The following is a 288,358-nucleotide window of genomic DNA, read 5'->3' on the forward strand; positions in this document are numbered from 1 at the left end:
ATGGATAGAAAGCTGGCTTTGAAGAAAAAATAATTTGGCTTCAAGTCATGTTTCTGACACAGAATGGTTGTGTGATCCAAGGTTAAGTCACTTAACCTGGTCACTTTCTAAGTTTTCTCATTAGAAATTCCCTATACCAATGCTATCACAAGTCTGACCAAACCAACAAACCAAAACCGTCCCAAGCCTAAAACGGCGCAATAACCTAAAAATTCTTAACATGGATCAAAAAAGAGAAGTTAGAAGAAAACAAAAAAAGCTCAAGCAGGCTTAAATACTAAAGTCAAAACAGAATTTAACATGTCTTCAGAAAAGTTTCAGACATTTAAAATAGTTTTATTTATTTTATTTGTATATGTCAAAATACATTTTTTTTCCAAAATAGTGGGTTTTGCAACTAGTTTCATGCAGAAACAAAGTCTGCGCAATACTACCAATAAAATCAATATAGCACAGTAGCTGTTCAGTTTTAGATACAAAGAATAAATAACCTAAATACAAAACACTAAAATATTAGAAACACGCATTTAATCATTCTTCACAGGCATCCAAATATCACAAAATATAATCCTTAGCATGCCTTAACTGTTGTGCAACACCGTAACAGGTTGCAGCCATTCAAACTGCATATTTTACCTTAGACCATGGAAAGTCTCTATATTCAGACCCACCTTTCATACAGTTCAATTATGACAAAAGAAAAATCCCAAAACTATCCTTGTACCTTTAAAAATCAAGAATCCTGAGGCTTGGTAGTAAGAGCATAACCTTGTATCTTCACAAAACCAATCAGCAAAAAACAATGTCTTGCTAACCAAAATACCTACCCTCCCACTCCCCAAATAATCTGAATTAGGCAGTTGAACACGATGACCTTTTTAAATGAAGGGGTACAAATTCACATTTAATATAGTATTCAATATCATCAATACAACAGCTACTTCAAGCTTTACAATGTACAATTTATTTTAATGGCTGAACTGTTCAGTGGTTTTAGGAAACAGATTATGTGCCAGTAAGATGTCAGATTTTCACATGGTTAAATGAAAATATAAAAGCTCTTTGTCTCTTAACAAAAGACATCTTTGCTTAAGTACTCTTTTTTTTTCCCATTTTTTTTTTTTTTTTTTTTGAAAAAAGGCCACTGAAATGTACAAAATGGTCTGACATGATGGTGGTGATATCAAATTAGATGCCCCTTCACATGGCAACAACAGTGCATATAAACATTTCTATGAGTAATGGATTAGGTTTGGAAATGATTTAATAACATTACTTTGGCTAGCACAACAGTTCTGGACAGCACTCAGATAAATACAAGAATGTGAAATGTAGTGAAGCAATTATATTTAAGCAACTTTAAGTATAGTGAACACTCAAATGAAAACTGAAAAAAAAAAATTACTTTACAGTAGAAACCTTTTGTAAAGATAGGACTCCATAAAATGCATAATATTTAAATTCTTGATACCACAAAGTTTGCAAATTTCAACACTATTCTGGAGTAGCCTACTTTGTATGAACAGACATTTGCAATAATGAAAAAAGTCAAGCATGCCATGTGGTGGTTTAAAAATCCAAACAGTACACTTATTGATATATACAGCATCACTCAGTACCTGCTAAAATAATCGTGAAGATTACAGTATCCAACATCTTACTCTACAATTAAAACAACAACAAAAAACACCCCAACCCCCCCTCCCCAAAACACATGACTAATGAAAGCAGAAAATAGGATTTGTGGAATTCTAATTTGAATTGACATTAAAGCATTTCATATATGAAATAAATGCATATTGCACAAACAGTGAAAGCAAATGTTCCACCTAGGATTTCTGTTCCAGGTGGTTAAACAACACAACACCATATCACTATACAAAGATGTAATTTAAACGTGTTCTTTGCAAACAATGAAGCTGTGAAAAACACTGTACAGGGGGTTGGGGGAAGTCTGGCACATGAATAGAAGAAAAAAAAGACAAATCCAAACTTAAGCTTTAAAACAACAACAAAAAGTGGAATATAAGAAAACTGGAAGCTGTGGCACAACATCAAAAAAAAAAAAATGTTTTGAGTAACTGTCTTCTGTGAGAGCTGAAAGCTTTTGTTGATGTAAAAGTGTTTCTGTACAACTAAGGCTTACTGGTTAAATATCTGAGGCGTATCTGGCCTTGAACACTTTCCTTATGTATGTTGTAGCTGTAAACAAGATTTCTCAGTCATTTTCATCTTCTCAGCAGCTGCATTAATATGAAACAATGGTCTTGGTGCAAAAATGAAGCAAAACCAAAAAACCAAAACCAAAAAACCCCATAAAATAACCCATAGGTAAGAGGGCATTTGGCAGGATATTTGAAAATGACAGTTCTGCAGGATTCTTTCCCCATGAATCCAGTGACTGCCACATATGGTCCACTGGGGTTACTAGTATGTGCAATATTGTTACTTGCTGCTTTTCTTTTATTTGGAAAGTTTGCTTATAACTCTGATCAAGGCCCCATTTTCATCTTTTAGCCTCTGGTTGTCTGCTTTAAGGTCTGGTAACATCTGAAAGTAAAAAAAGAAGTCATGGTTAACTATGGGAAAGTGAGAAATGAAACAGTGGGATAAGATCTTAATGTAACTGCCAATATTTCTTTCTAGGTATTTTAACAAATTGTTCTTTTGACAAATGTTATACTTTCACCACAAACAAAAAGCAAGTTGCGTCAGGTAAATATATTTTAGTGGCTAAATCAGATGGAATAGGAGGACAGCATGAAAAAGTTATCTTTGTGAAGAAATTTCTAGTTTGTTAAAAAAAAAATCAATCAGCTTCTCTAAGGGCAGGGAGTAAAATCTATGAGACTTTCTGGCATCAAGATTAAGATCTAGTGTATATTAGTATATTCTAGTATTATTAAAAGAAATCAACTGAGAAGCAGCTTTCTGGTTTTTAATGAAATCTCAAAATTTAAAAAAAAAAATTTCTTGTAAAGTATTAAAGCATTTTGCATTGTGTGTATATAGTATGCTCAGTTTACTACTACCTCTTTTGAGAAAACATTTAAACATAGTTCTCATTGGTTTCCGGTTTCCAAGGACAAATACTAGTCTCACTATTAAGAAATTATACTTTCCCAAGTTCTTATATGTTTATTATGTTTATTCTACTAGCTAACAGTAAAATACTGATGAAATGACCTATTAACTTGAAATGTAATAGCAGTATTCTGAACGTAATTTTCAAGCAAGCGTTGAGAGAAAAAAAGGTTTGATTATAAGGAACGACCTCTAATGTACTTCAACATAAAACAAATTAAATAAAATCAAGTTGTCATTAAGATGAAAACAAGCATAATACAATAGATGAATCAGAATGTCTCTGAATAAAAACTAATTTTGGAGGGACAAAGGAAGATTATAATAAAAGGGTTGGACTAGATGACCGCCAGAATTCCTCCTGTAACTTATGACATATCAATTTAAACTTATTACTATATTACAAAGGTGGATGTGTCTGATCAATTCAAAACCCACACTTGAGACTGTTTACAAAGACAAGATAACTGTGAAGTGAAAAAATTCAAACCCTCAAAGCTAACAATCTCAAAACACCTGTCGAGAGTAATTTTGAAGTACATATTTATACAACTGACAAAAATCTTTCATTCTATTCCCTGACTAATGTGACTGCATAAATGTGACTGTTTTAATGTGACTGCAGCTTATCAGTGGCCATGTATAATTAGTGAACACTCTCTAAAAACTCCAAGCAGCAGCATGCAGAATTAAAACAGTTACATGACAGTCTTTAGACACACAGGCATTAATTGTAAAAGCGGGCCCAGCACACTAACACTACAACATAAAACACCTGCCTGGCTCTATCAAGAAGTGTAGCAAATATAAATTACAACTTGACAGCCTGTGGTGGCCCACAGGACCCTGACCGCTTGGCTACCACTCTGGCCAAGGCCCTATTCTCAGTCACCAGTCGCTCATGTAATTGTCTCAGACTTTGAATCTGCTTTATTTGATGTAGGTTCTGCAGGAATCAGAACAATAGAGAAAAATGAATGAGAATGGAAAAGGAAGAAAAAGCCCAATAGGTACAAAGAAAGTACAGTGAATAATAAAAAAAATTAGTCTCAGAAGGAAGTCTCGCCAAGTTCTTTAGAAAGGGAATACCTTCTTAAAGTACACTTTAGAAAAGCAAATGATTAGTTATTACACAGACTAGATACTGTATTTGGAAGTTAAAATCAAAACTATAAAATGAAGTCTAAGTACAGCTTTCAAGTTTTCCCTACAGTAATTTAAACATTACTATACTAGTATTTTATGCCTAACTATTCCCACAAAAGATGGAGATCTTCATCCACCTTTCTGGTGCTCATCTTTTAAAAAGGTGGGCCACATACTTTCTTGTACTTCTACTAGATTTTCCCTCCCTCTTTACATACGATGTACATAAACTTAAAAAACAAAAACCAAACAAAACAATAAACAACAAGAAAAAAACTAGGTTATAGAAAAATGTATGAGAAATCCTTAGCTAGTGAAACATTTTAAGAACAATGAAGTCAATATTATAGTCAATCTTAGGAATATTTTCTATAGCTCAAAGTATGGAACAATTTCTGACTTAAAATTGGTAATGGAGGAACAAATTTATAGCTAACCCATGGAGAATTTCCAAATCTTATGTGACCATTATTTCCCATACCCATAGTTTACAAGTATTGTAAAACTATTATAATTAATGATTGAATTTTAATTTTTTGGTCAGCTTAACTCTGTAGTTAAAATTTATTTTAGTGGTCTGGGAACAAGCTAAAAAAAAGCAAAAAAGAGATGGCATGAGCAATCTGGAATCTGAACTATCAACTTAAATATTGTTACTGCATAAGGGAACTAAAACTTGAATTCATTTTAAGTAGCATAGCTAGCTTACTTTGAGTTCTTCTTCCATTTCAGATATTCTTCTTTCTAGAGCTCTTCGTTCCTAGGATCGAACAATGTGTTAGTATTAGTAATGACAAAATAATTACATTTTTAAAGCTTTTATATATATATACACTGTGAAATAGTGATACATAAATAAAAAAAAATAAAAAAAAAACAAATCAAGAGCAGTGTAGATAGAATGTGTAGATAGAAATGTGATGCAGGTGATGTGTAGAAAGCTTTCTAAACTTTGAAAAAACTAAAAATCAAGACCTGTTTTTAATATATTTCTATTAACAGATAATCTTTTCATTAAAGGATTGAAAAGCTGATACGCAAAATTGCTTCATACCATGTCTGTTTTAGCTGTTTACATAAACTACGTTAGGTAAAACTATAGAATAGATTATACCACTCCAAAGATGAATAAATTCATATGGAAGTTTAAGTAAACCAAACCCACATATGCACACACAAAAAGAAACCCCAAATAATTATGCTAAAGTGGTATAAGCAAAGAAGCAGACAAGCAAATGTGAATAAAATCTATACTAGGCTTAGACAATTTGAGAGCTCTACACTATTCATTTCTCCAGATCAATTATTTTTCCTTAATGATAATTTAAGCAAAAATTTGTAGAGGCTTACTTCTAAGTTGATTTCTTTGTGCAGCATTAAGGCAGTGAATCTAATTTAAAAGCAGTTGCATTATTTTGTTATCTTTTTTCAAAGAGTGATATGCAAAAGCAGCATACAGTATATTATGGCAGCCTAGGTTTGTTTTTTGAATTAGCATACTGAGGCATTATGCAAAATGCAAGCAACAGTAAACTGATGTGCTATAAAACTTTGGTTAGGTCATACCGCCCAGAAGATACTGACTCTTGCCGGTCACCTTTCAGATACAAACCATTTGAATTTAGTTTAATCATAACAAAGCTCTTTTTATGACAACTTTTTCCCAATTAGTAACTATTGTCAATCTTTAGTAAAAGCGTTTACTGCCATTGTTATTGTCTCATGATTTTATTTAACTGATTTTTAAAACCTACTCTAGCAAGTCTATACACATTCTTACAAGCAACTTACTATTTCAGTATTGGAATGCTAAAGAAACCTCACACACACAAAAAACTTTATAAATTACAAATTATATTAATAGCACTGGCTCCTGGTAAAGAAGACTATTAACTCTTTTCATTAACCTAGATATTTAAATGTTTTTCAAAGCATTTTTATAAATATCATTTCATATATTTTGAAAACCACTTTATAAGTTAGAAAAAACATGTTTTATTATTGTAACATGTCAATGTAACCATGTAACAAATTCAAATGGTGCTGTACTGACAAAAACATTAAATGGCCCTAGAGCTTCTGATCGGAAACTTTTTTTGTGTCATGGATGTCTGCCTTGAGAAGTCTGGTGAAACCTTATGGGCACCTCAGAGTAATGCTTTCCAAAACAAAGGAAACCAGTTATAGTGAATTACCAATCATAATGAGAATGGCCCTATCCTAGAGGGAGGTGTCTCTTATGTGAAATGTAGATCCTCTATGAAGGCCAAAGGGAAGAATCAAAAATGGTAAGTCATGATTAGGTTCTGACTTGCATCTGAAGAAACACTGACCACATCAAAGAATAATTGAAGTAACATGACAAATAATGAAAGGACAAAGTGAATCAAGGGACTTTTTAAGTGACTAGTCGAGCTTGGCAGGTACAGTAGAAAGGTTCCTGGTTAAATACTGGAAGTCCTGGCCTTCCTGGGTGGTAGCTCCCCTCTCCCCCCATTTAGACCTTGCTTTATCTTTATCTATGAACTTGGATGGATAAGATGCTCTTGAATACCTATGAGTAAACGACATTTTATTTAATAAAATACTATTTTTTAATTTCCTCTCTAATTACAAATAAAAACAATTAACATTCTCTTTTTTTAAAATTAAAAGTTTTGAGTCCCAAATTCTTTCTTTCCTTTCCCCTCTCCCTCCCTGAGAAAGTAAGTAATCTGATAGAGGTTACACATGAGCAACCATGTAAAAATATTTCCGTATTAGAACTCAATATTTTATAGATTATTTGTAGTAGGAGGTCAAGAAATTTAAGTTAGTGTCAGTGTGTGAGTTTGTGTCTGTGACTGCCATGAAAACACAGATTTAGTATTATTTGTAATTCTGAGGTATCTATATGTCTTTTTTTCTGATCTTGTTAAATACTGGCAAATATATAAATGATGACTATATTAGTTGTGTTTTAGAAATAAATAAAACTTAATATTAAACCATTGAAAGGATACAAAATGGCTATTAGGCATTAATAAGAAATTTATATTTTCTTAGAAATTTCTAATAACCAAACTATTAAAGTAATGCCTTTTTCATTAATAACCTGATTATACAATTGTGTCTCCAACCAATTCAAACAATTTTATTTATTAAAAGTTGAAAATTTAATACAGCTAATAATTTTGACATACAGGATACAATTTTGTATATAAAACACATGAAAATACTACATTTAAAGTTTATAACAACTTTAAAAAAACCTTTTCTGTTTTTATAATTCTGTTTCTACACTAGGGAGGAAAAAAATTCCTACTATTCATGGTTACTAAATCTATAAATCAAGAGAATATAGCTGCTACAGTTGGAAGAATAATTATATTTTTCAATTAAAAAAAATTCCATTTATCTTTATGAAAGTTTAACATAAGGTACTCATAATGGAAGATTTAAAGGTTGTTTCTTCTAAATCACACAGTTTAAGGGAACAGGCTTTGAGAGCAAAGAATGAGCTTTAATTTTGAAGACAGCGCGAATTACATCAAATTGGGTATTTCTTTAAGTATAGTACTCTAAATGGTATGAGATGATAGTATTTAAGAACAATCTTTAATTCACTAATTTCAGGATCAAGAAGAAAACACTTTTAGTATGTAGTATTTTAGGCTACAAATTATTACAGATTTTAAAGGGCTAATGAATTTATAGGTTTTACAAACTTCAGATTCAATTTCATTGGTAGCCAAGGGGAAAAATAATTCTCATTTCATCAAAATATTGGAAGCTTACCCTTTTTTCCATTTCCAGAAGTGACCTGTCAGCAAATCTTTCTTGTCTCTGTAATGTAAAGTTAATATATTAAAAAAGAGAGAGAGAGAGAAAGAGAGAGAGAGAAAGAAGAAATGGGACCAGCTGTGGGACAGCTAGGAAAACTCATCTTCCCAAGTTCAAATCCTAGGGGAAAAACAGCATAACATAATAACTATTAAAAGAAAGTGCGACTGCAATCCAAGCACATTATCTAAAAAAGCTTAAAGGAAGTAAAAAAAAATTTTAACTAAACATATTTACTGAACAACACAATTGTTTTTCTTTTTCTAGATAGGTGGTAGAAAGAAAGTGACTGAGAACATCTTTTTTGTCATAACTTCTATTGCTATTTCTTTTGTTTGCTTTTGGGTATAATAATAAGACTAGTAACACCTAACATTTATTTATATAGTGTTTGTTAGGAAGTGATTTACAATTATGTTCTTTCATCCTCCTAACAATCTTGTAAAGAGGAGGGTTTGAATAAAGAATTAGCCAAGAATAAAAAACAAAGTTAATAGGGAAATATCAAAAAGTACACTGAAATGAATAAGAAAAATGGTATCAAACTCTCACATTTTAATCTGGCTCTGCAGTTGATAACTTCAGGCCTAAGGATAAATATTAGGCCCCTGGAGGCTACTTAACTAATTCCTATGATTCTGTCCCCACCAACATTTTGAGCTTAAAGGAAAAAAAAATATTGTGAGAGGATAGGCTCACAATCTTATTGCAGCAAAAAAAAAATGTGGTACTTCCTTATTATCTCTGAATTATTTTCTAACTTTACCAAAAAAAGGAATCTATTGCATCAAGATCCCATAACTTTAGTCAGAACAATTGCTGGAGACAATCCCAATCCTATTTTTTAGAATGCCTGAATGAAAATATGATATTCACAGTCATTTAGAGATGAAAAAGAAGAAAGAACAAACCTGGGTGGCCTTTTCCAACTGCAGTTTAAGCTCTGTCAGTTCCATATTTGTATCATGTAGCTGTGTTTTCAGTTTTTCATTTTCAGCTAGAATTTGTTCATAAAGCTAGGACAAAAGATAGGGTAATTAGAGACTAATTATCTTTCTGATCTATTATTTCTGTCCAAGCATTAAGCATCTCATCCCCATAACTGCTCTGCTAATTAGAGAAAATAGAAGACATGTTTACTATAAAAGTTTAACTTAAAATTACTTTTGTTTGTACCCAGAGGTTGTAAATAATTCTCAGATCAAGTTATTCATATAAAAATTGTTATTTTTATGAACTGTAAGGGTCCTTTAAATGGGCGGACACAGCGCAACAGGAGATTGAGTGCCCCAGGAAGTAATCTCTGTGGAGATTACAGGGCAGTCCTGTGGGTGGGATCCTAGCCATATTGAGATAGCTTTGTAATGGGTGACAGCTCTCTCGCTGGTTGGCTGTGTATGTGACCTCACAGGCCCTTTATAAGCCCACTGCAGACAGCAGTCACTTTCTTTAACCTGGCTCCCTAGCCTGAGGTAGCTGAGCAAGCTGATGGATAGCCGAGAGAGGTAAGGAGTTTGGTAGTGAACACGTGGGTCATCAGACCAAATGTTCACTAGGGAGCTAACAAGTCAGGGTATTATGTGAGTATGTATAATAAAGGCTTTTAAGATTACACGTGGCTGTTCTTGAGCATGCTACCGGTTTTTAAACTACAGATTCAAGAAATTGTGGCCAGAGACCTTTGAAGACCTCAGAGGAGGCGAGCTGGGTAGAGTTGACACTGCAAAGGTCAGTGGTCAAAGGTACTCTGTTGGGCTTAGGACAGACTGGTAATAGTAACTACCAGGAAGACATGCTACAATGAACAGAAGAAAAACTTGTCTGTGGGAGCTGGTAAACATAGCATGTATAAAACGGGGACAGAAAAATATTAAATACTTTATAAGATTGTTGAAAGGGAAAATACTTTGTAAATTTTTGATATGGATGTCTGATTTCATTGACTCCTAGGTTGGCTGGTCATGTAAAGTACTAGAGAAATGTGAACTCTGTATTAGTAATATTGGATTTAGATAGAATTCTGTAGCTGTATGATGCATTTAATATTTTTTGCCTTATGTTATTTGCCACCTGAACAACTGCTCTTAGTAAGCTATGACCTCCTAGTTGTAAGAATCACATCTTTCAAAAAACACCTTACATGCCACCTTACACAAAATGGGCCTTTAGTAAATCTTTATTACATAGTTTGTTTAAACTTACTGATAATACAATATAACAAATACATTATTTGGTGAAACAGCTAGGAAGTTTAGTAAATAGTTCCAGGCTTGGAATCAGGAAAATTCATCTTTTCAAGTTCAAATCCAGCTTCAGACACTTACTAGCTGTGTGGCCCTGGCAAGTCACTTAACCCAATTTGCTTGTTTCCTAATCTGTAAAACAATACTGGAGAAGAAAATGGCAAACTGCTCTAGTATCTTTGCCAAGAAAACAAAACCCAAAAGGGGGTCATGAAGAGTTGGACACGACTGAAAAAAAAGTAACCATGGAATACCTAAGCCTTAACTAATTTTTGTACTGTATTTAAAATATACACAATTTGTAGTACTGCTAGAAAGGTGAGGGGAAATAACCATCAAAAGACTTGAGTTCTCCATTCCCTTATATTTGAAAAAGGTATAGATTATGACTCAGAATTATCTTTTTCTGTTGACCATCCTCAAATTTCTAATTCTGTTACTTCCTAATAGTTACTCATTAGGTAATTTGTACCATTCTTGTACCTAATTTCTCAGTTCTTAACATTCCTTGGGAAAAATTTATATACTATAACCCTTAATTTTCTTGTGCTGGCAAAGACTTATAGTCTACTTAATGGCCAGCACCACATAATCACGTCTATTTATCTTTGCCTTCTTATACCACCTACCTATTTCAGGTAGAATTAAGGTCATAGAGAGTAAGGGCCAAAAACAACCATGCTCCTGTCACTCCCCCTCCCCCACCAAAATGTCATGTATTCTCCTACATCCACTATAAAATGTTTATATTAGAAGGCAAGTATTATTCTCAATAGCAAAAGATGATTTGACTTTACCTATTAGAGATCAGATGGGCAAAATACCTTTTTAAAATCAGTCGAATCTTCTCTTTCTAGTCTACTAGAGTAAAGTTTTCTTTCTTCCAAGTAACTGTAAGACCCAGATCGACTCAGCAAGGAATCACAACGCTCGCTAGATGATGTTGAACTTGTGTCATGTCTTCAGAAGGAAATAAACTGATAAGTTAAAATTATGATGACAACTTCCAATGTTATTACATAAAGATGTATTTAATTCATATATATTCACAAAGAAGACCACGACTAAATGTAAACAAACTTGGCAAACCAATATAAAATGTCAAAATTAAATCTGTTGACTCTGAGCTTTTAAAGTCATGGTCTCAATACAGAAATTAGTGCTTTTGAAAATTATGCTTAAAGTAACCAATAAAACCAAATATCTTCCTTTTAAAAAATGTTTCAAAATACAAAAATCAAAAAGTAAAACATTCAACTATATATGCTGAGTATGTTTATCTTGAGAAAGAATCCAAAATAAAACATTTTTATCATTCTATTTGAATTCTGGTCATTTTTCAGAACAACTTTCTGGGCTAATGTAACAGTTAATAGCAGCAGGATCTGCTTATGAATTTGATCTTTGTCTTACAGACTTGTGGAAAGTGGTGAGATCTATTTAAGTAATTGTAATTAAGATGTGTGAATAGGAAGTTTATTTCTCTTGGAATGTAGTTTAGACTAGAGGTACGAGAGCTAAGCACTGTGATAAGTGTTCAAGAGATATAAAACTGTTCCTAGCCTCAAATTCAGTTTAATCAAAGAGACAACACGTATAAATGACGATGTAAATACAACACACAACACAACACACACACACACACACACACACACACACACACACACACACACACAATGGAAAGTAACTTCAAATAGGAAAGCACTAACATCTAGGGAATGTATGGACTTAACTTTTTTTGTCATAAACTCCTTGGGAAATCTGGTGAAGCTTATGAACTTTTCAAAATGTTTTTCAATATATAAAATAAAGCCTACACAATAACTAAGGAAAACATTTCTATTGTAAAACAATAATTTAAAAAAGAGGGACTGGAAAAGGCCTCCTGCAGAAGATGAAATGTGAGTTAAATATTAAAGGAAGCTGAAGTCGAAGTGAAGAGTAGGTAAAGGGGATAATTAGTAAAGAGGCACAATGCCAAGATACAGTGTCATGAGTATCAGTAATATGGCAGGCATTGCTGGACTATCAGTGATGGGGGTTGAGATCCCTTTAAGATTCCTCTCTGACTGCCCATGGCTGACCTTGATTCACAAATCATGGTCAAAAGCACCCTTCTGAATATCCAGGCCCAGCCCCACCATCAGCTCAGCTTCCCCAGCCCTCAACTGATCTGAGCTAACTGAAAAGCCCGCCAAGAACTTGGGGGTACCACCCATCATTTTCTAGGTATAAAAGAAACGAGCCAGAGCGCTCTCTTTGCAGAAGCCCTCCCTGCCAACACATGGCACCCTTCCAGCCATGTAAGGGTTCTTGCCTGCCCAGCAGCCACCTCTGGCCCTGGCGTCTTTCTAATTGAACTTTACTTCCAAATTCCTATCATAAACCTTTTATTTATCAATCTAGGTTTTGGGCCTGTAAATTCATTTATAGGGGACACTGCACATCATGGGATTATCTTACTATCTATGTGCCAAGAAACGGGGTTCCCCCTTTCCTTTCCCTCATTGTTTGGTGGCCCGCCAGGGACCCCGAAAATTGTTACCCCGAAAACTAACCTTAACCTTTTCAGGTCTCTCAGAACCAATCTTCGTCCTTAGCAGTTTGAGCACCTTCCAGGAAGAATATCTGTGTTCCTACCCTCGTCTCACTCTATCTCTAAAACATAGGGCACCCAGACCAGATTTGGGGTGCGAGCAAAAGTCTCCTGTGGAGACTACTTGCTTTTCAGGAAAAAAGTCCTCTTTTTGTCTCACTCTGTCTCTAGAGGCTGCTTCTAGAGCTAAGGCATTTCTAATCCCTTTATCTCACCAGAAAAGCCTGCCCTCAGGCCGCAACTGCAACAAAGGGGAAAGTGTCTCTTCTTCACCTCTCCCCCAACCACATGGCAATCCCTCCGGGGTCCCAGGCCAACAGTCTCCTTGATCTTTTCTGGGGGAAAAAAATCTGTGTTTGAGTCCCTCACACTCCACCGTAGTGGTAGCCATGAGGAGGAAAAGTTTGGATCGGGGTGAACCTGAACTTGGAGATGTGTCTCTACCCAACTGTGTGAGCCCCCATTCTCCTGAGCGTCACCATCTCCACCCTGGATGACGCTCCACTTTTAGTCTGTTTCCGAGACCTGTTTTCTCTAGGCTTCACACTTTGGATTCTCAGCTGGCCTTTCAGCCTGGAGAACACTGACTGGGGACAACTGACCAGAACACACCCTTGATGTCTTGCTGCCAACCCCCACACCTCACGCCTTACCATGAAACCCCAAATCTCTACTACCCTTGTCAGCTCGAAGCAGTTAAAGAGGAGACCGATGCCCCTTTTCCCAAATGCATCTGGAGGTGATGGTTCGAGGGGACCCCGCTACTCTGAAGATCTTTAGAGAAAATCTTCAACCTTGCTTTAAATGAAGGACACTGACCCAAATTTTCTTTTCTTCTTAAATGAATTTAAGTCTCAACTGTTTAAGGGGGGAAATGATGGGGGTTGAGGTCTCTTTAAGATTCCTCTGACTGCCCATGGCTGACCTTGATTCACAAATCATGGTCAAAAGCACCCTTTTGAATATCCGGGCCCAGCCCCACTATCAGCTTAGCTTCCCCTAGCCCTCACCTGAGCCAACTGAAACTTGGGGGTACCGCCCATCATTTTCTAGGTATGAAAGAAATGAGCCAGAGCGCTCTCTTTGCAGGAGCCCTCCTTGCCAACACATGGTATCCTTCCAGCCATGTAAGGGTTCCTGTCTGCCCAGTGGCCACCTCTGGCCCTGGCGTCTTTCTAACTGAACTTTACTTCCAAATTCCTACAATAAACCTTTTAGGTTTTCAGGACTGTAAATTCATTTACAGGGGACAGTGCACCTCATGGGATTATCTTACTATCTATGCACTGAGAAACAGGGTTCCCCCTTTCCTTTCCCTCATCATAAGTAAAGAGCATTAAAGTATAAAAAGATTAGAAAAACAGAACAGGGCAAGTTGAAAGGCTTTACAACATGCTAGAGAGGGGATTTTATATTTGACCCTAGAAGAAGTCATTGGTAGTGGTAGGAAGGAAAAACATGGTCAGGACTATGTTTTCGGAAATCACTTTAGGAAAAGAAGAGCCAAGAGGCAGGAAGACTAACTTAGAAGGCTAGGAGGGTAGCTGTTCGAGGGGAAAGAAGGAGACAAGATGGGGAAAATGTTGTGAAAATAGGAATGACAAGATATAATAATGGATTTTATATATCTGAAGCAAAATTTAATCAAGGAAATGAAAGGTTGTAAGCCTAAGTAACTGGAAGGATTGTGACACTGTTAATAGTAAAAAATAGATTGTAGGAGAATTGAAGGCTGGGATTGTTCACTATGAATATGATGAATTTTTTAGAAGACTAAGGACATTGATTTAAAGATGTCCAAAAAGTAGTTGGGCTCTGGAAATATACTAAAGCTGAATATAAAGACCTGGTAATCATTTGCATAAATATAATAAAAGCCATGGGAGTTGATGAGTTCATCATGTGAGACACTACATTATAAAAGCAACAAGATCTAGCATAGAACCCTGGGGGACATCACAAATGGGGACATAAAGACATACAATGAGCCTATAACAGTTGGAGGGCCTTATATAAAAGTCCAGCAAAGGAGATGGAGAAGGAACAATTAGGCAAAGGAGATGGAGAAGGAACAATTAGGTAGGTGGGAAGAGAACCAAAACAGATTATAAAGTAAGGGATTAAACAGAATAATCAACAGTGTCAGGAGTCACAGAGATGGGGACTAGGGATGATCAATAAAAATAAGTACTGAGAAAAAGCCATTGAGTTTGACAATCAAGAGATCATCCACAACTCTGAAGAGGACAGCTTCAGATGAAGAAGACAGAAGCCGGAAAACAGAGGCTTAAGAAAAGATGAGAGGAAAGGAAGTGGAGACATCTATTTGGTCTAGATGAATTTCTGAAATAGTTTAGCTGAGAAAGTGAAGAGAATGTTTTACAATACTATATGTGGATGATAGGATCAAGGAGGATTGTTGTTATTTTTTGAAAAAATGAAAGAACCTGATTAGCAGGAAAAGCCAGCAAACTGGGAGAAAGTAGAAAAGAAAGTTAGGATAAATGTGAGATTGATAGTAAAGGCAATCTACTGTAGAAGATAGATGGGAGTATGGAAGCATATAAGGCAGCTAGATGGCACATTGGACAGAGTCATCAGGCCTGGAGGCAAGAAAACCTGAGTTCAAATTTGACCTCAGAACTTAGTAGTTGTGTAACCCTGGGCAAAGCACTTAGCCCTGTTTGCTTTTGTTTCCTTATCTGTAAAGTGATCTTGAGAAGGAAATGGCAAATTATTCCAGTGTCTTTGCCAAGAAAACCCCAAATGGGGTTGCCTAACCTCAGAGATGGCTTAAATGAGTGATCAGGAACTGAGAAACTCTATAGAGAAATGAATATCTACATATAGCTCTTGCGTTACATAAATTCATCTCACATAAATTTGACTTGCAGTAATGATTCTGCAGCCATAGGCAAGGGGTACTCCCATCCAGGCACTGAAGTCAGCCTACAGAGCCCCAGAAGGTCCCAAGGAGTCTCAAAGAGTAGAGGGTGAGATCTGAGGAATGGCCCACCAATCCAAAGCAAGAACTGTTTTTTTTTTTCCCCCCCCTTCTGCTCACTTTGGTGGTTCATGAAGGATACAGATAGTAGGAGTAATCTATAGTTTATATAGTATATATAATATATATACTATAATAATATATATATAATATAGTATAATAATATAATATAATAATATTATATATTATTATATTATAATTATATATAATAATATAATAATATAGTATATATAATATATATACTAATAATCTATAGTATATATAGGTGAGATAAGCAAAAGGACAAGGCCCAAAACATTTCCTAACAGAGGACAGTACTGAAATAATTTAACAAAAATTAGGAAGAGGAAATGGAGGTTGTTAGTGCTAGTACAAGAACGATTACCTAAAGAAAATAAAGGATAGAGGAAACAGAGAATGAAAAGTATAGTTCACATCAAAATAGAGGGGAAAATGAACTAAAAACGATTATAATTATGTAAAGCAATTTACAAATACTAAAGTAGAACACTTGCAAGAGATGGTAAGATTAAGTCTTTCTGTATAGTAGAGGTAAGAAAAATAGGTTATAGGAATTGTGTAGTAAGGTTAAATAATTTCAAAGTGACTTCATTAATGTGTGTGTTTTTTTTTTTTTTTTTTTTGTTTTTGGTTTTGTTTTTGTTGTTGTTGTTATTTTTGCTTTTTGGTCTTATGACTCAAATTTAGATAGCATTTTAAAAGACAAAACCAGGTATCTCAAAATAATTAAGTCTTTTATGACTTTTGGCCAAAATGGTACTCTGGATAGAAATAGTCCAAGTCCTATATTTTACATACAATGACACAACCAAATTTTGTATCAGATCAAATATCAAGAAGTAACTATTTCCACTACCGAACCACATGCAGTCAGCCAAGAGAAAATTTAAGGTGGCTGCCAGGAAAACCAGCCCCAAAGCAGATATGAGGTTCAGAGAACATAGAAAGTAGAAGGAGAAGGTTCTTCCAGAAAGACACAGAAGTCAAAAAGGCCCACTAAGATGCAATGGGGCATACCCTGGAAGCCATATAGAGGGGCTAAAAAAAACCAGATGAAGCTCTAAAGATCTAGCACTCTGATTCTTAAACATCTAGGGATGCAATTAACTTTAGGAGGCAAAGCTCAGAGAGAAACCCAGTGGAATTAAGGTTGATACCAAACACCCCACCCAACAGTACAACAGGAATGGAACCTGGACTGGTTGAAGGACTAAATTCAGGAATGAAAAGCAGGGAGATAAATAAATTAAAGAAAATACAAATGAGTGCAAAATATTAAAAATCTAAGAATGCCCAAATTAAGTAAATAGTAAGTATTCTGTAACAAGTGCAGGCAGAGATCCAAAGGGAAGAACTTGCTTTTTCACAAGAACATAAATATACTGAAAAGAATAAGATTTTTAAAAAATGAAATAAAAGCTCTGGAGGAAAGAATGAAGAAAATAAGTAACTCTGAAGAGAAAGAGGGAAAACTTACCAAAGAAGATGACTTCCTGAAAACTAGGATAGACCGAACAGAAATTAATAACAAGAAACATTAGACAAAAATCAAAAGACCGAAGAAAGAAAACTAAGACATCTGATATAATTTAAAAGCAATGGATCCCTGAAAATCAAGATTTATTAGAACCACAAAGGAAAAACCTCACATATTTCATAGCCAAATTCAAGAGCTCCCACTAAAAAAATTTTTTTTTCTCTGTAAGAATCCAGAAAGGAATTCAAGTAATAAGGAATTATAATTATGGCAGGGGCAGCTAGATGATGAAATGAATAGCATGCCAGGTCTGGAGTCAGACTTCAAAAAAGAGTTCAAATCTGGCCTCAGACACTAGTTGAGTGACCCTAGTCAAGTCATTTAATCCTATTTGTCTGTTTTCATATTTATAAGTGAACTGGAGAAGAAATGGTAAATCACTCCAGCCTCTTTCCCAAGAAAACCCCAAATAAGGTCATGAAGAGTCATGAGGTCATTGAATTTGACTGAAAAATGACTAACGAACAATGATGAAAGACCTGGCAGCTTCTATGAATGAGAGAAGATTCTGGAATATAAGATTCCAAAAGGCAAAAAGAGAAAAGCCCACAATGGAAAAACAGCTTATCTTGTGTCCCAGAAATCTAAATATGATTTTAGGGGAGAAGACGACCTTTAATGGAAGAGAGGCTCTTCATTTCTATGGAATAGATCAGAGCCAAACAGGACTTTAAATGCAAACACAAAACTTAAGAGAAAACTAGAAGAAAAAATTTGAATAGAATTCAAAGAGTTATTGAGGAAGCTAAGAAAAACAAAGGGTATAAAGGAAGACTGGTTCTGTTCTAAAGATTTTAAGATGGAAAAATGAAGGGAAATTAAAAAAACAGGGTAAAAATGTAGAAGGTAGGGACATTAGGAAGTGAAATTGTTTGTTTCTTGTAATTAGTGTATACGTGACTAACACCATATATGCATGAAAGAAAAAGTTAGGAGAAGCTGGCCCTCAAGTTGAAACTCATTCTTTTGGTGCTAGACTGTATATGTGCAAATGTTCTTCTTTGTTAGCCATTATATTCAGAATGAAAAATGAAATTATCAAAAAAGGAGTGGCTTGCTTACTTTAGGTGGTGAAAACCTAAATAGATAGCAAATGTCATTGTCATTTTAAAGATGAAGAAATCAAAAGTTATTAAGTTCAAAGAGCTAGCAAATGGTCTTAGAGTAAGATCTTTTTGGTTTGGTGATTTAAAAAATTAGACATCATTATCTTCTATTTTTATAGAAAAACAAAATTAAAAAAAAATTTTTTTTAAACTCTAAAGGTTTAAAAATAGAGAACTGTTAGAGCAGGGGATAAATGCCAAAGGCTGCTATTTACCTTTAGGTTAAAAAATATATAATCCTATATCTGGCTTAAAACCCATCATAACCTGGTATTTTCCAACCTTTATAATGTTCTTTCACTTTCCTCCACTCATTTGGTTACACAGAGATGTGAGCCTTCTTGTCCTATTTTCCACACTTTCACTGTTTGCTTTTCAGGACTAGAATTCTCTCCTTCCTCCATTCTCTATTTTCCTGGCTTCCTTCAAGTACCAGCTAAAATCCCACCTTCTATAAAAAAGCCTTTCCTGATCCCATTTAATGCTAGTGTTTTTCCTCTTTCTGATTTGTAATTTAACCTGTATATATCATATTTGTACAGAATTGTTTGCTTATTTTGAAGACTGAAAACTATGGGAGAAGGGACTGTCTTTTTCTTTGCAACTTCAGTGACTAGCAGTGATTAGCACACACTAGGCATTTAACACATGCACATGCTTGTTAACTTGACTTGCATCCCCTTTGATAGCTGATAAAACTAATCAAATTTTAAAGAACTGAAGAAAATGTTAAATTTCATAGGTTATTGAAACTATTTTAGAGCCTCCTTCCCCACCAAATTCAGGTTCAGGGATCTAATGCATTACAGTAGGGGTAGGGAATCTTTTTTTCTGCCAAGGGCCATTTAGATATATAACATCATTTGTGGGACATACAAAACTATCAATTTAAAAATTCAAGCAGTGGGAGGTTATTGTGGGAGCTTTCTGCTCATCACTGCTTGCGGTTGCTTTAGTTAGGACCTGATGAAGTGATTTTGTGAGGTTTATATGGTTATTCAGTGGGATGTTCCCTATCACTGTACTAGAGTGATTTTAAAATCTGAAACATCTAGTAGGGCAGAAAAGGAGAAAACAGATTTTCCTTCTCTTTTTTGGATACAATAAAAATGATCTTTCCAGATATCTATTTCACTAGAAAGCAAAAAGTGCTCATCCTTATGTATTTGCTGACAAAGGCAAAATGAAATCTTAATGTTTCCTTACAGAAAAACCCTTTAAAACATATACAATATTTAAAAATATACAGATATGCATCAGACGGAAAATTCAGTTAAACAAAAAGACAAGGGCAGAATTTCCCTTGAATTGAGAAGAGGTAATTTTTTTTTTTTTGTAATATGAAAAATATACACATATACATTTATGCATGTGATCATGTCACAGTACATATTCAAATGCACTATTGTCAAGTTAACCTTAAATTAGCATAATATATCTTGTCTAACAAAATAGGCTTCAAATAGTTAACATTGGAAAAAAAGGAAGAGAGTTATGTTCTTCCCCCTTCCCAATTACATGTAAAAACCATTTTGACCATTAAAAAAAAAAGAGATAATTTCAAATTCCCTCATTCTTTCCTCTCTGCTTTCATTGAGAAGGCAAGGTTATATATGTGCAGTCATGCAGAACATATTTCAATATATCATGTGAAAGAAAATACAGAATATAGAGGGGGAAAAAAGTATGCATCAATTCATTCTCTAGAAATAGAGAGCATTTTAAAAATCATAGGTCCTTTCAGAATTGTCTTGGATTATTATATTGCTGGAAGTCATTCACAATTGATCATCATAGATATTGCTGTCACTGTGTACACTTTTCTCCTGGTTCTGAGCATCTGATCATTTTTTTATAGCACAACAGGACTGTGGGCTATGCTCTTGTGACAGAAGAATCACACAAATGCTGATGTACAAATGATGCTTTGAGAGAAAAGAATCACACTGTGTTCTGGAATTGGAATTCAATTTTCTGGAGTTGATATATTTTATGCATTTGGAGCTTTAGTTTTCTATTATTTAGTGAATCTTACTAGGAAGAATATATAGAAGTATATAAAATATTTTAAGTTTCAAACTTTTATGTAAATAATCTAGCATATATCTCACGGTCCCTTGTTTTTGTTTGGTTGTGTTTTTTTTTTTGTTGTTGAATATTATTTAACTAATTTGCCTGTATTCCATTCCCTCCTACATATTCTGGCAGTGTAGAATATTCTTTTATTATACAATTTCATTTCCTTTGAATTTGAAGATCTTTCTTCTGGTAACTAACAGAAATTGTTTCTAAAATAAATTGTTTTAAACTACTATGTGTTTTGGAGTTTGAGGCCCGGAAGAAATCTATAAATTCTTGCAATGCCATTTCATTTTCTAGATTCAGAAATTCTGCAAAGTTCTCCTGAATTTATGGCATTAAGGTTTTATTGTCCTGTCACGTCCTAATGTGAACTATGATTTTTTAACGCTATCATTGGAGATCAGTATGTTCTTACTTACACAGTGAGTTTATTTTCTTTTAAATTTTTGTTCGCCTCTTCTAGATTGTTTTTTTCATCTATGTATTTGCATTGTTGAAACTTGCCATTGCAGAATCTAGTTTTTCCCTTTGCTATTTCTGCTGTGCAGAGTATTTGTTTTTACAACTCTCATTTTTCTTTTAAAACATTGACACAGTATGTTGCAATTCTATGTTCTCCTCAAATTCCAAAAGGTTATCTGTCTCATCAAATTTGGATCATTTTTGTTTTGCAAATGTCTGAATTAATTTATAGATTTAGGACCATGTTTCTCTTCCCTGTTGATTTATCTATTTGTGTCTGAGGCCTGAGTTTTCTTTTTCCTGAGGACTCTAGTAATTTCAAACTTTCCCTCCTCTTATTTTCTCCTATTGCTCACTTTCCGACTTGCTGATCCTCTTCCTCAAATGGTAGTATCTTTGGGGGCTGAATCTCAAAACATCTCAGCCTCCTCTCACATCAGCTTAGGTCTCTATCTCAAATGAATATAGGGTAGATAGAACCGATCCCAGCTCTCCCCATCTGTCCATGTCCTACTCCCCTTATTCTTCCTTTCATTGACTGGGAAATGGCAATTCAATTAACTGCCATGTTGGTGCTAAGAGGTTAATTTTTGTTTGAATCTGAGGTTCTGAAAGAACAGGGGTGGGAGGCAGGATGTCTGCCTCTTTCACTCTGTTCCTGAAGCTCCTTAAGAAATTTTTTTATAACAAAGGATGTTGCCTGCTACATGGTCCCAATAAGCCTAGAGTACTACAGAAGTATGCTGGCTGCCTGTGCTGGTCTGAGGGGGCTTGAAAACTTGGAGCCAGGATCTCCAAGGTGCCAAAAAGAGAAGGAAAAGACAGGGTATAGGTTTGGGTTTTCTTTCAGGCATTCTGTGAGATGGCTAGTCCAGCCTTGCCACTGTAGTTTGAGAAATGGGGAGAATTGCTTAAGAAAGCTCTACATATTTATTTTTCCCCTTGAGCTTTCTTTTGAATCAAAAGAAGCATGGAGAAAAGGTTTGTTTTTTTCTTTGGTGCAAAATGTTTGTTTTGGAGAGGTCTGAAAAGTTAAGGGAATTGAGAGAATAGGCTTTATTTATCTTGTTTATCAAGTGACTCAGAAATATATTTATTTATCCTAATATTAATCCTAAATATTAACAACTCATTTGCTGTGATGTTAAAGACCATAATAAGATATCAAGGAAGTCAGTTCACTTCTCTGGGCCTCTGTTTCCTCATCTGTAAGATGGACTTGAACGATGAGCATGCCTCCAAACAGTCCTTCCAGATTTGGAGCTTCGATCTCCATTGTTTGAGTCAGTTAATATGTTACATATGGAAGAAAGCCTGTATTACTCCCTAACATTATTGTGGGGAAAGGACTCTAACCAATTTTAATACACCAGAGAAATGAGTTATTCTGTCAAGAAATCTTTCACATAAAAGTTCATGAATGCTATCATTCTATTCTTTTATAAGTAATGATCAAATAGGTTATTTTGGGGAATTTAACAATTGTATTTATTACAACAAATTACACATAATAGTGTCAATTATGTCTTACCAATTCTAGGATATACCGAAACTTCTTTTTTTAAAAGTACAGGGGAATGAGTTAATAGCATATATTTTTGACTGCTCTGAGATAACAGTAAAGGGAAAAATGATAGGTTGCTCTTACTTTAAAAAATATTTTTTAATGAGAGAAATATTATCAAACAGGGAAGTTTATCAAGAAAAAAGGTTCGAAGTTCAAACTTCCTTATAGTTTTTCAACCCAACCCATGAAAAGTTGAACACCTAAGAAGTTAAAAATAGTAAATGTTTTATTAATATTAATAGACATAGTGGGGTTTTTTGGGAGGGAAAACTTACAACATATAGTTTTTGTGCTGTCTGTACAGACTTTCAGGTCTCTTGGACCTTTTGACCAATCAACGTAAAGTTTTAAAAATGTCTATTTTACTGGTGCATAAAAGGGCATGAACTTAAAACATTGCAAATCCATGATATGACTTCTTCCCCCTCTTTCCCAAGGAAGCCTTGCAATTTCTGATCTCCACTGAGAAGTTACTTGTACCTGGCATGCAAGGCCTGAACATCTAGAGGCTTCCAACACCTGGTGTTACTCTAACCTGAGAATCAGCCTAGAGTAGGAAACAGTACACTTAACTTGGAGCCTCAAACATGAAGTTGTAAGTTACTACCTTAACCTGAATGTGACAGCAGAAAAGGTATCAACCTAAATTGGGATATAGTGTTTCCTCATGTGAATATCACACACTTAAGGCACAGTTCCTCCCTCCACATTATTAAAAGTTAAAGAACAATATGAATGATCTGGAATATTAAGCGATTTGTACTTTTTATATCTTTACTAGAGGAGCTCTCCTCGGGATGATCTTCAGGAGACTAAGGACAGAGTGAGAAAGCATGGATAAGCTGCAAATACCCACATTGATTGGATAAAAGATTCACTAACATACTGAATTGTATTGTTTAGTCTTGGTCTTTAGATGGTAAATAATGGGTTACAAGGATTATACAATTTCTAATTCTGTGTTCCTACAGGAAAAGTAGGTCTGTTTTACAATTATCCTTTTCATGATACTACTGAAGGAATGCACTATATCAACCACTGGGGATCTTTTCCATATGAAAATGTCTCTGGGTTCTGAATATCTTTTTTGCTCTAATCCTTCAGAGAAGACAGAGAATGATGCAGTGTTGAGTTCCAGCACAATCTGGGGCTGTAATCTCTTCCATGACTTTCCATATAACATATGTAGTTGGGGTAATCAGAGAAAAAGCAGAGGTTCTGATGCTTCTTTCTCCAAACATTTAACTAAATATAGTTTGATTTAGCATATATGTGAATGCCCCTTTATTATTACAAAATAAATTAAATATAGATATTACAGAATAAAATTAGTAATATTTGTATTTTTGTTTGAGGTATCAATTGCTAGAAATTCTCTTCAAATTGAGCATTCTTTTTAGTTGGCCCTCAATTTAACAGTTTCCTTTGCAGATATTAATTTGTAATGAAACAAAAAAGGAAGTCTTCAGGATTGACACTGGAAAAATCTATCTGGTCCCTTACACCTAGAATGCATACCATTCATTACCCTCATTAGAATTTTTTCACTTAAAAGTCTGGGGCTCAGACTTATAGCTGTGGGATTCTCTCAGCAGATAGGGCTTTTTCTCATGTCAAATTATCTTGTATTTTTGTTTTTTACATGCTATAATCTTCAAATAGAAGAAAAACTCTTTAAAGGAAAGGGCAGTTTATGTCTATCCTCTTTTCATCTAGCACTTTGTCTAAAATATATCACAAGATTAATAAATGTTTACAGAACTGAAATGAATAAGATGTAGGCACACAGAAGGCCAATTTAGGGTTATGCTCCAATATACTTCAGCTATATTAAATGACTTATTGCTGTGCCAAACCAACAAGAAAAAGAAAAATAGAAAGGAAAGAGGGAGGGCAAGAAAGGGAAAGAGATACCTAGAACTGCCAAATCTGCAAAGTGGTAGCAATCACCAAAACTATTTGATATTGGTTAGAAAATAGAAAATTAGCTCAGATGAGTCTAGGCTAGAAAAACATACAAAAGATATAATTCAAATATTTTATACACACAAGAACAAAAAGTTCTAGGGGAAGGGTATTTTATTTGACATGGACTACAGGAAACCTAGAAAGCAGTTTGGCATAAAACAAGAACAGCTCAGCATCTTATAGTATATATATCCCAATAAGTTCCGATTGGACTACTAAAAGCAATCTGATTGTAAATGGGCCTTTCATAAAAATAAATAAAAGTATAGGAGTGATTCGGATAACCGGGATCAGAAGGAAAAACAAGCAAACAAAAACAAAGGTGATTAAAAAAAAAAGAGAAAAAAATCTATATTGTATTTTAAAAATATTTACATGAACAAAATAATAAGGGCTGGGGAAAAGGAGACTTTTCACATCAAATGTTTCTGATAAAAGCTATATAAAGGAACTTACACAAATATAAGAGCTATTTCCCAATACCTCAAAGCAGACAATCAAAATAAGAAATATAAACAATCAATAATCATGCAAGAAAAACACAAATTAAAACAACCCTGAAGTTTAATCTGATATACTTCAAATTGTCATTAGTGAGGTCTTTTAAGGATATAATAGATATAGTGTATATTCTAAGAATTATTTGTATATAAAAAAAGTCAACAATAAATAAATAAATAAAATTCAATAAAGGTCATTAAACATTACAGTATAGTATATAGTGCCTGGTTTTAAAACTGTGGTTTGTGACCCCATATGGGGTCTTGTAATAACTGAATGAACGTGTTGTGAAATTGTGATGTATTATCAGTAAATGTTTGATTTGGATGCCTATATTATTTGTGTATCAATATACCCAGGGTTGTGCAATAAATTTTGGGATGAAAAGGGATTGCAAGTGGAAAAAGAAATGCATTATGACACTTCTCTTAAATAATTACTACATATTTTTTTAAAAGTTAGATTTTTATATCATGGAATTTTGCTTAAAGGAACATTTTTTTTTTAATTAAAAAATGTTCATGAAAATCATTAAAAATGAAAAAAAGGACAACTATATATACACAAAGATATGTCCTCTGCATACAAAATTCAGCCTATCGTGCTAGGTCTAAATACAGATTCCTAGTGAGAATACCATCAATATTTGATATGTACTATGTAATATTATAAAAATGTACTCTGTAGTATATACATATATGTGTACTCTGTAGTATATATATATATATTTTATGGTGACAACTTTCCATACGTAATAGATCTTAAAAAAGACTATTTTGGCAGGCAGGAAAGTCTTTGAATGATGTGTCATTTATAAAGACATTCCATATTATGCAAAATTTCTTAAAATTCATTCAGTCTAGTCAAAGATATTTCTATTATCTCTAAAGATGGGCTCTTTGAAACAGGTTTCAAGTGTTTATTCAAAATATCCAAACCATAACTATTAGAACTTCAATTGCATTAAGTTGTGTTGCTGTTTTATGATCCAATTGTATCAGGCACTGAGCTGGCATTGAGAATACAAAGATACAAGATAAAAAGTCCCTGCCTTCAAAGGAGTTTACATTTTGTCAGGAGCAAACAGCATGTTTTCCAATAAGTAAAATTAAAAAATGCAAACAAAATAATTTCCAAGTGGAAGAGCACAGATGTATATGAAGGCTAATTTGTCAATGGGGTTCCAAAAGGCAAAGTGCAAGGGAAACTGATAGTGGAAAAATAAGGCTAAGAGGGAAGTACAGTGGAAATGGAACACTAGTCCAGGAAGGGAGTTCTGGCCTAGGCAGTCTATTATTCACAACCACAAGAATTTCAGGTAGAATAAGAGGACAGTTTTAAATCACTATACCTTTTAGTTTAACAAAGATAGATTATGGAAGAATACAGCAGATCTCATCTATTGCGATTACACTGTAGAAGTTAAAAATGCAAAAGTAATTCTCTATTGTACAAAATATCAGTTCAAAATGTCTAGTTTTTTTTGAAACTCACATTTATGAATAGAATAATCAAATATTAAACTTTAAATATTTGAATATATGAGTCAAGTAGGGCTTATTTCTAAAAATGAAACACACACACACAAAACCCCAAACGTACCTTGAAAGGGAATCAGTCTAAAAAGAAGGGAAAAAAAGAAAAAGATTAATTTTTATGCTTTCACAGGAAAGTAAACTAGTTACAACTAACTGTAATATGGCAACAATCTAGCTAAAGCACACACGTACACACACAGGCAAATCACCTACTGGCAGTAGACTAATGAATCTGAACAACATGTGCACTTTCAACATTTGTTTTATGTAGTATAAATAAATAGCACGTATCAAAATATATTGCCACAAAAACAGTTCATAAAGGTAACTCTTTAGATGGTTTAAGAGTTAAGATTTTGAGTTCTTAGTAAATTTATATGTTTATATAGTTGAATATGCTGATGTTCACTATTGTAAAAACTATGTACAGTATGAGGTATCACTATTGCAAATTTTTAAGGGACATTTTTAACTTGCTTCAAATTTCTTCCTCTTAAAACAAATCAGAAGTTTAATGATTTAAGTGACTCAATGATTAGCTCATAAATTCATGAAAGATTAAAGCATTATGCCAGAATTATCATTAGAACAAAATATTTTGAGAGGGATTTTGGAAAAATGTCGACTATTTTCCATTTTTTTTGTTAAGACAGAAAGATAAGCAGCTGCTAGATGGCACAGAGGATAGAACACCGGCCCTTAAATTATGAGGACCTGAGTTCAAATTCAGCCTCAGATACTTAGTATTTCCTAGCTGTGTAACTCTGGGCAAGTCACTTAAGATGATTGGGGTTATTAAGTAAGGGGGGAAAAAAAAGCAGGAAGACAAATTCATGTGCAATCACAAAACATTTCATAAATACTTAAGAAGCAAAGAGATATTGACTGAAATTTATTTTTTGGAATTCAAAGTATCTTTTTTTTCCCTGAGTTAATTGGGGTTAAGTGACTTGCCCAAAATCACACAGCTAGGAAGCATTAAGTGTCTGAGGCAGAATTCGAACTCAGGTCCTCCTGACTTCAGGGCTACTGCTCTATCCACAGTGCCACCTAGTTGCCCCCAAACTAACATCTTGTAGTAAGGTATATTGCTAAATGGAAATGAGAACATGGGAAATCTGCAGTTGTAACTGCTCTCTTAAGGAAATTATATGTTATGCAAACAATTTATTAACAAATATTTATTGAGGGCCAATATTTATCAGGTACTACATATGGAAGTCAGAAGACCCAAGTTTAATTCAACTCAGATATCTGTGGTATCATGAACAAATTATTTTACTTTCTGTGAGATTATCTTACCTGTAAGGGATATAATATAGATCTCTCAAGTTCAAGTCTATAGAGACCTATGAAAAATTTTGTCTAGAGTACCTGTTATGTGTAGAATACTGTTCTATACAGCAATGTATCTAAATTGACTTATTTGTAACTTAATTTATAAAGTATATACAAAACCCTTTCCAGCTTTATTCCATTACTACTTTCCCCCATATAAATGTTTTAGCTAAAATGAAACTCCTTTGTCATTGCTTATTGTTATTCCTCTAAGACATCTTCTAAGATATCTCTATTCCTCTAAGACATCTTCTAAGATATCTCTATGACATCCAATTTAAGACAAGATTGCTCACCACAAAATGTCCCTCCCAAATTCTATTTAAATGCTCTTAATTTATCTTTTAATGGTCAGTTCAAATACCACTACTCTAATACAAATCCAAAACATTTACTAAGCAACCACTACATTTAAGATGTAGAAGTTCAAAAGATACAAAGACAAAAACGGAAAAAAAATTCCTGCCCACATGAAGCAACTATTTAAAGGATCATGGAAAACAAAGTAACAAAACATATATATTTTCTCTTTCCTTTATGTTATTCAATCAAGCCTTTTCATGACTATATCACTGGGAATTCTCACTCTTCTCTGGCCTGAAATGGCATTTATGCAAGTCATTATTTTAATTATAATTACTGGTATAAATATATCTTTGTATTAGATCATTAATTTCTTGAGGAAAGGGAACAGTTAAATAACGCTTTTATGTTCTAATAAAGATTGACATATGTTATGCTGACAGAAGTCCTTAAAATTCAAATTTAGTGGGAAGGATGGTAGTACCATTTACAAAAAAAAAAAAAAAAAAGAAAGAAAGAACATTTAGAGAACTAAAAACCATGGATCAAAGGTTTTAAATATGAGTTTAGTTGCCTCCAATTAACAAAGGCTTGGAAATGTAGAATTAAGAGTTTGAGAGACTTATCTATAGTCATTTGGACTACAGTAACAAATGAGATCCAGAGGAAGAATAAGGGGGAAAATCAGACAAAAATGTGGAAAAAATGTGAAAGTGAAAAATCTGAGCCAATGCAAGAGCCAGAGAAGGAAGAGTAAGAGTCATAGGAGGAGAAACATTTGATTAGTACAGAGAAGCAAAGGGAAGATATGAAGTGATAGGGAAGATTAAGTGTTAGAGAGGGTGAGAACGATAAAGACTCAGAAAAAATGACTGGAATTGGAATGAGGTTATTAACCACTGAGAGTTTTGGTGGAATAGTTGAAAAGGAGTTTGAGAAGCACAAGAATAATGGGTAGACTTCTCTTTAAAGGTGGCTAATGAAAATAAGTGTGACAAATTTTGTTCATTTAAAACCATTTACTGGGGGCAGCTAGGTGGCGCAGTGGATAGAGCACCAACCAGCCTTGAATTCAAGAGGACCCAAATTCAAATCTGGTCTCAAACACTTAATACTTCCTAGCTGTGTGACCCTGGGCAAGTCACTTAACCCCAGCCTCAGGAAAACAAAACAAAACAAAATATTTACTTAGGATTTTAACAAGGTTCTAAATTTAACTGTATTTTATTTTCCTTGATATCTACATTATCCATTGTTATGAATTTAAAATGTAAGTGTTTTGATATCTAAAAATTTCCCACCAGGATAATATATACAATTTACTATTTTTTTTTCACTATTAGAAAAATGTTAAGCTGTTTAATAGATCACTATTAAAAAGAAAAGTTAAGAGAGGAGGAAAAATAAGAAAAGGAGTCTAACAGGTGGCACAAAATACCATTTTACTGATTCTTATTTACAAATGAAGCTATATTACTAAATATAAGATTTCCAATTCCAAACTAACTTTTTGTTGGCTTTTGTGAGATTTTTAGTAAAAAAACAGTTTTTCTTAAGAATAAAAAGTTAATTATACTTATATCAACAGGAATTATATAATGTTGAGGCAGTTGGTGTCAGAGAATCTAAGTTTTCTTATCTCTAAAAAAAGAAGTGATAGGACTAGATCAGAAGTTAGAGTAAAATAAGAGTTCCCTGGGGAGGAAGGAGAATAGCATGCTGACTTAAAAAATACTAATCTTATCTTTCTTGTACTTTTAAAATTGGTTAAACATTTCCCAATAATACTATAATTTGATTTGAACTAGCCTTTGATACCTAGGAACTGGGTCCTTTCTCAAGCTTCAATTTTATGATAACAAATAAGAATAAACTGCTGGATTTCTTTAAATCTGTAATCTGATTAATCTTCTTGTTTCTAAGGGTCAGTAGTCTTATTATCTCATGCTGCCTTTTAATGGACAAACTATAAGGGTGAAAATTTCTGTGGGTTAACCCATAAGCCAAAAGCTTTATTGGAAAATAACAGGAAATACATTATACAATGCATATAGTTAACACAAATATCTGGAGTTCTCAAAACACAGTAGAATGCTCTAGGATTTAAAATATTTGACAAAGTGCCATTTTCTTTTGTCGTTAATTCAATTCAATAAACCATTTCTAAACAAAAAATTGTGCAAGATATTTAAGAAATTCAAAGATTAGTATGATGTCTGCCTAGAAAAAATTTTGTCTGGAGAATTCAGGCAATTGCAGAAATAACTAAACATTAGGGACAATAAGTGTGATAGAAGAAGCAATAAAATAATAAGATATATAGAAAAACATCCTATATAATAGATGATAAGAAGTGGGGAGAACCAACAAATCAGCAAATACTTATTAAACAGTAGCAGGCACTAGAGATACTACAAAGGCAAAAATGAAACAAACCTTAAACCCGACAGATTTAAGAGATAATATGTATATAAAGAGGTATATGTATTTATATGCCTGTGTACATAAAGAATACATACAAACATACATACCGTCATTTTGCCAGGGAGGGCATTAGAAATTGTGGGGGGAAGGGAGGAGGAGAGGATAGTTTGGGGAGGGGAATCAGCAAAGGCTTTTAAAGGTAGTGGTGATTGAAGGATCTTAAAAAAAAAAATTATGAATTTGTTAAATACCAACAAATCTCAAGAAGCCCACTAATAATAGGGGTGTTTCTACTTTCTTCCTTTTCTCACTGTCTTAACTGTTTTTGGTATGGCTTCCAATCTCATCACAGAATGGAAACTGCTTTCTCCAAAATTACCAAATATTTCTGAATTGCCAAATTTAACAGACAATTCTCAAATTTCAATGTTCTTGAAATGGTTCCAGTTTTGACACTGTTAATTACTCTCTTCTTGAACTCTTTTTTTTTTTTTTTTTAAAGACAATGTTCTCTCTCCTCTTACTTCTTTGACTCTTCCTTTTCTGTTTATTTTTCAGGATCTTCATCAAGTTCGTTATCTGATAACTAGATATCCCACAAGTCCATCTAAGGTGCTTTTTTCTTCTCCATTTTATTTTACTTGGTGATTTCATTAGCTCCCATGAATTCAATTATACTAGCCTTAACTTTTCCTAACATCTAACTATGCCAGTCCAAATTATATAGCATTATATAGCGCTTTATGAACCTTAAAAAGTGTTGCATAATTGTGGTTAAAATACAAATCTCATTGAGGACAGGATTGGATTTTTGATGAATCATATATCATCTACCTTCTCAGAAAGAAGATAGACTCAAAATACAGGAAGTGACATACTTTTTGGACATGGCCACTGTATGAAGCCATTTTGCCTGACTATGCTCATTTATTACAGAGCTAACAATTTTTTTCTTCTCACCACTGGCATTTTTTAAAAGGAAAAACTATAATGCAGTAGTTATCAAAACTGACACTTCTCAAAGGAAGACATCCAATCTATGGATATATATGATATCGATATAAAAAAAAAATATTCTAAATGAAAATTACAGCAACTCTGCTACTGGCTTAACCCTGATCAGACTGGTAAAGTTTAAAAAGGAAAATGTTGGAGAGATTATGAAAAAATAGGCATATTAACTCCTGGTGGTGTTGTGAATTGGTTCAGAAATAGCTACTTGAAACTATGTTTCCCAAATTAATAAGCTATAAGAATAGAAACCATACTCTCTGATTCAGGAAAAAAAAAAAAATCACTAAAGATCACAGGCTAAAGTTGGAGGAGGGGAAGGAGAAAAAGAAAGAGGAGGAGGAACAGCAACTCTTTCATGGACTCAAATTATCCAGAGCCAGAAAAGGCAGAATTTGAACCCATATCCTCTCGACATTGTGGTGAACTCAATGTTCTCAACTCTAAATGTCAACTAAAAATTGATTAACAATGTATTCTAAATAAAAGATAAAGCTTCATAAAACCAGTTCAGTAACAAAGTTGCATTATCCAAATCTAACTTCAGAATGTATTTTAGCATTCAAAATTTAAGGAGAAACAAGAAAGACACTACCAAAGTATCAATAATTGGTGAAACTTGAATTTTTTAAAAAAAAACATACTACCTCTTTTTAGAAACAAATTCTGCTGAGAATGAAAATACAAAGTCATTTATCAGGCAGAATTTAATGAATTCAGATAAGCATATCTAATTGCAATGAAAGCTATATTAGCATGCCATTTGTTCCCCTAAAAAATCTGAATAATGAAATTTACCTGAGTGTTTTTATTTGATCCTTCTTCTAAATCAGACTGTTGCTCCTGTTCATTTTCATCACTCTGAAATAGATTTTTAATTTTAGATAATCAAATTTAAAAATTAATAGCTGGGTTAAAGAATTTCATAAGTTGTTTTATTTAAAACCTCATCTGAGAAAACTCTAACACGAAGTAAACTATTTTAAAATAGGTGTTTTATTTTCTATTGTATAAAGTTGCTTTTTTTAAATTTTAAAGTTTTTAATATTGAATTATACGAGTTATACAGCAAAATAGCAGGAATAAATATCAACAATAGTTAAGAACAACAGCAGAGAGAAAGAAAGAATAAGCAAAGAAAGGAGAACAGATAAACATATCCTAATTTACATTAAATAATCCTATAATTCAGCAAACAAAATTTGGCTCTTCAGTGAGAAACTGAATGGCTTCTTGTAGAGTATTTATGTTTCAGAAAGAGGTTAGAGTAGGTAACTCTTTTTTTTTTTAAAATAAATATTTTAATAGTTTTTATTTATCAGATATATGCATGGGTAATTTTACATTGACAATTGCCAAATCTTTTGTCTAATTTTTTCCCCTCCTTCCCCCATCCCCCAAGATGGCAGGTTGACCAATATAGGTTAAATATGTTAAGAGTATAAATTGAAGGAAATCCAAAATGCAGGTGGACAAAATTAAGAGGGATTGGGAATTCTATGTTGTGGTTCATAATCATCTCTTAGAGTTGATTCAGTTCATTACTGTAGAGTAGGTAACTCTTAAAAATCCTATGGAATTCTATGAATTTCAGTGAGGAAGACTGGAAAGTTGATAAAATGAGTTTCATCTCCTCCTTTGCTCTGTGAAAAAGATGCAAGTGTTGGGAATCTCTCTGGGTAATGCACAATGAGTTGAATGGATTAAAGAAACCAGCAGAGGAAAACAACTGTTAGTATACAACTGTTTGCACTCTTTTTAGGAGTTTAGCTGCAAGGTTGAAGAAAGAAGTTGGTGCAAAAAGCAAAATATTTAATAAAAACAACAGATTTAGAATTGAAAAGAAGCTTACAGATTAGGTTTTAACTAGTCTATTAGCAGAAGGTATTATAAATTTTCAAACCTAATAAACTCATAGCTAAGAAAATGACTTCTGAAATTTGGGTTCTAGGCCCTGCACATTTATTTAAATTTATTAAATAAATATATGCATAATAGAAATTAATGCATTACAGAAAGGAAACAGCTGCCTTAATATTATTAATAAGTAAAATTAGTATTATTAATTAAGAAGAAATTGTGAGGCTCTGAAAATGCTAAAATACTTAAGGCCATCAAAGTTTGGACTTAGGAGTGCTTGCAGATGCTTTTCATCTTTTTATCAAATGTCAGAGACTATGTTTTTATTTAACATCCCAATCTTCTAGTTCTTATCTAGAGCAAAAAGAATATACCAAGTATATTGATAGTGATTAGAGAATGAATTATTTATATAGGATCAGTTTTTGCAGAGAATTTTTAATAAGACAAAAGAAAGCAACACTTTATGGAGTATATACTAGGATTCAAATGACTACTACAGAGATCTTTGTTAGTGGTTAGCCCATGAGATCTTTCTTTTAAGAATATCCAAAAATAAATGAGAGATACAAGAGACACAAATGAGTTGTTTTGGAGGCATTAATGTTTTAGTTTAAACCCTGACTTACCAGAGGATCAAGATGGATGGTAATTATTTTTGTTCAAAGAAGTGCTATTATTTGTTTAAAAAACAAACAAAACAAAACTATAAACTATAGAAATGGTTCAAATGTATATTCTGATAAATCCTTTTAAAGCTTCTTCAAGTGCAAAAAATATTAGTGAATACCTCTGCACACAGCACTGTTATATACTGATAGATGTGGTCTTAACATTTATAGAAATCTTGAAATCTAGCATTTTATTAGTCTACAAAATTATGAACATGTAAGGTTCTTGAAATGAGTCATTTCAGCAGGTTTCACTCACATCTTGCGTCCAAAATGAAACTCCAGTAGATCTTCGTTTTTCTCTTGGTCGTCGTCGTTCTCTTATTGATTTTGTTTGTGATTTATCTTCTTCTTTTTCTTCTTCTTTTTTTTCACCATCTGTTAAAGATAAGTGACTAGGATGTATTTTTTTCACTTTGTATCATGACAGTAATAAGCAGGATATGCTTAAGAGAGTGCAAGTAATCTCAGTTGTAGAAATATCTCCAGTTGGAGGCTAGAAGGAGCACCCTTGCTAAATATCACTTTTAAGTAAGTGTTTGTTCTCAAAATTATCTATATGTGCTTTCAGAGAGAGCGCTCATTTAAATTCCTAAAAACATTATTTAATAATTCTATTACCTGAGATTCTAGGAATAATTTTGTTTGCCTAGAAAATGATATACAATATTAAAAAATGTTAAACATTAAAAACAGTGGTATAGCCAGGATGGTGGAGTAAGGGTCAGAAGTGCAGCATATCAGCATAGTGCTCAGGGATGCAAAGGGAACTAAATACCTAGACTCCTACTGGAACAGGAATGAGTGCCATTTGGCAGCTCTGTTGCCCAATATTCAATTCTTGGTCACAGTCCCAGGATAGTGAGGAAGAGGAGGGCCCTACTTTTTTAATGACCAAGGAATATGTTCCAGAAACACAACTGGGTGGCTTTGAGGCCAAGAGCAGACAGAGGAATTAGTTATAACCTTTAGGCCTTCACATAAGCCAGGAATGGAATAAACCAGGACAGGAGACCAAAACCAAGGGAAAACAGCAGTACCATCACTTTGAACCAGCAGACTAATAGAGTCCTGCAGCAGTCTACAGAAACTCTCATAGGCTCAGAGATCAGAAGGGTAATGAACAAACTTCTTCCTACATCATAGGCACTCTGGAAGCAGAGAAAAATTATAGGTCCACAAAATGAGTTGTCAAAGCAGCAGAACATAAAAGACAAAAGCTTAGGATTATTATTCTCTTCCATCACCTCATAAAGCAAGCAAAGTTCAACAATAACAAAGTTAAGAAGTAGGCTAGAAAAATGAGAAAATAAAGAACCTGACCATAAAAGGCTACTATGATAACAAGGAAGCTTAAAACACAAACAGAAGAATACTAGACTTGAAAATGCATAAGCAAAACCTTAAAGAAAAGATAAATTTAGCCTGGACACAAGCCCAACAAAATTTCCTAGAAGAGCTAAAAAGAGATTTTAGAGAAAGGGGGAGAGGAGATTTTAAAAATCAAATAAGAACAGTAGAAAAATTAAGAAATAAGAATATAAGAAAATCATGAAAAGAAAACAGTTTGGTAAAAGAGGCACAAAAAATATTGAAGAAAATAGCTTCTTAAAAAACAGAATTGGTCAAATGTTAAAAGTATATAAAATTTTACTGAATAAAATAACATCTCAAAAATTAGAAATTACCAAGAGGAAGCTAATAACTACACAAAGCATCCAGAAACAATATCTCTCTCAGAAGAAAAAGAACTAATCTGGTAAAAATGATTGAGAAGAACTAGTTTAAAAATCATCAGTCTACTTGAAAATTATGAGAAAAAAAACCAAACAAACAAACCTAAAGATTTGAAGGAAAATACTCATATGCTACATAGAACCATAAGGCAAAATAGAATGTGAAAGATTCTAAAATCACTTGAAAGAAACACCCCCATCCCACTCTAACCCCACTCCAAATAATCTCCTCCAATTCCCAAGAATATCAGAGCCAAAATCTAGAACTCCAAGGTCAAGGAGACAATACTACAGCCAGGAAGAAAGAAAAGAAAGAAAGAAAGAATTCAAATACTGTAGAGCCACAGTCAGGCTCACACAAGACTTAGCAGCTACCACAATAAATAAAGGGTGTAGAATATGAGCTTTCAGAGGGCAAAAGAAAGATGAATAAGCTATCCAACAAAATTGAGCATAATACTCCTAAGGGAGGAGGAGGAGGGAAGAGGAGACAAGGGACAGACTATTTAAAGAAATAAAGTACTTTCAAGTATTTCTGACAAAAATACCAGAGCTAAATGAAAATATGATATTCAAATGATCATTTAAAAAATGCAAATATGAGGTAAGAAATCATAAGACAGTAAACAAAGTTAAACTGTCTAAATTTTTCCATGGAAAGATAATATATGTATGCATCATGATTGATCTGCCAGAATTTTGTCATCACTAGAGCTGTAAGATGGATAGATGGAAGGCATGAGTTTGAGTCTACTATGTATGTGTATGTCCACATATATGAGTCTGATCTCAAAAGAATAATGGGAAAGTAACAAAGAGGGATGTCCTGGGAGTGGGGGGAAAAGAGGGGAATAGGGAAAGTTATGTCAAATAAATGAGGCACCAAGAAAGAGTTTATACAATAGAGGGGAGAATAAGAGTGAGGGAGAATGGAAGAGAAGACACACTTAAATCTCACTCTTCTGAACAGGGTTCAAGGAAAGATATAGCTGGGTATAACAATTCATCTTAATCAAATGGGAAACAGGAGGGAAAAGGGTCAATCTAGTGTTTGATAAACCCAAAGATTCCAGCTATTGGGGGTAAAAAATATTTGATAAAAACTATTAGAAAACCTAGAAAATAGTCTGGCAGAAATTGGATACAAACCAATATTATATAACCAAAAAACAAACAAAAAAAGCGAGGTCAAAATGGGTTTGTGATTTAGACAAAGTATGATATAATAAAAATGGGGGAAAAAAAATCTATCAGATTTGGGGAAGGGTTTATAACCAAACAAAAGATAAATAGGTTTATTTTTTTTTTTTGATACATTCATAAAATAAAAATTTTGTATACGCAAACAAGACCAATACAACCAAAATTACAAGAAGAGCAGGAAATTTCAAAAGAATTTCTGTGCAGAAAGATCCTATGATCTCACTTGTTTAATATATAGGGAACTGAGTCAGTTTTATAAGAATTAAGAGATATTCCTCAATTGACAAATAATCTTGGGTAATTTTCAAAGAAAGAAAACAAAGCTATCACAACAGGGATATGAAAAATGCTCTAAATTACTAATAATTATAAAAATACAAATCAAAAAACTCCAAGGAACCACATCATACCCATCACATTGTTTAACATGACTGAAGGAGAAAATGACAAATGCTGGGAGAGATGTGGAAAAAAATATATGACCAGCTACAAGGTTCATACTTCAAAGAGATAAAAGGAAAAACAATTCACATAAAACAAAAAAAGCTTAGAGCAGATCTTATTTTCCCCTTAATAGTATTCTATTTTTCCAATTACATGTAGTTTTCCACATTGATTTTTGTAAGACTTAAACTCCAAAAGTTTTTTTCTCCCTTCTTCACCTTTTCCCTTCCCAATCAAGACAGCAAAAAATCTGATATAGTTTATAGGTATACAATCATTTTCAACATATTTACATGTCATATTGCTGTGAAAGAAAAAAACAAAACAACAAAAGGAAAAAAAGCCACAAGAAAAAGCAAGCAAACAAAAAAAAGGTGAAAATGGTATTATTTGTATTCAGTTCTCCATAGTTCTCTCTCTTTAGAAGCAGATGGCATTTTAAGTCATCATCACATAATTTTGCTGTACTGTGTATAATGTTCTCCTGGTTTTTCACTCAACATCAGTTTATGTAAGTCTATCCTAGGATTTTTTGAAATCAGCCTACTCGTTATTTCTTATAGAATAATATTCCATTACATTCACACACCATAATTTATTCAAACATTCCCTGATTGATGGGCATCCATTCAATTTTCAATTCCTTGCTACTACAAATAGTTGTTACAAACATTTTTTGGACATGAGGAGCCTTGTCCTTTTCCTCTCTTTATCTTGGGGATAGAGACCAAGTAGTGACACTGCTCAATCAAAGGAAATGTGCTGTTTTACAGCCCTTCGGGAATAGTTCCAAATTGAAGCAGGTCTTTTTGTGCTGGTAAAAAACTGGAAATTGAAGGTATGCCCATTGATTGAATGGTTGAACAAGTTATGGAATATGAATGTAACAGAATACTACTGTGCTATATAATAAATGATTTTTTAAAAATCTGGGAAGATTTATATGATCTGATACAAAGTGAAATGAGCAGAATCAAGAAATTAATGCATACAATAAGAGCAATATTAAATTATTCAACTGTGAAATATTTAATAACCTTGATTAATAAAATAACATATATATAATTCGAAAGAACTCATAATAAAAAATGTTATCCACCTCCAGAAAGAGAATGGATGAATGAGTATAAACTGAAGTATGATTTTTTCCCTCCATTGTTTTTCTTTCTTTCGTGTGATATGGCTAATATGGAAATATTTTGCATGACTTCACATGTATAACTGATATATTATTTGCTTTCTCAGTGAGTGGGGAGCAGCCAAAGAGAAGAGAATTTACAGCTCAAAATTTGAAAAGAACAACCAAAAACCCACATAAAAGCAGATCTTGGTATCAAATGCCTTTTTACCAGAAGGTTAAAAGCCAAGGCTTGGTGAATGAATACCCTTAAAAAGAATTTATAATTCAGATAAAAGTTAGAAAAGATGATCTTGTGGTCCCATCTAAGATTGTAAACAGTCAGTCCCTCTTCACATTCAAAGGTCTGTAAGAAAAGATGGTATTCTTTGACCAGATTGTACTACTTATTGAAAAAGATAAATTGAATCTACTTTATAATATTTTCCTAAAGAGTAATGAGCTACAGGAGGAAAAATAATCCTAATAAGGTAATGTGTTCTTACCTCTTTCATTATCTTTTGTTAAACCTCTGGAATAAGCAGATGTTATACCTATAAGACTATTTGGCCTGTTTAATTGACTTGGAGTATAGAGAGAACTGCTGATGGTGGAAAGTGAAGAGGATGATGAAGAAGTTGAGCTTGATGTTGACACTGGTCTATAACGCTGATAGGGCTATTGAATAGAAAATTAAAAAATAAGCAATTATTATATTTCACTTTAAAGAAAAGCTAATCATTGTTTTACAGTGATAGAAAAATGAAAACCTTTATTTCAGAGAGATTATTCATTACCTCATCATATGTCCTAGAGTATTTCTGTTTATATTCATCTTCTCTAGAAGTGTCTGACTCCTTTTTGTCTTCTTGCTTTTCTTTGTCTTGTTTTTCTTTTTCTTCTTTTTCTTTTTCTTCACTTTCTTGTTCTCTGGATCGTGTAGATCGACTTCTTACTATAGTTTTCTCAGCTTCTTGAAGATCAGTCAATGTCACTCCCTATGGGCAATAAAGGTAAATTAAGTTGTATTATATATAGTCCCTTCTACTGACACACACATTCAAACAAAGTGATCTTCAGAATAAAGTAACTGGTGAGACAGTGGTCTGAGTTAAAAAAAAAAAAAAAAAAAAAGTAAAGTCCATTTAAAACAGGTTTTGAAATTGAGAAAGTTTATATATTTCAGTCATGCCTTTCAATGAACTAACCAAATATTGGATTGAACACAACAGTGAACAAAGATCTGGCTAAGGTGCTAGATGTACAGAAAATACGTGGTTCTTTTTCTGAAAAAATATAAATTAATTAAGGAGAAGTGGCATAAATATCTCTACAAAACAAAACAAAAAAATTGAGACTTTCTCAATCATAGTTCATTTTTTGACTCATTTTTGGATATGGGTTAATCTTTCTAAGACTAAATATTTTTGAAGGGAAAATGGGCTCGTATTTATGTAGATAGGCATCCAAGGTAAGCTTATGCATTTGGCTGCAGCACAAGTTTTGTATGGGCCAAAAAAGAATGGCAGATTGAATAAGATTGATTAAAAAAAAATGAGGACTTCAGAGTTTAACATCAGGAAAGGAAAGAATGATCAATAGAAGATTATGACTGATATTGGCAAATTTATTTTAAAATGTTAACAACAACAAAAATAAAACCTTGGTTGTGACAGGGTAATAATGACACACAAATTCCTCCTTTCTTCTTTTCAGCCTAGCACTAAGATGTTCTCTACAAAGAAAAGGGCAATGAGGTCTTCTGAAAGAGAAGTATTTTCAAAGGGAATTATCTTTCAAATTAATGGTAATGAAAACAATCCCTTTGATTTTTCTTCTTTCACAATATCATATGGATAGCTCAACTCTATGAAAGTGGGTCATTGTTAGAAAAATTCTATTAATTCATTATTGATAGCTTTATTTGAAGTAGGCCTGGTGGTCTAGATGAAAGGCTTTTGTAAACTGTACCTTCTTCGATAAAAAAAGTATATATACCCTAAAAATTCTCTAGGTGGCAAAATTATACAAGGCCCTAAGTATGCCATAATTATTATTAATGGGGCAACTTTCAACTCAGTTAAATGCTCTTGAGTATCTTATGTCTACATAGCTTCCAAAATATAGGGGGTGGAGGCAAACCTCATAAAGTTGCATGCCAAGCTCCTGACCCTTTTTCTTTTTAGCATTCCAGGGAAATTGCTCACTGTCTGTCCACACCCCTGGGAACAAAAGGGTATCCCAGCAGGTGATGAGCACTGGCTTCCCAAAGTATCAGGAAGGGACCTGCAGAGGTAATGACCAACCAATATTTGTGAAGCACCTACATATCAGGTACTCTTCCCAAAGAACATAGTTCCTGCTCTTAAGGAGCTTGCATATGATACTTGCATCACATGTTCATGACACCTGATAAAGAAAACAAAGCTTGTCTCTTTATCACATGGGAAATAGTTTATGAATCATGATTTAATATCAATAATAGGAAAAATGTCTGAAAAAAATTTAGCATTTTAACAGGGCAATACCAACATTCTAATGCCAGCACATTTTAGCCCTTAACTTTTTTCATTGCTAACAATTTTTTATATGTAATACTTCTAAGGATAAATAAGAACTATGATGACAACTCAAAACTTAATACTGCCTTACTCCTCACTTGGCTGCTCTACTCTGGGTTATTTCCACCAAGCCTCATTTGAAGTATTTTATTTGCTTCTTCTCAATTCTCATATATAAAAAAGCAGGGGCTTTAAATGCTTCCTTCTGTATTGCCTTTTCCAATTGGATTGTGAGTTCCTCAAAGGCAGGGAATATCTTTTTCAATATCTGTATCCCCAGTACTTAGTATATAATACTTGACCTATAGCTGGCCAAGAAATGTTTAATGATACTTTATTATAGCTATTTTAGGTCTTTAAAGTTCCTTATGAATTTTTAAATTCATTTGAGCTTCACATTAACCCTGTTAAGTCAAAACTGTAGATGTGACCCAATAAATAAGCTAAAAAACTTAAAAAATAAAATAAAATTAAGTGATTTGACCATAGTTACCTATAGTAGGAATTAAACCCAGACTTTCATGATATGAGGTCGAGAAGTCTATTCATTGTGTTTATGTACATCAATAAAAGTCAGCAAAAGAGTTCAAAATAAAAATTACTGATCTTTTGCTTTATGCTTTTAAGTTCAATGGAAGAGGTACGATGGTATAGTGGAAAGAGTGAGGATGACTTGGAATGAGGTTCCCATGACCTGGCAAGTCACCAGGGAATTCAAATAGGCAGTGCTTCAATTACCAGACTTGTCTACTTCAATGAAATTATAGCTGCTCTGCCTATTTTGTGTATATACATGTGTCTCCTACCCCCTACCTGGGTAAAGGTCAATGTATTTGTTTATTTGGCATATTAAACACACCTGGGTTGATCTTCTAGACTGTCTTGCTTGTCTTGATCTTGCTTTTCTTTGGGACTCAGACTCTTCATCCCTAACTGGAGTGAGGTATGATCTACAGTGGAAAATAAAAACCATTAGTCAGATATATGACATGTTAAAAGAAAACAGGAAATATTATTGAGTGGGAATGAAAGATTTACTTTTTCATTAAAAAATATTGCTGAGCAGTGTCACTATTGGGTCTGTATCCCAAAGAGATTATAAAAAGAGGGAAAATGCTTGTAGCACTTCTTAGTGGATGCCTATCAATGGGGAATGACTGAATAAAAGTTATGCTATATGAATGAATGGAACATTATTGTTCTATAATAAATGATGAGTAGGCTAATTTCAGAAAAGCCTAGAAAGACTTACATGAACTGATGCTGAGTGAAGTGAGCAGAACCAGGAGAACATTATACACAGTAATAGCAACACTGTGTGATGATCAACGATGATAGACTTAGCTCTTCTCAGCAATACAATGAACTAAGACTATTCCAATAAACTTGGAATGGAAAATGCCATCCACATCCAGAGAAAACCATGAAGACTGAATGCAGATCAAAGCATATAATTTTCACCCTTTTTTTCATTTGTTTGCTTTTTCTTTCTTGTGTTTTTTTTCACAACATAGCAAATATGGAAATGTGTTTAAAATGATTATACATTTTAACCTATATGAAAAGGAGGGAAAAAATTTTGAACTCAAAATCTTACAAAAATGAATGTTGAAAATTATCTTTACAAGTTATTGAAAAAAAATGATGCTGAGAAAATTCTTTAGAAATCAGTTGTATGTATTCCGAAATTCCAAAATGTCTCTATAACAAGATTAATTTTTGAAATAAATTATTTTTAAATGTGAAAGCTAAAGTTTGTTACTTTTCCTGTTTCAAATATCATTCTGAACAATGGAGCTCATTTCCTCATTAGAACCAAATTTCTAATCAATTATAATCTCTTAGATGTTCTTTGCTTCCTCTTCCCTCAACTTCTGAGGAAGACTTTGGTTCTGGGGAAGAGAAATATATTCCATATATTAAAATCTTAACTTCAGTGAGAAATCTCAGGAAATGGAAAGCCACTTAATTCTATGGTTAGCTGAGAAAATGTCTTTCAATTTTGGTGCTGAGAATGCCTTTGCCATATGTAATCATAACAATGAAGTCCATGTGTTCACTGAATTCCAAACCATTTTCTTAATTCTATCTTTACTTTATTTATTTATTTACTTTATTTATTTATTTATTTACTTTATTCATTAAAGGGGTTAAGGGAGAGGGATGAATTTATAATGGGGAAAAAAAGCAATTGTTCTTCAATTATATACCACTTACTAAGATAATAGTTTTCTGCCACTGTAGTTGGAGAGCAAATCCACTTTCACTTAGTCACCATGATATATAGCAACTTTTGATTAAATAAGCACCAAACTACAAGTGTCAAACACACTATGTTTTAGTGCTGCTTAAACCAGATTAAAATGTAATTGAAAAATGCTTAATAAAAGAATTGCTTGCTGTGGATATTTCAAACTCCAGACTTTATAAAACTAAACATTAGATTAAATTTGTGCTTGCTATATTTAGGAGATGAAATTCTAAATGCATTCAAGAGCATATTATTTTCCTTAAAATTATATGCTATAGACTATTTCTCCAATAATTATGTCACTCATTTAGTAAGTCTATACTTTGACAAAAAAAATGGTTTAAATGAGTTTTATACTTAAAAAGTGGAGGAAATTCAAAGTTTTCATTATAAATGATCAGTGCTTTAGATTTTAAATATTTCCATGATGAAACCACCCAATTCTGAATATAATTTATGTCATACTTGTGTCATAGAAACTTTCCTCTTAATATAATTTCTAATAAATAAAAGTCATAAAATCTTATCTCCTTCAAAAATTGTGAATTGTCAGTCTAAATCCAAGAAAAAGAATTTATTTTTGTTTTATAAATATCTTGTCTTCTAGATATAATTTAAGTAACAAAAAAATAAATCTTAAGTTGAAGCATAATGTTAAATGAGAGAACACAAATGTACTGAGTTTCAATGAGTAGATCAATACTTCAAATTAGATATATTTATCAGAATTAAATCTGGTTCTTTTTGGACAAATAATGTAACTAGAAAAGCAAAGTGCTAAAGCAACAATAATTGAAAATTATATGACTTCCTAGTCTTACACAGTGCCTCCTTCCACCATTCTCAGGCTATTCTATTGGTTATTTTAAGATTGTACCTCAATTGCACAAGAGTCACTTGAATAGGAGACAACCTCTAAATTCTTGACCTAATCTGGCAAAACAGTTTCAAACTCTCAGAATAAAAATGATTCTCTTAGATGCTTCTTATCTGGCCCTAAATGAAGGCAAGAAGGATAAAAACATAACAAAACAAAACAAAAAACCTCACTATAAACATACTCAGGGACACTATAAATAATGAGAACGGGACTACACAGCTACTTCCATCACAATTTGGGTTCAACAAAAAGAACCAGGACAACTAACTACACTAGAAAATTATAGCCTTTTAGTAACCTATTATCACACTATTATTGGATTTTACTGAAAGACTGTAACAAAGAGAATGCAATTATGCAATTATACGTACAATTTCATGACTGTAATAATAAGATTTTTCTTTTTAAAGAACATTTTGGAATTAATTTCAAATTTTTCAACATCCAAATGCTTAATGTAAAAAAAATTGAATTTTCAATTTGAGGGGCAGCTAGGAGGTGCAGTGGACAGAGCACCCCAGCCCTGAATTCAGGAGGACCTGAGTTCAAATGTGGTCTCAGACACTTAACATTTCCTAGCTATGTGACGCTGTGCAAGTCATTTAACCCCAATTGCCTCAACCAAAAAACAAAAAACAAACAAAAAGAATCTACTGTCTTTGCTATCTATCTACTTCACTCTATTTCCATCATAAATCTTGAACTACTATGATATAAAGGAAAGGGAACTATGCCCAATGTAAGATTCTTAATCCCACACAAACCTAGTGATCTTAAACAACACATATGCAAAAGCTAATCATATCAAAGTGGCAGTAAGAAATCTTTCTTTCTTTCTTTGTTTCAACATTGTTAGATCCTTTAAAAAAAAATCTGTGTAAAAAAATCATTGTTCAATGAAAGTTTTTTTTTGAGAGGTTGGGGTGAGGCAGTGGGTGAATAATACTATAATTTAATTAAAAGACAAGCAAAAGATAACAAAACAATTATTAAAAATAGCAAACAATTATTTCACATAGAACAAAACGCAAAGCATTAAAATATGCAGACATATTTAAAACAAAGCCACAAAATTTCTATATTGAAAATGGAAAAATTCTTGACACTTTAAAATTTTGTTTTGTATTACTTGGTAATGCTTAAAAATTTGATGACATTAAAACAACTTAAGCAAATACCATTAAGGGAGACTTTCAAAAACAATTTTAACTGTTCCTGAGCAAAGAAAATCTGGATTTTAAAAGAAAAAAAGATTTTAAATTGTAGTATTTATGATTGATATCTTTAAAATTAGCCTTAGGGTTAAGACCCAGGATTTTGCAAGTCTAATTTCAAACAACAAAAACTCATTTTTAAAAACTTACATATGAACTAAACGTTTAGTCAAATTTCTTGGTGTGCGAATTTAAAAAGATAAATAGCAAATCACCTGCCTTTAATTTAAAAAACATACAAAAACAAATAGTAGAAAACAAAGTTTTGATTATATGTTTCCTAGAAATTGCTCCTTTAAAGAGCACAAAAGTAGGCAGCCAAGGTTTTCCATCCAGGCTCTAGTATTAATTAGCTCTGTGGGCTTGGACAAGTTACTTGACCTCCCTGAGTCTTAGTTTTCTCATGTCCTCATCCGTAAATTAAGCAATTACATGATTTCTAAAATCTGTTCCAGCTCTATAACTATATATCAAAATACATACATCAATATAGGAGACAGTGTTGCTTTCTTCAGGCTGAGAAGAATTCCTTTCACCAAAGCATATTCCATTCATGTTATAACTTTTTTTTTTTTTAAATAATGAAGTTTTTATTTATTGAAAAATTAAGAATATACTAAAGTTCACATGTAGTTCAAAAGCTGAGTAATATAAAAATTCATCTTGATGAATTCAAATCTTCCTCTCAGACACTTAACTAGCTATGTGACCTTGGGCAAGTCAATCCTGTTGCCTCATTTTCCTGATCGGTAAAATGAATGTTGGAGAAAGAAATCAGTCTATAACTTTTAAATGCTTGGGAGCTGCCTTGAGAGATACAGAGATTAACTGATATACTGACAAGGTAGTCAGATATCTAGTAGATGGCAAGGTTATGACTGGAACAGAGATCTTCCTTGGTTCCAACCAAGAAGAGAACCCTAAATTATGTTATACTATTGCAGTTTGATGGGAGTTGGTGAAAGAAGAGAGAGTAAGGCAAGGGAATGATGCTGTCAAATGCATTTAGTAATGAGAGGAATAGGAATAGTGTAATATGGACATATAAATGCAGGTATGTGTGTTCATATAAAATTAAATACTGGCATATACAGACATGGCTTTGTTTTATCCAAATTGATTTTAAAATGAAATTTTCTTACAAAAATCCTTTTTTCTTACTAACGGGGAAAATGAAGAATAATAAATAAGAAACTAACTTTTGGGACATTAGTATACACTCAAATGCTAAATACTTACTAATAGTCCTCCAGTTTTCTCAAATTCAGTACATTTGTTATAAAGGTAATCTTGCCTAAGTTCTTAAACACTATGCTGTGAGAGAATATGTGTGTGTGTGTGTGTGTGTGTGTGTGTGTGTGTGTGTGTGTGTGTGTGTGTGTGTGTGTGTGTGTGTATAAAGTTCTGAATACTGGCTATCATGAAATGAATTAATTTATGGTTACAGCAACACATGGAATTAAGTTAAGTTGTTATACTGCTTTGGTTTCTTTTTTAATTTCTATATATTGCTTAAATTTTGGAATTCAAAGAAAAAAAACTGATTTAAAGAATTATAGAGCTAAACTATATATAAAATTTTTTTTTGCTCACAAATAAAAACAGCTTGAAAACATCTAAGAGAAATAGTTGTTAAAAATAAGAGTAATAATGTTACCAGACTAAAATCGTTTTAGCTATATCAACTGCTGTTTACAGGTTAAATAAAGCAGAGTTAAGGCAGAAGGAATCTTAAGACTCAGAGAAGTTAAGTCAAAAAATGAACGAACCATAAAATCTCAGTGTAGGTTATCTTAGAGACATTAGTCTAGAATATCACACATACAGAGAGAGAGAGAGAGAGAGAGAGAGAGAGAGAGAGAGAGAAAGTAAGTTAGTTTATGTGTCTGACTTGTCTTATGGACCAGTTTTAAAGGACTAGAGCCAAAATGGGAATCTAGGTAGGACTTCTTTTTTCAGTTATTTTCCTAGTGAACACTGCTGTTTCTTTGCCTCCAAATTATAAGAGCCAATTAGACCTTAATGGGCTGATAGTTGTAACTATACAGTTTCTAAGGAAATAACTTGCATCACTTCATTTATCCTAAGAGAAAGATGGTCAACTAGACAAAATTTAAAAACAAAACAAAACAAAAAAACAAGCAACCTCACCCACCCTTGCCCCCAAAACCACCTATCCCTGGGTATGCTCTCCCAGCATCAGGTCCTTTTACACACCTGCGTCTCTCCCTGACCTCTGCTGTTGAGGACACAGTGCCAGCAGTAGTTGTAGTCAAGGCTGTGGTAGAAGTGGCAGCATTTACAACAGTTGGTGCAACAGGAATGGTCACTGCCGTGGGAACACTGTCCTTGTCTTTTTCAGCACTATCCTCAGCCCACAAACGATGTGAGGTACTATAACATTATAAGCAGCAACACAAAAAAGAGAAAAGGAAACAGCTAAACACCGAAAGCACTTGCTAAACAGCTGATAACATGAAACTCCAGGGATGGATTTTTTAAAAACACAAAGTGAGAAATCTCTCAGCTATGAACAATAAAGCTCACTAGGAGTAATCAAGATAAATTCACATTTAAGAATGTAATTAGTGAGTAGTTAATAATGGCTAAATTTAATGTTTTATTTTCCTTCACAGAGACATGCATAATTACTTTAAGGCTAATTTTTTGCACAATATTTTTTCTGTCTGTGAAGTAGCCAAATAAGTTTAACAGAGTAAATGAAAAAAATCCAGAATCCCAGTACCTACTAAACAAAAATGCATGCACATACAAAAGCACACAGTAGACCTGTACACAAAACACAAGCATGAACTGACCTGCTCTGTGTGCCTGCTGGAGAGGAGGTGGTCGCAACTTTTGTGGTAGTGCTTGCGCTCGAAAGCAGGCTTTTCTGGAGCCCAGTGGCAGAGGTAACTGTTGGTGTTGATGTGGTGCTTGGAACACTAGAATTAACCAAATCATCTTGTCTTCTACCAAAGGAACAACTGAAGGAGAGAGTCATATCTATATAGAATGTGTTTGAATATGGACACTAAAGTCACTATCTATATGTTAACCAAGTTGGTAAGACTTGGAATCATCAGAAACACTAAATACTCCACATACCACCAGAGTTGTACCCACTACTTGCTACCTTTCTAATTTGAGAATATAATCTTTTATGAATAAGCACCCTATTTAAAATAGTTTATTCATCTGGTATACTTTTTGAAATGTCCCAGAGATCTATACCTTAGTCCATGGTATCACTCTAGAATAGGCTAATACCAATCATATTAGTAATCATAATAGGTCACTGTTAAGATCTGAAGAAAACCATTTTGAAAACCCTAGACTGAATCTTAAACCCTTAATGGGACTTTCAAATAGATCTAGGATCCTTGTAATCAAGGGGACTTTTAAGAAGAATCAATGGACTTATTCTACTTCCCAAGTATAAATAGTTTAGCCCACAGTCCTGGCATGATCCTAAAAGCAGACCAATGAAATCTGAAGCTCAAAATTTCACTCATAAACTGATTATAAATCATTATAAATTGAGATAAAACTGAAACATTGTACAGTTTTGCTTTTTATTTAAATTAGGATCTGCATGAAAAAAAATAAAACCACAAATTAACTTTTGTAAATTTTTCTTGTCCCCTTTTGAAGGAGAAAGAAAGCAATAGTAAGAAATGAGAATGAAGCAATTCTGCTCTATGACTGTAAATAGGTAGAGAATTCATAGATTTCCCCAAATATTGCTTAATAATTTTTTTCTTAGGCCAGTATGTATACTATTAGAGCAGTCAACAATGATATTTTTAGCATTCTAACTGACTTCAAGTTAGCGGCAGAGGCTTGAGTTTTCATACTATGCATAATTTTGGACTACCTACCAGGGAATCAATTATCTAGTTATCATTCTCATTCAGCTCCAATTCTACCCATTTATAACTGAATAAATTTTTTATTGTATAGCAAATTAATGCAATGTAAATGAGGAAGCCATTGCTGTGGACAAATATTTATCAATAATAGCTTGAAGGTTAAAAATAGAAAAGCTAAGTTTGCCATAAACAATGAGAGAGATTCTTTTGAGAACTACTTAATTATAAAAACTCCAAATAAATGACTCTTGTTCAATAACATGTAAATTAATTCCCAAGACATCTAAATAGACACAATAAAGTTTTTAGTAATAATATTATTATTACCTTTTATGATAAGATGGGCCAAGTGATGATAATCCTTCATTAATTGAGCTATTCTTTTTGATATCGTCTTCCCATTTTCTTCTTGTATATGAACCACTCGTTCGTAAGCTTGAAGAATCTCTGTGGAAAAGATATTAGACCAAAAAAATGTCAAGAAACTGTATTACACAGCGTAAAAATCTATCATATGATTAATGAAAAATTTTTATATTTATTACTAAAAAAAAAATTCAAAGTAATAAAAACACATCAAAATTAAAACACGGATATAAAAATATTAATGAAAGAAAGCTGTTGAGAAGAAGTAAACAAGAAAGAAAAGGACCTCAGAGTCATACAGTGCATACTACATTCTGAGGTACTATAAATTCTGTTTTGGTAGACTATAAATGAAGCTTTATCATCCAACACACATACTGATTATGCAAAAGATATTTCAGATGCCATAGCTTCTCAATTTTTAATAATGAAGATTTCCATCAACATTTCACATTATAAAAATGTGAAGAATTCCAATTAATAGAAACTTCAGGTTGACAGTATACTGGTTAATATAGCTTTTTTATTAACTGAAAATTTTAATTTTTTCTGAATGTCAGACTTCTGAAAATGCAAAAGTAGAAACTATGCAACTGATGTGCACAATGTATAACTGTACTGATGTATGAGAGGGAATTAGGCAGAAGATAGAGGAACTTGTATTCTATGACAAGGTATTCTTGTTTAGGATACTGTACATATTCCATGGATCTGTCTATCCTTCATACATCTAGCATGTACTGAGGAACAGACACCACAGGCAAGATATGTTGCTCTTGGAAGATGACAGGAGGAAGACAGATAAAGGACATACAAAGAAGGTAAGATCATTAGCCTCAAGGGACTTGATTTTCATAAAAATACATTTAATATCCTACTCATGTTCTTAATGGAAGTATTCGCATATACGACTACATATAATTGCATTATATGATTAACATAATAAAATCGTTATTTTAGCTTTAGCTTTAGTTAATGCTAGAACTTCGTAACAACAAAAAAGGTATACATATTAAGAATTTAACTGTAGCACCTACAAATCAGTTAAGTAGTAATAATGCTGATGTTGATTTAGTGATGTTATCAAATCTCAAGATCTAATGTTAACAGAAAAAATCCTGAGATTATATGTAAACCATACAAATGTAGTTCTGGCATTTGGATTGTATGTTATATTATAACCTATGGCATGAACACATGTGAAGGACTGAATTATTCATAAGATAACAATGAAAAAAATCATCAGACTCTAACTGGAAAGCTCCAGAAATCTTTTCTAATATTCCATCATATAAATTCTGAACATATATAATGATGATATTAATAAGAAAACTAGAAGACAAAGCCCAGTAGTATCCTGGAGCTGGTTTATACTGCCTTACGAAGAACATTTGTTAATTTTCAGCATAGGTATTTAAATTTGGGAATTAACCAATGCTGCAAATCAGGTTTTGAGTTATGTTCACTGTCTAGACTTTAGAAAGTAACAGAAAAAAATGTGAATAATGCAAATTAAACTTAAAAGCATATTATGTATACATTAAAAAAAAAATTCCAGATAGCTAGCTATTAAATATTTGCCAACAGGGGCTAATGGACAGGTTTGCAGCCGCTATTCACACTACTAACCTGATTTGTAGACGCTTAGCTGTCACACATGACTTCTGATCATTATTTTACAGATAACTTAACAAATACTGCTTTTTCATTTTTTTAATACATTTTAGAAAGAAAAGAAAAAGGATTTGGCCATTTAAATAGAATTTTTAAATAAAATGGTACATTTACCTTAATTACAGAGATTTTTTTAAAAAAGCTTTTATTTTTATAAAATTAAAGCAAATTATTTAGATTTTTATGGAGAAGTCACCTGTTTTCTTTCTCTTCGATGTCAGATGTACTGGCTTGACGCCTAGGTATCGTAGGTGTAACATATGCAAGTCTAGTTCCTTTATTATCTTTCTCCTGCAAAATATGGAATATTTTGTAAAATACAATCAATATTTATTCAAAAAGGCAAAAGCACTCAGCTACTGGAATTTCTTCAGTGCTACTGGAATATTATTAGGAACCATGTGTTATAATCTTAGCTTTACCACTGGGTGATGTTGGGTAAATGATAATACTAGTCCCTCGATTTCCTCAAATGTAAAATGAGCAATCAGAACTAGGTAATTCCAAAGATTTCTTCCATCTTAAATGTCTATAATGCTATTATTCCTTATGGTTCAATTCTTTTCAAGTTTGGAAATGAGAAAATGAAAATTCCTTTATCATTCAGTGAAATTCCCTAAAACTGTTAAGTTACTCAAAGTAATGTAATTTTATAGTTGGAAGACGATATTTATTTAATTATTTATTATTAATTTTATAATTATACATTTTTTGACAATATATATGCATGAGTAATTTTTTTAAATAACATTATCCCTTGTATTCATTTTTTCAGATTTTCTCCTCCCTCGCTCTACTCCCTCCTCTAGATGAGGCAATCTCATACAATTTTACATGTGTTACAGTATAACCTAGATACAATATATGTGTGTAAATCCAATTTTCTTGTTGAACATTAAGTATTGGATTCTGAAGGTATAAGTAACCTGGGTAGATAGTGCTAATATTTTACATTCAATTCCCAGTGTTCCTTCTCTGGGTGTAGTTGTTTCTGTCCATCATTGATCAGCTGAAAGTGAGTTGGATCTTCTTTATGTTGAAGATATCCACTGGAAGATTATATTTATTAATTTCAAAGCTACTAATAGTTCAAAAATTCTTTTTCATCTGGTTCAACAAAGTTCACAATATTTAGGTTAACATAAGTTTATTCTGACTTTTTACTACTACTAAATCACTATATAACTGATTTAAAATTAGCTCAGGAAGCTATATTATTAAAATAATTAAATAGTGAGCCTTTCTTTAGTCTGTCTAAAGGGCAAACTGTTCTACAATGTAATCTTTATAGCTTTTGGTCAATATAGTGTTGTGATTTCTTTAAAAAACAAACTCAACAAATAAAACTAAATTGGCTTATAAGCTACAGTTGGAAGGGCAGCTACTGAATTATTGTCTCACACCCAGGTATCTTGGCCAGGCATCATATATAGGCTTGAACTACAGGAGGCAACTGAACTGGGCATACAACTCATTTAAAGATCCCAAGTGTCTCTGTGATATAAAAGTTTATCTTTTTCAAGACCACCAGTGCTCTTCTATGTGGCTGTAAATCACCGAACATCATAATTTCCAAAATATCAAAATTCAGAAGTGATTTAAAAAGAAAATGATGAATATACATATAAGGTATGTTACAGTCTCGCTCTGAAACCTTAGGATCTGAGCTCAAGTTACTTAACTTCCCTGGACGTCAATTTTCTTATCTGGGAAAATGAAGGGTCACCAGAGATTCTACTAAAAAACTATTAGAAATAATCTACAACTTTAGCGAAGTTGCAGGATACAAAATAATCCACATAAATCCTTAGCCTTTTTATACATCACTAACAAAGTCCAACAGCAGAAGACAGAAAGAGAAATTCCATTTAAAATAACTGTTGATACCCAAAATATTTGGGAATCTATCTGCCAAAGGAAAGTCAGGAACTATATGAGCAAAACTACAAAACACTTTCTACACAAATAAAGTAAGATCTAAACAACTGGAAAAATGTTAAGTGCCGTTGGATAGACCGAGCAAATATAATAAAGATGACAATACTACCGAAACTAATCTATTTATTTAGTGCTATATCAATCAGACTCCCAAGAAACTATTTTTTTTTTTGGGAGGCTGGGGGTAAGTGACTTGCCCAGGGTCACACAGCTAGGAAGTGTTAAGTGTCTGAGACCAAATTTGAACTCGGGTCCTCCTGAATTCAAGGCTGGTGCTCTATCCACTGTGCCACTTAGCTGCCCCTCAAGAAACTATTTTAATGACCTAGAAAAAAATAACAAAATTCATCTGGAAGAAAAAAAGGTCAAGAATTTCAAGGGAACTAATGGAAAAAAAAAAAAAAATCAAATGAAGGGGCTCTAGCTGTACCTGACCTAAAACTATAGTATAAAGCAGTGGTCACCAAAACCATTTGCTATTGGCTAAACAATAGACTAGTTGATCAGTAGAATAGGTTAGGTTTACAGGACAAAATAGTCAATAACTATAGCAATCTAGTGTTTGACAAACCCAAAGACCCCAACTGTTCGGATAAGAATTCACTGACAAAAACTGCTGGGAAAATTGGAAATTAGTAAGGCAGAAACTAGGCATTAACCCATACCTAATACCATACACTAAGATTAAATCAAAATGGGTTCATGATTTAGGCATAAAGAACAAGATCATAAATAAATTAGAGGAACATAGATGACCTCTCAGACTTGTAGAAGAAGAAGGAATTTGTGACCAAAGAAGAACTAGAGATTGATCACAAAATAGAAAATTTTGATTATATCAGGTTAAAAAGCTTTTGTACAAACAAAACTAATGCAGACAAGACTAGAAGGGAAGCAATAAACTGGGAAAACATTTTTATAGTTAAAGGTTCTGATAAAGACCTCATTTCGAAAATATATAGAGAATTGACTAAGTTATAAGAAATTTAATTTATAAGAAACCAAGCCATTCTCCAATTGATAAATGGTCAAAGGATATGAACAGATAATTTTCAGATGATGAAATTGAAACTATTTCTATTCATATAAAAAGGTGTTCCAAATCATTACTGATCTGAGAAATGCAAATTAAGACAACTTTTGAGATACCACTACATACCTATAAGATTGGCTAAGATGGCAGGAAAAGATAATGACGAATGTTGGAAGGGATGTGGGAAAACTGGGACACTGATGCATATTTGGTGGAGTTGTGAACGGATCCATAGTTGTGAATTATGCTCAAGTTATCAAACTGTGCATATCCTTTGATCCAGCAGTGTTACTACTGGTCTTATATCCCAAAGAGATACTAAAGAAGGGAAAGGGACCTGTATGTGCCAAAATGTTTGTGGCAGCCCTTTTCATAGTGGCTAGAAACTGGAAATTGAATGGATGCCTATCAATTGGAGATTGGCTAAGTAAATTATGGTATATGAATGTTATGGAATATTATTATTCTGTAAGAAATGACGAGCAGGATGAACAGAGAGCTTTGGAGAGACTTAAGTGAACTGAAGCTAAGTGAAATGAGCAGAATCAGGAGATCATTATTCAACAATAATACCACATGAGGATCAATTCTGATGGAAGTGGCTTTCTTCGGCAATGAGAGGAACCAATTCAGTTCCAATTGATCAGTGATGAACAGAACCAGCTACACCCAGAAAAAGAATACTGGGAAACAAGTGTGGACTGCATTTTTGTCCCCCCCCCCCCAGGTTATTTTTATCTTTCTAAATACACTTTTTCTTGTGCAACAAGAGAACTCTATAAATATGTACACATATATTGTATTTAACATATATTTTAACATATTTAACGTGTATGAACTACCTGCCATCTAGGGGAGGGGGTGGAGGGAAGAAGGGAAAAATTGTAACAGAAATATTTGCAAGGGTCAATGTTGAAAAATTACCCATGCATGTGTTGTGTCAATAAAAAGCTATTAAAAAAGAAAGAAAGAAAGAAAGAAAATGAAGGAGTTGGAAAAGGCAGCTTCTGAAACTCTTTCCAGCTCTAGGTCCATGATCCTATAAGAATTTTAGCCAATTATTAAGAGAGAATCAAATAAGATGATGCATATCAAGTGCTTTGTAACACTGAAGTACTAGAGGGATTGGGGTACAACTAATGATAATTAGGTACAGCATTATGGGGAAAACAATTAGGTACAAGTGTGAAAATTTACCTTTTCTTTATTATCCAATGAAGAAGAAAGCCTGGGGCTGGATGCTGAGCGCATAACTCCTGTTGTATCCTTCTCTTTCTGAGCTTCTTTAGAGGCTGTAATTTCAGCAAGGGCACCGTAGCTGCCTGTCTTCCTAAGACCAAGCCGCCAAGAAGCTGGGGATTCATCTTTCCTCTCTTCTTCTTTTGGAGAAACTTTTGTAGAAGTTGGAAACTGTTTTTGTATGTAAATGGGGGGGAGAGGAGAGAGAAGTATATCCATCATAATAGAATTAGATCAAAATAACATTTGTAAGCAAACAGGAATATGATCTTATATAAGAAAATGCTGTTTTCCTATGTTAATGACTTCATCAATAATGAGGACATCCATAGCTGGAAAAATGGAACAGAATTTTAGAAGTTAGGCTTACAAAAATGCACTCCACACATTTTAATCACACAGAGACATCAAGATGCAAATCTAGACAAAGCAGAAGTGACCACACAGTAAAAATTTAAAACCATGCAAATGTAGCCCTCGCATATGGATTAAGTTTGTTATATTATAACCTAAAACAAATTCTTGTACATACAAAATCCTCACCAGAAGTTTTTCACCCTTACTGGGCACAAGAACAATGCCAGTTTTGCGTAACCCCTGCCTCCATGATGCAGGATTTATTGATTCCGCCACAGGAATGATAGGAGGAATGAAATCATACTAAAGCCAATTAAAACATGACATGTAAAGAAATGAAGATCGAAAGAACACAAAAAAGTTAAGAAAGGACACAATATTCATTTGCTCATTTAAGATCGAAACTAGAAAAATTGACCTTAGTTCTTTAAAATAATTTAGAATAAGCTTTAATCTTAGTACAGAAGACAGCACAATGAAAGAAGCTGTTAGAGAAATAAGCTATATTCCCAAGACAGTTAAAAATAAACACTATTCATTAAAATAGAAAGCCAGAGTACCTAGTACATTAAGGTAGCCAATCTAAAAACATAAACTAAAAGAATACCAACCATTTTGAAGTCAACAAACAAAAAGGTGAAACCTGAATTTTGGTTTTTAGCAAATCATATAGCTTGCTTTAAACACATTTTGCTCTACAGATTTAAAAAATGGGGGGGGAGGGGGAAGAAATCTTCTGACCCAAATTGAATATAAATTAATTATATGAATCCTCAAGGTAACAGAAGTTAAGATTATTTTAAGAGATGATAAAGTTGTGTTGTTCTTCAGATTTAACATTTTTATTATCTTTTATTAATATTTAAAAAATAATTCACCTCAGGAATGATTTTTAATTTGTGATTACTATAAGAAATTTGAGCTTCATAATTAATTGAGAAAATCATTCAATTATATTTGACTATGAGCTCCAGAACAGGAAGCACGTCTTTTAACTTTGTATTTCCTTCTTACAACTCCTTATACAATATTTTGCACAAGTATTATGTTTACTAAAATTAGTTTGCAGGTGTTGGAAGATAATAATGTATCTTCAAATTAGGAATAGAGCATCAAATTAAAATGAATAGTTTGGTATTAATTTCCTGTGGAAAAAGAAAATTCAGACTGCCCAAGACTAACTGAATTGCTCACAGGAGTTGTTTTTCATGCTATTATATATGTATACTTTGCTATGCAATGATAGTATCCTGTCCAATATGATTCTCTCCAGTGGATTCAAATGGTTTTTGGCTGCATCTAATTTAAATTATTCTCTTCTCAATGAAGATTTACTCATTCAAAATAGTATTGCAGTTTTTGAAAGCAATTTTGAAAAAAAAAATTAACAGTGGTATTATTATAATACGTGTATACTCTCTTCCTAAGGTGACTAGCTCTTTGAATACATTGGTTTTGTTGAACTTGTTAAAAAGTGAGAATATAGTATTCTGCTGAAATTTGTACTGTGTTTTAAATTAAATACCTCTTGCTTGTTTTTAAATTACAAGCCAAGTAACCAAGAAAAACTAAATAAATAATTGCCGCAAGTGGACCACTTACAAGGCAAATAAGCTGACAAGCCTTATTTAATTTTGTATTTAATGATATCTGTACATACAATTAACCAGAATATAGTACTGGAGGATTCTAGTTAACTGAGGTTTTTCCTGAAGAACAGAAACTATGTTTTTAAATAAGACAATTAATTTTGTATGTGTGAGATATTAAACAAATGATCCATGCACAAAAATATTCTGTAGATATTAGAGGGCAATAAACAGTCTAGAAACAGAAATGGAAAGGGAAGAATAACTAGGTGGACACATATATTCTACATGGTGCTATGTATTAGTAAAGGAATTAAAATATAATAGAATGAAGATGGAAATATGATTTAGTAAATCTCCAGAGAGACAAATCAAGGAGGTGCCAGACATGATTTTAATACACATCAAAAACCAATCAGATATTACTCATCTTCCTACACTCAAAGTAGAAAAGACCAAAATATCAAACCATACACAGAAAGCCACTATGAAAATTGCAACTGATATGCCAATATAACAGAGGTTGAAGAATTTGATGTTAATACTCTTTAAATTAAATCAACATAGCCACTGATCCTTTGCTGGTTTCAATACGATGCAAAACAAAAGGAAGAATGGTAAACTTTCTAATGGGAGTACATGCAATAAAAGTTGGTGGAACAAATAAATGGAAAGTAAGATCAAATTACAGAAATACTAAATGTCACTCCTGAAGAAGGCATGGTTCTATAAGGTGACTCTGCATTGCTTTGATGCATTCTGGTCTTAGAATCATTGATTTTGGCAAATAAAGATTTAAAAAGCAAACAAACAATAACAACAGGAAACTTGAAGAAAATAATGAAGACCACTACTATGAATGTAGATCGAAAATTCAGTGATTGTTGAGAAAATTGTACAACGTTCTTCAAAGACTGGCTACGTTAGTATACTTGGATACTTTAAGAATATGATTGAAAAAAGGAATAATTGATTCAACTAAGGATGTAAGATCTGTTTTGTTGTATGCTACTGATGTGGCTCCTTTGTTTATTATAGCAGACATTACTGTCACCACAATTCTTAAAGAAATCTTTTAAGGAAGGAGGCATACGTGACTTGTTTTAATTTCCTAAGATCTTGCTGAAAGAACATGAACTGTGAAGTAAACAAGACTTAAGCCTGTGGTCCTTGCTAACTTCAGTAGTCAGGTAGAGACAGTAACTCAATTAAAATTTGATATTCAAGAAAATCATTAAAGATCAATTATTGGTTGCAACTGACAAATGTCTAATGGTTTGTTATTTCCATCACTAATGCCAAAAGATTATTTAGTTATTATTATACTAAATCAGAATTTTAATGTTTGCCATCATTACAAAGTTCCAAAGATTATATACAAAGTAGAAGACTATCCAATTATGAAACAATCTTTGTGCAATAAAATTGTTTGAAGTAACAAACAGAAAAATGAGGTGAAGGCAAAAATGGAAAATAGACATTATATATATATATACATACACACACACACATACATTTTCATACCTAAATTTAACTGATGTTATGCTGAAATGATTCAAGAACATAGGCTGCAAAACCTTTTAAAATTTATCTTTTTTTACCACCATATTTGGACTAAAAATAGTATGTTTGGCTTAAGAAAGTAGAATTTTGGAAAAAAAATCAAGCTAAAAAAATTAGCTGAACTGGAATAATGAAACATAAGATAGTCTGTGCTGGCAATTATAATATTGAGGATATATAAAGGAATCAATCCTCAGAAAGGAAAAGAAACCAAAGATGTGGACAATATTTTAAACTTAAAAAAGTAAAGGAAGAAACTAAATCACTCTGACCCAAATGACTACTTTACCACCTAAATAAAAATTTTAATAGAACTGATATTATTTCAACAATGTTATTGATGAGGAAAATAGAAAGTACTAAGCAAGAAGGCTTTCACAAGTGATATTCCATAGTGGATCATATTTTAACACTACACAATTTAACTAAGAAGTGGACAGAATTCAAAATACTTGTTTTTTGGTTAAAAAAGATTTTGATTTGATCACTGATATGAAATGAAATATAAAACAAAAACAACATATACTGAACAAAAGTTTTTGTCAGGATATAGTTCAAGTTGAAGATTGCCTATAATTGACGAAGTCCTTCTCCAGAATCTAGGTGATGTAATAAAGGCCAATCAACTCTAAGAACACTGTGGGGCCTCCTAAAATGAGACCCATAATCACTCATGTAGAAAGGTGAAGAAGGCCTATTATCCAAATACAATTCAGTGAAAAATTCTTAAAAAGCTTATACACATATCATACAGTACAACAGGATAAGGGGAGCAGAGAATGGAACATCTCACATGAAGACAGTGAGAGTAAAGGCCAGTGTTACTGGATTGTTGAGAGTTTGTAGCAGAGAAAGTTTTAAGAAGAAAAGAGACAATGTGTTTGACATTTGAACAATCTATAGGCAATTTAATATCTGATCTTGGAAGTAACTGGAAATCACTAGAATTCACTGCATGAGAGATTAACAGGGACATCTTTGTACTTTAGGAACATCAATTTGACAGCAAGTTGGGATATAGATTAGAAAGGGAAAAGATTTATGCCAGTGAGAACCATCCAGCTATTGTTCTATAATCAGGGTGATAAAGGCTACAGCAGGGAGTGTCAGTATCAAAGGAAAGTAGCACATATATAAGAGATGGTTATACATATAGAATGAACAGGTCTTGACAGCAAGTTGGACATAGGGCATGAGTGTGAGGAGTTGAGGATGAGCTTGAGCTTGATGACTAAGAAGAGAGTAGTAATCTTAGCAAGAGGATCAGAAAGAGGGGAAAATTATAAAGGAAAGACTCTATGACCATGAACAAGTTCTTTATGCTCAGCTTACTCATTTTTAGAGGGGTATAATGACAGCTATATAGTACTTATCTCACATGGTTAAGAGAAAGACACAAAATGGACTAAAGTAAATAAAAACATTTTATAAATACCAAAGTTTAGATGAATGTTAGCTATCATGCAAATATGGATAGGGTTAGTAAAGTTTCCAAATCATCTTAACATGTAAACTTAATCTCCATAATGTGATTTGTTTTATTACCAATATTAATTTTTCTTGGTCCTGTTACAAATAACTGAAATAATGAAAATGAAATTGCATGGCATCGTTTCCAAACCAAATATTTTATGAATAAAATATTCTTAACTTAAAATAAGCCGAAAATGATCAACGTGTAATTGTGAATAATCTATTTCGTTCCTCTGAGCAAAATGCAAGTTTCAATGAACTGATTTTCTTACTTACCTTTTTAATTGGTGATGTAGGTGTCACCTGGCCAGAAGACAAAGTAGGTGTTGTGACAGCTATAGGAGCTGCTGGTACATTGGAGGTATTGGTGTTAGCAACAGATGTTATAGGTTTTGTTTTATCTTAAAGACACAAAAGCAAAAATTTGGATTATTAAGAGACAAGACTAAAAATATTTCTGTTTCAATTTATAACAAGAAAGGTATGATTTTAAAGTCTTCTTTTGAAATTATTTTTCTAAAAACAAAAACACTAAAAATGATGGGGAACTTAAAAAACTTCAGTAGAATGAAATAAATCATGAGAATAAATTGGAAGGTTCAAGAAAAAAAATCTTTTATGAAAAAGAATATAGGTAGATTTTTCTCCATTTATAAGTAAAATTTGATAAAAACCTGATAAGTGTTCTGTAGAAAAAATAAATGTGAAGACCACACAGCTTTCACATTGACTTTCTATTTACAGCATAAAATTTTAAAAATCATTAAACCAAGCTTCAAGACTTTGTTGAACTAACAGGGCTCTATGAAATGAATCCATAAAAATGAATTATATTTCTCCCTGCTAATGATGAGGGAAAAAAACTCGATCAGACAATCTTTATTGGAACTGAAATCAAAATATGTAATGGGGGTCCAAAAAAAAAAAAAAAAAAGCCTGGCATGTCCAAGTGTACAAAGAAAAAAAGGCAGAATCCTTATTGATATGGGGAAAGAGTTGTATATTCCAGATAAACATGTGTTAGCATATCCTACTACTCTCAACTAATTTTCAAAGGAATCTTTTATTTTAGTGTTAATGTATGTTATGTTCAAAGAGCATAGCAATATGACAATGGTACTTTGTTTTTTGTATTCTTTCTGGTAATGGTAATAAATTTTTAATGATTCATTGCCTCTTTTACTAAGTTCCCATAGTAAGTAACAATAAATGTTTTGTAACATGGATAAGGTGGGGTTAAAAGGAGATGTGAAATAACTACCAAATTTGGAAATAAATTAAAATCTCATTAGCACCTACAATGAACTGCAATCTAATTCTTTCTCTCTTAAGAGTTTACATGACTAATTTAATATGGACTTTTAAGAATCTAGTTTATTAATATTGATTGCAAGAATCAAAGTGGGGCAAAAAAGGGACACAATTAGAATTTTTATTTATAAAGAAAATCTGCTTCCAATAAAAAATATGAATTCAGGATTAAAAAAAAAAAAGACTATCACAGATCACTTAGAAGAAAAGTTTTGTCTTGAGCTTTCTTTTTTGATTAATAACATTGTATTTTTTTTAAGCAGGTAAACTACTTAAGACAACAGTTAAAAAAAAACTCAGAACTACTATAAAATCTTAAAGACAAAAGTTTCATGCATTAAAGAGCCTTTACAAAAAAAAAAAAAAAGTCCAATTTTTAATCTTGCCAAGTGAAAAGATAAGTTAGATTAAAAAAAAAAAAGAAAAAAAATCACATGAATATTATTTCTTCTCAAGATATTTAATATATATTTAAAAAGAGCAATAAAATCATTACTATGATTCTATACTTAGAATCTGAGGAACTTCATGAAATAAATGACTAAATGGGAACATGCTTCAAATCACGGACTGTGTCTGGTGCAAATGGAAAGATTCCTTAATGCTGATGATGTTCTCCAAAGCTTCCCTTGTACGGCATTTTGTGGTCTAACAGGGTCTCTCCAAGTGAGATTCAAGTGTTAAAATGACTAAGGGATAAAATTTGCTCCAAAACTAAGACTAAGGCAAAAGCAAAGGCAAAGGCAAAGGGAAAGGGAAAAAAAAAAAAAAAAAAAAAAAAAAAGAGGAGGGAACCAAAATGTTCAAAATGTATACACAATGTTTAGGGAAAAAAAAAATAAGAAAAAAACAAGCAAGAGAATAAAGTCCTATACCACAGAAATGGTTATGTAGAGTACAACCAATATCTGCAAGAAAAGTAACATTGCTGGAACTGAAGATAGCCAAAAAATGAACCAATAATAAATGATTGAATAAAAAAAAATTTATTAAGCACTTAATATATAAAAAAAAATTGAGTTAAGTATGGGTTATGGATATGAACAGAAAAGTAAAATGTTACTTGCTATCAAGAATATCACACATTTTAGCTGCAAGGCAGATGGAAAAATGCCACATTCTTTAGGTCCATGCCAAAGCAGATGGCAATCCACTTTCTCTAATGTCATTTTCATTTATATAACTCTATCCATTTCCAGTATTGAAAAATTTGGCTACTGCCAAGAGCTTTGAAGGCAAATACTTTCTTTTGGGGATTCTTGAGTATCTAAAGTTGCTGAGAAAGAAAGCGTTTGCAGTAGCTACTAAGGAAGTGCCACATCATATGTCCACTTAGATTGCTTTCCAAACATTGGTCGCAGGACCAGGCTGGTCAAGAGTGAACCAAAACAATGATATAAAAGAGCAAAAGAAAAGTTATCAATACAACTGAGTTTGGATTCAGACTGGACATATGCATGGATTTGCAAATGAGGGTGGGGGAATGAGTGAGTGACATTTAGGGGGCAATAGATAAGAAATACCCATGACCATCTTATGGATGGGATAGAATCAGAATATGAGTTTATAAATATAATGATGTGTTTTCTGAGCTGTAAGGAATTTAAACTATATATGCAGAGCAAACTCACTCTTTGAGCTGAAGACACAAGGTCAATAAAGTAAAAGTTTGTTTCAAGATACTGTTAACCTAAATATGGGGTTCAAATACATTAAGTGATTTTAATACTTTGTCTCTTTCATACTATAAATGCTGTTTAACATGTAGAATGTTACAATTAACAAAACATCAGAAGAGCAGGTATGCTGAAGACAATGGCAGATTGAATGAATAAATAAATAAATGTCATTCCGAAGTGATAAATAGCTAAGAGATATAAACAGGCAATTTTAGAAAAAAAAAAAAATCAAAGTTTTTTTTAATAAGTCACATGAAAAATGCTCTAAATCATTTCTGAAGCACAATGACAAATGCTGGAAGTGATGGGGAAAAATAAGGACACTCATTGTGCTGATGGAGCTGTAAACTAATCCATCAATATTGGTTTGGAACTATGCTCAAAAGACTATCCATTTTGACCCAGCAATATCACTACTAAATTAGTATCCTTAAGAGATTAAAAAAAAAAAGAAAAAGAAAAAAAAAAAAAGACCCATATGCACAAATTTATAGTAATTATTTTACAAAAAAAAAAAAAAAAAAAAAAAAAAAAAAAGAGGAAATTGAAGGGGATACCCATCAATTGGGGAATGGCTAAATAAATTGTGGTACATGATAGAATACGAAAGAATACTGTTTTGCTTTAAGAATGATAAACTGGATAGTTTCAGAGAAACCAGACCTACATCATCTGAAGCAAAGTGAAGTAAGTAGAACCAGCAGTACAACGAATATATTAAAGTAATATTGTATATCAAGGTTCATCTGTGAAAGACTTAGCTGTTCTGATCAACACAATATTCCAAAACAATTCCAAAAGACTCATGATGAGAAATGCAATCCACCTCCAGAAAGAGAAATGAAAACCTCTGTGGTAAAAGCATATTTTTTTTTTTTTTTCACTTTCAATGTGTGATCCAAGTGGCCTAGTAATAATAGATGATTGGCCAGCCAGCCTGGATACTATACTGATGCTTAAATTGATGATCAAAGACCTGGATATTCTCCATGGAATATTTATGATAGAACATGGACAAGATAGTTGGCTGTTTGCTTTTGGGATAGAGAAAGCATCCACAATGAAGAGATCACAAATTCACTGAATTATGGCAGTAGGATTTCAGAACTATATATAATTTTAAAAACTTGGCAAGATAGTTTAGAACCTGACTGATTAAGACCTAAATGGGAAAGTTTAACAAAAAAGAAAATCTGACAAATTTCTAATGCTCTACTTTAAACTATAAAATGAAAACTATGCCACATGCTAATTTCTCTCCCCCCCAAAAAAACAAAAGCGGAAGCACCTAATTTAATTTATACCTCAATAATTTTAAGAAAATGTGTAGTGTACACATCTAAAATTTAGAACACTCTGTATATAATAAGTGTTCAAATAATTAAGCTTAGAAAATGAAAACCTATTTATTCAACTGCATAAAGCAATATTTTAAAAATTAGCTAATACTGGCGCATAATTAAGATTTGGTCAAAAAACATCAAACACCTATAAATAGTCCAATTTGGTACCTTATGAGTAAATGTATGAAAACAGGTTTTTTTTTTACTTTTTAAAAAAATTAGGTCCACAAATATTTATAACAATATTATTAGTAATTGCCAAGAACTAAAAACGATTCAAATGAGCAATAGCTGATAAATGACAGAACAAACCCTGCAATATGGGACATATCTCTTTGGGTTTATTGTCTTCATTTTTGCTAGAATTAGGGTCACCTTAAAGGTCCTATGAATATCAATGTAATGGAATATTAAAATGCAAATTAAAATAACATGAAGCTTATGAAAAAATAGGGACCTTTATGAAGCAATGCTAAGTCAAGAACACTGGACAAGAAAAACAATACACACACTGACTGCAGATATAAAAAAATAAAAACTCATATATACAGAGATAACCAGTAAACTGAAGGAAATAAAAGGAAAAGCTACTATTATGCTTGATAAGCACTTAAAATATATTTGAACTGGTTCAATGTTACTTTATATTGGACTGCTTTATGTGCCAATTATATATTGATTGTTCCAAGAGCTATAGTGCACATTTAAGTTTTTGTTGTGATATGGGAGCCACCTGCCAGTGGCTGCTGGAGGTCTAACTCTGACCTGTAGAATGGATCTCTTCACATGAGAAGATGATGATGACACAAGAAGACTGAGAGGCAGTTGCTGTTTAACCTCTCCACTGAGAGGCCTTTGCATTGTCTGACCTCTCTCCTCTTCCCTCTTCCCTCCAATTTATTTAATTCCCAATCCATAAGGAACATCTACATCAAAGGCTGCTTTGCAACTCCTTCAAGCATTATGATTCACAGCTATGGAGGCTCTCAGAGAATTGACCTGCTACTTAACAAGTTTTAGTAAGCTTACAACTGCACAAATTTAAAATTAGAGGGATGAAAATTCTTCAATAATGACTGTAATCAATGATATTTTTAATACAGCCACCCTCTTTTAAGATTATAAATGGGCTTTGTGAAAGGATGAAAATGTCACTGAAGGCAATTAGGAAAAATGTTAGGGAACATCAAAATCTGTTCTTTGGAATGGCACTACAATATAGTTTAGTTAAATTATATTAACAATATTGTCAATCATTGCTAATTAAGGGAATATTACACAGGCTTTGCAGTCAGAGTGTAACATACAACACTTTGTTCAGCAAATGACTGCTGAATTAAGACTAAGAACAACTGTTATTCTTTCTATACTAATAGGATCTCACTCTAGAATACATCAGAAGTCTACAAGTCTCCTGATTCAGAAAAAAATTTTTTTTTACCTGTTTCAGCTTCTGATTCTGAGTCATCTTCCTCATCTTCTTCACTAGAGCAACTAGATTCATCTTTCTTGCCTTCTTCTTCCTCATCTGCCTTTTCATGCTCAAGAGATTCAATACTGGTTGCATTTTTCTCTGGCTCAATAATTAATGTCTCTTTGCTGTAGATGAAAAACATATGCCTAATCACAAAATGCTCTAATTTTGCAAAGGCTACCTACATTCCTGAAAATCAAATGACTTTATACATCCTCTCCCCAACAATAATGAAACTCATTTAAATATTTTACTTACTTTTTAAATGATTTTTGTGATTGGTTGTTATCCATATTGGCTGTGGATTCAATTAATGGAGACTTCTTTTCTCGCTTTTCACTATGGAGCTTTCATAAAATCATTATTGGGAAAAAGTTATTAAAATAATATGAAGCAATAACATGTATAGTTGATTGTATTCTGTATATGACCTATCAATCTTAGTCATTTTCTTAAAAAGGATTTATTTTACCTTAAACATAAGTGCTAAGGGAAAGGGCATTAGTGACAACATAGACAGCTATCAAACTCATTTTCAAGGACACAGAGTTCGACTGAACTACCTAGTTATTCTGTACTTTTAATTTCATTTAAGCCCTGGTTCCCTTCTTAGATAAGCATGAAAAAGTTAGCAATGGGTATTCTGATCAAAGAGCAAAATAACACAGTATAAGCTTTTTTTAGTTCTTTTTTTAAAGAAGTCAGAGATTGTAAGAACATGCTTTTAACCATACTGACATATTAAGCAATAATCAAAACACTAAATTTGCCCAGGAAAAACAAAAATCCCTTGACAACCTTTTCCTGACAGGGGCACCAAAATTAATTTCACTAAAAGAGACACACAAAACACTAATGGAAAGAAAAACTGCTAACATTTAAAGTTAAAACCAAGCAATTATCTATGTGTTTTATATAACTGTTAAACATACCAGATTTTGTTTCTTTTGCAGTTCTTCTAAATATCCTAGAATGTCTTCATCTGCTACATCAAAGGCAGTCTGACCCTACATGAGGAAATTTTTTTTAAGTTTTTTTTTTTAAGTTAACATAGCATTTTATAACATTTTCTCTATTCTTATACCTCCTCCTTATTCCCACTCAACACCTGCTATGTCAGCAACTAGTTGGGTTTTTTTTTTTGTTGTTGTTTTGTTTTTTTGCTTCTTGTTTCTGCATTGGGTAAGGAGTGAGCATACTTATTTTAGAGCAAAGTGTCAAAGCCACAATAGATTTAAAAATGAAAATTCAAAAAAAATGCAATTTATAGCAGTTACAGGACAGTTAACAACAGGTCTGCCCTATTCTTCATTTTATAAATAAGCTCTAGCCGCAGGAACCATAAATCATCAACTTTTTGGTTTTTCAAAAAAAAAATATTCAGAAGGACATCTGTCACTTTATATTTGCTCACTGACCAAAACTTTGATTAAGTCTTAGAACTAATTCTTTTTCACATGGAAAATAATATATGAAAAAGCAGTTCAAACTTCAAATATATAAAAAAATGAAAACTAATCAGAACATGACTAAATAGTCTCAAAATTAATGTGAATTTGGAAATATATATATGTGTAAACAATAATTAATATTTTCAAAGAAAAAGCTCCTGGTCTTTAATTTTACCTAAAGAACAGGATACCTTCTAGAAGAAAGGTCATACATTTCCTATTGTGATCAAAATAAGAGTATGCATAAAAAACATCTCAACTTGTAAGTTAAATTTTCTGCTTATACTTCATAAAAGTAACATTCTATCTTTATACTCTAAAACATGCAAAATATCTATCTAAAAAAGATAGAAAAAATGAATTTTGGGTTAAAGGGAACTTACCTATACATAGTAAAAAAGCATCTTTTGCAAATTTCACCTATAAAAAATTGCTCTTGAATTTTGTTGTGCCAGATGAGCATACTGGTTTAACCAGCATTTCTCCTTCCTCTCTTGGCCCAGAGTAAGAAAAGTGTTGGCTGAAGTAAGGAATTTGTTTCTTTTTTCAGTTTCTAGTACTGAAAGTCAAAGGTAGTTCCCACATAAATGGAATATTCTTGAACAAACTGAAAATTTCAATTTGGGCCTATAGTTATTCTAGATAATCTAAATATGTTTTACTTTGACTTACAAGTTATTGTACATTCCCCCCACAGATCAGAGCTACAAAAGAATGCTTTTTAAAGCAGCTTTGTTTCAAAAATTCTATTCAGAGATAATGATTTTTCAAATTTGGCTTAGTAATGAACTTGGTAAAATAAAGGGATTATTTGTGCAAAATAGTTAGTAGAATTAGAATCAGAATATTCCATGGATTTAGAGATCACTTAATTTTCCAGAAGTGAAAATGAGGTCCAGAGACTTTTCAAGGTCAAATGTAACTGAACCTGAACTAGTTAGAATCCACAGTTCTTGATCTCCAGGATGCAATGGAATTTTTACATCACTAATAATAGTTTGAAGCATCTATCAATGCTTCTATTTAAAAATAAATTAAGCAAATCTCGATAATTTTAGCAGCAATTAAATAGAAAGCTGTTGTTTTATTTACTAGGGGTTTTCCTTTTTATGGATACAAAACGTGGTCACCTTACTAACCTTTCTTTTCACTTTCTCCCTCCACAAATGAGTCTACTTTGTAAACAGCAGCTGATAGAGAATAAAAACTAGAGTAAAATGTAGGCTGTGAACATGGAAAAATTAAACCTATCAATTTAACCTATTAACCCAGACATACACTATAAATAATTATTAGTAGTTACCAAATCACACACATCACATGACTCAATCACCTTTTAAGGCTACCCTACTCTATCAATTAAACACCATATTAAAGGAATCACATTATAGAATGATTCACTAATACTCAAGACTATGGGGAAGATAAATCAGGAGGATATATAATTAGCCTTGAGAGAGAAGATGAGAATTAATTACTATATAGAGATGCCATCTTAAAAGTGAGACTGCATAAAAGAAATTCTAATTACATAATATTATATGATAGGTGTTTAAAATCTACATAGTCTAATTGTATTTAATTCTTCTTAATAGCCTCACACTTATATATTGCCTTGCACCTTTTCAAAGTGTTTTCAAATACATGACAAAATTCATCTTGTCACAACTAAACTGAGCAAGACATGGTTTATATACTTCCAGCTCAGTCAAGGATTTGCTCAAGATTACAATACCAGAAGGCTAGTCAGATGTAGAATTCAGATGTCTAAATCTAATAGCTCTTAAGAAAAGAGGAATGATTTTCTTTTAATTTAAAAGAAATTAAGTTCCTCATTAATATTATTAAGAAAATAATGCTGCCAACTAATTTAAACTTTTGTAACATCATAAAAATGCTCATTCATTTTGGGTTTAAAAAACTTGTTGCTAATGGGACAGTAAACATTGTGGGTATATCATAGCAAAATAATTCTCCTATTTATTAAAATTTCAAAATTATCAACTGAGATGTCACAGCTTTAAATTTACATTAAAATCCATAATAGGCAAAAGTATATCCATTTACAAAAAGGAGTGATTTATAAATCTTATATTTGGTGTTTTTTAATAGTTTCTAAAAATCAAGTAATTGAAGTAACTTATTTCTGTTGTTGCAGAAAGATTTATATAAACTTTTCAGAGTTCATGTATTTTGAAAACAATTGTGGAAAAAATATGGATATAATTAAAAAATGTAGATTGCAAATTCATATGAAACATCCAAAAATGAACTTATCATGACACAACAACAACAACAAAAATTTGTTTTGATGATTACAGAGTATTATGGAAACAAGTCTTACTGTTATAATATGAAGTTTTCTTTAAAGACCACAAAAAAGCCCAATGAAATTTTAAAAACTGAAGTGATTAAAAAATAAATAAAAATAAAATTTGGGGAGTAAGTCATAATGATAATTTATAACAAAAATAATTTAAATAATATGAATTAATGTGAATGGTTCTAAACTTCTAAATGCCTCAGTTTTCTCATTTATAAAATCATTTATAAAATGGAGAAGATAATTAAGACCATCTACCTCAAATAGTTGTGAGGAACTCCTTTGTAAACCTTAAAACACAATATTAAAATGTGTTATTATTATTTCCAATTACACAAAATGACTGGTATTATGGGGGATGAGGGTGAAGTTAAGTATCATAAACTCCTTGAATGCAAGTGCTATGTGTTTCTAATCTCTCAATCCTTATTGCTAAGCATCAGGTTGTAGATATGATAAGTGCTTAATAAGCAGTTAAGAAAACTATCTTTATAGAATAGTATGATGTGCCTATGACTTTGTCTCTGACTTTTCTAAAAGACCCTGACAACTCCCTATAATTCTCCATGTCTTATATTACCCAAAGAATCCATGGGTGGATGAGCAGCTCTTGAAGTGGCACTGTCTGGGACAGGGAGAAACAAGAGGTAAGGCAAATCATTTCTGCTGAGTCACTCCTACTCTATCACTGCAGCAGAATAGGCAATTCCTATTTTGAGAGTTGGAGAATCAAAGATAGTTCAGGTCAATTCAGTAAAGAGTGAATGAATATTGGTGTTGCTGGTAATTGACAGTATAAAAAAGGGAGTTGGTAGAAAGATAGTTCAAATGCAATATTTTCTTCAGTAATGTGAGCACAAAGAAAGGAAGAGAAGACAACAAGAGTCTACAACCCAAGGAGTGAGCTAAATAAAGTGTGTGTGTGTGAGCGAGCAAATTAAAAATAAGTCACTGAAAAACAGTATTATTATTTGAGGGATATCAACTTATGAGACAAAATCTCAATACCAAGAGACAGACATTTACACATACATGTACACACGAAAGATCTCATTCATAGCAGTCAGAAGGCACAAGGAAAAGAAAGTTGTTCATTCTCCAACTACAGACCAATTTAACCACAAATGTGATTTAAGGTGGTATAAGGCAGACTATAATATAACAGCAATATTTATTATAATAATTCTATAGCACCTGCATATACATTTTTACATCTGAGCTTCAAAAACCATTGAAAATTAGACTCATATATTTGTTTTCTAAAATGTAGCAAATGATGCTTAGAAATGCTAAGTATTTGTGTAAGTTTTATAACTATTAAGTGGCTGCTAGTAGTAGAGTGGGACTATAATGGGTGTTTCTCTTAGGTGGGCTGTGATAGTATTTTATCTTACTACTTAGTAACTAGAAATTGTAATCCATCTTAAGCCAGGAACAATTTGGGAGTTAATGGTGATAGCAAGTGAAGAAGAATGAATCAATTACTAATTGATATATTCATAAAACATCTTTAAACCTCTCCCCTAACTTCATTTGTCATACATAACAATATTGTATTAATGAACATAACAGAAACTATCATGAATACTAATCTCAAAATAATTTTTCTTTTTTTTTCCAGAAAAAGATCATAAAAAGTACTTCAAATAAATACAAAATTAGGAAATGTACTTTCACTACCAAAAAAGGGCTGAATACCTATGATCGTTAATTCTAAAAATGAACTGAACTATCAATGTATTTCTGTGTATCATTTGAGAGGTTACAATTTCTTATACTAAAACATGTGCATATTTGAATAGCTTACCACTTTGTTGATCATATCCATATCACAAAGATTGTCCACTAAAATTCGACAGGCTTCTTCTTTACCCCAGTGAGCTGCGGCATGAAGAGGTGTCCAACCATCATAATCTTTAATATTTACATCATAGCCTGCTTGTAGTAAAAGCCTAAAGAGATTATATAACAAATTAGCTGGGCAGTAAGTTAACTTTGGGAATTTGTAAAACTTTTTATCAATTTAATTTCATGCATATTAAATAAAATTCGGGCAATAGGACGTGGTCAACTATTTTCTTTTTCATATTTCAACATTTTTTCCTGTGATGTCTAAACTGGGATAGGTAGAAATTAGTTAAAGCACAACCCTGGAAGAAGAGATTCTAAATTAACATGATGAAATATATTGTCCTGTGGTGGGTATAAATTCATTTTCATTGTCTCCTAGTTCTGTCATTTAATTTTGGTATGAAAAATTTTTATTACTCCTATGATTTTAATATGAGAATTTTCTTAGGATCAATCTAGTTTACCTAGCCTGAGCCAACCACTGAATCACTCTTATTTACTATAAGGCAAACTTTATGATTATTTATTATTGATTATACACAATTAAATACTGTTTTCTATACACTAAATAATTACTTATTATAGAGCAGCTAGATGGTACAATGGATGGAATGCTGGGTCTAGAGTCAGGAGTATGCATTGTCCCGAGTTCAAATCTTGTTTTCAGATACTTAGTAGCCAGATGACTCCAGACATGTCTTTAATCCTGTTTATCTCAGTTTCAGTTCTTGCCTAGTTTTCTTCATAAGAAGCCTCTTTTTTGCTCCTCTGGCTACTTCACTTAATGGTCTTCACCATGCCCTCCCCTAACTCTTATGATTTTCCTGCCTCAGTTTCTTGAAAAAGTCAAACTACTCCAATATCTTTGCCAAGTAAACTTCAAATGGAGTCACAGAGTCAGATATGACTGAAAAAAAAAAAAAGACAAATTTTATTTTACATGCTAAACACATATTGGATTATACTTTGGGGGAAAAAAAGGCTTGATATGGTCTTACAAGATAATAGAAAAGAGTTACATTATACTATATAGTTACTTTTACAATTATATCTTCTTTTACACAGGAAATTTTTAAGGGGAAAAACAATTTCTTCATTAAGTTTTTTAAAATGTGAAAGGATCTTGATTTTATTTTATAGAGTAGTAGTAGAAAGCAAGAGATTCTAACCAACAATACTTGAATATCAGTAATAATTTTAATAAAATGCAGAGTTGCAAAAATTGTTAGCATGCCCTTTTAATTGTACATAGGTATTACTCTTACCTTTACTTAGAATGTTAAGTCCCTAAAAGGCAGAGAACAGGCCTATAACTTGCAGGCACAGCGCAGCCCAACACACAAACACTAAATTTAATAAAAATGATAATAAAGAAAACTGATAAACCTTTACCTCACTTTCCATGCTGTGAGCTTGAGAAGTCCTTCTTTTTACCTACAGAAGGTGGCAGTGATATCTAATGTATAACCCTTCATTCACATTTCATAAACTTAAACTTATGGCAGAATAAAGCCTTTCAAATAGTATAGGCTTAACAAAAGACTATTGAATTACTGAATAACCCCTTCCTATCTTTTACTATATATAAACCAACAAATATCAAGTGATGAAAACAATCCCAGTAAATCACATTTCTTTGTTGGGAACTCTATAAGTGGAGAGAGAAATCACTTAAGAGGTAGAAGCATATATCAGAAGGAGGGTTAAAGTACAAAACCCCACTAAATATTAACTAAAACAAGATCATCCTCACCAGGAAACTTAAACTATGTGTCTAGGGGAAGGGCAGGACAAGAGTAGATGCAGGGTTGTATAGAGAAGAAAGGGCTTTGGAAGGAAGTACACAAAGAAGAGACTACTTCAATAGTCTAAAAAAAGAAATGAGGTAAAAAAAAAAAAAAGCCTTGGAATGAACTAAAACTAGAAAATATATAGACCAGAATCCTCTTTTTGGCAAGAGAAGATGGTAAAAGGACAAGAAGGGCAATGAAAATGTAAAGGGTTAAAATCTGAATTTGTACAGAAACATTTGGCAGAGGGAGCCATACCCAACTCTACCTTAAATTGGGCAGAGGCAAGGAGAATCTATGCTGAGTCCATTCTGTCATGCAACTATAGACAACTCTGCATTACATGATTTACCTCTATCTTAAGGATTTCTTAATCAAGAAACCAGTTTCCAGTAAGCTCTGCTAAAGGCTTTCTATAGGGATTTAAGTAAAAACTGAACTTCAAAAACACTGACTTCAAGTTTCTTATTTATAAAACAGAAAAAATACCTATTATGTCCATAGTACAATACTATAAAAGATCAACTGATAATTTCCTAAACATATTAAGCCCATAAGAAATGTCTTATATCTTTACATAAAAATTAACTCTTTGTCTGATAAGTCAAAAACAAGTTTAAGTGTTGGATCTGTGAAATTTATCAGTAGAAATTTCCTTTCATAATATATTTTTGTTCTCACTTTTAAGTGACTTTCACCTTAATTTTAAAAGGCCAAAAATATGCCAGAAAAATTTGCCTAAAAACTAAGAAATAATACCCATACACATATACACATGCATCTGAATATGTGTATGTGTGTGTGTAAATTTCAGAAAAAAGTCACATCAAAATAAATTTGTTCTCCAACTTGAGTTTCTTCAAAATGACACTCAGAGGAAAATACCTGGAAATCTCAAGATACAGTAATAAGATGATGAAAACATTATTAGCATATGGAAAAAGTGCTTCACTCTCAAGGAAACATTACTTACTTTAAAACTTCTGTATAGCCTTTAGCAGCTGCTACATGGAGTGCAGTTCCACCAGACTTTACATGTCTAACATCATTAATGTGGCCACTATTGAGCCACTGTCTTGCATCCCGAAGCATTATCCGTTCTTCTTCTTTACGAGCTGCCTCTATATCGACCCCTAAAGCATGAGGGAAGAGGGAAAGAATGATATAATTTTGTTTACATTAATCGTTTTCTTAAAATGCTGAAATAAACCCAACAAAAATGTTTCAAGATTTAAGAGACATCAACTTGGCTCTTATAGTGAGGAATTCAGAGACATTGCAAAATTACTTAAATGAAAATGAATCAGTATCCATTCCTTTCCACCTTTGGTTTTCTCTGACAAGAAACTACTTTTCCTCACAAGAAGCCTTTTATTGCTCCTCTGGCTATTTTCACTTGATGGTCTTCACCATCCCCTTCCCTAGTTCTTATGATTTTCCTATAAACACCTAACACTTTAAGCAGATCTAGCTCTTCTCAAAGTATACTTAATTCTACTATACCCCTTTTACAATGCTTAACGGTGCTCTGTTTTGTATTATAATTATGTGTAGATCTTATCTTCCAATCTTATACAATGTTTCTATGTAATTTCTCCTTTGATATCATACTTTTTCTCTCCCTATGTCAGATTGCTTGCTGTTTTGGGAAAGGAGGGAGAAAAATTTCGAACACAAGAGTCTTACAGAAATGAGTATTGACAACTGTCTTTACATGTATTTGGAAAAATAAAATACTATTGAGAAAAAAAAATCTCAGTTCTTTTTAAACTATGTGATAAATCAGTCTTTCTGCACCTCAAATCTTTAAATAGCAAATTGAAGGATTTGTAATGTATGATCTAAGTTCTCTTCCAACTCTTGAGTCTCTGATACTCAAGCAGAAGACATGAGAACAAAAAATTTAGATCTTATACACATTGTTCAAGATAATTTGAAGAAGACATGAAACCTGTTTCCCCCTAATACTTGTTCTGAAGCACAATGCTGCTTAGCAAAAGAACACAGACCTCTGCCTAGAGATTTTTTTAAAAAACCCAAAAAACAACAACAAAAATAAACTAGTTTTGGAGGGTAGGTGGAAGGCATGACAAAAAGATAGGGTGAATTAATCTTAAGAATTTTCAGTTACTAGATTAGGAATACAAATAACCAAAGGGAAGCTATAAACTGGGAAAACATAAAAATGTTTCCAAACATCCAAAGGATCTGATAAAGGCCTCATTTCTAAAATATATAGAGAATTGACTCAAATGTATACTAGTTCAAGCCATTCTCCGGTTGATAAATGGTTAAAGGATATGAACAATTTTCAGAAGAAGATGAAACAATTTGTAGCCACATGAAAAGGTGTTCCAAATCACTATTGATCAGAGAAATAGAAATTAAGACAACTCTGAGATACCATTACACACCTGTCAGATTGGCTAAGATGACAAGAAAAGATAATGACTAATGTTGGAAGGGATATGGGAAAACTGAGACACTAACTAATACATTGTTGGTGGAACTGTGAATGGACCCAACCATTCTGGAGAGCAGTTTGAAACTGTGCATACCCTTTGATCCAGCAATGTTTCTACTGGGATTATATCCCAAAGACATGTTTTAAAGAAGGAAAAGGGATCCACATGTGCAAAAATATTTGTGGCAGCCCTTTTTGTAGAGGCAAGAAACTGGAAACTGAGTGGATGCCCATCAATTAGAGAATGGCTAAATAAATTATGGTATATGAATATTATGGAATACTATTATTCTGTAAAAAATGACCAGCAGAATGATTTCGGAGAGACCTACACAAAGTGATGCTATGTGAAATGAACAGAACCAGGAGATCATTGTACACAGCAACAAGAAGACTACACAATGATCAATGCTGACGGACATGGCTCTCTTCAACAATGAAATGATTCAAACTTGTTCCACTTGTGCAGCGATGAAGAGAGCCATCTACACCCAGAGAGAGAACCATGGGAACAGTGTGGAACACTCTGTTGTTATTTGCTTGCATTTTGTTTTCTTTCTCAGTTTTTTTTTTCTTCCTTCTTGATTTGATTTTTCTTGTGTAACAAGACAACTGTATAAATACGTATACATATATTGGATCTAACATGTATTTCAGCAGCATTTAACATGTCTACCTTCCAGCTAGAGGAGGGGAAAATTTGGAACAAAAGACTATGCAATGTTGGAAAATTTACCCATATATACATATGCTTTGTAAATATAAAGCTTAAAAAAAAAAAAAAAAAAAAGGAATACAAATAACCTTTGTTACACTTTGCTTTAAAACTTTGGTAATAAATACTTTTTAAACATATTTCTGTATTTGTCATGTTATGCAAGAAAAATGAGACCTAAAGGTGGAAAAAAACACAACAAAGAAAAAAAAAAAACAAACAAAAAGGTGAAAAATAATATGCTTCAATTCACATTCAGATTCTAACAGTTCTTTCTCTGGTTATGCATAGCACTTCACAGCATGAGCTTTGGAATTTTCTTGAGATTATTGTATTGCAGAGAAGAGCTAAATCTTATCACTGTTGATCATCACATTATGTGTTCTGCTCACTTTGTTCAGCATCAGTTCATAAATATAAAACATTTTAAATGTTGCAAGGTTGCTTTGGTCATATGAACCAATGTTTTAGAAAAGTTGCAAATCTCAACAATTTTTCTTCTAACTCTTCAAAAATAACGCTTTACTAAAAAAAATTAATTCTAAATGTTTTGGTACACAGAAAGCTTTTGAAAGAAAAGATATATGTAAGTATATTTTCTGAGTAAAATTATGTTTTACTCCCAGATTTTTATTCAAGTATTCTCTTTAATAGAATTTTAAATCCCAATTTAAGAATCCATTAAAGGTTTGAAGAAATAGTCCCAACCCTCTAGGATGGAATTATAAGTTTCTTTGACTTAGAGGCCAGACATTTTTGTCACAACTACCCTTATTTAGAGCTAATTAAAAATCTTAGTGCAAGTAGTCTTTTCTTAGACTTACATTTATGTTACATCCAGCTCATTCTGGAAAGAAAAAGCACAAAGACACTAAATAATAAGATGGAGAATGTTATCTATGAAACCAAATACTTAATTAACACTTTGATAAGCCAAACTCAGTGGGGCTCAGGAGAGGCCCTGAAGGAGCAAACACCCTGTGGTTTTATAGCCAAGAATTCAAGATGTGCCCTAAGGCCCATATAACCTTCCTAAAATTCCCCTTTTCTCCCTTCTCTCCCATGCAGATACAGAAATGTCTCAAAAACTGTTCACTCTTCCTCATTCTTTTGAGAGAATTCAGATTAATTCCATTGTGACCTTGAGGTCCATTAATTACTTCCCAACTGTTTGAATTTAGTTACTTTCAGAACCACTTTTACTCCTTGGCCACCCTTCTCCATTCTCCACCCAAAGGCATCCAGATGTGCAAGTAAGTCTTCAGCTACAACCTTTCTGATAAAATGGGTAAGCAAAAATAACCTTACCATTTGCTCAGTCCACTAAGCCCTTTAACTCATAGAGCTTTGCTACCTGTTCTGCTGATACACTCTTCTGAACTCTAAGCACTGCCAAATGTCTTTAAGTTGTATTGTAAAGGCTACTTTGCTTTTTCAACTGGCCTTCCACTATGTCTTAAATAAGGATCACTGGATCTTTCCATTTGTTGTTAAACTGAATTTTACTTTAGGTATCCTATTCTTTTTCAGCTTCTTGTACATATATTTTCAGGGTAGTGCCAAGCACAGTGCTTGTACATAGCTTGTACATGTGTTAATTTTTGTATTATGAGGTTCCTTCCAGCTCTAAATAAAGAATCTTAAGACAGAATTTTCTAAGTATTTACTATGTGTCAAAGCATTGTGCTAAGTATTGAAGACTTAAATCCAAAAAGTGAAACTTTTATTCTCATGATCTTTCATTCTAACAGAAGAGGTAGTATGTACAGAATATCTATAGAATGAATATAAATAAAAAGTAGCTTTGGGATGGAAGGTATGAACATTTGTGGAATAATGAAAGCTGACCTTCATTTGTATTTATATTAATTCTATTACTGCAGATCAAGGACCTTAAGACTCCTTAACTCTTGAGTCTTGTTCATTTTTTTATTCAAACTCTTCATGGACAATATATTAGAATTACTGGAGTAGTTCTTCTGGTTCTTCAATACCTCTGACTATAATTGCTATAATTTTCCTGGAGAGGATCATTTAAGAATCATTGGACTATTGAAAAGTCATGCTAGAGGGTTGGATACATTAAGCGGATATAGGGATTAGATATCAGAAATCTCAAAAAAAAAATATCTAGATCTTTAAAAGCCAGAGGGCAAAATCAAATTAGAAACCACCTATAACATTCTGAGAGAAATTCCAAAATGAAAATTTTCAGGAAAATTATAGCAACAATCCAGAACTTCCAAGTTAAGTCACCAAAGAGAAAGAATTTTAAAACTAAGATGAAACAGAATTTAGCAGACGCTTCTAGAATACTTCTGGGGGATCAGGGTAGGAAGAGGAAGACCAAGGAAAATTGTTTCACAGAATTCAGAGTGCGCAAGTAGGTCAAACTGACATTCTATACTATGATACTATTGTTTTGTAAGAAATGACAGAGAAGCCTAGGAGATATCCTAATCATCAACTATCATTTGGTTCCAAGCCTCTGCCATCATTAAAAACCTTCATTAGATCCTATCATCCCTGCAAACTAGGATCCTTTGTTTCTACTCCCTTTCTTACAAACTCTTTTTTTTTTTTATTCATTTTTCCAAATTATCCCCTCCCTCCCTCCATTCCCCCCCCCCCCCAATGGCAGGTAATCCCATACATTTTACATGTGTTACAATATAACCTAGATACAATATATGTGTGTAAATACCATTTTCTTGTTGCACATTAATTATTAGCTTCCGAAGGTATAAGTAACCTGGGTAGATAGACAGTAGTGCTAACAATTTACATTCGCTTCCCAGTGTTCCTTCTCTGGGTATAGTTATTTCTGTCCATCATTGATCAACTGGTCTTACACAAACTCTTAAAATTTTTTGTCTAAACTCACTGTATTAATGTTCTCATTTCCTCAGCCCTTTGCAAATCTCACTTTGCCCAAAATAATCAATGATCTTTTAGTTGTTAAATTCAACTATCTTTTTCAGTCTTAATCTTGACCTATTTGCTTCAACAAATACTGGTGATGATCCTCTCCTCCTTAATACCCTATCCTCTCAGTTTTTGTAACAATTCACATGTTATAAGTCTGACTATTACCTGGTTTCCTCATCTGACTGATTATCTACATCATGGTATACAAATGTGGGAATTGTCCAAGGTTCTGTCATTGACTTTTTATACCCTTAACAATCACCACTATGCAGATGACTCTCAGATTTATATATCTATCCCTCAGTCTCTCTTCTAAGCTTTATTTAAAACCATCTATTGATTACTGGATATTTTTAACCTGATTTCTCAGAATTAACTAAATTTTAATATGTCTAAGACTGAATTTAGAATATTTTCTCTGTGTTCCAAATTTTTCTATTTCTGTCAAAGGCACCAGCACCTTGAATGTCTCAGGTTCATAATCTCAGTTCTAATCCGGACTCCTCACTCAACTGTATTAACCCTACCTTCCAGGCTAATATGTTTTCTCCTTATCTATCTCTCTTTCAGAGTCCCTCTTTTCCTTTAAGATAAAACAAAAGTAATATTTTTTTGCATGAAGTCTATATTCTGACCTGTTGTTAGAGCCTTACCTTTGAATCTATCTTATATAACTCTCTTATATACTGTTTGGTATACATAGGAGGCACTTTATGATAAATACTTGTTGATAGCTAAGAGAAATCACTGTACCTACATTTCTCTTACCACATTCATTATTTATTTTACTGAATAAATAGAAGTGAAATCACTTCTTTCTGTAGATGAATTCAAAACTTCAATCTTCTCATGTGGTATCTAAATCAATAAAAATCTTCCTAAAATATTTAAAATCACACAGTAAGATATACACTGTCACACACTTTAGTTCATAGTAACAATGAACAAAAGTTTCTAACCAACTAACCATTTAGTTTTGTTTTTAAAGGGTTCTTTTTACAGAAATAAAAAGCAAAGAGAAGAAAGAAAAGATAAGCAGATGATTGCTAGAAAAACTATTTGGGAATGGGAAAACAACAGAGAGCTACAGATTTTAAGTAGTAAAGGAAGTAGAAAGAATTGTATTTAGAAAAGAAACCTATTTATAGTTATATTAGTTTCCAAAGACTTATGTACCAAACCTGAGAGAAATATTGCAGAATGTAAGAGTCTGTACAGGTCTGTAATGCATTAGATAGATTTTTACAAAACCATAACCATGCTTTCCTTAAAATTATTTTATCTATCCTTCCTTTTATCTTTTGAAGGTCTTCAAATCTTTTTTCCATTCAATATTTTTCCCTACCCATTCCTATTATTAGCACAAAATATCATCAGAGCCATATAGGCAATAAAAAAAGGTAATGACAACAACCTTCTGAGCTTTACTCTGTAGCCCTATTAAAATTCAGGTCATTTCTAGAGAATAATTTTGGGCAATCAAACTGTATGTACTACTTGATCCAGCAATAACACTACTAAGGTCTGTATCCAAAGAGATCATTAAATAAGAGAAAAGAACCTACAAGTACAAAAATATTTATAACAACTCTTTTTATGGTAGCAAAGAATTAGAAATTGAGGGGATGCCCATCAATTGGGGATTGGCTGAATAAGTTGTGGTACCCAAATGCAATGGAATACTGCTGTGCTATAAGGAATGATGAGCAAGTGAATTTCAAAAAATCCTGGAAAGACTCATATGAACTGATGCTGAGTGAAATGAAATGAGGAAAACCAAGAGAACATTGTACACAACAAGTGGGGTGATCAACCATGACTGACTAGGTCTTAGCTCTTCTTAGCAATACAATGATCCAAAACAATTCTAAAAGACTCATGATGGAAACTGCTATCCATATGCAGAAAAATAAGCATATTATTTTGACTTTTTAAATGTTTTCATGTTTTTTCCCTTTTGTTCTGATTCTTCTTTCAAAAAATGATTAATGGGGAAATACATTTTTATGATTCCTTGCTGTATTGGGGAGAAGGAAAGAAAAGGGAGAGGGAGAAAAATTTGGAACTCAAACTTCACAAAAAAAATGTTTAAAAGTATTTTTACATTTAATTGATGGGAAGGCACTTAAGTGAGGTAAATTGTTTAACTGTACAGAAAATGTCATCATATGCCTTCTGAGGAACAGAAATCTAAGAATCAAATATTATATCTGAGATCACAATGACAGGATAAACTTATACTTATCACTTTTAATAGTACATAGTACTATTACTAATAGTAATAGTACAAACTGTAAATAATATGTAATGATTTTTGTTTTTCAAAAAATTATTTGGACTAATAAGAAAAAGACAAGATAGAGAGTGTGACAGGAAAAAGAAATAACGAGGAAGCTCAAAAAGATTACACATATACAAGAAAATGAAGTATTGCTAATCAAATTATAGTTACTGGTTGGATAATCTGACATAGTAACTACAGAAGAATTCTTTCCTTTGTTAATTCCCTGGCTATAAAATCATGGCTGATATACATGAGTTAGCAGAGACCAAAGGACTGACTATACTACCTCTCAGTTTGTCTTAAAAGAGTTATAGTATAGTCTATCTTAACAAACAGTTTTGAAAAAATTAGTTTAAGTGTTGTTTTAAATTACCTTGTCGATTAACTTCATTTTGAAGTAACTCTTCCATTGCCTCCTCTTCAGCAATATCTAAAGGTGTATCACCTTCACTATTGACAGCTCCTACATGTGCTCCTTGACCAATTAAAAACCTGCAACACAGATTGTCAGTTAAATAAGATAAAGATAAAATGAAAAACAGAATAACTAGAAAGAATTTTAACTGGTCAAAAAGGGAATAATATAAATATATATATAAAATATAGACTTATGTATATACATATGTATAGATATATGTCTTCATGCATGTATATATTCAGCTATACATACATTTTGTGCACATGAGTAAATACAAACACACATACATATAAACATATACATGAATGTGTATGTATGTAAAATGTCCCAGAATCTCAGCATAGCTTTAATTTTAATTATTCTTAAAGCTTAAAACTACTGGTGCAGTACCGTGTTTAGATTCAGGAAGACCCAAGTTCAAATCTGGCTTCAGATACTTCCTAGCTATGTTACCTTAGAGTAAATCACTTTATCCTGTTTGCCTTACTTCCTAATCTGTAGAATGAGCTGTAGAAGAAAATCCTAACTGGGGTCATGAAGAGTCAGACACAGATGCAAAACTACTGAACAAAAAAGTTTAAGGCTCTGCTAAGACTCATAGGATACTACTCTGTCTAGATGTAAAACCCCTTAAGACTCAAAAATTGTGTTACAATATTCTATCACTACCTTTGTCATATTGACCATAAGTCTTTCTAAACCTGTCTTTCTGGATTTTTATTAGCCTTTTCATATTCCTTTCTACTCAAAATGCCATACATGTAGATGAGATAGAACTACCATCTTCAAATAATTTAATCTTATCTTTGCAAGAAGGAATGAATCTAGTTTAAATTATTCTAGATGGCAGAACTTAGGACCTATGGGGAGGTTAATAGCAGACAATTGAAGTGCCACAAATGGAAAAAATATTTAACAAAAGTTGTTTAACTGACAATATATTTAACAGTAACTTATCATATCGGGGATACTGTTGACAGGATTTCTATATTGATTAGGAGATTGGCAGAAAGAGCCATTTAAAGTCTCTTGCAATAATAGTTACTTTGGCAAAGTACTCATTCCTTATTTCTGATTATTTCAGGTTAATCTTGACAAATTCAGTATGACTGAGCCATAATACCAACCTGCCATTTAATAATCAATACTACTTAACAGACACTATGCTAACCCTAGAGTTAAGCCTCTGCTCTAAAGGAGTTTCTAATATGGAGAAGGGAAGAAGGCTTTACTTAATTATATAGTTGTACTCAAGTTAAATATAAAATGTTGTACAATTCTAAAAGCCCAATTAACCTACTCTGAATTTCAAAAATTATTTTCTTTTATACTTTGGCACAAATTCCCTTTAAAGCACAGTCATGATTAATTCCATCCCTTTTAACTTCTTGCATGTACAAGATTCCCTTCTTCCTACTCTCCATTCCCTCATATCAATATTAGGCTTCTTAAGGTGTTACTAAATTGTGAGATTATTTAATTGTTAAGAAAAGGATAATTATAGTAATAACTCCTATTTTAAAGTGTTATCCTAAGGATCCAATGTATAAATATTTTCAAAGCTTAATGTCCTATTTAATTATTTTAATTGCAAAGTATATTTGGCTTTTTGGGAAGCAACTAGGATTAAGTGACTTGCTAAGGGCTATATTGCTAGTAAGTATAGGAGACAGGATTTGAACTCAGGTCCTCTTGGCTTCAAGGCAAGTGCTTTGCACAAAGTATAGTTTCAATAATTATTAAGGGAATTTTTTTTTTGTATATAATCAAAGGAAAATACACAAGTTAAAAAAGGAAGATAAATATTTTCTAATGGTTTCAATTAGCTTCTCAACTACCAAGAAGCAAAAAGGTAGATTTTTTTTTTTTTTTACCTATGGTAAAACACTGCTGCATAATGTCAGCATACAATGGACCTAAATTCTCTTGTCTTTTTTTTTTTTTTTTTGTATTCATTTTTCCAAATTATCCCCTCCCTCCCTCCACTCCCTCCCCCAATGGCAGGTAATCCCATACATTTTACATGTGTTACAATATAACCTAGATACAATATATGTGTGTAAATACCATTTTCTTGTTGCACATTAATTATTAGCTTCCGAAGGTATAAGTAACCTGGGTAGATAGACAGTAGTGCTAACAATTTACATTCGCTTCCCAGTGTTCCTTCTCTGGGTATAGTTATTTCTGTCCATCATTGATCAACTGGAAGTGAGTTGGATCTTCTTTATGTTGAAGATTTCTACTTCCATCAGAATACATCCTCATACAGTATTGTTGTTGAAGTGTATAGTGATCTTCTGGTTCTGCTCATTTCACTCAGCAACAGTTGATTTAAGTCTCTCCAAGCCTCTCTGCATTCCTCCTGCTGGTCATTTCTTACAGAGCAATAATATTCCATAACCTTCATATACCACAATTTACCCAACCATTCTCCAATTGATGGACATCCACTCAATTTCCAGTTTCTAGCCACCATGAAAAGAGCTGCCACAAACATTTTGGCACATACAGGTCCCTTTCCACTCTTTAGTATTTCTTTGGGATATAATCCCAATAACAGCAATGCTGGGTCAAAGGGTATGCACAGTTTGACAAATTTTTGGGCATAGTTCCAAATTGCTCTCCAGAATGGCTGGATTCTTTCACAACTCCACCAACAATGTATCAGTGTCCCAGTTTTCCCACATCCCCTCCAAAATTCATCATTAATTGTTCCTGTCATTTTAGCCAATCTGACAGGTGTGTAGTGGTATCTCAGAGTTGTCTTAATTTGCATTTCTCTGATCAGTAGTGATTTGGAACACTCTTTCATATGAGTGGAAATAGTTTCAATTTCATCATCTGAGAAGTGTCTGTTCATATCCCTTGACCATTTATCAATTGGAGAATGGTTTGGTTTCCTATAAATCAGGGTCAGTTCTCTATATATTTTGGAAATGAGACCTTTGTCAGAACCTTTACTTTTAAAAATATTTTCCCAATTTGTTACTTCCCTTCTAATCTTGTTTGCATTAGTATTGTTTGTATAGAAACTTTTTAGTTTGATGTAATCAAAATCTTCTATTTTGTGATCAATAATGATCTCTAATTCTCCTCTGGTCATAAATTCCTTCCTCCTCCACAGGTCTGAGAGGTAGACTATTCTCTGTTCCTCTAATCTATTTATGATCTCATTCTTTATGCCTAAATCATGGACCCATTTTGATCTTATCTTGGTATATGGTGTTAAGTGTGGGTCCATATCTAATTTCTGCCATACTAATTTCCAGTTTTCCCAACAGTTTCTTCCGAATAATGAATTTTTGTCCCTAATGTTGGTATCTTTGGGTTTGTCAAAGATTAGATTGCTATAGATGTACCTTTTTTGTCCTTTGTATCTAATCTAAATTCTCTTGTCTTAAAAAAAAATAAAAGCATTTCAAAAACTTGCCATAGTATCATGGGGAAAGGGGGAGTAGAGAGAAATGCAGTGTGCATGCAGGGAGAACCATGGATAAATAAATTTACTTACAACCAAAATACTAGGTATTCTAAGGCAAATATACAAAAAGATAATAAAAGTGCCTTCAAAAAGAAAATAATGATAATTGAGAAACCCCATGAGCTTTTTCCCATTGGGCACAGGATTACAATGAGGTCATCAAATTAAATGTTTCCTTGAAAAATAAATGTTAATTGATCCTGAGTAGATAAGATGCAAGACAAATATAGGTGGGAAAGAGAACAGATGGCAGATTAGTACAATAGTGAAGGGCAACATGAGAAAGGGTGGGTGGGTGTGGAGGGGTAATAGCAGTCTTAAGTTGTCCAAAGGTTTTTAAAAGTCCATTAAAGTACAAGTGGAATAACTGCTTTGACTCAAAGCTCCCACTAACATATTTTACCAGAGCTTCCTAGATGATCTGCTGACTCCTATTCTAGATTCAGATTTCTGAATTCATTTCCCTATCCCAGTAGGGCACTTCTACATATACTCAGCCCATTAATCCCTTGGTCCTTCCTTAACTGCTTCCTTTATCAGCAGAGTCAGCTAAACTTTTCCTACTTGAATGGTTTCTTCACAATCTATCCTATCTTCACAATCTATCCTATCTCACTACTATCCATTCTGAAAAGTGACAAAGTATAAGACTACTATAAACATAATTCTTTAGAAGGTATCCATTCAATTAACCAATAAGCACCTGTAACTAGCTACTATTTTCCAATCTGAAAACAAAATTGAGATACTTCCTAATCTCAAGAAAAAAGAATCCCTTAAATGAAACCACATGCTCAATGGGATTGTAGATCATATGGTTTCGCTTTAATCAATATGATAGAACATAAGTCAGTGCCTACTGAGTGAAAAAAGAAGTATAAAGCCAACAAAAAAAGAGAACCTCATATCTGTTGATCTTGAAAGAGCATCTAAAGATATAGGAATTCTTTTTATACGCAGAAAAGTCTATTTTAAAAAGCTAGGATACTTCCAAGATCTTTTTTTGGAAGTATCCTATTAAAAATGCATACTAGAGTGCCTCTAAAAAAAAGCTTATACTACAGAAGAAACTGGAATAGAGGGGAAAAAAATTAGATTTGGTTCTGTTGTTAAATGATGTGATACATTCTAGAATAGTTGGTATCTCTTTCAACTTTTGAAGCAGGTTAATTGAGGAATTGTAAGCCATGGTTTTTTCTTCAATATATAGCTGGAAGAAACTGCAGACATTCTATAAAACAGTCAGCTCTTTGTTTCTGTTAGCTAATATGCATCCTGAAACCAAGAAAGAATTTTTATTTTTGTGAATCTCTTTTGGACCCAGTGAAAAGTTTCTTTCCCAAATAAAACTTGGATGGGGGAAAAAAAAATTTGTATCTGTATCTGAGAAGAAAGCTCTAGGAATGCTTGGTGGTACATCTAATTTTGCTACTTTCATGAAAAAAGAAAGCTCATGCCTTCTTGAGAGATACACACTGGCAAGAGAGTCTTATTAAATAAATGACTATCTACAAATGTCTCCAACTTTATCAAAAGCAAATCTTTTAATCATCACATTTTAAAAAGATTTTGTCAAGAAATGGGAACAGAATGTCAATGCTTCCCCTAACATATAGGAACTTAAGAGAACAGTCTTAGAAGAAAAAGAAAATTTACCCTTGAACACTGAAAGAAATGGACTCTTGACTAACATGGTAGATTATTTTTAATCATAATTAATTTTAATCTTTGAAATTAAATGATATTTTTTAAAAATTGTAAGTTTTCTTGTCAAAGCTGACAATATAAAAGAGAATAGAGGTTATCCATTATAAGTGGATGCAAGCAGAGATACAAAATTCTTTTTCAATTTCTTTTAAAAAGATAAATCTGCAAACATTTGAATATCCTTCAGGACTCTTTCACAAGTTATTTCTATACTGATGGGATTAAAGTTGAAGCAAAAATTAGTTATTGTTTTCTTTCTGACAAACTGTATTTAAAAAAGTTTACCTAGACAGAAATGAACTCATTAATCTTAGGGGTAAAAAAATTTAAGACAATTAAAGTTTAACTCAAAGGAGAATTCTGTGTTCCTTGGGAAGTCCAGCTTTGCTTTGTAAAGGGAACTGTGAAAGCTTTAATTCCAGTTGCAGGCACACACCTTTCCAATTTCGGATTTTTAACACTTTTAATCATACAAATAATTAAAATAAATGGCAATCTCAGTTTAATGTTCTCATTCAAACTAATCAATCAAAATTTTCAGTAAAATATTTAACTTCAATAAATACACACATTACCATGTCACAATACTGTTTATGTGAATTTCAATATAACTTACTTTGTTATTTATATTATTTTATGCAATTAAAAGCATTTTTCAGAGAAGAGTCTAAAGGCTGATCATTAGAATGTCAAAGGAGTCCATGAAACAATAAAAGTTCAAGAATCTGATTGTAGAGGAAGAAACACTAGTATTTGGCAGCTTACTGAACATGAGGTAAATAAAAAGGAGCATTTAAAAATGACCACCATCATGAGACTAAGCAACAGAAAGTGTGATAGTCCCCACAATGGTAAAAGGAAATTTGGAAGTTTTTTTTTTTTTGGTTGTTTTTGTTTTTTAATAAAGATTCTGAGTACTGGGGAAACAGGAAAAATGTTGAGTTTTATTTTGGACATGTTAAATTTGAGATATTCACTAAGAAGATGAAAATATAGAGTGTGAGTTTGGGGGTTCACCAGGACTTTATTTATAAATAATGGAAGTCACCTGCATAAATATGATAATTAAACATATAAGTTTAACAGCCACCAGGTAACAAAGTAGAGACAAAAATAACATTACAAATCAATATTCAATTCAACATAAAATCTCTAGATCGATCCAATTTGTAAGATAGTCCCCTATATTGCTTGTCACCTTTTGCTACATGAATCACTGCTCTCTATGATAAATCATCTCCAACATATGCACACTCATAACTTGCCACATGACTGTGCTGAAACATTCTAGCACTCTGTACAGGCCAGAATATTAAATTAGGACTTTCATTTTCTAACCGATAGATATGCACAAAACAAGAGAGAATGTAGAATAGTAAATGAATCTTATGTCTTTGCCATCTTTCCTAGAATTTTATTACTTGCATGTCAATGTTCCAGTCTACATTAATATTGCCATCAGATTTTTGCTAAATAGTCTTTGAAATGATTATGGGTGAAGAAAGGAGGGGAGAAGAAATGGACTACTAATCAGGGGCAACAGGAGCAAAAAGGAATTTTTAAACACCAAGTCAGAAGATTGTGTAGAAAAAGGGCAACTCTTTTCTCCCTCCTTACCCCCCCCAGTTTCTGGGGTTATATTGATTTTCCCTCAAATACTCTAACCACTCAGTTCCTCAATTTACTCAATTCCCATGCCCTAATCCTTTCAGTTACATACAATGATGGCCATACTGTTCATCTTGCCATCACTCACAAATATACTCTTTTTTCCCAAGAAATCTGAAATATTCTTATATAAACATAATTGATTTGTTCCTCCCCCAACCTCCTGCCTTCCCTTAAAAAACAAACAAACAAAACCCTACTCTTTCTTGTCTATGTAATCTCCAATTCCTTTAGTCCCTCAATTCTCTACTAAGCCACCTGTGTTCCCATTCTCTTCTTTTTTTTTCCCATCTTGACTCCTTGGAGAACCAATTCAACTGTACGATGTCCTTCTCTTTAAATTTCTAGCTCCTTTATCATACTGTTGATTATGCCAAGACAAGCCTCAGCTTTGGATTTACTTCCAACTTTTACTTTTACAATTTGCTACTGAACAATGATGGAGAAAATCATAAAATCCTTCTGATTGGCTTCACTACAAATTTGTGCTATACTTCAATTGGGTCTTCCCTAAATATCAATTAAATAATTTCATCTTATTAGATTTTATTCACTGTTCTAGCCTGTCAAACTATTTCTGAATCTTGACAGTATTCCAGAGACCTCAACTTTGTGTCAAACGAAAAAGTGATAAACACACTATCTTTGCTTTTCTCCAAATTAGTGATAAAAATATTAAAGAACATAGGATTCAATCCAGGAGGTCACCCTCTCCCAACACCTATAGCTGAATCACAAATTCTTACTGAATTTTATCATTAAGTCACTTCGAAATCCATCTTACTTTATTATCATCTAGTTCATTATTTCATGTATTCCATAAAAACAATATACTTTGATCAAATGTTTTAGTAAAATTGTCAAATTATGATCAACAGCATCCCAATGGGGTATAAATATACTTATATGTATATATGATTGCATACACACATTCACTCAACCTCTTACCCGAGTATAATAATCCTGTCAAGATAACTTTTCCCCTTACTGATTACTACACCATTTGAAACACAAAATGAATCTTAGGACAAGTTAAGACATTATTAGCTGCTCTGCTTTTGGGGGAGAAGAAGAGAGGCAAAGACACAGAGACAGACACATTGAGTACGCAGACCTTCTGGATAAATGAAGTCTCCTCTCCCCTTTTATATGCTCTGTACTAGATGTGTGATGGTTTCCTAAATACTAATTTATTTCCACAAATAGAACCCACTCTCATAACAGTTGAGCAAAACAAACTGATGAGGCAATATTCATCTTAATCTCACATTTGCTATTAAGTTACCATATCCTTCCCTTCTCCTTTAAATCTAGAGAAAGGAAATAAATTAAGCTGTCATTTAGAGATATTTTCATTTGTATTATGCTGATGTTCCCTTGATTTGTCTTTTTTGGGGGAGATAGAGGTGGTGATGACAGCTCTGTATTCATTGGCACTGTTCATACTCTGCCTTTTCTTATAGGGTCCTGGTTATGTCACATTTTCTAATAGAAAAGTGCTACTTTATTTTCAAGGTTTTCCCTAAGACTTCCACAGCATATAAAGTAGACATTCTTAGGATATATGCCTTAATATATGATCAATGGGTCAAAGAATATGAATAGTTTAATCATTTTTTCCCTCACATTATACTCAACTGATTACTAGAATAGGTGAACCAATTCATGATTCAAAAAACAAAGCATTAGTGTTGCCCATCTTCCTAACCTCATCAATAATGGCTATTTCTTTTATATCTTTTAACATCTTTGCAAATCTACCAGATGCAAGGTAAAACCTCTAAAAATGTTGCCTATAAAGCCTCAGTTGTTCAAGATAAAATATTTCATCCTCAGTTTATTCTTTAAGGAACAGCACAATAATAAATAAGCAAAATGTTACAGAGTATTGCAATTATATTATTTTCTCAAAGGTTTCATTGCAGATATACAGTTACATTACATACTAAATAAGTGAATAAAATCAATTCTCTTTTATAATGCTATATCTAGAATAAAAACTGTTGCGTTTTCAGCTACTGAGTCATAAGTTAACCTTAAATAATACTACTAATTTCTCTACAAAGGTCAAATGCTGTTTACTAATTGCTTATGCCACCAGGTTTTTTTAAACTGCTAAATAGAAATAACGAGGACTTTATAAGTGTGTACTATATTCAGCTATTTTAATAAAATCTCAATAGTTTCTTTTTAGGCTTGCCTTCATTCTTCTTTATAGCCAGGGGAGCAGCATCATGAAATAAAAAGTCTGGTTCCTATCTCAATTAGCTCTGTTAGTTTTTCTTTGGATATTTTTGGAGAGGTTGGGAGGGTAGGGGGTAGTAGTGGTGGTTATAAATAAGCCAATTGCAAATAGGAATAATTTTTGTTTCCTTTCTGGCAAGATTTATAGTTTAATTCCATATAATAGCATTTTTTAAGAATTATGCCAAATGACACCTGAAGAGTGGAGTCTTTTTAAAAAATTTTTATTTTGAAATTGCCTTTATATATACCTATGCTACCCCCAGGTTTGTTTGTTTGTTTGTTGTTGTTTTTTAAGCAAAAGGTTTTGTCAAAGCAAAAAAGTTGACAACACCCCCCCCCCCAAAAAAAATGTTTTGGCAAAAATAAAAGATTGTGACAAAATCTTTTATCAAAAGTTTTAAATGACTGTTCTTCAATCATCATATGGCTTTGATTATTTTCATTTTTAGTATGATTTTGAGTATGTAGGAAGTAGAGATATAAAGGTAGTCTGATCCAAAGATTTCATTGGTATGTGGAACTCTGGGCTCAGAAATTACTTTTAATAAAAACTGACAAGTTATCAGTTTTGATTTGAAGCCTTAATTTGTCTAAGATCACATAACTACTTTGTTGTTGGAAGCTGAACTCGAATAGCAGGTCTTCTAAATTCAAGGGCAGCACTTTTCTAGGATCAAAAAGTATGAGTAACTCTTCCTGTGAACTAAGAATAGAGGAAAGCAAAGAGGCAAGGACACAAAACACCAAAACCAAAAAACAAGCTTAATGTGAGCAGCATTAAGAGCTTCTGCTGGTGTGAGTGAGCACATGAATCTAATTCTTAATTTTCCTCCCTTATACTGCAAAAGATGTTCCCATCCATTTTACTTTGTCAATCATTTTCTTTTCCATAACACCTCAAGAGTAGTGAAAAATGGAGGCTAAAGGAAAGGAATGATAGAATTTCAAACTACAACATTAATGTTTATCACTTTAATAACTTTTATAATGTGCATTTTCTATGTTATTTAAAATTTAAATTAAATTTAAAATTTAAAACAGATCAAAATTCTTTAAAGTTCTTTAAAAAGTTCTATACAGGATTATCAAACAATCCTGTAACTTCAAGGAGGATTGAACCCAGAGGCTATCTCATCAGATCCATACCCGACAATGTGTCTTCTCTTATGGACCATACTTCACAAGTGATCATCTAGACTTCATTTCAAGGTCTTAAAAAATAATGAATTTGAGTCCCTTGCTTGGGAGACTACAAAGTAGCTATAAGTATGTCAGTCAATCAAAAGATATTTATTTTGTGTTTATCAGACATGTACATATACAAATGCCCCCAAAAAAGAAAAGCAAAAAGCATGATTCCTGAGCTTTAAGGAGGTACATTCCAATTCAGTAGGGCAACAAAAATCTGGGCAAGTGAAAATATGCAGCATTTACAGTGTAAACAGAAGATAATCTCAGTAAGAAGGCAATGGCAGTATTGGAGTAGGGAAAACAAGGAAAAGAAGTATAGAAAGGTCTCCTATAGAAGTAAGTCTAAAATAATATATATTAGATCTAAGAATATTATTAAATAATTATCTACTCAAACATATTTTTAAATCTAAAATCCAAGATACGGTTGGGGAAAATCTATACATACACTATGAGGTCCACAATTGTAATCACTAAACAGAAACTGACCAACTAGGATTATAGCCCCTCTTTTACAAGTCCATGATGATTTAATACAAACTTCAGTCAATCAATAAACATTTATTAAATGCCTAATATATATCAGGTCAAAACACTGGGATATAAAGAAAAGCAAGAAAGTCCCAGTTCTCAAGGTGACCGGTGACCACAGTCTAATTAATGGTAGAGAAAACATGCAATTTTTTTGCAAACATGCAAAAAACAATTAAGTATATATATAGTACAAACTAGACATAACAATAAATAGGAAAGAATTAAAAGAGGGATGGCAGTGGAATTAAGAAAGCTTGGAAAAGTCTGTGAAAGGCAGGATTTTTAATTGATTTGTCTTCAAAAAGAATAACAAATCATAATTTTACTGATTATTAAATTATGGGTGATTTTTTAGTAAACAGGAGAAAAGAACAGTGCCTTAGAATTAAATACTGACAGTTAAAAAGAAATGAAAAAGGGGGCAGCTAGGTAGCGCAGTGGATAGAGCACCAGCCTTGAATTCAGGAGGATGCTAGTTCAAATCTGATCTCAGATACTTAACACTTCCTAGCTGTGTGACCCTGGGCAAGTCACTTAACTCCAGCCTCAGAAAAAGAAAAAAGGAAAAAAAAAAAAAAAAAGAAATGAAAAACAAGTGAAATAGCATGTTAAATGAAAATTTAAAAAGACATAAAAAAGAGAAAAGGCTGACTAAAAATGTTAAGTTTTTATACTCACAGTTAAATATTCTGAACCTAAATCACATCTAAAATAATTTGATTCAAGAATGGACTGATGAATAAACACAGAAGCATGACACAATAAATGTGTACCCAGTTTTACTAGAAATATAAGAGTATGAATAATAATTAAAATTCCTGCCAAGAATCTACTTAAATGGATGTCTTTTCTCATTGATGTGGATATTTCCATCAATAATGCAATTTGATAGTTGGACATCAAATGTGACTCTTCGAAGCTGTGTTTCCCCATAAGAATACCTTACAATAATTCACCATCAGTAGACATTTTTCTTGAATTCTTCTAAAAATATTTTCAATCTAAGATTTCTTTATGAGATTATTTACACTATGTCTTGTTTCTAATTTGATATAGGCCTCCTCCTGCCCACCAAATCTCCAATGCCCCTTGGATGATCCTCAACTTCAATTTTCCAGAAATGTAGGGTTCCATGACTTGCAATCACACAACACTGCTTAGAGAAAAGAGTATTTAAGGGAGAAACCTGGAGTCCACTAAAAGAACCTTTGCAGTTTACCAGTTTAATACATGCTTTAAAGCATGTTGAGTCCTGGATGATTTTTGTAATGTTTGTATTAGATATGTTTATGTGTAGATACATGTGGCTAAGCTCCATAGTTTAATCTATCTGCAGTACAATAAGTGAGGAGCATTCTTCAAACACTTGGTTTTGCTTGTACAGGTAAGTCATTTTAGATCTTATTTAGGATGTTTTTAGAAGAGAGGATCTAGGACTAGAGATGTGGAATAAAATGTGCATTCTCAAATAGACCAAGGTTTTCTTTAAACTTATACTTAATTTATCTAACTCCAGTTTCCATGAAGAGAGAAGCATTGGGCAGAAAGTGGCACCGATAATAAACAACAACAAAATACAACAAAACCCCTTAACAATTTTTTATTGAAGTTTTTTATTTTCAAAACATATGCAAGGATAATTTTTCAACATTAACCCTTGAAAGACTTCCAATTTTCCTCTCTTACCTTCCTCTCCCTTTCCTAGATGGCATGTAATCCAATATATAAAACCCCTTAAATTAAAATGGCATGGATTAATTTCCACAGTGAATGAAAAGAGAATATACTTTCACATTCCAATATCTTATGTTTAGAAATCTGAACTTTAAAAAAAGGATAAATCTCTACTACAAAGAACTAATTCAGGGGAAGATAAAAATTCCTAGTCAAGCATCTATATTATGTTTTTTAAGTGCTGCAAGAACTCTATTATCCCTCTAGTCACTTATGTTCCCAATTATGCTGCAAGATCATAACTTATTCTCTTTCTTCCCAAGGGAAGATAATTGCTTTGACTTAAAAGCTGAGGAAACCATATGTATGGAGGGCATCTCAAACTGTCTTTTGTGATTCCTGGTAGGCTTAGGGCATACTAGATAAGTGGTATGATATCAGAAAGTTAAAGGGAAATAGACTCAGGTATTATTATCCCATTGTTGAAAATGTAGTCATTAAAAGAATAACTAATGCATATAATTTATTCATTTATAATTTTAATGTGAATCAGAGTTCTTATTTTCTTTTCATTATTTCCAAAACCAAGAAGGGGTTTGCTGTTGCAATATAAAGCCACATTCCTTAACAGGAAGATGGGAACAAAACCAAACTACTTCAAATAAACCATGATTCAAATAGACCTCAAAATGTTACTACATAAATTAAAGGTAATTTGTGGGGAACTTGTGTATTACCTATGGTAATTTTGAAGGCCTGGCAAGTACACTAAAATGCTGTTAAACTGGGATTTAAATGATATTATTAGTTGAATTAAGCATCCAGTTCAATGGTGAGGAATTACTTCTATAAATCAAAGGCACAGGGTTGAATATGCTCAAAACATTTAAGATGATTAACTTGAAACGGATGATTGGAGAAGGCGAAATACAACATAATAAAAAAAAATACCATTACTCTGTCTGCTGGAAATGCTTGGTACGGATGGTGCTGACCACCAAACACGGCAAACTATTTATGCTTGAAATGAACTGGAAACATGAATGTATTATAAGTGTTATGTCAGAATAAAATTAGAAACAGCTCTACTTAGTTACAGGTAAAATTTTTATGATGTTTTTAGTTAATGATACCCTCAGCTCCTAGTCATACATATTGCTGACCAGTGCAAGATAATCCTAAAGAACAGTTTCATTCCTAAATCTAGATGTATATAAAATAAAAAATAAGGAGGTTAGTAAAATTTGAAAAGAAAAAATTTAAGGAACTTGAAATCACTCACAATTTTCACTTAACACAAATTGAGAAATTATATCTAATAGCAAAATGGATAAAATATGTCAATGAACCAATTGATTTGGAAAACAAGGAAAATATTGTTGTATACTCACTTTGAATATCCTTTTTTGAGTCTGATATGACAAATACAATTGAAAGAATAATTATACCAGAAAAAAGATTCAAAAAAGTTGATAGCTACCCTAACCATCATCAATCAACATATTCTCTTACAATATATCACTTAGCAGTCTATATAAATATATATACAATTAAAAGAAAACATTATATTGGCTATAGAGTAAAAATGGTGTGCTCCTTCCAAACCAGTTTAGTAATTGTATTCAAGAAATTCCTTTAAAAAATTGTCATAAGGCTTATACTGCCTTTATTAATGCAAAATTTTTGATTCTATGTAATCTTCAAAAGTCAGTCAGTGCAAAAATACAAAATATCTAACTCTTAGTGACCTCATTTGAAGTTTTCCTGGCAAAAATTTGTGCTTTCCTTCTCCAGCTCATTTTTGTAAATGAAGAAATGGAGGCAACTAGGGTCCAATATGAACTCAGGAAGGTGAACCTTTCTGAGTTCTCCAGGCCCAGCACTCTATCTACTGTACTACTTACCTGCTTCATATGGTTCTGCCTTGCCTTAATATATTACCAATATTAATATTGGTAATATATTAGGTGATTTAAAAATGGCTTTCAAATTAAAGAGGAATCAACTCAAATGATATTAAGAATTATTTGCTGTACATGAAATCAACAAGCTACAGTTAATGATGTTATTTTAATTTTGTTGAATCTCCAATATTAAAAATTCATCTCAATTTGACTAGAATTTGACTAGGAATTATAGATCCTGAAGACAAGCTACAGGAAGGTTTAAAACCCTTAAAAAAGAAAATTATAGCTAAATGTGCTCAAAGACTCAATTCTTCTAGTAAGTCAGACAAATATTTATTAAATGATTACTATTTGCAAACTAAATGCTGAGATGGAAAAGGCAAAAACATAGTCTCTCTATCTTCAAATTTGTATATTTTAATGGAGACAACATAGAAATAACTGTAACTAGGACTGTGTGTATGTGTGTGCAGTATAGATATGTTAAATCTATATTTGAGCTGAAATTCCCTCCAATATTATATAATTATTTTTTAATTTTATAAATTAAGAATCTGTTATATGAATGTAATGATATATTATTCTATAAGAAATGATAAGCAGGCCGACTTCAGAAAAACCTGAAGAGAGAGAGAGGGAGACGGAGAGGGAGACGGAGAGGGAGACGGAGACGGAGAGGGAGAGGGAGAGGGAGAGGGAGAGGGAGAGGGAGAGGGAGAGAGAGAGAGAGAGAGAGAGAGAGAGAGAGAGAGAGAGAGAGAGAGAGAGAGAGAGGAGAGAGAGAGAGAGAGAGAGAGAGAGAGAGAGAGAGAGAGAGAGAGAGGGAGAGAGAGAGGGGGAGGGAGAGGGAGAGGGAGAGGGAGAGGGAGCGGGAGAGGGAGAGGGAGAGGGAGCGGGAGAGGGAGAGGGAGCGGGAGAGGGAGAGGGAGAGGAAAAGGGAGAGGAAGAGAGAGAGACAGAGAGACAGAGACACTAAAAGCTGGTGGATTGAAAAAAGCCTCCTGCAGAAGGCTTGGAGATAAGGAAACTAAGAAGCAGAAGTAAGGATATATATATATAGCCCACCAGGCACTGGGATCAGCCAGTCCAAAGACAAAGAAATGGACATTTTTTTTTAAGCTCACTGTATTTTTTTTTTTTTCTTTTCTGAGAGGCAGTTGAGGTTAAGTGACTTGCCCAAGGGTCATACAAGCTAAGTAATATTAAAAAGTCTAAGATGGAATCTGTACTCAGGTTCTCCTCACTCTAGGGCCAGTGTTCTATCTATTGTGCCATCTAGCTGCCCCATACTTTTTGCAAAAGATTTGGCAAATAACAACTTAAATATTTCTAGAGTTATGTGTTGCAAATAATTAAGTACAAAATATGACAGCTCCTTCAATATGCTTAAGGACACTTATGTAATAGTGGAAAGAGGACTCAGCCTATAAAAACTGGAGAAAGAAAAATGGCAAACCACTATTAGCATTGCCAAGAAAATCTCAAATGGAATCATGAGTAAGGCAAAACTGAAAGGTCTTTGAAACAACTCAATCCACTTAAAAGGACATGCACTCTTTCAATCTGCATATAAGCGATTTTTCAGCTAATCCTGTAAATAAAAGGAAATCCTTTTAAAAAAGGATTAATTCTATCAATCTACAAAAAATTATAGTGATGAAAAGTTTAAAAAGGAAGATAAGGGAATTGTTTATATAAAGATACAGCTCCAGAGTCACTTTTCAAGTGATAAATGGCCAAAGAATAGACTACAAATAAGTAGTTTTCAGAAGAAATCAAAGCTATCAAAATCATATGAAGTTAAAAAAAACCCAACACCCTACTCCTATTCTAAATCACTAATTATTAGCAAAGTACAAATTAAAACAATTCTGAGATATGATCTTACATCCAGCAGACTGATTAACATAACGGAAAAAAGACAAATTTTGGAGAGGATATCAAAAAATACGCACATATGCTCTACTAGTGGAACTGAACTAATTCAATCATTCTTGAACTATGACCAAAGAGAATTATAAAATTGTGTATACCTTGTGACGCAGATATATCCCTACCAACAGAGATAGATCAAATTAAAGAAGAAAACGACTCGTATACAAAAATATGTATAGCTCTTTTTCAAGAGGCAAGGAAGGGGAAATTGAGGGTATGCTTTTGAAATGGGGAATAGCTGAACACTTTATAGTATGATTGTAATGGAATATTACAGTGAAAAGATTAAGGGCATGGCTTTAGAAAAACTTGGGAAGACTGATATAAAAAGAAGTAAGCAGAACCAGAAGAAAAATGTACACAGCAATAGCAATATCATAAAGATGATTAATTGTAAAAGACTTAGGAAAGCTGATCTATATAGTGATCCATGACAATTCCAAAGGCCTCTATGCACTTCTAGACAGAGAACTAGTATTAGTGGAGAGTGAAGTGTATTGTTTTCTCCTTCCACAAGTCAAAATATATGGCTTTTACATATACAATGAGCATCATAATTCATGCTTTCTGTATATAAAGGAAGTAATTTGAACTGAAATTAAAAATAAATCTTAAAAAAAGATGAGACACATAATAAGTGAAATATTTGATCATGTAAATACATTTTAATTCCTTTTCTTAAAAGGCAAGGCCACAGAAAGAATAACATTTAAAAGCATGGAGAATTTGGAAATAGACTACAGGAGTATCCTCAGATGATGAGCATGTTCAATGCTAAAAAGTAGGATAAGAACTTCAAGTTAGAAAGCGAAGCAAAATAAGGCAAAATGGGATAAGTTTAATCATATTATTCAATATGATTAAAGCAAATCTATGTATATGTTTATACCTAGTAAAATGTAAACTTCTTTACATCAAACTTTTTTCTTTGTATCCCCCAACACTTTTGTATTGCACAAAAATTATAACTGTAAACTGTGAAGTCCGGGCTAGCTCTCTCTGAAGGACTCAGAATCAGCCAGAATCAGGATAAGCAAAAGTCCTTGCCCTATGTTGGGTGCCAAATGTAATTTTCTGTTGTCTCTCAGTTATAATCCTTCTCTGGGAGGAGGTTTCTTTTCTGTATCATCTTTTCCTCTGTGAGCAGGTTTCTTGGGAGGCTTCTGGAACCTTCCCCTCCAAAAGTGTGGGATTGCTGGACTTGCGAATCCACAGGACATCTTTTCTTTGACTCAATCCAGACTCTCCTTCCAGACTGTCGTCCAAACTCAATCTCCCACTCTAGACTGCTCTTCAGACTCAATGTTGCCTTCTTTTATCCTCGCAGAGAATGGGCTTGTGAGAACTCCAGGGCACTTGTGGGAACTTCTACAGCCAATGAATTTGCTTCTTTAAAGGTGTAAACTCCTTTTCAGAAGTCTAAGGTGTAAACTCCCTTTAAATGTATAAAGTAAAGGTGTGAACCCTGAACTAGACAACCTAACAGTAAAAAGTTATAATTAGAGAATTTCAGATTATGCTATAAGTAAACTAATTTTTCTGAACTAAATTCATTTGTGTATCATTTAATAAGTAATTTTGAAAATGTTTTATGTAAATTATTTCATAATTCTCATTAATTTACTGGCGTGTTAGAGAGAAGGCAAAGCCTAGAATCAGGAAGACTTGAGTTCAAATAAATTTCAGACACTTAGAACAATAACAAAATAATTATATGTGTTAGAATATGATTTCGATAGAGGAAGGAGATCCATTTTATTTAAATGTTTAGTCCTCAATAATGTGGTATATAACATGAGAAACACTGGAATGGAGTTGAAGATCTGTTTTCTAGTAGCTCTGAAATGATATTTGCAAATCTCTAATCTCTGAATGATAGTTGCTGCACAGGCAGTAAGAAAACAGGCATATTATTGTGTTGTGGTAGAGCTGTGAAGTGCTAAAAAGCTTTCTGGGAAGTTAGGTTAGGAATACTGTTCCTTTTAGGGGTGAAAAGAAAATCCATTAAAATAAGAGCAATAACCAAAAAAGGAAGGCCAGAAGGACCACAAATAACTAAGATAACTCTAGGAGTCTATGTACTACCAGAATTTATTGGATACTTAAAAAAAAAAAAAAAAAAAAAAAAAAAAGCAAGCTCTATGTAATAAAGAATTGAATTTTTATGTACAATCTTCTGCTCTTCAATGTATATAAAAATGTTTTATTTTATTTGAGATTTGTTAATTCCAAATTTAAAAAAGAAAGAAAACAAAAGTAAAGAAATTGAAATCTTAAGGGCCATGTCCAAAGTCCCACAGGTAATAAGTAGCAGAAGAATTTCAGTCCATATCCTGAGACTCTAAATGCAGCCCAATTTCCACTACATTATGCTGATTGATTTTTTAAAATAAGAAATACTGTCGTTAGAAGAGAGATGGTTCGACATGATTTTTCTTAGCTATACATCATATTAAAACAATTTTCTTCTCGACAGCTAAATGACACTAGAGTGAATTTATTATTTCAATAATGATTCCAAAGAATATTCAATAACAGATCAGTGTTAATCCAAATTACATCACTAGTGTTTTTGTTTTGGCTTGGTTTTTAAGGCAAAATTTTAGATGGCATAAAGTTCGGAGCAATAAATAATAAAAGACATAGGAATGATATCAACAAATGTCAGACCATAACAAAGTAAAATTTATGTTAGTCTCTGTAACTGTAGACAAGTAAGTCCCTTAACCTCTCAATGTCCAAGCAACTCTCCAAGACTAAGCTGCAGAAGAGTTATTGATTTGTATGGCAAGAGAGTTTCACAACTGATAATTTCCTAAAACAATGGAGTCACCTGTTAATCCTTTAGGAAGTTGAGGCAGTTAGGTGGTGCAGTGGATAGAGCACCAGCCCTGAAGTCAAAAGGACCCAAGTTCAAATTTGATCTCAGAAACTTAACATTTCCTGGCTGTGTGACCTTGGGCAAGTCACTTAACCCCAAGTGACTCAGCTTTAAAAAAAAAAAAAAAAAAAAAAGGAAGTTGTATATTTAAGTTGTAAAAACCCATTCAGCTACAAAGACTGAAACATGCCTCCTATGCCCAGAATGCACTTTCCCTATTGCTTCCTGATGAGCTTTATATAGTTCAGGTCCTATATGAATGATATGAATGAATCCTTTCTTGATTTCCTTTTCCCATCTAAATTGTTGCCATTCTACACTCTCAAAATTACTTTGTATTTTTGAAGCCTTGAACAAGGAATATTTCCCAAACTGTATATAAGCTCTCTGAAAGAAGATCCTTGCCATTTTTTATTTGCAGGGACAGAGCACTGTACTGTGCCAGTGCTAGAAACTTATTTAAGTATTTATAACTTATTTAAGTATGTTATTGTTTACAAATGCTACCACATGGACCCTATGAATGTATTGTTATGTTTTTTTTTAAACAGAAGAAATTAAGTTACATGTTAAATAACTTATTCAAGATTAGAAATGAGGTTCAATCTCCTTTTAAAAGCATTCTCTTATTCCATCTTACATCAATCTCCTAGTTGTCTAAAATTTTACAAAACTTGTTTTTAACAAAAATTGTCAAAGCTCAACCAAATTTTCAAGCTAGATTCAAAGTGAGCTGTTAGGCTAATTGTACAACTATTTCAAAGTCCAATTATTATTTTTTTTTTTACAACAAAATAACTGGACACATATACATATATTGTATTTAATTTATACTTTAACATATGTAACATGTTTTGGTCAACCTGCTATCTGGGGTATGGGAGTGGGGGGAATGAGAAGAAAAATTGGAACAAAAGGTTTGGCAATTGTCAATGCTGTAAAATTACCCATGCATATATCTTGTAAATAAAAAGCTATTAAAAAAAAAAAGTCACCTGTTAAAGAGTCACACGACTACTAAAAAGAGAACTCGAATCTAAGTTTCCTGAATCTCATCATTCTAGGAGCACACTATCATTAAAAAAGAAAATTAACAATTCATCTATGCTACTTTTATAGTGCCAATTAGATGTGGTCTCCTTGAGAAACTTAAGACCACATTTTTATACTGTCTTTACTGAGCTCCATATCTATATCAAATCAAAAGGCAGGCAGAAATAACCATAAATTTGCAGAAAATTTCATAAGGATAACTCACATGAGAAGTGAGCAACTATTATTTGTTGATTTAAAATATATGACCATAATCTGGGGAAATGAAAATTTGGAGTTTTGCTTCTTGGGGGGGAAAAAGCATATTTCTTTCTTATACTAGGGTACGTTATTTTGTCTATGCAAAAGCTTTTCAGTTTCATGTGATCAGTTATATTTTATCTTTTACAATCTGACTTTATATAAGGAGGGCTAATTTTGTAGCTAAAATTTTTATGGCAGCACTTTTTGTGAAAGCAAAGAATTGGAAATAAAGTAAATGCCCAATAATAGAGGAATGGGTAAATTGTACAAGAATGTAATGGAATATTACTATGCTATGTAAATTATATAATGAATGCAGAGACGTATGGAAAAATCTACGTGAATTGATGCAGCGTAAAGGAAGCAGAGTCAAGAAAAAAATATACAAAATAACTCCAAAACTATAACTGGTAAGATATCAAAACACACACACTATAAAAGCAAATGTTACAAAATTATTATTGAGAGAACTTCTCTTCATGGAGGTGGGGAGGCACACATGTATTATATATTATATGTTTTGGGAGTTTTTCAATATATCAATCATTTTTAAATCTAGATCACCTTCTTCCCCCCAAAATAGCCTAGTTAAAAACTGATAAAGTTCCCCATTAATTCAGGGATTACAGATGGGCAAGTAAATCAAGAACTGAAAAGATAAAATAGGAATTATAGTTTTCAGAAATAATTTAAAAGGAAATACATAAAATAGTTAATATTAATATACTAAGTTATATGTAAAATACATTCCACTTTGTAAGAAAAAATGCTTCACAACATTTGAGAGATGCTGAAACTACAATATAAATCTGTTCATCTAAGAAAATTCTCAATTCAGGAGATCAAGTTAATACCAAAGAGTACAACCAACTACCTTATATGGATTCCTATGAAATCGCAGGTGGCCTTTAAAATACCAACAATGTATAAATCTCAAATTAACATAAAAAACACAGAACTAGCTTACTCTGCTATATCAAGATATCCACAGGAAGCAGCTGCATGTAGTGGTATCCAGCCCTCGTTATCAGGTTGATTAATATTTGCTCCATTTTCCACCAGAAATTTCACCATATCAACATTATCATCAATGCACGCCTGAAAATGAAACAGAAAGCATTATTAAAATTCTGTTTCAGATGTTAAAAAACAATGCTTCAGATGCTACACCCAATTCCAGAAATGACCTCCAATCACTTTTTAAAGTATTACCTCCCCTCACTCTAGCTTCACTTACCTCTATTTGTAGTCATTATTCTATGTTCAAATAATTAAGAGATATCATTTTTGAACCCTTCTTCCTACTAATATTGCACAATTCTTTAATCTTTAATCCTTTATAAAGTAATCATAATCATCTAATTTAATTGGTGTTATTCCTAACCTAAAATGGAGCTATGCCTGAATTAAGTAATGAAATCATGCTGGTTTGAATGAATAATTTTTAAAATTTTAGTTGAGTACTTATTAGGCAATTCTTTCCTCATTCTTCACATTAATTGTTCAAATGTTCTTCTCTATGTTCAGCTTCTTGAACACAATTCCCATCCCCTACAATGACAGCACTCTCTTACTTCACTGAGGATACCAGACCCATACAGTTAGAGATCCTTTAAATCCCTTTCTCAAAATGTCCAAACTTTCTTTTGCCCAAACTCAGAGGAGAAAACCCCATTCTCTGCTAAGGCTGTTTCCTGTTTTATTCCAAGATCATGCAATTTCCATCCACCTTATTACTGCCAAAATAATCTTCCTAATGTTCCAAGGGAATTTCCCTGATCAAAAACTTTCAGCTACATATGCTGAAACTTTTAAGTTCCTCAAATATGTTTCTGCTTTGTACACCCCTTTTATGTAGCTGCTATTGCAGGGCAATTGTTTTTCAGTTATATCTGACTCCATTTGGTGTTATCTTGGCAAATATACTAGAGTGGTTTTTCATTTCTTTCTCCAGTTCATTTTACTGAAGAAACTGAAGCAAATAGATTAAGTGACTTGTCCAAGGTCATACTGCTAGTAAGTTTCTAAGGCCACATTTGAACTCAGGAAGATGAAGTCTTCCTAACTCTAGGCCTGACACTTTTCCATAGTGCCACCTAGCTGCCCCTTCATATCATTAACATTTATTGAATTGAATTTCCTAATCAAACTTAATAATCTACTTTTATTAGCAAAGTGATTCCTTGGTGACAGAATGAGAAGGGGATTGGAGCTAAGGTGGCAAGCAGGAAGCCAAACTAATTAGGAGACTATGACAGTGGTTTTGGTCTTTTTTGATAGGTTTGCAATTTAATTTCTAAGATATGAGTGCAATATTTTAGATTTATCCCTGTTAAATTTGATCTCTTTCTAGATTATTTTGGTTTTGAGGTATTAGTTATTCCTCCTTAACCTTGTGTTATTTTTTAAAAACGATAACTGTTTTTGTGTCTTCATTTTAAATAGAACCCTAATAAATATTACTGGAGGCCTCCCAATTTTTTTTCTAATAATCACTCCTTTAGTCATAATGAGCCAATTGTTAATATTATCATGAGAACTGAATGAAGACACTGAAAAATGACATGCCCAGGATCACTTGCTTATTATACAATTCTGTATATTGACACAAAATCTGGCAGTAGCTCATGTTAAAAATTCCTGGGGCTTTCACTTAACCAAGTGAGTTGACGCAGCATGGTTGCTGAAAAGCTGCATCAGGCTGCATAAAGAAAAGCAGGATATTTCAATCATAGGAAAACAATTTTATTGTGTTTCATAATGTTCAAACCATTTTTAAAGGAAGAGTCTTGACAAACTAGAAGTGATCAGGATAAGGGATCTTAAAATGATCTTATAAAATCTTATAAGAAACACATGAAAGAATTTTAATTGGCTTGGAGAAGAGAAGAGAATTCCTCAGATATTTGAAGACCATTAATATGTTCTTTCTAGCACCTGGCTTGTAGAAGGTGGGACTGACTTAAGGAGACTGCCCTCTTTAATTTTGTCAATATTATCAAAGGGAATTTCCCCCTTCGATTTTTGTCAAAGCCATCTTGTCATCCATTTTTCCATTTTTTTCCCCTTTCATTGTCTCTGCTCATAAGTCCTAAGAAACCCTTGATGAAATATTTGTCTTTGGAAGAGTTGACCAAATGACCATTCTTTTAAACAACCTGCTGGCCTTCTTAATAAAACGACTCAATTGCCCTCTACCACCCCTCCATATAAAGGATGACATATTTCAGATCACAAGAAATGAAGAATTTCCCATATAATGAAAAACTTAAAAATGGTGACTGATGTCTAAGTAGTTAGCTAGTAAGTCAGCTAAAAAGTGCTCAAGATTAGATGACCAGATTGCAGATACTATTGAAGAGATTTCTTCAGTGTGTGGAACAGACCAAAAGACCTCCAAGATTCTTTGGGATTCTACAATTCTAGGTTTGGTCTTAGTTTTACATTAACTGGTTTGTCAAAACACACTACTTTCTTTTGTAAGAATTCTGCTGCTAAGGTCTGCTCCTGAGGCACTCTGAATATATTCTATCTACTATTCTATTTCTGTACTTTTTTTTAAAAAATACAGTATTTTGTTTTTTTCTCAGTCACATGTTAAAAAAAATTTTAAGCATTCATTTTTACAAAACGGAGTTTCAATTTTTCCTCCCTTCCTCTCTTTTGAAAGTGTAGGCAGTCTGATAATAGTATAATAGTTTATACATGTGCTATCAGGTAATATATTTTCCTATTAGTCCCAGTTGTGAAAGAAACAGGTCAAAAGAAAAAAAAAAAATCCTCTTTCAAAAATCTTAAGCCTTTATTGCTAAGATTATTTTGGGCCTAGTCATAGGATTTACAGTAATAATATTATTTCACATTATGTTACAATTTGCAAAGTATTTTCCTCATAACTCTATATACAAATATTCCCATTTTACATAAGAGGAAACTCAGACCTTACTAATAAAGCTGTATGCTAATTACAGTAATGTTTTTGTAAAAAGAAAAATGAGTATGGCATAGCCAAATTCTTCAAGATTTTAAATAAACCAAAATTACCATGATAAAATGTACAATTTCTTTGATAAATAATATCATGCTCTTTAAAAGACCAAAAATGTTACAATGTATAGACAGAAGATGGTGCTCTAAACAAATAAATAATAAATGAGACAACTCTCAAAGTTTCAGAGGAAATGTATTGATATTTGTATATAATACTCATAAAAAATTCTGAAGCCAGCTTAAGAAATAAAGCTCACTTTGATTTTCTAGTGCAGTATTGTCTATCTTTAATTTCCTTGTCATCCCTACATGTAATCCCAAAGTTGGTAGGAAAAAAAGGACTTCTGTGATTATGAAACCCTCATTATGTCAGGAATGGGTAAGTATATATACAAGGTACTACACACCCATCTCCCCCCCCACACCCAATACCCTTCTTACCAACACAGTGGGGCTATCATAGATTTGAATCCTAAGGCAATATCTGGGGGTCCAGAGCTAAGAGTCTTATGCTCTAAAGCATAAAGCTATGATGCATGAGAGATGGGGGAATAGCAGGGAGAGAAATCAAAGGAAGAGGAGAAACTCAAACAAACATGTCCTCTTCCCCATTTTGGTCAGTTTTCCACAGCTCAGTCTATGACATAAATAAAAACTTGCAGCACTAGTTGCTAGTCCTTAAATTCCAGAACTACACCAAAGGAACATGGTTAAGTTAGAAAACTGCATTTACCTAACAGATGAGGCTGAAAAGGTTGTTCTGTATTTTAAGTGAAGGTTAAAATTATAAGGATTTTTTGGAAAAGTTTCTATTAAGCAAGTTAGGTGTTAACTTCTTATATTGTTTTAGTTTCCTTCAATTTATAAAAATGTCCCCCACTAAGTATTCATTCACTATTCACTTTTATAAATCACATAAAATTCCATGAGTGAACACCCTAATGAAACATGCTATGTAGGCATAGAGTCTGAAAACAAGAACACAGACATTCCTAATCCTTAGAAATTGGCTGTCCAGTGAAACCACAATAGACATACAACTTTCTCTGCTTTAAGTGAAAGATATTTTTATGTTGGATGCAAAAATAAATGATAATTTGCATTGTAAGGATTCTTATAAGGTGCTAAGTCACTGGAATGGATAGACAATAATTATCTAATTTAGCAGGATTCAGTATGATTGATCTGATCCTATAAGGAAATGTTATGGGCCAGAACTTGAAACAAGGTACTGATTGGAATTGAGGAGACAATGGTTAAATCTAATTTAGCATTGATTTAATCCTACAACAAATAATGGTTTCCTAATGATGTAATGATTGGTGTGTGCTCAGTGTGCAGCATATAAGCAAGAAGCTCTCAGGCCAAATCTTCGGCAGATTCAGAGTCAGGATTCAGTCAAGGAGATTCATAAATCGGGCAGAATGAAGTAAGACAGAGAAGTGGTGGCAGGTTGTCCTGTGGAGAACACTGAAACCAAGATCCAGAAGGCCTCCAGAAAACTAGCAGAGCCCCAAGTGAAGGAGATAAGATTTGGAAAGAGCCAGTAAAGGATTTGGACTCCTGGCTGCATTTGGGCTTATTGAACTGAACTAAAACTAAGGCTGACTCCAGAAGCTCCCCAAGAAATCTGCTCCAAGAGAAGAATTATAATTTTAGAGAAGAGAACATTACATTGCATTAAGATTTGCAAAATACTTTTGTCATAATAATCCTGAGAATGTGACAATGCAAGTAATCTATGATTTCTAAGAAACTTAACAATACAGAGACATCATTGGTATACAAGAAAGATGTAATGTTCTCTATTTCAGTTTTTCTTGGGGTCTCTGGCAGCAGCCTTCGTTTCAGTTCAGTAATTACCACAAGTACAGCCAGGTGTTAAAAGTCCAAATCCATTTTTTTCTCATTCCAAGTCTTGTCTCCTTTCCTGGAGCCCGGTTAGCTTTTTAAGAGTCCAGATCCTTCATTATCTCCTGCCTGGGGCTGGGCAGCTTTCTGGAGAGCCTTTCTGTCTGACCTAGGCCTTAGTGGGGAAATGGGGAAGAATCCAGGCCAGCCACCAGGAAGATCAAAGATTAAATTGAACTTCTCCCCTTGGTTCTGAAACCTTAAGCTCCTGCCGCCAGTCCTTTGCCTTTTCTTTGAATGTCTCTGAATCTCCCTGGGCTGAGGCTTCTACTTATATGCTCCATACTGAGTACAAACCAATCATCATATCATTAGGAAACCATTATTTGTTAAAGGAATAAATCAATACTAAACTAGATTGTCTCTATCAATTCCACTGACTTAGTACCTTGTAAGAATCCTTTGTTTCAAGTTCAGAGGCCCATAACAGAAAGAGTATTAACTTTGAAATCAGAGGGATTGAATTCCAACCCTACCTCTAAAAACAATACCAATATAATTTTGGACAAATCATGTAGCCTGAGAATCAGTTTCCGTATTTGTAAAATGAGGGGGTTCAGTTAAATGGCCTTTAAGATCTGTTCCAGAGACTTGCACAGGATCACACAGACTGTGTACAGGAGCACACATTTAGGGTTATAGTCTTCCAACAGACTTAAGCAATAGGCAAGAAAGGGCCAGATTAGGAAAAGGAACTTTGGAAGAGTTAGTTTTATTGCTTCAACCCACAAATCTAGTGAGAATTCCAATGAAATTGTAAGTAAATGGGACCAGAGTGGGAAAAAACAAACAAACAAGTATAGCAGTTTGATTGCTTTTTCAATGCTGGAGGGAAGAGGGAGGAAAAAAAGAATATACATTTTAAAAGTGCCTTCACATGTTTCTTTTGCTAGGTATTCATAAAGAAATGAAAATCTAGGCCCTCAGGGAACTTAAAATTTAAGGGGTGGAAGTGAAAAGACAAAGAACATTCATACTTCAAAAATATAAAAAATTTGTCATTGCCTTCTTTATCAAGGCAGATATATAACCTCTCTTAACTTAGAAAGTAGTCTTTGAAAATCAAAGCATAACAAACAGAGCAGCTGACATAATGTGAATCTCCCCAACTTAGCTAGGCTGCTCATTAAATAGACATGCACATCACCAGATCCAGAAGATGGAAAAACTTTCCAATTTGATAATGATGTCAATAAGAATAACAGATTAATAAGAAAATTTAATAAAGTAATTCTCAAGTATTTTGGTTTTATAATATTATCACTGGACTCTTCCCTTCTCTACTTTTCAGAGCTCCATCTCATAAACTAAGTTGTTTTACAAAACAAATTCACCAAAAAAAAAAATAAAGTAAAATTCACCTACCATATCTGATAGCAAATACAACATTCCATAACCATTATGTAAAGTGACATGGAAAATATATCTCTTCAACTCTTTTATAGATCAAGATAGGTCACTACCATAATCTGAAAAATGAGGATATTAATGGCACCTACTTTACAAGGTAGTTCTAGATAAATTGTAGCTACTATTATTATTACTTGAATAAAGTACTATATAAATAAGTATTGCTATGTATTCTAGTTGCCATAATAATTATTACTTGAATAGTTCAAAATTATAGAATCAGTCCAAAGAAAAATCATATATACATAAAAGGTGACACTAAGAGAGTTTGTATCTCAAGAATGTAACATAAAAAGTCTGAAAGATTTTGAAACTGGCAGGAGAAAGAGAATGAGGACAAGAAAGAGCAAAGCTTCTTAATTCCTAAACCGTGGGTAGGGTCACTAATTGTGTGGGATCAGGAAATTATGATTTATTATCAGTAAATGTTTGATCCGCATACCTACTTTATATACCTATATGCCTGAGATTGCATAAAAATTTCTTGGGCAAAAAGGGGGCAAAAGTTTAAGAAGCCTCGGGGTAGGGGAAGATAGACCATAATAAAAACTAAGAAAGGCAGGGCTAACTTCATTGCATGCCAAAGATAACACTAAGGGCATTTTGGTAATTTGGTCTCTATTCAACTTTTGTGTTTTTTTTTTCCCTCCTTTAAAGGGACAAACCCATTTAGGGAACATAAAGCTCTAATCAAACCTATAACAGTTGTTAAAAGAAATGTCTAACTTTTGAGTTAGATGTTGAGGACCATAGATAGATTTCAAATATGCTTAAGACATATCAATTAAAAGAATAAACTACTATCTTAGATATGATCCCTGGCTCATTGTGGTAGTTCACAGCAATTGATAATACAAGAAAAAGATTGTAGTTTTTCTTGTTAAAGAGAAACTTTCTAGCATTTTGCTTAAGCAAATTCAAATAGAGAATAGAAGAGGCAAGCCAGGTTTATCCAACAGCCTCATACACGAAACAGATGATTATAGACGGCAGCTAAGTGACAACAAAACAAAGATACTCAATGGAGTAAGTGGCAGTGAGGCAGAGGCTTTGCAACATTATGTACACTATCCATACAGATCCCATGATAGTTACCCTCTCTATTCATGCTCCCTATTCATATGTTTGCTTTCCTCATTGCTGGTATGGTAACACAAGAGCAAATAGAACTGATATATACATAGACTAGTGAGACAGAGATTTTTTTCTATCACTTTATCAGTTATAACCTTCAATTAAATGTAAATGTGTCCTCTTCTGGCCAAAGTAAACACTGACAGAGGAGGTGCCACTTCAAATATCAGTTTATGTTCATAACTCTCAAATCTTTGACTAAGAGTATTTTAAACTTAAGATAAAATTTCTAAGAATTCAGAGGGGAAAAAAGGAGTAATTTAAGTGCTACAAGGTTTAATTAAGTATCCATATACATCAAGTTATAGGATGAGCACCAAGTCACTTCTTTACTTTAGAGGCAAATATTATTTATTCAGACATTATTCAGGGGAAAGCAGAAGATATTATTCTGAAATAATAGGAATCACATGAGGATGTATTTGGTATTTCTGAAAGAATAATCTAAAGCTTAGTCTTCAGAAAGTACAGTATTATGAAAAAGAACAATGCAGATGGAATAACACTTAACTCCCTTACTTTTTATTACCTGTGTGAACTTAGGCAAGTCACTTTCAGTTTCTTCATCCATAAAATAAGGGCAATGGACAAAAGTGGCCTTTCTGGTTCCTTTCAGGTCTATATTCCAGCACCCCCCCAATACAATTCACCATTAGCTTCTATTGTTCAAAAATATTTCCTTTCTGCAGCTTCTATATTACAAATCCTAGAATTCATAGGATCAAAGGATTAGATTTGAAGTTGGAAACACTTCTCCCTATAATGTAACAGAAAAGGTTCAATTGCTTTTCCATAATACATTTTTGAAAATACTTAAGAGGCCATAATGTCTCCTCCCCCATTCTGTCTTCTATTTTCCAAGTGAAATAATCTTAGTTCCTACAACTGATCCTCATATGAAAAGGTTCAATGAGTCCTCTCTCTCCCTCTTCTCTCTCTGAGAGATATATCCTGAGATGTGGTAGAATTTTTTTAGCTTCATGTCATTTGCAAATACAAATGCCATTTAAGCCTTTATACAAATCATTGGTAAAAATGTTAGACAACAGAATCGAGGATAATTATTTGGAGCATGCCATCATAGATCTCCCTCCAAGTTGGTATCAAGCCAATGATTAACCTTTGTTGGTTGTATTAATAGAACCACTTTCAAATTAAATCTTTCCATTTTACCACAGGATAACATGCTATACTTGGTTAGATAGTTTGATGAAATCAGGTAAAGTCTTATCTAAAACAATCTTATCTCCAGGTCTAATAGCTATTTAAAAAAGGAAATAAAATCAGTCTGTTCTACATGAAGTCATATTACATCTTACTGACTACCACATCCCTTTCTAAATATTTACAAACTATGTCTTTAATATATCCTGTAATTAAGACGTTTTTAGAAGAATATTATGTATAACTATAGGATGTTGGGGGGAAATTGGCTAAATACTCATATGAAAGGCAAAGCAAAAGTCTAGGAAACTTGGAAGGTTCAATAGGAGTCAGCATTATGACATGATACCTTAAAAAAAAAAAAAAAAAAAAAAAAAAAAGCTAAGGCCATCTCATATAAGAGCAGTTAGTTGGTGTAGCAGACAGACTGCCAGGCCTGATATCAGGAAAATTATTTCCCTGACTTCAAAACTGGCCTCAAACACTTATTAGATGTGTTACCGTAAGCAAGTCATTTAACAGTGTCTACCTCTGTTTCCTGATTTATGAACTAGAAAATAAATGACATGTCAGTCTAGTATCTTTGCCAAGAAAACATCAAATGGGAATATGAAGAGCCAGCCACAACTGAAAATCTCATGCAAAAAAAACAAACAAAAAAACAAAAACACATTAGAAAAGAGGGGTGATAATTGCAGCTTTTAGTCAGCTGTCCAAATTTTAATTATGTTTTTGTTATACCATATTCTGGATGTTATATTCCAGTGTCACAAATTTCAGGATGGGCACTAATAAATTATCCAACTAAGTGACCAAAAGGGTCACAATTTAAGAATAAAACATATGCTATATTAGCATTAATTGAAGAAACTGGACAAAGGAAGATTTAGGAGACTTTCCATTGTTTTAAAATAACAGGTGAGCTATCAAATAGGAAAGCTGATCTAATTCCAGAGGCCAGAATAGCCCAAAAAGGTCATGTAAAAAATCATAAGTTGCAACTGAACTATGTCAAGGCCTTTGACTTTCATGATTTCATACTTTATACTGTCTGAAAAGATTTCCTAAATTTTTAAGTCAAAGCACCTAGAAATATGCTTGGCACTTATGTTTAACTATCCTTTCTTTGAAACAATGCAGAAGAAATAATTGTTTTCTAGAAATAACAATTTGTAACATAAAGCTAGTTAAAAGAAAAAGAAAACTCAGTTTCCTTTCCTCCACTGATGGTATAGAATTTTAATTCTGTCCCTCTCCAACTCTATAATTGAGGGTGAGGGAATGCAATATAAGACCAGGATCCCAAAGACAAAATAATATTTTCATAACCACTAAATGTAGTTTAAAAAATAGATTCTATTAATGATTATTTTTTTTTTAACAGGTATGCTTTTAAGAACTTTTAGTAGAAATGTTAATGACCCCCACACAAAACATACATTGAGCCTGTTAGTGGTATTGTTTACAGAACAATCCTTTTACACATTCTTAAAGTATACACAAAAAACTGGCAAGACACACTCATAAAAATATTGTTGCTAAGAGAATCAAAAGCGTACACATGCAGCACATTAAGAGACACATGACTAGTTGACTTAAAATATTTGACCAAATTTGGTCACTTTATTGTGCTGTATATGGAGAGAAACAGAACAGCTAAAATATACTTGCAGGGTCATATCTGAGTTTGTTTGTTTTAAGTTTCTCGTGAATCTGTACATGAGTGAGTAAATGTAAGAAGAAGCTGTATGAAAACAGTTGCAATTTACTTCCAGGTACTACTGATGAGTTTAACTTTGCTTTGCCAATTATAGTACTGAAACTAATCTTAAAAAAAACTGGCTTCATCAAACAGATAAGAAATAATTGTTCTACTTTAAAAGTTGTTTCTTTGCCAGCAAATTATTTCAAGGCTGTTCAAAATATTTTCTTTTCACCTTTTTTGGGATAAAAATCAAGATGAATGGCATGAAACTGGAGAAAATAAAAGTAAATAGTCATCATATGAAATAAGCATTATTTACTTAACTATTTCACAGTTCTGAATTAGAAATTTAAGAGAAAAAACATATTCAGACACTGTAAAAACTCAACTTTAAAATGTTAGCCTATTAGAAGATAGATTACCAATAAGACTACCAGATTTTTGGGGGGTGGGGTGAGGTGGGTAAACAGACCCCAAACCTCACATTTCTATCACTAATCATTTCCATTAAAATGAATCTGCACTACATTTCCCATTCTACCTTCTTTAATATAAAAATAAAAATACATCAAAAAAACTCAAATTTATGAGGGAGGAAAAAACCTTTTCTATCTAAAAGTCACCTTCGTAGTTCTCTTTCCATTAACTTCTTTCAACACATTAAAAAAAAAAAAAAAAAAAAAAAAAAAAAAAAAAGACTAGTGAAAAACACTGGAATTGTAAGAAAACAAATTCAGTGGAGAGGACCAGGAAACATGGTGACAAAAAGAATGTGATAGAGAGTGGAGAGAAATACTCCTTTCAATTTTCTTTTTACTAAATATCCCTAATGAAGTAGGAGCACAGTGCTGGAAAATGTTTTGCTACAAAAACAAAACAAATAAACAAAAAAAAAGTTGGCAAAGTCAATTCAATAAGCATTTATTAAACACCTATGTGTCAAGCATATTATAGGTGTTGGCAACTACTGACTGGAGAATTTGTAAATTCCAATTAACTACAACTGGCATAGTGCCTGGCATATAATAGTGAGTAATAAGTGTTGGTTGATTTGACTTGATCATAGTATATATATAAACAACTAAACTCTAAACAAAGCAGCCCAGACAGCCTTAAACTCGGGTGAATCCATGAAAGCAAGATTAATGATAAACAACCCTCTTTTACTTACAGTCTCAATGTCAATTAGCTACCAATGTCCTCTTAGTATGATGAATCAGTACCTCCTATTAGTAGGTACTGGGCCTCGTAAGCCTCCCAGGCCTATATTTTCCTGATTCCTGTCCTCAATGTCTAGTCCTGATTGATATGTATATATGAACACTGAAAACACCCCCTCCCATCCCACCTCGGCTCCCTGACTTTCTCAGCCCTGTGTACTCCTCAATAAAGTTTGTGGCCTATATTTTCAGTCAGTGTCATCTCATACTGCATGGGGCTTGCCCTGGGACCCATGCCTCCCAGACCTGCCAGGGCAGTTCTTAGAAATATTAGTTGACTAGGAAAATTTAATGGCCATAGTACCTAATTTACAAAACTGACAAGAAATTTAGAAAGCAAAAATTGTGAAACACATGCTACAAAAGTGTCCCATCCCAACCTTCTGCTCCTCAATTATCAATATAACTGGCAAGTAAAGGAGATTAGCACTTTTTTTAATACAGAAAGTTGGTATTCAGAATCTATCTAAGCCTGCATTAAGACAACAGGTTCTTAGCATTTAAGGCTGGTAAACTTTGAAATTATCTAACAGAAAACTTCAGTTTAAGAATGAGAAAAGTCAAGTCCTAAGAAATGGCTGAGCTCATGACTCTAATTCCAATACTTTCCCTACAATATCACACTGAAGTCGAATCAGAGTATATGTCACCTGTTTTCACCACTAGCTATGATACTAGCCAAAACAATTACTTTTAGGCATCCATTTATTTACTTTCATGTATAGATTACCCGAATGCTGCTCTCTCAATTATAGCATTTAAGTATTTTAAGAAGATGTTTCAAGCATATAAGAATCCTGCTGTTCTTTAAAATCACTTCCCCTGCTTGACAGTCTGCTCCTTAGGATAAAGTCAGTTTACTTCTTTAAAAGCATTACTGAAGTAAACTTATTAAAAGGGCCCACATCCAACCTTTTTGCTTTAGGGGACAAAGAGGGTAGAGCAAAGAAATCCTTCCAGAACTTTCATCTAGAAGGGTAGCCAGGTAGCCATCTCTCTCCATCTTGCTGCATTCCTTTGGAATTCCTCTTTATGCTTCCTCTCAAGTTCCTTATTCTCTTAACTTTTGCTTTTGAGCTTCTTTTTACAGATTGTCTTTTCCACTAGAATGTAAGTTCCTTGAGGGGACAATTTTTATATTTTGTATTTGCATCCTTATGCACAGTGCCTGGCTTCATAGTAGGCACTCAATAAATGTTTGGCAAAACAAAGATAATTAACTGTGGAAGATTTGCCAACTCTGATGACCAAAAACCATTCCAGGGAATGATGAAGCAGCTTGCCACCCACTTACTAATAGAGAGGAATAGGACTCAAAATACAGAATGAAATATACATTTTTGGACTTGGTAAATGTAGGAACTTGTTTTGCTTGACTATATTTACTATACAAGTTTTGCTTTTCTTGTTTCACCTAGGAAGGGAAAATAAAATGGAGAGAGAAAATAAAATTTAAAATCAAAATGAAATATTTTAAAGAGGAAAACAAAATACTTTAAACAAATATAGTCAAAGGAAAACACTTTAACATAGTGGCTTACGTCCAAAAATGTGTATGTCTGTGGGACTTTGAGCCTGTCAAGTAGTAAATAACAAAATAACACTTTCTATCAATGATTCTCTAAAATTATGGCTGGTTGTTGAATTGATCAGATTTCTCAGCCATTAAAAGTTCTTTTATAATGTTGTTGTCACCCTGTATATTGTTGTTCTGATTTTGTTCACTTGACTGTCTGATTCTCTGAAATCTCTATTATAATTATTTATCTTCTAATGTTTATTTATATGGCCTAATTCCTGAAGTGAGGCTTTGTGCTGGGGCCAAGTTTTGTTTTTTTGTTCTTTTTTTTTTTTTTTTTTTTTGGGGGGGGGAGTTATGTGGTAGGAGAAAAAAAGAATCAACTCTTGCAGGGATCTTAAATAGGGACACTTGGAGTCTGCTCTCCTAGGGTTAGCACTCCTCCCCCCCAATCTCTGAGCTTCAAATTACTAGATCTTTTAGGTTTTCTAGACTGCTCAACAGAGTAACTGAGAACTAAAAAGCCCATAAACCTGGATGTCTTGCTCTGAAGGATGCCAAACCTATACTGGTTACTACAATTCTCAGTACTTTCCAAAGTTCCCAATGTGGATTTCCTACTTCCCATGCTTTCTTAGGAGGTGTCTCTCTGCTCTTGTTGCCTCCAGATATAGTCTTGCAGACTACAAGTATCTTTAGACCATTACTATTTATGTTGATGAGTTGCTGGTTTGTTTGCCTGATAAGATACTGATTTTTCATAACAGTCCTCTTTCCTATAAGCTTCTGACTTACTGTTTATGTAATTCTAGGATGGAGAAATTTACTTACATTAGATATCTTAATATTGGGGCTATGATTTTTAGATTTAGATTTAGTCAGGCAGCTATATTGATAAAAGGAAGCATGAGCTTCTTTTACAATTTTATGCCATAAATATACTTATAATATTAAAATATTTCAAAATTTTGAATCTTAACAATGGCATATACCATATTACCCGCCCTCACTTACACTTCAATAAGTGGATTAAATATAGACGTTTAAAGAATAGACATAAATATGTAAATGAAGGTTAAAATCCAGCTGATCATAAATTTGCACGTCTACCAAATACCAACTTGTTGCTAAAAATCTGGATTTTAAAAGATTTAAGAGTTAAAAATCTTAGAAACGACAAGTAAATATAAAATTTAGAGCTTCTTCCCTTACATTCGAAGAATCCCAAATGGGTCTGCGAATTTGGGTGAGGATATATATGCATGTGGAAGAGATGAGATGAGATTTTAAAATATATGCATATATCTCTATATATCTTTCTTTTCACGAAACTATGTAACATTTCCTTCAATTATGAATGTAAAAAATAACCCTAATTCTGAAAACAGGCTTTTACCACATTATCAGGACACAACATAGTTTAAGACTCTAGATCCAATTCAACTCTCATTTTATACTCAAGGAAATGGAAGTGGGAGGGTGGGATCCTGGGTTTAAGTTATTTGCCTACTGATCCAAACCAATTAAAAGTACAGTAAAAATTTGGAAATCCAATGCACTTTCTAGTAAACTGTCAAAAAAAGAGCCACATATTCTATTCATCAGTAGTGGAATCATTTTCTACTTTAAGACATTTTCAATTCTCATGTAAATGATAAGAGAATTTTTTTTTATCTGAATATTCTACCTTCCAACTGTGAAACATTTATGCATATTGAATTGTCTTATAAGTTTCCTTTACATACTCAATACAATAAATTCTTCAAACATAGAAAACCAACATAACAGGAAAAATGAGGATGAGATAAGAGCATTTACTAATGTAACTCAAGGTAAAATCCTAGCATAATAAACTTAAAAAGTCTTCAAATTAGTAGTTTAACTTCCAATTATTTAGGATAGACAGAATGCTTATTTAATAGACTCACTATTATAACAAATAATGTACTGGCAAACACAATAGCTTTCTGGCTGGCTTTTGTTTGGGAGTGAGAGCAAAAATTAAACAATCAGGTCAACCTGATTATTGAGATTATAAGGCCCACCACAGAGAAACAAGCCATCCAAATTTCCTGAAAGACCAACTGCAATTTAGAAGATATTATATTCCTCAGTGTAAAAACAGTTAATTTTTGCAGTTTCCCCAAAATTCTTATTTCTGAATTACAAATTCCTAGGACTATGTGTTCTTTTGCTTTTTGATAGCATAGGATGAAACATTTTCCCTTTCAATTGACTTCCTAACATTTTATATCACCGGAATTCAGTATCATGGCTATCTCCATGTAGCACAAGATTTACAAAGTGCAATATCCAAGATATACATAAAGCTTTCCACTCATTCTCCTCCACTCCTAACTTCAAACAGATCAGGGAAAAAAAAAAAAAAAAAAGCAACAGATTAAATTCTTATTGGGGAATTAAAACAAAAGTCACAGTGATTTAATTTTTTCACATCACATCAACACAAGAAGACAGAGACTTTGGTGGACATTGGGCAAAGCACTGAAATCCAATGTGAGATATACACTAAGATAAGAGGAGGAGTTCTAAGTAACAGATTCAGGAAGAATGGAGGAGATACCTATACTTAAAGGTGGCAGGAAAAGAGAAAAAGAGGTATTGGCTTTATACTGAAAGAAGACCAACTAGAAGCAAGCAAAGGCAGAAGAGTGAATCAGGCTCTCAGTTCCAACATCTAACCCAACTTGCCAAGGGATAATCAGAGCAGGAATCCCAGACACCAAGAGGGAACCTATAATTTGATCATCTGAACAAAGAGTTTTTCAAGCTGGTTGATAGGGGCCAAATGTAGTAGCATTCTGTTTTTGCTCAGCACTAAACTTAGATTATAAACTTTCAGAAATCAGATGAGAGAGGCAACAATCACTTTGTCCTGGATCAGACCATTCTGGAAGCAATGAAGGATTGCAGATCCCAATCTGTCTCTAAGATTACAAAACTCATTCCTTCAGAAATGACACAATAGAACAAGACTAGACTTTCCCTCCAGAATTACACAAAGTCAGGCTCTAACAACAATTCTGAAGTCAGAAAGTAGGTCAGAAAACTGAGCACATAAACATTTCTCACAATGAAAGGCTATCAGGGATTTTCAAAACAAAGCGCCTTTAAGAGGGGGAGGGGAACAGAAGGAGAGAAAAATATTCCAAAACACCAAAAAGCAAAATCTCAAAGTATAGCTAGATAGCTAGAAAAGGGGCAGCTAGATGATAGAACATTATATCTGAAGTCAGAAGGACCTGAGGTTCAAATCTGGTCTCAGACACTTAACACTTCCTAGCTGTGGGATCCTGGGCGAGGGAGGAAAGGAGAGGAAGGAAGGAAGGAAGGAAGGAAGGAGGGAAGGAAGGAGGGAAGGAGGGAGGGAAGGAGGGAGGGAAAAAAGGAAGGAACGAAGGAAGGAAAAGTATAGCTTGGACAAAAACCAGAATTCCTGGAAGAGATAAAGCAAGAGTTTTTAAGTTTAAAAATTAAGAGAGAGCGAGAGTGAATGCACTTAGCAGAGGAAAACTGGAAAAGAAATGAGAACTATAGAAGAAAGAATTGGAAAGAGAATTAATAGCTTGTTATAAGAGATATAGAACTTTTCCAAGTAATAAATTTTTTTTTTAAATTAGAAGAGACCAAATGGAAGATAGGAACTTAAAACTAAGTAAAGGAAATGTAAGATAACTTGGAGCAAAAACAAGTGACTTGGAAACAGATTCAAGAGAAATAAGAGTAGATACTCCCAGGAATATTATAGCCAGATCAAGGGGGGAAAAATATTGCTTAAGCAGTCAAAATGAAAGAATCCAAGTACCAAAGAGTCAGTCAGAATCACACAATTTGAGTTCAACAATGTTAGCAAATGTTGGTTTAAAAACATAGATAATGTAATTATGAAAATAAAAATCATGCTAATGGTTTAAGGTTAGAAGATTTAGCTGATACTAAATGATGGAATCAAGGGTCTTAAATGATCTAACAATGGCTTTCTCCTTTCTTTTCAGGAAGGCTTTTTTTTTTCTAGAGTCTCCTTGCATATTAGTCTATTAAAGTTCTGCCCATAGACACTAATGCATTGTTGGTGGAGTTGTGAATGATCAATTTCATTTTATTCATCCATTCATTCATTTATTTTATTATGGCTTTTTTTTTACAAGATATATGGAAGGGCAATTTTTCATCATTTTTCCTCATAAAACCTTCTGCTCCAACTTTCCTCCTCCTTCCTCCCACCCCCCTCCCCCAGATGGTAGGTAGACTCATACATGTTAAATATGTTAAAGTATATGTTAAATACAATATCTGTATACATATCAATTTTAAAGAACAATGTAGAACTATGCCTAAAAGGACTATCAAATTGTGCATAATCTTTTATCCAGAAAGGGCCTATCTATCAGTTTGGGAATGGCTGAATAAGATATGTTATGTTATTGTTCTATAAGAAACAATCAGCAGGAGGTTCCAGAAAGGCCTGGAGAGACTTACATGAACTGATGCTAAGAGAAGTGAATAAAACCAAGAGAACATTGCACACAGCAATAAGAAAATTATGTGATGATCAATCCTAATGGACTTGACTATTTTCAATGATGAGGTGATTCAAGGCAATTCCAGTAGAAATGGAAAGAGCTATCCACATCCAGAGAGAGAAATACGGAGACTGAATGTGGATCAAAGAATAGTATTCTCACCTTTTTGTTGTTGATGTTTATATGCTTTTTTCCCCTTTCATCTTTTGATCTGATTTTTTTCCTGTACAGCATGACAAATATGTAAATATTTTTAGAAGAACTGGACATGTTTAATTTATACTGGATTTATGCTATCTACAGGAAAGGGGGGGGGAAGAAAAATTTGGAATACAAAGTTTTGGAGAGATGAATATTGAAAACTATCTTTACATGTATTTAGAAAAATTAAAAATATATCATAAAAAAAATTCTGCCCATAAACTAGCGATGGAAGCTTGATATACTGAGGATGAATTTAGAACCTTGCCAAAAGAATTCCATGCAATGAATCCACTAAGTAGTGACAAAGATTACTATGAGACTGCCATGATTCTCTAGGTTTCAATCTTATTTAATACTCCTAGTGTAGATCAAACCACAGTGATACCATATGATTCCCATACCCAGGGCTCAGCAGTTTGTGTAGAAACTTTGCTGCTACTCTTTTCCATACATCTTTAAAAGTCCTTTTTGGCTATCACATTGTAATTCTCATCCTAGTCCTCTAATTCAAAACCCAGGTGTCCACAGACAAAAATGGGAGTAATTTTGATCTAAATATGTTATGGAATAGTTACTATTAAAAAATGGAACTATTAGATTTCCTTAATAGTAATTCTTCAAAAATACAGAAGAAGTAATGCAAGAAACTTCGTTCTGATTAATAAGGGCTATTGAGGTTAAAAAAAAAAAAAAAAAAAAAAAGTGAGGGGAACCTAAGGAGGAAGTAAATTCTCCATCAAAGAGTTAAAAAGGTCTTCCTACCCTAAAATCAAAACAAACTCTTTACTAGATGCAACTATCCTCTCAAGCTACTATCCTATATGTCTTTGTAAGACAAATGCCTAACAGCCTATATAAGACTGTCTTCTTCCAAGCCTCAATTTTTGCAGAATGGCTTCTCAATGGATTTTGAAGCAATTGTTTGTTCAAACTTGTATCAACAATCTTCCTAAAAAATAATTTCATTGAAATATTTTGTTTTTACACTTTATTTCCTCCCTCTTCTATCCCCAGATCTTCTCTTTGTTATAAGAATGACAAAGTAGTGCACCACCAACCCACTGTTTAAATCCTTGGTTATATAAAGTATTACACATTCAGAACCACCTTCACTTGTAGCTCTGTCCCTGTCCTTTCAATTCCCTACCCTTTCCTCTAAATATTGGGGGGAGGGGAGGAAAGTAAAGAGCAAGCTTCTGTTCCCTTTTTTTTCCAGGATAATTACTCTCCAGTAGTATACAGAGCACTAAATTTTTGGGTTTTGTTGGGTGTAATATTCTTCTCTAAATTGTAATGTTCTCTGGGAGCAGGTTTCTTGGGGGGGGCTTCTGGGAACAGCTTTTGTTTCAGTTCAGTTAATCACCCCCAAATGCAGCCAGGTATTAAAGTGTAAATCCTTTATTGTCTCTTTCATGCTAATCTTTCTTTCTTTTCTTTTTTTTTTTCTGAATTTCACATTCCCTTTTATTATTTTTTATTATAGTTTTTAATGTTTTATTTACCAGATATATGCATGGGTAATTTTACAGCACTGACAATTGCCAAACCTTTTGTTCCAATTTTTCCCTTCCTTCTCCCTCACCCCCCAGATGGCAGATTGACCAATACATGTTAAATATGTTAAAGTATAAATTAAGTACAATATATGTATACTTGTCCAATCAATTGTTTTGCTGTACAAAAAGAATAAGACTTTGAGATAATATACAATTAGCTTGTGAAGGAAATAAAAAATGCAGGTGGACAAAAATAGAGGGATTGGGAATTTTATGTAGTGGTTCATAGTCATCTCCCAGAGTTCTTTCACTGAGTGTAGCTGGTTCAGTTCATTACTGCTATATTGGAACTGATTTGGTTCATCTCATTGTTGAAGAGGGCCACGTCCATCAGAATTGATCTTCATATAGTATTGTTGTTGAAGTATATAATGATCTCTTGGTCCTGCTCATTTCACTCAGCATCAATTCATGCAAGTTTCTCCAGGCCTTTCTGAAATCATCCTGTTGGTCATTTCTTACAGAACAATAATATTCCATAATATTCATATACCACAATTTATTCAGTAGGCTAATTTTTCTTAAAGGCCTTCTGTAATCTTTGGTTCCAAAAGCTTAAGCTGCCTTCTCTGGCTTCTGAATCTCCTCAACTGAATACAGGCTGAGGCTCCAAGAGCTTCTAGTGGGCTTGTCCTCTCTGGCCCTGACAGCCCCTGCTTATATGTTCCACACTGAGTATGCACCAACCATTATATCACTAGGAAGCCAATTATTTGTTGTAGGATTAAATCAGTGCTAAACTAGATTTAACCACTGTCTCCTCAATTCCACTTACTTATTAAAGCACCTTGTAAGAATCCTAACATCTCCCCCTTTTTTTGTTTTTAGAACATAGGTAGTCATGACCTCCCAGATTTCTCAAGGAGGTAAGAACCCCTAAAAAGAAGGTGATCACACCTTCCCTGACTGCTCAAAAATAGGGTGAAAACACCATAAAAGGAAGTGATCACACCCTCCTTGACATCTCAGGAAGGGAGATGAAAACACCAAAGGAAATGGGAAATCAAATCAGATTAGTGGGTTTCTAAAGGGGCTCACTTGAAACAGGTATCCATAAATCCATCAATATGGGAGGTATTACACATAATTACATAAGCTCATAGTAACATAGTAACATAGTGATGTAACAAATAACATGAATCAACATGAGGGATTATACATGTCCATAAGTCCTAGAAATAGTACAAAAGTAATCTATTGTTCATTAGTTCATGTGCCAGGAATCCAAAAATTCCTGCAAGTTTTGAAGTCCTACAATGGTCTCATCAACAATTTTTCATCTCAAGGAATCCAATGATTTCTGCTGGTTTTCAAGTCCTGCAAGAGTCTCATCTTGTGTTAGGGAATTCAATGATTCCTGCAGATTTTGTTCTTAGGTCTTCTTTGTTTTCAGATTTTTCTCTTTTTCTGTCTCTCTCTCTCTAATGGACAAGGCGAATACAGCTCATTAGCTCCCATCTGATTCCTTCTCCATCTGTAGAAATACAAGCAAACCTTTTCTCCCAAGCAGTTAACTTATCTACTCCCTTCTATTTACCACTTTTGGGACTTCTCCTCATCATCTGGCAATTACATTGAAGCTGCTAGCACTGTTCTTTAACTTGGGTTTAAAAAGTCTATATTTTCCCCAATTGTAATCCCTTTCTGCTATCAGATTGCTTTTCTGCTGACTGATCATGTAATCCCTTTCTCCCATCGGATTGCCTTTTACCTGATTGATCATGTCTTAATATTTAATTTCTAAAGACTCTCATCTGCCAACATGCCCCACCTGAGGTCCTAAAGCTGGGCCTCGCCTCTCATTTCCCTGGGTCAATCTACATTCTGAGGCCCAGTGGAAGCCCTTATGGCATTTTGGACATGGGTCTTCTCTCACCCTGTCTTCTCACTTTATGTCAATATCTACATTGGGCTCTTGATGTTCTATTTTTCCACACTGAAAATGACGACTCTCTCTAGAAGTCCCTTGCCAAAAGGGACCCTGTCTTCTCATGTTCATCATAGTCTGAGTATAATAAGCACTTGTACCCATTGTGGCACAGTCTTATGATCTCCTCTAAAGGATCGTCTTTGTGTAGTCCCCATTTAATTCTTTTGCAAACCTAATTAGCATTTTCCTTAGCCAGTTGTCTGATCATAATTCTTGTAGCTGCATTTTCTCCAATGCTTCTTGTGACAGCTATTTGCAAATGTCCCACAAAATCCACAAAGGGTTCATTGGGAGCTTGCTCTATTTTTGTGAAGGCTTCCCCTTGATCTTTTCCAGGACAGTAGCAATTTGTTCATAAGCTGCTATGGGTAATTAATCTGTTCTGAATTCTCTGCATACTGACCTTCACCTGATAGTTGGTCAAAGGTGATTTGTACAGTATATTAACTCCAGTTTGCTTATTGCATTGGGCTTGAATCCTACATAATTCATGATACTCTGAAAGCCACAACAAGTTTTGTCCAAGTTCTAAACATGTCCTTGCTATGGATTTCCAATCACAAGGGGTTAAGATTTCATAAGCCAAACTATCTAATAACATCTTAACATAAGACGATATAGCCCCTTTAAAGAGTGCAACCTTTTTTCAAATCCTTATTTTTTTTCCAGATCAAAAGGAGAGTATCTTCTTTTTTGACCTGAAGAGTCAAGCTCTTCAATCACAGGATATGCATTTATTTTAAAATCAAATATATCCTATCCTTCATTTTTTACTTTAACCAGTGCTTTTTGTAATCTTATCATAGGCTGCTTCATAGGAAGTGCTGAATATGTGTGCCTCTTCCCCGCCCTCCTTTCTCCTTCCACCCATGAAGGGTTAATTGAGGGAAATAGGTAAGGGGAAGTGGAATGCCCTAATTTCTCCTGCTGTGAAGCCCCACATTTAAAATTATACTTAACTCCATTCTTATCTGATTCTTCATCCTTTTCACCTAGTATATTTGGAACCTCCCCCTCCTGCTCTTTAGTCTTTTTCCTTATTCTATAACTTTTATAATTTCCTAAAGACAGTTGTATTAAATTATATGTATTAAGTATGTCTTTGGAGATTGAGTCAGGTCTATTTTCATTGTAGAATTGACATAATTGCTTTCCTACTAATTTCCACTCCTCTAGATCCAATTATTTTTCCATAGAGAACCAAGGAGATATGTACTGTGAAGTTTCTAAAAGTTCAGTGATTTGCTCCCAAATTATAATCAAACCTTGGCTTTCATAAGTCTGACAATGCTCTATACACATTTTCCTTGAATTGGAAAAGAAGGCTGTTTTTTAAACATCTTACCATTTTAGCTGAAATACTACTTTAACTATTAACAAAGTTTCCTTGTACTCACCCTAATTTCTGGGTCACAGGTGAAGGTTCTTGGTCCCACATTCAGGTGCCAAAATGTAATATTCTTCTCTAAAATATAATATTCTCTGGGAGCAAGTTTCTTGGGGGGCTTCTGGAGGCAGCCTTACTTTCAGTTCAATAATCCCCACAAATGCAGCCAAGAGTTAAAGTCCAATTCTTTACTGTCTCCTTCACTTGGGGCTCGGCTAGTTTTCTGGAGGCCTTCTGGATCTGGGTTTCAGTGTTCTCCACAGGACAACCTGCCATCACTTCTCTATTTTCCTTAGTTCTGCCCAACTGCCTTCTCAGGCTTCTGAATCTCCCGGACTCCAAAGGTTTTTGCTTCAGTCTCCATCCACAGCAAAGATGGAAGATGGAATGAATCTGTCTCAGCCTCAGAAAGCTTTTGTCCTGTCATTTTTCATAGTCAATATTCTGTATGGTGCTCTTAACCTTGCTAAGACATTTGAATGTTACGCTATTCAAATACCATCCAAGTATATTCACTGGCATTTTCCAGTCTGAATTTTCCAGTTTGTTGTGATTATTACTAAACTAGCATTCTCTACATAAAAATTTTAAATGTATATGTAAAAATAATTAAAATACTTAACTCAGTGACTTGGGAATTTCCAGAAATTCTTGATTTCTCATTCCAGAATCTCAAAGATTAATCTGCTGCTAATTTGGAAACACCAGCACTTTTTTGTCAATCTTATCCTTAATTTCTCTAGTTTTTGACACTACAGACAACTGTGCTTTCCTGGATATTCTTTCATTCCCATATTTTCATGACATTGCTCTTTCTGGATTCAAATAAGATAATATTTATAAAGCACTTAGAACAAGACCTGACATAATAGCTCTTGGGAAGAGTCTTATTCCCTTTCTTTTCTTCTTCATTCCCCTCCTACCTACTAGACCACTCCTTGACATTAGCTAGAACACTATCTATATACTTTGTCACCTAACAGTAGGTTTTGACTAGGATTCTTCTAATTGACATTAACATTTCCTATGCATGGTGTCATGAAGAATCAAACACAAACGGAAAAATACCAGAACCTTTCTAATTACTCAGATTCACAAACCTTTGACTCTTTCTTTTCCCTCTTATCCAGGTTCAATCATTTTTCCCCTTTCTCCACTCATATACCCTTAATTCAATTCAAGCCCCTATTATTCTCTTGCCTATACTATGACAATAGACTACTCCTGCCCTTACACTTCCAGCTACTAGTCCCTTCTCTCTCCAATCTATCAACTAGACCAACTACCAAAATAATCTTAGAGCATAAATATACTCCTAATATAAACTACTCTGTCCTTTAAAGCCTTTCAGAATGGCACTAGTCTACTTTTTCAGACTTATAACATACTACTCTCCTATACATACTTTATGTCCTAGCCCATCTATTTCCCATTGAACTTCTATTTTCTACCTCTAAGGCTTTGCACTGGCTATCCCTGAGATCTACCTACACCCATGCCTCTGACACTTAGAATTTAAAAGAAGTTCTTATGACATCTCCTCTGATACATCCCAGGAAATTCTTTCTGTCTCTCTCCTTTCCCTCTCCTTCTCCAATATGCACATGACTATATCTCTTTATAGGTTGTAACCCTTCAATGGAAGCTTCTTAAGAGGAAAGACAATTTTATTTTCATTTGGCCTCTGTAATCTAGGACCCCCCAAAATAGAAAAAACTCTAAATAAATGATTACCGAATTAATTAGATCGAAAGTACTTCAGAGTAAAGAAAACAAAACCAGAAGAACAAATATACACAACATAAATAAGACAACACTAAAAGTCAAAATACAATGAACCATGTTTAATATCATATTCCCCATTTAAGGAACATATTCTTCCTTTCTAGCAATAACTGGTAAACTATAAAAGCTGCAAGTAAATGTATTATCAGTAACAATGACCTTACTTTTTTAGAGAATGGGAGAAGCAAGGGAAAGGGGGGGAGAGAAGAAGGTATAAAAATTACATGAATATTTTATTTTCACATGTCCATTATATCAAAACAAAATGTCGCAAATAAAATGCCTTAAAAAAAAAAAAAAAGAAAGAAAATCAATGAAGAAGAGATGCTAAATAGCAAAAAATACAGGAATACCATTATACCAAACCTCAGAATAATCTGAAGCTGGCAATGATAGGTGAAGGAAAAAAAAAAAAAAAAAAAAAGGGAGGAGTTATATTAAGCTACAAAAACTGAGAGCAAGAAGAAAATCAAAGGCCAGAGATGCAGATGCTCCAACATATTTTGCTCCACAAGATTTTCAGTCATTTTCTCTCCACTTGTCCTGGGGGTCATCTGAATTACTAAATTAAGATAAGTACATCTCTTGTGTCTGCAATATGATTTGTCCCTCACCCACCCAAAGTCACATCCATAACTTTCATAACTTTATGAATATCTGTAAATTAAACTAAAGGCAAAGAACAAAGATACTAAATCAAAATTTTGTTCAAAAAGGTTTCCATAGTGATATACTTCATTAGAGACTTACATAATATCTTTCAATGAAGTATTATTTTATTATAAATGTTTTTGCTTTCACTAGTCTAGCATATAGTTGGCTTTCTGAATAATATAGAAAAAAATAATATTTGACCTGTATTTGCCATACAGTAGGCATTTTTCTTTCTTTTTTTTTTTCCCCTTTTGCTGAGGCAACTGGGGTTAAGTGATTTGCCCAGGGTCACACAGCTAAGAAGTATTAAGTATCTGAGGCCAAATTTGAACTCAGCTCCTCTTCCCTTTAGGGCTGGCTGCTCCACTTCGCCACCTAGCTTCCCACATAGTCGGCATTTAACACAAGTTTACTGACTAGTTCTGACCTGACCAAAAGTAGGACAAATCAATTAGTAGAGGTAATACTGTTTTAAGGCACTTAGGATTACCATGTTGTCTCAAAGGGGAATTCCAAAACAATGGAAAAGATGACAACATTGCTTTTGTCCTTCCCCACCCAGGAGGATCAGGGGATCAAGATGACAGCAGCAACTCAACTCATAATTCATTTTCAGTCCCCAAGAATCTGTAATTTGATTAAGATAAGTGCATCTTGTGTCTGCAATATGATTTGTCCCTCACCCTCCCAAAGTCACATCCATAAGGTTAGTAGATGGTCTTCATCCATAGTCAACCTGAATAAGCTCTCTGTTCTAAGGTGGCCAACAAATGGCCAACAAAGAAGACAGAGCAACAGTGCTGTGATTTCTATACATGCTGAAAATTGTCATTGTTAACTGCTGTTTTATCAAAGCTAGAAGCATTAAAATTTATTTATTCTACCACTCAAGTGTATATAAACAAGGAAAAAGACAAGCCCGTAGCTATCTTCAGGTTGTCAAGTCCCTTCCTGTTTACAATGCTTTCCAATTTTAGCTTGCTAATTACAATATATGATTTTAATAAAGGAAGATAAGCAAGTGAAAGTCAATACAACAAACAAGCCATTTACACAAATATCAGTGAAGAGTAAGGTGCTCCACTGTATCTGGAAATATAATGTGCTATTGTATAACAGCCTAACCTAATTGTCAAATAAATATTTAGGCCTGTGTACCCCTACAGAAAATGGCCCCAAACTGTTCAGTATTTTAATCGATGTTTATTAATAACTCTTTTTGGAAACCAATGACCTCTTGTCTTCAATGTAATGACTCTTGATCAACAAGTCAGTCCATTACCTAAGTGATCAAAATCTAGTCTGAAAGTTTCCCATTAGCAAAATACATTATATAGTCTTATCAAAAGGGAACAATATGAAAAAACATCAAATGTCTGCAATATTTACAAACAAGAAGCCACAGAGAGAAGTTTCCAGTATTGTGGATTTTGAAGCAAAATGCTTCAGACATTTTAATTGTTGGGTTTTTGTTGCTGTTTTGGTGAGGACAGAGTGGGAATGAGGAAATAGTCAAGTTAAAGTAGTTAGAAAAATCTCTTCTTGGTGAAAGCATCCAACACAAAACTCTCAATACCACAAGGTGGCAACAAATGGAAGCTATTAGAGGGAAATATTGGGCCACCATTACAATCACTTTTTTTTTTTTTTTTTTTGGCTCAGGCAATTGATGTTAAGTGACTTGCCCAAGGTCACAGAGCTAGGAAGTGTAAAGTGTCTGTGAGGCCAGATTTGAACTCAGGTGTTCCTGACTTCAGGGAAGTCGGGTGCTCTATCCATTGTGCCACCTAGCTGCTCCCCATTAGAATCATTAGAATCATAACTTCATCCTGAAACCTTTGAAGACTTCTATGTCACATTAAATTACAATTCATTCTAAAAATACTTCCACTCTTTTAGCTACCCTTTATTTTTTTACCAGCAAATTTGAAGGCCAGAGGGAAGATAAATATACCCAAAATAATCACTTTCCCCATCATCTTCTTGAGCTTCAAAACCTTTAGTATATGGTTTTCTCTCTTCATTCTACTGAAATTGCTTTTGAGGACTGTCAAAACTAACCAATTTTTCTACCTGTCAATATAGAAAACCCTTTTCCTTCTAGAGACACTATTGCATCCAATGGCCCAAATCTCCTAATTTTTTCTCTTACTAGATCTTCATCCTTTTGCCCCTTAAGGTTGTCCAATGATCTGTCATTCGATCTGCATCTCTCTTAATATTCTATCACTTGTAATTCTTGTTCAGTTCCATAACTTCAATGGTCACACTTATCAATGATTCACAATTCTCATTCCAGACCTGATCTCTTAGGAACTTTCCAGTTGAGATTTCTTATCTAAATATTATCTCTCTCTGATGTCTAGCTAATACATTAAATTCAACATGTTTAAAATTAATCATTTTTTTCTTTCAAAGCAAGTTTTAATAGATAACTACAATTTTCATTCAAGTTGTATATTTGAAGGTGTTATTTTCCTTTGGACTTTTTATACAATCAGATTCCAAATTCCATCAAGTTTACTTCTATGGAATCTTGCAACTCCTCTTTCCACAGCCTAAAATTACTCCAGAAGCTAGGGACTCTGATGCCCTCCCAGTTTTGACTACTACCAGCATTAGCTTCTAAATAGGTCATCTTGCCTTCAATTAAAGAAAACTTTCCTTAGTTGTTCAATTGTTTATTTTTTTAATGCCCAATTCTTTGTGATTCCATATAGGGTATTCTTGGCATGGTACTGATATTTCCTACTCCAGATCATTTTACAGAGGAAAAAACTGAAGCAAAGAGAATTAAATAATGTACCAGGGTCACACAACTAGTGAATGTCTAAAGTTATATTTGAACTCAGGAAGATGAGTCTTTTTGACTCCAAGCCAGGCACACTATCTACTACATCAACTAGCTAGCTGCCTCTTTCCTTTGTGGCTTGCTAAAAATGAAATTCCTTTTGCCTGGTGGGAAAAGCCAACAGCAATGTGACACTATCCTACCTCCAGGGGTTCTCAAACTACAGCCTTCGGGGCCAGATGCAGTCCACTGATGACGTTTATGCAGCCCATCGGGTTATGGCAAATGGGCTGAGGGGGCGGAGACAGAGTGTGAGTTTTTGTTTTTACTATAGTCCGGCCCTCCAACAGTCTGAGGGACAGTGAACTGGTCCCCTATTTAAAAAGTTTGAGGACCACTGTTAGGCTCTCCTCACATTATTCTCTCCCTCTCCTCCATCTACAACTTTCTCAAAATGAAGAACTTTCCATCCACTGAACATACTTCTCTGCTTCCTTATGAATCAAGATAATGCTCTCACACACAGTCGTTCAAGCCTGGAATATCCTCTACCATTCTTTGCCTACTGAATCTCCAAACTAGAGATTTAAAGGTGCCTGATTGAAAATTAGGACTGGAACTGTTTTTTGTTTTTTTTTTTAATTTAATTTATGCACTTACTATTTTCCTCCAGTTATACTCAAAACATTTTTTTTCACATTTGTTTTAAAATTTTTGAGTTCTAGGTTCTCTCCCTTATCTCCATCCAGAATTAAGAAACCACAAGTGAGGTTAAGCAAAACATTTCCATAAAAGTCAGGTTGTGAAAGAAAATATAGATCTTCTACTCCAATGAAAATAAGAACCCTCAAGAAAAATTAAGAGGGAGGAAGGGAGGAAGGAAGAGAAGGAAGGAGAAAGGAAGAGAGAAGACAAAAAGAGAGAAAGAGAATGTTTCAATCTATATTCAAACACTATCAGTTCCTTCTCTGGATATGGACAGGGTTTTTCATCTAAGTCCTTCAGAGTAGTCATGGATGATTTTACTACTGAGAATAGCAAAGTCATTTACAGCTGTTCATCCCAGAACATTCCTATTACTTTGTATACAACACAAAGTTCATGGTGAACTGTCAAAGTTTTTTTTTTTTTTTTTTCCTGAAAGCATTCTGCTCATCATTTCTCATAGAACATATTCCATTACAAACACATATCATAATTTATTGGGTCATTCTTCAATTGATGAGGATTCTCTCAATTTCAAGATTTTTTTGCCTTGAGAAGAGAGCTACTATGAATATTTTTTTTTTGTACATATAGGTCATTTTCTTTTCTTCTTATTTTTTGGTATTTTTTTGGTATTAATGCATAATAGTGGTGTTGTTAGGTCAAAGGATAGGCAAGAATCAATCTATAGCTCTCTGGGCACAGGTCCTATCTTTTGATCATTTATCAGTTGGAGCAAGGCTCTTTTTTTTTTTTTTTTTAAACAAATCTGACTCAGTTTCCTCTTATGTTTGAGAAATGTGGCCTTATCAGAGAAATTTGCTTCAAAGTTCTTTTTATAATTACTATTACTAATTGTATTTCCCCCATTTATTCTCTCTCCTTTATTGACCATTCCTTCCCCCCAACATGTCACCCTTTCTCATATTCCATTCCCCTTTTATTTTTCCTGCAGGGTAAGATAGATTTCTATTCCCATGAGTATGCATGTTATTTTCTCTTTGAGCCAATTCTGATGAGAATAAGGTTGACTCCCCCTCATCTCCTCACTCTCTTCCCTCCCCTTCCTCTATAAAAACTTTTTGTCTATTTTTTATGACCAAATAATTTGCACCATTCCACTTCTCCCTGTACATTCCTCTCACCCTTTAATTTCATCATTTCTAAAAAAGATATTCCCTTCATATTCAAATTACACCTGTGCCCCCTCTTTCTCCCTCTCTTTCTCTTTATACACACACACACACACACACACACACACACACACACACACACACACACACACACACACACACACACTCCTTCTAACTGCCATAATAATGAGAAAATGTGTTATAAGTATCATCCTCCCATGAAGGAATGTAAACAGATAAACCTAATTAAGTCCTTCATGATCACTTTCCTGATTAACTCCTTATGCTTCTCCAGAGTTGTGTATTTTCATACATTTTCAATGTAGCCAATTTTCCCGTTCAACTCTGGTCTTTTCATCACAAATGTTTGAAAATCTATTATTTCACTGAATGCTCACCATTTCCTCAGAAGAATTATACTCAGTTTTGCCGGATGGGTGATTTTTGGCTGCAATCCTAGCTCCAGATTCTGTTCTCCAGAATATCATATTCTAGGGGCAGCTAGGTGGCTTGATGTATGGCGCACCAGCCCTAAAATCAGGAAGACCCGAGTTCAAATTTGACATCAAGACACAAGTGTCTTTATCCTGGGCAAGTCACTTAACCTCAATTGCCGCAGGAAAAAAGAAAAAAAAAAAAAAGTTTTCTGAACAGAATATCATATTCCAAGCCTCAGATCCTTTAATGTTTAAACTGCTAAATCTAGTGTTATTCTATACTTGAATTGTTCCTTTCTGAATGCTTGCAATATTTTCTCTTTGACCTAGGAATTCTGGAATTTGGCTATAATATTCCTGAGAGTTTTCATTTTGGGATCTCTCATAGGAGGTAAGATTGGTAGATTCTTTCAATTTCTATTGAAATTGGTTCTTTGGTTCTAGAATATCAGAACAGTTTTCCTTGATAAGTTCTTGAAACATGATGTCCAAGTTCTTTTTGATCCTGACTTGCAGGTACACCAATAAATTTAAAATTATGTTTTCTGGATCTATTTTCCAGAACAATTGTTTTTCCAGTGAGGCATTTTCAAACTTTTTCAATTTTTTTCATTTTTTAAATATTTGTTTTATTGTATCTTTATTTCTCATAAAGTCATTAGCTTCCAACTGCTCAATTCTATCTTTTTAAGGAATTATTTTCCTCAGTGAGCTTTTGTACCGCCTTTCCCAATTGGCCAATTTTGCTTTTTAAGGCATTCTTCTCATTAGCTTTTGTGATTTCCTTTTGCAGCACTCTCAATTCTTTTCCAAATTTTTCTTCTATCTCTCTTATTTGATTTTTAACATCCCTTGAGCTATACCATAGCCTGAGCCTAATTCTTATTTTTCTTGGATAGGAGCTCTGACTTTGCTATCATCTTCTGAGAATGTGTTTTGATCTTCCTTGTCACCATAATCTCAACGGTCAGAAACTTTTACTGTTCTCTGCTCATTTTCCTAGTCTATCAATCTTTTAACTCTTTGTTAAAGTAGGACTCTGTTTCCAGGGTGGAGTGCGCTCTGTCCCAAGCTTCAGTGGTTTAAGGCAGTTGTTTTCAGAATTCCTTGTAGGAATCTGACCACAAACACTCTTTTTTTCCCTGGAGCTGTTAGGAGTATTCCCGCCCCACAGTGGCTGTAAAATCTACTGTGCTAATTGCAAGAGTTCAGCTTTGCTGATACTGGGGCCAGAGTTGGGGCTGATGTGGTCTGCACTGAGACTACAAACCACACTTCCACCCTTTTGCCACAGATCCTCTCTTCTGACCTTTCCAGTTCTCCCTGGAATCCCCAGGCCATGAAGTCCAGAAGCCTCTAGCACTGTGGCTGATTCAGAGTTTCCAACTTGCTGCCAATGAGGCCTGGGCTAGGGTAGGGTTGGATTTGGGCATTGGGATGGGGCCTGTCTGGGATTGTACACTAGGCTCCTGTCCTGGTTTCCACAGACCTTTGCTGCTGACCTTCTAAATTGCCTTCAGCTTGAATGAGATGAGGTGACATCTTTCAAGACAGTTGTGAAAATCGAGTAAGGCTTCATCTACTACAGAGTTTGAGTAGGCCTGAAGGACTTTGAGGATTGAGTCAAGGGCATAATTGAGTCCCCTTCCTGCTATCCTTCCAAGACACAATTTCCTCCCTATTTAAGTCAAATATGGGCAACTATGTACTTATTGGTCAAGTTCAATTTGGGGGGTAGGTCTCATGTTTAGAATGTAAGACTCTCAGCCAATGAGGATGAGGGTCAATGGTGGGAGGGGGTGTTTTGCCTTAGGGATTAAAGGTGCTGATCCAGCCCATTGGAGGTGCTTCCTATCTTCTATTGTCTGCTGGAGGGGTGGGATGCCCTTCTCTCTCGAGAATGAATAATAAACTTTGCTTTATTCTAGAGATCTCTCCAGCTTTTTTATTAAATGGTGTTCCCTCACCATTTCCATAACACACAAGCTGAAAAATGTTCTACTTCATCTTTTTGGGTGTTCTGATGCCCTAAAATTTGTTCAGAGTCATTATCTTAAAGGAACTTGGAGTGGTTTAGAAGAGAGGTTAGGCAAGTTCCTGCCTTTACTCTGCCATCTCGGCTTCGCCTTCTTGAGAAAAGCTGGAACTGTACTTTCACTGCTATAGAGAATTACAAGATGAGAAAATTTTACCCTATCAATGCAAGTAGACAGAGGTGTAACTTATACCCTTAGATGCACTTGTCTTCCCACTCCCAATGGATACATAACAAATCCCTGGGAATCAAGGGCAAGGTGCTCTACTCTGGAGGGCTCCAAGGAGTGGAACTTAAACTCTTTTTTTATTTTGAGGTCAGCTCTCCACCAATTATTGTCTGCATAAATGTATGTAATAATAAATGCATGTATAGCTGAGAAATTTTACATGAATAGATTCCAACCAAATCACTGGCAAAAATCACAGGGTATTCTTTGAAAATATTATCCATGTATATGAAATATTAGTTGCTTTATAGAGAGCTTCCTACCATATTCTCCTTGTAAGTTATTTAAATCTCAGCAATCTCCTGATAATCAAAACCAAGCAATAAAACAGAGATGTAGATTTTCAAAAGTATTTGGCATGTTCCAATAATATCAAGTAGATTATGGTTTTCAGATGAGTTTGCAAATGATATATTTCTGACTATCAGCTCTGTACAATGAGGAGCATCCCACCTGAAATCCAAAATCACTCAAAAGCTTATTAGCAACAAAATGCAAGAAACAGAGGTAGGGTAATGATGTGATAAAAAACAAAGGATGTACAGCACAAATGCTATTATTCACTAAGTCTAGATAGCTAGATTAAGCTCTATAGTTCACTGGAGAAAACATGGATGATAAAAACCTGTCTTTAAATTAAATTTGTTGAAACACTTGCCACAAAAATAAAGTCAGGTTTAAATAATTGGAAAGACATTCAATGCTCGTGGATAGGCCGAGCGAATATAATAAAGATGACAACACTCCCCAAACTAATCTATTTATTTAGTGCTATACCAATCAGACTCTCAAGAAACTATTTTAATGACCTAGAAAAAAATAACAACAAAATTCATCTGGAAGAATAAAAAGTCGAGAATTTCAAGGGAATTAATGAAAAAAAAGTCAGATGAAGGTGGTCTAGCAGTACCTGATTATCTAAAGCTATATTATAAAGCAGCAGTCACCAAAACTATATGGTATTGGCTAAGAAATAGACTAGTCGATCAGTGGAACAGATTAGGTACACAGGACAAAATAGGGTACAACTACAGCAATCTAGTGTTTGACAAACCCAAAGATACCAACTTTTGGGATAAGAATTCACTATTTGAAAAAAAAAAAAAAACTGTTGGGAAAACTGGAAATTAGTATGGCAGAAATTAGATATGGACCCACACTTAACACCATATAACCAAGATAAGATCAAAATGGATCCATGATTTAGGCATAAAGAACGAGATCATAAATAGATTAGAGGAACAGAGGATAGTCTACCTCTCAGACCCGTGGAGGAGGAAGGAATTTATGACCAAAGGAGAACTAGAGATCATTACTGATCACAAAATAGAAGATTTTGATTACATCAAATTAAAAAGCTTTTGTACAAACAAAACTAATGAAATCAAAATTAGAAGGGAAGTAACAAATTGGGAAAATATCTTTACAGTTAAAGCTTCTGATAAAGGCCTCATTTCCAAAATATATAGAGAACTGACCCTAATTTATAAGAAATCAAACCATTCTCCAATTAATAAATGGTCAAAGGATATGAACAGACAATTTCAGATGATGAAATTGAAACTATATCGACTCATATGAAAGAGTGTTCCAAATCTCTACTGATCAGAGAAATGCAAATTAAGATAACTCTGAGATACCATTACACACCTGTCATATTGACTAAGATGACAGGAACAAATAATGATGAATGTTGGAGGGGATGTGGGAAAACTGGGACACTAATGCATTGTTGGTGGTGTTGTGAAAGAATCCAGCCATTCTGGAGAGTAATTTGGAACTATGCTCAAAAAGTTATCAAACTGTGCATACCCTTTGATCCAGCAGTGCTACTACTGGGCTTATATCCCAAAGAAATACTAAAGATGAGAAAGGGACCTGTATGTGCCAAAATGTTTGTGGCAGCTCTTTTTGTAGTGGCTAGAAACTGGAAAATGAATGGATGTCTATCAACTGGAGAATGGTTGGGTAAATTATGGTATATGAATGTTATGGAATATTATTGCTCTGTAAGAAATGACCAGCAGTATGAATACAGAGAGGTTTGGAGAGACTTACCTGAACTGATGCTGAGTGAAATGAGCAGAACAAGAAGATCACTATACACACTTCAACAACAATACTGTACGAACATACATTCTGATGGAAGTGGATATCTTCAACATAAAGAAGATCCAACTCACTTCCAGTTGATCAATGATAGACAGAAACAGCTACACCCAGAGAAGGAACACTGGGAATTGAATGTAAACTGTTAGCACTACTGTCTTTCTACCCAGGTTACTTATACTTTCGGAATCCAATTCTTAATGTGCAACAAGAAAAGTGGATTTACACACATTACACATTTAATATGTATAGGATTGCCTGTCATTTTGGAGTAGAGGGAGGGAGGGGAAAATGTGGAAAAATGAATACAAGGGATAATGTTATAAAAAAAAATTACTCATGCATATGTACTGTCAAAAATTTTTTTCATAATTATAAAATCAATAAAAATAAATAAATAAATTGAATTTGTTGAAAGAGAATGGATAGCCTCCTTGTTAAAAACGAAGTGGTATTCCCTGCTTTTAATATAAGATAAGCTTCTTTTTTAAACCAAGTCCTCATTCTTTTGTATTATGGCACTATGTATAGGTAAGTGAAAAGTAAGGGAGAAACAGCCTGAAAAAACAATGACAGATATTTATACTTCCCTATGAGAACTGAGGGAACTTTCAGATCACATGACCACCCCCCAAAAATCCAACCAGATATTTTATCTGCTAGCTTTAATTAACTTCTCAAACCCTAAAGCAACTTCAACTATCTCCATGGTATAGGACACTCAGAATCTAAAGGAAGGTAAAATTCTGCAAAAAGTCATGAAATGTCCTTGACACTTATTGACACAAAGTTCATTCAGCACCTACCTTCTGTACTTCGTGGCAAACAAGATGGCTACAGTAGTAAACCTAAGGGCATGAAAACTCCATCCCACACTTTAGTCCTCCCCTTTTTAGTACCTTGAAGACATCACTGTAGAAGTTTACACACAGGTCATGTGTATAACAAATACTGGCCAGAGATTATAACCCTGTAGCTTTAAGGCTGTAAATCTCTGAACTGAATAGTAAAAAGTCAGAGAACTAAGGAACATTTCACCAAGCCTGAGAGAAAGAGCACAGCATCTCGGTGAGGTCAGTTCTAACTTTCCCAAAGTCTTCCTTAAGGCAAAGAACTAGGCTGATGTTCTACCAATTGTTCATTAGGCAGTTAGCTGAGAAGCTTTGAGATCAGGCTCCCAAGAAAACCACAAGAGGGAACAAAAGCACAAAAAGAATAAGGGAAGTCAGAATGGAAAAAATCAGAAGGTCTCAGGAAGAATTAAATTCAAACACCTTGAACTTAATCAGATAAATCAATAGAGAAAACATTATAACATGAGGAAATATGACCTCTAAATCTAGAAGAAAAAAGTGGATTTCTTGTTGTTGTGAAGACACAATAACTAACACAGAGAAACACTATAGTATATTAGGTGATACTGACTTCATATTAGGTGAGATTTGGCTTTTTATTCTACCTCAAACACTTATTAGTTGTGTGACAATTTAACCAAGCTATAAACCTCAGTTTTATGTATAACATACACAGTACCTTCACAAAACTTCAGAAATCACATTAGAATATACAGTGTGTATGTGTGTGTGGGAGACATACTTCTTGATAATCCATATATAAATCAGTTAATAATAATAATTAGCCAATCCTCCCATTTTTCTTATAAAAAAAGCTGTTACTTTGATCCTTGATCCAAATTAGATTTAGTAGAAAATGCTTCTGCAACCTTATATGATTCATTAATGCTGGTCACTTTGGTTCACATCTACAAAGGAAACCAAAAATATCAATTACAGCATGCACTAAAAGATGGACCCACCCACACTCACTGGCTAATATTCTAGCCAGTTATTTTCAGTGATATAACACAGATGGAAAGCTGAGTTTGTCATTGCTATGTTTACAAAGCCTTTGTTAGTGGTCTAAAATGCAACTTAACATTTATAATTAATAATTCATCATTTTAAAACAGAAGGGACTAACAGTTAAAATAAGACAAGATCCAGATTCACAAAACTGGAGTATGTGCTATTTACTACCACTATAACCTTTGGCAATCTTTTTGTACTTCAGTTTCTTCATCTGTAACATAATGGGGTAAGAGACTAGATGATTTCTATTCTCTTTTTCATCTCTAAACCTAAGCTCTCTACAATTCCCTTTTCATACAGAAGAAAAAATACAATTTGGGCAGGGTCATATCTAAATAAAGTAGAGATGCTATGAAGAAAAACATACTACTGATTCTTCACATTTTAAAAAAAACATTTTCAACTCAGTCTAATGAAAAAAAAAAGTATTAGCACATTAGAGAAAATCAGAATTTTTCCATATTAGTAGATTCAAATACACTATGTACAGTAGCATCACAGATTGTAACTGAAAGGGCTTGTAGTGGTCACTGAATCAAAGTCCTTCAAGTTACTAAAGAGGAAAATGAGGCTCTAAGGCCTTAAGGCCTACCCCCAAACTTCACAGGTAGTAAAGAGAAAAATCAATGGGGAAAAAATGTTCTCTGTCCATTGTATCACATTGGAGCATTCACTGTCTTTATCTCTAATTATCCAATACACATCAGACTATCATCCACTTATGAACTCCATGAATTCTGCAAGATTACACATGACCATTCAAACAAACAACATCAAGGAAAACAGACTATGCTTCATTGTTTTTTTAAAATCCAGTTGCCAACCAAAGTGGCCAAGTCACTAAAATGAACCTGAAAGTAAATTTAAATCTGAGCCATTACACTATAATTAAATGATTCTGTCCCTGTACTGACCATCCTATAGGCAATGTGTTGCACTGTCACCACTGAGTGACAATTGAAGTTTCATTACTGGTACCCTACTATCCTCACTGTATACACAGATAGTAGCCAAAAAAAACACTGTCAATTAATAACAATAACTAACATTTATATAACCTATTTATGTAAATTATGTGCCAGGAACATTACAATTAATGGTGTACTAAATCCTCACAACAATTCCGAGAGGTAGGTTTTACATTATCCCTGTTGTACAGATGAGAAACCCAAGGCAGAAAGGTTAATTGATCTTTCTAGGAACACAGTTAATAAGTGTCAAAGGTTAGATTTGAACTCAAATCTTCCTGACTTCACAGATGTTTTGGATTACTACACAGAGTCTGAAAAGAGGTTAAAATTTCTAAAACATTTGACTTTCTATTGGAAACTAAAAACTAATTAAGAATTAGTAAAGATAAAGAACATATGCTGAGACCAAAAGTCCAAAGTGGCAAAAATAAGTCATGCTGGAATGCTCCAAAGTTCCTATTCAGCAGTGTTTTTATATTCTAGGATAGAGGTGAATAACAGGTTTTGTTTCCCTACAAGTCAGCTCCTGACTTGTTATCATTAGTGGATTGCACATTATTCTGCTACACAGCACCTATAGCTTTTAAATTTTTACCCATTAAACTTTGCTTATGCCACAAGGGCACCAAAAAAAAAAAAGTACTAGGAATTAAATCTCTAGTATGTTTCCAGACCTTTTTTTACCTTCCCACAACCCTCAACTATCAGGAAGGACAACCTATATCTGACTGATTCACATATGAATACAGGAAAACAATTAATATGGGCAAATTACCTGGTAAGGAGCTGTTTTAAAGTTGGTTAAAATAAATTTTCATATAAAATTAAGTTTTATAATCAGAAAAGTTTTAAAATCAGAAAATAAATTAAAATTAGGATGAAACCATTGCCTCAAAAAGATTTCTTTTTAAGCAGTTGTAGTAGACTTGATATGTGCAACTTAGTTACTGGGCTAGTGAATGATGCAAAAGAGATTGGGGTGGGGGAAGTATTACAAAGTTAAAAGTCAAACTAGAGTGGATTCAGGTATTGCTTATTTTTTAGATGTGTACTTTTGAATTCAAAGCTAGAAATTAAATTCTGCTCATATAAAGCTTTAGGATTTTCACAAAAATGCCTAAACAACAAATCAGACCCATATACTGGCTCTGTTAATTTTATACATGAAGCACATTTACCAAACTTAGAATGAAAATCATTCATTAGACACCTTAGCATACATAGTTCCAAAATTCCTGCTACATATGTAATAAAGAATATACAAATATTTAACATATATAATCTTATGGTATTTTCAAAACAAATTATTATGACAAACTTTCTGCTTTTAAATAAGTCAACAAACATTTAATAAGTAGTTAGTATGTGTCAGGCTAAGCATTGAGGACATAAAGAAAAGCAATCGATAGTCCAGCAAACAAACTATATATGTGACAATTTGGAGAGGGCTTCTTATAGAAAATACTGGGACTTGATGGAAGTCAAGAAGGTAGAGACGAGGAAGAACATTCTATTCATGGGGCACAGTCAGTGAAAATCCCAGAAATTAAAGATAGAAAGTCTGTTTGTTGAGGAATAGCAACGAGACTAGTAAAGGGTATATGGCTATGTGTCTAAGTTTAGAAACTAGAGATGAAGGCAGGTTACAAAGAGATTTTAAGTCCAAAAAGAGGACTTTTGCAAAATTTTATTTTATGGATGACAGGAAACCACTGGAGTTTATTTAGGTAATTTATTGAGGGGAGACATAGCCAAACTGTCATTTTAGGAAAATAACTTTGACAGATGAGTATAAGTTACTGCAACAGTCCAGACATATGGTGAATAAATGCCTGCACCAAAGTGGTGACAATATCAGATGAGAGACCCAGAAGTATGCAAGCAATGTTTCAAAGTAAGAGTGACAGGTTTTAGCAACAAGTGAGAGAGATGGGTGAGGGGAAGTGTGTGTGTAGACTGGAAGACATCTAGGTTGTGAACATGGGCAAATGGCCTGATGTTGCCCTCGACAGTAATAGGGAACTTTGGAAATGGAAAGAATTCAATTTTAGACAGGGTGAAATTTAAGATGTTCAATATGTAATAGGCAACAATAAGAGTATGGGAAATAAGGTGGCTCATGATGAAAATTCACTTAGGTGGACTGAAAAGGCTATCTTATACAATCTCATTTTACAGATGTTGGAAATTGAGACCCAAAAAAGTTAACTGATTTGTCAAGTCCCACACAAGTAGTAAGGAAGAGAGGAATGCTGCGAATCTAGTTCCTGATTTTTATCTATCACACCTTCCACTACACCAAGCTGCTTTGAATAGATGAAACTACAGATACGTGAAATATTGAGATAAATTAGTAATGAATAATGCTCTAGCATATCACAAGTCAACTCTATATCATTATGCATCAGAAAGAAAATGTAGGGGGCAGCTAGGTGGCGCAGTGGATAGAGCACCAGCCTTGAATTCAGGAGGACCAGAGTTCAAATCTGGTCTCAGACACTTAACACTTCCTAGCTGTGTGACCCTGGGCAAGTCACTTAACCCCAGCCTCAGGAAAAAAAGAAAAAAAAAGAAAGAAAGAAAATGTATATAAATAAAACAGTAAATAAACAAAAACAAAAATGATTTTTTTCCCTTCAGCAAATTTTAAGATATTATTGCTTAATTGCTTGCCCTTATGTTGTAAAATAGCATTTTTAGCAAGAAAATCTCATACAGGACAGAAGGCAAAACAAAGAATGTAAATACTAAAACTTATTCCATTAGTATCTTTTCTTTACTGTGGCTATTTATATTAACATAGGAAATACCCTAGTGTTTACAATATTTTTGAACAATATAGAGTTGAACACAGAATCTGTTTTCTGAAATTAGGAATAAAGCAAATGGCTGTAATTTACAAATCCAGAACCAAAACAAAACTTTAAAAGAGCATGAAAAATTTCAATAAGTTAGAGAGAAAATTATCAGAAGGTAAAGATAAAAATTTTAAATGCCAGCATTAAATGATACAATGGATGCCTACTCTGCAATTAGCACTACTGAGTTGAAATCTAGCTTCAGATAAATACTGAGCAACTCAACATGTCTTCCTCAGTTTCCGCAACATAAAATGAGCATATAAGAAGAGCACTAACCTTAAAGGACTGGTGAGCATCAAATGAAATAATAACTAGGCATACAGTAAATGCTATATAAATCTTAATGATTATTATTGTTGTTGCTAAATTTTCATTTAAGAAACCAAGACAAGATAGAATGCTAGAACTGGAGTTAGGAAGATCTATCTTCCCAAGTACCAAACTGACTTACTACCTATGGGACCCTGGGAAAGTCATTTAATGCTGATAGCCTCAGTTTCCTCATATGTAAAATAAACTGGAGAACAAAATGGCAAACCAGTATATCTGCCAAGAAAACCCCAAAGAGAATCACAAAGAGTTAAATATAATTGAAAAACAACACAACAACAAAAACAAGTTGAATAAATGTGATGTTTTTGTTTTAATGTTTGGCACAATTATTTTGATTAAAAAATAGGAGAAAAATAATTTTATGCCTTAGCAATGAAACGTTTCTTTGTGAAGTATTTTATTTTTTATTTTTATAATGGTCTTTTATTTTTCAAAATACATGCAAAGATAGTTTTTAACATTCACCCTTGCAAAATCTTGGGTTCCATATATTTTTTCACTCCCTCCCTATATAGTAAGTAATCGAATACAGGTTAAACAAGTGCAATTCTTCTAACATATTTCCACATTTGTCAGATATAAAAAGGAATAAAAATGAGAGGAAAAAAAACAAGCAAACAACAACAACAAAAGTGAAAATACTATGTTGTAATCCACACACAGTTCCCATAGTCCTCTCTCTGAAACAGATGCTTTCCATCACAAGTCTACTGGGAATTGGCTTGAATCACCTTATTGTTGAAAAAAGTCAAATCTGTCACAGCTGATCATTACATAATCTTGCTATTGCTGTGTACAATGTTCTCTTGGTTCTACTTACTTCACTTAGTATCAGTTCATTTAAGGCTTTTCTGAAATTAGTCTGTCCATCATTTTATACAGAGCAATAATATTCCATTACATTCATATACCCTCATAATTTAGTCAGCCTTTCTCCAATTGATGGATATTCAGTTACTTTCTAGTTCCTTGCCAAACAAAAAGGGCTGCTACAACATTTTTTGCACATGTAGGTTCTTTTCTCAGTCGACACATTGCTGAATCAAAGAATATGCAGTTTAATAGCCCTTTGGGCATAATAACTGCTCTAGGAAATATTTTAGATATACTATGTGAAATACAAACTCTTCACTGATTTGATCTGGATGGGAAATATTATTCAGAAAATGTAATAAAGTTAAATGAAATTTCAACCAAGCTTTTGGACTTCTAATTAAAATTATTTAGTTTTTTTTCTATTAGCAAGAGTCAACTTGCCAGACTTTTATTAAAGTTAATTTAGTACATAATTGAAAAATATTTTTAAAGTCTAAAAATAAATTATTTAATTTCCCAGTGAAATTAAATTTATTAGGTCATGCCCCTACCCTTTTACTATCAATCTAAACATTAGCATCCATAATTTTTTTTACATGACATAAATTAGTTTTCTAAAAGGGTTTTACACATTAGGATAATATTCTTGCTTCAAAATAAAATTTAATATATATAGAACTGAGAATAAATGTGAGGTAATTTTGTTTGCCTATCCAAAAATAATTACCCCCCAAAATTAAAGATTTAGCTGTTGGGAAGAACATGGAAGGGAAATCCATTAAATATATATATATATATATGCGTGTGTGCACACACAGTATTTCCTTAGGAAGGATTACCCCAGGGAATTCTCTAGTAAATAAATAAAAACATAGCAAAGGAAGATTAATCTTTATAATATGCATCTTTTCACTAACATGAGAACAATGTTCTGGGAGGTGATAAAGCTCTTAAGAAAAAAAAAAAACATAATTCAAGTGATCCAACTCAGTCCTATTAATATAATTAATGAAGTTTCATATTAATTAAATCCCAATATTATCAAATAATTTAGAGTCAGAGAAATTTAAAAATCCAAATAATTTTCTTAAAAGAATATTAACATTTGACCAATGCTGAGAAATGTTTTGCTATAATGAGTTTAATTCACAATAGATTTTTCCTGTGCAGTTCTCTTAAAAGATATTTTGCAGCAGAATATGGACATCTAAATTGTAGGGCATTTTGTGTAGCCAAGACTAGACCAAAATTGGTGGAAAAAATTTATACTCTGGACAGGATGAAAACCTGAGCAATTTATATTTTGGGATTTCTGCTTCTCAAAATGGAACAGTTATATTTAAAAGGACCTATGATAATTATTTTACTTTGCAAAGCCAAGTTCTACTATCTTTATTTTTATTCCAAAATAAAAAAATGGTTAATGTAGAAAAACCAGATAGTAGAAACTTTGTTGCAATCAGGAATGGCTTTTCTAATAGTTTTTATCTATCACCTCACAGACCTGTAAAACATAGATGTTCTAAACTTGGAATGAACACATCCAATAAAAAATAAATGAGCTTTAAGTCATGTCCAAATATAGAATCTAGCAGAAAAGTAGGTATATTATAACACATGCATTTAGCCTAGACAGGAAACAGAAGCATTTGTTTAGTTTTTCCAACAAATGTCTTTTGCCTTTCTTCCTCCTCAAAAGGTTGCTTTTTTTCTTAAGGTTTAGTACTCAATAACAATGACAACTTCAAAGTTTTTCCACCCTGCCTCATATCTGCTATATAAAAAAAAGTTAAAAAGAAACTTTATGGGTACTCAATTAAATTAAGGAAAGCAATAAGAGTGAGGAGCTGAAACAATAAAAGTATACAATACTCAAGCAAAAATCTAAATCTCTGTTTCAACCATACTAAAGAGTAAGTCACTGGGCTAAACAGCTGCCACAATTTCCAAGCTACAGTAAGCTGGCTTTTGGGTATATTTTAGTAAGGTATTTTAAATATCAGAACATTTGGACTAGATGGAGGGAAAATAAAAATCAGGATATCCAACAGACTAGCACCCAAAATTTCAACTAACTCTCTTGAGGACAAACAAATCAAAATTCACTTATACACTAATAGACATTCTTGATATTGTACTTACAAAGACAAAAATAAAAGTTTCTGCCCTTGATGAGATCGGCACTAAGGAAAGACAGCATGTATTAAAATAAATACTTACAAAACAAAAAAGCAAGGTAATTTGGAGAAGTGGAAAGGAGAAACTGGGGGTGGAGAACTAAGTAAAGTTCATATATGGATAGTAATACTTGAGCTGAACGTAGAAGACAAAAGGGGCTTCAAAGAGGTAAAGTTGAGAAAGCATGGGGGAAAGCCTGCTTAAAATGGATGAAAGGATACAGAATGGCCTGTTTGGTTGAACTATGAAGTGTAAAAAAGTCTTGAAAGATGTTATCTCCACCAGGTTTGGAAGGGCTTTTAAAATGCAAAACAGGAGCTTGCTTGGAATCCTAAAGTTTGAACTTCAATAAGAGTAATAGAAATATCATGTCTGCAGTTCTAAGTAATAAATTGAAAAGGGGAGAGAAGGAAGGTAAGGAGACAAATTAAAAAGCTAGCAACAGTAGTCCAGGAGAAAAGTGATGAAGGCTTGATAAGGGAACAGATGCAGGAATCATTGTGAAAGAATCCTTAGTAAAAGTCTGCTCCTCTGAAGGTGGAAAAAGGTTTCTCTTCTCCCCAACCCTGAAAAATAGTTTAATGTATGAATTATACCGCACCAATACAATAAAAATTGGAGAAATTTATCATTAAATTATTAAGGGAGTGGTCTATTAGAGCTTAAAAGAGAAGCCTGTGAACACTATCATTCAGCACTGAATTCTTTTCATTGAATTCTTATCATCATTCTTTTTAAAGAAGTCACATCAAATTAAGTATCTTTGGTAAGTGGATCAGAACAATACTATCAAACAAAAAAAAATTAATCTAAAAAAATCAGAGATTTAGAACTGCAAAGAACCTTAAAAAAATAATCTAGCCATTAGGTTATATAAGAGCTAAAAGAGATCTCAGAGACCCCCTAGTGCATCCTCTCCCCCCATTTTGCAGATGATGAAACGAGGCCTAGAGATTTTAAATGACTTGTCCAATGTTAGAGAGGAGACTCTAAAAGGCAGAAGCAAAATCTGAATGTAGATGTCTGGACTCCAGAACCAGTTTCTGACTTTCGACAGTACCATGTATTTCAACAAAACATGCAGCAAAGTCTTTCATGATATTCTTCTAGACAAGAGAAAGATGTGAGGGCCAGTGACACATATTTATAATTTACTGGACAACACAAAATAAAGTAGTAATGAATAGATCTTGTAGAAAAGATGTATATTTAAGCACAAGTTACTTGTAATTAATTTTTAACTCTTGAGATTATGTCAACCCACTGACAGAAAGAAAGGTTGACAACTGTCCCAAAGTTCTACTCTTGGGGCCAATTCTGTTTAATATCTTGATTCATGGCTTGAAGGAAGACCTAGATGTCGAGTTTATTAAATATTTGAATGATAGGACATAACTAACATGTAAGAAATTCTTCTCATACGCTAACTTGGCACATTTTGGAAAGGAAGCTGTACTGGATCAATAAGATTGACCAGAATGGTAAAACACAGCTCAAAATCATGCCAAATGAGTAGTAATTGCAAAAAGAATGACTAAGTTAGAGAAAATATTTCAATTAAAGGAGATACTAGCTTTATGGAAACTTCAGGAAAAGCAGGCTTTTGTTTAATATAGGGAAGTTCATATCAAGTCATCAAAAGATACAAAAAAGATGCCCCTGAGAATTAATGAGGCTAGACTTTGGCATTCTATGATGCTATTCCTTCCATTGTATGTCTTCACACAAAATATTTGAACTGTTAACAGATCACTTCAGAGAATGCCCATAAAAAGTTTAGATTATTTATTATTAAATTCTATGGTTCACACCATTACACTAAAAATAAGAACAAAAGTTTTTTCATAAAAGTAGAATACAAAATTATTTTATAGTACTTTGCTTAGCCTTTTACAAAGCAAAAGCTTTCCCTATTTCTTATTTAGTTTTAAAATAGAAAATATGAAAATAACACATATACTTAGACCTCTTTTTTTAAAAGCTTGTACTTTAAGGTCTCTTTTAAATAAGTGTTTCTCATTCTTAAATATATATGTTTAATTAAAATATTAATTATTAATTAATTTAAAAATACATATATCTAAGAGGTATTTATGCAACTTACAATGTGTGATCACTGTTATTCACTAAATGTCATAGTGGGGGTTGGATAATGATTCAAATGTTTAGTGTTTCTATACCCACTTTCAGTTACAACCAATAATAAATGCTGGCAACAATGGGAGTCAATAAATTCTGAGGGGAGAAACAGACAGACTTTAAATTAAATTAAGTATGTTGAAGGGGCTGTTCCTGCAGTCAGGAAAACTCATCATTTCCCCATGTTCATATCCTAATCTCAAGCACTTACTAGTTGTATGACCCTGGGGGCAAGTTACTTAAATCTGCCTGCCTCAGTTTCCTCAATTGTAAAATGGGTACAAGAGCACATACCTCTTATGGTTGTGGTGAAGATCAAATGAGATAACAACTGTAAAGCACTGAGCACAGTTCCTGGCACATAACAAATGGTATATAAATGTTAGCTATTATTATTATTATTATTATTAAATTTTTGCTTAAGAAACCAAGTAATCTGTTGAATGAGCATCTAGTGGGGCAATGGATAAAGCGCTGGGCTTGGTTTCAGGAAGATTCCTTTTCCTTAGTTTAAATCTAGTCTCAGACACTAGTTGTGCAACTTTGGACAAGTCACTTAATCTTCTTTGCCTCAGTTGCCTCATTTGTAAAATGTTCTGGAAAAAAGAAATGGCAAATCATTTCAGTATTCAGATAGAATCTTGTAAAGTCTTTTTTTGAACAGATTCTATTTCAGTAAACTTTATGTGATACTCAATTTAATTTCATTATCTCACATGATGTTATTTATAGAAATGACACTAAATACAAAGATATTAAACCTAATGCTTCCCAATTATGACAAAATTCTTTACTTTCCTAAACATTAAAATAGTTGAACATTTATCTGATTTAAAATATGGCACAGTGAACATAATACTTCAGTATTGCATAGTCGAATCAATTATATAGCATTAAGAAGCTATTATGTTCTATGACCTAAGCATTAATTGTAGTCTAAGATTTTACTTGCTATTCTACCAGTTTTGTCACATAGTTGGTATATATAATTCATTTTAAATATTTAAAAGAAACTATTCTAGATTCAAAACACTAGAGAAAAAAAGGACAAAAATACTCCATTATCCCTGCCCTCAGGAAGCTATATTCTAATGGAGTGATAATGCATTTCACAGGTGAGTAAATACATAATGTCTGGAGAGGACATTAACAACTCCAAGAAAATGAAAAAGAAACTTTTCATGTAAGAAGTAGAACCTGAAAGGAACCTCGAAGAAAGAAAGTTAAGGATTTTAAGACATGGAGAGGTTGAGGAAGTGGGACTGCAGATACTGATAAACCTAAATTCTCCAGGTAGTTTTACTTGAACTACAGAAAATATGGGTTACCCCCTAATTAGTATAAATGGATTTTCAGAATTTAAATGTACACTGTTCAATCAATGTTGCAGATTTCATTTTATTCTTTATAGACTGGTTGTGCTTATTACTTACTGCTCCTAGCTATATAATCTGCAAATCATGCCTTCATGTAAGTCATTGATATGAAAGACAGAATTATAGAGAGAAAAAGAGAGACTAAAGCCTGTGGGGTAAACATCAGAAACTAATACTGTAGGTTGGCATCTCTTAGTCAACATTCTTTGCATAGCTGTTCAACTAGTAAATCCACTTCACTATCTAATAGCAGCTGAGGGGAAAATGAGCTTGCAGTCAACTGAATATGAGATCCAGGTAAGGAAGATTTCCTTGAGAGCATTTTATAGAAGAAACTTTAGGGAGTCAAGTTTGTTATAATAGAAAGAGTACTGGACTAGAAATTAAAGACTTGAATCCAAACACTGTCATTACCTGGGTGTCAGCCTCCTAAACTCTAAGATGAAAGGGCTGGACCAGACTTCTTAATCTATGATCCTATGAAAACAACAGATGAGAAATGGAAAAGACACAAAAAATATTCCAATATATATTCTCATCAACAACTGGACTCTATCATCACTTCAATACTTAATAAAACTGCAGGAGTAAGTGGCAAGAGCAGTTACAAAAATGAGTCTCAAATACATCAGAAATCCACATAAGTCATCACTCAAGTAAGAATTTAAGAACTCCAAAAGGAAAGAAAACCGGGACTATGCTATGTTCCCTTTTTAAAAAATTTTTCCCATGGATCTTTTCCCCTTTTGCTCTGATTTTTCTCTCCCAAAATGATTCATAAAGCAATGTGTATTAAAAATGAATTTCCGGGGGGGGGGGGGGAAGTTGCAAGATTTTATAATGGGCCTATATAATCACTGAATTGTGACTTTAAAAAAGCATTTGAGTGGGGATTGATTATATTAAAACTGAAGATCACCACAGGACTTATTCAATGAAATCCACAGTTCCTCAAAAGCTACACACACACACACAATGTGAGTTTACCTATATCATACAGGGTTCTCCAGATGAACAGTGAGCAGAGACTTTCAAGTAACAAAATCATAATGAATTTGGAGGCATAAAAGACCTGGGTTCAAATTCCTCTTCTCAACACTTACTAGCAAATCACTAATCTTCCAAATCCTCAACCTGCTAATTTGTAAAATAGAAATATTACTTATAGAATCTACTTCACAGGATTGGTGTGAGAATCAAGTGAGACAATGTAAGAAAACTTGCCTAAATGAGCTATACGCTGGGGAAAGCTAAGAGGTATGATAGGCAAGTAAAACCACTACCCACCATCATCTTTAATGTTTACTATCTCCTGTAGGACTAGAGAACTCTGGGCCCATTAATCATGGGAAAACCAGCACTCTCAAGAGCACTAGACCTGCTTCTAGTACAGCCTTTACAGTTATCATCCCAGGAACCAATTGACAACTACTTCATAAGTGTTTTATTCCTGCCTCCTCAACAGAAGATTGGTGGTTTGGGGAGGTTCTCACCCAAAAAGTCTTTGACACTATCAAATAGTTCAACATCAGAAAGTGTTATCATTTAATCAGCAAAAATAATATTAAAGAAGAGGCATTACCATCTGCTTTTCTGCTGTACCCTAAAAACTTTGGCATCTTTCAATCTCACCAGTAGCTGAAACCTATGTATGTTGTCTCCCCTGTTAGATTGTGAACTCTTTGGGAGAAATCCTGCTTTTCTATATGTCTCCTCAATCCTTGGCACACAGTAAGAGTTTGATACGGTTTTTTCCTCCATTTGTTCAGTACATCTCTAAAAGTTCTTTGTGACATTATTAAGAGATTATATATGTGACATTATATGAGATTATACAGTGCTCATACTGATCCGGTTGTTCCCTATCACCAAATCCCATCATTAGATCAGTATTTTCCCCGTGGTGTCATATGGCTATAATTCAAGAAACATTTTGGTCAATACATTCAAAATTTCAGATGAACCAAAATTTAACTACAGCTTAGTGGTTATATATCTGTAATGACTATCTGCTTCCAAGAAATAGCATGAACAGTATCATCAAGTACATGTAAGATCAGGAAAAAAGATGAGCTGGTGTGTAGGAAGAATGAAGTAACATATGGATAGTCTAACAATTGCACTGGTGCAGTGGCAGTCACTATATAGTTACTCTCTATAGAAGATTTATAAGATCACAAAGGAAAACAATAAGAAAGATTCACAACCAGCAACTGTAGAAAAATTATAGAATCTGAGAGTTGGAAGAAACATCAGTGACCATCTTCTCCAATCTATGCATCAAAGGAATTCCCACTCTAACAAACCTGAGAAGTGGTCACCCAGGCATTAAAGACTTTCAAAAAGGGAAAAGCTACTACCCTGAAATAGAGGCATATACTTTTGGACAACTCCAGATGTTAAGAAGCTTTTGTGGATATTAAACCTGAATTTTTCTCTCTGCAACTCCCACCTACTGAATAAGTTCTACCTTTTCCAGAAAACAAAAGAAAACTTACTCCCTTTTCTCTATTATAGCCCTTCAAATATTTGAAGGAATGTAACAAGTTCATCCCTGAGCATTCTCTTTTCCAGCTAAATATGCCCAGTTCCTAGCTTTAGGTCCTCCTGGCTACCAGTATTATCAAATCCATTCTTAAACTGTAGTGCTCAAAACAGAATACAATAATCCTGATGAGGGCAAATGATGAGATGCTGCTTCTCTTGTTTTTCACAAAGCAGTCCAAAATCGCATTATTTTTTTCCTACCACATTACACACCTAACTCATATTGATCTAACAGTATGATAAATAACCAAGCACTTCCCCAGAATTGCTTCCTAATCATTCTTTCTTCACCATATATTTGTGAAGCTGGGTGTGTTTTTAGCTTAAGCACAAGACAGAACAAATATTCATTCCTACAGAATTTCATGTTATTATATTCAGAATCCAAAAGGATCTTGACAGTCCTGACTAACTCTTACCCACTGTTACTGTAATTCCAAGTTCTGTGTCATTTGCAAATTTCAGAAACCTCACATCATACTATCCTTTGCTTGATCCAAGACATTAATTTTAAAAAATCAACAGTATAGGGCTTCTAAGCACAAATTTGTGGGATACTTCACTAATTTCCTCTGACTCTTTGACATGGAACCAGTAAAAACTAGGGTTTTTTTGAGTCTGGGAATGTAATCATCTCTGAATTCACCTGATTTTATAATCATTTACATCATTTCCCTCCATCTACTCCACAAAAATGTATTTTAAGCAAAAGTTTTGTTAACATCTCTGTAAACTATTTTACATGGCATTTCCTTCATGCATTATTTTAGTACTCCTGTCAAAAATTTAAGATAGTTTGGCATAACTTGTTTATAATAAAGGTGAGCTAGCTCCTTGTAATTCCCCTTTTATAGATGTTCACAACTATCTCTTTAATAATCTATTCTATTAGTTTATAGAGTTTACAGACTTTCCCACTTTTTTGAAAATCAGTCAATTTGTTCCTTTCCAACCAATCACATCTGCCAGCTCTTTCCTTATACAAGGTTGTAGTTGATCTGGAACAGGTGATTTAAATTTATTATGGTCAACTAGGTGGATTTTTACTATCTTATTACTTATCTGAGGATTCAATTCCCTGTTAGCAATTTGTTTTTCTGTTCTCAGTACAAATTTTATTCTTGGAAGAAAAAAAGTGAGGCAAAATCAATCAACAACATTGCTATCAGTGATCATCATTCTACTTTAACCTAAAGCAAAGGGTTTTATTTTATATTCTTTTAAATTTTTTTCTCAATTACATATGGAAATTTTAACACTTAAAAAGAAAAATTGAATTCCATAATCTCTCCTTCTCCCTTTTTCTCCCTCTTTGCACATCCAGAAAGTTGGTATGGATTATACATGGGAATTCAAGAAAAACATTTCTGTATTAGCTATGATGCAAAAGAAAACAGATTAAAAAAAAAAAAAAAAAGGAAAAGTATGCTGTGATCTTCAGACATTTATCAATTCTCCCCCCCTCCCCCCGTGAATATGGACAGCATTTTTCACCCTTAAAGAGTTGTCTTGGATCATTGTACTTCAATATAGCTCAGTCATTTAGTTGATCATCAAACACCATTGTTACTGTGTACAATATTCTCATAGTACTGCTCACTTCACTTTGCTTCAGTTCATATTAAGTCTTTTCAGGTTTCTTCTGAAACCATCCCACACCTCATTTCTTTCTTTCTTTCTTTCTTTCTTTCTTTCTTTTTTTTTTTTTTGTTGTTGTTTAATGTTACTTTATTACAGTGTCTTTTCCCTACCCCAACCCACCATATTTTTTTTTAAATTCATTTTTCCAAATTATCCCCTCCCTCCCCCCATGACAGGTAATCCCATACATTTTACATGCCACAACTCATTTCTTATAGCACAAAGTATTCCATCAAAACTGTATACCACAACTTGTTTGACCTTTTCACAGGTGATGGGCATTCCCTCAATTTCCAATCTTTGCCATCAGAAAAAAGCTACTATAAATATTTTTGCACTTGTATTTCTTTTTCTTTGATCTCTTTGGGATACAGACCTATATTTATAATATTGCTGGGTCAAAGGGCATGCACTGTTTTTATTGCCGTTTGGACACCATTTCAAATTGTTCTCTAGAATGGCTACCAACTGTGCAACCCAATTTTTTCATACCCTCTTCACCACGTCATTTTCATTTTCTGTCACATTCGTCAATCTGATGTGAGGCAGTACCTCAAAGAGGACTTATTTGTATTTCTCTAATCAAAAGTGATCCTGAATTTTTATATGATTATAAATAACTGATTTTTTTTTCTTTTGAAAACCATTCATATATTTTTTGACCATTTCTCAACTGGGAAATGACTCATAATCATATAAATTTGACCGAGTTCCCTATATTTGAGAAACAAGGCCTTTTTTCAAAGAAATAGTAAAAAATTTACCCCAGTACTGCTGTTTTTAATTCTAATTTTGGCTGCATTTGTTTTGGTTGTGCAGAAACCTTTTAACATAATCAAAATTATCCATTTTATATCCTGTAATGCTTTCCTCGTTTGGCCATAAATTCTTCCCTTATTCCTAGAACTGGACAGGTAAATTTTCTGCTAGTCTAACCTGCTCATATCACTTTTTATGTCTAAATCATGTACCCATTTTGACCAAATCTTGTATGTATAAAGTGTGACATGTTGTCTTACAACTATTTCCATACATAATTTCTGCCAAATTGGCTTATAATTTTCCTAGGAATTTTATCAAATAGTGAATTCTTGTCCAAAAACCTTGGCTCTTTGAGTTTATCAAACACTAGGTTATTCTGTTCTTAATCTATTCCAAACCATCATTCTACTGTTTTGATTGCAACTTTGTAATACTGTTTAAGAACTGGTCTTACTTGGCATTTCTTCATATTTTTCCCCCCACTGATTTCCTTGATATGTTTGACCTTTTATTCTTCCAGATGAATTGTTATTTTTTCTAGTCCTATGAAAGAATTTTTTTATAGTTTGGTATAGTACTTAATAAGTAAATATAGGATTGTCATTTTTATATTGGCTTACTCAAGAGCAACCAATATTCCTCCAATTGTTTAGATCTGAATTTATTTGTGTGAAAAATGTTTTGTAACCATATTTATAATCTTTAAATGACATTTTTCTTTGTATCTCTTCCTGCTGAACTTTGTTGGTAATATAAAGAAATGCTAAAGATTTATGAAGATTTATTTTATGTATTACAGCTTTGCTAAAATTATTTTATTACAACTAGTTTTTAAATTGACTCTCTAGGTTTTTCTAAGAATAACATTATCATGCTATCTGCAAAGACTGATAATTTGTTTCCTCCATGTCCACTCTTAATTCCTTCAATTAAGTATCTTCTGTTAATCTGGACAATCTATATTTTTATAAACATTCATCCATTTCAGGGATTGCTAGATTTGCTGGCAGGTTTATTTTTTATTCTAAACTCATCTCTAGCCCCTAGCCATAAACCTTAAAATGTTTATTGTTGTTATCCTTAGCCTCCCTTGGCAACTTTAAATTCATTCTTTTAACACTCCTGATGCAATTTTAGAGGAATTAACCTCACTCTTATAATCATCCTTATTTTACCCAGCTTCGCTTCCATCTTCTGTACATTTTTTCTTCTTTCATCCTCTTTAAAAATATCCTGAATCCTAAAAAGTTCCCTGAGCAACAGGATATTCAAGCAAATTTCATTTGTCTTCATTGGAATTTCTTTCCCTTTGTGCTTTCAAAATTTTATTTGTTTACATTTCCCTTTCTCTCTTTAAAAAGAAAATAATCTTACCAGTGATAAAATGAATCTACCTTTGTGTCAAATTCTGATAGTCATCAAAATATAACAAACTTTTAATTAAAGAGTTCTTTAAAAGGGGCTTCTCACATATTTTTTCAGTCCTTTGCATACAAAAAACTAGATTATTTAAGATATCTTGTATTTTTTATAAACTAAAACAAATAAATACATTTACACATAGACACGAACACAATTGTTATATATGGCTAAATTTCAAGGATATATACAAGCCAGTATATGTTGTCAAGGTTAAAATATAAGCATTTTATTTCAGTTTAAGCAGAAACTAGTCTAGTATGGATCTTTACTACCTAAAACACACAATTTGGGGAGGAGAGTATATAACAATTACTTCACTATAATTTAATTTATGTGATATTTTAATTTAATTTATTTATGTGACCCAAGGTTCAAGTCAGTCAAACCTACACAGAAATTTGATTAAAGCTTCCTAAAAATGGATATTATGAACAACATTATTTAGCAATGATCAAGATCACAGCTGGGCAATTACAAAAGCTATCTTATGGAATGTTTAGTTTGTAGAAAACATTCTCCAACTCTATTATTCTATGGTAGTGCTTTACATATTCCATTAATATCCAAGAAAAAAAATGAGGACATTTCCAAAATTTTAAGTTAATTCTTACATATTCCATTAACAGCCAAAAAACAAACAAAAAATAAAGCTTCCAAAAGTACTATCTGCAATAATAGTGCCAAAAAGGTCAGAATTTTACTTATATCGTATCTGACCATATTCACTCTACAAAACAGCAATATCTTAGAAGCCAAAGTGCCATTTTATGAATATTTTCATTATAAAAAATACATATATTTAGTCTTCCATGCTAAACATGCAAAACTATTAAAGCCAGCTTTTATTTGGGTGTCTTAAAACTAAATTGGGACAAGGCTTGTTTTCTGAAAACCAGAATGCAAAAAATACTTGGCCAAAATTTCATGTTTCCAAAAACATTTAATATAGCTTACTACTGAAATACATCATCAAATGATGCAATGTGATCCTGTCCCTTCTAGTTGGAAGGTACTTTAAGGATCACTAAGGATTCCTCCCCACCCCTGATTTCTGCAGATAGCAAATTGAAGTCTTAAAATGCATTTACCACAATTTATTCAGTAAATAATTAGCCAGAAGCAAATCTAGATCTTTAGGCTAGTTCCAATGCTTTTCATAAAACCACAATGAATGAATATTTTAGTTGGTCAAAGGGAAGAGTATCCTTGAAAGCAATTAAATTGTCAATGACTTAATTTGTGTCAATTCAGTTCAACAATTATCTAAATATCAACTATTTCCAAACTTCCATGCTAGATGGTAAGGACACAAAAAAGTTCCATGCTAGATGGTAAGGATACAAAGACATAAATGAACAAATAGTTCCTAGTTCCTTTCAAGTTTACTGTGGTCAAACAATATTTACAAAGAAAAGTAAACAGAAGATCATTTGAGGAGGGAGAGATCACTAGCAATTCAAAAGGATCAGGAACATGACATCCAAGATTATCTTTGAAGAAAAAAGGATTCCAAAAAATGGAAGGGGGAGGAATGCATTCTCAGCATGTAGGAAAGCTTAGAGTTGGACACATCAAAGAACTGGATGACAAGAAGAGAAAGGAAAACAACTACATAGAGAAAATGAGGGATATAAATAGTGAGTAGTCCAAGGGATGTACTGATAATAGCAAAATATTATGAGGACCATGGAGCTATGCTTGCAGATTTGCATTATTACAAAGTGGACTAATGCAGGACAATAACAACCAGATGCTTGGGCTATCTTTTATCAATTTTTCAATCAATACAGTATACTGATACAGTATATCAAGTAGAGAATAACAAAATTTAATTGCTTGGTAATGTTTCAAAAACTTCCTTTTCAGGAATAAATTTTCTCGATTATGTTCCTATTGTTACATACATAAAATATTTTAAGGGCTACTAGAAAATTAACTGCTGAGAAAGTTTTTATTCCTAGGCCACAGTTTCAATTCAACTGTCATTTCAGGAATGCTGATAGAAAATCAAGCCAGGAAGGAAGGCATCTACTCATACAAATGCATAAGGAACAAGTACTGCTTACAAGCACAATTGCAAGGTACATTTTATTTAGAAAAAGCTGGACATTTAAAAATTATGCAAATATATTCATGTCTCAAACCTCAAAATATCAATTTCCCAAGTTTTCTTCTAAAGAAATGGTCACATGCAATATAATAAAATAATGCCAAAATAGTTATATCCAATTATATTAACAAGTAATTCTGCTAATCAGAATACTTTCTGTTCCAAAATTAAACTACAGTATTGCTAAATTTTAGCAATCCTTTTAAAAGTCTGCCTCCTTACATTTAACCTGGTTCAAGTTTAAAATATAAGACATCTACTCAGCTCAGTGAGTTTTATTTCCAGACGTTTTGATTTTCTATGTCAAATTTTGTTTTTTCTCAGTCAAGAAATATATACTAAATGTATTTTAAAGTACAGAATGCAACATTATGTATAGAACAATTCCTATTTTCTGTTCCTCAAGAGTTTACATCCTTCTCAAAAGACAGCACCACATATTCAATGAGTATCATACAAAAAGGTGTAATACAAAAGTGAAGTGTGAGGGTCTAGACACTCAAAATGTTGGTCCTAGGTCCTATTTTCTGTGGTACTGGATAAAGCAAACTACCATTTCTCTATCTGTTTCTTTCTCTGTAGTTCCCCTGAGTCAGGCTCTAAGGATTCTAACCCTAATAATATGTAATATTCCACAAAGGAAATGCAAAGCAATGTTAAACTTCCAAAAACCAACAAAGTATATCAGCTGTACTGAGCGGAGACTGGGGCAGTCCTGGGAATAGGTGGGGCCTGGTAGAAAAAAGAATAGATTGTGCCAAATGTGGGTTATTAGGAAAATCTTCATTAAAATTACTTTCTATAGTAGCCCATATATCAGTTATCTCTTTCAGGACAATCACTCTTTTTGTCTCATATCTCCCAAATACCTAGCATTAGTAGGTACTTCACAAATGCTTAATTGATGAGTATGTTTTGGATAAAGGGAGAATTGAAGGCAAAGTTAAAAGTGGGATCAAAGAAAAAGAAAGGAAAAAATCTGATTCACTGTCAAATGCTAGCTCTGCCACTTGCTATGTAATCCTGACTATGTCTTTCTCTCTAGGGCTTAATAATTTCTAAAAAAAATATTGGGGAAGAGGAGAGACTGTTAGCCCAAAGAATTTCTAAGATGCCTTCCATCTCCAAGCTCTTTGATCCTAACTTCTATAATGTCTCTTTTTCCAACTGCAAAGTTTTGAGATTTTAGATTAGGAGTTAAATATGGATGGAGACTAGAATATATATATAGGAAGGGAAGAGTGGGAATGTAGAATAAAGACAGAATACCTATGTTAGGCTAAGACCAAATTCTGAAGAGTCTCAAATGCTATGTCTCTAAAATATAAGAGATTTGCAAGAGACCTCTTCTCCAGTCTCATCTAAAAGGAGAATGGTTTTAGTAAGAAGAATGCTAATAGGAAGCCAAGAAACAAATTGAATCTGTGTTAACTAGCTGTATAACTGAAACTTAAAGAAAAGTTAAATGTCTTGGCTCAAAGTTTCATTATCTACAAAATGAGACAGCCTTGGGCATTAACTAAACAATGGGACAACAAATTGTGTTATGTGGATTTAATGAAATATGCCATGAGAAATGAAGGACAAATTGGGGGGAGGGGAGATGGAAAGACTTGTACAAACTAATAAAGTAAAGAAAATAGAACTAGGAAACCATACATGTCTGTAATAATGTAAAACATTCAAAGACAGCTAAATTCAGATTAAATATATACTCTGTATCTAACACTTTTATTAATCAACACTACTCCCAGAATCCAGATGATAAAATGCACTTCCCTCTTCCAAATAAAGATGTAGGGAGAATGTCTTGTTTTATTTAACTGTATTTCTTTGTCCTATGAGAAAGAATGAAAGATTAAGAAATGACTTAGGTTATAAAATAAATTAAGAAAAACCTTAATAATATAATAAGAGTTAGGTTAGAAATGTTTTCAAAGACCCATACTAACTTAAAGAAGCCAATAATTCAAAATATAACCAATTTGTTTTATGTCCTTCATGTGTTAAGGTTAAGACTATTATTTATATAGACTAAACCTAGTTCTGTAAAGTCTAAATTCCATTAGAAATAAACAGCTAAAACAAGAGATTGAAACCTTTCATGTCAAGCTTCTGTTCTGGTAAGACCACTACAGAGTAGAAATGTGGTAACTTTACTGAAAACATGGCTGTGGACTAAGAGTCCAAACCAAAATGTTACTGAATTTTTCTTAATGTTAAAAATGTTTAAAATCACCATGCTGGACATAATTTTGGAGCAAACCATTAAAACTAATTTTTTTTTTCCTATGAACATTATTTCCAAGATTGGGAGCCTAAGAAGATAATGTTTTGCAAGTAAAAAATCAGAACACATGGACTGACAAAAAGACATTTATTTTGCAAATCCTTATTAAAAATACATTTGAATATCTTGAAATGAAAATTGTTCCCAATTTGAAGTCAGTATCACATATGGCTATTCCCACCTATGTGAAAAGTTTCTTCCCTATGTTATTTTTGCTTACTTATGTTTAGACACAGAAAAAAAAGATTGCTTGGAGTTATACTTTGGCTATTCCAACTAAGAAAGGATTTAGTTATGCCACTTCAAAGTCAGACCACAAAGTTCTTGCCAAGAAGTCACAGAATCATAGAGCTGTCCAAAAATGGAATGGGGCTGCCGCTGGGAGCACAGAGCTCCTCTCCACTAGTTTCGGAGGCTAGGTGAAAACTATTTGAGAACTTTCTAGACAAGATTCATGATTTTAGAAGTTAGTCATGATTTCTCGAAATTTCACTCAATTCTCTAATTCTGGGATTTTTTTTTTTTTTTTAGCAGAACACTGTTTAGAAAGGTGGTGATTCTTAGTTCACTATTGCTGTTTCTATCACATCACAATGGAAAAGAACAAGGTGTTTGCTCTTTACTATTAAAGAGACAACAAATGTCAAGTTAGGGCCAAGAAATCATTAAAAAAAAAAAAAAAAAAAAGACAAGCTCAATTTTAAGACAATCCAAGTTATGTTCTAAAGGCAAGATGCCTTCTTGACTTCAAAAAGTTTAAAATTTTAAGTTAAATGTATTTTTGGTATGACCCTTAATCTCCACAAATTTTCCTAATTTCCATATATATATATATATATATATATATATATATATATATATATATATGTATATGTGGCACAATTATTTAAAAAAAATTTTTTTAAAAAGATAACATCTCTCAACTAACAATTAAGTAGAGAAAATAGGAATAAGTAGAGTACAGATTTACTTTGATTCCAATCCCTCAGCTATAAAAGTCAGTATGCCAACATATTAATATAGAATTTGCAAACTACTGGTTTAGTTAACATTTTCCCCAGATTTCAAAACTCTATAGAACTCCATATCGGTGTATTTGAAAATAAAATAATTTGGGAATTATCAAAGATTTGTCTGCTATCAAATACTTAGTAGTTTTCCTTTTGCTAACAGAAGGTGAAGAAACCAACACTTTGCATAAGTCTACAGAATTGATAGCATATTAAATTTTTTTTTGAATTTTCATTCAATTCTGGGATAACTAGCCACATTTTTAATATAAAATTTCAAAAAATAGGGCTAACTTGTACTTAAGTCATTGTGGATATTTATATTACTGTTCAATTTTAAAAGTTAAATGATCAAAAAAAATTCTACTTAGGAAAAGGATGAAGGGTAAAAGGTTCAATTAGAAATATTCTTTCTACCATATAATTAGGATATGGATTGGTTTATTTTACCATTACCAGGCAAAGGGGGAGAAGAGATTGGTGATAACAAAAATAACAGCAGCAACAGAAAATTATGCACAGCAAGAGATGTCTGATTCACATAAAATCCTAGGTAGGAAGGATAGATAACTTCTGGGTGAAGTCATGAGGAGGGATTTCATGATGGACATAACATATGACATGGCCCTGGGAGCCCAGTGGGCTTGTTTGTTTTCAGAAGCAAACAAAGGAAAAATTTAAAAATGATTGGCTTAAAATAGAGAGACACAGAAGCAAAGATTGACTTAATAGAAGTTTAAAGCAAGGGTGAGACTACTGAATGTTAAGGATGCTATGTTCAGATATTATTCTTTGGAAAATGCTTGTGGGTGTGGAGTCAGAAGAAGAGAGTTCAAAATCTATCTCAGATTTGCTTGTGACCCTGAGCAAGGCACTTGACCTCTCACTTTCAGTTTTGTCACCTGTAAATAGGGATAATAACTAATAGCATCTATCAAAAAAATTTGCATCAGATTTCAACATTTATAAAGCAGATTGAAAACCTTAAAACACCTAATAAATTCTAGCTTTTACTAAAGTAAAGCATAAAAGTAAAGCTTTTCCATTAAAGCAATGGAAGTTTTTGAGCCAGAATGATAAAAATGCTATCTTAGGAAAATTAAACTGATAGAAGCATGCAGGATGGACTGAGGCAGGGAGAACAATTGGCAGTCTTGGCAGTAGCCTATGCATGAGGTAAACTGGGGCTTCAACTAGGATGGGAGCATTGAAACTAGAAAAAAGAATACAAAGAAATTTGGCAACTGAGTATTTGGGGTCTCAAGGATTCAAGAAGAAAGAAACTTCTAGTCTGTTGACACCATTAAAGGAAGTAGATAATAAGGATTTTTTGGGGGGAACTTGAACAAGTGTTTTTTTTTACTTGAACAAGAAAGATGAAAGGATAAACTGATGAAGTCTATTTCTGACCAACTGAATTTGAAGTTACTGTAGTATTTCCATACAAATGGAAGAGGCAGTTGGAAAATAGAAAAGCTCAGAAGAGGTGTCAGGGTTACAGCTATGGAGAGCAAGGGGAATGGGGAAGTAAATGAGATTTCCAAAGGACTAAGTAGAAAGAAAAAAGAGGGGGCCTAAACACATGACCCAACTGATACCTAGATCTATGAAATGGTAGTAGAAATCACAATCCTGCACTGAATATATAATCATTCCAGAAAATGCATGCATGTGTGTATGTGTGTGTGTGTGTGTATACATGTATCTCATAAGAAGTTACAAATCTTTATATCACTTCAAAATGCTATTTATTCCTAAGAGAAAAATATCTAAAAAGTCCTGCTACCAATTTTTCTCTTAAGTAAAAAAATTTTTTCTTCAGGGAAGAGGTTATATCTCCACTAATTAATACAATGCCAGACACATAGTATGCACTTAATAAATATTTGTTGACTGATATAGGTAACAAAATTTATTTAAAGATGGCTTTTGCAATTCATAACAAAATAAGTGCATTACCTCTCTGAATCTCATTTTCCTTATCAGTAAAATATAAAATTATCCTGGATGATTTCTAAGGTCTCCCTTTTCAGTTCTAAACCTGATCTTAATGATTTTTTTTTTTAAGTGTACCTCAAAGGGGACTGTGGGAACTGAGTATGGTTCACAATTTAACATTTTCACTCTGTTGTTGTTTGCTAGCATTTTATTTTGCTTCACTTTTTCTCTTGTGTGGCATGATAATTGTATAAATATGTATGCATATATTGAATTTAACATATTTCCACCATGTTTAACATATATTGGACTACTTGCCATTTAGGGGAGGAGGAGGGATTGGAACACAGGGCTTTGCAAGGGCTAATGTTGAGGATTGGAACACGGCTAATGTTGAAGAATTGTTCCAGCATGTTTTGAAAAATTAAAAAAAAAAAATACACTAAAAACAAACCATTAATCCAGTAAGAATTTCTACAGTGCAATGTTTTAATGTCCAATTGACATTAAGTAATTTAAGATATAAACTATCAATTATATTCAAGTGGTTTTTTTAAATGTAGTATAAAAAAAAAAAAAGGCAACACCAAATCGACTTTTTTCTTATAACTTATTATTAGGCTTGTTTTTATTGCAGAAACTACAGTGGTTGATAAAACATGTAGGGGAACTCTTTTAAAACCTTTCATAGATCAATTTATTTCAGTCAAATGTCATTTGGAATCTACAGATATTTTATTCTTATTCTTATATTTCACTTTTCTAAGAAAAGCCTCACCACAATAGCAAAGTATACTATATAACTTGGTAAACAAGAAATACCGATAAAGAAAAATACGACAGAAATAAAGTAACCTTTAATATTTTAAAAAATATGAAATTTCACTAGTCTGAAAGTTGTACAAATGAGATACTTCAAAGTTCTTATGCAAACAAGTGGTTCTAAGAATTATTATATTTATATAATAATATATAACACATAAAATAAAAATGGAACCAAAAAAGCAGTAAATACAAGTTGTGCACATTTTGAACCAATATGGTCATTAATGTATCACAAATGACACTTTTTCTTTTTCCCATTCAAATATACTGTGGTCACAATTACAACAGATAAATGAAATAAAACATTAAAATCGAAAATAACAAACCAATCCTTTAATGTCTTAAGGTCTGCCCAATTATCTTTTGTCTCTTCGAAAACCACTCTTAATAAAATAAACAACATGTAAAGACAAAATTCTTCTCCCTCAAAATAAAAATACAAATTATCAGGCTTGATCATATTTAGGATTTTCTACGTTATTTTAAAATGAATCAATTTATCGAAATGTCCTTTCATTCTTATCACTCTAAGTTTTAAAAATTGAGTGTTATAAGCTTAACCATAAAGTAAACCACAGACAATTATCATTTTGCAAGTTAAAACATCTAGATCAAATGATATGAAGACAGTGATGTCCATCGTATTTGACTTACATCCCCCAACTGTCAGTAGTTTCAACTCACAAAGTTAACTTGGTAAAACAAAGACTTGCTAAATTCGATCTCAAGCTTGAGTCAATAAAATAAAATTTAAAATGTAGAGTTTTCACTTAAACTGAAAGCAGTAAAATGGGAAATGTGATCACATACCTCTCTCGAAAATATGAGGCAAACTAAAGTGCATGAAATCTAAGCCCTAAGTTTCACCACCCACGGACAAGTTTTATCTCCATTGAATTACTCAAAATAAAGCCACAGCCTTCCTCATATACCATTTTCAGTTTTGAAATGTGGAAAGATGAAATAGGTTGCCAACTACAACCATTCACTCAAAAATTTGCTTTCCATTTGATGAACTCTTTGAGAGTACCATTACTTTTGGCCTGTTCAAGGCAAAGTTCCACATTATCTCTGGATTGCCAATAGTCTCTCCTTATTTGGCTAACATTGAGAGATCCCAATCTGACTCTACTATAAAACTTTATCATGCACAAAGCATCCATTTTGAACAAAGTTCCTAGTTTCCTTTTCCCCATCTTTGGGGGGGGGGGGGAATCACGTCTAGATAAGTGCATCTTTAAGATCTCTCTCTAGTTGTCTTCCACCCTTCTCCCAGACCTATTCAAGAAAATTTTAATGTCATTGATGGACAAGTTTCACTAAAACCAACGCACGGGGGAGGGAGGAGGATGACTAGGGATGAAAGGTCCCTGACACTGCGGCAAAATCCTCACGTAACACCAGACTCCCAGACTCCTAGACAGGGAGGTAGGAAGCATTTGGCTGCTCCCCCCCACCCCCGTTCCATCTCCACCCCAACAAGAAGTGCAGACCGGGGTGGAGAATTCCACCCCCGCGCTCGGGAGAGGAGGCAAGCAGGAAATAGCCCTGGGCGGGAGGCTCGGGACGCCGGGGACTCAACCCCGCAGCTGGTCCAACCATCCGGCCGATGCCAGCTTGGTGCCCCCAGCCCCCGGGGAAAGCTTCCCCTCTCTCCGTGAGCATTATCACACCGAGCTCGGCGAGCGCAGGAATGCTATTCTGCCTCCTTCGCAACCTCCGCGTTTAATGCAATGCTCGGTACGTAGTAGGCGCTTATAAAAGCTCCCAGGCTTCACTACATCAACACCGGTTGTGGCAGAGACGGTGGAAGTAGAGGATTGGAGATGGCCAAGTGCTCTCACCCACCCCTACAGCGCTCTCACCATTCAGCTCATAAAGCAACAGTGCCTGACACATAGTAGGCGTTTAATAAATGCTCTGTGACTTGGCTAGACTATAGGCACCAGTTGGAGGAAGGAGGTGGGATCCCTAAGCGGTTTCGCCATTCCCTCCCCCTTTCCTCTCCACTCCCACGCCCCGGATCCACCCAGCGCCCCCCCAGTTCTAGGTTCCGAGCCGGCCCGGAGGTGGCCATCTCTCTTGGTCAGTCCTAGGTCTCTCCCCGGGGAGGTCGAAGCCTGGCCCCTGGAGGCGGTCAATGAACCCAGGGTTTCACTGAGGCCCCCGGGGGTGGGAACTGGGAAGGGACAAGAGGGAGGGCACACGATCGAGCCCAGCCCAACACGAATTAGGCGCCTACAGTGTGCGGGCGCCTGCGGCGGGGCCTCCCCAGCGGCGGCCACTCAGACAGACCTGGTGCAGAGCAGTGAGTCCGTCCACATTAGCGTAGTTGATGTCGGCGCCGCGGTGCAGCAGCTCAAGCACCTCGTCCGTGTCTCCACTGGAGCAGGCTGCCAGGAAGACGGCGCCATCGTCGAACTTCACCTTGGTCTTCTGGCGCTTCACCACGGGAGGCTCGAGGTCCGTCTCGGAGCCGATCCAGCGTTTCAGCTGCTCGTTCCGCTTCTGCTTCGCGTCCGCCATCTTCATCCCCCACTCCGGCCGCCGGGTCTTCTTATCGCGAGGGGAGGAGGGAAAGAGGGAGGGAGGGAAGGAGAGAGGGAGGGGGGAGAGGGAGAGGGAGGGACGGCGGGCGAGAGGTGGAGGGGGGGCGCGGGCGCGGGGGCGCGCGCCGGAGCTACGAGGAGGGGGAGGAAGAGGAGGAGAAGGAGGAGGAGGGTGTGAGGAACTTAGAGAGGAGGCGGGAAGAGGAGACGCTCGTCCGGGACTTCCGGTATCCCACAGAGCACTGGGGCGGCACGCACCTGGCGGGCGGACCGAGCGGGTCTCTCTGGCTCTTTCCTCACACAAACACTCCCGCCCTCCCCACCCCCGCCCCTCTCAGGGCATGCCGCTACCCGTCACCCGCAGCCTCTGTAGCGTAACATCGCGAGAGCGGAGCGGGGAGGCGCCCTTCAGCCACTGCGCATGCTCTGCGTCTCTCCCTCCACGCTGAGGAGGAAGAGGAGGAAGACGCAGGAGTAGTAACTGAGGCCGGACGCGATGGTTTTCTGAGGGAAGAGGGTGGGGCTTCGCGAATCTCCGGAACCGGGGCGGAGGCGAGGAACGGAAGGGAAGTGAAGGGTAGGGACGGGACGGGGATTTGTCCCTGGGGAACGCCATGAGTTGAGAAAGACTAGTAGCTTTTTCTTAATCCAAGCTTGGATTTGGTGTTAGGAAGGCCCAAGTTCGAATCCAGAATCGGACACGCTTTGGCTGTGTTGACTCTTGGAAAAAACTTGCTCAATTTTTTCATCTGTAAAATGAGGGAAATACTTAAACAGGGTAGAAAGGAGAAATAGTGAAACCTCTGTACCTCAGTTTGTGCATATGTAAAATGGGGCCAATAATAGCACCTGCCTCCCAGCATTATTTTTGAGGATCAAATGTAAAATCGTTTTGTAAACTTTGAAGCAGAATGCTAGCAGTTATTCTTATTAGGAAGATTTAGGTGCAAATTCGGTTCTAATAGCACTTAACTTCACTAAGATGTAAAATTTTAAGGCACTGTTCTTCTAAGAAGACTAAAGTTCAATTACGCCATAACTGGGCCAGTCACAACTCCTCAGTTTCCTTATAACTGCCTTTTATTCGCCTAACTTTGAGAACTCTGCCCTCTAGGTGGGAGAAATATGGATAATTAAGTATAGAATTGATACAAAATAGATAAAAAATTGGGCTGGGGCTAACTATTGGGAAAGGTAACATGGAAGTATTCATATTCAGAATAGACTTTTCAATGTAAAGAGGCAAGTAGGTCAAATAAAGGAAGCCATTAGGTAGCCCAGTGGTTGGAGCTCTGGGCCTGGAGTCTTGGAATCAAATCCAGTTGCATACACTTACTCACTGTATGAATTTGGGCTTAACCTTTGTTTTCCCTAATCCATTGGAGAAGGAAATGCCAAACCACTTCAGTGTTTTTTCCAGAAAGTCCCTAGGGTATTATGAAGACTGTAATACTGAACAAAGGTTAGATAATCCTACATCTCAAGTGTAAGTGCTTTCTCCTTAAGTAACACCCATCCAGTTAATAAAATAAATTTAGTGGCCTTTTCCTAATCACAAACCAAGATAAAGACAAACTACACCTGGTCAAGGAAAAGTGAAATTCCTAACTTGCTGAAGCATTAAGACCATGGACATAACCTCAAAGGTGTACAGTTTCTTTTAGAAAATAGCGATATCCATACTTCATGGACTTATGAAAATTAAGTGAAATAAGCACTAGAAGTGTTTTGAAATTATTCTCCCCATTGTATTTTATAGACACCCTTAAGCTGGAAAAGACCTGAGAAAATTTTTGTCTTATACATACTAAAACAAAATCCTTTGTTTTTCTTGCATAATTATTAGCATATATAGGTCTTTACAACATTCAGATGCACATATTTTATCTCATAAAAGATAGTATCTTGTTGACCTGGGTTCAGCATCAGCCTCTGATACACTGTAATCGGGGGCAAATTATTTAGCTTCTTAAGTTTTTTTAGGCAAGTTCTCTAAGGCTCTTATGAAGCAGAGAAAGTGACAATGTGCCTGGGTCTTGAGATCTTCATCTGGGAATGAAGTTATAGGAACTCCATCTCCTTACATCAAATCTGGGAAGTCAGTAATGCAAGTATTATTGGATTATTTTTGCCCATATGGGAAAAATGAGGGATATGAGACACAAAAGCTCCCAGAGTCTGTCCTGTGATCTCATATTTAGGAAATTGCGAAACCAAGATTCTAATCCAACTCTAAAAGTGGTACAGAAGAAAGCATGATGAGTTTGACATCAAAGGCTCTTAGTCTGCTTTCAGCATTGCCACTTATTTCATTTGTGACTTTAGGAAAGTCATTTAAACACCCTGGACTAAAGTATCCTTTTCTGGAGTTAGATTCCAACACTCATCCTATGACTAGAAGCCCAAATCTAATGATCTTGGTTCTGCTCTACTGCTTTGTTATATGTTCCTTTGTTCTTTAAGTGACACAGTGCAATTTGTGGCTGTACTAAGTTTAAGTAGAATTCAGTCTTTTGTATAGCTCCACCACCTGCTTTAGAGTACTTTACATATTAAATTTAAAAATAAAATTGTTACTGTAATAATAAAAATCCTTAATAAAAATGTTCACATTTAGAGTTAGCACTGACATATTACCACAAAGTGTTAAAAGAATCCCTAAAGGTCATGCCTAGGACATTGCCATACCTTCAAAAGATCTAATCAGCTCTGAATCAGAGAAAGGAATTGGAAAAAGCCCTGTCTTATGGGGTACTCTTATCGCCACCTAAAAAATTAATGCAGGGAAGAGCCACGGTCTCTGTTTTCCAAGAATATTTGAATCTGTTAGCTCTTAAAGAGCAAAAAAAGAAATAGCCCCAGATAGCTCTTTGGGGACAGAGACTAGGACAAAGAAGGTTGTGCCTTGTTTTGAAATGTTGCTGCAGGACATAAAATAATTCAAAATCAAGACAAAATACTTATACAACAATAAGAGCACAATAGAAAAAGCCAAACGCCTTAATTTGAGTCCTACTTCCTACTTGTAGCATTGTGGTCAAGTCCCTTAATCACTTATTTTCATCTGTTCAATGGAATAATACTTCTTTTATGTAACTAATAGTTTTGTGAGAAAAGTCCTTTTTAAACTTTTATGGCCTTATAAATATGGTTTTTAGTAATGAAATATAAACAACAAACCACATAGATTTTGGTTTACTTAATTTTAATCCTAATTTCAAAATACATTTCATGCTAGTCCAGTGTATATATTGGAACCATTTGTATATTACCATATTACCACTTAATCTTATATAGGTGAACAATGGATAGAGCACTGGGCCTGGAGTTAGGAAAATCTGAGTCCATATTTGGCTTCAGACACTAGCTATGTGATCCTGAGCAAGTCACTTAACTCCTTTGCTTCAGTTCCTCACCTCTGAAATGGAGAAACACTAGAATAGGAAATGACAAAGCCCTCCAGTATGTTTGCCATGAAAACTCCATAATCAAAGCCCATGGGGGCACAAAGAATCAGACACAAATGAACATCAACCTTATTACAGCATAATTAAATTAAACTTTACATAAAGATAAATTATTACTAAAAGAAATATTCTTCATTGATGCAAAATAAAGAATAGCATTCCTTCATGGAATTTAGACCTGGAAAAGTCTACCTTAGGAATTACTACCTAGTTCAACATCTTTTTTATAAATAGCTTGTCTGGGCTTTAAAGCATAGTGGATGATTTAAATCTACTATGGGAATAGTCGATTTAATTTTCAATGAATAGATTCTAGTAGTATTTCAATTTGTTTTACTATTTTTCAGTCTACCCATGTTTTGTAACATGATTAAGTTACTCATATCATCTTCTATACTATCATGGTGCTCTATTCCCTCCCATTCTACTCATTCCCATCTTCTTACACTTTGCTCATGCCAACTCCTAAGCCCTGGAATAGATTCTCTCCATTTTAGCTTACGGAATCTTTTTCTTCCTACATGGCTCCAATCATAACTTAATCATAAATAGAATTAAAATCTCATATCTTCAGATTTCAAATTATTTATTGTATATTGCTGCAGTATTTTCGGTGTAGCAGAACTAGGCTATATCTGCACTTTTCCAATCCCAACTCAATTGAATGAGGTATTTAGAGCAAGAATATTATTCCCTTCAAGGTTAAAACCCTGAAGAGCTGGGGAATAATTTTTCTATAGTAATGTTTGCTCATGAGCCTTCATCCAGTATATTCTCCCCAATATCAGTTCCAGTGATTATTGCCCCCAGTATTCTTTAGATTAGTTGGTATTTCTTCTATATCAGTAATTAACCAATTAAAACCAATTAGCTGTTACAAAGAAATATTTTTTGAGAAGTTATAAGTACCAGAATACAAACTCTGAAACCAGAAAGCCCACTCTTACAAACCAATTTGATTGCCACATAACAGTCTCCTGATAGCGTATTCACTACTAGTACAAGTCAAGCAAGTGTTTAAACTAATAATTTCTAGATGTTTCTGATAGTGTATTTACTACTAATACAACTCAAGCCAGTGTTTAAACAATTTCTAGATGTCTGATGGCTCTTTTAATCTTTTCAAGCTCACAAGGTCATAACATTCATTTGCCCATACAATCATTAAAGAATCCAGAGAAAAAAAACAATTCAGTGAGTTGATTCCAAGGTCCTTCCCCCACAGCAGTACCTCAACTGCTAGCAAAGAGAGTTCTTTTGTTAATTCAGACTGGATGCACATTCTCTTCAAGCTCAGCTGCAAATTAAAATACTTTTCATCAACATTGACAAGAAATCGTTAGGTTTTTATTTTCTAATAGTCTTTAATGCCCATTCGTTTTCAAGGATACTTTTAAGTTTTCATGTAGAAAACAGTCTGGTATAATCTAGTCAGGATGACCTAAGTTCAAATGCTATTTCAAGCATTGTACCAGCTAAATGACCTTGGACAAGTCACTTAACCTTTTTTTACCTCAGTTTCCTTATATGTAAAATGAGGGAGTTGGATTTGAAGGCTTTTTCAGCTCTAAATCTATGATCCTAAGAAAGGATTGGAAGAAAAGGAAAAATCATCTGAAATAAAGGTGAGTCATACTTGAGAGAGGAAAAAAGAAAACCAAGCTTTTAATGTTTTTGCACATAAGGGCTAGAAATTAAGTGATTAGAGTTCTCTTAACCTATATGTTTTCCTTTTATTACTTTTCCCTGTGTATTCTTGACTTAGTGTACTATACATTAGTGAGTCAATAACATAAAACTGTCAAAAAGTCTAATTTGTTTTAGTCTCAAGAACAGCAACATTTTTTAAGGACTAAAGTATACCTTAGTCTACCTTTGGGAGGTTTGTTTCCTGGATACCCAGTTTTAAAAAGGACATAAATAAACCTGAAAATATCCTAAGTTACAAGCAGGGTGAGGGCCTTTGAGATAATACCAAGTAAGGATCATTTGAAGAAACTGAGGATGGTTAACCTCAAAAGGAAAAAATTGAGGTTTTATTGAAGGGCTTTCATGATTATCATGCCATTCTCCAATTGATAAATGGTCAAAGGATAGGAACAGACAATTTTCAGATGATGAAATTGAAACTATTTCCACTCATATGAAAGTGTTCCAAATCACTATTGATCAGAGAAATGCAAATTAAGATAACACTGAGATAACACTGAGATACCACTACACACCTATCAGATTGGCTAAGATGACAGGAACAAATAATAATGAATGTTGGAGGGGATGTGGAAAAACTGGGACACTGATGCATTGTTGGTGGAGTTGTGAACAAGTCCAACCATTCTGGAGAGCAATCTGGAATTATGCCCCAAAAGTTATCAAATTGTGCATACCCTTTGATCCAGCAGTGCTGCTACTGGGCTTATATCCCAAAGAAATACTAAAGGGAGAGGGACCTATATGTGCCAAAATGTTTGTGGCAGTCCTTTTTGTAGTGGCTAGAAACTAGAAAATGAATGGATGCCCAACAATTGGATAATAGTTGGGTAAATTGTGGTACATCAATGTTATGGAATATTATTGTTCTGTAAGAAATGACCAGCAAGATGAATACAGAGAGGCTTGGAGAGACTTACATGAATTCATGTTAAGTGAAATGAGCAGAACCAGGAGATCATTCTACACTTCAACAACGATACTGTATGAGGATGTATTCTGATGAAAATAGATATCTTCAACAAAGAGAAGATCTAATTTAGTTCCAATTGATCAATGATGGACAGAATCAGCTACATCCAGAAAAGGAACACTGGGAAATGAGTGTGAACTGTTTGCATTCTTGTTTTTCTTCCCAGGTTATTTTTACCTTCTGAATCCAATTCTTCCTGTGCAACAAGAAATTCGGTTCTGCACACATATATAGTATCTAGAATATACTATAACATATCTAATATGTATAAGACTGCCTGCCATCTAGGGGAAGGGATAGAGGGAAGGAAAGGAAAATTCAAAACAAAAGTGAGTGCAAGGGATAATGTTGTAAAAAATTCCCCATGCATATGTACTGTCAAAAAAAAAAGCTATAATTATAAAATTAATAAAAAATTAAAACTATATATTTTTTTAAATTTTTATTTTATTTTATAATTATAACATTTTTTGAAAGTACATATACATGGGTATTTTTTTACAACATTATCCCTTGCACTTACTTCTATTCAGATTTTTTCCCTTCCTCCCCCAACCCCCTCCCCCAGATGGCAAGCAGTCTTATATATGTTAAATATATTACAGTATAATTTAGATACAATATATGTGTGTAGAACCGAATTTTTTGTTGCACAGGAAGAATTGGATTCAGAAGGTAAAAATAACAGTTTACATTCATTTCCCAGTGTTCCTTTTCTGGATGTAGCTGGTTCTGTCCATCATTAATCAATTGGAATTGGATTAGCTCTTCTCTATGTTGAAGAAATCCACTTCCATCAGCATACATCCTCGTACAGTATCATTGTTGAAGTGTATAATAATCTTCTGGTTAAACTATATTTTTTTCATAAAAAAAGTGATTATCTTGATTTTCTTAGTCTAAGAGGACAGAAACAGAAAATAACTTTTAGAGGTGACAAAAAGGACCTCATTTAAGGAAAAAAAACTTGCTAACAATTTGAGTTGTCCAAAAGAAAAATGGATTACTTCAGGAAGCAGTGGATTCCCTATCACTTCAAGCAAAGGCGGCTTGACCACTTTTCGAGTAATATTATACAGGAGAGTCTTATTTAGGTATGAGTTGGACTAAATGAACTTTGATATGCCTTGCAACCCTCAGATTCTGTGATGTATTCTGCCACCATAACATACAAAAGTAAGCTTGCGTTATTTTAGAAGAGCTGGTCAAGAAAGAAGAAAAAAAATCTAAATTCTCTAGCAGTTGAAGTTGAATGACAAAATTCAATTCAACATCTTAATTATGATAGCTGACATTTATATAATGCTTTAGGATTTGCAAATCTGTGAAGTCAGTATTTTCATCAAACAAATGTGGAAACTGAGGCCAAGAAGTTGAGTGGCTTACCCACAATTACATATCTAGTAAGTGTCTCAGGCAGAATTTGAACTTTTCATCCAGACTTCAGATATGTTCTGTCTACTTCACCAAGCTGTCTGATAACAGTGATTCTTATTAAAAAAAAAAAAAAAAAAAAAAAAAAAGTATGCTAGAGTTTATAGCTAGAAAGATGAAATTAACATATACTTTTTATTTTACATTCATTTTAAAATAAGAACATGAGACATTCATATAAACTGTTTTAAGAAGTTTGAAGAGGGAAAGAGTACTTCCATCTGGGAAAATTAGAGAACGTTTCATGGAGGAATGAAATAGGTCTAAAGGTGAAAGAGAGTTATGAAGTCTGACCATTGAAGACCCATCCCCTCAATGAGGAAAGGAAACCATGAAATCTAACTGACTGGCCTAAAGTCTCATAGTTAATGTTAGATGAAATTGGAGCCATGTAGGAAGAAAAAATATTCCATAAGCTAAAATAGGGAGAATCTATTCCAGGTCTTGGGGGTTGATATGAACAAAGGTAAGAAGATGGGAATGAGTAGAATGGGAATAGAGCACCATGACAGTATAGAAGATGATATGGATAACTTAATCATGTTGCAAAATATGGGTAGACTGAAAAATAGTAAAACGAATCAAACGGAAATACTAGAATCTACTCATTGAAAAAGTTCAAAATGAAAATCTTGCACTTTCATCCTTTGAAATCATATCCTGATTACCTTTATTAGACCTGCTTTAAAATTTTACTTTTTGAAATTTGATAATTTTAAGTGATAGGAAGCAGCCATGAATTGCAAAGAGAATTGAGTTCCTTTTCTTGTTCCTTAATAGTTTATGTAATCTTACCTGTAAAACAAAAATAAAGGTATTTTTCATTGTAGTAGATGCATGTAATAAAATTTGCAATAGATCAGTAAATCATTCTATAAACTTTAATGTGAAATTGGATGTACAAAAATAGCAACATCTTGCCTTCAAAAACCTCTTTATACTCTATTTGGGAAGAGGAATAAGTGAGCAAAAGTAATTACAAAACCAGTTCCCCCTCCCCTGTTCAAAGCACTGAGCTAGGTGAAGAGAATGACTTGGCTACATGGTCCAGTTTAGAATTCAACCTAAGAATTCAGTAAACATTTTGAATATTTTTTTTGTTTAGTTCTTTTTCAGTTGTGTCTGACTCTTTGTGAACCGTTTTTGTGGTGATGGAGGGAGGAGAGGGCTTGATAGAAATACTTTGCTATTTCCTTCTCCAGGAAGAAAATTTTACAAATGACAAAGCAAAAGCAAACATGCTTAAGTGACTTGCCCAGGGTCACACATCTAATGTCTGAGGCCAAATTTAAACTAAGGTCTTTCTGATCACAGTCCCAGTGGTTGATCCACTGTGCCCCCTAGTTGCCCTGTTTTGGATAATATGTTTTAAAATAAATTTATAATGATCCTTTTTTATTTTTTACATTACTTGCATTTCCCACTATCTTTTATCCTGAAGGAAACCAAAGTATAATTCCTTCAGCAATGCCTTTGTATGCTAAACTTAGCACATTCTATCCCCTAACTGTTCTCATCTTTGTTATCTTTGCTAATATATAAAATTTTTTCATATTGTTAATAGTTTGCAATTCTTTTGATAATGTTCAAATCCTTAATCACTACTGGGAAATGGCCTTTGGTCACATATAATTCTATTAGTTATTTATACATCTTGGCTATCAGATTCTGCTTGCCCAGGGATCATCTCCTCTGGGGATCATTTCCTCAGGAAACTTTCCTTTATTATAAAGAATTTTTTTAAGTTCAGCAAAACTAACAATAGATCATAAAAACAGATCTGGCATTATATGATGTAGTGTTCCATAGCCAAAGTCTCCCAACCTTTTCAAAATGAAGATCAGTGAAAGAAGTATTTTCTTATATCTCTTCTTTGAAGTATTTTCTTTTATCTCTTCTTTGGAGTGAGTACTGGTCATATAATATTACATACATATAGGTTTAATATTATACATATATATACAAATATTTTTAGTTTCAATTTTTCTTGTTTTTTCATTTGTACTATTATAATCATATATGCTATTTTCTAGATTATGCTTATTTCACTGAGAATCAGTTAATATAATTATGTTTCTCTACAATCATCATAGTCACATCTTACAGCACAGTAATATTTAATGGCATTACTGTTACAGAATTTGTTTAACCATTCCTCAATAGATGGTTGCTGCTTTGTTTCCAGTTTTGTTACTAAAAAGAAGTACTGCTATGAATATTTTGGCATAAATGGGGCTTTGTTTTTATGTTTAGAGTATCTGGGTTAAAAGATATCAACATTTTATTCACTTTCCCCCACATAATTCTATATTGCTTTCTAGAATGATAAAACCAACATATAGTTCCACCAACAATGCATTTGTATGCTATACTTAGCACAGTGACTCTTATCATGGATAATTCTCATCTTTTCTAATATATACATTCACATTGTTGTTAATAGTTTGCAATTCTTTTAATCTTTTTGTTCATATCCTTTGACCACTTAAGTATTGGGATTTGGCCTTTGGTCATGTATAGTTCTATTAGTAGTTTATAACTTGGATATTAGACCCATATCAAAGATCTTTGATTAGAGATTTTTTTCCCCTCTAGTTTACTACTTCCCTTCTTACACTGGTTCGATTAATTTTGTCATGCAAAAGCTTTTTAGTTTCATGGAATTAAAATTACATCTATATTATCTTATGTAATTGCCTCTATCCCTTATTTGGTTAAGAATTCAGCTGCCAGATGTTTGTCAGCTGGGGAACCACTGAACATATTATATATGTTAATATAATGGGAAACTATAGTTCTATAAGAAATGCTATATAAGATTGCTTCAGATTAATGTGAGCTGGTGCTGAGTGAAGTAAACAGAACCAGAAGAGCAATTTATATTATAACAACATTGAAAAAACAACTTTAAAATGTTTAGGAACTCTTGTCAGCACAATAAACAACCATGATCCATCAGAACTTATGACAATAATAATGTAAAGAGACCTACTTTCTGACATAAAGCTGATAAACTAAATATGCAAAAATGAAACACATTTTTGGATATGGCCAGTGTGGGAATTTGTTCTACTTGACTATGTATATCTGTTTTTGCTTTTTTTTTTTCTCTCCTAATGGGAAGAGGGAGAAAAAATTGCTTGATAATTGAAAAAATTAATTAAAAAATCACATCCTTCCTTGGAGTTGTAAAAAGTATATGACCTATTTATCCTTAGATAATATTTTAAAAAGTAATTTTGTGTAATATTAACTTGATGAACTATTTTAATGGACCAAAAAGCTATTGAAAGAACAACTAGTTCACATAGCTTACATTTATATAACTCTTAAGGTTTAGAACTTCCAATCTGTCCAAATATTAAGTGCCCATTATGTCCCAGACATTGTATTAAGTTCCATTGATTTCTATCCTTACTCATGGTGACAGAAACACTTGGTTTTGAAGGCTATGGCAACTGAATATATCCTACCAAAGGAAAGATTTTGAATATGGGTAGGTGATGGGCTGCCAGTCTGGTTTTGGGGAATCACTCTAAATAAGATCAGAGAGGTTTATCACCAAGTTGATTACATGATGATTACTTTTTCAGCCATATAAAACAGTTTAGCCAAATCAAATCTGAAACTCTTCACTAAAGGAGCTCTTTTTTGGGGGGCTTGGATATGACCTCAATTTTTCTATTATTATTATTATAACTTTTTATTGACAGTACATATGCATGGTTAATTTTTTTTTAACAACATTATCCCTTGCACTCACTTCTGTTCTGACTTTTTCCTTCCCTCCTTCCACCCCCTCCCCTAGATGTCTTATACATGTTAAATATGTTATAATATATCTTAGCTACAATATATGTATGTAGAACCGAACAGTTCTCTTGTTGCACAGGAAGAATTGGAATCAGAAGGTAAAAATAACCTGGGAAGAAAAACAAGAATGCAAACAGTTCACACTCATTTCCCAGTGTTCCTTTTCTGGATGTAGCTGATTCTGTCCATCATTGATCATTTGGAATTGAATTAGATCTTCTCTTTGTCAAAGATATTTACTTCCATCAGAATACATCCTCATACAGTATTGTTGAAATGTATAATGATCTCCTGGTTCTGCTTATTTCATTCAGCCATTTCATTCATTATTTCCAAGCCTCTCTGTATTCATCTTGCTGGTCATTTTTTACAGAACAATAATATTCCATAACAAAAAAAAAGGACCCTGTCTTCCCATGTTTGGATCTTGGGAAGTCTGCATCATAGCATGGCTATAAAAGGTATTTGTGCCCACTGAGGCACAGCATCTTATGATCTCCTCTAAAAGATCCTCAAAAGGATGCTCCTTGTGTAGTCCTAGTAAAATTATTCTACAAACCTCATTAGCATTTTCTTTAGCAAGTTGCTTTATCATAATTTCTGCTGTTGCATTTTCACCAATAGTTCGTATGACAGCTGTCTGCAAACGTCCCACAAAATTAGCAAATTTGGCCCTTGTGAAGGCTTCTCCCTTGTCCTGTTAACCTGGAATAAAACACCATGCTTTGATATCAGCAGAAGCAATTTGTTCATATGCTGCTATGGGGTAAATAATCTGTAATTATGTCTGCATAAGAACCTACATCTGTTAGTTGGTCATAGGTGATTGGAGTATTAACTCCACTTTGACTACTTTGTTGGGCTTGTATCCTACAGAGCTCACTATATTCAGAAAGCCACAAGTTTTGTCCTTGCTATAAGATTTCTAGTCACTAGGGGTTAAGACTTCATAAGCCAAATTCTGTAATCTTAACATAATATGATGTAGCCCCATAAAGAGGGCAAGCCTTTTTCAGGTCTTTGAGGATTTCTAGTTCAAATGGAGTGTATCTTCTACTTTCTTAACTGAAGAGTTAAACTGTTCAATCATAGGATACATTTCTATTCTCAGATCAGCTGTATTCTGCCCTCCTTCTGTGGCTTTCAGTACTGCCTTTTGCAGTCTAGTCATAGGAGGGGGTGATTACTGGGGGAGAGGTGATGGTGATATCACTGCCCCTCCCACTCTTCCTCCTCCCTCCATACTGAAAGGTAAAGTTGATGGGGGAGTGTCAAAGACTTGCTTCAGTGTAGGCAGGATTGAAGCTGGACTGTGAGAGTGAGAATCATCACACCCTTCATGTTCACTTAAGTCCTCATGCCTTCTACCAATATTGCCATTAATCTGTCCTTTATCTTCCTCTTTTTCCTCACACTTCCTCATCTGGGTGTTCTTAAAACTTATCTTTTTTTCTATAACTTGTGGGATTCTTTTTTTTAAAATTAATTTTATAATTATAGCATTTTTTGATAGTACATATGGTATAGGTAATTTTTTACATTATCCCTTGTACTCCTGTTCTGAATTTTTCCCCTCCTTCCCTCCACCGCTTCCCCTAGATGGCAGGCATTCCCATACATATTAAATATGTCATAGTATATCCTAGGTACAATATATATATATATGTGCAGAACCGAATTTTGTTGCTATTGTTGTTGTAAAGGAAGAATTGGATTCGGAAGGTAAAAATAACCTGGGGAGAAAAACAACAACAAAAAAATGCTAACAGTTTACACTCATTTCCCAGTGTTCCTTTTCTGGGTGTAGCTGATTCTGTCCATCATTGATCAATTGGAATTGGATTAGCTCTTCTCTATGTTGAAGATATCCACTTCCATCAGAATATATTCTCATATAGTATTGTTGTTGAAGTGTATAATGATCTCCTAATTCTGCTCATTTCACTGAGCATCATCAGTTCATGTAAGTCTCTCCAAGCCTCTCTGTATTCATCCTGCTGGTCATTTCTTACAGAACAATAATATTCCATAACATTCATATACCATAATTTACCCAACCATTCTCCAATTGATGGGCTTCCATTCATTTTCCAGTTTCTAGCCACTACAAAAAGGGCTGCCACAAACATTTTGGCACATACAGGTCCCTTTCCCTTCTTTAGTATTTCCTTGGGATATAAGCCCAGTAGTATTATGGCTAGGTCAAAGGGTATGCACAGTTTGATAACTTTTGGGGCATAATTCCAGATTGCTCTCCAGAATGGTTGGACTTGTTCACAACTCCACCAACAATGCATCAGTGTCCTGGTTTTCCCACATCCCCTCCAACATTTATTGTTATTTGTTCCTGTCATCTTAGCCAATCTGATAGGTGTGTAGTGGTATTTCAGTGTTATCTTAATTTGCATTTATCTGATCAATAGTGATTTGGAACACTCTTTCATATGAGTGGAAATAGTTTCAATTTCATCATCTGAAAATTGTCTGTTCCTATCCTTTGACCATTTATCAATTGGAGAATGGCTTGATTTCTTATAGAGTCAATTCTCTGCATATTTTGGAGATGAGGCCTTTATCAGAACCTTTAACTGTAAAAATGTTTTCCCAATTTGTTACTTCCCTTCTAATCTTGTTTGCATTAGTTTTGTTTGTACAAAAGCTTCTTAATTTGATGTAATCAAAATTTTCTATTTTGTGATCAATAATGATCTCTAGTTCTCCTTTGGTCACAGATTCCTTCCTCCTCCACAAGTCTTAGTATGTGGTGTTAAGTTGTGGGTCAACTTGTGGGATTCTTTAAGGCCAATTGTATTACATTGTATATATAGAATATTTATTTGGAAATTGAATCAGGACCATTTTCATTATAATATTCACATAGTTGATCTCCTACTGGTTTCCAATTATCTGCCTCTATTTCTTCTTCCTTGAAGAACCAAGGGGATGTACATTCTAATGTATTCACAAGTCCATCAATTTGCTCCCAAGTCACAATTAAACCCTGTCTCTATCAGTCTGAGTATGCTTCCTGTAGATCTCCTTTGGGGTGGGGGGTGGGGGTGGGGGTAAGGGAGAATCTTTTCTTAATATCTGCCCCATTTCAGCTAGAAGATGAGAGTTACTATTTTAGCTCTTAACAAAGTAAATTCCCTGTTTTTCTATTAAAATACTCACCCTATTTCCTGGTCACCTGGGACTTCTTCTGAAATTAGGGTCCTTGGTTCACACATTGGGCACCAAAATGTGAAGTCTGGGTTAGCCCCCTGGAGGCCCCAGAATTAGCTGGAGTCAGGATAAGCAAAAGTCCTTAGTCTTTATGGGGAGAAGTAAAAGGAATGGACAAGACTGCCACAAGCTCTCCACAAGCTCCCTTCTCTTCATCCACCTCCAAAGTGACTCTGGCTCATCTCACTTCACCCTCTAATCCCTCCTTCCAATTCTCTTAACCCCAAGCATTGAGCTAGCATTAATTGTGAGAAGAGAAATTCCAAACATGCTAATAGAGTCATTGTCCAATAGGTAATTAGCCTTAAGTTCTTGGTTGTCTGATTCAAGGTACTTATTCAGAGTTTCAGCCCTTTACATGTACCAAGTAATACAGCATCCAGATTCTTAGGCTACAAGCCAGTTACAGGAAGAAATAGATAGCAAAACTATATTTGCGGGGGATCTCAACTTCCCCTTTTCAGAATTAGACAAATCTAACCACAAAATAAGCAAGAAAGAAACTAGCAAGGTTAATAGACTGTTAGAAAATTTAGATCTCTGGAGAAAATTGAATAAGGACAGAAAGGAAGATGTCTTTTGTCTCAGTACTACCTATATGGAAATTGATTATTGTTTATAAAAAAAATGCCTGTGTTTATTCAAAGAGCAAAAAAATGAAATTCTATATCTTAAGAAAAAAATCAAACTACATGTGACTGAAAGAGAATCAAAATAAGTTGTTTTTTTTTAATGTAATGGTGAAATGTAAAAAAATATTAACATTTTAAAAAAGGAAATTGAAAAAAAATTTAACCCAGCAGAAGCTTTCTGCCCAGTCACTGACTCTTTTCAGTTGTGTGGGTGTAGATTCTATCAATTACATTCATCTCTTTGGTTTTGTGGGCTCCACCCAATACCAGGAGCACTCAGGGAGAACTCTAAAAATTATGTAGTTCTTAAAGAGCTCCTATTTGCTGTCCACTAACAGCAACTGTTAGTATGGGAGTCTGTAGTCAGTGAGGACTTTCTGAATGAGATCTTGGTTTGAGGCCTCACCCACTAGGAAAACTCCACTTTCTTCTTTACTCTGTGAACTTTAGAGTTCAAGTGAACTCTGGTCACAATAATATGTCATAATGAAATCATCATAAACATAACTAAACTTAATACAATTTTTATTTATGACCGCCAAAAAAAAGAAATATAATAAAAATATCTTATCAGAAGAGTGTATAGATTCCTTATCCCCTCAGCTTCTTTAGGATAATTATTGTATTATTTTCCTTCCTTCCCCCCGCCTCATCCCAACACAATCTTTTCCCCCATTATCTGAATTTACTACTCTCTTTTTTCAGGAATATGTAGGTTAGGAGTTCTTAACTTTAAAAAAATATCATAGACCCCTTTGGTAGTCTAATAAAGTTTAATGAACCCTTCCTCAAAATAATCTTTTTAAATATCATAAACACACAAGATTATAATAGGAAAAAAACCAAGTTTACTGACCCCAGAATAAGAATCTCTATTTTATATTACCAGAGCACAGGATATGAGTGGGAGGTCTTTCAGATCCAGCGCCAATCCAAATCTCTGACCTAAGAACAACTTAGGCCTGCTTATAAACACTTTGATCTAACTTTGTAGGAAGTGCTCTGTCTATCACTTTGGGAAAAGAAGCAAAGAGGATCAAGAAAAACTCTCCACCAATCTGCACCATGATGCCAGTTGAAGGAAGGAAAAATGGAAATCTTCAATGAATGCCTAAGAGGGCAAACCACTCAGAGCCAATGATTCATTTGGAAGGAGAGAGTGGGCTAGATTGCATTTGGAAACACTTGCAATGAATAAATTTCTGTCTGAATGAAAAACCCATTATTTTGACATCGGTCTTTTTCTAGTTATATTCTAATTAAAGATTGCCACAATCTCCAAAGAATCACAATTTGGGGTCATCCAAAGTGCAATAGACAGCCACGTGATAGACATAAATATGATGCAATACTATTATCATCAACAAATTACACATAAAAAGTGGCCTAATATATCATCAGATCTGTATGACTGAAAAAAAAAAAAAGTGTGTAGCAAGAGTGAGGACTAACAGATAGATTGGAAGCATTCTATAATGGTACCTATGCCGTAAGAGCTAAAACCATAAGGACTAAAGGAAGGCCTATGGAAGATTTCTGTGCAACTGAGATAATACTCTTAAGGTAGAAGGGTGTGATAAAGTGAGTAACTTTGTTGAGAGGATCACAGATTTGTGATCTTTTAAAAATTATTAGTTTTTTATTTACAAAACATATGCATGGGTAATTTTTCAACAAAACCTTGTGTTCCAACTTTTCTCCTCTTTCCCCCCACCCCCTCTCCTAGATGGCAGGTAGGCCAATACATGTTAAATATGTTAAAGTATATGTTAAATACAATATATGTATACCTATTTATACAGTTATCTTGCTACACAAATCTTTCAAATTTAGAAAGAAGGTAAAAATAACGTGAGAAGGAAAACAAAAATGCAAGCAAATGATAACAAGAGTGGACATGCTATGCTGTGGTCTACCCTCATTTCCCCTAATGCAGATTTGTGATCTGAGAATGTACTGCTGCATGTTTTTCTGGATGCACCATAGTCAAACTAACTAATAGTTTTCAATCTCTTGCAGAAATTGGGAATGTGTATTTAAAGGTATACAAATATAGTTTCCTTTTTGAGTCATGAAGATGGATAAATAGAGGCCAAAGCAAACATTGTTTGTTTTTTAATCTAATGTGAATATGTATATATGAGAAAGATGAGGATTATTATTAAAACATTTATATAATGCTTTAATATATTTTATTTATTTAATGCTATAATATAATTTATATATAAATATAAATTATATATATGTATACATATATATAATATATATACACATTTCATTTTACCTTCATAACAGACTACTTTTTGGTAATTTAATATTTTCCCTCAATTACATGTAAAAATAATTTTTAATGGTATTTTATTTTTTCAAATATGTGTAAAGATAGTTTTCAATATGCATTTTTGTAAAATTTTCTAAATTTTTCTCAACCCCTTATCTTTTCCCTCCCCAAGACAACAAGCAATCTGATTTAGGTTAAATACATGCAATTCTTTTAAAAATATTCCATATTTGTCATATTGTGCAAGAAAAATCAGAACAAAAGGGAAAAAGACCATAAGAAAGAAAAAAAAGTAAGCAAAAACCAACAAAAAGATAAAAATACTATGCTTTGATCCATATTCAGTTTCCATAATTCTCTCTCTGGATGCTGATGGCATTTTCTATTCCAAGTGTATTGGAATCACTTCATTGTTGAAAAGGGTCAAGTCCATCACAGTTGATCATTATATAATCTTGTTGCCATGTATAATATTCTCTTGGTTCCCACTTTAATCAGCATCAGTTCATGTAAATCTTCCTAAGCTTTTCTAAAATGAGCCTGCTCATCATTTTTTTTTTTTTTTGGCAAGTAGTTTTGCCTTTTTTTTTTTTTTTTTAAGAAATAGTTTTTTTATTTTTCCAGATATGTGCAAAGATAGTTTTCACTTTTGCAAAGCCTTGTATTCCCCTCTTCCCACCTCTCAACAGCAAGCAATCCAATATAGACTAATCATGTGCAGTTCTTCTAAACATAGTCGTCATGCTGCACAAGAAAAATCAAAACAAAAGGGAAAAAAGTGAGAAAAACAACAGCAACCAAAAAAGAAAAAAAAAAAAAAAAAGGTGAGAATACTATTATTTGATCCACATTCAGTCTCTATAGCTTTCTCTAGATGGCTCTTTACATCACAATTCTACTGGAATTCCTTTGATTCCCTCATTGTTTAAAAAAAAAAAAAAAAAAAAAAAAAAAAGCTAAGTCCATCACAGCTGCTCATTACATAATCTTCTTGTTGCTCTCTATAATGTTCTTTTGGTTCTGATCACTTCACTTACCATCAGTTCATGTAAGTGTTTCCAGGTTTTTCTGAAATCAGCCAGTTCATCATTTCTTATGGAATAATAAATATTCCATTTCATTTATATGCTATAACATATCCAGTCATTCCCCAACTAATGGACATCCAAGTAATTTCCAGTTCCTGGCCACTACAAAAAGGGGTAAACATTTTTGCATTGGGATATAGACCCAGTAGAGACATTGCTGAATCAAAAGGTATGAACAGTTTTATAGCCCTTTTGAGCATAGTTCCAACTTGTTCTCCAGAATGGATCAATTCACAACTCCACCAACAGTGCATTAGTGAAGGTTGTTAATGACTATCTTCATTTGTGTTTAAATTATATTACAGACATAAATCATTTTTAACCACATATTTCTTTAAGAGTGTGCAACTCCTACACACACACACACACACACACACACACATACATACATACTTAACCTTTTTCTCTACAATAGAATCCAATGTCATTTTAATATAAAACATTCTTACGTAGCTTGTAAATGAAGGGATTTTTTTTGACCCATTGCAAAATATAGAGTAAGAAGGAAAAAACACAAGATCTAAAAAATTTAATGTAGGAATCATTAATCTAAGTACCCCTAGTGATTTTGAATAGTAAGTCCTACTCTAAGTACAATGCTTAAGAAGGCAAAATGTGTCATCTCTACTGATTAAATTAAACTGACTAAATTGGTATTTTGATAGAATTCATTTGTCAAATAAGGTTATCACCATTTGTAGAATTAAGCAAAGTAAAGAAAGGTATTATTGAAGCTTTGAAGTTCCTTAAATAAAAATTTAAGAACTGAATAGTTTGAAATGGTTATTCAGAAAAGAAACCTGAAAGCATCTGGGTGGTCTAAAATACTGGAAGAATTTAGTATGCTGTAGTTATCACAGAGTATCCCGATATCAAATGTTTTCAGAATTGTTTGAGTGGTTTCCATTAACAATAATGTCAATTCTTAGAAAAATATTTTGCAAATGAAAGAGTGACTATGCTAATATTATCTTCTGAACAAAGTCCTCTACAGAGTTCTGTTCCAGTGCCTTATTTTTGATCCTGGTTTCTTGAAGACTGTGCCAACAGAACAGTCTCTACAAGTTTTATCATGCTAGAAAGACGTCGAATATGATCCTATAATAAACCAACTCTCTTTTCCAAGGATCAACCTAGCTAGCTATCTGGGAAATGGGTTTTTGCTTTTTGTTGGTTTGGTTTGGTTTGGTTTGGCTTTGGTTTTTGTCCAGGACGGTCCTTAAAACAAAGGGAAGAAAATTAAAGAGTTTTCAGTCTTGTGTGTCCCATTTTTACTTCTGCTATTACATTAGGAAAAGCAGAAGTTTCTAAAAATCAGATGGTTTTTGGATCATCACCAAACATCACTTTGTCTGTTAGTACTCTAAATATGAGATTCTTTTCTAATCAGCACATAGACATTCTGATAAGTTTGCAGAAAAAGGTTGCACCTAAATGGAAGAATGGCTCACATGTACTCCTTGGAAACTCAAGATAAGGAACTAGATGTAATATGAAATATTTCATGGTGTACTTGGTCATTTTGTGTTTTAGTATAAAAATGTTGTTATGAAAATAACTTTACACACTAACATTGGTTTCTGAGGATGAAGTGGTTGAGAAATTCTAGAAAGAATTTCATAATATCCAAATCAAATCAATATGCAATATTGTAATTGATGACTTCAAAAAATAGGTGGGAAAAAGTGAGAATGAGGAAATATATGGAAGGCAACAGTCAGGGAAGAAGATATGAGAGAAGCCATTTTATATAGAAACTGCATATCTCCATAGTATGAACACTTTCTTTGAAGAGAAGAAAATAAATTAGTAAATAGTACTTGTAAGAAGTATCAGATAATACCTGTAAGAATGAAATAGATTATATTTTGACAGAAAAAGCCCCCAACTTTGTGGGAGTTATCCCTAAGGCATTTTTTCCTTTTCAGGCATATTTTCAACAGATCAGCCTAAAATCAGATTATATAAAAAGGAGTAGGAGGCAGTTAGGTGGCGCAGTGGTTAGAGCACCAGCCCTGAAGTCAGGAGCACCTGAATTCAAATTTGGTCTCAGACACTTAACACTTCCTAACTGTGTGACTTGGCCTAGAGAAGTCACTTAACCCCAATTGCCTCAGCCAAAAAAAAAAAAAAAAAAAAAAAAAAAAGTAAAGGTGTAAAAGTAACACTTTATTTCTGAATTATTTAAATAAGTCATTGAAAATAATGAGAAGTGGACATGGAAGTTATTTTGATATCAACAACACTAATTTTGTTCAGACATTTAACCATTGTAACTAATTGGCAAAACTAATAAAATTGCCCAAATCAGCAAACTTTTGATTTGTTTCCAAATGGAAAGAGCCAGCTGCCAAAAATAAAATTTAGAATGCAAACTTATTTGCAAAACTTTAAAATTAAAGATGATGGATGATTATAAGCAGTAATTATGTCTCAGAATTAAGAGCCAGAATAGGTAAGTTTTTGTACTAAATGTGCCTATTACTGTATTATGACCAGTGCAGTTAATGCTTATGATTTCTTGGTTTTCCTCATTTGTAAAATGGAGTTGGATTTTAATATTCTCTGGCCCTAATTTATATTTGCATAATTTTGTGTATGTATATGTAATAAAATATCACTAACTTGGATTACTTATAAAGATGCTTACTGTGAATAGTCTAAATTATAAAATATTTTAAAAGATAAACTAGCTCCCTCTTTTCTATGTAGAAGTGAGAGGACGATGAGTGTGAAATGTTGCATATACCCTAAGACTCACTTGATGAGTAAGTTGATTTTGCTGAATAGGTTTTTTAATCTTTTTTTTTTAATCCTTTCTAGGTAGAAGAGTAGGAAGGGATATATTGGGAAATAACATGATAAAAGATATCAATGAAATAAAGAAACAAAAACATAAGTGTAGTTTTATTACCTTCAAACATTCATTAAGTGAAATGAAGCCAATGTTAGGCTTGTGAAGATTTTCAAAGGGAGAAGACAATTACCAAGAAAAATAGCCTGAGTTGATTCATTTACCTATTTACCAATCATGCCAAACTAATTTCAATTCAACTATGTAGTTTTTATTGTTTTTTTTTTTGTTGTTTTGTTTTGTTTTTTTACCCAGGACTGGTTAACATTGGATACATCAGATTCCAAAGCTATTTCTGTGGCTTGGATGCATCAAAAAGAAACTAAGGCATGCCATTTTGTCAGGTGCCTACTACAGATCTGAATTGATATATCAACATTCATGTGGGCTGGGTTTACTTGATTCATCTGTATTAAATAAGAGATCAGTCTTAGTGGCCTCAAACCAAATGTGTTCATAAGCTCCATTAGTAGGAGAATAATTTACAGAATGAAGTAGTCATAGTTCTACTATATTCCGATATGATTCAACCCAACTAGACTTTTGTGTTGACTTTTAAGTATTAAATTTTAAAAAGAAATTGGGCAAACTGAACTCTGAGAAAAGAGAAAGCCATGAAGATTGTGAAAGGACTGGAAATCATAACTATATGAAGTTTGTCAGAAGAGACAGAACATATTTAACCTGAAGAAGAAAAGTTTTAAATGTCTTTTCCCCCTTTTTTTAAAGGAAGGGGAAGAGAGAGCAAAGAATACTGCATATAGAAACTGGTTTCTATGGATGCCAAATAAAATAATTTTCCATGGTCATTCACCCAAAGTAAGGCAAAAGCAGGATTCAAACTTGAGTCTTTTTAGTCCAAAGCTAAAAGTCTATAGTTTTAGTATACTTGGGTAGTTGTCATGTGAATGGCAGACTGAATTCATACACAACTACTAAATTCCTTCTATGTTTACAGCATTATATTAGGCACTGGTGATGCAGAAACAAAAGTCAAACCATCTCTATCCTCAAAGAGCTTACATTCTACTGCACTATACTTGTTCTTTGGTCTCAGTAGTCAGAAATAGGGTGAAAGTCTATCATATATGGAAATACATCCATCCAGAGTCATAAAAAATATGATTGGAACCCTAAATTCTTTATTACTGGAGATCTTAAAGTAAGTGAGTCATAATAATAAAATAACTGATAATAAGATGCTTTACATAATGCAAAATGCTTTGTAATTGTTGTTCAATTGTGTCCAACTCTTTGTGAATCCATTTGGGGTTTTCTTGGAAAAGATATTGAGATAGTTGCTATTTCCTTTTCCAGTTCATTTTATGGTTGATGGCAAAAAAGGTTAATTGACTAGCCTCAGGTCACACAAATGACTATGTGTGACCTAGATCAGATTTGATCCAGGAAGATGAGTCTTCTTTACTCCAGACTTGGAACTCCATCCTCTATGCCCATACAAAATGCGATATTTATAATTTTTCTTTCAAGCTGGTAAAGTAGGGTATTGTCTCCATTTTTCACTGGAGGAAATCAAGTTTGAGAAGATTAAGTGTTTTGTTTGTGAATATAAAGTGTTGGAGATGGCACTGAACTGTTTTTTTTTTTTTTTTTTTTTTTTTTTTTTTACTCCAAATCTAGCACTCAATCCATTACATCATGATGCCTTTCATAGAATTTGGACCTGGAAGATACATTACAAAAAATGATTTTTGTAAGATTTTGAGTTCCCAGTTTCTCTCCCTCTTCTGCTCTCCCCACTCCTCAAAATAGCAAGCCATCTGATTTAGACTATGCATGTACAATCATGTTATACATATGTCCATATTAATCATGTTGTGAAAGAAGAATCAAAACAAAAGGGAAAAATCACAAGAAAGGAAAAAAACACCAAATTTTAAAAAGTTAAAATAATATGTTTCTATCTGCATTTAAACTCCATAGTTCTTTCTCAGGATGTAGATAGCATTTTCATTACAAGTCTTTTGGAATTATCTTGCAGCACTGAATTGCTGATAAAAACTAAACTGATGTTGCTGATATTTTGTACAATGTTCTGCTTTCATTCAGCATCAGTTCATGTAAGTCTTTCCAATAAACCAGAGGTTCTTAATCTGGTGTCTACATACCCATAAGTAGTATGTGTATAAAATTCAGGGGAGTTTTGAATTTGAATGGGAAAAATACCATTTTTATTTTTTATTTTTTGCTAACTTCCAGATGAAATTTAGAATTTCTTTTACTCCACTCTTTAAAACAAAACAAAACAAAAAAACTATTATTCTGAGTTATCCAAAAGCTTCAGACTGATGGGGGAGTCTATTACACACAGAATGGCTAAGAACTTCTGATTTAAACAGTTTTATGCCCCTTTTGGCTTCAATTGCTGAGAATGAATGTTGCTACATGGTTGGATTAGTTATTTCATCAATATGGGATATTATCTTTAGGAATATCGATCACTCCTTTGCACATCATCTTTTGCAGTTCTTGCCTATATAATTCTTCAGATGATCTCTACAGTGCAGTGGTTCTTTACATATTTTGTGGATACCGGAGTGCATGGTCCATTTTAGAGATTGGGAAACTAAGATCTGGAGAGAACATACAGCTACTAAGTATGCAGAGAACACTTGAACCTAGTTCTGTGTTCCATTGTTCTTCCTACTATGTCAGGCTACCAATTTGGGCAACTGATTGGATATGGGGCATAAGGATGGAAAGAAGTCAAATCTAAAATTTATAAACTTCTTGAAGACACTTGAAAATAATTTTTTCTTTCAACCTTTCTTACAATTTACAGTATTAGAGAAGTTCCTGGAGCATTTCATACATGAAGAAATTGAGACTCAGATAGATAAAATGACTTCTTTAAAGTCATATAGCCGGCATCTATGAGATCCGCTCTATTCGCTCTATCATATTCCCTTTCTTAGTAAAACTTAATGATTATAAGATATGGTGCTTATAAGACTTAGAAAAAAGTCATAGAAAATATTAATAAGCTATAAGATACAATTAAAATGACCCCAAGGAAGAAGCAACATTGTTATCAATTCTCATTTTAGATAAGCTACAGTCATAATTCCATATTCTGTCTCTTAACTTTGCTATTGACTAGAACTCAAATTAAGTCTGGAATCATGAACTCCCTCCTATTATGCAGAAAATAAAACTGAAGTCTAGTAATGAATGGGACCCATTCAAAATCTCATAATTATATTTAATAACAGTATGAATCAGAATTCAATTATTTGACTAACAATGCATTTTCCCATGATTTCTGTAACATTTTGCACAAGATACAGGTTACACTACTTATAATTCCTGCTGTTCTGATAATTGGACCCATCTAGGAAATAAGTTGGGAGGACTTATATCCTTCTGAGGTCCTACACAGAATCTCTAGTGATGGCAAGTTACTTCAGTGTCTTTCTCTATTCCTGGAAAAATGCAAAGAGTTCAGCTTATATAGTTGATGCTGGAAAAATAAAGCTAGATAAAGTAAAGCTAGAAATTCCTGGCAGGGAAAAAAAGTATGAACTAAAACTAGTTTATTAATCCAGGAAATTGATACAAAAACATTTTAGAAAGAACCTCAGAAGGAGAGAAATAGTACATAACTTTTAAATTTCTAAAGCTATTTATTAGCTATCCATTTTTAATTTCTATTGATATCTATTGTTTTGACATTTTAATTTCCAAATATTTTCTGCCTGGTTCCCCAACCAGAGAACACTTTTAACAAGGAATTTTTAAAAGAGAAAAAAAAAAACAGCAACTTAGGAAAATGAATCGAAATCACAACTTTATATATATATATATATATATATATATATATATATATATATATATATACTTTAGTTCTGACTACTCCATCTTGCATCATTGCACATAAATTTTCTCTTGCTTCTCTATTACTTATATTCATCTTTTCTTAAAATTTTTTATTTATAGTTTTTGTTTTGACATTGCCTATCTCTCCTCTCACAGAGAAATTTCCTTTAATAAAAAAAAGATTTTAAAAACAGAATGAGAGAAAAAATAGCAAAACCAATAATTACCTCAAAAAATCTGATATTATAAGTAATATTCTACACCCATGGAAGTGTCTGCTCATCTCTCTTTAGGACCAAGTTTGTTCCTAATAATTTCATAATACTTAATTTCACTTGTAATGGTTCTTTCCATTTATGTTTTTGAAGTAATTCTGTAAATTGTTTTTCTAATTCTGTTTACTTCAATTTGCAACAATCAGTTAATATAAGTCTTTAAGCCATTTGATGCTTGTTCATAGTTTTATAACATGTCATTCTATTCCATCACATTCCTATACCACAAGTTATACAGAAAGTGCTGCTTTAAATATTTCTGAGTCCTAGGTATTTTTCTTCCTATCTTTGACCTTCTTGGGAAATGTGCATAATAGTGGGAATTCTGGAACATAGAATATGGACATTTTTGCCACTTTTAAAAAAATATTTCCAAATTGCATTCCAGAATGGTTTGATCAATGCACGTCTCAAGCAATAATGCATTAATTAGAGACTAGGTTGAGATGATGATCAGGTGACTTTGTGACCTTAAATTTTTCAACTCTTGTTAAATGAATTTTGTTTAAAAACCATCTATGAATAGACTATGAGACTGAATGAAAATGAACTTATTGCCTACTAGTAACTAGGCATAATAGCAAACTACTTTGTTATGATCATGGGATCTCAGGAAGGGATAGAAGAACTTACTTAATCCAGCCCTCTTATTCTATAGAGGAAAAAACTGAAGCATGGAGAAAAACCAAGAATTATCTACCCAGTAAAACTCAGTATAATCCTTCAGGAGAAAGATAGATATTCAGTAAAATAAAGGCTTTACAAAAAACATTCTTAATGAAAACATCATAGTTGAATAGAAAATTTTAGTTTGAAATACAAAACTCTAGAGAAGCATAAAAAGATAAACAGGAAAAGGAAATCATAAGGAACTTAATAAGATTAGATTGTTTGCATTCCTATATGGGAAGATACCTGTAACCCCTAAGAATTTTGATATTATTAGAGCAATTTAGAGTATAGGGGTACAGGTAATGAATTGAGTAAAGAGATATCTAAAAGAACAAAATTGGAATGATTCTGGGAAGATGGTGGAGTAGATTGGTAAATATCAAGCTCTACTGATTTCCTCCATAAATAGAACAAATTTGTGCCTCAAGGTGAACATAGTCTAGTGAAAAATCAAGAAGACTTGGGATAGAACAGGGGTCCTCTTGATACAACCCAAGAAGATCTGAGGAAAGACCCAGACAGGAATTAACTTGTCTGAAATGAAAACACTTTCTGGCTAGCTCAGCAGAAACATCAAATGGGGACCCATTGGGCTAGGTGTAGCTGGAACCTCAGCAGGAACCACAGAGACTTTCATCTTCCATGTTTATGGAATGGGGGGAGGTCTGAGAAAACTGAGGGAATCTTGATTGATTGATTGGGAATGCCAGGGCAAGCTGTGCTGCTGAGAAGTGGCCCTGGGTAGAACCAATACCTGATAAGTGCAGAAACAGCAGGGCAGAGAATGCTGCTGGTTACAGGGATTTGCAGGAAGGTAGAATTCTTGGTTTGGGGTTGCTGGTCAGAGGGGGGAGCTGAAAGGAAGCTTGAGGTACCATTCTATAATTAGAGATGCTTACATTAATAGCTCTTTTTAAAAAATTAAACCTTTTTATTTACAAAACATATGCATGGGTAATTTTTCAACATTGATCCTTGCAAAGCCTTCTGTTTCAAATTATCCCTCCTTCCTCCCACCTCCTCCCCTAGATGCCAGGTACATGTTACAGGTACAGTCCAATACATATTAAATATGTTAAAATATATATTAAATCTGATATATGTATACATATTTATACACGGCAATAACTGCCGTGTGTAATGATCTCCTGGTTCTGCTTATTTCACTTAGCATCAGTTCATGTAAGTATCTTCAGGCCTCTCTGAAATCATCCTCTTGATCATTTCTTACAGAACAATAATATTCCATAACATTCATATACCATAATTTATTCAGCCATTCTCTAATTGATGGACATCCACTCAGCTTCCAGTTTTTTGCCATTACAAAAAGGGCTGCCACAAACATTTTTGCACATGTGAGTCCCTTTTTCTCCTTTAAGATCTCTTTGGGATATAATCCCAGTGGAAACACTGCTGGATCAAAGAGTATGCACAGTTTGATAACTTTTTAAGCATAGTACCAAACTGCTCTCCAGAATGTTTGGATCTGTTCACAGTTCACCAACAATGTATCAGTGTCCCAGTTTTCCTACATCCCCTTTAACACTGGTCATTATCATTTCCCGTGATTTTAGCCAATCTGACAAGTGTGTAGTGGTATCTCAGAGTTAGTCTTAATTTTCATTTCTCTGATCAATTGGAGCACCTTTTCATGTGACTACAAATAGTTTCAATTTCTTCATCTGAAAGTTGTCTGTTTGTTTCCTTTGACCATTTATCAATTGAAGAATGACTTGAACTATTATAAATTTGAGTCAATTCTCTATGTATTTTAGAAATGAGGCCTTTATCAGAACCTTTAAATGTAAAAATGTTTTCACTGTTTATTGCTTCCCTTCTAATCTTGTCTGCATTAGTTTTGTTTGTACAAAAAACTTTTTAACTTAACATAATCAAAATTATCTTTTGTGATCAATAATTATCTCTAGTTCTTCTTTGGTTGCAAATTCCTTCCTCCACAGATCTGAGAGGTAAACTATTCTATGTTCTTCTAATTTGTTTATAATATTATTTTTTATGTCTAATCATGAACCCATTTTGACTTTATCTTGGTATGTGGTGTTAGGTGTGGGTCAATGCCTCGTTTCTTCCATATTATTTTCCAATTTTCCCAGTAGTTTTTGTCAAACAGTGAATTCTTATCCCAAAAGTTTGGGTCTTTGGCTTTGTCAAAACACTAGATTGCTATAGTTATTGACTATATTGTCCTATGAACCTAACCTATTCTACTTATCAACTGCTCTATTTCTTAGCCAGTATCAAATGGTTTTGATGACCACTGCTTTATGATATGGTTTTAGACCTACTACAACTATGCCACCTTCATTTTCTTTTCATCAATTCCCTTGAAATTCTTGACTTTTTGTTCTTCCAGATGAATTTTGTTGTTATTTTTTTCTAGGTCAGTAAAATACTTTCTTGGGAGTTTGATTGGAATAGCATTAAGTAAATAGATTAGTTAGGTAGTACTGTCACCTTTATTACATTTGCTCGACCTGTCCAAGAACTCTTGATACTTTTCCAATTGTTTAGATTTGACTTTATTTGTGGGGAAAGTATTTTGTAGTTTCACTCCTATAGTTCCTGACTTTCCCTTGGCAGATAGATTCCCAAATATTTTATCCTATCGACAGATATTTTCTAAGTTCTGGGCTAACTCCCTGGAGGCCTCAAAATCAGCCAGAGTCAGGATAAGCAAAAGTCCTTGGTCTTTAGGGGGAGAAATGAAAGAGATCAACAAAACTGCCACACGCTCTCCAATAACCTCCCTTCTCCTCCTCCTCCTCCAAAGTGACTCTGGCTTGTCTCACTCCACCCCCTAATCCCTCCTATGATTATCTGTATACACCAAAATATCAAGCCAGCACAGAATAGTGAGAAGGGCCATTTTCCCAAGCATATACTAATAGAGTAATTAGCCTTAAGTGCTTAATTGTCTGATTCCAGTGCATCTATTCAGAGTTTTAGCCCTTTACAGAATTTCTCTTTGTATCTCTTGCTGTTGGATTTTGTTAGTGATGTATAAAAATGCTGATCATTTATGTGGATTTATTTTGTATCCTACAACTTTGCTAATGTAATGGATTATTTCTAATAGTTTTTTAGTTGATTCTCTAGGGTTCTAAATATATCATCATATCATTTGCAAAGAGTGATATTTGATTTCCTCATTACCTACTCTAATTTCTTTAATCACTTTTCTTCTCTTATTGCCAAAGCTAGCATTTCTAATACTATATTGAATGGTAATGGTGATAATGGGCAACTTTGTTTCACCCCTGATTTTCTCAGGAATGGTTCCAGTTTATCCCCATTACATATGATGCTTGCTGATGATTTTAAATAGATGCTACTGACTATTTTAAGGAAAGTTCATTTATTCTTATACTGTCTAGTGTTTTTAATAGGAATGGGTGTTGGGTTTTGTCAAATGCTTCTTCTGCATCAATTGAGATAATCATATGGTTTTTGTTAATTTTGTTATAGTCAATTATGCTGATAGTTTTCCTAATAATGAACTAGCCCTACATACCTGGTATAAATCCTACCTGGTTGTATTGTATTATCCTGGGGATGATTTTTTGGTAATCTCTTTGTTAATACTTTATTTAAGATTTTTACATCAATATTTATTAGGGAAATTGGTCTATAATTTTCTTTCTCTGTTTTCATCCTACTTGGTTTAGGTATCAGTACCATGTCTGTGTCATAAAAGGAATTTGATAGGAGTATTTCATTCCCTATTTTTCCAAAGAATTTATATAATATTGGAGATAATTGTTCTTTAAATATTTGGTAGAATTCACATGTAAATCCATCTGGTCTTGGGGATTTTTTTCTTAGGGAGCTGATGAATAGTTTGTTCTATTTCTTTTTCTAAAATGGGACTATTTAAGTAATTTATTTCCTCTTCTATTAATCTGGGCAATCTATATTTTTATAGATATTCTTCCATTTCACTTAGGTTATCAAATTTATTGGCATAAAGTTGGGTAAAGTAACTCCTAATAATTGCTCTAATTTCCTCTTCATTAGTGGAAAGTTCTCCCTTTTTATTTTTGAGACTAACAATTTGATTTTTCTCTTTCCTTTTTCTAATCAAATTAACTAAAGGTTTATCTATTTTGTTGGTCTTTTCATAAAACCAAATCTTAGTTTTATTTATTAATTCAAGAGTTTTTTTAGTTTCAATTTTATTGATCTTTCTTTTTATTTTTAGAATTTCAAGTTTGGTATTTGATTGGGAGTTTTTAATTTGTTCTTTTTCTAGCTTTTTTAGTTGCAAACCCAATTCATTGATCTTCTCTTTCTCTATTTTATGCAAGTAAACATCTAGACATATAAAATTTCCCCTTATTACACTTTGGCTGCATCCCATAAATTTTGGTATGATGTCTCATTATTGTCATTCTCTTGAATGAAATTATTGATTTTGCCTATGATTTGATGTTTCACCCATTCATTCTTTAGAATGAGATTATTTAGTTTCCAATTACTTTTTGGTCTATTTTCCCCTGGCCTTTTATTGAATGTTATTGTTATTGCATTGTAATCTGAAAAAAAATGCATTTACTATTTCTGTCTTTCTGCATTTGATTTTGAGGTCTTTATGTCCTAATATATGGTCAATTTTTATAGGTTCCATGAATTGCTGAGAAGAAAATGTACTCCTTTCTGTTTCCATTCAATTTTCTCCAAAGATCTCTCATATCTAACTTTTCTAATATTCTATTTACCTCTTTAACTTCTTTCTTATTTTGTGGGTTTGATTTATTTAGCTTTGAAAGTGCAAGGTTGAGACCTCCCACTATTATAAATGTTTTACTGTCTATTTCTTCTTGCAACTCTCTTAATTTCTCCTTTAGGAATTTAGTTGCTGCACCACTTGGTACATATATGTTTAATATTGATATTGCTCTTATGGTACCCTTTAGCAAGATATAGTTTCCTTCCTTATCTCTTTTAATTAGATCAATGTTTGCTTTTGCTTGATCTGAAATAAAGATGGCTACCCCTGCTTTTTTAACTTTACCTGAAGTATAATAGATTCTGCACCAACCTTTTACCTTTACTCTGTATGTATTGCTCTGCTTTAAATGTGTTTCTTGTAAACAACATATTGTAGGATTCTGGCTTTTAATCTAGTCTGCTATCCGCTTATGGTTTATGATTAAAATTACTAATTCTATATTTCCTGCCATCTTATTGACCCTAAATTATATTTTTCTCTTTCCTTTTCCCCTTTCCCTCTTCCCCAGCATTTTACTTATAAGCACTACTTGCCTCAAGTAGTTCTCCCCCTATAGTGACCCTCCCCCTTTCTTACACCTTTCCCCTACTATTTCTGTTTTCCCTTCTATTTAGCCTACCCCTTCCCTTTTCCCCTTTTCCCTGCAGCTTTTCTATAATGTGAGAGAAGTTTCTCGGTGAAACCAACTATGTCTAGTATTCTTTATTTGAGCCAAATCTGATGAGAGTAAGATTCACACAATGTTCATCACCCTCCACTCTTTCCCTTAATCATAATAGGTTTTCTTTGCCTTTTCCTGAGAGGTAATTTCCCTCATTTTACCTCCACTTTCCCCTTTTTTTCTGGTACATTCCCCTTTCCACCTCTAGTTTCTTTTTTATATTATAACAGTAAAATCAAATTATACATGTACTCTTTAAAAATTTTTTTAAAATAATTTTTATTTACCAGATATTTGCATGGGTAATTTTGCAACATTGACAATTGCCAAACTATTTGTTCCATTTTTCCCCTTCTTCCCCCCCTCCCCCAGGTAGTAGGTCGACCAATGCATGTTAAATATGTTAGAATATAAATTAAATACAATATATGTATACATGACCAAACAGTTGTTTTGCTGAACAAAAAGAATCGGACTTTGAAATAGTGTACATTTAGCCTGTGAAGGAAATCCAAAATGCAGGCAGACAAAATTAGAGGGATTGGAAATTCTATGTAGTGGTCAACTCCCAGAGTTCTTTCACTGAGTGTAGCTGGTTCAGTTCATTACTGCTCTATTGGAACTGATTTGGTTCATCTCATTGTTGGGGAGGGCCATGTCCATCAGAATTGATCATCATACAGTATTGTTGTTGAAGTATATAATGATCTCCTGGTCCTGCTCATTTCACTCAGCATCAGTTCATGTAAGTCTCTCCAGGCCTTTCTGAAATCATCCTGTTGGTCATTTCTTACAGAAAAATAATATTCCAAAATATTCATATACCACAATTTATTTAGCCAATCTCCAATTGATGGGCATCCACGCAGTTTCCAATTTTTGGCCACCACAAAGAGGGCTGCCACAAATATTCTTGCACATACAGGTCCCTTTTCCTTCTTTAAGATCTCTTTGGGATACATACCCAATAGTAACGCTGCTGGATCAAAGGGTATGCACAGTTTGATAACTTTTTGAGCATAGTTCCAAATTGCTCTCCAGAATGGCTGGATGTATTCACAGTTCCACCAACAATGTATCAATGTCCCTGTTTTCCCACATCCCCTCCAACATTCTGCATTACCTTTCCCTGTTATTCTAGCCAATCTGACAGGTGTTATACATGTACTCTTTATGTATACTCATAACAGAAATACAGTTCTCAAGAGTTCTCAAGAGTTTTCTTTTCTTTTCTTTTCTTTTCTTTTCTTTTAACCTTTTTATGTTTCTCTTGAGTTCTATATTTGGAATTCAAATTTTTTCTTTAGCTCTGGTCTTTTCATCAGAAATAAATGTAATTCACTTGTTTTATTGAATGTCCATCTTCTGGGAAAGAAAATGCTCAGTTTAGCAGGGTAATTTATTCTTGGATGCATTACAAGTTCCTTTGCCTTTCAGAATATCAGATCCTAGGCCCTTTGATTCTTTAAAGAGGAAGCTGCTAGGTCCTGGGTAATCCTTATTGTGGCTCCTTATCATTTGAATTGTTTCTTTCTGGCTGCTTGTAATATTTTTTCCTTGGTCTTAATTTTGGGATCTCTTTCAGGAGATGTTTGGTGAATTCAATTCAATTCAGAAGATTATTTTACCTTCTGATTCTATGACATCTGGGCAGTTCTTTTTGATGATTTCATGAAAAATAGTGACTAGGCTTTTTTTTTTTTTCATCATAGTTTTCAGGGAGTCTAATAATCCTTAGATTGTCTCTCCTAGATCTATTTTCCAGCTCAATTGTTTTCTCAGGCAGGTATTTTACATTTTTTTCCTATTTTTTCATTTTTTTGGTTTTGCTTGACTGATTCTTGTTGTCTCATTAAGTCATTTATTTCCATTTATTCAGTTCTGAATTTTAGTTAATTATTTTCTTCACTTTTTAAAACTTCTTTTTTTATTTGTCCAATTTAATTTTTAAATGAGTTCTTTTGTTCTGTGATTTTTTTTCCCATTTCACAAATTCTGTTTTTTAAAGAATTATTTTCCTTTTCTGTTTCACAAATTTTGTTTTTCTGGGAGTTGTTTTCTTTTTCCATTTTATTAAATCTATCTTTTAATGAGTTATATGCCTTTTCTAAACCCTCTTGCAAAGTTTTCATTTCCTTTCCACATTTTTCTTCTAGCTCTCTTTTAAGATCCTTTAAAATTTCTTCTAGGAGAGCCTTGTGTAATGGGGATGACCTTTTGGGGCTTTATCTCACACAATCTGCTTTTAGTCTCCTCAGAGTTTGAAATCTGTTCTACTCTTTCACCATAAAAACTGTCTATTTTCAGAGTTATCTTTGCTTTTTTACTTGTTTTTTTTTTTTTTTTTAATTTAATATCTGCTTTTAGGTCAGGGGAGACTTTCCAAGCTTCCTCTACAAGCAGAGGCTTCTTCTATAAGTGGCCACTGTTGTGCTGAGCCAGTGCTGACTAACTCCCAGTGTTGAGTCGGCGTGGCTAGTTCCTGTGAGATTCTGGCATTTTGGGGTTCACTATTTAACTTTTGTATTTGTGTTGGATATTTTATAACTTCTCTGCTGACGTACTGACCTACAACTAGGATGGAGTATCCAACATTGCTGCTGTAGATTTCTCCCTGTAGATTCTTCACCACACGAAATCTGCACTGCCCTGCAGTGTCTGCATTGGCCAGGGACTCTGTGCTGTCTGTACTGGCAACTGTGCTCATCCTGCTTGTGCTTGCCCGCCTCCCTCCATTTCCAAGTGAAACAGACCTTTTCTGGCGATCTTCGAAATTATCTTCTGCTGGTAATTTGCTGTACTCACAATCTTCATGGATTCTGCCTTCAGAGCTAATTCAGAGGATGGATTTGCTAATTGGTCTGATGGTTATAGGAGACAGTCATAAAGAAAAGTATGTTCTCTCAACCATCTTGACTCCACCCTGGGAAGTCCCATTAATACTTCTTTTAAAAAAGGCTAAAAGAAAGAACCCCACCACTGAAACATATTATGAAAACTGGAAAGACCAGGATTTATCTTCAGAGGAGGTCACTTTAGTAAAAAAAGTTTCTAACCCAAAGAGTAAAATGAAATGGCTCCCTGCCCCAGAGAGAATTTATAAAAAAACTCAAAAGAGAATTTTAAAATCAAATGACAGAAATTGAGGAAAAACTAAAAACAACAACAACAACAACAACAACAACAACAACAAAACCATCCAAGAAAAAGAAGATTATGAAAAATAAGTTAACCAATTAGTAAAGAAAAAAAATGTAAACAAATTAGTTAACCAATTAGTTTCAGACTTAAATATGAAAATATTGAATCCTCCTTGATGTTCGGCTAGGCATATGACAATGATTCTCTTTTGTTTTGCTTTATTTTGTTTTTTATTTCTTTTCTGTTTTTCTTACTTTATTTAAAAAAAATTAGATTTCATAAAAAAAGAGAAAAAATTAAGGGGTGAGAGGAATATTCTAGGAGAAAGGTAATGGGAGAGGTAGAATAGGGTAAATTATCATACATAAAGGAGGCAAGAAAAAGCTTTTTACAGTGGAGGGGAAATGAGGGAGATAAGAAAGCGTGCATGAATCTTATTCTCATTAGAATTGGTTTAAAGAGGGAATAATATATATGCTCAACTGGGTATAGAAACCTATCTTATCCTACAGGATAGTAGACAAAGAAGGGGATAAGGGAAAGGGGATGGTGTGATAGAAGGGAAAGCAGATTCAAGGAAGGGATAGTCAGAAGCAAAACTCTTTTGAGGAGAGACAAGATGAAAAGAGATAGAAAAAACTGGGGGGATACAGTTTTCAAAAGTAATTGTGAAAAAAATGAATTCAGTTTCTTTAATAAAGATCTAATTTCTCAGACATATAGAGAATGGAATCAAAATTTCAAAATAAGAGACATTCCCCAAATGATTAAAAGATAAGAACAGTTTTCAAATGAGTAATAATAGTTATATATAGTCATATGGAAAAAAAAATGTTCTATCACCATTGATTGGAGAAATGCAAATTAAAACAATTTTTAAATACTACCACTAATTGACTAATAGGACAGAAAAGGAAAAGGACAAATATTGGAGGGTATGTGGAAAAGACAAAATATTAATGCATTGTTGGTAGAATTGTGAACTGATTCAACCATTCTTTAGAACAATTTGGGACTATCCATTCTAGTTGACTTAACAATAACACTACTACATCTGCATTCAGAAAGAGATTAAAAAAAAGGATTTATATGTACAAAACATATTTACAGTAGTTCTTTTCTGGGAGCAAAAAATTGGAAATTGAAGATATGCTTATCAATTAGAGAATGACTGAGTAGATTGTGGTATGTGCTTATGATGGAATACTATTATTGTGCTATAAGAAATGATGAACAGAATGCTCTCAGAAAAACATGGACTTTCAGGAACTGATGCAAAGTAAAATGTGCTATGTACAAAGTAAGAGCAGTATTGTAAGATGATCCGCTATGAATGTCATAACTGTTCTCAGCAATACAGTGACCATGGTCTTAGTTTTATCTGTTCATCATCTGAGAAGCAATCTAAAAGTGTGAGTGGAGAATCCTCATCAGGAGCTTAATCAGCTCATGAAACTACTAAATTATGAAGGAAGTAAAGAAAACACCCACACCAGTGTATAACTCCTGAACCTGTGTCAAAATTTGGAAAAAGTGAACTTGGTCTTGAGAACCTTCTTTTTTATAGCTTTGACATTCTTCCTTTAACAGAATAGCAATTATCCAAACACCAGTTTTAATTTTTAAAAATGGGAGTAAATATCTTAATAAATTATTTGACTCCTCTTAAAAAGTCTACCTTCATTGTCATAATCTTGAAATGTTATATGTTTTAAAAATTGGAATGTAATGTTAACTACAGCAGCTGACTGGTAGCATAGTTCAAGAAGAATGATAAATGAAGTTTTACTGAAGAAGTGCAAGAGACAAGTGCCCTGAGCTCTAGCCCTACCTCTGCTATTCACTATCCTCATGACCTTGGTAAGTCTTGTTGACATCTATAGACTTTGTTTTCATCATTTGTGGCTGGACCATAAATGTTTCCTGGCTCAAATTATACTAGAGGACATTGGAATGACTATATTTGTCTATCATGGACTCCTTGATCCAACCTCAGGCAAGTGATTCTCATTGATACTGTGGGCAGGTAATAAGAGCAAAAGAAAGGTAGAAAATAGAAGACTTTGATAGAAGAGCCTTTCAGATATGTAAAACTTTTGCACAGACAACTTGGGAAACCTTAACATAAATATATGAAATATGAAATAGAATAGCTAGGGATAAGACCAGAAAGTATACTGGAAGTTTGATTGTGGAGTATTTTCATGATAGCCAATACATGTTTTGAAGGCTAAATTTATTTTATTTTTTCAAATAATAGCTTTTTATTTTCAAAATACATGCAAAGATAGTTTCCAGCATTCACTCTTACAAAACCTTGTGTTCCAAAATTTTTTCCCTCCCTTCCCCTCATCTCTCCCCTAGATAGCAAGTAATCCAATTATAGTTTAAGCATGTGCAATTCTTCTAAATATATTTTGATATTATCATTCTGCACGAGAAAAATCAGATCAAAAAGGAAAACCATGAGAAAAGAAAAAAAGCAAGCAATCAACAACAAAAAGATGAAAATTCTATATTGTGATCCATATTCAGTCCCCATAGTCCTCTCTCTGGATGCAGATGGCTCTCTCCATCATAAGTCTATTGGAACAGGCCTGAATCACCTTATTGTTGGAAAGATCCAAGTCCATCAGAATTGATCAATATATAATTTTCTTGTTGCTGTATACAATGTTCTCTTGGTTCTACTTACTTCACTTAGCATCAGTTCATGTAAGTGTCTCCAGGTCTTTCTGAAATCATCCTACTAACCATTTCTTATAGAACAATAATATTCCACTATATTCATATCACTATAACTTATTCAGCCATTCCCCAACAGATGGGATCCACTCAATTTCCAGTTCCTCGCCACTACAAAAAGAGCTGCTACAAACATTTTTGTACATATGAGTCCTTTCCCATCTTTTATGATCTTTTTGGGATAAGGACTTAGTAGAGACACTGTTGGATCAAAGGGTATGCTTAGTTAGATAGCCCTTTGGGCATAGTTCAAAATTGCTCTCCAGAATGGTTGGATAAGATTAGAATTATTTAAGTTTTTTTTATTCAACTTCTTGAATTAATTCTATTCAATTTTTAAAAATCTGCTATGCACAAGATCCTTTGTAGATTTTGCCAGTATAGAGACAAAAAAGGAAGTAGTCTCTACCTTCAAAGATTTTTTATATTACAGTAAAGAGGTAGGAGAAAAACAGCAGAATACTGCATATAAGCACAAAATATAATATACTATAATTTTGGGAGGGAGATCTGAAAGTGACACCCGAGATAAGATCTGAAGGAAGCTAAGCATAAATTAATTTATTTGTTCCTCTTTGGAACTGGGAAGAGCTTAAGAATAGATACTAAAAGGAAAGAAAATTATAATATTTTTAGAGCTGTATGGAAATTTAGAGAAAATCTAGTACAACTCACACAATCAATAAATACTAGAGTCATGGTTCAAAAGCAGAACTCTGGTTAATTGCCATTAAAAATTATAATAGACCATAGAATGTTTTTCCAATTATACTCATTTGAAAAAGTTATCATTTAAAGATTTATGCTAAAAATTAACCACTGCAAGAACTCATGATCACTATATGTATATGATTTAAACAACAAACATGAAAAAGACTTTTATATTAACAAGGTTATCAAAAGGAAGCATAATAGATATTGGTTTTAGCATATTCCCTGTGAAATGCACACACTTTGAGGGCTTTCTAAGAACTGTGATATTCACGTAAGTTTTATTCTAATAAAATTTAAATTGTACAGTAAAACAAATTAAAAATCAGAATTAGACCCCTGATAATATTTCTAAGAAATGGTCAGCCTATTTGCAAGATATGTGGTTTTGTAACTCATCTTAGTTTGGCAACATGTTCTGAAGAGGTATGGAAATTTCATCATTATGATCATTGCTTTAATTTTCTTGGAATCAGGCCTACAAGTCACTTACTGGCATCCATAAGTAATGCTGGGTCTTTATAAGACTGAGGCAGTTTTCTTGAGGAACTGTTCTATGATATTGAATGCTACATATGGGAACCTAGATTTGACTCTTAGGTGAACTGAGTTAATGATTTTGGGGGCAGATAACTTTAGAGAAGTAGTTCAGAAAAGATGGTTCAAGGTGGGTAGTAGGTAAAGATAAACTTTTGAATGGCAGATAGGACATCTCAGAACCAGCCCCAGTATGTGCCTTGATTCTTGCTTGGTGCTTGCTATTCTCTAATACAAGAAGTGACTGAGTTGTCTTCCTCCTTCTGCCTTCCTCCCCAATCAAGTGTGTTTTCTCCTAGCTGCCTCAATGACAGAATTTTTAGAAAGAACCTCAGTTCACTACATTACAGGAATTTTTCCTTTAACATACCCCAAAAGTTATCTTCCAACTTCCACTTTAAGATGTTCAAAAAGGAAAAACTACTCAAAACAAGCCATTCCATATTTATACAACTAATTGTTATAAAGTTTTTCCTTTGTTGTTGTTGCTGTTGTTGAGTTCCATGACCACATTTGAGGTTTTCTTGGCAAAGATTCTTGAGGCTACTGCCATTTCCTTCTCTAGCTCATTTTACAGATGAGGAAACTTAGGCAAGGGTTTTGCCAAGAGTCATACAACTAATAAGTGTCAAAGGCTACATTTGAACTCAGGAAGAAGAGTTTTCTTGATTCTAGGCCTGTATTCAATCCATTTTGCCACCTAGGGGCCCATTTCATAGAGACTGTGCTCCTCTTAATGCAAGCTAAGATGGCATTATCATTTTTTTTTAGCGTCACCATCATATTACTGACTCATATTGAGCCTGTAGTATATTATGAAAGCAAGATTTTTCAGAATAATTATTTTCTAACCATGGTTCTTCTAGCTTGTACTTGTCAAATTAATTTTTAAAAATACTCAACTATAAGACTTTATTGTGATCTTTATTGAATTTTACCTTCAGATATTCAGCTCAGCCTGTCAACATTGTTTTCAATCCTGATTTCTGTTATCCATCATCATATTAACCATCCCTCTTGGTTTGTGTCTTCTGCAAACCTTATAAATAGATTAGCTTTATTAATAACTAAGTCATTGACACAAATATTAAGCAGCACAGATCCTGGGATATTCACTTCCTGTTTTATTGACATTGAACCACTTATACTCTTTTAGTCTGGCCATTTAAACAGTTCTATATGGGTCTGACACTACCATGTGATCCTTATTTCTCACTTTTGTTAATAATAATGTGGATTTTTTTTAAAAATCAGTATTCTTGTTAAAATCTATTTAAATAATATCCATAAACATTCCCTTACCTACTAGTTTAGTAATCCTTTCAAAAGTGAAAATGAGGTGAGTTTGGCATGATGTATTCTTTTTTTAGGGTGGTTTTGTTTATTTAATATTTTCCCCCACTTACATTCAAAACAAAAAAAAATTTTTTTACAATTGTTTATAAAATTTTTGAATTCTAGGTTCCCTCCTTTATTCCCATCCACAATTAAGAAAGCACTTGTGAAATTATGACATTATTCTTGATGAAGTCTTTCTAGCTTTTAATCATTACTTCCCTATCTGGGTTTTTGCCAACTAGTTCTTTAATAATCTGTTCCAGAACATTCCCATGATTTAAAGTAAGCTCACTGGCCTATAGTGTGCAGATTCAATCCTTTAAATGAAGTAAGGTAAACATATATTCAGAGATTAAAATTGTATTTTTATAGATTTAGGCCAGAGGAAATTTTCTACCTAATTTCAAGTAGAGCAGGCTTTATGGGAGAAGGAAGATTTTAAGAACTGCAAAGTTGAAGACAAGGAGAGGGCTTTGAGGTGTTCCAGGAACAAAGTGTCTCTTGAAGAAACAAGTGGGATGATCAAAAAAATGTAGATTTGAGCAAATTTACATCTATTGGGTAGATTAATGGAGGTAACCATAAGGTAAGTGGGTAGAAAAACTTTTTTTTTTTTAAGAACAAATTGAAACAATTTAAATTATGCAACAGTATATTTCTCCATGGCCTCCATGGGAAATGCTGTGGGTTGTCATTTTGCAAAGACTATGTAGGGTCTTTTATTGGCATGAAAGCTTTGCAAAGAAACTCAACTTGAAGCTTTGATTATGTCATTCCCTTGTTGCCTATGTGGTTTTCACCACATTGAAACCACATTTCTCTTCTCTCCTTTCAAGGCCCTCAATAATTTTGTTTTAATCTTTCTATCTGAGTTCTATTATTATGAACACTTCATTTTATCTAGTCAGCCCATACCTGTATCCTTTGTTCTCTCTGTCCTTGCTTACTTTTCTCCCAGCTTCTGTACCTAACTTTTCTGTACCAGATTTATCTATTGTTCAAGACTCAATAAAATCCTTCCTCTTTTAAGAATATTCTAGCCCACTTTATTCTTTCTTTCCTTCAATATTCTATTACACTGATGATTAACATGCAGAGTTTAGCACTGAGCTGTTCTCCTATGTTAGTGAGCAAACAACCATGTGTTATCCTTTTTTATTCTTCATAGTGCCTACCATAGTGCAGAACCTCAAAACATGGCTTTCATATGCCTGTCTGATATACTTGTAACATGGTGACATCCTCTAGCTAGATATTACACTGGAAAGCAGCTATTTTGGAAAATGGATACTAGAAATGCTTCCTACTTGATTTAACCTTTTGTTGTTTACATTATTATTATTATTATTATTATTATTATTATTATTATTATTATTATTAGTTTAAGTGGTTTTTGACTTCTCACTATAGGTTAGACTTGGGCTACTCTACTGACAGCCACTCACCTTGACAAGTTGGGGTCCTAGAGGATGACTGGCATTTCCTTCACGGTTCTGAGGTTTAAAGCAAAATTAGTACTATAACCTCATGAGTTCCCACTTTTGTACTTCTCTTGTTGATTATTAATTGATCTAAATTAGCCCAGCCAAAATTAATTAGCTTTACCAAATGGATCTATACTATGGCATACATATGGTTGATATAACCATTCCTCCTAAAGTTTGGGACATGCTTTTCCACAAGGACATACAAAATTCAGGGCAAAGTGGGCTCAATCTTAGAGAACTAGCTTTTGATTGCTTAAAACAATTTCTCTACACTCCTGCAGAGTCCTAAAGTTGTCTTTCCTCAGTATATCTAATCAGTCCTCATCTGTTATTCCAGGGATATTGCTAGGATACCCATGAGAAGTACAAAATCTTACCATGTTTCAAAGTTCAAAGGGTATTCCTGTTTCATTCTCCCATCCCCAAGTAGTTTTTCTTAGCAGTTTAATGGGAATTGCTTCATCATTGAGGTGACCTACCAATTAAATACTGGGTTCTAAATTGGCTTGCTCTACATAAAACCCACAGGGCATACACTTTTTTCAGTGTAATTTCTTTTCCTCCAAAGGTTTGAGACACTTTCCTTCTGATCAACTTAGTTTACGGATCCAATAGAAATATTCTTACTTGAGATGGTATCAGGATTGTAGTACTTCATTCATTACCTTAAGTGAGATGGGATAATCATAAAGGTAATCAACTTTTACCCTTATGTTATATGCTTGATTCTAGTTGTCAAGGTGAGATTCAGAGGAAAATGGCAGCATATGAGCAGAAGCTAGATGCAACATACAAATCAAACACTAGACCTAGAGATATACACACACACACATACATGCGTGTGTATATTTAACCTGTTACAATTTAGCACATCAATAGTTCTGCAAATAAGTTAAATACAGAATTAAAATCTATATTTCTTCAAAGGGAAAGTGGCACTTTTAACATGATCTTCAAATGAAGAGGGCAATGATATTAAAAAATGCAGCAGTGTTTTTGAAAGTCTTGTCTGAGAATTATGGAAATTCACTTATAAATCAGAGGCTTTTTCTAAATAAAAGAAGAAACTGTTCTTGCCTAAATATAGTCATATTAGCTGCTTGATTCCTCTCTGATCCCTATTGCTGTTTGCTACATTAAGTTCTCATTGCATGTGCACTTGCTTCTTGGGCAATGAAAATAAATTAATCTTGAACATTTATCTGAAAACATTTCTCTTTAGTCTTCCAGTTGAGTTACTTCCTGTTGATTCTGCTAAAGTGCTAAGACATTTTGGATCCAGATAAAGAAGTTTTAAAAAATCACCTTTGTTAAAATTCCATCCTAGACTGAAATGCTAAGAGGTAAATGAATCTATCCTCCCTGGTTGACTCTATCTTCTAAATAGGGGAAGTTAGTTGGACCTTGGTCAATGCCTTACTTATATTCAATTCAATTTAACAAACATTTATCAAGTATCTCTTATTTTCAAAACTCTGTTCTAGGATATGGATTCAAAGATTGAACAATAACAGGATCCTGCCCTCAGTGGTCTTACCCTTGTTAGCTATTTTTGGTTCTTTGTTTGAAGGGCATTATCTTTGGTAATGAACTCAAAATCCAAAGGGAATTAAATAGTTCTATCTTCTCTTTGAAGCATATTGTCATCATCGTTTCTTGGATTTAGAGTAAGGATAGACTTGAGTTAAATTACTGCCAGTCACATAACCTTTATTTGTAAAATGGGAATAATAAATAACATTTATCTCACTTCATAGGATTGTTTCAAGGACTAAGTGAGATAACATATATAAAGCACACTGCAAATCTTAAAGAGCTATATAAATGCTACTCCTATTATTAATTCAGGCAAAGAATCTATCCCTTCTTTGACTTCTTTTGATCTATGGTTCAATGAGAATAGGATCCAGACATGACAGAACCACTGAATTTTCTCTTACATGAGCCCTGAACCACTCTACCTCCTTACCTGTCACTTGAGAGCTATGTTTCCCCACTGAAATATAGCCACACTATATTAAATGCAGAGCCAAGATTAACTTCACTTAGCTTTTTAGTCACCTGGTATATCTTCATTTATATGGCTGTTGGCATTTTCAAGGTATAACTACTAGAGGAAAATCAGGGAATTATTATAAGGAAACAAGATAGAGATAGACTATTAGAAGAAAGGGGAATAATACATATAGAAGATTCAAATGGGCACAAATAGAGATGTAGGCTGGTCTACAATAAGCAATCCAAACAAATCTAGCATTTCAGCTTTATAAATTGGAACAAGACCACTCACAGGTCACTCATCCATTTATTTACTTATTTGTAATAGTATTTTAGTTTTTAAATACATGTAAAGATAGTTTTCAACATGCATTTTGTAAAAATGTGTGTTCTGAATTTTTCTCCCCTTTCCCTTACTTCTCTCCTCTTCAAGACAGCAAGCAATCTGATATAGGTTAGACATGTGCAATCCTCTTAAGCATATTTCTGTATTTTCACGTTGTATAAGAAAAATCACACCAAAAGGAGAAAGGAAACATGATAAAAAATGTGAAAAAACAATGCTTTGAACCATATTCAATCTTCATAGTTCTCTCTAGATGTGATTGGCATTTACCATCCTAAGTCTATTGGAATTGCCTTGGATCACTGCATTGCTGAGAAGAGCCAAGTCCATCACAGTTGGTCATCACGTAATCTTGTTACTGTGTACAATGGTTCTGCTTACAGCATCAGTTCATGTATTTCTTTCCAGGCTTTTCTGAAATCAGCCTGATCATCCTTTCTTATAGAATAATATTCCATTACTTTTATGTACCATAACATATTCAGCAATTCCCTAACTGATGGGCATCCACTCAATTTCCAGTTCCTTGCCACTACAAAAAGAGCTGCTACAAACATTTTTGCACATGTGAGTTCTTTTCCTTCTTTTATGATCTATGTTGAATATAGACCAAGTAGGGAAACTGCTGGATCAAAGAGAATGTACAGTTTTATAGCCTGTTGGACATAGTTCTAAATTGCTCTGCAGAATGATTGTGTAATTTCCCAACTCCACCAACAATGTTTTCCCTCCTCCAACATTTATCATTATCTTTTCCTGTCATCTTAGTCAATCTGAGAAGTTTAAAGTGGTATATCAGAGTTGATAGATAATTTATTTAATGGTTAACCAAAGGACATTTGCTCAGCTAAAGCAAGGAAAGGATATTCAGCAAGGCCATAACATTGATGCAAATAATGCAGTATTCCCTCTATGCTGAACCTACCAGCATTCTGGTTAAATCTGAGGGAGGACCTACTTCTGGGAAGAACTCTGGCCATCTGAAAGTTACATCAAGTTCCCAAACTATAATTCCCTATAGGATGATTTTTGACACTTTAAAGAAAAAGCTAGCCTACTCTATGTGATGAATATTTCTCCTACCACAAAAAAATTCTTAAAGCCTTAATTTAGAGTAGGAAGAAACCCCATTGGTCATCTAGTTCAGCCTCTTTCATTTAGAAATGAGGAAATTAAGGTTCAGAGAAATCAAGTGATTTGTCTAAGGTCATACAGGTAGTAAGCAGCCCTTTCAGAGCAAGCCATAGTTCAAATTGCTCCTGGCATCAAGTGTTCTTAATTTTTTGTACAGGTCATGGATCCCTTACAACCATATCTTTAGGTGAGGTTTATGAACTCCTCAAAATAATTCTTATAAATGAATAAAATATAAACATACAGACAAAAACTTTTTTTTAAAGTTCTGGTTAAAGGGTAAGAACTTCTGCCTTAGGATCAGCTAAGTATGACAATAGATAGTACACTGGACTTGAAATCAGGGAGACTTCAGTTCAAATCAGCTTTAGAAGCTTGTTAATTTGGGGGCATTAGGCAAGTCATGTAACTTCTGTATGCCTGAGTGTTTTCAGTGGTAAAAAGGGGATAATCATAACACCTGCTCCTGAGGGTTGTTGTAAGGATCAAATGAGAAATTTGTAAAGCACTTGCTACAATGTCTGACACATAATAGATGCTTAAAAAGTGCTTCCTTCTCCTTCCTTTCCTTCCTTCTATACCAAATCTTCCTCTCTGTTCTGTCTCCCTATTGCTTCTGGTTCTACAAAGTCTGAATTCAATCCCTGGACTTCTTATTAGTATAAAGAGATTTTTTTCATGTAATTTTACTTTAAAAAATAAAAAAAAAAATAGTTGCCAGAGAAGCTTAATAGTGTAGCTTTGGATACTTAAAAATTTTAAATTCCACAACTTAAAATGAAATGTTTGGTAAAAATTAGTGCATTTTCATGTTTATACAACAGGACATATATATATATATATATATATATATATATATATATATATATATAACTAGTTCTCTGTTAACTTTAAATAGTTCTTAAAGTTAGCTAGTGAATAAATGCTTTTTCTAGAGCTAAGTCTCCAGCATCCATATAAGGGCAAAAATAAATGAATGAATGAATGAACAAATAAATAAATAAATGTGTTGTTTAAAAATATAGCCAGGACCACCCATCCTTGTGGAACTGTAGGTAACACTGTGTAAGCATTTCCATGCTCAGCTTTATGCTTTGGCAATTTCTAACTATCGCAGGAAATTCTGATTAGGTAAAACTTAAAAATTAAGAGAATAAACTCATTCTTAGACAATTTTTTGCTGTTTGTCTTACATATTTTTAATAAGAATTATTTTCATTATACTAATGAGTAGAATACATAAATTACTGTGGTGATAGGCCCTACAAATATAGAGCTATGGTGGACAGAATCTTCTCCCCTTCCCATATCTAGTGTTTCCTAAGCCTGCTTTTTGGACTGACTTCTTTTATTGGAAAAGATTTCTATAAAAATTCCTTTTGTAGAACTACAGAATAGCCGTGACTATAAAGTATTTTATAATAATTTCCTTTCCATTCATGGAAAGTTAAAGAAGTCATGAATCTTGTAAAGAAAAACATAGTTTCTTTGGGCAGCTAAGTGGTGCAGTGGATAGAGCACCAGCCCTGAAGTCAGGACTTGAGTTCAAGTTTGACCTCAGACACTTAACATTTCCTGTCTGTGTGACCCTGGTTAAGTCTCTTAACCCTAATTGCCTTAGCAAAAAAGCAAAACAAACAAACAAGTTTGTTTTTTCAAAAACTAGCCAATAAAGATGACTAACATTTAATGTTAGTATTACTATTTTATCTTTAAAAACTCCTAATTCCTTCCTCTCTCTGTTTTAGTTTTTCTGTCTCTTTATTTCTCTCTCCTTTATTTCTCCTTCTCCTTCTTTTCTTCCCTTCCTCTCTTCTTCCTTCTCTGCCCTCCCTCTTTCTATCATGCTCTCTATTTCTGTTTCATCTATTTCTGTTTGTCTCTTGCTTTCTCTAGTTCTTTGTCTTTGTATCTTAATCTGTGTGTCTGTTTTTTTCTAGACCTTTAACTTCTCTGTATAGGGAACATCCAATGTGGAAACTCCCTCTGATGTGATTTCATTCGTCCCATTGTGGAATCTCCCTCTACCAATACAGAATTGTGAACCCTAATACAACTAATATACTTAGAGAACTGCCTGATGTCCTATGAGGTTAGCTGACTTGCCTAAAGTCATATAGTCAGTATGTGATAAGGGCAAGACTTGAAGCCATGTCTTCATGACTTTGATACCATCCTTGATATCACATGTCTCTATGCCATATAACTTTGCAAAGATTTATGTGCACGTAAAAACATCTATTTAAGGTAAGGATGGCCGATAGGTTTTGTGACATTAGGCAATCCACCAAGAAAACTCATAAACTATTTTTGTACAAAATACATTTTTTCCCCTGAGGCAATTGAGGTTGAGTGACTTGCCCAGGGTCACACAGCTTGGAAGATTTGAACTCAGGTCCTGACTTCAGGGCTGAAAATTTATCCACCACTGCACCACCTAGCTGCCTCCAAAATACATTTTTTTTAAGAGTTACAGTACTATGATGGAAAGAATGCAAGCCTTGGGATTGAGAAAGTGTAGTTTGGAATCTTAATTCCAACACATGCTAGCTGTGTTATCTTAAGCAAGGAATTTAACTACTCCAAATCTTAGTTTGCTCATCCACAAAATGGGAATAAGAATATCTGTAGTATCAACCTGATTGAATTCTTGTGAGTATAATATCACTTGATCATTTTGAAGCATTTTCATTTTTCTCTATATTTCTCTATATTGTCTCCATAGCAGTATCTTTAAAAATTTTTCTTTTGTTTTTCATTTTTTGCAAGGCAATTAGGTTTAAGTGACTTGCCCAAGGTCACAGAACTAATATGTGTTGAATGTCTGAGGCCAGATTTGAACTTAAGTCCATCTTACTCCAGGGCTGATACTCTATCCATTGTACCATCTACCTGTTCCTCAATGACAATATCTTGAGTAAGATATTGCAAACATTATTATTCCAGTTTTACAGATAGAGAAATTTAGGATCAGAGAGATTAAATGATTCAGAATCATATGTTATTCAAGGTCATATAGTAAATATCAAAAACCAGAGTTGAAACTAATTCTTCCTGACTCCAAGTCCAGCACTTTGTTTATTATGCAACATTATCTCTATCAAATAATTAACTGCTGTATTCTAAAGGGGGAAAATAGCACATTAAAGAGATCCAAAAAGCAGATGAGGGTATGATAGAAAGTACCCATGTAGGAGTAAGGTGGAAAAGTTGTCCAAAGAGTCAGACACTGTAAGCATCACCCATTATGAGTATTTTCTAAAATGAAGGTTGCAAAGAAGATCCTACCAAAAGGAAGAAAAAGTCAAAGTGGTGAAGGCTTTTCCATCATGAGTATTGGCAGTAAGTGGGGGCAGTATTGGAAAAGTAGGCTAGAGAACTATGTCAGAGACATCAGTGTATCTCTTTTCCCATTAGTTCTTCCATTTACCAATCATAACTCGGATTTAGAGAGACAGAAGTTAAATTTCATGGGGAAAGCCAGTTGAAAAGGCATGGGGCTGGGATTTTGGGCATCCTATATAGAGAACTGGCTGTACTGCAAAATATGTGAAGGGGAGTACTATGTAATGAAAATAAAAAAATTGTGAAGAGATTTAAAAGCCAAACAGAAGAGTTTATATTTATTCCTATTGGCATTTCAGAGTCAATGAACTTCATCAAGGAAGACAGCATCATGATCACTTTGATATTTTGTGGAGGATAAAATGAGACAAAATTTGAGGTAGTGGGGCAGTTAGGTGGCACAGTGGATAGAGCACCAACCCTGAAGTCAGGAGGACCTGAGTTCAAATCTGACCTCAGACACTTAACATTTCCTTGCTGTGTGACCCTGGGCAAGTCACTTAATGTTATGGGCCAGAACTTTGTACTTAAAACTAGGATTCTTACTAGGATTCTTAACTCAGTGGAATTGATACGACAATGGTTATCTACTTTAGCATGGTGATTATTAGTTCTCTAAGTTTCCTAGTGATATAATGATTGGTTTATACTCAGTGTAGAGCATATAAGCCGGGCAAACTCACCCAGGGTCAGAGACAGATTCATTCACTTCATCTCACACCACCATTGGTGGCTGGCCTCTTGCACTTCCCCCATTGAGAGCAAGGCTAGTCTGAAAGGCTCCAGAAAGCTTCCCAACCCCAGGCAAGAAGACAATAAAGAATTTGGACTTTAACACCTGGCTATTCTCCTGGTGATTACTGAACTGAAATGAAGCCTGGTCCAGAGACCTTCAGAAAACCAACCAGAACATTACAGCTTAACCTCAATTGCCTCAGAAAAAAACAAACAAAAATTTGAGGTAGCAATACTATATGAGAGGCTATTGCAATAGCCCAAAGTCTTGGGGATGAGATATTGAATCAAGGTGATTAGTTATGTAAAATGAGAAAGGGGTACAAATGAAAGAGAAGTTGTAGAAGTAAATTTATCAAGATTTGCCAATAGATTGTACAGAAAGTAGTAGAAAATGGTTAAGTATGACATGAAGGTCATAAAGGTAGGTGACTGGAAAGGATGGTATTCTCAACAGAAATGTGGAATTTGGAAGGGATGAACTTGGAGAGGGGAAGTGCAGTTTTAGATATTTTGAGTTCAAAATGATTAAGAGACATACAGTTAGAAATAATAGACATTTGATGATTTAGGACCAGAGCTCAGCGAAGAGAAACACAGATGTATTTATAAATCTAGAATTATCTATGTAGAAATGGGAACTAATGAAGTCACCACTAGAGATAGTATAGAGAAAGAAGAAGGCCCCAAACAGAACCATGGGATATATTCACAGGGAGAAGAAAGATCTAGGAAGTAAGCCAGATCTGCAAGACCCTAAACTGTGATAGGCCAAAGGCATGGAAGAGGGAGAGATGAAATGTTAGTTTTGTGTAGATAAAGTTAATGTCAGATAAAGAAATTTTAGACTTCTTAATCATGGAAGTAGAATACTTGAGAGTGTTGCTAAGATCAAAACTGTCATTTTCCTGTATATAGCTGAGGTAGAGTTGAGAAATAGGTCATAGGAGTTGCAAGGATTGAGAAATTAGAAGGTTAGGGTTTTCCCCATTTTCCAAGCCATCTGATTGTACCTGTCTTCTCCAGACTTGTTGGAGAATTAGAATGGAATTCCTCTTTGAAGCACTTATTCCTGTTTTTCCATGAACATTTCTTTTCTCATGATTATCTGGAGAGTGTCGAGACTTTCTTTTAGCCTTTTAGCTTCTCTATGAAGGATGTGTCTCTATGAAGAAATTTGGAACTGATTACATGATATGAAAAGGACTGCTCATCATGGCACTATGCTCTATGAATAAAGCAGAATTAAAGTGTCTCAACAAAATCTGAGATGTGCAAATTTGGACAATCCACCCCCAGATGTTCACATGGATCATTTGTGCCTAACCTGTGATAGAGCATTCTGAGCTTGTATTGGTCTGATCAACCCAGTGGGACACACTGTAACTTGCTTCTAACAGAGTGATGTTATTTTGGTCCTCTTGGAGAATAAAGGACAACCACCATGTAGAGTCTTTGTGTTTGTGTTGTTAGTATAAATAATGTTTATATACATGGGTTTGTCAAGCTGTGACTCCCAGAGAGGTATGAATAAATATCTTATTCCCTGTCCATCTTCCTCTAAGAAAGACAGATTCTTACCAGGAGGGAGAGCAGGAAACTGGTGTCATGAGACAGGCCCTTCTGCTCTTGTTAAAAAAAGAAATTTGGATTAGAATTATTTCTATCATTCTCCCTACATATAAGTCTATGGTAATTAATCTTTAAAGTAAAGCTGTACTCCTTTTTGCTATCACTTAGCAGGTAAGAAATGCCCCAAGCTTGGACACCTTTCCCATCAAATGTTTGTTGCACAAAGATCATACATAGAAAATAGCAAATAAATTAATTTATTCAGTCTGACACCAAACAGAAATCAGAGAAGTTATATAGATGAGAACATATTAGACAATCCACAGAGTGAATAAACTTTTCCACTAAGAGAGAAGTATTTCAGTTCTTTGAGAAAGAAAGAGAGAAAGGAAGAGAGAAAGAGAGAGAGAGAGAGAGAGAGAGAGAGAGAGAGAGAGAGAGAGAGAGAGAGAGAGAGAGATTACTAAAGACCAGATAACATCATCCTTCACTTACCAGGAAACATCAACTAATCATTCTCCACCAATGAGGAGTCCTGCAAATTAACTTTGAGTTCAGGTTACAGGTAGTTAGGATAGAATTTTGTGTTTGATCATCACATTCCCAAGACTTCATTTCCCATAATGCGTGTGACCTAGAGAGAATTTGTTTATTTGTTTTTTGTTTATTAATTTTTATAATTATAACATTTTCTTTGACAGTACATATGCATAGGTAAATTTTTTTTTTTTACATTATCCCTTGTACTCCCTTCTGTTCTGAGTTTTTCCCCTCCTTCCCTCCACCTCCTCCCCTAGATGGCAGGCATTCCCATACATATTAAATATCTTATAGTATATCCTAGGTACAATATATATGTGCAGAACTGAATTTTGTTGTTGTTGTTCTTGCAAAGGAAGAATTGTATTCGCAAGGTAAAAATAATCTGGGAAGAGAAACAAAACAAAACAATACAAAAAAAAAAAAAACAATGCTCATAGTTTACACTCATTTCCCAGTGTTCCTTTTCTGGATGTAGCTGATTCTGTCCATCATTGGTCAATTGGAATTGGATTAGCTCTTCTCTATGTTGAAGATATCCACTTCCATCAGAATACATCCTCATACAGTATCATTGTTGAAGTGTATAATGATCCCCTAGTTCTGCTCGTTTCACTCAGCATCAGTTGATGTAAGTGTCTCCAAGCCTCTCTGTATTCATCCTGCTGGTCATTTCTTACAGAACAATAATATTCCATAACATTCATATACCATAATTTACCCAACCATTCTTCAATTGATGGACATCCATTCATTTTCCAGTTTCTAGCCACTATGAAAAGGGCTGCCACAAACATTTTGGCACATACAGGTCCCTTTCCCTTCTTTAGTATTTCCTTGGGAAAGTAGTATGCCTGGGTCAAAGGGTATGCATATTTTGATAACTTTTTGGGCATAATTCCAGATTGCTCTCCAGAATGGTTGGATTCTTTCACAACTCCACCAACAATGCATCAGTGTCCTAGTTTTCCCATAGCCCCTCCAACATTCATTGTTATTTGTTCCTGTCATCTTAGCCAATCTGACAGGTGTGTAATGATATCTCAGAGTTGTCTTAATTTGCATTTCTCTGATCAATAGTGATTTGGAACACTCTTTCATATGAGTGGATATAGTTTCAATTTCATCATCTGAGAATTGTCTGTTCATATCCTTTGACCATTTATCAATTGGAGAATGGCTTGATTTCTTATAGATTAAAGTCAATTCTCTGTATATTTTGGAGATGAGGCCTTTATCAGAACCTTTAACTGTAAAAATGTTTTCCCAATTTGTTACTTCCCTTCTAATCTTGTTTGCATTAGTTTTGTTTGTGCAGAAACTTTTTAATTTGGTGTAATCAAAATTTTCTATTTTGTGATCAATAATTTTCTCTAGTTCTCCCTTGGACACAAGTCTTCCTTCCTCCTCCACAAGTCTGAGAGGTAAACCATCCCATGTTCCTCCAATTTATTTATGATTTCATTCTTTATGCCTAAATCATGGACCCATTTTGATCTTATCTTAGTATGTGGTGTTAAATGTGGGTCCATGCCTAGTTTCTTCCATACTAATTTCCAGTTTTCCCAGCAGTTTTTGTCAAATAATGAATTCTTATCCCAAAAGTTGGGATCTTTGGCTTTGTCAAAAACTAGATTGCTATTTTTATTCACTATCTTGCCCTGTGAACCTAACCTATGCCACTGATCAACTAGTCTATTTCTTAGCCAATACCAAATGGTTTTGGTGACTGTTGCTTTATAATATAGTTCTAGATCAGGTACAGCTAGACCACCTTCATTTAATTTTTTTTTCATTACTTCCCTTGAAATTCTCGACCTTCTGTTATTCCATGTGAATTCTGTTGTTATTTTTTCTAGGTCTTTAAAATAGTTTCTTGGGAGTCTGATTGGTATAGCACTAAATAAATAGAGTAGTTTAGGGAGTATTGTCATCTTAATTATATTCGCTCCGCCTATCCAAGAACACTGAATATCTTTCCAATTATTTAAATCTGACTTTATTTTTGTGGCAAGTGTTTTGTAATTTTGCTCATATAATTCCTGACTCTTCTTTGGTAGATATATTCCCAAATATTTTATACTATCGACCGTTACTTTGAATGGAATTTCTCTTTGTATCTTTTGCTGTTGGATTGTGTTGGTAATGTATAAAAATGCTGAGGATTTATGTGAATTAATTTTGTATCCTGCAACTTTGCTAAAATTCTGAATTATTTCTAATAGCTTTTTAGCAGAGTCTTTGGGGTTCTCTAAGTATACCATCATGTCATCTGCAAAGAGTGATAATTTGATTTCCTCATTTCCTACTCTAATTCCTTGAATCTCTTTCTTGGCTCTTATTGCCAAGGCTAGAGTTTCTAGTATTATATTGAATAGTAATGGTGATAGTGGGCAACCTTATTTCACTCCTGATCTTACAGGAAAAGGTTCTAGTTTATCACCATTACATATGATATTTACTGAAGGTTTTAAATATATGCTCCTTATTATTTTAAGGAATAGTCCATTTATTCTTATACTCTCAAGTGTTTTTAGTAGGAATGGATGTTGGATTTTATCAAATGCTTTTTCTGCATCTATTGAGATGATCATTTGGTTTTTATTAATTTGATTATTAATATGGTCAATTATACTAATAGTTTTCCTAATATTAAACCAGCCCTGCATTCCTGGTATAAATCCCACTTGGTCATAGTGTATTATCCTGGGGATGATTTTCTGAAGTCTTTTTGCTAATATCTTATTTAAGATTTTAGCATTAATATTCATTAAGGAAATTGGTCTATAGTTTTCTTTCTCAGTTTTCGATCTACCTGGTTTAGGTATCAGTACCATGTCTGTGTCATAGAAGGAATTTGGTAGGACTCCTTCAATCCCTATTTTTTCAAATAGTTTATATAGCATTGGCGTTAGTTGTTCTTTAAATGTTTGGTAGAATTCACATGAAAATCCATCTGGTCCTGGGAATTTTTTCTTAGGAAATTGGTTAATAGCTTGTTCTATTTCTTTTTCTGAGATGGGACTATTTAGACTACTTACTTCTTTCTCTGTTAATCTGGGCAAGCTATATTTTTGAAGGTATTCTTCCATTTCATTTAAGTTATCAAATTGATTGGCATAAAGTTGAGCAAAGTAGCTCCTAACTATTGTTCTAATTTCCTCTTGATTAGTGGTGAGTTCTCCCTTTTCATTTTCAAGACTAACAATTTGCTTTTTCTATTTCCTTTTTTTAATCAGGTTTACTAAGGGTTTGTCTATTTTGTTGGTTTTTTCATAGAACCAACTCTTAGTTTTATTAATTAATTCAACAGTTTATTTTTTTACTTTCAATTTTATTAATCTCACCTTTTATTTTTTGAATTTCAAGTTTTGTGTTTGTCTGGGGGTTTTTAATTTGTTCCTTTTCTAGCAATTTTAGTTGAAAGCCCAATTTGTTGGCCCTGTCTTTCTCTATTTTATGCAAATAGGCCTGTAGAGATATAAAACTTCCCCTTATTACTGCTTTGGCTGTATCCCAACATTTTGGTATGATGTCTCATTATTGTCATTTTCTTGGGTGAAGTTATTAATTATGTCTATGATTTGCTGTTTTACCCAATCATTCTTTAGTATAAGATTATTTAGTTTCCAATTATTTTTTGGTCTATTTTCCCCTGGATTTTTATTAAATGTAATTTTAATTGCATTGTGGTCTGAAAAGGATGCATTTACTATTTCTGCCTTACTGCATTTGATTTTGAGGTTTTTATGCCCTAGTATATGATCAATTTTTGTATAGGTTCCATGAACTGTTAAGAAGAAAGTGTACTCCTTTCTGTCTCCATTTAGCTTTTGCCAAAGATCTATCATATCAAACTTTTCTAGTATTCTATTTACCTCTTTGACTTCTTTCTTATTTATTTTGTGGTTTGATTTATCTAATTCTGAGAGTGCAAGGTTGAGATCTCCCACTATTATAGTTTTGCTGTCTATTTCTTCTTGCAGCTCTCTTAATTTCTCTTTTAAGAATTTAGATGCTGCACCACTTGGTGCATATATGTTTAATATTGATACTGCTTCATTATTGATGCTACCCTTTAGCAGGATATAATGCCCTTCCTTATCTCTTTTAATTAGATCAATTTTTGTTTTTGCTTGATCTGAGATTAGGATGGCTACCCCTGCTTTTTTGGCTTTGCCTGAAGCATAGTAGATTCTGCTCCACCCTTTTACTTTTAGTTTGAATGTATCACCCTGTTTCAGATGTGTTTCCTATAAACAACATATAGTAGGATTCTGACTTTTAATCCAGTCTGCTAACTGCTTCCTCTTTATGAGGCAGTTTGCCCCATTCACATTTATGGTTAGAATGACTAATTTTATATTGCTTGCCATCCTATTAAAACCTGCTTATGCTTTTCCCCTTTTCTTCCCTCTTACCCCCCTACCCAGTATTAAACTTGTGAACACCACTTGCTTTTCACAGCCCTCCCTTTTTAGTATCCCTTCCCCACCTTAAAGTTCCTCCCCTTATTTTACCCCTTTTCCTCACAATTTCTGTATTCCCTTCCCCTTAGCTTACTCCTTCCCTATCACTTTTCAATGAAGTGGAAGAAGCTTCACCATAAATCGAATATGTCTATTGATACACATTATGTTCATCTCCCTCCTTTCTTTCTCTCAGATATAATAGGTTACCTTTGCCTCTTCATGAGATGTAGTACCACCACTTTACACTTTTTTATGATATAATTTCCTTTCCACCTCTAGTTTCTAGGACAAATTATACATATGTTCTTTACATATTTTTATGGCAGAAGTATAGTTCTCAAGATTTCTTTTTACCTTTTTAGAAATCTTTTGAGTTCTGTATTTGAAGATCAAACATTTTATGTAGGTCTAGTTTTTTCATCAAGAATAGATGGAATTCATTTATTTCATTAAATGTCCATCTTCTTCCCTGGAAAACAATGCTCATTTTTGCTGGGTAAGTTATTCTTGGCTGCATACCAACTTCTTTAGCCTTTCAGAATATCATGTTCCAGGCCCTTCGTTCTTTTAATGTGGAAGCTGCTAGATCCTGGGTTACCTAGAGAGAATTTGTTCTTCCCTAGGATACATTTTCCAAAAAGTGTGTTTATTTGGATATTAAGTAGTGGGATCACTACATGGAGGCTGAATGAGCCTTCTAGGAAGGATCAGGGCTGTTGAAGTAATTAAGAGAGGTTATAGGCTGTGTTCAGAGTTGGAAGGGGGAGCATGTAGACTCACCAGACTTTGAAATCCATGAACACAGGAGTCTTAATAGAATCATAAGAACCCAGAAGTGAAGAGGAAAGGCTTTTTAATGTTGCCTAGAGCTTGGAGGCAAGAGTCAGGGGGCCCAAAAAGGCAAATCATCAACCTGGAATTTGGAAATCATTGAACTTAATTGACTATGGGGATAAAACAATCCTATTTCTTGAATCTCTTGTATTTACACTTGTTTTATGGCTTAAACAAATGATTTTGCCATTGTATTTAAGACTCTTACATAGCTTATGAATAGAAACGATAGTGGGTGGGTTGGGACCTGAGCCATGATTTGTAGAAACATTGAATTTGGGACAAGTTGTAAGGATTGCTAGATCTGGAGTGTTCAGGGGGACTTTGAAAATCCAATTATTTCATGTGCACATGTAGATGTTACTTGTTATTGGTTGAAATGCACTTTTATGGGTCAATCAAAAATTCCCTTTATCTTTAAATATTTACAGGTGTATAGAAGATTTTTGGGACACTGTGTTTGTTGGACTAGAAATATTCAATCCTCTGTAATTGTTTTTATCTTTTGTGGTAAACTGCTATTGCAAAATGTCCCCTGGCTATACCAGATCTTCTCTCCTGGAGACTCCTGAATGAAATTTTATAAATAGCAGATTTTCCTGTTTTATTTGTTTGTTTTTGAGACTTTCCTAGCCTTTTCTACTTTCTGCCAAAGTCTTACTATAAACAAGAACCACACTCAGCTATTGTCTTATATAGAAATCTTATCTCTTCCTATCTCTTTTCTGTTCACACTGTAGTAGGACTTTAGGCATCTTTTATTTGTCTTCTTTTTATTCTAATGTCTCTAATGATTAAAAGTCAAGTAACATGCAATTAACTATTTTTATATTTATATTTTAATTATTTATACTATGTTTATATGATTACTTGTAATGTTATATTTTATATTTCATTTGTCTTGAGTTTAAAAAAAAAGCCATTTCAGCTTAAAATAGAAAAAAGTGTCTAAGAAAATACTTCAAAATAAAATAATATAAAAATTTTAAACTATCTTAAAAACCAGTAAGAATTCTAAAATTATAGCTGTTTTTGTTGCTATAAGAGAAAATAAAGCCTACAATGAACAAAAAAATGTCATAAACCAGTCATTATAGAAGTGATTTGGAATCACTTTCTAGTACTAGGTATAATTATAAGGAAATATAAATGAATTATTAACAAATTATGAATTTAATCACTTATTTTTCAAGATTAAAATAAAGCCACAAAGAGACTGTATTCTAATGAACAGACTAATGACTTTGAAGTCATAAAAACAAAAATTAAATCTTGTTCCTGATATTAGCTATGTGTCCATAAGAAGAATCACTTAATCTCTCTGAAGTTATAGATTGTGACTTTTTGGAGGGAAATCTTGCACTGATCAAATCACAGATTCTTGCAGTATTGACATCAAGCAAACAAATAAACAGAAAATGGAAGAATGAAGCAAGATAAAGGTGTGAACAAATTCCTTGGATTTCCCAGTTTGATAGGGCATCAAGATTTACTGGGAGAGAATTTCCCTATGAAATATAGGTCCATCTTGCTTTATTCCATATTCATTCTTTTTCTGATACAGTTTTCCTTTTAAATTTTATTCTTCCTTCTGGTTCATTTCTTAAACACCAGCCTTTTTCTACTATAGGTTCATATTGACTGGATAGAATGTATGGAGAAAGATACATAGAGTGCTTAAATGGAGAAACAACTAGAAAAAAAAATGGATCTCTGTTTTCTTCCAATCATATATCCCTTTGGGCAAGCAACCCTCTGTTTGGATTTCATTCCTATCTCTTGCTAAATACAATGTCTTTTTCTCATTTCTCTTCCTCCTTGACTTTTCTGTAGGAATCAAGTCAATTAACAAACATATAAAATATCCACTGTGCAGAGTACTGTATTAGGATGGAAATAGATATAAAATTTAAATAATACATGATCTTTACCTTAAAAAAGGTACAGTTTATTAGGGGAAACCTAAACATATATAACATATATAACTAACAGATACAATATTACATGATTAATAGATTGGTAAGTTTTGCTGTAGGTAGGGGTGTGGTGGTAGTTGTTTAACAATCAGATCTCTGAATAGAAATGTACCTATGATATACTTTTATACTTAATTAACAATATTAACAATTTCTCCATCACTTTTTAAATTCTAAGCAATCAACAAAAAAATGTCATGCCCTGATTCATAGAATTTGCTAATTTCCAAATGCTAACAATGAAAATTTAACTACCAGCTCTTTTGAACCTGTTTGAGCTGGTTGCAACACAACCCTGGCTAAAAAGTACACTGTGTGAGGGGGAGTTGAATGAAATAAGGTTATAGAGTTAAGCTGCCAGGTTATGGAAGGTCTTAAATATCAGGCTAAGAAATATGTATTAACCAATTCCAATTGATCAATGATGGACAGAATCAGCTACATCCAGAAGCAACAACAACAACAACAAAATTCAGGTCTGCATATATATATTGTACCTAGGATATACTATAAGATATTTAATATCTATGGGAATGCCTGCTATCTAGGGGAGGGGGTCGAGGGAAGAAGGGGAAAAACTCGGAACAGAAGGGAGTACAAGGGATAATGTTGTAAAAAAAAATTTTACCTATGCATATGCGCTGTCAAAGAAAATGTTATAATTATAAAAATTAATAAAAAAACAATATGTATATATAAAAAAAGAATATACTTAATAAATTCTTGCTCCCTTCCCTTCCCACCCCCCAAAAAGAAATATGTATTAAAATACATACATATTCCCTTAGGGGAGCAACCTGAAGTTGTCAAAAGGTACTAGATAAAGTCCTTTCCTTTCAAACCTTTAGGATCTTTGAATCTGATGGTTTAATAGGCAGTCTTTGAAGGTTTTTGAGCAATAGAGTGACATGGCCAGACCTGTACAAATTCTTTTGACACTTCTCCCTTGACTTCTCCCATGTTCTTTTTATTTTTTCTTAATTATAAATGTGGCAATAGTCATGGGACCTAACATCCTCCACTAATACTGCTGCTGTTCCATTTCAGGTCTTCATCACTTCTTGCCTGGATCAAATAAAACAAAAAGTTTCAAAAGAGAGATAATTCCTAATTATGACATGTAGACTTTAAAGGATTTAAAATCAAAGTTTTAGAAGAACATTACAAAAACAATCTTTAAAATGAATCCTTGTTTTCTATAATGAAAAGTTAGGTTCATATTTTTGTTATCTTCTCCCTCTCCCAGCTATTTCCTGACTCAATAAACATTCAACTTAAATCAATAAATATATATTTAGCATACATTATGTCAGTTATTGTGCTAAGCAATGGGCTAAGTTGGTCTTCTCTTCAGATTCAGCCATTAGCATTGTGACATGAATGGCATCCTAATTCATATTACTAGAGTCCAAGCCTGAGATGGTTTGGGTTTGGCAAGTTGGTGATTTTTTTTTCAGCCATTTTATAAAATCTGATTCCCATTCTACCTGTATCTGGCATCTTCTAGCATATGGAGGGGATTCTCCTCCCCACCCACCCTAGACTTCTTTGTTCTCCTTCAAGGATACCTGGTTCTTTTGAATTCTTTTCTCTTGTCTCTTGTTCTTTAGAAAAGAAATATTATATTTTCTTTAATCTCTAAATATGCCTCCCACTTCAGGTCCTGTTGGTCCTGTTGTGTTTATACAGAATTCTATATTTAGAGCTAGAAGGCAGCTCAGAGACATTTATTTAGATATTGAAGCTGAAACTTAGTGATAAGTAATTGACTACTAACATTACACATGTAGTGAACATCAGAGGTGAGATTTGAGTTCAGATCACTGATTCCAGATTCAGTGCTCTTTCTCCTGTTCCATGCTGTTTTTATTAGCATTGCTTTCATGGCTCTTAAGAATTAACTTGTAATGGGGGTGATCCCCTATGTCCTGGCTCTTGCCTAAACTTATATGCTCCTCTGCAGCAACTTGTATTTTGTCTTCAATTTTCTGCAAGGTGATTGACTGGAGTCAGGAAAAGCCACCCATTAAATAAGCCAGAAGGGTTACAAAGAGGAACCAGGACTGTCTCATTCTACTGAGACTCATCCAACCCTTTTGTCTCACTTGGACTTGACTTTCAGCAAGTGGATGATGAGGGGTTTGTCTCCCATTTCCTCTAGTATCAATGAATGACAAGTAGAATGTGTTCTTGCTTAGTCCAACCTGAGTCTTGGATCACTTCTTTATGTATTTTTTCCCCTGATCATCAGCCAATGACCAACAAACTTAAGAAAAAGACATTTCCAGGTTTACTTCTACAAGCAGATGTACATGTCACCACCGTTGCTGCTGAAGGGAGGCAAGAAAAATAAATGCTTTTCCTCCCATTCTATTGGAAGTCCAAGATAGAAAATGTAATTTAATAAATCACTAAAAGAGAGAAAGAGAACTGGTTCTCCTAGCCCCTCTCCTAGCCCTCAAGAAAGTGACTGCTTCTAACTTTGTGTCCAGTCATTTTTGGCACAGCCAGTGCCTGGGTAGGAAGTGCTCTCTTGTCTCCACAAAGGACATTTCACCCATCATAGAATCAGGGGGCGTGCTTCCCTTCAGGGATCATTCTGACCCAGTCTTCTCCATCACAGTTCATTTTTCTGAAGCATATCCACTAGTTGGCTAAGCTGTTTCTACACAGCAACTGCAACTGGTTTTGTTTGTTTGTTGATTTAAACTAGCTAACTGAGAATTTGCCTGGAGGATTGCCAAGTCTGTAAAATGGTCCTGCTGCTTCCATTTTTTCCTCTTTCCCCCAATCCATTTTTCATATAACTGCCAAAAGAATCTTCTTGATGTTCAGGTGTCATTGTGTCACCTTCCTTTTCAGAAACCTTCCATGATATCCTATAATCTACAGTGTAAAAGACAAACTCATTTGTCTTGGATATCAGGGTCCCCTTTAATCTGGCTGCAGTCTAGCTTTATGACCTGATTTCATTTCTTACCTTCACACACACATGTTCTAGTCAACTTATACTGCTTGCTGTGCCCAGATTCTACCCTGTACTCTCCTTCCTTTATGACCTTTGTATAGACCAAAGATTCTTAACTTGGGGCTCAGGATCTTTAAAAAAATAGATAACTACATTTTAATTTCTTTATAACCTGTCTTTTATTTTATATTTTAATTTAATTTAATTTATATGTCCATAAAAACAAAATTCTAACAATCTATGAACTCTGTCAATGGGGACCCAGGCCTCATAAGAGATTAAGAACCATGGTACAGACTGCCTTCCATTTCCTTTCCATCTCTGCTACCTGGAATCTTTTTCTTTTAAAAGTGACAAAGTAGGTAGAGTGTTGGGCCTGAATTCAGGCAGTCCTAAATTCAAGTCCAGCCTCAGTCACTAGCTATGTGATTTTGAACAAGTTAACCTTAATCCCTAACCATTTACTCTATGTTTCCTCAGGATTCTTGGCTGTAAAGTGAGTACAACACTAGAACCTACTTTAAAGAGTTGTTATGAGGATCAAATGAGATGGTATTTATAAAATATTTTGCACAGTACCTGAAACATAGTGGGCAATAAATAAATGCTAGCTGTAATTCATTGTTACTATTATAGTTATTATTTCATGGAGTCTTCCTTTATCTCAACAACTAAAGTGATCTTTCCTTACTTTCATATTTCTTATGTAATTTTATCTGAGTTACAGACTAGATTCTGGACTAGAGTAGTAGATGATCTTGAAATCAAGATGAATCTTCTCAGACACTAGCTTCATGATCTTGGACAAGTAATTAACCTCTTTGTGTCTCTCTTCTTCTGTAAAATGAAAAATTTGGACTTGATTGCTTCTAAGGTCCCTTCTAGCTCCAAATCTATGATTCTTTATGACATTCAACCTGTATCATACTCATCTTTGTACATATTATGTTCTATATCAGATTATAAAGTCACTTGAGAGCAGAATGTGTTTTTTCAATTTTTTTCCCCAAGTGCCTGCCATAGTGCCTATATTATAGGAGGTGCTTAATAAGTATTTTAATAAATTAATAAATTTCTAAAATAATATTTGAAAATAGAGTGGGCTGGAAGTGTAGGCATAAGAAAATTGTTTCTTTGTAAAAATCCCTTCCAGTTCATGCTCCTCAGTGAGAAAAGAGAAGGGCAGTGTGAGATCAGAGTGGGGCTATTCAGATATATATAATCTGTTATTCGAAAAGGTTTACAGAATTAAACTCACTTCAGAATGTATCTGGCTCTCTGCCAGTTCAAAGGCTGACACTTGAACATTAAATTGATTTGAATTTTATTTTATCAGTAAATGGATTTATATGACTCCCTTAGTTACCAAAGTCCCCTCCCTTTCCTCCAATTTTCCTTTGGGGGGGGGGTGTTAAACTGTGATCTCTAGATTTGCCCTTTTCCTTTGAATTAGCTCTCTCTGAAAGTAATAACTAATCATCCTGTTGGGCAAAAATTTTCACTAGCATTTAGCCACTATAAACACTTGACACCAGATCTGAACAGAAAGGTAATTACAGAAAGCTTTTGGGAGTTGGCAGAATTGAATAGAATGTTTTTAGAAATGATTATCTAGTTTAGCCCTTCTCCCCCTTCTTGGCAGATAAGGACACAGTTCAGAAGAATTTCATTTGACTTTGAAGGAGAGATGGACTTGCAAACCTTTCCATGAAATTTTAAATGAAGTTGTTGTTTTTGTTGTTGTTGTTGTTTTTCCTGCCTTCTCTTCAGAATCATTCAGGGCTTCTTCCAAAAGTAGCTTCTTTCATTTAGGCTAACTGTGTAGGTGTCTTTGGCAAGGGCAGGGCTATGAGAAGGCTAATGAAAGGAAGGAATCTTCCATGGGACTTGGCAATAGATTGCCTTTTCAAAAAATTCCTTAGAGATCATTATTTAAATTTTGTTTCTCATCCATGATAAGTTACTACTAATTATCAAAAGAAACTAAAGGGTTTTTTTTTTTTTTCCTTTGAGAGGGATGGTAGAAAGGAAGTACATTCTAAAGCTTTTGAAGTTGATATGGAAGTTAACTAAACTCTACACAAAGTGATCCGTATTTATCTAAATGGACCATGAGCTTGACCCAGTTTGGCATTTTTTAAAATGTTCTTATCTTTAGTGTCAATAATTAGTTGAATTGAATCCATAGAACTGGAAAGAATTTGCAAGTCCATATACAGCTTAGTATATCATTAACTTGACTATGTTTTGGGTTTTCAACAGCCAGAGATAAACTGTGGAGGAAGAAAAAAAAAAGGATTAGAAGGAAGCCACAAAAACTTTTATGATATATCATATTAAATTTGTCTGTCCAAAGTTCAATTAGAAGTTTCAACAAACTCTGAAGGCCACAGCCCAGCCAAAGGAAGTTCCACTAGCATTTATGGGTATCCTGTGTGATTTGAAAAGATCTATATTTAAAATCTACTGGACTATATTTGTCATCTACCCCTTTCAGGGCCTATTTGTATAACATATGCCAATTTGCCAACTTGGCAGTGTTCTTCGGTAGCCTCCTGCCTTATAGTGGCAATCATGAACTTCTTCATATTCTTTCTCTGTTTTCATGTTATTTAATTTTTGTATTGCCATTTTACTTTTTATCTTGCCTTACCAACTAAGTGGGATATTTTGTGTGTCCGTGGTCTATGTCTTATATTTTTTAGTATATAAGGATTATGTATACATATATGTACATATGTGTATATATATGTGCATGTATATGATGTACACACATATACATGCATGTGTATGTTTAGATATGTATATATGAATGTAGTTATAGATATATGTGACTTTATTTTGTATTCCCAGAACTTAGTTCAGTGCTTGGCACACAATATATGCTTAATAAATGTTTTTGATTGGTTAATTGGTTGAAATGTTCAGTAAGCAATTGATAATGTAAGATAAGAGCTCAGGAGAAAGACTATGTCTGAATATTAAGACCAACTAATCAATAAAAAAAGATTCCTTGAGTGCTTACTTTATACAAGTCCTGTATCAAAGGCTATCAAAGTCAAGACAAAAAGCATACGTTAAGCACTTCCTATGCTTGGGAAGACAAAAGAGGCAAAAGACATTCCCTGCTTTCAAAGATCTTATAATATAATGGGGGAGACACAAACAAATATATGTAGACAATCTATATACAGAACAAATAGTAAATAATTAACAGAAAGAAGACACTAAGAATTAAGAGAAGTTGGAAAAAAAACTTCCTAGATCTAAGATAGAATTTAAGTTGGGACTTAAAAGTATCTTAAAAGTGGGCAGAAAAGAGAGGAAGAGCAATTCCAAGCATGGGGGATACCCAGAGAAAATGTTTGGAGTCATGAGGTGGAGGGTTTTGTTAACCTAGGAGGTTAGTGTCACCAGAACAAAGAACATGTGGAAAGGACTTAGATTGAAAAGGTGGGAAAGGGCTAGGTTATGAAGAGCTTTGAATGTCAAACAGAACATTTTGTGTTTGCTCCTGGAGTCAATAGGGAGCCACTGGAGTTTATTGAATAATAGAATGATGTGGTCAAACTGTGCTTTAGGAGTATCATTTTAGTAGCTGAATTGAAGGTGAATTGGAACAAGAAGAGACTTGGGATAGGTAGACCCACAAGTAGACTATTAAAGTAATCACAGTGTGAAGTGTTGAAGGCCTGTACCAGAGTAGAAGCAATGTCAGAGGAGAGGAAGGAACCTATATACCAGAGATATGATTAAGGTGGAATTGACCAGCATTGGCAACAGATTGAAGATTGAAGTGTGTGTGTGTGTGTGTGTGTGTGTGTGTGTGTGTGTGTGTGTGTGTGTGATAAAGGAGGAGAGAGAGACAGACAGACAGAAAGAGAAAGAGAGAGAAACAGAGAAAGACAGAAACAGGGATAGACAGAGAGAAACATACACACACACACACACACACACACACACAAAGGGAGAGAGAAGGAGGGGAGGGAGGGAGGAAGGGAGGAAGGAAAAGAGAGGATGTTTCTGGATATGAGTCTAAAAAACTGGGAGCATGGAGTTGCTCTTGACAGAAACAGAGAAAGTAGGACAGTGAAGAGTTTAGGAAGAAATGTAATAAATTTTATTTTGCACATGTTGACTTTAAGATGTCTACTGGATATCTTGTTCAAGATGTCTGAAAGGCATCTGGACAAAGACAAGATTGAAGGTCAACAGAGAGTTTGAGATAGAATATGCAGATCTAAGAATCATCAGCACAGAGCTAATTAAATCCATAGGAACTGATGAAATCATCAAATGAAGAGGGAGAAGAGAAGAGGAACCAGGACAGAACCCTGAAGGATACCTATAGTTAGAGAGTATCATCTAGATGTAGACCAGAAAAGAAGACTTAGGAGAGAATCAGAAGAAAGTGTCCTGAAAATCTGGAGATAATAGAATATCAAGGAGGAAAGAATGCTCATCAGCATCAAGATTGCAGAGGTCAAAAAAAGGCCACTAGATTTGGCAACTAAGATCTTTAGTAACTTTGGAAAGAATAGTTTCATTGGAATGATAAGGATAGAAGTCAGATTATAAGGGGTGAAAAAGAGAATGAGAGGAAAGAAAGTGGAGACATCTATTGTAAATGATTTTTTTAAAGGAGCTTATCCATAAAAGGCAAAAGAGATACAGGATGATATTTATCAGGGATGAAAGAATAAAGTGAAAGTTGTGTTTTTGTTTTTGTTTTTGTTTTTCAGGATGCTATAGGCTTGCTTGTAAGCAGGAGAGAATGAGTCAGTAGACAAGGAGATCTTGAAAACAAGTGATAGAGTGGTGATGACAGGGGGAAGAGAAAGGACAAGAGAAGAGAATAAGCATTTATATAGCTCATCTAAGTTTGGTGTTCACCTTTACCCTAGCAAATTGAGACCTGAGAAACACCTTCATTTAGGAAGGCCAAAATTATCTCCTGCATCTCAGATTATCACCAGTCATACTGATTTTTATCTTGCCTCAGAACTTTGAAAACTCTGGAAGAGACAGTGAAGCTGATGACTGCACAACTCTGCCTCACATAAATCCAATTAACATACAAGTTATGACATCCCTCCATAATATCATTAGTTCTTTTTGAAAATGAAAGATAAACAACGACAGTATAGCACCTAGCAAAGTGGCAGCCACTGGGTTAAGTACTTTGCAAATATTAACTTATTTGACCAGAGTGTACAGTCTATTAGAGGAGAAAATACAACTGGATTTTCTGTAGTTTGCTTAAACTCTCTCTATCCCAAATTGAACTCCCTAACTTCTCTACCTTTATCCAGAGCCTCACCATAATTTCCATAATTTCTCTCTCTCTCTCTCTCTCTCTCTCTCTCTCTCTCTCTCTCTCTCTCTCTCTCTCTCTCTCTCTCTCTCTCTCTCTCTCTCTCTCCCTCCTTTTCTTCACTCATATAGGCATCACTTGCATCACATTGACCATTGCCAAGAGTCTCCCAGTTGGTCTGCTGCCTCACGTCTCTCCTTTCTCCAATCTATCACATGCAATTGTAGAAATAATATTCAAAGTTTAAGCATAAGCATGCTACTGCCCTGTTCAACAAGCTCTAGCCTCTCCTTTTACAAAATTATTGCACATTACTCTCTTTTCGGCATTCTATGCTCTAGGCAAGTTAGCCTAATCTCTCTTTCTTATAAAGGACAGTCCATAGCTTTTCACAAGCTATCTATCCATGCCTGGAATCCTCTTTCTCCCCACTTCTGCCTCCTTCTTCAAAGCCCATCTCATGTATCATCTTCTAAATAAGGCATTTCTTGACTCCCATTTACAGTGGGATTACAGTGCTATACCACCACATCAATTCAATTACTCAATGAGGCTGCTAGGTGGTTCATTTGGAGTCAAATGACCTTGGTTCAAAACCTGCTTCAATCACCTCAATATTGACCTTAAGTTAATCATAACTTTGGGGTTCAGTTTCCTCATCTGTAAAATGAAGATAATTGTAGCAGCTATCTTACAAAGCTATTATGAGGATCAAATAAAAAAAAAAAAAAAAACGAAGTGCTCTACAAACCTTAATGCACAAAGCAAATGCTAGCTATTCTTATTACTACTATTACTGTTATTATTGGATTTACTTGGTGTAAACTTTACATCATATTACATATGTGTGTTTTCCCAAAAAGAATATAAGCTCCATGACAAGGACTTACTTGTTTTTGTATCATTATTGACTAGCAAATGGTATATGGCACATAGTTTGCATTTTACTTACTGATTGATTAATTTTGTAAGGCAGTTGGTGTTAAGTGACTTGGTCAAGGCCACAGAGCTAGGAAGCTTAGGTGTGTCTAAGGCCAAATTTGAACTCAAGTGTTTCCTGACTCCAGGACCACTGCTCTATCCACTGTGCTATCTAACTGCCCCCATTTTAATTTTGTTGTTGATTTATTGGTTAAAGAAACTGATTAGTAATGTAAATATTTCCAAAAGGTAATATCTAATATCTGGAATCCTCTCTCTCTCCACTTGATAATATCTGAATTCTACGTGGAGATAATATTCTGTATTTAATACTTTGTCATCACTTCCTTACTCCACATACAGTACTCCATTTGCTATCTTTCCTATGGGGGGAAGATAGAGATCATCATTTGTAGCATTTAGCCCAGGGCTGATCACATTTGTTTACAAATTATCTCCTTTGCACTATTTGTTCTTCCCTTTGCTACCATTTATTCTCATTGTTATACAAAGAAAATAGTGGCCACTAACTCTTGTGTATTTGATCTGAGCTCCTTGAGAAAGGGGAAGGTTTTAGGTGTGAGGGGGAAGAGGATTAAGAGAAGGCTTTTTTTTTTTTTGATTCCTTAGAGCTTAATGCAGTATTTAGTACAAAATACATAGTAGATACTGTGAGCATATGTGCATTGTCAGAATTACTCATAGAGATATGGAAAGAATGGATAGTTTAGGGAAAGTAGATATGCCCCTCCTTTAGCTCAAGGCACAGAAAAGTGGCCTAAGGATTATTGTTCCTTCAAGAAATTATATATATTTCAATCACCCTGAGGTGACTTTTAGCCAGTTCAAAGCTAATTTTCCTGATGAGAGTATATAAGTAGGGAGAGATAAATAAATTAAAGTGAATTAAAGGACTCTAGATGATATGAAGTGAATCAAAAATCTTTAGGCAGTTGAACATTTTCTATGAGTCAGGCCAAGACTGATGTAGAAAGAGGGGGCACCACATGAGATGTCTTTTGGATTTCTTTACTCGTGGTATACACATTGATGTTTCCTTAAACCCACTCTTGCACTTTACAGTAGGTAAGGAGTTTAAACAGTGAAGCTGCTCCCTCTGCCCTTCAACCCTGTCACCTAAAACCTCTGCATAGAAGTTTGGTAGAATCAGCTTATACTGGCTCTCACAGTGTATTGGTAAATTTCTGGAGAGAGTATTTATACCTTGGAACTTGGTAAACGCTATAAGTAAAGGCATAATTTATTATTCTTTTAATTTTCCAGACTTAGGACAATAATGGAGAAAATGTTAATGACAGATTATTAAGAAGTGTGTTTGTTCATGTTTTTTCCCTAGATAGCTAGTTATTAAACTTGTACAAGAAGACCCCACGTCTATATCTCTATTTAATTCCCCATATGAAAGCTGATTTAAATGGCCTTTTCATTATTATATATGACATATAAAGAAGTTTTTGAATGTTGCAAAGTTAACTATTATTCATGACAATATGAGAAAAGGTATTCCTGAATTTCAAGAAATGGAATTTGAGATATGTGTTGGATTAGATGGCCTCTTGGGGCCTATTAAGCTTCTAAGATTTTATGTGCTTTAAGTTGGACTGTTTTTGTAATATGATATTTATTTTTAGTGCTGCATTTTAGGAAGGACTGGCCAGAGGAAAACTAAACAGAATAATGAAGAACCATATCACATAGAAATCAGCTGAAAGAACTATGAATGTTTTACCCCAAGATGAGAAGTCTTGTGGGTACAAAGAAGGCAGTACAGAGCTGTGATTATTACAGCTAGGTATACCACTCACTACAGCTTGGAGTCTGAAAGTACTGAATTTGAATCCTGCCACACTTATTAGCTTTGTAATCCTGGACAAATTCAATGTTCAACCTTACCTGTGTTAATAATGGGTCAACCTTACCTGGTGCTTAATAAATGTTTATTGATCAACTGATTTAAACCTTCATAAGCTTTACTTTTCTCAACTGCAAAAAGAAGGTAAAGATATGTAAACAGAAGGTAAGATATGTAATGCACTTTGCAGATCTTAAAACATTTTTTGAATGCTAGTTATTTTTATAATTATTACTATCATTGCTATTATTATTATCTTCCAATTATTTAAAGGTTGTCATATAAAAGAAGGATCAGGCGCATTCACTGTAGCCCCAGAAGGCATCTCTAGGAATAATGGGTGAAAGGTTCAGAGATTCAGATATTGATTTGGGGTGTTAATATTTTATAATGACCAGAGTTATTCAAAATTGGATTGGGTTGCCTCAGGTGGTGGTGGGATCCCCCTCAATAATGTAAAGGCTAGACGGTTATTTGTGCAGTTTGTTACAAAAAGGATTCCTGTAAACAATAATTTAGTTAAAATTAGACTAGTTTGCCTTTTGTATCATTTCCAATTCAGAGATTTGGCCACTTTGTAACTCATAAACATTTTTATGCTATTACGAGTTTGGAACTCATACTTAGTTATCTCCAGGCCATCTGTAATATATTTGATGACCAAGGTAAGAGAGGCTAATATAAATAAAACAAATGATATGTTTGAGGTATCCTGTTTTTTCAGTGTGTGTCCAACATAGCAAAGACAAATATAGGTGACATTCAAACTTCATTCTCTATTGGGAAGGCTTAGAGGATCATGTTTCTCAAATAGGACCAACACCTGCTATCATTAGAGAAGAGAATAACTATAGTTCTGAGTGGTGGCAATATTAGTGACAAGGACAGGAGGGAGGATGAGGATTATGAGAAAGCATGTTACCATATGAAATCTTATGAACAATATATTTTACCATGTTCTTTTTAGCATGAACCTATATCACTGTTTACTTTTTTTAAACCTCCCTTATACAATTGGGAGAAACAACAATGTCGTAATTGTCTCTACAAACAGATCTGATGACTGAAGGTGGGCCATAAATTGTAGTTCTTATATAAAATCTATAGCTATCAAATGAAAGGTAGGGTGGGGCTTAGGTGGAGAATTAAGAACAAAAACAGTTGTATAGCACACTTACTGGCTGTGTGTCCCACTAGTTATAGCACTTTGTATACTAAGGCTCTTTTATTTCTTTTTCAAATATCTAAAAACCATAATTTGAACATATTAGGTACTCAACAAATGCCTACTAGATTAATGAATGAATCCGCATGTGTATTTTGTGTATCTGGATGTATATCCTTGTATCTTAATGAGGACACATTGTTAAAATGGAAATATAGACTCCTTACATGTTATATTGTCCCTCCCCACTGCACATACAAACATTTATTAGGTACTCTGAATATATAGATGGGAATAATTATGGCACTGATATTGCAGGGTAGTTGTGAAGATCAAATATATGTGAAGCATCATATAGTACAAATACAAACATTTATAAATCACTCTGGGTATATGGAACTTGGCTAGGTGCTAAGGAAATACAAAGTTTGAATAAGCCTCCAAGGAGCTTACAGACTGGGAAGTCATTAACATAAGAGAGATACAATACACAATAATATATGATAAATAAACTATGGAATAAAGTCTTAAGTAACATCTGTGGGGGGAAATCTCTACCAATGAGAATATAAAACCTTTTATGGAGGAAATTTCATTTGATCTGGGATTTAAAGGATGGGTAGAAAGGGAATAGAGCCTGCATTCTAGTCTAAACAAAGATTTGAAACTATGACAATGCAATTCCAGAGATGTTTGTGAGTGTAAAGATCATGAATAATAATAATAATAATAATAATAATAATAATAATAATAATAATAATAATAATAATAATAAAAGACTGAAGTTGATACCAAATTATGACAGGTTTATGCCAGGCCAGTGAACTTTAACTTTATTTAAAAGATGACATAGCCATAAAAGTTTTTTTTTTCAGCAGAGGACTAACATGAACAGATCTATGCCTAGCATGATATATGAAAGTTAAGTTGGAAGACAGCAAAAGTAGATATCTTATATGGCTACTGTAGTAATCAAGTTGGTTGGTGTTTTGGTTGTATGATACCACTGCTAATTCTAGGCTTTATATGGGGCTTCAAGATCTGCAAAAACACATTTGATATTTACAATAATCCTGAGAGGAGGTGCTATTGTTTGCATTTTACAGATGAAGAACACAAAGATAAAGTAACTTAGGTAGATCACACAGTTAGTAAACATCTGAGGAAAGATTTGAATTCAGGTTCTCCTAAGTCCCAGTCCAGAGCTCTGTTCACTATACTACGTAGCAAACTGCTTTTAGGATATTGTAGTAAAATTAAGGGACAGATGAAATCATTTGTGGGTATGGAATCAACAGAATCTGGTAAATGATGGGTATGAAATATTAGGAAAGGAGAAGTGTCAAATAACCCCAAGATTAAGAACACAGGAGACGAGGTAATACCAATAGAAAAAGGAAATTCAGAAGGCATAGCACGTTTTAGGTAAAAAGCAAATGAACTCAGTTTTGGTCATTTCAAGTTAGCCCAACCAGGTGTAGATATCCTAGAATAGTGGCATTCTAATGAGGCAACCTAAGTTTTGTCTCAGGACAGAGATAGGCATAGCCAATCTTCAACAACATAGAAATAATTGAATTTTTCAAGAATTATATGATTGTTTACTTTCCAAGAATAATTAGATAAAATAGGAAGTAACCAAATGGAGCAATTCCTACCTTAGATGAGCTCTTCCTTGTTTGGATTTTACCCTGCCTTTTTGGCTTCATGATAGCATTCCTAGCAGCAACCTAAAAGTTAGGTCCTCTATCCAGAGAATAGATCATGTCCTGGATTCTTCCCTTCTCAATTCCAATGATCTAAGAACATGGATTTGGAAGCAAGTTTTATGTTGCTTGCTCTGGGTAAGGAATTTACCCCAAATGCAAAAACTGCTACCTCTGGTTCTGGTTGGAAGTATCAGTCTGGAGACACTGAGAAGTCAGTTTTGTAAATATAGATTTGAGAATCTTTTGCATAGAAATGATATTTGGACTGAATAAAATTGCTAAGAAAAGCATATAGATATAGAAGAAATAGTGCTAAGTATAGAAGCATGAGGAACAACCACATTGAAGGGTTGGGAAGAAAATGAAGAGCTAATAAAAGGGACATAAATGGATTCATTTTAAAAAGCAGGAAGAAAACTAGGAGAGTGTAGTGTTTACTAACTCAAGAGGAGATGTATCTGGTAAGAGGACTTAATACTGTCAAAAGTTGCAGAAATCAGGGAAAATGATGACTGCAAAATAGGTCTTTGAATTTGGTCACTAGGTCACTGGTAACCTAAGTACTCCATTAGAATGGTGGGAGCAGATGAAGGGTTGAGAAGGGAGTACGTCTTGAGAAAATGGAAGATTCTGATTTAGACAACTTTTTTATTGGGGGAGTGGGGCTGTGCAGTGAGGCAATCAAGTTTAAATGACTTGCCCAGAGACACAAAATATTGCGTCTGAGGATGCATTTGAACTGAAGTCCTCCTTACTTCAGAGCCAGTGTTATCCACTGTAGCATTTAGCTGCCCCTAATTTAAACAACTTTTTACCAAATGTTAGTAGCAAGGGAGAGAAAAGAGTTGGAAAAAAAGTATTGATTTCTAGGAAGATCACAGGAAGGCATTTTTTTAAAGGATTGAAAGATTTGAGCATGTTTGTAGAGTTTTTTAAAGAACTAGTGGTAAAGAGATTAAAGATGGTAAATAGTAAAGAGAGGAAAGGAGAGATAGAAAAAATGAGAAAGAGAAAAGAAGAAAAAGGAGAAGATGAATCAGAAAAATAACAAGAGGGAGAGAAAGAAGGATAGTAGAAAGAGAGGGAGGAAAGCTGGATCAAGTTCCTGGAGGAGACAGAAGACAATAGGCTCAAATGTGTACATAAAGAGGTTTAGAAGATAGTTGAATTAGGTTTTTTGTTATTGAATGATGTAAAAGAGAGGTGGTAATAGTGCTGGGCAATTTTGAGGAATAGAAAAAAAGAAGTTGGACAAGGTCATCTAAGAGGATATCAATTTTATTCAGTGAAATGGGAGGTCAGGTTATAGGGTGTAAGTAGCACCAGGGTTTGTTACTATTGGTGGTCAGAAAAGAAAATAAAAGACATGAAAAAGTCATTGTAGGGAAAGGGAAAAAGTCTTGACAGTGGTAGAATAGATAGATTCTTAAGAAGATGAACTTTAATATAGAATAGAGCAAAGATGGCTATACCAGGAATGAGGATTGCTGTGGGGTAGTACTTTAATTAGGAAATCATCATAATAGAAAACTATGAGATCCAGAGTTTGTTTGTAGTAAAGTAAGATAGAGTTGGGAATAAGATAGAGTTGGCAAGGGACAGAAGGTCACAATAGTGGCAAAGAGGTTTAGTGTGGGTGAGAGAAACAGAAAGAAATAGATGAGGAAGCTGTGGTTGGACAATGTGTTTTAAAAGTTCCGGAGCTGGGGGTTGGTGCAATTTTTGACGGATATGTGATCATAATTGCATGTGACTGGAGTGAAGAAGTAGGTCACTGGAACTATGGAAGGTGAGGATATGTATGATGAGCTTTTTGTTAGGGGTGGTGAAAATGAATACAGAAATTCCCAAGGATGATGGCAAGGAATAAAATAGGACAAAGCCAAGTACAGCAAGAATGTTAGACGAAGGACATGATATTTAATGACTGATAGCCACTAGTTTGAAGAGAGGGTGGTATAAGCATGAAACTCAAAACATGTTATTGAATAATGATGGTACAATTGATTTGGAAATAGCACAAGCAAGCAAGGATTATACTTATCTTTCTTCTTAGGTCCCATGAATTAAAAACATTGGAAAGAGTAATTACTAGTGGAAAAGCATTCAAAGGATATGATTTCTCAAGAAAAGTTTATGTTTCTGTTCAAAGGGGTGGAAGGAATAGTAGTTAAAAAAATTTGAAGAGGCTATTTGTAAACAATGAAAGAAAGTTTTCCAAGGGCATCATAGAATGAGTTAAGAAATGGATTAATGCTTTTTATTTTGTATTTTATTAATGTATTTTATTTTGAGATATAGCATGATACACAAATTGAAATTTCTACTACTTCTTTACTAATTCTATAATTAATCTATGGTTTTAAGGTTTACAGAGAGTTTATAAAGTTCATTTGGTGTTAGATGTGCTATTATTGTCTTTATTTTTTCATTATTTATTTATTTATTTGTTTGTTTGTTTGTTTGTTTATTTATTTATTTGTTTGTTTATTTATTTATTTGTTTATTTATTTATTTGCAAAGGCAATTGGGGTTAAGTGACTTGCCCAGGGTCACACAACTAGGAAGTGTTAAGTATCTAAGACCACATTTGAACTTGGGTCCTCCTGACTTCAGGGCTGGTGCTCTATCCACTGCACCACCTAGCTGTCCCTTGTCTTATTTTTATAGATGAGGAAACTGAGGCTGAGAAACATCTAGGTGAGGTGGCAAATATTTAAAGTGGAGTGGAAGTCATATCATCCCAAATTCAAATTCAGGATTTTCTACCATATCAAACTAGCTTTTACTATGTGTTATCATGTGCCAAATTTAGTGAAAATAGTTAACTCTTTCAAAAGTTAGTATTGAACAAGCAGATAAACATGAAGCATCAAGGAGTCAAGTCAAGAAGAAGTTGTAAGAAGCAGAGTCTGTGACTAATTTTTGTAGGGTTTAAGATAGTTTGGGGATTCTGTATATGTTCATAATGCTCTCTAAAAATAGCCTTTCCTCTTAAATGCAATCTCTTTTCCCAAGAACAATTAACTTTTATTACCACAAGGCTCCATGAGTCTATCTGTCATGTTGACTCTATTATTCTAAGCACTCTGAGCACTGGGGACCTTTACTTTTAGGGACAACAAAATGTCTTTTACTAACATTGGAATATAATCCAGTTTCTTTGGGGTTTAAAGCCACTTTTCTTTCTCAAAATATACCATCCTACTTCTGCAGAGGGGGTGGGGGAAAGCTTATTCTACTTAAGAAAGCTCAAAATATTTCTTAGAGGTCAAACAGCTCATAAACTCCTATGACATTATGAAGAATTAATTGTAGATTGACCAAAACCACAATGATTATATTTCCTTGCAAATCCACAAGGGATTGAAATTTACTTGGAAAAGTATTTTCAGGGTTTGGTTGTACTCAAGATGTTTCAAAAGTAGTTTTGAACATTTACTGAACCCTGCTCCTTGCCAAGTTTATTCAATTTTACACATTGATGTGTGTTCTCTTTTCTGTGACTGAGAAGAGTGTAAATGTAACATTCAGTAAGAATGGTTGACATTTATTTAGTGTTTTACAAAGGGCATTTTATTTCATCATTTCTTTGGGTCTCATAACAATTTATGAGGAGGGATAATAGATATTTTACAAATGAAGAAACCAAGGCTCAAGGAGATCAACCTGGCCAGTATCATTACAATTTGGAAGTATCTTGGACTATGGCAGCATGCTTCCTGTGGTTAGTATCCTTTCCTTAAAATTAAACTGTATATTTTGTATTTTCTTAACTACATGCATGTAAGCTTTCTGAAGGGCAGCATCTGTTTCATGCTTGTCTTTGTATCAAGAAGCTTATATGTGGTAAGGACTTAGAAAATATTTGTTGAATGAATGTATGAATGAATGTCCCTCATTCCTTACTTCATTCCTAACTTTGGATGGTGTCTAATCTCTTGGATTAGACCTTGGATTTAGATATGCTGTGCACTATAGTTTGATCTAGCATGGAAACGTGTTGATCTCAGAAATCCCAATTTAGACCATTCCTGTTTCCCCAAGATGGAGATTTTATTCAGGCCCTGTTTGCCTTCAGCCAAATCTAAAAAGCTCCATCCTTTCCCTGGAGGTTGGGACTTTGACTAATTTAACTTATTTCTCAAACCAAAACAAATCCCCTTCTCATTCAATTAGCTGAATTGCTTATGATTCTGAAATGGATAATCATCTGGGTACTGGGACAACTCCAATATAACAGCTAAACTAGATACTATCACTAAAATAATTTCTCTGTGCATTATTTAAAGCCTTATAAGATAGCAAATTCCTACAGAAGTGGGTAGATTCTATTGAGTAATAATTAAAATCAGTGTAGTCAAGCTATCCTTTCTCTCTTTACTCCCCATTTCTTCCCCTATTACTGGTAAGATTTCTGACCAAAATTAGACTTTCTGTGGATTTCCACTCATAAAAACTTAGCCTATATATATATATATATATATATATATATGTAATGTCACTCTGCATTGGCCAGGTTTGGCTTGGGCCTATTCTCTGGTGGTTTAGGTTTGATACTGTAAGGAAATGATCATGGATCATTCAATAATTAACAAAGGTGATTTACTTAGCCATGCCATAAAAAGGATATTCACGGATACAACAGGTAGGCCCTAGTTCCTTAGTTTTCCTACAGATATATATCAAGTCAACATAGCAAGGTGTTGTGACTCAGAAGTCTGTGGAATAGTAAGTCTGAAGGACCATTACTGCTATGAAGAAACTAACTTCATATGCCCTTTGGTGACTAAGAAACTATGTCAATCTGAGCCAATCAGATCTGAGGACAGATTCAATTTCTTTTATGAAAAAAAAAAAAAAACAAAAAACAATTAACTTATCTACAGGAGGTGGAGTCTCAAAAGAAGATAACTTGTCCCATTTCTGGGGGATGAGATAGTGAAAGATTCTGGTAGTTAATGTCACTCCTACCATATCTCCCCACATTATCCTAGGGAAGAGGCAGGGCTAGGCTGGGACTTCACCTATGTCTAAGTAAGTGTTAAAAAAAAATAAAAAAGCTGTGCCCTGAGGGTTTAAAAAAGAGACTGGATATGAATATGAAGAGAGATAGGTTGGGAAAATGGACCACAAGCTCAGCCAATGAGCACCTATCTCAATCTCTGTTAGTGAAACTATAATTAGGCCAATGGCAAAACCACTTCTACTCCCATCTAATTCTGTACTAAAGAGACTAATTAATAAAATACATTAAAATTAAATGCAACTAGAAATAGACTTGATATCAAGATGAAACAGAGATCTGGAGATCAAAGATCACCTGAAAGTAAAACCAATTCTCTGTTCCACTCTTCTTGTTCAAACTACATTACCTTCAGGAGAGATCCTGCTCTAATTGGATTTGAATTACTGTACTCCTTAATGGGAAGTTGATCTACTCAGATTGTTCTTATGTTCTTCATTCTCAAAGAGGATCCTGACATCAGAGAGGTGATGCCATGAATGCAAGTGAATTGGATTTAAATGAAGGAGGGTTGGGCAAGGTCAGGTAGTTTATAAGTACAATCCCTCAGTTAAAACCCCTACCTGGGACTCTGGAAAATTGAATTTCTGAACTTTTGCTCTGTCTGCCAAGAATGTAAGATAGAAATGTTTGTGCAGGTTCATTGACATAATTCATTACATAGGATCATAGACTTAGATTTGGAAGGGACCTCAGAGGCCATCTGACTCCATTCCTCTCATTTTACAAATAAGGAAACTGAGACACAGAAAAAGATGAAGTGACTTGCTCAGAATTGAACAACTAGTATCTAAGGTATCTTCCTTACTTCAAGTCTAGTGCCCTACTCACTACTCCATATTGCTTCTCAGATCCTGGGGACCCAAGTTTAATATTCTTTTCAGCATGCCATGTTGCTTCTCACTATTCTGATGTCTTTTATAGTTTTTTATAGTTTTTTTAATAGTTTTTTATATTTTTTATAGTTTTTTATATTTTTTATAGTTTTTTTATAGTTTTTATAGTTTTATTTAGTTTTTATAGTTTTATATAGTTTTTTATAGTTTTCCCTTATAAATGACCATAAATGCAGAAAGAGGGAAAGAAGAATCAAGGGAGTAACCAAAGGGATTAAAAGAGGATAAAAAGACATGAATTGTGGTATTGGCAGCTGCCCACTCCCAACCTAGCTAAGAAGTGGTCCCAGAGGTGGAGCCAAAGGGTGAGTGACAGCCTGTGACTCTATACCCAGTTTCTTAAACTGTGAGTTCTGACCCCGTGTGGGATCTCATACTGAATGAGGAGTTGCAACATTGCAATTTATCTCCAGTAAATTCTTTATTTGTATACTTATTTTATATGCCTATATACCTGGAGTTATATAAAATAAGCCTAAAATGGAATTTTAAAATCAGCACAAAATATATATGCTTCAGATCATGTTCAGACTTTGTCCCAGCAAGTCAATCTTAAAATCTAGAGAAGTATTCTGGGAGATGGGTGACACCATAGTAACACTAATGTAGCAAAGGAGGTAATGTAGCAAACATGTCTCTGACATAAAAGAATGGTGTTTTGACTGAAAGGCTTTATAAGCTTAGAGGATAACAGACTTGGAACTTCTGGAAGGAGCCTTAGAGGTTGAGCCCATCTCTCTCAGTTTATACATGAGGAAACTGAAAACCAGAGATGGTACATGTCTTGACAAGATTCACATTACTGGTTGTGTGAATCTTGTCAATACATGTACCATCTCTCTCTCAGAGACAAAATTTGAACTCAGATCTTCCAGCCTTTCCCCTATCCCCCCAAGATTAGGAATCCACCCTCTGATATGCTATTACAATTAAACAAATGGCCATTTTACCAATGCCTATAATCCTCCTTCATTGTGTTTCTTCATTGATATTGTGCTAACTTCCTCAGCTTTGGATTAGTATAGCAGTAATTTTGATTCCATATTATGGCTCTTTCCCCTTTAAGAAAGCTTCCTCAGAAGTTCTAGTGTGGGTAGAGAGCAGAGATACCAAATATTCAGCAAACAGCATGTAGCCCCAATACTCCTGAGTAACCCCAGTATCAGATTAAAATTTCATTGAGAAATATTTAAGAAATATAAATAATATTTCTGTGAAGAAAAGGTGCTGATATAAATTGTGTGGGATAGGGAACTCCAGGACAGGGAAATGTCCCCTATTACTTTGCCTTAGGGATTTGCCTAGAATAGAGTTTATATGACTGGAGCCAATATCATATAGCCAGTATGGTCTAGAAGTCAGACTTGAATCCAGGGATTCTTGACTTCTAGACTAGTTCTTGCTAGGTTATTTCTTGTCCATATGATAACAACATATCATTTATAATGTCTTTTTAAAGTTTACAAAGCTGATTCATGTTATTTCATTTGAATTATATACAACAGCCTCATGTGGGTGATAGTACAGATGGCATTTTTTCCCATAATTTCATGCCCAATAAAGCAAGATTTGGACTTGTCTTCCTGACGCCAGGTCCTGACTCTTTGTGACTCTGACATTTTGAACCATCACATTTATTGGCATTACTATTATTCTTTCCTATATCTGAATTGTAGAGCCCTGGAGGGCCTCAGGATCAGCCAGGTACAGGATAAATTAAAGTCCTTGGTCTTTAGGGGGAGAAGTGAAGGAGGCAGACAAGCAAAATCTTGGATCCTGGAGTCCAGAGTCACCAGCCTCTCTCCTCCTCATCCTGCAGCCAAGTGCCTCTCCTCTCTCCTTCCACCCTCCAATCCTTTACACATTGCCAGGCACATTAATAAAAATCTATGGACTGGATGCTTTATGCTTTTTCTAATATTGATTGATAAGGGTTTATTGAACAAAATTATTATTGTGGTTGCATCTGCATCTTTGCCTTTGATTATCTTAATACCAAACATTCAACAAACACCATTGAGAGAGAAGAGCCATTTATCCAAATATATGCTAATAGAGTCATTGTCTCACATCGAATAGGTAATTAGCCTTAAGTGCTTAAGCTGTCTGATTCAAGCATACCTTTTTGAAGTTTCAGCCCTCTACACTGAACTAGATACCAACAAAGCAACAAAAGTCATTATTTCCCTCTGCTTATAACAATTACAGAAATTCTTAAACTGGAATCCATAGACCCTCAAAGGGTTTGTAAACAGATTTCAGGAGATACATGAATTTGGTTGGGAAAAATTACTTCTTTATTTTTACTAGTTTCTAATTGAAAATTTGCATTTCCTTGAGTTATTAACTTTTACTAACTTCTAAATCAAATTTAGCATTTTAATTATTTATTTAAAATTATTATTTTTCATTTGTGGAATAAAATAAGTATTTCAATGACATAGATAATAATAACAAAAAAAAAAGATGATTATACATGAAACTGCAAATAAACTATGCACAACTTTAAATTCCTTTCAAATATACAAGATTATCATGTAAATTGCTTTTTTCCTCCCCTTCTCCCATGGCTACCATTAGATACAAATAGGTATATACATGTGTGTGTGTTTCTCTCTTTACATATCTATATATCCAAAATTATTCTATACATACTTCTATTTATCAGTTCTTTCCCTGGATGCAGAGAATCTCTTTCTTTATATGTCCTTTATAGTTAATTTGGTATTTATCTTAGTCAAAATAACTTATTTAATCAAAGTTATTCTTAAAACAATTTTGTTATTATTGTATATTATTATGTATTTATTGAAAATAAATGTAAAGCATTTATTCTAAAGAGATGTCCAAGATTCCCTAGACTAACAAAAAGGTCCATGACATATAAAAAAATGAAGAACCCCTGGGAAAATTCCTTTCTTACTTCCTCCCCACAAAAGAACTTTAGTTATCTCTTTCACAGAGATTATTTTCAGTAGTTGTTGCCAAATGCTTCTGCTTTTTTCTTCTTCCTTGCAGTCATTACTTCTCTTCCATGTTCATCATTAAATCCTTACCTTAGTCATTCCTATCATTCCAGGTGATCTGGCCGAGGTTGCACAGTGCAAACTGGCAGAGAGAACATTTCTATTTAAGAAAAAATATGGGTTTTGTTATGTAGAGGTTTTCGAAATATTTCTGAACTTTTATTGAGTTAACATTTTGTCTTTTCTTTATTGGTTAGTAGGTGAAGGAAAGGAGGTAAGGAGAGTGATCTTTGCTTTCAGATTTTGATTTTTTTTTCTACTTAGGAAGTGTGAGAAGGAGGTGGGTAGATGAATATTTCTATAAACTTTGAAACGATATATTTGTGAAGCAAGCATTTAAAAAAATGAACTCAATATGTAAAATCACTGCCAATGTTGGAGGAAATAATCTGCATTTGGATAGGTCTGACAATTTGGAAACAGGTATAGCAGGACATCAATGAGCATAACTGCTCTGCTTCCTTCTGGGGGACCATATGTGTTGTCTCAGAACTTAGAAGCTTGGGAATGATTAAGCAATTCCTGTAACGATCACTAAATCATAAAGGATGATGATACAGTAGAACTTTAAAAAGAGAGTGACTTTGTACCTTCTCTTTTTCTTTCATTCCTCCAAATGGCAAGAACAGTAGCTAAAAAGTACTGGACCTGCAATCATGAAGATCTGAGTTCAAATCCTGCTTTAGGCACTTACTAGTTGTGTGATCATGGTCAAATCACTTAATCTCTCTCAGATCCCTCATCATTAAAATGGAATTATAGTACCTACCTTAAAGAGTGGTTATAAGTATAAAATGAAATGTCATAGGTAAACAGCTTTATAAACCTTTTAAAAAGCTATATCTATTATTATTATGTAACTTTAGGACTTTCTATGAGGCAGGGAGGAGATGTGGCTTTACTCTGCCCCATCAGTACATCTCATATCAGCTGCTCCCCCACAGTAGACACAATGGAGAGTCTCCATTGGGTAGACTGAGTTGACATCTCTAGCTGCCTCTTTTACTTTATGTTTCTTTGCCTCATCTAGGTGACCTAATATTGAACTTGAGGTGGACATGTACAGATTTGGAACTGATCATGTGAATTTAAGAGGTCTGAAGATCCTGGGTCATTTCTGACTGTATTTTTCAGGAGTCCCTGCCAACTATTCCAGAACTCTTGGAAAAGAAGACCACCAACTGGATGAGTCCATGGCTTGACTTGTCAGAACATGTTGGTTTTAAAGATGACAGTGTAGACCAGAAATAAAATGCTTAATCTGCTTTTCCTGAAGATATTTTGTATTTTTATTGTTTTCAGTCTTAGATTGCTGGCTGAGTGTAACTATACTTATTACTGCCACTTGTTTAGTTGTTAACAGGAGTTGATGAGAGCCTTTCTATTGTATATGGCAAATAAAAACTCATTCCATATCTGATTTATGTTATACATTTCTACTCTCACCTTAAGCTATCCAAAACATGTAGATATGATATAACCTAACATTTTTCCTGAGTTTTAGGGGTCAGGAGCTGAAGGGGTTCTCAAACTACGGCCCTCGGGCCATATGTGGTCTGCTGAGGACATTTATGCTGCCCGCCAAGTTATGGCAAATGGGCTGAGGGGCGGAGACAGAGTGTGAGTTTTTGTTTTTACTATAGCCCTGCCCTCCAACAGTCTGAGGGACAGTGAACTGGCCCCCTGTTTAAAAAGTGTGAGGACCACTAGTGGAGTATAGTAAGCTAAAAAATACAAGAAAAGGAGTGTGGTCCCTCATTTTTAGATAGGTGGGCTCCCCTAAGACTGAACTTAGTCTAAATTATATTCATGAATACAAAGCAGATGAGTGCCTTAGTGGAGAGGGAGAGGTTGCAGTGATCTCACAGTGGTTCTAATGTTAAATAGAAATGCCTCAGTGAAATGAAGCCTCTGATCTTTGGAAGGGATTGTTGCTATAGTTACTATTTTGCAAATGGTCTTTTAAAAAACTGGGCTACTTAAAGACTAATAGTGAAACCTATTTCCCCTCTTTTAGCAGTAAGGTGGTGGGTTATAAAACACTGCCAATATGTTGATTTGTTTTTGCTTGACTTGCTATAGAGAATGTAACAGTGAGGACATTAGGAACTAACAGTAATGTTATATTTAAAAAAAGAAAATAGCAATGAAAAAACCATAATGGATAATGATAATTGCTACTATTGATTTTTATGTAGGCTGGTTTTTTTTCCCATCTAATAAATGTACTTTTATATGGATGGTGAAGCAACATAAGAATGAGAAAGAGACTAGTTTGGTAGGAGAGGTGTGGCAAGCATTGAGGATTGCACAGGAAATGAGTTAAGACCTGAAATAGAGATTTGTCTGTACTGATTAAGCAGAGATCTCAAAGCAGTCAGGCTGTGAATAGACCAAAGTAAGGGAGTCACCTAAAGCATTGAGTATCAGGCAGGTTTGGAGTGGCTAGGGAGGCAAAGTCCACAGTCCAAAATGCTGATGAGTCAGAAATAGTGACACTAGGAAGCATATTGAAATAAACTCGGGTCTTAGAGCAAAAGTTGTTTCATTTTATTTATGTATACTTTATGTGTACTCCTGTGTGTGTGTGTGTGTTTCTGTATGTGTCTGGGGAGGGAAGTGGGCAAGGTGGCAGTGAGGAGGAAGTAGTTTGCAAGTAAGTGCTTGAAAACAGGGGAAAGACCAAAGCTCCTTGCTGAGGCCTCCTGGAAAGATATAATATATCTTCCCAATTCCTAACTAACTAACCTAGATAAGTGTAGCCTTGTAGATTAGAGCAATCAGTGACTTTTGTAAAGTTAAGTTAGATTTGAAACTTTCTATTATCCACTCTGCCTCTCCCTGTTACCTTTTGGCTAAGTTTTCATGGGAATTTATGTCTATGAAGTAAACTCATCATTTGCAGTTGACAGATCTTAGTGTTCTTGAGGTCTTTTTTTTTTTTTTTTGTCTTTATTTTACCCTAATGATTTCTAAAGGAACCAGAATTCCTTTTAAAAATTAGTTTATTCACTTTGAGCAGTAAACATATGGAAGAGAAAGCAGTCCTTTTGATATCATGAAATGACATCCAATGCTCAAATAGCTTAATTAGAAGTGAATCCCAGTCAACAGTGTCAGGAAGCATGCTTTTGTTGAGTAGGTACGTCATGTGACCTTGCTAAAGGGTAACTGTCACTGACACCCTTGTTCAGCTGAAAGGAATTGTCCAAGCTGCATCTTGTCAGTGTATAGAGAATGGACAGGGCTGTCCAAACAGGCAGCTTTTATCCAAAGCATACATTTTACTTGTATAGACGCTTGGCAAGAGGATTGCATGTAACCTATGGAATTCAACTAGAGTCATTAGTTTGGCTTGCAGAAGGCTTGGCAGTAAGCCAAGTATACTTGGAAAGAAATTATTTGCTTTTTTTAACTTATAGCAAAACTGAGTGTTGTTTGTGGGGTGAAAACACCTAGATGGAAAACATTAATAGTACATATTTTTTTCCTAAAGCATGTGCTTATTTTGTTATGTTAAAAAATTTGGTTTTTGTTTATTAAATCAAAATAATTTCTCAGTGTTTCCCAATTAGAGAAGACAGCTAAGCAAAATTGATCAGTATAGCAACTATGCCTAAAAGTGTATGATGCTTTCTGCACCCATAATTCTCTATCTTAGCAAGAGGAGGGCAAATTTAACTTTTTTACATTTTAAGAAAGATACATTGATGTCTTTTGTTTTTTATATCCTAAACGTTTCTGAATATATTCTTCCTCTAAAAGCAAACTTCTTTTAATCAACAAAGTAACACAGCTAATTAAAACTATAGACTAGATAGCAATGGAAACAACGTCATTCTAAATCCAGCCTACCACTTCCTTTCAAGAGGGTTTTGCATTTTTGTTATTTCCTTCTCAGAAAAATTAGTTTCATCCTCTGTCTTCTGGAACAGATTAACCATTGCATTTAATTTGAGTTAAGGTAATGTTAATTTTTCAAAAATTATTTGAAGAGGTATAATTTTCTTTTTTAAAAATGCTCTAGAATGAATGTTATAATTATAAAATTAATTTTAAAAATGCTCTAGAATGAAGATAATATAGCCCAAAACTTGACTTGTATGGTGTTTTGTTGGTTTCCAAAGCAAAATTGAGTTTCCAACCTATCTTCTCTCTCAAGCAGCATTGTTACAGCTTGGAAAGGAGATTACAATCATGTTCTGTATTAGCCTTGCTCTAGCTGGAGGGCTTGGCAAATTTCTTTCCACTGAAACGTTATGTCCTTTATGGGAACTGTTACTTTTCCTTTCATCAAACAAAGAAGATTGGGAAATTGTCTCTATAAGTCTGAGGGAATGCTGTTGACATTTGGGATCGATTTTTCTAAATTGAGAAAAAATATCAACTGTGTGTTTTTTTTTTCTTTTCTTTTTTTTTTTTTTTGGTCTTTGTATCATTAGGATCCACCACAGTGCTCTGAATGATTTTTTGAATCACAGGGCTTGCATTCTCAGAATATGAATGATCATTTCAACACATTTCCTAAAATTAAATGGATTTCATTTCAATTTTTTTTCATCTTCAAGGATAGTTTTAATTAAGACTTATCTTGGAAAAGATTAGCAAAATGTATTATAATTTATTTCTTAGCATATTAGTATTTCACCTTACTCTTCAAAACTCTTCTTTCTAAAGCCTGGAGAGACTTACATGAACTGATGTTAAATGAAATGAGTAGAACCAAGAGAACATTAAGCACAGCAACAAGAAGATTATGTGATGATCAACTCTGATGGATGTGGCTCTTTTCAACAATGAGGTGATTCAGGCCAGTTCCAATACAGTTGTGATGAAGAGAGCCATCTATATCCCAGGAGAGGAATGTAGGGACTGAATGTGGATCACAGCATGGCATTTTCACTGTTCTTCTTGTTGTTTGCTTGCTTTTTCCCCCTCTTTCTCAATTTTTCCTTTTTTGATATTATTTTTTCTTGTGCAGCTTGATAAATGTGGAAATATGTAGAAGAATTGCATGTTTAATATATATTGAATTACTTGCTATGTAAGGGAAGGATAGGGGTAGGGAGAAAAATTTGGAATACAAGGTTTTGCAAGGGTGATGGTGAAAACTGTCTTTACATGTGTTTTGAAAATAAAAAGCTATTATTTAAAAAATCTCTCTTTCTAACAGGTTTGAACCAAAATTCATAATAGTGATCATTTCAGTTGACAAAATTAAATAATCACAAATATTTATTAAGTGCCTATGATACATTGGGCACTGGGCAGGTATCTTACATAATGTAGGCACTTAATATTTTTTTTTTGTTAACTTAATTTCCTTACATCAAAGTATGATACTCTGTGAGTGTAAATCTATCAGGACATTATCAAGTCATGGGCATAGGAGAGAATAAGCAAAAAGGTTGACTGAGGAGATGCTTTCCAAATATTAAGAATAAATTAGTGTTAGGCCAGAATACCAAGTTTGTCCATATTTGTTTGTGTATGTATATGTGCATTTATACATATATGTATAAGATAATCTATTATGCTTGTATATATATACATATATAGCTATACACATACATACATACATTATGTGTGTGTGTGTGTGTGTGTGTGTGTGTGTGTGTATGTGCTGATCCTTTCACTTTACTCCCAACTATAAATCACCTAATCTTAGATTCTTTCCATTTTATGGGCTGGACTAGATAGTATACTAATGCTATCCACTTCAACTTTGTGGTATGTTACTGTCTTCTCTATGCTTCTTTTCTACCCCCATATCTCCTCTCTACCATTCTGAAGCACTGCCACTCAGCATGAAAACAAGTTTCATTGTGACTTTTTGACCTTCTATTTCCAAAGCATGAGCATTACAAAATGAGTCATTCCTCTTTTCTATTATATCACCGTTGAACAATTTTTTTTCATTCTTTAGTTCTGCAGTAATGTAGTATCTCAAAGGTCATGGCAAAATCATTAATTGTATATTTTCTTGACTCAACCCATGTTCTCATTATCCAGACTAAGGCATTAAATAGTATAGCATATGATTGTTTCTACATGAATATACAGTTTTTCTTATTAGTAGATCAATATTCTAAACTAATTTATATTTTGTAAATGCTAAATGATTAAGAGCATTATGAAATAATTTGTCAAATATCTTATTATTCATCTTACCTAAGCTCTCTATAAAGATGGTGACATAGATGTTTAACTTTAGGAATTTACTTTCTAAAGTGGAATTATTTTTGAGACTTGATAGGTTTCTGCTAAATAAAAAAAAATTATTTTCATTCTTCTATACAAACATAGTGATACTGGATAATTGGCCCACACCCTTGCAACTATCAGTTAGAAAGAAACCCTAATGGAGATTTAACCTGGTAACTGTTTTTGCAAGCTCTATGGCCCCAGATTCCTTTACAACCACAGTTACTGTAGATATGAAAAAGAAAGTTTTGTTACTGAAAAAGTCCTTGACATTGTAACATGGTTTAATGTGAGATATTGATGTGATTTTATTAATGGAAATGACATTAGAGAAAATACATTATTCTATGCTTTGTCACTTCACCCTAAGAGCCATGGGGATTTTCCATCTGGCTCACAGTTGAAACCCATGTATGTTATCTCTTTATAAGAATATAAGCTCTCTGAGAGCAGGAACAGTCTTGCTTTTTCATTTGTGTCCCCAATGTTTTATAAGTAGAAAGTACTAAATAAGTGCTTTTTATTTACTTATTTAAAAATACGTTTTGTTTTTCTTGAGAAACCCAGAGACCAGACAATTCTCTCTCTCTTTTCTTATACACACACACACACACACACACACACACACACACACACACACACACACACACACATACACACACACATGCAGAGAGAGAGAGAGAGAGAGAGAGAGAGAGAGAGAGAAAGAGAGAGAGAGAGAAAGAGAGAGAGAGAGAAAGAGAAGAGAGAGAGAAAGAGAAGAGAGAGAGAAAGAGAAGAGAAGAGAAGAGAAGAGAGAGAGAGAGAGAGAGAGAGAGAGAGAGAGAGAGAGAGAGAGAGAGAGAGAGAGAAAGAGAATTATAGCACATCAATATGTTTATGTGTTACTTTTAGATTAGTAACCTAAGATCTGGGCTTATACATAATAGGCTAACTTGCCAGGGAAATTCCTAAAAGAAGTCTGTTGGTCTTGTTTTGTACCTTCCAATCTAGAGTTGCTACTAGGAAATCTCATGGATTGTGTCTGGGTCCCCAATATATTGTTAAAAGTATAGGATTATAGATTTTGATCTAGATATGAGAATTAAAAACCGTTTATTTTATTACTTAATTTTTTTTTTAGTTTATATATGTACATTCATTTTTTTTTTTTTTTACATTTTCCATAAGAGTCATGTTGGGAGAGAAAAATCGGAACAAAAAAAGAAAACCATAAAGAAAAAAAAATCAGAAAAAAAAGGTGAAACTAATAGTCTTTGGCAATCAGTCTCCATGGTTCTCTCTCTGGAGACAAATGGCATTTTCCATCCAAAGTTTATTGAAATTGCCTTGGATCACTGAATTGCTAAGAAGAATGAATGTATCATAGTTGACTATCACACAATTTTCCTGTTGCTGTATACATTCAGCATCACTTCACTCAGCATTACTTCACAGTCGATTGGGAACTCCCCCAATAAACAACATTATTTATGCTTAAATTCATGTATACACAAATTCATGTCTACATGTATGCATATGAATTTATACACACATACCTATGTATATGTACATCTGCCTGTCTACCTCTCTACCTACCTGCCTTTCTGCTTATATATTTGTCTGTTTATTTACCTGTCTCTTTATAGCTGTTTGTTTATATATACATGTATGCATTATCTATTTATTTAACTATAGTTCTTCATCTTTATAGAACTACATGTACGTATATCTATGTATTTCTCTGTCTCTAGAGATACTTGATATACTACTTGGCAAATCTTTTTTCCTTTAAATATTGTGTCATTTATGGGTTATCTTTAGAAGTAGAAATATATAAGTATATGGTATTTAAATATGTAACTTTCTATGTATATATATATATACATACATACATATATATACATATACATATATATATATGTATATGTATATATATATACCGTGAATCTATTTGGATACTAATTTATAGAGATATGTAATTGATAAAGTTTTACTCACCTACTTGAAGATAAATAACAAAGCTTATATGATTTAGTTAGCAATTGATCTTACTGTTTCATTTTTCTTTGTTTATATAACTTTGGTTTTCTATCACTCTATGTGTCTATGTCTAGAGCTAGAACTACCAACAATTATAAATTATACCAATTTATTTGGAGGACAGAAACCTAGCATCTTCAGTTATTTGACCCTTTCTTTGCCAAGTCTAACTTTGTGCTCTTCAAATCTCTCTTAACTCCTATCTTGTCTAGGACCTTTATCAATAATCATCCTCTCTTCCTTTGCTTGCATCTTTACTCTTTCCTCCTCTGTTGTCATGAGAGTTGGAAGGGACTTTAACATTCATCTACCGTGTTTCCCCGATAATAAGACCTATCCTGAAAATAAGACACCCACATACTCTTTAATATTCCGCTAAAATAAGCCCTCCCCCGAAAATAAGCCCTATCGAACTTACTATGAAAACGGTCATCATGGTGATCCCCTGCGCTATATGCTGCGTAGCGGTACCTTCAGTAAGCAGCGCCGCCCTCCCCTCCCGGGTGAAACGCACGTCGCGCTCCGAGCTGCATCCAATCAGAGCTGCAGCAGTGAGCGCGTCATCCTCTTCTTCCCTGGTGATTTGCTTGCTGGCGCTACTGAGAGCAGCGCCGCGGAGTAGAGCTGAGACAGGACCATCTAAAAACTCGGTAAGTTCAGTAAGCGATGGAGAATAAAATAAGCACTCAGGGGGCATGATGGAGGCTAAAAGGGGCATGATGGAGGCTAAAATGGGCATGATGGAGGATAAAAGGGGCATGATGGAGGCTAAAATGGGCATGATGGAGGATAAAAGGGGCATGATGGAGGATAAAATAAGCCCTCCCCTGAAAATAAGCCCTCTGGTGTTTTTTAGTCCCAAAAAAATAATAAGACAGTGTCTTATTATCGGGGAAACACGGTAGTTTCACTCATATTCTTACTTCACATCATTATATCTATGTGTTACTTTTAGATTAGTAACCTAAGATCTGGGCTTATACATAATAGGCTAACTTGTCAGGGAAATCCCTAAAAGAAGTCTATTGGGCTTGTTTTGTACCTTCTTATTTAGAGTTGCTACTAGGAAATCTCATGGATTGTGTCTGGGAATATGTGGCTAAAAGTATAGGATTATAGATTTTTATCTAGATATGAGGAATTAAAACATTTATTACTTTTTAATTTTTTTAGTTTATATATGCATATTAATTTTTTTACATTTTCCATATGAGTCATGTTGGGAGAGAAAAATCAGAAAAGGAAAAAAACATAAAGAAAAAAAGTAAGAAAAAAAAAGGTGAAATTAATAGTCTTTGATCTTTGATCAGTCTCTTATTCTCTTATTATTCTCTCTTATTCTCAATTAAAAAAAAGTAGGCAAGAGGTTTTTCAATTGTTTTGAAGACTTCCATGGAGGGTGAACTTAGTGCACTTTTAAAAGTGTCTTATCATAGGTCTACAAATATATCCATGTCACTCCAATATTAAAACAACCCAAACTTTCCCTTTCTTCCTCAGAAATCTACTATCTTAGATCTTTTCTTCTTTTCTCTGGTAAACCATTTACTCCCTTCTCCTTGATGGTGATTATAAAGAGACTTGACCTGTAATTTCATTAGTATAAAGAATTCCCAGGTGAGGAAACTCCCTCTACCAATGAATGTTAGCATCTTTGCAACTGGGCAATATTTCTTCAAAAAATACCAGAGGTTGGAGGAGAAATACAGAGAGGCTTGGAGAGACTTACATCAACTGATGCTAAGTGAAACGAGCAGAACCAGAAGATCATTATACACTTCAACAATGATACTGTACGAGGATATATGCTGATGGAAGTGGATATCTTCAACATAGAGAAGAGCTAATCCAATTCCAATTGATTAATGATGGACAGAATCAGCTACATCCAGAAAAGGAACACTGGGAAATGAGTGTAAACTGTTATTTTTACCTTCTGAATCCAATTCTTCCTGTGCAACAAAAAATTCGGTTCCACACACATATATTGTATCTAGAATATACTGTAATATATTTAACATGTATAAGACTGCCTGCCATCTGAGGGAGGGGGTTGGGGGAGGAAGGGAAAAAATCTGAATAGAAGTAAGTGCAAGGGATAATGTTGTAAAAATTACCCATGCATATGTACTGTCAAAAAAAAGTTAAATTATAAAGTAAAATAAAAATTAAATTATATTAAAAAAATACCAGAGGTTGGGAGAAATTAGTTGGCTGCTCCTGATGTGAGACCCTGAGCAAGTCACTATTTGACTCAATTTTTTCATCTATAAAATGAACTGGAGAAGGAAGTGGCAAATCCCTTCAGTATCTTTGCTGAGAAAACCCCAAATGGAGTCACAAAGAATTGTATGTGACTAAAACAACTGAACAACAACAATGTATCAGCCAGTGTTTGGGAAGAATCTAATGCTAGTGACAATTTTGAAAACTTCTCCTTTTCTTTCCTCACAACTTTCCTTTTTCATCTTGTAAGTGAATGTGATTGCAAAATATGTATGATTCTCCAGCTAGAACTCTCATGCAAGATCTTATAATTCAAAACTTTCTGCCTCAGCAGTAATTGGGATTTCTATTTCAACTAATGATTTCTGTGAACTTGGGAATCCACTTCTGATTCAGCATTTCAGGCAATGACTTGAGGGCAATATGTCTTATCCTTATATTCCTGGGGAAATGGGGATACTTGTAAGGATGACATCTGTCTGGATATGGTTGAGGAGGAATCAGGAACCTGCTCGTGGTTTTTTTTTTTTTTAATTAATTAATTTAATTAATTTTTACAAAAATTTTATGCATAGGTAATTTTCCAGCATTGATAATTGCAAAACCTTTTGTTTCAACTTTTCCCCTCCTTCCCCCCCCCCTTCCCCCAGATGGCAGGTTGACTAATACATGTTAAACATGTTAAAGTATAAGTTAAATACAATATATGTATACATGTCCAAACAGTTATTTTGCTGTACAAAAAGAATTGGACTTTGAAACAGTGTACAATTAGCCTGTGAAGGAAGTAAAAAATGCAGGCGGACAAAAATATAGGGGTTGGGAATTCTATGTTCATAGTCATCTCCCAGAGTTCTTTCACTGGGTATAGCTGCTTAAGTTCATTACTGCTCTATTGGAACTGATTTGGTTCAACCTCTTTATGTTTTAAGGAAAATGCAATCCAATTTCATTCATTAATTATCTTATTAAATGTGATGACTTAGATAGAGGGCTTTTTCTCTGTGACCATAAATATGTCATTTAAAATCCTTTAGATTCAATTTCCTCTTCTGTAAAATGATGATTATGTCTATAATACCCACTTCAAAAGTTGTCATGGGATACCAAGGAGGTAATGTATGCTAAACACTTTCAAAACATTAAAAAGCTGTTATTATTAAGTACCTACAATGAGCAAAGTAGAGAAGAAGTCTGACCTAGTGGAGAGAGAGCTGGCTGAAAAGTCACTTGAGTTCAAATCCTCTGTCTTATGTTATATATTATGTGACTCTGGGTATATCACTGATCTCTCAGTAACTTGGGCAAATCTCTTAAGATTATTGGAGAAGAGTTGTTGATCTAGACTTGTAGAGTTCCACATACTAATGAAATAGGATGCTTCGGTACACTCCTTCCTCAGCCTATCTCTTCTCTTTAAATTCAGCTGAAGTAACCAAAGTACAATTACATTTATTTTTTAAGTCCCTCTGCAACCTACATATCATAGAAGATGGACCAATTTTGTCTTTTTCATAGGTAAAATTATTAGAAGCAACTTGATGGTGAGGTTGGATGTAGAAGAACTGAGTTAGAATCCTGCCTTAGATACTTAAGTATCTAAATGGGCAATTCATTTATGAGTTTAGCATCAAATGAGGAAACACTTCTAAAATGATTTGTAAAATATAAAGTGTTACATAAATTCTAATGATGATGATTATGATCACAGTGACATGAAAGTTCTGGTCACCAATCTAAAGCTGGCAAAAGACTTTAACCCAGCTCCCTTTTATAACCCATGAAGAAATGGAAAAGTTAGAAAGACACTCAAAGTCACAAGTAATGAGAAGAGTATATTTTTATCTCTTAGATGATACTGATGGATCTCTCTAAGTTTAGCTCTTTAATTATGGAATATCCTTGATTTCCCAACACTCAGTCAGCCATAAGCAGGCTCCCTGATTCTTAAAGCAGGGCTGAAAAGTTTAACATCTTGATTAGTATGACAACCAACATAAGTAGGGGTTGCTGGAATATATATATATATATATATATATATATATATATATATATATATATATTCCATATATATTTATATTTATATATTTTAACATATATATTTAACACACACACACACACACACACACACACACACACACACATATATATATATATATATATATATATATATATATATATGTTAAAGATAGGAAAGGATGCTTGGACTTTTATTTTTCCTCTCTGCAATCCAACATTTAGATGAGGCTAAGGCTTTCAGAAGACTGTCTATACTGCCAGGATGCATTTTTAAGCTTAGTTTTGAACAAAATTCTTGTCTTTATTCTTTATTTCCCTTCCTCCAGATCCTCCTTTCTTCACCACCCTTTGCACTTCAGTATCTAATTCAGTGCTGTGCACACACTGGTACTCCCCAAATAATGTTTCAAATAAATTGGCAACAATGAGTTCAGGGAGGATGGGTAGGAATTTGACAGCCTCTGTGAAGAGCATGGAAAGCCAGGATTGTTTAAAGGGTGTGTGGTGGTTCTAAGGCTCTCTGTGTGTGGCCATAATATTCCCCTGTGTGTACAGAGAGATGCATCATAAATTGGATGATGAGCAAACAGGCCATATCTGTGTTTTGTGTAACCTCATTCTCATTCTCTGCTTTTTTTCCTTGAAAGGGGAGAATGGGGCTCAACATTAGGACCTTTTGAACACAATTCTCTAGCAGGGGAAAAAAAATCATAAACATGTATATTCTTGACAGGGAAACTAGACAGTGATTCTTTTCCTCCCATACAATCATATCTAATTGAATTTGTATCCACTTGCATGTTGAAATAATTAGATTTTTTTTAATGTGTATAATAACTAGAGATTTAGTCTAAAGCAGGGGTTCTTATTTCTTTATATTATGAACTCTTTTGACTGTTTCATGAAGCCTGTGGATGCCTTCTTGGAATAATGTTTTTAAATGCAAAAACCAAAATACACAAAATTATGAATTGTATTGAAATATGGTCAACAATGTTTCCTTTTTATTTAATTTGTTTATTTATTTTGCTGAGGCAATTGAGGTTAAGGGACTTACCCAGGGTCACACAGCTAGGAAGTGTTAAGTCTGAGAAGAGATTTGAACTCAGGTCTTCCTGACTTCAGGGCTGGTGCTCTATCCACTGCACCACCTAGCTTCCCCAATGTTTCTTTAAAAAAAAATCTGTAGATCGCAAATTAGGATTCCTTCCCTAGAGATAAGATCTCCTGTGAGAGATGAATTCTCTTTACCTTCAAGCAGTTTATATTTCTATAGGAAAAGGACTGTATTCTCTGAGATGTACTCCTGGGACCTCCTCTGCTAAACCCTGGCTCTTCATCTTGATTCCAAACTCTTGCCCTAGAATTTATACATTGGCCACCCCTCTGACTTCTCCTGTTAATTGAATGACTCCTCCCCAAACCTTCATTTCAAGAGGATGACCAGACCAGACATATCTCATTCTCCTTTTGAACTTAAGATTCCCTCTACTATATTCCAGTGCTGGAAACCTTTGTCTTTCCTACAATTCCAGTTTCCTTTTATGTATTGTCTTCCTCCATTAGATTGCATCTCCTTGAGAGCACTGATTACTTTTATAATTGTTTCTATATTCCTAGTGTGTAGCACAGTGCCTCATACGCAATAAATATTTACTAAATACTTATGGACTGAAAGATGGAACTAATGGAGGTAGGAAGAGATGTTAGGGGACTATGGATTTTAATAAAGCCATGCACAAATGTGATAGTAGTGAGAAAAAGAGAGTGGGAAAATATTGAGGCTGAATCAACAGGACTTGTTGACTAATTGGATATGAGACATATGACATATGAGATTGATTGATTGACACTGATTATGATTGGGAAGAGTCCAAAACAACTCCAAGGTTTTAAATATGGAGAGTGCATATAGAAAGTAGGAAAATTTGTAGCTTGCAACAGGTTAGAAATAAAAACAGAAATTTCAGAGTTATTGCCTAGAAGTGAGAGCAGAAGCTATGTAAACTATATGAATTGCCAAATGAGACAGTAAAGAGAAAGAAGAAAAGAAAGATATAGCCAAAACTTTGGAGAACATTCCTTTTAAAGGGTTGGAAAAAGGATAAAGAATATTATGGTAATTAGAGAAACAGAACTAAGGTGATATCTTTGAAACCAGTGGAAAACAGAATGTCCTGAAGGAAAGGTTTTAGGAAAAAAGTCAAGGAAGAGAAGGCCAGACGTGGGAAAAACTGGAATTTGGTGATCAGGAAGTAATCAGTGACTTTTGAGGAAAAAATATTCAATAGAACATTGGTGATGGCTGAAGAAAGGATTATAGAAAGAGATAAAAGGAATAGTAAATATTAGATGCAAGGGGCTTAAGCAAAAGATGATATTGAAGATGCAGAGGAATCAGATATGAGCTGCTTTTCCTAGGAGTTTGGCCATGAATGAGTACAGAGGAAGAAGATGAGAACCTGATATATTTGAAGGGTTTCCTTTCTACTCCCTCTCAATTTACCTTAAGTTGTGTGTGTGTGTGTGTGTGTGTTTGTGTGTGTATGTGTGTGTGTGTGTGTGTGTATACACTTATTTATGTATGTGTTAATTCCCCAGTTAGAATGTAAACTACTTGAGGACAGAGAGTATTTTATTTTTGTCATTGTGTCCTAGCATTTACCATAATGCCTAGCATGTAGTAGGCACAATTATTGTTGATTGATAGTTTAAGAGAAGCTTTCATGGCCTAAAGGAGGATATTCTCCATAGCAACACTGAATACATTCTACTGTACAAAGATCCCTTTCTATGAATCCTTGTATTAAGGGCTGAGCTGAACTAATTATTTAGGTCATAAAATGTAATTTCAGCTTTTAGCATTGATTGAAAAGGTTTGGGGTTTTAGTAGATCAATGAGAGGCATTGTTGAGAAAGAAAAAGCTATGAAGGTGATAATTGTACTTTATCAAGCTAAGGAACTATGCTATATGTTTTGCAGAAGCAGGGATATTTCTGGGAATATCCCACTGAGACAGGGCTTCCACTTTATGTGAATCTTTATAGATCACTCACAAGTCTCTTTTGTTTTTTTTAAACACATTTTTATTTTTATCTTTTGGTTTTACATCACCAGAAATTTTCCTACAATCCCTTCCTCTTTTCTCTTCCAGAGAGCCATTCCATATAAAAATACTATTTAAAAAAAAAAAGAAAAAGAGAAAGAGGAGATTTAAAAAATCAGCACAATTCTAATGCTATAAAAATAAAGGATATTTGTTGACATCCTTTATATAAAACCTATATATAAAACCTATATATAAATATATACATATATATATATATATATAAAACATAAATATGTTTTACAAAACAGAAGAGATTTGTAGGTGATCCATAAAGATTCAGTGTTAATAAATATTCAATATCAATGGGATATTCCTGCTTCTGCAAAAGATATTCTATAGTTCCTTATTTTGTCAAAGTACAATTATCACCTTCATAGCTTTTTCTTTTTCAATGATGCCTCTTATTGATCTGCTAAAACACCCACAGCCTTTTTGATCAATACTACCAGCAGAATTTACATTTTATGCCCTGAATCATTAGTTCAGTCCTTAATACAAGGATTCATAGAAAAAGATCATTGTTCAATAGAATGCATTCAATGTTGCCATATGGAGAATATCCTTTAGGTCAAGACACCTTAAACCATCAATCAACTAATCAATAACAATCTTGTATAAAGTGCCTACCATGTGCCAGGCATTATAGTAAGGGCTAGGGGCATATAGACAAAAATAAGATATTCTGTGTCCTCAAGAAGTTTACATTCTATCAGTGGAATCAATAATGTATATACACATACACACATACAATAAATTCAAGGTAAATTGAGAGGCAGTAGAAATCATTCAGTTTTTTTAAACACATTTTTATTGATATCTTATTTTTATATCATTGAATTTTCCTCACTATCCATCCCTCTTTTCTCTTTAAGAGAGCCATTTCACTTAAAAAGTATTTAAAATTTTAAAAGAAAAAAAAAAAGGAGAAAGAGAAAGAAAAGACAAAAGAAACAGCAAAATTGATGGCTTTATAGAGAAAGTCTGAATCTTCCTTATCTGTAAAGGAGTGGAATGAGAATGTTGTTTCATATAATTTCTTTGAATCCATGTTTGTTCTTTGTACTTTTGTCACATTTTGTGCCTTTTCATTTAAACGCTAACTTTTTAGTTTTTCACATTTATTAAAAGGTATTAAATTTATTATTATTTATTAAAATTTTATTATTTTCATATATATTTTTTAAAAATTCAAAAAGTTCCAAATTTCCTTCCTCCAGCCCCTTCTCCATCCACTGAAAAGGCAAATAATATGATACCCATTATACATGTGAAGTTATATTTCCTTATTAGCCATATTGCAAAGCAATAAAACAAAAAACTGAAGAAAAAAACGTGGAAAAATTATGCTTCAATCTGCACTTAGAGTTCATCAAAAAAATTTTTTTTTTCTGGAGGTAAATAGCATTTTTCATTCTAAGTCCTCTGGATTTGTGTCTCATTCATTCTATTCCATATTCAGTTTGAATTGCTTTGTGTTCATTTTCCCTTGTATTTTTACATTATTGTAGTGAAATATATATCATTTTATTGACTCCTTATTTCACTCTCCTTCAGATTGTGCACTTTTCCCCATGTTTCTCTCTATTAATTCCATTCAGTGTTTTCTATTCAGTGATAAAATCCTATTTTATTTCCAGGCAATGACTACTTTGCTTTCAACTCTTTGCTACCACAAAAAGTGCCATTATAAATATTTATATATTTATGGGGTCTGTCTTCTTATAAGTGATTTCTTTAGGGCATAAACCTGTATCAAATAGTATGGATGTTTTAGTTACTTTATTTGCATAAATCTAAATTGTATAATGTTTGTTCTGATCGATAATTCCACCAAAAATGCAGTACTGTACCTATCTTTCTACAACTCCTCCAAAAATAACTACCCATTTTTTTTTTTTTTTTGCCATCTTTGACAATTTACTGGTTGTGAGGATAAATATTTGGATTGTTTGCTTTGCATTTCTCTTACAATTAGGGATTTGGAATATTCTTTCATATTAATACTTTGCCATTCTTTTTCTGAGAATTGTTTGTTCATATCTTTTTATCACTTATCTATTGGGGGAAAGGCCTTTGGTCTTCAATATATCTGCTAGTTGTATCTGGAATATGAGGGCTTCTTTTTAAAAAATTCTTAATAGTATTTTATTTTTCCAATATCTTTGCAAGATTTTGTGTTCCAAATTTTCCTCTCTCCCTCCCTCCCCAAGATAGCAAACAATCTGATATAGATTAAACTTGTGCAATTCTTCTAAACATATCTCCATAATTATACCAGACTTTCTTTTGAGAAATTTGATACAAAAATCCTCTCTCTTTTAATTGTTCCCCTTCCCATTCTAGATGCATTACTTTTGTTTGTGTAGAAGCTTTTTCAGTTTCATGTAATCAAAGTTATTGGTTTTACCTTTTGTATTTTCTTCTAGTTTGTTTATGGCCCTTCCTTCCTTCCTTCCTTCCTTCCTTCCTTCCTTCCTTCCTTCCTTCCTTCCTTCCTTCCTTCCTTCCTTCCTTCCTTCCTTCCTTCCTTCCTTCCTTCCTTCCTTCCTTCCTTCCTTCCTTCCTTCCTTCTTTCCTTCCTTCCTTCCTTCCTTCCTTCCTTCTTTCCTTCCTTCCTTCCTTCCTTCCTTCCTTCCTTCCTTCCTTCCTTCCTTCCTTCCTTCCTTCCTTTCTTCCTTCCTTCCTTCCTTCCTTCCTTCCTTCCTTCCTCCCTTCCTCCCTTCCTCCCTTCCTCCCTTCCTCCCTTCCTCCCTTCCTCCCTTCCTCCCTTCCTCCCTTCCTCCCTTCCTCCCTTCCTCCCTTCCTCCCTTCCTCCCTTCCTCCCTTCCTCCCTCCCTTCCTTCCTTCCTTCCACAACTGGGGCTAAGTGATTCGCCCAGGGTCACACAGCCAGGAAGTGTTCAGTGTCTGAGATCAAATTTGAACTCAGGGCCTCTTGACTTCAGGGCTGGTGCTTTATCCACTGCACCATCTAGCTACCCCCTTTTCACTTATTTTTGATTTATTGTGGAATATGTATAAGATGTTAGCCTAAGCCAACTTTTTTTTTCAGACAGCTTTTCAACTTTTTCTATTAATTTTAACAAAAATATGGGAGGATTTCCATAAGTAATTTGTCTTTCTTGGTTTATTTAAAACTGAGTCTATTGAGTTCTACTGTTTTCTAATTCTCTTTTCTTTGTTCTCTTCCATTGACCTACCTCTACATTTTTTAATTGGTACCAGATGGATTTGATAACTATTGCTTTATAATTGTTAGAGTTGTCAGTAGACTCCTTTGTTAAATTATTGTCTAATAAGCCACCTATTAGACCTAGGACACCATTTTTGCCCTGGAGCAATGAATGTATGAGTAGATTCACTCACCTGAAAGGGAAGCTCCTAGAACTCAATAGGTTGACTGTACAATCCTGTAGCTCTAGCAGAGAACTACTTCTCTGTCTTTTATTTGCTAAATATATTCTGGTAGTCTGGACGTTGACAAGCAAGCAGATAGAAAGCTTGGTTTTGAAAATCAGTGTGACAGAGAGAGAAGGTTCTGGGCGGATGATTATAAGGGATGAAATATGCTTAAGGAAAGGACAATTTTCAGAAAAAAAGTAGAAGGAACATATGAAGTTTTTATAAGTTTTTCTATGTTTGATGGTAGAATTTGATATAATAAACCCGAATAGTACAGCAACGTATTTCAGGAAGCACTTTAAGTGTCAAGGCTCTTTTTGGTCAATTTCTAATTCAGATCTCTCTTTCCCTCTCCCCTCCTCTCTTTCTTCTCCCTCCCTCCCCCATCTCTCTCTCTCATACACACTCTATCTCTGTTTCTGTCTGTCTCTCACAGACATTCTGTCTGTCTGCCTATCTCTGTCTCTGTCTTTAGCTCTCTTTTTTCTGTAGGTGGAGGGCCTAGGGAACTTGCATATAAAAGGGAGGAGCAGAATGGGGAGTGTTTGGAGATAAAGGTGGATATAGCTGAGTTACCAACCATTCCCATCTACCCCACCTCCCCCCAAATAAAACAACCTGACACTGTTGGCTGTCAGGGGAGTGTAATGTTTAATCCATTTCCCCACAATTCATTGATCATATAATTGGTATTGGGTACATCCCACACACTCTACATTGGAGACTACTACCTTAAGAAGAGCTAAACCCTTTCCCCCATGTTTTTGATTTTATTTATTTTTATTTATTTATTTTTGTTTAAAAAAAAAAAAAAAAAAAAAAAAAGGAAGGTTGTGCCGTAACTTTAATTAGTACCAATCCTCAGTCCAGAAGCACTCTCTGCCTTAGGCTTCCTCCCTCTGATTGGCGAGTGAAGGGCTCCTCCCAAGGACTCCATTAAAGGAGGAAGGTCAAACCAGTTTAGGACCAGTTATTTTTTCATTTCCCACCAGGTACACTCAGCTGAACAGCTCCATCATACTCTCACATTGATGTCTTATTCCCTGGTCCTTTGCTTTTTAGCTTCTTTTTATGTGTCATCTCCATTAGAATTTAAACTCCTTGAGGTCAGGGACTTTCTTTTTACTTATTGTTGTATTTTCTGCACTTGGCACAGAACCTGACACATAATAAATGTTTAATAAATGTTTGTTGACTGTTAAGTGATCTATTTATTCGATCTGAATTTTGTGGACATGTATAATTGTTTTGCTATAGCTGTGGTTGTTGTTTACATTATTCTTTGGTTCTACTTTCATCATCCTGCATCACTCCATATGAGTAATCATATAAAAATGATTAAATTCTTTATGTTTTTCATCTGTCTTTCTTAAGAAAACTGTGACATCATGGGGATGATGTCTTAAACTGTACATGAATTGGATAAATGACACAGAGTTGTGCAAAGTCATCAGTTTCATTCTCTGATAGGAGCTTAGCTTTTAGAAGGAACCTGCTCTGAATAATTTTCTTACAAAAAAATTCCTTTGATCTATAAAATCTTTACAAGTCCAATTTGCATTTGTATTGTGGGCATCATTTAAAGAAAGAAAAGAGAATTAGGTATACTTTTACAGTTGATTGAACAAATTAAATGTAATGTAAAATCTCATTCTGTTTACTATTTGTTGCTTTTTTTTAAAATAGTTTTTATTTACCAGATATATGCATGTAAAATTACAGCAATGACAATTGCCAAACCTTTTGTTCTAATTTTTCCCCTCCTTCCCCCAGATGGCAGGTTGACCAATACATGTTAAATATGTTAAAGTATAAATTAAATACAATATATGTATATATGCCCAAACAGTTGTTTTGGTCACAAAAAGAATCGGACTTTGAAATAGTGTACAATTAACCTGTGAAAGAAATTTAAAATGTAGGTGGACAAAAATATAGGGATTGAGAATTCTATATAGTGGTTCATAATCATCTCCCAGAGTTCTTTCGCTGGGTGTAGCTGGTTCAGTTCATTACTGCTCTATTGGAACTGATCTGGTTCATCTCATTGTTGAAAATGGCCACACCCATCAGAATTGATCATCATATAGTATTGTTGTTGAAGTATATAATGATCTCCTGGTCCTGCTCATCTCACTCAGCCTCAGTAAGTCTCTCCAAGCCTTTCTGAAATCATCTTGTTGGTCATTTCGTACAGAACAACAATATTCCATTATATTCATACACCACAATTTATTCAGCCATTCTCCAATTGATGACCATCCACTCAGTTTCCAGTTTCTGGCCACTACAAAAAAGGTTGCCACAAATATTCTTGCATATACAGGTCCCTTTCCCTTCTTTAAGTTCTCTTTGGGATATAAGCCCAGTAGTAACACTGCTGGGTCAAAGGGTATGCACAATTTGATATATTTGTTGCTATTTTTAAAAAATTGTTTTGGTAGAAGCAAATACTCAATTAGGTGTGTCTTATGTGTGTATAGGATTATTTAACAGATGCAACACAATAATAATTTTGTTCAATAAACCTCTAACAATCAATATTAGAAAAAGCATAAAGCAGCCAGTCTATAGATCTTTATTAATGTGCCTGGCAATGTATAAATTCTGGGGATAGAAATATATATCAAAAAAACTACCCTCTGCTTTTAGAGAACTCATAATCTAATTGTGGAGACAACATTCAAACACCTAGGTTCATACAAAATATAAATATAATGGCAAGTGGTTCCAGAAGGAAAGTACTGTGATTAAGGAGGACTAGGAAAGATTTATTGCAGAAGGTTGGACTTCATCTGGGACTTGAAGGAAGACATAAGCTTACTGGTTTGTTATAATGGAGGATATCTTAAGCATACTTCAAATGGAAGCGGGAGTTCCTATAGATATTGAAATCTTTTAACTGCTCCTAATTTTGGATAATTTCATGGTATCTGCATCAAGTCCCAGAGCATCACAGGATCTTGTCACTAAGATCAATATCTCAAGAGAATGAACTGATATAGGAAAAAACAGTTGCATGAAAAGTACCTATAGTCCAAACTATGATGTGCAGTTAGATGAAGAGCCCATTGAATCAAAGCAGTAATACTTATGTAATAGGCAATGCACGCATCCAATGAACTGGTCCAAAATTGAATAGAAGGAATTCTGCTTCCTATGTGGCCCTTCATGAATTATTAACTGCTTTCAATAATCCCAAACTAATTTTTTTGGGTTTGCCATACAAATGAATTTTTAAAAATTTAGTATTATTATTTTTCCCCAGTTACATTTAAAATAATTTCTTTTACATTTGTTTTTAAGATTTTGAATCCCAGATTCTCTCTTTTATCTCCACCCCCAACCCATATTAAGAAAGCACATGTAAAGTTATATAATACATTTCCATAAAAGTCATGTTGTAAAAGATAATTTAGATCTCCTTTCCCCCAACCCCCCAAAAAACCCTCAGAAAAAAGAAGGAAAAAAAAGAGAGTATGCTTCAATCTTTATTCAGGCACAATCAATTCTTTCTCTGGATACAGACTCTAGACTATTCTTTGATATCAGTATTCATTTTTAAAAACCAATATTCTTCCACGGTTGCTATTTGTGAACCATAGAAGATTATAATCTCTGAAGAATAAAAACCACATAGGTTAATTAAAAGATGCATGGTAGACAAAATAAGTAGATTTCAGTGCATTACCAATGATGACTTGCACATAAAACATGGCATGTAATAATTACTACAATGTTTCAAAGACCTATAATTTTGTCAGCATAAGTACTTCTTCCTAGTATACAATCTCTTTATAACTTAGTTTGATGATCCATGAAAATGACTATAGCCAAAAAAATTATCAATATGGTCATTCTTTTGATGAACATATTTGAACCTAGATTAGTAAATGTACACCTAGCCTATATCTAGGATATCATTCATGCCAGGGAACGTCTTTACAGGCTTGAAATAAGCATACCCCTAACTCACTTGGGCTTGAAGCTTATTGGATACCCTCAACCTTGTTAAGTTCTTCTGTTGAGAATGTTTTACTGAGATGAGGCCGTTGCAAGTGCTACATCTTCTTGGAATCAGGTAGATATCATCCTTGACAAGCCCTTCTACCAGAGGTGATAGTCTTCCTTAAACTCTCTATATACCCTTATGTAAAGTAATAGACAAAACAACTAATAAATAAGATGATATCATTACCATTTTGTGACTTTGGACTCTGAGACATTCCTTAATAAACAAAGAGATAATTGACAGGGATAGAAAAAGGGAACAGGATTGTCATCAGTCATGTAAAGAACATTTATTAAGAGCTTATTATGTATGTACCAGGTCCTATCCTAAGCACTTGAGATAAAAAGTAAAGTTAAAAAACAAACCCCCCCAAATCCTCATTCCCTGTCCTCAGGGCCCTTACATTCTCAAGGAGTTAAAAATCCTCATCTTAAAGAGGAGAATAAAATAGGAATGATGTGAAATGCTTGTTGAACAGAGGAATGGTTTCCTTGACACCCAGTGATTTAGGGTTGTCATCCTCTTTGGTTAATGAACCACAGTCATTCTAATCATAAGTTCAGATTGTGGAACAGATTGTCATTTATCAGCCCCGTGGACATGATAGTAGAGAGAGTCATTATGGATACTGAATACTATTTTTAGAAGGGCAGGATTGGATCAAGAGTTGTTCTTTGGCCAGAGAACGACACAGAATATCAGGGTGACAAGAGGAGCAATACAGAGAAATGTAGATGATAGCTGGAGGATCTCAGGAGACCTACTCTTGACATACTAAAGTAGTGGTGTCCTAAGATTGCTGTACTTTTATATTGGAAGATGCCAGATAGACAATTTAAGTAGTACCAGGAACCCCAAGCATCTTTGTGTCAACTTACCTCATACAGGAAGGATAGAGGCATTTGACCTGGCACCAAGGCTAGAGAAGCTGCTGCTGCAATCTATGTTTAGGGGACCCATGTCTAATTCAAGTATTCAGGGGGACTGGATATGACATAATGACATAATTCAGTTCTTAGATATTGGTAGGCTATTCCCTTTGCTTGTGACTGCACAAGCAAAGGGAATAGCTTTTAATTGAGGATGATGAAGAACAGTATCTGGATGCTGAGATGAGGAAGAAATAAAAATTGTTCCCTCCGGTCTCTGGACAATCACCTCAAGCATAGACCACTTAAAAATTAAGTAGAAGTTGATTTTGCAGATAAAAGCCAAGCTAGCCCAATTAAACCCTAAACTTCTTGTTCAGTATTGCTCTTTCTGGAAAGAGGCTTAGAATCAGAGATCAAAGAAGTTGGCCATGAGAGGATGTTACAAAAGTGGCTGAGTTGTATTTTGCTACAGTTGTGGACAAGGTGAAGATGCAACATTCCAGGTATATTTAAGAGGAACATTCTATGCTAGTCTTCTAGAAACTGGAGGTCCTATGTTCTGTCATCAGGAAGTGAAGAAAAGCCTGGAGATAAATGCCATAAAAATTTAAACATCTGCCTCATCAGACTTTACTAGATCTTTTTATTTATTTATTTATTTAATTTTAAAAATTATTTAGAGTTAGCTGGCTCTCCATAAGGAAAATGTGGATATCAGTGAACAAGTAGGCACTATGGTGCTGATATATCTAGACATGGCAAAATATGACAAAGTCCTGCAATTTTTGACCTGTGATTCAAACAGCACATGAATTTGTGTGGAAGGCAACAGAAGACAGATAATAATATTGGCCAGAGAAATCAGGTGGAATGTGTTGCTTAAGGAGACAGTGGGAATATCCTCATACAGAGCCTGAATGAACTTCTTGAGAGATCTGAGGAGCATGGTGGGTACAATGACGGATTTGGCAATTACAAAGATCTAAATCAATCCTGCTTCAGACACATACTATAGAATCCAGGAAACTAACTTAATATCTCCCAACCTCAGTTTCCTTATATGTAAAAAGAAGATAATAATAGGCCCTCCCTCAGAGGATTGTAAGGTCCAGATGAGATTGTATATGTGAAGCGCTTTGCAAATCTTAAAGAGCTATATAAATGTTACTTATTATTATTAATCTCTTATAGAGAAGATCTTTGTTTAATTGTGAGTTAGAGACATAGATCATTTTTGAGATTTCTTTCAACTCTGAGATTTTGGGATTATTCTCCAATGTCTGAGGAATGTGATATAATATAGTGGGAAAAGTCACACGACCTGAATTTGATTCTTAGCTCTGCCATTTATTACCTGTGATCTTGGGCTATCTCATCTATAGAATATATGTGTTGGATTAGATCAATAATCCTAAATGGAAGAGTCATCTGAGGAAGAAATTCAATTTGAGAATTGATATGCTCTCATTGTCTGAGTGGCATGTGAGACGAATCTATGAAATTGCCCACAATTCACCTCAATAACCTCTAATCTTTTCTAAGAACAATCTCAAAAATTTGCTTTCTAAGATAGTGAGAACATTATATACCATGTGAAGGAGTTATTAGTCAATGATATCATAACAGGTTGTCTGATCTGAATGAGTGGAAGTCATCAAGGAGAAGGAGATGGGCAAGGAATAAATGTATAGAAAGCAAAATTGAAGGATCTAAGAATATTGATGGCTCATGAAACCTTGGGACTGATGGTGAAACAACTTCTTTTCTCTTATCAAACAATTGACATGTCCATGTCAAGACATGGACTTTGTGTTATTTTTCTTAAATGTATTTCTTAGTTACAAGGCAAGGTTCTAATAAGATTCAAGGGAGAAAGTAACTGGGAAGTGATAGGGAGATATATTTTTGGAAGTGTAGTAGGAAAGCATTTAAAAATCAAATACATGTTTTATGTGTGTATATATATATATATACAATAAACATATGTATGTACACATGTATGCATATATCCCCATGCATATATATGTCATATCATATGTACTTGTGTGTATATAAACTCCCAGCAAAATCCCAAATACCAGACTCACAATTGTAATCTTTTCTGCAAATAGTCCAACTCCCTTCATATCAGAGATTGCTCTTATTCCCTTCATTAATGTCAAAGTGGAATTAGTTACATAAGAAGGTATCTACATTAGTCTTCCCTGATTGACTGGTAATGCAGGCTGAATTCATAGTTGGTAGGGCTAAAATTTATTTCTTACTAATGTGAATGAATGGATGAAAAAAGCATATTTATTAAGTATTTACTAGGTGCCTAACACAGTGCTAAGTGGTGGGGATACAAATAGAAAAATCCAGATAGGAGCTCTTCTCAAGGAACTTACTCTGTAATTGAGGGAAACAACACATTTAGAAGGGTTCAGCTACAGGGCTCAGTGTTGGGATAAATGGCAAAGCTCAGAAATCCTTAGGGTGCATGTGTTAGATTGGTAGGTAGCAGTGGCTAGAAATCTTGAGGGCGTAGCAACAGAGGAGAGAGAAGTTCCAAAAGTAAAACCACCAGACCTTTTCTTGGCTACCACTCCCCTATGTGTGCTCCCTTCCTTTCTATTAGAATATAAGTGACATGTGTACCAGACCGAGTTTTTTTCCTTTTGTATTTTGATTCTCAGTAATTAACATTGTGGTTGGCACAGGATAACTATAACACATGCCTTTTCATTCATCCATTCATTCTTGTTATAATTATACAAATTGTAAAAATAATTTTATTCCTCTTGCTTATTTATTTTTTGTCAGTCATAAATCTTTTTTAATTTCTCAGAAATCTGCACATATATCATTTTACTTGTTTTGGTTGGACATATTAATATAGGGAATTTCTTATAAATTCTCTTTACTTATGCAGATTGGAGTACTTGCTCTGTAATTGAGGATCATAAAATAACATCTAGAAATTGAAGGAAAATCAGTGCTACCTTTTCCAACCACCTTATTTTTACAGGGAGGAAACTGAGGCCTGAGGTCACACAAGTGATGAATCTCAAAGGTCATATTGGATCCTGGATCCTTTCACTCCAAATCTAGAACACTTTTTGTTGTTCCTCATTGACTCCCTTATTCCTCTTATCTGTTCTATTCTACCTTTTTTCCCTTTACTTCTGTGATTCTATATGTCTAGAATTCCCTGTTCTTCACTAAATAAATATCTGTTCTTCACTAAATAAATATCTGTTCTTTAAAGTCCAATTCAGATGTCTAAGTTTTCTCCTACTACAATTTCATAATCACTTTACCTCATCTGGTGTTGCATGTAACATTTGGATTGCACTTCAAATGTGTTATTCTGTACTTATAATTATTTTTGTATGCAACATATTCCCATAAAATAAAGCTGGCTCAGGATTCAAATCCTGATTTGGATGCTTATTACTGGTGTGATTGGGCAAGTCACTTAACTCTCCAAGCCTCAGTTTTCTCATCTCTAAAATAAGGGGTTAGTACTAGATAGTTTAGAAGGGCTCCTCTTACTCTACATTTTTGATCCTAGAATCTTTTCTTAACTAAACTTTATTTTGTAGTCTTTAGCATGTGTATTTACATACAAGTATACAATTGGTAAATATTGAAATTGAATCCTTCCGCAATGAGTAATCAATCTGATTCATTTGTTTCAAAGTTATATATTTTTTTCATGATAGAAGGAAGATAAGAAAAAACCAGAAAAGAGGAAATAATAGAAGTTTCATATTAAAGAAAAAAAAAAACAATTGAAATTTTGACTGATATACTGTCATATGACTTCTTTTAGTTTTGGTCTGAAAGATCTTTTATCCTAGGTCAGGTACTCATTTTGATAGTTTATATATTATAGAAACTCCTCTTGCTAGTCTCTTGGAATATTGTTATTTAAAATTAAAACAAACAAACAAACAAAAATGAAAATATGGAGGCATTCTAAAACAGTTCTATAAAACTGCGTCACAAGGCCAGGAAGATAAAAATAAGGAGCTTAGTCGAATGAAGTTACACCAACAAAAATATCTCTTCTCTTCCCTGCCATGGCAACTTCAAAATAGTAAAGAATATGTAATGTGCAGTATCCTTATTTGAACCAGGACGTTTAAAGTCCAACAGCCAACAAGCGTCTATTTTGGTGGCAAGAGAGAGTGGATTCCAAAATGGAATTGCACTGATTTGGTAGCATTCATGGAGCTCTCCCAATGGCTGGTGGCAGGATTCCAGAGAACTGGAATGTGTTCTCTTTTTGATTATTTAATACTGAACATTCACCTTGTGTCTCACTGTTATTATTCTCAGGACCTGGATCTAATGAGGCTGGTGTGTTTTAAAGTCTTTTTTCCCCCTTCAGACTTGCCTAGGCAGGAAAGAGGAGAGAGATATTTGTAGCGATAGAGTTGCACTTGTCAGATCTCCTTGTCCTAGAAATGTTGGGTAGGGAAATGCAGTCCTTATTTGATCATTTTGGGGCAAGGAAAATGAAAATAAGCTGTGTGCAGAGGCTCCAAATCCCCTGAGGGAGCTGAGTGGGAGAGAGGCACTTTGGAAGACCTACAGTTTATTCTTACAAAACAATGTAGCTTCTAAGAAGTTGAAAACATTTGAAAAAAGTGCAGAACAGAATAGCATCATTGTATGAAGTTATGAAGTTATGCCTTCCTTTTTATCCCCCCTCTTTTCTTCCCCTCCTCCTGAAAGAGAGGACTTTCAAAGATTCAGACTTCAATTTTAAAATTTTCAAGGTTATTCATGAAGGCCCATTAATATGATTTGTTTAAAATATGGCACTTAAATATTTAAATATAGCAGGTTCAATGTGTTTAATTTCATTGTTTAACTGATGCATAGTTTCCCAACTATGTAGTAGCTGGCACAAAGCATTAGACCATTCCATATTTATGTGGTATGGTTTTCCAGAATATAAGGACATTAACTTTAAATATGTGTAGTTTAATATCTTCCTTTGATGAAGAATTATTCATTCACACAATCAATAAGCATTTATTTAATACCTACTATATATCAAGCAATGTCCCGGGTATTAGAAATTATATTCTTGACTGGCCTCAAGGAGTGTATATTCTGTAAGGAAAGATAATACATAAAACATGTAGATGCATAAAGGTATAGAGATTTTGGACTTTTTCTCCAAATTATATGAGAACTGAAAAGCTAGGTCCACTGCAATGTAGTTGGATAGATGTTTACCTCAGAATTCTAAAGGGAATGGAGTTTTTTCTTATGTGAATAGTTCAAGATCCCATTCTAGTGTGATATCCTGAATATATTAATACCCTAATATAATTTGTTAATTTCCTTGGTATCATTAACCAGAGATTAATGACAATTGACTTTTATGAAGATATATTTACTGAACAGATATGAGTCAAAGTATAAAAGCATCCCCCCTGCACCTCTACCTCCAAATCAGGGAATGCTTTCACCTCTCTCACATCAGTTCCTGAGGAGAGTGGCTCAAAATTGGGTCTACTATGACTATTTCCCCCACCTATATTAGTAAATAGGAGGGCACAGTGTCTCAATTACTGAACAGCTTTATTGCTGGGACGAGTTAAGCAGGTCTTTCCTTGGGGCTGGGGCACACTTCTATTAGCTCTTCCTACCTTTTGAACTTTACAAGGTCATTCTATCTTCAATCTCCTTCATGTATGAATAGGAAAAAAATAGATGCTCCATATGTTCAAAGGCTATGTAGTGGCAGTCTAGTTTTGAAAGATCCAAGATGAGTGATTCACTAAGAGGTCCAAAGCAGTCATTGCCTACCTTATCTTCAGAGAAGAGAAGTCGGTTAGACCAATCAGTGCCTGTGGTATGCTTTATCATTTTTGGCTCCATGGCAATTTAATAGTTGTTCTTCACTGGCACTAGGTCAATAGGAATATCTGATATGAATGCAGGATACCTGAATATGCTCTGTCTGGATCCTTGTAGTCCATGTATTTGTGCACAGACTCTGCAGGTATTCACATGGGTTCCCTGTATATGCTCATCATGGATAAGATCATTATCCACCAACCAGCTTCTCTGTTATCTAGTTATATAGAAAATAAGAATATGCCAAATAATTACAAGGTAATTGAAGTGCTTGTAGTCATCTGGTAAGACCTCATGTAGGAAGTTACACTTGTACTGACTTTTGAAGGAGCTAAAATCCCAAAAGGCAGAAGTGATGGAGTGCCTTCTAGGCATGACATTTGAAATGCTTTGGGTGAACAATGGTAAGATGGCCAGTTTGGTTTGGACTGAAGAATGTAGGAATGAAAATAATGGATGTTTATTAAGAAATGCACTTTGGGGTCTGGCTATGAAAAATTTTAAAGCCAATCCAGAGGAGTTAATAATTTGTCCTAGTGATTCATTGAGTCGTGGAGTGACAGTGCCTGACCCATAGTAAGCACTGAATAAATGTGTGCACTTTCTCTTTCTCGCTCTGTCACTTTGTCTCTCTTTTCCTCTCTCCTTCCTTCCTCTGTCTGTCTATCTGTCTTCCTCTGTGACTTTGCCCTGCTGTTCTTCATGTCTAGAAGGTAATCCTTTACTTATCTCTCATACAGTCCTTTTCTCTAAGGTTTTCTTTTTCAGCAAGTCTTTTCTGATTCTCTCTATCTGTGTGCCCTACCTCTCAATTTACCTTCTATTTATGTGTTTATTCACTTTATATTTATACTGTATGTAATTAAGTGTGCATTTGTTGTTTTATTGCTTAGATGTAAATTCTATGGGTAAGGGAGTTGGAAGAGAAAAAAGCATATTTTTGTTAAAAAAACAAAAACAAAAAAAAAGAATGTAACCAAGGGAGATAGAAGTGAGAGAAAATTTTTTTATTGCTGTTGAAAGAAATTAAAATGTAAAAATGAATGTAATATCTTCATGAGTAGGGTTCACTTCATTCTTCATAGATATTTAATAAATATTTGTTGATTATTAATATATGGAATAATTATTCAATGTTGAAATTAGTCTGATGAATGTGAATCCATAAAAAAAATCAGAGAAGGCTAGCAAGAATTAAAAAATGGCAATTCAGCTTGCTTTTCCATCATAAGTAATGAGAATCCTTGGTGGGGGAGGGGAATCTGGGGGGAAGACAAACATTCAAATTCTTTTCTACGATATAGGAAAGAATCTATTTTTCTAACAAAGCTTTTGACTGTTCTGGTGCCCTTTGGCAACACATACATTGCTCTCAAAAGGCAATAAAATGAATGTCTATCAAATTTTTTTTGCTCAGTGACTCATTCTTTACATGGAGCTCTCAGCGTGGAGGGAGTCTATAATAAGGTTGTTGATGTGAATCTGGCCCCTTCTGACTTAATGTTGAGGAGAATCAGAAATAAAGCAAAAATAAGAAAAAAGTATACTACTTCATAAAAGTCTTTATTGTGCCCTTGGGAAAGTAAATATATATATATTGAAAAATGAAACAGCAACACTAGGAAGGAATAGGGGCCAAAAATTAGTGAGGAAATGGGCAGAGAAACAAAGGAAAGCTGAAGTAAGTTGATATTATAAAGATTGTACTGATTATGTAATGTACAATGTTCAAAGGTAAATATATTTAAAAAGTAGCCAGATGCTGCCAGGGTCTAAAATACTCCCCATTTGTAAGTTAGGGATCTTTGGATACTTCATGAACTTTTGTAGACTGCAAGTTATTGCTCCTGTGCTACAGATAAGCGTCTAGTAGACCAAAAGGGTATGTTCCCACACATGCTAAATGGGCAGTGGGAAAATCAACTTCATATAGAAAAGAATGTTATGAGTTTAAAATTTGTAGTTATATAGCAGGCTTGCCAACACATGCTACAGAGAAGTCAGGTGGGTCCTTCTCCCTTCTACTATCTCCTAAACAACATATGAAATGCTGGGAAGTCTGAAATTTAACTCTGACAAGATGTGAGCTTTCCTACACCCAGGGTCCTTGTTATCCCATAGTTGTAACATTAAATTACCACTGTGTATAAAACCAGTGTTCTATACACATACATAGACAGAGACAGATACAGAGACAGAGAGACAGACAAGAGAGACAAAGAAACAGTGACAGAAAGGCTGACAGAGATGTCAGAGTAGCAGCTAACACCCTCTGAGAAGGAAGCTATGCAACTCTCAGGACTAGAAAGTCAAAGAGAGAAGTAATAATGAAATGAGAAAAGTTGGACTGAGTTCTCTGCAGAGAGGTCTATGAAACTATGGGAGAAAGGAAGCCAAGCTCTGGGGTAGGATTAAACTAGATTCATCCCTGTTGGTACTGTGACTCATGCTGATTGTGTAGATCTCTGGAAAATATTAGAGGAAATAGACAGTCATGACTGTTTATGAGTTAAGATTTGATGTAATGTTAAGTAAACCTTGTCCTGTTAGCCTGAGCACTTGTATTGGAGCTCAGTGCTTCTTTTTCTAGACACTAATAAAGTAAATTCTGATCTTCCCAGGGATGAACCTTGGATAGGAAGAATTGAGCAATAGAAATTTCTAGAGAGGTTATAAAGATTAATCAAAAGTCATGTAAATCCAGACCTGAAGTTTTGGTTCACATGGAATCATATTAAAATCACATTATTTCTAAAAGAGACATTATGTGCTTCATACTGTGTTTCAAAAAAGTGGGAGATAATGACCCATTTTTAAAAGTTGGAGATAAGTTCACCTGGAAATACATGGCTTACTGCCTTTAACTGTTCCATGCATTTGCACCCTCAGTTTCTGTATGAATCCCTAGGAGTAATATGGCAGAAAAATGGAGAGTATGCTTTCATGCATCTCCAATGCCAAATTTAGTACATTGTTGTATACCTCTAAATACTCATTGAAAACTCTTGCCCTTAGTTATTGCCTCAGGGTGAACAATTTTTATAATCACTGTATTGAGAGATAAATTTTCCAGATTTTATGCTTAACATATGTTGCATTAACTTTTTTTTTTAAAAGAAATTTAAAAGATGAAGAAAGTAGGTCCTCATAATGGCATTCTACTTGACCAGTAAAACATTTAAAAACATTTAGATTTTTGGCATCTTGAAGACAGAACTTATGATTGATCATTTATTTATTTATTTATTGGCAAAGGAATTAGAGTTAAGCGACTTGCTCAAGGTCACAAAGCTAGTAAATGTTAAGTTGTCCGAAGCTGGGTTCTATCCACTGTGTCACCTAGCTGTCTCAACTGGTATCCTTTTGATTTTGCCCTGTTTTTTTTTAATAGTCTTTTTTTCAGCCTTTGTCATAATCTCTGCTCCCAAACTGCTCTCCAGCTCTTGCCTCTTTTCTTGTGTCTGTCAATTGTAACTTCTTGCTGTTTTTCTGTTAGAGATAACTGGATAACTAACCATTTAATGTCAGGAAGACAAAATTCAAATCCTGCCTCACCCTTGCTAATTCAAATAAGTTAACATACATATAGTACTTAACAAACCTTAAAACACTCTTTTCATGCTAGCTATCATCAGTTTTGTGATGCCTGAGGTTGTCAAACCTGTCTCAGCTTTAGTTTTATCATCTTTAAAATGGGGATGATGTACCTGAAGTTTATTTTGGGGATAAAACAAGATAACACATGTAAAATGCTTTGCCAAATTGAAAGCATTAGTTAAATTCCAGTTATTATCTTTTTTTTTTTTTTTTTTTGAGTACCTACTTTAAGCAACTTTATTCACTCTCCCTCCTCCACTTTGTTGCTTTGAATCTGCTATGGACTAAAAAAAATTAGTTGTCTAGGTTTGACAGACTGTTAGAATAATAAAAGCTATGGGATTTTTGAGTGAGTGAGGGCCCTAAATGTTCTTCCATGAGTCCAGTACTTGAGCTTCAATGCATGCCCTACATTAGTTGTTCAGAGATTCATTTCCAGATTCTTGACTCTACTCTGGATAATTGAAGTGTCCAGAGAAATGACTTCCAAAGAGGCGCAGCATAATTGTAATGGCAAATTATGTTAAACATTATAGAATACTTTCTGGTGTCTAACCATTTGGGGCTCAGATTGTCAAACAATGCTTTCCATTTGATTGATTAGATTCAGATTCATATTTAAAGTGTCTGAAAGATCCAGTTGTGCGAATCATTGATTTATCTAATCTACGGCTTCAAGATGGAGTTTTTAGCAACAGTTGATTGGCTTATTATGGGAGATGGGCTTATCATTATTAGATTGTGACCTCTTTGGGGGCAGGGACAGTTTTTTGTTTTAATATCCCCAGCAGTTAGTATAGTATGAGCTTAATAAATACAGTATGAGCTTAATAAATGTTCATTGATTGATTGATTATAATAAAACTTGACATTAAAAATTAACATACCCAAATTTCTAAAATAATGTTATCTCCTTAAAGTGAAAAACTTTGGGAAATTCTGTCTTTATTGTTGCTATTGTTTAAAATAATTATTTTCCATTGAGAAATGGTTATAGGATATAAACAGGCAGTTTTCAAAAGAAGAAATCAAAGATATCTATGGTGATATGAAAAAATGTTCCAAATCATTATTGATTAGAGAAACGCAAATTAAAACAATTTTGAGGTTATCAAATTGGCTAATAAGATAGAAAAGGGAAATGACAAATATTGGAGGGGTGTGGGAAAATTTGAGACACTAATGCACTGAAGCTAGAGTTGTGAATTGATTCACAATTGATTTTTCAGAGCAGTTTGAAAGAGTGCCCAAAGGGCTCTAAAACTGTGAATGTTCTTTGACCCAACAATTACAACTACTAGGTCGGTTCTCAAGAGAGTTCAAAGAAAAAGGAAAAGAACTTATTTGTGCAAAAATATTTATATCAGTTCTTTTTTATGATGGCAGAGAATTGGAATTTAAGAGGTTGCTCATCAATTGGAGAATTACTGAACAAGTTGTGATGGAATTATAATTATGATAGAATAATGTACTATAAGAAATATGGGTAGAATGCTTTCAGAAAAACCTGGGAAGACATTTTTGAAGTGATGCAAGTGAAGTGAGCAGAACCAGAAGAACATTGTACACAATAACAGCAATATTGTATGATAAGTTAACTATTTTCATCAATAAAATGATCCAAATCAGTTCGAAAAGACATGATGAAAAAGGCTATCCACGTTCAGAGAAAGAACTTATGGAGTCTAAATGCAAATTTAAACATGCTATTTTTCTTTTCTTTCTTTTTTGAGGGAGGAGAGAACTGTTTTCTTTTTTTAAAAGATGAGTAATATTGGAATATGTTTTGTATGATTTCACATGTAAAATCTACATCAAATCCCTTGATTTCTCAAGGAGAGGAAAGAAGAGAACTTGGAGCTCAAAAATTTTAAAAACAAATGTTAAATTTTTTTTACATATAACTTACATATAACCCTTCTCTTTACCAGGAGGATGGAATACTTCATTATCAGTTTTCCAGAACCAAAATTTATTGGCTTTTGATTGCTTTATTATCATTTACATCTTAGGTGCCAAATACATTGGGAATCATTGTAGCCTGTAACATTCCTCCATGTGCCAGATTAAAATAAATTTGGAAAAATAAATGAAATTACAGTAGAATATAGACAATGCTAATATATGTTTTTTAAAGTCAATATTCAACCTTCAAGGATTGTTTCGTTGTTCGTGGCCCCATTTCTATTTGAGTTCCATATTACTGATTTATGTTTTTGTAATCATTTTATATATTCCCTGAAGATGATTTAAAAAGTGATCCACAAGTGTTTTGAACAATGGTAGATTCCTCTCAATAAGTGAATAATACTTTCTCATGATGATTCCTTCAAATGTGAAGCATCAGATAGTCTTTAAATATTCAGAGAATTATGAATTTCTAGGTCATGTAATCAACAAAATGTTGAACTACACATTTTCTCCAGTCGTTTTAAGTCTTGACTACCCTCCCCCAAATATGTATCATAGGTTGAACAAATTACATATGAATCCACAGGATGAGAAAGCAAGAAATACAGCATGGCCAAAGCTCCATGAATTAGCACTATAGAATGCTAATCCTTATGAGTATCCAACCTAAAACCCCTCTCTCACTTGCCTCTATGATTTAGGCTAAACCAACCCATGGGCTTATGATTGAAACTTAGGGCAGGGTTTATTGAAGTTGATCTATCAATAGATAAAGAAAAAAATTCAGCACAAATTTATGCTCTAAAACCAAAGGCAAACATTATATGCAGTGGGAAAACACTACAAACTTTCCCAATAAATGTAAGAATAAAACAAAATATCTCCTTTCCCTGATTTTATTTGATACCTTTGTAGAAATGCTAGCAATTGCAATAGAGAAAGAAATTGAAAACATAAAAATAGATAGAGAAGACATAAGTATTCATATTTGTTGAATGACATGATAATTAGGGAATTCTAAGAAATCAGCAAAGAAATTAATTGGGATAATAACTTCAGCAAAGTTCAGGCTATGAAAAGAATCTGAAAAAATTAACATAATTTCTAGATAATGATAACCAAAACTAGGAGGCAATAATAGGAAAAGAAATTCCATTTAAAATAGCTACAAAATAAATGAACTATTTGAAAATCCATCTACTAAAGCATATTCAATACTTGTATAGATTCAATTTTAAAAATTCATCTCAAAGAAATATAGTAGAACTTAGAAGCATATACAGTGGTCATGGCTAGGCCATGCCAACATAACCCAAACTATAAAACTTCCAAAAATCAATTCACAGATTTAGTGCTATACCAATTAAACTATCAAGGAAATACCAAAAAAGATTTTCAGAACTAGGTTAAATAGTGACAAGTTCATTTGGAGAAACAAAATATCTGGAATTTCAAATGAAATAATAAAAAAAGGTCAGGACAAAATGAGAATAGCACTTCCAGACCTAAAAATATGTAAAAAAGCATCAATCATCAAAAACATCCAATTTAATTGTTTGCTATTGATTAAAAAATAGAAAAGCATATAGATGGAACAGATACTATAGAGAAAATGAAAAATAATTTAACTCAGTAACTTACTATGTGATAAATCTGAAAATATCTATTACCTAGGAAAGAGCGCTATATTTCATAAGGACTCCTGAGAAAACTGTAAAACAGTCTGGTAAAAAATAGGCCTTAGACTAACATCTTATACTATATTCCATAATAAATTCAAATTATATAGAATTGACTTGAATATTAATGATTGTATTATAAGAAAGCAGAAAATAAACTTTTTTTTTTAAAAGCTATACAAAGATGACCTCTTAACCAAGCAAGGTGTAAGTAATTAGAAAAGATGAAATAGAAAACTCTGATTTCATGAAAATTCATGAAATAGCTTTTACACAAACAAAATAATGCATTTAGGATAAGAAGGGAAGCAGTAGAATGGGGGAAAATTTTTTGCATCAGCTATCTCTAACAAAGGCTTAATATCCATATAAACAACCGGAAGAAACATGTAAGATCATAAGTTGTTCCTCAACACATAAGTAATCAAAGAATATGAACACATAATCTTTAAAAGAAAAAACTACAGACTATTTACAATAATATAAAAGAATGATATGAATCATTAATACAAGAAATATATATATCAATATGATCCTGACATTTTACCTCATAACAAGAAAACTAGCAAAAATAACAAAAAATACAAATAATCAGTGTTGTAAGGCATGTGGAAAGACAGTATTAGTACCTTGTAGGTGGAGTTATATATTGTTACAAGTTTTCTAAAGCAATTTAGAGTGTGTAAATTAAGTTACTAAAATGTCTATACCCTTTGACCCAGAGATTTCAAGGAAGAATGTCCCCCCCCCAAAGAGATCTTTGACAAAAATAAAGGTTCCATTTATGCCAAAATATTTATAGTCTTGCATTTTTTGTGATGACAAAGAACTGGAAACAAAGTAAATACCCCTTGACTAAGGAATGACTAAACAAATTGTTAATCCTATGTAATGGAATGTGATGGAATATTATTGTGCTGTAAGAATATATATATGACAAATATAGAGAAGTACTGAACATGTTATATGAACTGATGCAAATTGAAATAATGAGTCAATAAAACATTATACACAATGACTGCAATAATATAATTGGAAAGCAAAGTCCAAGATATTTGAAACTAAATAATAAGAAAGCATAAAGGATAAGCTTGACGGGAAGGAGATTTGAAAAACAAAACCAAAAACATTTCCCCTCACTCCTTTGAAGAGGCAGGAGATTCATGAATTAAAACACTGCATCTAAGATCAGATTTTTTTTTTGATGAATTAATTAGTTTGCTGGGTTTTTTTTTTCCTTTTATTCCTCTCAAAATATTTATTTCTCTCAAAATATTTATTTTTCACATGGGAAGGCTCTTTGGTAAGGGGAAAAAGGAAGTATACAGAGAGAAATGTAGGTGATGTAAGATCTATTCATGTTAATCTATTTGTTTAAATATATAGATCATCAATATTTTGCCATATAACAAGTAAAGATTTGA

At 33.8% G+C, this 288,358-nt stretch overlaps 1 protein-coding gene and 1 long non-coding RNA gene across 9 annotated transcripts; one reads left to right on the plus strand and one right to left on the minus strand.

The window, feature by feature from the left end:
* Positions 1-315: 315 nt before the first annotated feature.
* Positions 316-168,908, minus strand: PPP1R12A (protein phosphatase 1 regulatory subunit 12A). 8 transcript variants are annotated; one of them, XM_074270854.1, is made up of 26 exons: positions 168,284-168,626; positions 104,317-104,447; positions 82,781-82,899; positions 74,990-75,149; positions 72,183-72,327; positions 67,534-67,608; positions 66,860-66,948; positions 66,569-66,726; positions 61,071-61,195; positions 55,771-55,983; positions 51,799-51,893; positions 49,890-50,009; positions 48,510-48,677; positions 47,908-48,084; positions 42,205-42,295; positions 39,582-39,782; positions 39,291-39,462; positions 34,544-34,662; positions 32,552-32,614; positions 26,742-26,758; positions 11,120-11,255; positions 8,964-9,068; positions 8,008-8,055; positions 5,797-5,827; positions 4,940-4,990; positions 1,095-2,550 (listed from the first exon to the last, which is right to left on the minus strand). In XM_074270854.1, exons 1-25 carry the CDS (start codon positions 168,518-168,520, stop codon positions 4,959-4,961), a joined length of 3,027 nt encoding a protein of 1,008 aa, XP_074126955.1. In that variant the 5' UTR covers positions 168,521-168,626; the 3' UTR covers positions 1,095-2,550; positions 4,940-4,958. The 8 variants fall into 8 exon arrangements, 6 of the variants coding, with proteins under 6 accessions (XP_074126954.1, XP_074126953.1, XP_074126957.1 ...); XM_074270853.1 differs by lacking the exon at positions 5,797-5,827 and having other exon boundaries at positions 316-2,550; positions 48,510-48,635; positions 168,284-168,908; XM_074270852.1 differs by lacking the exon at positions 5,797-5,827 and having other exon boundaries at positions 316-2,550; positions 168,284-168,908.
* A 73,901-nt stretch (positions 168,909-242,809) lies between these two features.
* LOC141542974 (uncharacterized) lies at positions 242,810-251,296 on the plus strand. Its single transcript, XR_012482286.1, has 2 exons — positions 242,810-242,862; positions 251,052-251,296. It is a non-coding gene; the product is annotated as an uncharacterized LOC141542974 (long non-coding RNA).
* The last annotated feature ends 37,062 nt before the right edge of the window (positions 251,297-288,358 follow it).

The sequence above is a fragment of the Sminthopsis crassicaudata genome, chromosome 5 (genome assembly GCF_048593235.1).
Source record: "Sminthopsis crassicaudata isolate SCR6 chromosome 5, ASM4859323v1, whole genome shotgun sequence".
NCBI lineage: Eukaryota > Metazoa > Chordata > Mammalia > Dasyuromorphia > Dasyuridae > Sminthopsis > Sminthopsis crassicaudata.

What these genes read in the sequence shown, in the direction of transcription:
- PPP1R12A (XM_074270857.1), bottom strand. Translation starts at nt 168,520, where the DNA reads ATGAAGATGGCGGACGCGAAGCAGAAGCGGAACGAGCAGCTGAAACGC. An exon ending in GAGGTCAGGGAGAGACGCAG is followed by an intron (nt 42,296 to 47,907) that starts GTGTGTAAAAGG and finishes TTTCCACTGTAG; the next exon opens with ATCATACCTCACTCCAGTTA. An exon ending in AAATGGAAGAAGAACTCAAA is followed by an intron (nt 4,031 to 4,939) that starts GTAAGCTAGCTA and finishes TGATTCCTGCAG; the next exon opens with AACCTACATCAAATAAAGCA.